Here is a 288,358-nt window from a genome sequence, read left to right as displayed (position 1 = left end):
ATGCCATCCACCTCCCCCGGCAGCTGCAGCTAGCGCTGCTGCGCCACCCGAGCAGACGGGGCCATCTACCTCCGGGCAGGTGCCCCCAAAGGCCTCGTCCAACGTGCCGAGGCCTTCACGCCAAACAAAGCGCTCGGAAGAGCGCGTGTTCAGAGCCTCGCAAGAGACGATGGACACAACCACCAGCAAGACGGCGCCACCAGCGCCTAAGGAGCGGCGAGGCGCTCTCGACCGCTCCAAAAGAGACAAAACTCCCGTCACGGCGCATGAAAAAGGCCCGTGAGCTAACCTCAGTCTCTTAAACACACAGCACCCAACACATATAGCATATAGGATACACAAATACTACAATGGAATGTGAGAGGACTTCTCCACAACCTCGACGTCATTAAAGAAATAATACACAAACACAATCCGAAGCTGCTGTGTGTTCAAGAGACACATCTCAAACCTACCTATACAAATTTTCTTAGAAACTACACCATCTCCCGCAAAGACCGTGAGGAGGCTAATGCCTCCGGCGGTGTAGCAATAATAGCCGACCAGGCGGTAGCTTGCCGACCCGTCGCCCTTAACACGCCCCTTGAGGCAGTGTCAGTCCAGGCTATTTCTTTTAATAAAATAGTAACTGTGTGTTCCATATATATACCGCCGAACCAGCGTCTCGAAAAAACACCTTTTATAAGCTCATTGGCCAGCTCCCCGAGCCCTATATACTCGTGGGAGATTTTAACGCTCATAACACAATGTGGGGAGACTCGCGATGCGGCGCGAGAGGAGGACTCATTGAAAATTTCCTTTTAACCTCCGGTGCGTGCCTCTTTAACAAGAAAGAACCAACGTATTATAATACACATCATAACTCGTACTCATCAATAGACCTGGCGATCGGCTCCGCTTCCATCTTTCCTGATTTAGAATGGTATGTAATTAAAAACCCATTCGGAAGTGATCATTTCCCAGTAACGCTGAACTTCGTAAACAAACATGACTTGCTTCCACACTTCCCTCGCTGGAAATTTGCCTCAGCTGACTGGGAATGTTTTAGGGAATCCACCTACATATCACGGGATTTTATAGATAATTTTACTATAGATCATGCTGTTTCATACTTCACCGCTTTTATCATTGACGCCGCTGAAAAGTCCATTCCTCAAACAAGAGGTACTTCATCCAAAAGACGGGTCCCCTGGTGGAATGACGATTGTAGAGAGGCGCGCAAGAGACAAAATAAAGCTTGGAGCAAACTACGCGAAAGTCCTACAGCAGAAAATCTAATAGAATTTAAACAGGTTAAATCGCAGGGCAGAAGGGCAAAGAGGGCAAGCTGGCAGAGGTTTCTACCTGGTATAAACTCGTATACTCAAGCATCAAAAGTATGGGATGGGCTGAGAAGGCTTAAGGGGCAAGAAATTCATCCGTTGCCCCTAGTAAACAGTGAAGCAAACCGCTTGTAAGACCAAGCAGACGCCCTTGGCGAACACTTCCAGCACGTTTCCAGTTCTAACCATTACTCCAAGGCATTTCTAAAACACAAACAAGTAGCAGAACACAAGGCTATCGACCGCAAATGCAGACAGAACGAACCCTTCAGCGCGTCTTTTAGCATTGCCGAGTTGGGAGCCTCCCTGACTGCATGTCAGAGCTCCGCACCTGGACCGGACAGGATCATGTACGACATGATTAAACACCTCCCCAGTGATACTCAAATAACTCTGCTAGCACTTTTTAACGCAATATGGGCTGCGGGATACCTCCCCACCGCATGGAAAGAAGCACTGGTCGTTCCGATTCTTAAACAGGGCAAAGACCCCACATTAGTAACAAGTTACCGCCCTCACAATTTGTATATGCAAACTCTTTGAAAAAATGATAAACCGTCGACTTTTACGATTCCTTGAATTAAATAAACTTCTTGATCCGCATCAGTGTGGTTTTAGAGTAGGACGATCTACAACCGACCATCTAGTGCGCATGGAAGCAAACATTCGCGACGCCTTCGTGCATAAACAGTCCTTCTTATCCGTGTTTCTCGACATGGAAAAGGCGTACGATACAACTTGGCGCTATGGCATCCTGCGTGACCTATCGACGCTGGGGATCCGCGGCACTATGTTAAACATTATAGAAAGCTACCTGCAAAACCGCACATTCCGAGTTAAAATAGGTAATGCACTGTTCTGTGTATTCATACAGGAAACTGGGGTGCCCCAAGGAGGCGTACTGAGCTGCACGCTCTTTGTAGTTAAAATGAACACGCTTCGTAAAACATTACCCCCATCTATTTTTTATTCCGTCTACGTAGACGACATACAAGTAGGTTTCAAATCCTGCAACCTAACAGTCTGTGAGAGGCAGGTACAACAATGCTTAAACAAAGTGTCCAAGTGGGCAGACGAAAACGGGTTCAAAGTGAACCCCAACAAAAGTTCTTGCGTTCTTTTCACCAGGAAAAAAGGGCTTGCTGCAGATCCCACTGTTGAAATATATGGGCAACGAATACCCGTAAACAAGGAACACAAATTCCTAGGTGTCATACTTGACTCCAGGCTTACATTTATCCCACACATAAAATATATTAAAGCAAAATGTCTTAAAACAATGAATTTACTTAAAATCCTATCCCACACAACTGGGGTAGCGACAGAAAGTGTTTATTAAATCTTTATAGGAGCCTAGTTCGATCACGACTGGACTATGGTGCCGTGGTTTATCACTCCGCCGCACCGAGCGCGCTAAAGATGTTAGACCCCGTTCATCATCTGGGTATCCGCGTCGCCACTGGCGCATTAGAACAACCCCCGTCGAAAGTCTATATGCAGAGTCAGACGAGTGGTCACTACATTTTCAGAGAACATACATCAGCTTCACCTACTTTCTTAAAGTGCGCTCTAACAAGGTACATCCGTGTTTCACGACAGTAAACGACTTAACGTGCGAAACACTTTTCCGTAACAGACCCTCCATGAGACTCCATTTGTCGCTGCGTGTAAGAGAACTTAGTGAAGAAATGGATGTGCCAATACTCGAAAATCGCCTAATGGCTCCTGCTAATCTATTACCGCCCTGGGAGTGGCAGGTAATAGAATGTGACACATCCTTTGTAGAGGTCTCGAAGCACGCTCCTGAGCTTGAAATTGCTATGCATTTCCGAGAACTTCAATCCAAGTACTCGTGCTACGAATTTTACATAGACGCGTCCAAATCCCATGCTGGCGTATCCTACGCTGCTGTTGGTCCCTCTCTTTCTGAATCTGACGTGTTGAACCCTATAACAAGTATCTTCACTGCAGAAGTCTACGCAGTACTGTGTGCAGTAAAACATATAAAGAAACTGAAACTTGAAAAAGCCATCATATTCACAGATTCGTTAAGCCTTGTAAAAGCACTCATTTCTTTAGAAAAGCATACAAATCCTGTCTTCAATGAACTCTACACACACTTATGTAACATCTACTCATCACACAGACATGTAGTAATATGCTGGGTTCCTGGCCATAGAGGAATCCAGGGAAATGTGCTTGCTGACGAGATGGCCAAATCAATGGCATCGCAGGGTACTCGTTCTGCGGCAGTCCCTGCCACAGACATGAGGCCTTTCCTCAGAAACAAACCGCGAAGCCACTGGCAACGCTTGTGGGACGCAGAAACGAGTAATAAGCTTCACGTAATTAAGCCTAAGTTAGGTTTCTGGCACCCAACAACGGAAACACGAAGAACAGACGTCCTGTTCACTAGACTAAGAATAGGACACACGTTCGGCACTCATAACTTTCTCCTCACTGGTAACGAGCATCCAGCCTTGCGGCGACAGGCTTTCTGTCCTCCACGTCTTCCTGGAGTGCCGGGAAGCCGAAAGAGACAGGCGGAAACATTTTCCTTTTGCATACAGCCATCACGTCCCTCTGCATCCGGCCATGTTTCTTGGTGTAGAACCGCTTTTTAAGACCAAAGAAGTCCTCACTTACTTGAAAGATGTTGTGCTACAGGTGACAAGCCCAATTATTCCGTAGTGCATCCTCTTTCCAGAGGATACATCTACGATAGTGTTCTTTGTATAGCACATGCCTCTAGGTCCTTGGCTTTCAAGGGCACTGGTGAGGCAGAAGTGCTCCAGACATTTTAGCATCTCACGTATTTTATATATTGCATCATTCATTCTTTCTCGATGCCTTCTAATGTCCATAGTACACGTCAATGGTCATTCCCATAATTTTATTACTCCTACATTTTATCGAATTTGGATCATCTCTTTTAGGCCCCTTTACAGCCACGGCACATTAACATCACCGAACCAATGTGTCCACTGTGGACTCATTAACATTAGCACGGCGCTCTTTGGCCACACCTGGCCCTTGCGCCATTAAACACCAAAACATCATCATCATCTTATCCGTTAACGTTACACCTATCATTCTTCTTTCCATAGCTCGTTGCGTCGTCCTCAATTTGAGTAGAACTCTTTTCGTAAGCCTCCAGGTTTCTGCCCCGTAGGTGAGTACTGGTAAGACACAGCTATTATATACTTTTCTCTTGAGGGATAATGGTAACCTGCTGTTCATGATCTGAGAATGCCTACCAAACGCACCCCAGCCCATTGTTATCCTCCTGATTATTTCCGTCACAAGATTCGGATCCGCCGTCACTACCTGCCCTAAGTAGATGTGTTCCCTTACCACTTCCAGTGCCTCGGTACCTATTGTAAATTGCTGTTCTCTTCCGAGACTGATAAACATTACTTTAGTTTTCTGCAGAATAATTTTTAGACCCACTCTTCTGCTTTGCCTCTCCAGGTCAGTGAGCATGCATTGCAATTGGTCCCCTGAGTTACTAAGCAAGGCAATATCATCAGCGAATCGCAAGTTACTAAGGTATTCTCCATTAACTCTTATCCCCAATTCTTCCCAATCCAGGTCTCTGAATACCTCCTGTAAACACGCTGTGAATGGCATAGAGTGAAAGCATCAAGCAACATGGTGTCAGCCTGTCTTGACATAAAACAAAGTTCCGGTTCATTCAGGGAATTTTGCAGAGGTGCTCCGGGAAAACCTGGAAAACTCAGGGAATTTGGAAATGTCAAATTGGTAGACGTCCTGTTACTTCTTCCGGCGTTACCTGTGGGATTTCGAATTCCTCTAGACTATTCTCTCTTCCATTATCGTCATGGGTGCCACTGGTACTGTATAAATCTCTATAGAACTCCTCAGCCACTTGAACTATCTTATCTATATCAGTAATGGTATTACCGGCTTTGTCTCTTAACGCGTAAATCTGATTCTTGCCAATTCCTAGTTTCTTCTTCACTGTTTTTAGGCTTCCTGCGTTCCTGAGAGCATGTTCAATTCTATCCGTATTATACTTCCTTATGTCAGCTGTCTTACGCTTGTTGATTAACTTCGAAAGTTCTGCGAGTTCTATTCTAGCTGTAGGGTTAGAGGCTTTCATACATTGGCGTTTCTTGATCAGATCTTTCGTCACCTGCGATAGTTTGCTGGTATCCTGCCTAACGGAGTTACCACCGACTTCCATTGCACACTCCTTAATGATGCCCTCAAGATTGTCGTTCATTGCTTCAACACTAAGGTCCTCTTCCTGAGTTAAAGCCGAATACCTGTTCTGTAGCTTGATCTGGAATTCCTCTATTTTCCCTCTTACCGCTAACTCATTAATCGGCTTCTTATGTACCAGTTTCTTTCGTTCCCTCCTCAGGTTCTCCTCCGTTCTTACCGCCACACAACTTTTTCCTAAGAACGTCACACGTATCGTTCGCCGTGAGAGTGAAGCGGCGAGTCCGGCCCCTCTTCATCCACGACCTCCTTACGGTACCTTTGACCTAACGACCCCTACTATTCACGTTATTCAAGCAGTTCTGCCGCAACACATTTCAAACCTTGGCATCCCTACCGCCTGTTCTGTCTCCCGACTTGATTCGGCACCCATTCCCATGTCCTCAACCTGTAATGACCAGTATTTCGCTCTCAGACCACGCAATCCTGCTGAATGACGAACCCTAGACTACAAAACGATCTGCTTCCGCTGCCACTGCGTTGGTTATGTTTTCCGCCACTGCCGCACCACCTGGGTGCCGCCATACTAGAGCTCATTTCCTGCTCCTCGCCCATACGCCGACGCTCGCCGTTATTCACCTCGCCGTCTGTGCCCTACTTATGTGCCCCTGAAAGCCGCTCCTCCGTGCGATCGCCGTCGCCTCAACGCCGTCGCTTCCAGTCACACCAACCTCGCCGCTTTTCTTCGCCAAACTGACGGACGGAAAAGTAGGCCATGCAACTCTTGGAGGTAGTGCTGCATCACGTTCGTCCTGTCCAAATCCTCCGTTGACGCTCCTCTCCAACACGAACCTAATTGAAGTAGACGTAGACGGTGCTCCGTTGACGGCATTAATTGATACTGGAGCCCAAGTGTCCGTAATGAGCGCTGACCTATGTCGTCGCCAGGAGCGCAGACAGGGGGGGGGAGGCGTATGGGACTTCAGACGCCCCCCTCCCCCAGACATTTTTTCGTGCTGTCATGTGCAGCCGACCAAAACAACCCCCGGAGCCGGATACCATGCTGGATTTTGTCTAGAATGCCCCTTTAAATGCTAGAAAAGATATTTGAGAGCGAACATTGCGAAATCGGGCTGGATTTCGCGGCAACGCCCATGCGCCGGGAGTCACTCGTAAAGCAAGGAGCTCCATCCAAGCACAGTTTCAAAGGCGTTTTGATGGCGAGCGGGCTCATCGCGCCATCTCAAGGAGGTTGCAGAATCTACGGAGCGCTTGGATTTCAATTCTGAAACTTTATTGGTATAAAGTTCTCATAAACTTTTAATACGAAAGGTGCGCTGACGTTTCCAATGTCGTGCTTTAGATTTTCAATTCCGGAACTTTGCAAGTTTAATGGTGTCATAACCATTTGACGCCAAATGTGCACTGATTTTCTAAATAAATCGTACATCGGACCATACAAAGAAACAAGCCAAATCGACACACTATCAGACAAGTTGACGAAGCACGCGGCGAGGACCGATGAGCCGAAGCGTTGTGCTGGTTCATTTGTGCCGTCATGTCACAGAAAAAAATATCAACATTCTTTTTCACCTGCGCCAAATCATTCATGTCGAGACACTAAATCCAGCATAGGTAACTACGTTCTTATTTACTTTTATACTTTGACTTTTATACGCGACGACACATGGAGCCTATTCAATTTTTTTGTTCTCCCTACCAAGTTGAAAATAGGCCGAAAATAATAATGCTGCAGGAAACTCTAGTGGAGGAGATCGGGCTGTCCGGCTTAAACTCGGTCTGCAAAGGCAAAGAACCGGGCAGAGGAATTGCCACCCTAAATGACAAGAAAATTCCCTACATAGAGCAGGATCTAAAATTAGGGGCGAGTAAAATTGAATACGTATTGATAGAAATGGTCCCCCGCAGGGGCGTCTGTGTCAGCAGTCGTTTGGTGTGTTGCGACACCACGTACCCGAGCACACGAGGGCTAGACCCTCCCGCGTGTAGCCGTGCGCGGCTTAGCCGTGTCTGGGGAAAAGGGGATCCTGGAGGTTGAGCCGATGCTGGGTGTTTGGACCTTTAAGGCCCCCGGCGGAGGCAACACACCTCTTCGGCCTGGGCTTCACATAGGCGGCACCTCCAGGCTGACCCATCTGGAGGAAATCGGCAGTCACTTTTTCCTGTCCATCCCTTCGATCTTCGTCTTTCTCTCCCACTTTCAATCTTTCCTGTCTTCTCTTCGCTTCTTCTTACTTCCATACTTCCAGGTGGCGAGGGTTAACCTGGTGTAGTTATCCAACCTTGGGTATCGTATATTAGGTTATAGTTACTATGTACAGCTAGCGTCTTCGTTGCTTTTGGGCTTCAAAGCGTCCCCTTGTTGGGCTCGGCGGTGGGCGGCTGGCGTAGCTACCAAAGTTATATTTATTTTGATGGCGTTTTCATCATTCCCCCGACTCCCTGATCACCCTCTTTTCAAGAGAGGGAGCACCGATGACTCCTTAAAACTTTTCAGCCAGACCAAAGATATTTACCCAAAGTACCATGTCTTAAGTTGTGGAAACCCTGATAAACAGCAAGAACTATATCGCCATTTGTTGTCGCAAAGTCTCTTACTGAGAAACTAAGTCCCGGCTACAAGGTCACGAAAATGGCCAGCGGTGATCTGTTGCTCAAAGTTAGTGACAAGAAACAGTACGAGAATCTATCTGGACTTGTTGAAATTAATAGTACCCCTGTTTCGATAAATCCGCATCGTTCTTTGAACAGTACACGCGGAGTCGTATCTGAACAAGATTTCCTCGATTTGAGTGAAACCGAGCTGCTTGAAGGCTGGAAGAAACAGCATGTGACAAATGTCCAAAGAATAAAGATCAGGCGGGATGACAGAGATCCCCACTAAACACCTAATTTTGACATTCTGCACAAGCACTTTACCAGAATGCATTCAAACAGGCTATATGAAAATCAAACTAAGACCCTACATTCCGAACGCGCTCCGCTGTTTTAAGTGCCAGCGATTTGGTCACGGCCCTAAGAGCTGCCAGGGCCATACCACATGTGCAAAGTGCGCTTCAAACGAACACCCTGCCGATAATTGTACTAAGCCACTCCGCTGCGCAAACTGCGAGAGTGACCACCCTGCCTACTCTCGGTCATGCCCTTCTTGGAAGAAGGAAAAGGAAATCATCACATTAAAGATCAAGGAGAACATTTCTTTTCAAGAAGCGCGAAATCGTATTTCTTTCTTCCATACCGCAGGGTATATGGGTGCGGCGCGTAGGGGGGCGGCACCGCAGCAGACTGGGTCATCAGCCCGGCCCACAAAGAGTGTGGCTACGGCAGTGCCCTCAGCCCCCCAGGCGACAGTCGCGAGCGCTGCTGCGCCGTCTCTAAAGGAGGGCCCATCGATCTCTGGGTTGGTGGCCTCCAAGGCTCTGCTTTTTGAGGCTAGGCCTACCCTGAAAACACCCCGCTCTGGTGAGCGGAAGACCAGCGGCTCCCAGGAGTCGATGGACACAACCACAAACCAGGCAGCGCATACAGCGCCTCGGGAGCGGCGCACATCTGGTGACCGCTCCAAGACAAAATCCGGATCATGGGGCCTGAAAGGCTTCATAAGCCAACTGACAGACAGCACACATAAGCCAACTCCTATTGACAGACAGCACACAAACACAAACAATATGGATACACAAATATTACACTGGAACGTGAGAGGCTTGATTCACAACCTCGATGATATCAAAGAAATCCTACACAAATACAATCCAAAGGTGCTGTTTGTTCAGGAGACACATCTTAAATCTACGCAAACAAACTTTCTCAGGCAATACGCTATTTTCCGAAAACACCGAAATGATGCTGTTGCATCGTTCGGTGGGGTGGCAATAACAGACGACAGAGGCGTTGCTTGTCGGCAACTGCAACTCCAAACGCCTCTTGAGGCAGTTGCTATCGATGCAGTTCTATGCAATAACCTAGTTACCATCACGTCTGTATACATCCCCCCAAGTTAGCAACTCTAGCACAACATTTCAAAGCTTTATTGATGAGCTCCACCACCCTTACATAGTCGTCGGTGATCTAAACGCGCATAACACACTGTGGGGCGACTCTCGCTGTGATGCGAGAGGACGGCTTATAGAAAACATCCTATTTACTTCAAGTTCCTCCTTGCTTAACAAGAAAAAGCCAACATTTTACAGCTCTACACAGAAAACATTTTCTTCGATAGACTTAAGCATAGTGTCTAGAACAATTGTGCCATATCTGGAGTGGGATGTCATTAATAACCCCTATGGCAGTGATCACTTCCACATCGTTCTAAACTCTGGTGCGGACCTAGGAAGCGACCATCATATACTACTCATAATGGTGGAAACGACGGGGGTGGAGGTAAAGTATTTCACTTACATAGACTGGGATCACTTTAGAAAAAATGAGAACAGAGCAGACACGAATACAAAGAGGCACATCAGACTACAAGAGTGGGTGGCTCAGCTTAGGGATGACTTGAATGCAGCAACTAAGGCTATAGAGACAGAGGAAGAGGTCGAACAAATTGAGAGTAGATTGGCGCATTTGATCGAAGCCAAGCAATCGATTTTACAAAGATGGAAATCACAACGCTTAAACAGAAGACTTAGGAAACGAATTGCTCAGCTCAATAAGAATATAGAGGAACACGCACGATATTTGCAGAAACAAACATGGGATGAGGTGTGTAAATGTGTAGATGGAAGGATAAAACATGGAGGCAATTGGAATCTGCTCAGGTATCTGCTCAACGAAAAAGGCACTAAATCGAGTAGACGTAGGGCAGTGAGGAAACTGGTACACCAGGAAAGTCGGACTGCAAGCGCAGAGAGCATAACGGAGCGATTGGCAACTAAATACTTGCCTCTAAGGAAAGAGGATCAGGATGTAAGTTATCCGGGTTACTTAGGGGTAGAATGCAAATATATGGATCAGGAATTCACCGAAAGTGAGGTACGCACGGCACTGTATGATCTGAATAGTAGGTCAGCAGCTGGCCCGGATGGCATCTCTAACAGATTGCTTAAGAATTAGGACGACGAATCAATACCTGACCACATACATTAATGAGCTATGGAAAGATGGCGTACACCCAGAAGAATGGAGGACGGCCAGTACTATCTTAATACCAAAGCCGGGCAAACAACTGAACCTGGATTATCTCAGGCCAATTTCGTTAACATCCTGTCTAGGGAAGACAATGGAGCATGTCATATTGAACAGGTTAACGAAGCATGTGAAGGACAATGACATTCTACCGTATATCTGATTGGTTTCAGATCAGGCTTCCCCGCAGGGGCGTCTGCGTCAGCAAGGCTTTGATGTGTTGCGACACCACGTACCCGAGCACATGAGGGTTGGACCCTCCCGCGTGTAGCCGTGCGCGGCTTGGCCGTGTCCGGGGAAAAGGGGATCCTGCGAGTTGAGACGATGCCGGGTGTTCGGACCGTTAAGGCCCCCCGGCGGAGGCAACACGCCTCTTCGGCCTCTGCTTCACGTTGAGGGCACCTCCAGGCTGACCCACCTGGGGGAAATCGGTAGTCGCCTTTTCCTGGCCCCTCTTCAATCTTTTTATTTGCTGTCTTCTTTCTTTTACTGTCCTATCATCTCTTCTCTTCCGTCACTTTTTAATTTCCTAGGGCGGCTAGGGTTAACCTTGTGTATGTGCCCTCCCTTGGGTATAATATATTAGGTTATAGTGGCAATGTACGGTTGGCGCCTGCGGCCTTACGCGTTAAGTCCTGTAGCGTCCCCATGTTGGGCTCCGTGGTGGGTGGCCGCCATTGCTGCCGAAGACGAACTAACATCCTATGGGAACACCCGCATTTCCCCGCCTACTTAATCGATCGTCACCCTCAGAAGAGGGGACGCACCGATGAACTAAGTACATGTTTGACCCACACAAAATAGACCTACCCGAAATACCATGTTGTACATAGTGAGAACGCTGCAAAACAGGCCAGACTCATTTCACCATTCATAGTTTCAAAAACTTTGACCGAAGCCTTAGGGTCAGGTTATAAAGTGACGAAAATGGCAAGCGGAGACCTTCTTCTTGAGATCCCTCCGAAAAATTAGTACGAGAGGCTAGGCAGTCTGGTGACATTTGGTAACATACCAGTTTCTGTTACATCACACCGATCAATGAATAGCTCGCGCGGAGTCGTGTCAGAGGCAGACCTTCAGGATTTGACAGAAGCTGAACTCCTACAAGGGTGGAAAGAACAAATTAAGACCGATGTAAAGCGTATTATCCTTAGACGGGACAACAAAGAAATTCCGACCAAGCACCTCGTCTTAACATTTGCATCTAGCGTTCTGCCGGAAACCATTGAAACGGGATACATTAGGCTAACTGTCCGACCATATATTCCAAGCCATAGACGTTGTTTTTAATGCCAAACGTTCGGCCATGGCTCGCAGAGCTGCCGTGGTCAAATAACTTGTGCAAAGTGTGGAGTGCTGGGCCACCCTTCCGACAACTGCAGTGGCACACCTCACTGTGTGAACTGCAGTGGTGACCATCCAGCTTACTCACGCTCGTGTCCGAGCTGGAAGAAAGAACAAGAAATAATCACCCTCAAAGTCAATGAAAACATGTCGTTTAAGGAAGCCCGTAAGAGGTGTTCACCGTTCCACAGCATACCTTACGCTGATGCGGCGCGTCGGGGGGCAGCGTCGCAGAGGCCGTTGCGAGGTGCCCAGCCAGCGTACAGCGAGCACGTAACTTTGGCTCCTGCCCCCAGGGTGGAAGTAGTCAAGCCTACTCCATCCAGCTAAATTCCACAGGGAGCCGCATCGACCTCCGGGCTGGTGGGCGCAGGGGTCTTGCCTTCCGAGGTGAGACTCTCTCGAAAAACTTCTCGCTCGCAGATCGCCAGGGGGCGCCGAGAAGTGCGGACGCGCAAACATCGGCTCCCGTTTCCTCAAATGTTTTCGGTGGTACAGTCCGCGAAAACGCTTGAACATTGTGCATCATTCGACGCAATTTGTTGCGGGGATCAAGCCGATACCGGATTTATATCGATAGGTGCTTTTCTCGAACTTTTAAACGACCTTGAACTTTTCGCGACGCCGGGCGGTTCTAACCCTAACGGGTTAACGCTGGTGAGGAGTACGGGCTAGGCCTTGGCCTAACTCCGGCTGGTGGGGCATCATGCCCGAAGTCGAGGGTAGAAATCACCCCCGAAGAAGCAAGGTGCCCCGGCTGGACCACGGCAACGGGCAAAACTAAGAAGGCAAGGCAAGAAACTTCCAAGTCGACGCCGAGCCCGGTAAAGCAGGGAGGCGGCAGGGGCGGCCGCCGCACGGCAGCCCCGCGTAACGCGCTGATGAAGCTGGCCGCAACCTCAAGGCTCCCGTGACTGCCACGGGACCATATTCGAATCATCGTTAGGAAAAGGGGTGGCCTGGACGTGAAAAAGATCAGCACTATTAGGGTGGCACAAGCGCTGGCTATGGCGGCGGCGCTTTCACCCGACGAGGTTGGCGAAGACATCGTTTGCCCAAATAATGTGCAAAACATCTAGGTCGTCTCAACACCAGAAGAAAGGAACGCGCGTGCTTACGCGATGGTTCAACAGATCCACCTGCGCGAAGGGGTCTTTGAAGTGGCCGCGTACATGGCCGCCTCGGACAATACATGCAAGGGTGTTGTGAGGGGAGTCCACATCGAGTTCAACGACGCTCAGCTCCGCGCAATGATCGTACACCAGCGGAACCCCACCGCGTTGAAGGTGCGTCGCATCAAGACCACCACCACGGTTATCGTCCTATTCGACGGCCTGATGGTGCCGAACTTTGTCATGTGTGGAGCGGGCATGCTGCCCTGCTCTCTATACAGAAGGCAAGTTGATGTGTGCTACGGTTGTGGGGAACTGGGCCACAGGGCCGATATATGTCCGACCCCGAGTGTGAAGAAGTGCAGGGGATGCGGAGCCGCGTCCCCCACTGAAGGCCACCAGTGTGAGGAGAAATGCGGCATATGCGGAGGCCCTCACCCAACGGCTGATCGTAAGTGCGAGCAACGCTTCCAAACGCCGTATGTCATCAGGCAGACGCCGAAGGCGCCGGCGGAAGAAAACTGGCGACGCCAAGAAGGGCGCCAACGCGGCACGTGAGGTGAGCCAGGCACTGACGTCAGCGATACGGAAGAGGAGTTCGAGGGGGCGTTCCCGCTCGCGCAGTCTTTCCCTCTCTAGAACGCGCTCCCGCTCACGTGGGCGCTCCGTGCAACGAGGGCGCTCTCAATCTAGGGGCCGCTCCAAGTCCAAGGTGCGCATCGCAGGAGGTCCCACCTGGGCCGACAAAGTGAAACAGACGAAGCAGACGGGCCGGACGCAACACGCCGCCGCACAGGAGAGCGAGCGGGTGCACGATCTCACGATCGCGCAGTTGATGAGCGAAAACGCCAGTCTCAAGGAGGAAATTCAGAGAATGAAGGCCGACTTTGAGTCCTTCCGAAACGCCAGCGCCGTCCAAGCGGCCGCGGCAAGACAAACGTCTACGGAAGAAGGGACTACAGAAAGGGCGGTCAAGCGCAGAGCCACCTCCTCCCAGGGTACGGTTGAGGATGTGAGCACGGCGGAGGCTGCCATGCAGAGGTCCTTGGACCGCATGCAAAAATCCTTTGCCGAGCTGGTACAGAGTAACCAGACCCTTCTACTCAGAGTGCAACTGCTTGAGAACGAGCTTGCCAAGCGATGTGACCTACACTACGTCGAAGCCGCCAGGCCGGAGGCGGTGTCCAGTGAAATGCTACAGGACAGTCAGCAGTCGTGGGCTGACGAGCAAGATGGCACCCCAGCCCACCTCCGGTCCAACATGCCCAACCATGGCCAGACCGGATAGTAAGCTCATCGTGTGGCAGTGGAACTGCGCCAGCTTCCGGAGGCGCAGGCCTCAACTGGTGCAGTTCATCAAGGCCCGGGAGCCGCAAGAGAGGCCCCACGCCATTTTGCTACAGGAAACAGGAATGGAAACTATTTCCCTCCAGGGATACCGAGCTGTCCCCTCGTTAGCGGAGAACGGGCTCGGCATCGCTATACTTATTGCAAGGAAGTGCGCCTTCCAGGAGCACGATCTCCGTCTTGGCAACACCAAACTTGAAGCGTTGCTCGTCGAGATCATACCCAACAGTTGGCTGAATAACAGCGTCTACGTTATCAATGTGTACTGCTCTCCTAGGGACAACCGGCAGACCTTCTACAGCCTAACAACCAAGGCATCGTCCAAGGCAAGGGAGACGCCGCTTGTTATGGCTGCAGATTTCAACGCGCCGCACGAAGCCTGGGGCAATGTGAGAAGCATTCCGAAAGGCTGCAGACTCCTGCAGGCAGCGACTGACAGCTCCCTGGAACTGATGACCGACCCCCATTACCCCACGCGCATGAGAAACTCGGTCTCGAGAGACACCACCCCAGACCTGGCCTTCGTCAAGAACGCGCCGGGAGCGGAGTGGCACAACTTACAAGAGAACCTGGGCAGTGACCACTACATCGTGGAAATCTCCCTACCGGTCAGCGCGGCCCCGCAGAGGGCTTTCGAAATAGTCGACTGGGACGCCTTCCGAAAGAGAAGGAAGGACGACCACGAAAAATACGAGTCGTTTGCGGACCTCGTTGCGCAGCTCAAGAAGGACGTAGCTGCGGTCACCAGGACCGTTGAAACGGACCTCAAGGTCGACCGCATGGACGCTCGATTGGCGCACCTGCTCGAAGCCAAGAATTCCCTCACGGCCAGATGGAAGACGCAGAAGCTGAATCGCAACCTTCGGAGGAGGATCGCGGCCCTCAACCGCGATATCGAATCGCACTGCAAAGAGCTCGGCCAGCAGCAATGGAACGAAGTTTGCGCGTCGGTCGACGGCGAGATGCGTGCGGGAGGCAAGTGGAACCTCCTCAAGCAGTTATTGGACGACACGCAGTCCAAGAGAAACCACACTCTGGCCATCGATACGCTGGTCCACAAACTGAATAGCGAAGGCGCATCTAAGACCGAAGTGATGGACGAAATCGCACGTCGCTACCTCCCCATCGGGCAGTCCGGACCAGAACATTACCCGGCCTATGGCGGCAAGGTGGACGAGGAGCTCGACTCCCCCTTCTCCGTCTCGGAGGTCAGAGCGGCCCTTCAGGCCTCAACGGAAGATCGGCGCCCGGGCCGGATGGAATCTCGAACAGACTCCTTCGAAATCTGGACGACGGCTCGATCGAACTGCTCACTAAAGAAATCAACGATGTCTGGGAGGCCGGCATCGTACCGGATGCCTGGAAGGAAGCCACGGTAATCCTAATTCCGAAGCCGGGCAAGACACCAGCCATAGACAGGTCTGCGACCCCTTTCGCTCACGTCTTGCGTGGGCAAGGTGGCGGAGCATGTCATCCACAACAGAATATCGAGACACGTCGAGCAACGACACCTCCTCCCGCCGAATATGGTCGGCTTCAGACCCTCGCTGTCCACTCAAGAGGTCATGCTGCTGATCAAGAGGCAGATAGTCGACGTCGTCACGAGAGACGTCCGAAGCATCTTGGCGCTGGACATCGCCAAGGCCTTCGACACGGTCAAACACAAGCACCTCCTCGACTCTGTGACGAGACTGAACCTTGGCGAACGCTTTCACGCGTACGTGAGCTCTTTCCTAAGAGATCGCAAGGTCACGATCAATTTGGGCCAGATCAAGTCGGACGGATACGCGCTGGGAGCCTGCGGCACGCCGCAGGGTGCGGTGTTATCTCCACTGCTCTTCAACATCGCCATGAGAGACCTATCAGTCCGACTCGACCGAATCGGGGTCGCCAATCTCAATCACGCTCTCTACGCGGACGACATCACCGTCTGGTGCGGCGGTGGGTCGGACGCAGCGGTGGAGCAGGCCCTGCAAGAGGCCTTGCACGTCACGGAAGAATTACTCGAGGGCACGGGACTGGTCCTCTCGCCGACCAAGTCGGAACTCTTGCTGTATCGGCCCGACAGAAAAGGCCGTAAGTTCGACACGACGCTGGACTAAGTACCGATCGAACTCAAAACGAAGACGGGTCAGCGCATCCAGAGGGTGTATTCTCTCAAGGTGCTGGGACTGGTCCTCAATGCAAAGGGCAGCAACGCGCAAACGATCGCGCGCCTGAGCGCGAAGACGGAGAACATGCTCAGACTCGTTTCGCGAGTGACGAGCAGGAAGGGGGGCATCAGCGAAGCCAACCTCATAAGGATCTACCACGCCTTCCTCATGAGCCATATCAACTACGTGGCTTCTACGCTAAGCTGGTGGCGACCGGAGGAGAACAAGATCGACGCACTCATGAGGAAGAGCATTAAACGAGTCCTCGGCATTCCCGTGACGACCAGCACGGAGAAGTTGATGCAACTCGGGGTCCACAACACTCTGAGCGAAGTGGTGGAAGCACAGAAAACGGCACAGATCGTTCGCCTCTCTACCACCAAGGCCGGCCGTCGAATACTCGAGATGGCGGGTCTGGCAGCCATGGCCAAGGAGAGAGAGAAGGAGATTCTTGAATATGGGAAGGAAAGGTTGGGGTAAAGTGCAGCGCAGTAACTGTCTCTCAGCAGAGGACACCTCAACCGCGCTGCACAGGGGGTAGGGAATGAAAGTAAAGGGAGAGAAAGAGCACCAGAAACAGCAGCACGCCGCGGAAATGTGATGGAGCTAAAGGCGGTCGGCGAGGCCGACAGCCTCGGCGAATGTCAGGAGCGCACGTAGAAGTGTCCTGTGGCGTGAAGGGCAGCCCTAGGGGTGCAGGAGTTCAGTTACGGTGTCGCACGGCAGGCCGTGCCCACGGTAAACACGGGCAAGGGACGCGCGCGCGAGCGAAAAGTTGGGGCACTCACATAGCAGGTGCTCGAGTGTCTCGATCGCGCCGCAGTCGCGGCAAAGGGGAGAGGGGGCTCCACGCAGTCGATGCCGCCGCTCGGCGGGCCACACAGAACCGGTGCGAAGGGCGAGGAGGAAGGCGCGCTCGCGCCTAGTGAATCCGGTCTGCGGGAGATGACGCGGTGGGCGCCCCTGCGCAACTCGGTCGTCGGGATGGCGGAGCGCGAGCTCCCGTCTGAAGTGGAGTAGCGCTGTATCCAGCGAGCTCACCCGGTCTGTCAGCGCGGTCGACGAGTCGTGTGCGCGCCTGGCCAGCTGGTCCGCCGTCTCGTTGCCCGCAACTCCGACGTGCGAGGGGATCCATTGCAGGCGTAGGTTGCATCGCCCCTTCAGTGCGTGCAGACGGACGGCAAGGCGCTGTGCAAGGGGCGGCGCGCGCTCGTCGAGTAGCAGCTGCTGCAGCGCGGACCTCGAGTCGCAGAGAATCGCCGCGCTGGTGATGTGCGGCGACTCCTCGAGGATGTCCGCAGCGAGGTGAAGTCCAGCTAGCTCCGCCGTGGTAGAGGAAGCCCGGTAGTAGAGCCGGCACTGCTTCGTGATGCCAAGTTCGGGAGCAACACAGGCGGCAGCCGCCGAGCCGTCGCTGAGGACGGAGCCATCGGCATACAAGTGCGTCCTTCCTCCAAGGTCGTCCTCGATCCTGGCAGCAGCCTCCTGCTGTACAGCGCAGAGAGGCGTGCGATGTTTGGAGCGGACACCCGGGAGGTCGAGACACACGTGAAGTGGCGTGCGCTGGTGTGGCGGTGGCCAGGTCGGCGGTACGGGCGGAGGGTCGACCACCAGGCTGTCGTACAGTTCGCACACTGTTCCCACTCGTGACTGGGGCAGGCAACGGATGAGGGACAGGATGGGTCCTGCGTCCGGGGCACAGGAGAGGCGCTCGAGGTGACCGAGGGCACGCAGGTCAGCCGTCAAAGAGACGGGCCACGCGCCAGTTTCCGCGAGCGTCTCCGCAACCCGCGATGAGCGAGGGCGGCCGTGGCACATGCGAAGCACTCGGCGGTGGTCGCTGTCGATGAGCTGCCACAGCCGGGCACTGACACGACACAGTGGTAGCGCGTACAACACTTTCGGCAGTGCCACCGCAGAGTAGAGCGCCGCCGCGAACGAGGCAGGGCAGCCGTCGCCACGGGCGAGAAGGCAGCGCACCGCACTCTCCACTCGGCGCATCTCAGCGCGCAGCCGGCGCACAGCAGCGAACCATGTGAGGCGGTTGTCTATCGTGAGCATGGCCGAGGAGTCGTGCGCAATCCCGCTCTGCGAGGGTGAAAGGGACGCCTTCCGAGTCTCCCCCTTCCCGAGGAACGTTCATCCACAATACAACGAGGCCCGGCGCGCAGCCAGAGCCCGAGCACTCATCAAGACTGCCCTGCAGAACCCAGAGCTCGCGTCCTTTGTCGACGCGGCGCGGTATCCCGGATCAAACTCCTACGTGGCCACGGTGGTTGACCCCCAGGGCAAGATCCTGAATGCGGCGTCTATCCAACGCTAGACGGCGTCCGTCGCAGAGCAAGTCGCAGTGGCGCTGGCTCTGTGCGAACCCGGGCGCACGCATATCTTCACGGACTCCAGGTTGGCGGCGATGGCCTTTCTCGTCGGCTCTGTCTCGGCCGAGCCTGCGGCAGTGCTGAGTGCCCGCAAGACAGGCACGGCCCGTCACGTCATCACTTGGTTCCCGGCTCACATGGGCCCGAACGTCTTCCCCGGCGCCATCAACCCGAATGAGCTGGCCCACGACCAGGCGCGAGGTCTCATCAACCGCGCCGGTCCGAGGGGCCCGGCTTCGCAGGGGATCGACCGAACCACGGACCCGCTGCTAACTTTCCACGAGATAACTGCTCACTACCAGCTAGGACGCAGGCAGTTTCCGGCTCCTCGCCCGAAGCTAGGCAGACCCCAGGCCTCGGTGCTGAGAATGCTGCAGACGGGCTCCTTTCCGTCTCGCTCAAGGCTGAGCCACTACACTCCGGGTGTGGATCCCCGCTGCCCAGACTGCGGCAAGGAACGATCCACTTTGAACCACATGCTGTGTGGCAATGTTCTGTGTTGCGCCACTCGCCTTTTAACAGGCAAGAAGATTGGGATGAAGCCGTCAAGAGCGACAACCTTCAAGTCCAACTTCGGGCTGTCCAAAGGGCCTGCGCCAGGGCTGAAGATCACGGTCTTCCGCCGCCGGCGCGGGTGCGGCCCGCGACTACGACAACGTAGTCCCTTAGGACCAATTAAAGTTTCCTGTCTGTCTGTCTCGCTCGCAAGCGCGCGTGTCCGGCGCCTCACAAGAGGCAATGGACCATTTCGGAAAGTTGCGCGCTCCCTACGCGACCGCCGCAAAGCACGCTGGGAATTGTGAGCGATCTTGGCGGGCAGGATCCGGCGCAGGGGCGGTGTGACATGGACGTCGCGCAACAGCAGGTAAAAAAACTTTTTTTTGAGTGCTAGTAATACTTTTGTTGCATGTTTGCGCCGCGCAAGTGATCTTTACATTGCCGTACAACTTTCTTGTGGTTATGCAGCCGACGCTACGAGCGCGAAGCGAGTATTTTCGCACGTGAAGTGCGCACATGTGCCAGTGTCTCGCGCTCGGAGCTTGCGTTGCATAGCAACACCTTTGTCAGCGTTTTATAGCTATGCTACTGAAGGCACGAGCGCGATCCTACGGCTGGCAGGCGTGTTTTGCTGGTGAGCACGCGCTAACAGTGCATTTATTTACTAGTCGCTCGTCGCAAACCTTCGAAGTTTGTGCGGCTGTTCCGGCGGCAGGCGTAGTACGTAGCGTACAGTACATTCGTGTTTGTTGCAACAGTGCGACACCCTCTTGTGAGAATGTATGCGCTGTATTTCAGCAAAATACCTCGTTATCGAGCACTGCCCATTCAGTCTTTTGGTTACAGCGTGCTATTTAATCTACGGACAAGTCTGAAACAAGTATATCGTCGAAAGGAACGGACAGCGCATACGTTCAATAATGTACATCTCGCAAGAAATAAGTAGCTGAGTTGGCGCTTAGCTTGTGCCAGCGCATTTTCTTGCCTATAGTGTTGTTTGAATAGCACGCAGCAAGTACGAAGCAGAACCAACAAGCTCTTGTATTAGCACTGTTACATTCTGTGTATATATCTGAGCATAGCATTGCGGGACAGATAGCAGTTGCTGTTTGTTTGACAGCTCGTACTATCTCGGTCGCGGTGTACATTACTTACTACCGTGGAGTGCAGATAGACGCACCCAAAATATGAACGTGCCTCGGTGGCTACAAGTAACGCGAATGCGCTCTAAAAAAATACTGCGGCGGATGTTTTGGCTAACCTGAAAAGTATTGAACGCGCCAGTACCTTGTACTAGGGCGGTCTCAGAATTTTAAGTTAGCTAGTGGCTTTAGAGCCCGTTCTTGTGCAACATTCTCCACGACCGCGCGTAGTGAACGAAACGGGTTCAGCGTTGCTTTTCAAGCATGCTTGCCACAAGTGACCAAGACACAATGAATGAATACTCTTTTATTTTAAGATCGCATTGATGATCCCATGATCAGCTGTGTATGCTTCCATGCTCTGTTTATATGTGGAGTGCCGAAGAAAACATTTTGACGCTTGTTTATACCCATGTTGCAGGTACCACTACGAGCCATTCAAAATGCACTTCCTCTTCAAGCAAGGTTACCGAAAGGACCATGGACAAAGCAGTTAAAAGGCGTGCCGGATGGTTTCTCAGAGCAAGAAATTTTGGCACATCAGAATGCGCATGGTGCTCAGAAGCATACTGTAAGCGGATACAGGATGTTTAAAGCAGATAAGGTTCACAATGTTCTTATTTGCAAGGCTGACAGTTCCACTTTTCTTAAAGCAACCGTGGAGGCATCGTTCTCTTTGGCAAAATTATATAATACTGGTGTTGTGCTCTCGTCAAATGGAACTGTGGTTGAAGGAACCTGCAACTGCCGGGCTGGAGCTGCAGGTGTTTGTAAACATGTAGTTGCCTTACTATGGTTTGACTAGACCTGAAGCGCTCTGGGGCAGCCTACGTGCGAGACACACAGTCGTGTACAGACAAACCCAGAGCATGGGGTACTGGGGCTAAAAAGGCCAACGTGCACTCACGCGAGTTCCCACAACTACGTTTTGTGAAACATATGCCAATAAAAGCTGGCAGGCATCTGACTCAAGAAACCACAGTTTCTCTGACAGTGACAGAAGACCATATTAAGAGAATTTATCAGACACAAAAATATTCCAAACGCCATGCTATGCAAGACGCTGGAGGACAACCACTTTCTGCCCGTACCAGTGAAAAGAGCACTTCACGAGGATGCTCTTAGCCAGATGCCAATCAGGTTACCGGTGCAAGCCCTGTGGGTTGAGCATGTGCCAGCTGGGTATAAGTTCGGCTCCTGTGAGCTTACTTTAGAAGACTCATGGCCCCTTGAGCAAGCAACTAGGATGCAGAGCGGCTCTACAACATGGAGCTTCGAGAGATCCAAGCGCCTGACTGCTTCACACTTCGGAGATGTGGTGTCACGGAAGAAGCCAGCTGACGAGAAGTTTTTCAAGAGGCTGTTTGGGTCTAGCCAGATGCAGACCAAATACATGGCTGATGGTTTAAGGAATGAAGCTGCAGCCGTGCAGCGTTACATAGAGAAGAGAGAGATCCCAGTTAGGATTTACTGTTGTGGGTTGTGCGTCAACCCTGGTGTCCCTGTTCTTGGTGCAACGCCAGACCGTGTTGTAGAGGAGGGAGGAGATTTTGGTCTCCTTGAAGTTAAGACCCTCTCAGCTGCCAAGGAACGGGGTGATGAATTAGAAAATGCTGTGAATACGGCATCCTACCTGAAGAATGGAGTTCTTAAACCGACCCACAAGTACTTTTACCAGGTCCAGGGGCAAATGGCTTTGACTGGACTCTCCTGGTGTGACTTTGTGGTTGATAATGGCATAAACTGCACTCTTCAAAGGATCACTTTTGACAGTTCGCTTTGGATTTCCCAAATGCTGCCACGGCTTCTGGAATGTTTCAAGAACTACCAAGAGCACTGTGCTTGTGTGTGAATTTCAACGACTTATTTAAGTCACATTGGTCTGCAGGACAAAGATGCTCGGACTCATAACATGTTTTGGCATGTGTTCATACTTGCATATATTTGGTTTTTAAATATCTTGTATTGCATTAGTCTCCATGAAGAAATGAAGAAAGTGTTTTTCTGTGTAACATCGTTATGGCCACGCGTATGTGTTGCCACCACCTATTTAAATGTGTGTGCAACTAATCGGTGTGTAAAAAGTAAATGTCAAGCACCACACGTCTTGCTGCCTTGTCATTGAACACATACATAATGCACTCTTAGACCCAGGAATCTGGGCAGCTACATGCTTCAACATTTTCTATACTTGATGATGATAGTGACTTCGCATTGGTCTCTGTAAGGAAACCGCATTGAAAGTTGCAAGCAAAATCTTTGCGAAGTGACACCTCCTCTACAGCAGCGCAGAGTGCTACTAACACTTCCTTACGTACTTAGAATACAGTCCTCACCAAAACACATATGCTTCAACATTGTCACACAGTGCAACTCGCGCTTACACTATACAAACAAACCAAACATGATTAAGCGCTTGTCCTACGATATGAGGAATGTATTCGGGATTATAACATTCCTCGCGAAGTCCTTCAGGTTGCCAGAATGCCGCAGCGTTTGGCCCCGTGGCACGATTTTTAACCGTTATGTGACTGGACATTGACACATTTAAAGAAGAAAGACACCCCACACGAACACATTATACAAGAACTCCGCGCTTTTCAGGAGAAATACCAAAATCACATGGAATTTTACACCGATGGCTCAAAAACAAAAAAAAAATTACGTGGGTGTGGGGGCCGTAACGCAACATCGGGAAATAAGTATTCGATTACCACAACATGCCTCTGTCTACACAGCCGAAGTATACGCAATATTGACACGTGTAGTTATCTTTATCGGGCGACTACGTTTCGCCGCGTAACAAGTGTTATCGCACAGCGCGGGACGCGCCTACATGTATCGGAAGTTTCTGGAATGTTATCGATGCTTTTATTCGCTGTCTGTTGTTGTCGAACCTTGTGTAATCTGATTGCATGTATGCGTGACGCGAATGGTGTAGAACTTTGTGGAAGGCGTGTGGGTCCCAGTGATTACTCTAAAACATTCGACGACTGATCTATAAAAGCCGATGGGCTTGACCCGCTGATCAGATTTTCGACGATCACCGACCGTGTTCGCCACTATCGTTGTGATATAAGTGTAGCCTGTTTTTGTGAGCACAGCTTCGCCAATAAAAGTTAGTTTTGTCTTTCACACTATTGCCACTGTGTTCTTCAAACGCCACCACCACGTGACATCAGGTGGAGGTGCTTTTCGTTCATGTACCGGACGCCCCCGACAAGCCGTGATCCAAGCACGGACCGCAAAGAGAACAGCAACGTAGTCCCGGACCATCGAGCAAGCCGCGGTCTTCAACAGCTGCCCCCAGAGCACGGACTTCTACTGAGAAGACCAAGAAGATTGTGGCCAAGGCAACCCCAATGGCAGCCCCAGCGTCCCCCATCGTGTTGCAGCAGCCCAGGGAGCCTCCGACATTCCGCGGTTCAACATTCGAGGAGCCGGAAACCTGGCTGGAGACGTATGACAGGATCGCTGCATTTAACAGCTGGAACAGCGACAACAAACTGCGACATGCCTATTTCGCATTGTAGGACGCCGCCAGGACGTGGTTTGAGAATCGAGAAGCCACCTTGACGACGTAGGACCTGTTCCGAAGCCGCTTACTGCAAACGTTTACAAGCGTCGTGCGAAAAGAGCGAGCCCAAGCTCTACTGGAGACCAGAGCGCAGCGGCCGAATGAGACGATCGCGAGCTTCACTGAGGAAATGAGCCGTTTGTTCCGCCACGCCGACCCGGAAACGTCCAAGCAGAAGAAAGTCCGCCTACTAATGCGTGGTGTAAAGGAGGAACTTTTCGCCGGAAGGGTAAGACGCCCACCGAAGACCGTCGACGAGTTCCTTCGTGAGGCGACGTGCATCGAGAAGACACTGGAATTGCGGAACCGGCACTTCGACCGCTGCACCAAGCCAACAAGCTACGCCGGAGTTCAATCAATGGCCACCGACGACCTGCGCGAGACCATCAGTGCAGTCGTACGAGAGGAGCTTCAAAGAATCTTCCCTTCATCGCAACCTCAAGTGGCCTCAATCGCCGAAATTGTCAAAGAAGAAGTCCAGCGATCGCTCGGAGTTCCCGAGGTGCAACCACAATCATCGCAGCCCCAGCCAGAAGCCATGACCTACGGCGCCGTCGCCCGCCGTCAAGGTCCCCCTCCACGACCGGGCCAGGGCCTTGTAACGCCGCGATTCCGTCGACCACCGCCGCCGCCGCCAGCACGCCCACCCGTCACCCAGCGCAGCTACCTGAGGAAGACAGAAGTTTGGCGCGCTCCTGACCACCGCCCGCTCTGCTACTACTGGGGCGAAGCCGGCCATGTGTACCGCGCCCTCGGAAAGGTGAACGCCCTCGTAACATCGCCGACTACCTCGCCGCTACTCAGTGGAGCCCTCAACGGCCGTCCCGGTCGCCGTCACCAGGCCTCTACTTGCCGACGCAACGCCGTCCATACACTGGCCCAGCACGGGGCCGCTCTGCGAGACCATATCCGGAAAACTAAAAGCAGCTACCGATGGAGGTGCGGTTGCTGTTCATCGAACTAACGAAGATCCTCCGCCGCCGACGAATACGCCGAAAATCCTGTCTAGACGACATGTTAACGACCCGCCGCCGTCCCGAAGAAGTCAGTAAGCCAAGACTACACCGACGAAAGACGACCTGACGACGCCACATATCAGCCACAGGCCAACAAGACGCAGCCGTGATCCAACGCCAAGACTTAACTGTAACGCAAGAAAAAGAACCACTGACCTCGACGAGCTTCTCGACGGCGACGCAGTCACCGCCTTAGTAGACACCGGAGCCGATTACTACGTCATGAGTGGACCCATAGCCGCCCAGTTGAAGAAAGTTAAGACCGCCTGAGAAGGCCCTCCAATTATGACTGCTGGAGGACACCTCATCACGCCGACTGGAATCTGCACGGCAAGAATTACCATTCATGACCGGACTTACCGTGCCACTTTCGTTATCCCCCAACAGTGTTCACGAGATGCCATTCTCGGTATGGACTTCCTGAACCAACACGGCGCAATCATCGACCTGAAATCGAAGTCAATTACGCTGTCGGAAGATAAAGCGATACCGCCGGAGAGCCCTAGTAGTCACCACGCCTTGAATGTGCTCGAAGATCAAGTGAGCATCCCGCCTCGCTCCAGCATTGTTATTTCTGTCGGCACCGAAACGCCCGCTGACGTAGAAGGCGTTATCGAAGGGGACCAACGTCTACTACTCGACCGCTAAATTTGCGTCGCAAGAGGCATTGCTCGAATGCACGAAGGAAACACTAAAGTGTTGCTGACAAACTTCAGCCAGCAGTTCAAGCACATCAACAAGGGCACGACAATCGCATACATCGAGGAAATTCTGGAAACCAGCAGTGCGTTTGTCCACTCCGATTATGTCGCATCTGCCTCGACGCCCGTAGTTCCTGAGCCAGACTTCGACAAAAATCCAAGTCTCCCCACGATTAAGCAACAACAGCTCAGAAGTCTACTTTGACAATACAAAATGTGCTTTTCGACGTCATCAAGGATTCGACAAACACCAGTCGCAAAGCATCGCATAATAACCGAAGAGTGTGCTCGATCACTCCGCCAGAGCCCTTACCGAGTTTCTACGCGAGAACGTGAAGCTATAGGGCACCAAGTCGACGAAATGCTGCGCGACGACATCATCCAGCCGTCGAAAAGCCCGTGGGCATCTCCTGTAGTCCTGGTGAAGAAAAAGGACGGAACGTTACGTTTCTGCGTCGATTATCCTCGTCTGAACAAGATCACGAAGAAAGACGTATACCCTCTCCCACGGATAGACGACGCATTGGATCGGCTCTACAACACTAAATACTTCTCGTCGATGGACCTCAAGTCTGGCTATTGGCAAATAGAAGTCGATGAAAGAGATCGCGAAAAGACCGCCTTCATCACCCCAGACGGCCTCTACGAGTTCAAGGTTATGCCATTTGGACTGCGCTCGGCGCCTGCAACGTTCCAGCGCGTGATGGACACGGTTTTAGCAGGATTGAAGTGGCAGACATGTCTTGTTTACTTGGATGACGTCGTTGTCTTCGCCGGAAACTTCGACGATCACCTTAGGCGGCTTGCAATAGCACTAGAGGCCATCAGGTTATCAGGGCTCACTCTGAAGCCGGAAAAGTGCCCCTTCGCTTACGGCGAGCTTCTGTTTCTAGCCCACATCATCAACAAATCTGGAGTCTTCCCAGACCCGCAGAAGACAGCTGCCATCGCGAAGTTCCCGCAGCCCATCGACAAGAAGGCAGTGCGTAGATTTCTTGGCATGTGTGCCTACTACAGGCGCTTTGTCAAGGACTTTTCACGCATCGCGGAGCCGCTAACGCATCTAACCAAATGTGATGTCGAGTTCAAGTGAGAAACGCCGCAGGCCGATGCATTTCAAGAACTCAAACGTCGCATGCAGTCGCCGCCGCTACTTGCACACTTCGACGAGAACGCCGATACCGAAATCCACACTGACGCCAGTAGTCTAGGCCTCGGTGCCGTCCTAGTCCAGAGGAAAGACGTACTTGAACGGGTGATATACTGTCAAAACCGGAAGGCAATTATTCTACGACTGAAAAGGAATGCCTCATCATCATTTGGGCTACAGCAAAATTCCGCCCTTACCTATATGGGAGGTCATTCAAAGTTGTCAGCGACCATCACGCGCTGTGTTGGCTAGCTAACTTAAAGGACCCTTCAGGACCGCTGGCACGGTGGAGCCTCAAACTACAAGAATACGACATCACTGTAGCCTACAAGTTCGGACGAAAACACTCTGAAGCCGACTGCCTATCATGCACCCCCATCGATCCCCCGCCGCAAGACGACGAGGACGACGACGCCTTCCTTGGAATAATAAGCGTGTAAGACTTCACTAAACAGCAACGAGCAGACCCGGAGCTAAAAGGCCTCGTCAAGTATTTGGAAGGGAACAATGACGTTGTCCCTAGGCCATTTAAGCGCGGGTGGTCTTCATTCACGCTACAAAACAACCTGCTCGTGAAGAAGAACTTCTCACCAGTCCGCGCCGACTACTTTCTTGATGTACCGTCAGCGCTGCGTTCAGAAGTTCTGCACGCCCTACACGACGATCCAACCGCTGGCGACGATCCAGCCGAAGTGGCGAAATTTTTCGTCGAGAACATCCTTCTGCGACATGGTGCTCCAGAAGTCCTCATCACCGACAGAGGAACGGCTTTTACAGCAGAGTTCACCCAAGACATTCTACAGTACAGCTAGATAAGCCACAGGAGGACATAGAAAGTTTATAAAAAGTTTATAGAACGTTTATATGTAGAATCAAATGAATGGTCACTTCATCTGCAGAGAACATACATTAGCCAAACATATTTTCTGAAAGTCCACTCTAATCCTCAACATCCGTGTTTTAATACCGTTAACGATATGACATATGCTACACTCTTTCGTAATCGTCCCCCCGTAAGACAACCTTTCTCGCTGCGTGTGAGGGAGCTTAGCACTGAAATGGATGTCCCAATCCTCAAACATTGCCTAATGCCTTCAGCTAAGCTGCTACCTCCTAGCGAGTGGCAGTTAATACAATGCGATTTAACTTGCATGCAGGTTACACAGCACGCTCCAGAGATTGAAATCCAAATGCATTTCCGGTAACGAATACTCCTGCACGGAGTTCTACACAGACGCATCGAAGTCGCACGACGGGGTGTCCTATGCAGCCGTCGGTCCATCCTTCTCGGAATCCGATGTACTGCATCCGGAAACTAGTATCTTTACCGCTGAGGCCTACGCACTATTGTCGGTTGTAAAGCATGTAAAGAAATCAAAACTACAGAAATCAGTTATATATACGGACTCCCTTAGTGTTGCGAAGGCCTTGATGTCATCCTGTAACCACTAAAATCCGGTAATTAATGAACTCTACTCCGTCCTGTGCAAACCATATATATCTAACCAACATGTCATTATATTGTCACGCGGTGGTGACAATATAATCCAGACCACGTTTTCGACGCCTAACAAATGTTATCGCACAGCGCGGGACGCCTCTGCGTGTACCCGAAGTTTCCGGAAAGTTATCGATGCTTCTATCCGCTGTCTGTTGTCGCCGAACCTTGCGTTACCTGATTTCATCGCGTGACTCGAATGTTGTAGAACTTTGTGGAAGGCATGCGGGTCCCAACGATTAGTCTGGAACATTCGATGACTGCTCTATAAAAGCCGACGCACTTGACCCGCTGATCAGATTTTCGACGATCGCCGACCGTGTTCGCCGCTATCGTTGTGCTATAAGTGTAGCCTGTTTTTGTGGGCACAGGTTCGCCCAATAAAAGTTAGTTTTGTCTTTCACAGTATTTGCTACTGTGTTCTTCAACGTCACCAACACGTGACATCTGGTGGAGGTGCTTTTCCTTCATGTACCGGACGCCCCCGACAAGCCGTGATCCAAGCCCGGACCGCAAAGAGAACAGCAACGTAGTCCCGGAGCATCGAGCAAGCCGCCGTCTTCAACAGCTGCCCCCGGAGCACGGACTTCTACCTGAGAAGACCAAGAAGATTGTGGACAAGGCAACCCCAATGGCAGCCCCAGCGTCCCCCATCGTGCTGCAGCAGCCCAGGGAACCTCCGACGTTCCGCGGATCAACATTCGAGAACCCCGAAACCTGGCTCGAGGCGTATGAGAGGGTCGCTACGTTTAACAGTTGGGACAGCGACGACAAGCTGCGGCATGTCTATTTCGCACTGGAAGACGCCGCCAGGACCTGGTTCGAGAACCGATAAGCCACCTTAACGACGTAGGACCTGTTCCGAAGCGGCTTCTTGCAAACGTTTACAAGCGTCGTGCGAAAAGAGCGAGCCCAAGCGCTACTAGAAACCAGAGTGCAGCTGCCAAACGAGACGATCGCGATCTTCGCGGAGGAGATGGCCCGTCTTTTTCGGCACGCCGACCCGGAAATGTCAGAGGAGAAAAAAGTCCGCTTCCTGATGCGGGGCGTCAAGCAAGAACTTTTCGCAGGACTTATTCGCAACCCGCCGAAGACCGTAGCTGAGTTTTCTGCAGAGGCATCGACGATCGAGAAAACTCTGGAGATGCGCACCCGGCAATATAACCGCCAGGGGCTCACGCCGCAGTACGCCATCCGAGGACTGGATTCCGGCGACCTTCAGGAGACCATCAGGGCCATTCTGCGCGAACAACTGCGCAAGGTCCTGCCTTCGTCGCAGCCCCAAGTGGTTTCGATCGCCGACTTCGTGAAAGAAGAGGTGCGCCGATCGTTTGGAGTTCCCGAGCTGCAACCACAACTACCGCAGCCCCAGCCAGAAGCGATGACATACGCCGCCGTCGCACGCCGTCAAGATCTGCGACTCGCCAGGGCCCTGCAACTCAATTCCGTCGTCCGCCGCCGCCGCCGCCGCCAGCACGCCCACCCGTCGCCCAGCGCACCTATGCGAGGAAGACGGACATTTGGCGAGCCCCCGACCACCGCCCGCTCTGCTATCACTGCGGAGAAGCCGGCCATGTGTATCGCCGATGCCCATACCGGGAGATGGGACTGCGAGGTTTCGCCGTCAACGCTCCGCGCCCGCAGCAAGGTGAACGCCCTCGCGATATCGCCGACTACCTCACCGCTACTCAATGGAGATCTCCACGACCGTCGCGTTCGCCATCACCAGGCCGCTACCACTCGCCGCAGCGCCGACCATACACTGGCCCAGCCCGGGGCCGGTCAGCGAGCCCATATCCGGAAAACTAAAAGCAGCAATCGATGGAGGTGCGGTTGCTGTTCGTCGAACTAACGAAGATCCTCCGCCGCTGACGAAGACGACAAAGAAACCATCTCGACGACCTAATGACGACACGCCTCCGTCCCGACGAAGTCGGGAAGCCAAGACTACACCGACGAAAGACGGCTTGACGACGAGACGTTCCAGCTTCAGTTCAGCACGACGCAGCCGTGATCCGACGCCAAGACCCAACTGCAACGCCAGACAAAGAACCACCGACCTCGACGCACTTCTCGACGGCCACGCAGTCACTGCCTTAGTCTACACAGGGGTCGATTACTCCGTAATGAGTGGACACATCGCCGCCCAGTTGAGGAAGGTTAAGACTGCATGGGAGGGGCCCCCAAATTCGGACCGCTGGAGGACACCTCATTACGCCGACTGGAATCTGCACGGCAAGAATAACCGTTCATGACCGGACTTACCCTGTCACCTTCGTTATCCTCCAACAGTGTTCACGAGACGTCATTCTCGGCATGGACTTCCTGAACCATCACGGCGCAATCATAGACCTGAAGTCAAAATCGATAACGCTGTCGGAAGATCACGCGATACCGCCGGAGAGCTTTCGCATTCACCACGCCTTGAGTGTTCTCAAAGATCAAGTGAGCATCCCGCCTCGCTCGAGCATTGTTATTTCGGCCGGCACCGAAACACCCGCTGACGTAGAAGGCGTCATCGAAGGCGACCAAGGTTTACTGCTAGACCTTGAAATTTGCGTCGCAAGAGGGATCGCTCGACTGCATGGAGGGAAAACTGAAGTGTTGCGGACAAACTTCAGCCAAGAGTTCAAGCACATCAACAAGGGCACAACGATCGCGTACGTCGAGGAAATTCTGGAAACCAGTAATGCGTTTGTCCTCTCGGATTCCGCCGCCTCTACCCGGACGACGATGATTCCCGAACCAGACTACGACACTAATCCAAGTCTCCCCGTGATTAAGCAACAGCAGCTCAGAAGTCTGCTCCGACGATACAAAGGCTGCTTTTTGAAGTCATCGAGGATTCGACAAACACCTGTCGCCAAGCATCGCATAATCACCGAGGAATGCGCTCGACCACTCCTCCAGAGCTCTTACCGAATTTCGCTGCGAGAACGTGCGGCTATAAGAGAAGAAGTCGACGAAATGTTCCGCAACGACATCATCCAGCCGTCGAAAAGCCCGTGAGCATCCCCTGTTGTCCTGGTAAAAAAAAAGGACGGAACCCTACGTTTCTGCGTCGATTATCGTCGTCTGAACAAGGTCACGAAGAAGGACGTATGCCCCCTTCTACGAATAGACGACCAATTGGATCGGCTGGGCAACGCTAAATACTTCTCGTCGATGGACCTCAAGTCTGGCTATTGGCAAATAGAAGTCGACTACAGAGATCGCGAAAAGACGGCCTTCATCACCCCAGACGGCCTCTACGAGTTCAAGGTTATGCCATTCGGACTGTGCTCGGCGCCTGCAACGTTCCAGCGCGTTATGGACACGGTGTTAGCAGGATTGAAGTGGCAGACCTGTCTCGTTTATTTGTATGACGTCGTCGTCTTCGCTGAAAATTTCGACGATCACCTCAGGCGGCTTGTGACAGTACTAGAGGCCATCAAGTCGTCAGGGCTTACTCTGAAGCCGGAAAAATGCCGCTTCGCTTACGATGAGCTTCTGTTCCTAGACAGCTCGCCCGCCTGCGGATCAAGAACCAGCAGAGGACCGACAGCCGACACTACAACCTCCGACGACGCTTCGTCGAGTACCAGCCCGGCGACCGTGTTTGGGTGTGGACCCCGATACGCCGACGAGGACTCAGTGAAAAACTACTCCGACGATATTTCCGACCCTACAAGGTCATCCGACGTATTGGCGCACTGGACTATGAGGTCGTGCCAGACGGCATTTCGCATTCACAGCGACGCCGCGCACGATCTGAAGTGGTCCACTTGGTGCGTCTTAAACCCTTTTATGGACGCTGACGAACTTCCTTATTTTGTTGTTTTCTTTGCTAGGAGTGCTTTTCTTTTATTACTTTCGTTTGTTTGCAGCATCGGGTCGATGCTTTTTAAGAGGGGGGTATTGACACGTGTACTTATATTTAACGGGCGACCAGGTTATCGCCGCCTAACAGATGTTATCACACAGCGCGGGACGCGTCTGCATGTACGCGAAGTTTCTGGAAAGTTATCGATGCTTCTATCCGCTTTCTGTTGTCGCCGAACCTTGTGTTATCTGATTTCATCGCGTGACTCGAATGTTGTAGAACTTTTTGGAAGGCATGCGGGTCCCAACGATTAGTCTGGAACATTCGATGACTGCTCTATAAAAGCCGACGCACTTGACCCGCTGATCAGATTTTCGACGATCACCGACCGTGTTCGCCGCTATCGTTGTGCTATAAGTGTAGCCTGTTTTTGTGGGCACAGGTGCGCCCAATAAAAGTTAGTTTTGTCTTTCACAGTATTTGCTACTGTGTTCTTCAACGTCACCACCATGTGACAATATGCTGGGTGCCTGGACATAGGGGCATCGAAGGTAACGTTCTAGCGGACTAGACGGCCACATCAATTTCATTGCATGCAGTTAATCCTACTGCTTCGGTCCCTGTCACAGACCTGAAGCGTTTTTTAAGAAGGAAGCTACGAAACCACTGGCAACGCATGTGGGACGAAGAAATAAATAACAAACTGCACGTGATAAAGCAACAGTTAGGTTCTTGGACCTCCGCAACAAAATCACGGCGAACAGATGTTCTATTCTGTCGTCTCAGTATAGGACACACATTAGGCACGCATAACTTTTTACTCACTGAAAATGATCCTCCAACCTGCGATAGATGCGGGGAGAGGCTGGCCGTCCTCCACGTCCTACTGGAGTGTCAGGGCAGCCGAATCTGAGAGAAGGAAACGTTTTCCCCTAGCATACCGGCAACACATCCCCCTTCATCCTGTAATGTTACTTGGCCCAGAACCGCTCTTTGACACTAACGCAGTCCTAGGTTTTCAGAAAGATGCTGTGTTGCACGTTATTAGCCCCACACGTTCGTAGCGTCTCCTCTCTTCAGAGGATGCCGCTGTGATAGCTCTCTCGTATATCACATGCCTCCAGGCCCTTGTGTTTCAAGGGCTCTAAGGAGGCAGTAGTGCTCTAGCATAACTTATAATCTGATATATTCTACATATCGTATCATTCTTTTTAAATGCATCTCAATATTCATAGTACAAGTCATACGTCATCGCCATTATTTTGTTATAGAGACCTTACGGACTTTAGAACGACTATTTTTAAGGCCACTTTACAGCCACGTCACATCAACTTCATAGAAATCGTAATTACACTGCAAACTCATTACCACAGACATGGCGACTTTTCTTCATACTTGGTCCTTGCGCCATTAAACATTAAACATTCATTCATTCAGATCAGGCTTGTCCACAAAAGATGCCATGTTGTTAACCAAATATCAACTGCTATTAGCTATCCTAAAAAACGCTCGAGCTGTCTTGGTGTTGGATGTCAAAAAAGCTTTTGACAGAATTAAGCATAGAGCACTATTTGAAGTGATTTCCGAACTGGGATTGGGCAGAAAACACTATGAGGTGGTCAAAACATTTCTTAGCAATCGTTCATCTCAGCTTAGATTCGGGGATATTAAATCAAAGAAGATGGATCTCGGTGACAGAGGGACGCCACAAGCGTCGGTCTTGTCATCTATGCTTTTCTACCTGGCTACGTCAAAAGTGGCAAAGGGATTAAAAGGGATAGAAGGCATTCACTTTACCATTTATGCAGACGATGTGACTATATGGACCGCTGAAGGAAGCATATTTAGCGCCAGCAAACAAGGACGGAAGGGAGACAACACAATGCGCTAACTTCAACAACTTGATTTTCAGGAAATACACCTATATAACCCATGCACAGTGGCGCCACCTTATCCGGATTGCTACAGCCGATCAAGCCTCCTTGCCGACCTTTTCAGCAGATCGGGATGAACTTGTTGGGACCGTTTCCGACGTCAACGTCCGGAAATAAGTGGATCATCGTGGCGACGGAGTACCTCACCCGCTTCGCTGAAACTAAAACTTTGCCGAAAGGCAGCGCAGCCGAAGTGGCAAAATTTTTCGTCGAGAACATTCTGCTGCGACATGGTGCCCCAGAAGTCCTCATCACCGACAGAGAAACAACGTTTACAGCTGTGCTCACCCAAGCCATTCTGCAGTATAGCCATACAAGCCAAAGGAGGACAACTGCTTACCACCCGCAGACGAGTGGTCTCACGGAGTGCCTGAACAAGACCCTCGCCGACATGCTAGCAATGTACGTCGACATCGAGCACAAGACGTGGGACGCGGTCCTGCCGTACGTAACCTTTGCTTACAACACGGCGGTGCAAGAAACAACACAGATCACGCCGTTCAAGTTGGTTTACGGCAGGAACCCGACGACGACGCTCGACGCCATGCTGCCACACGTCACTGACGAGGAGAATCTTGACGTCGCTAGCTATATCCAGCGCGCCGAAGAAGCCCGACAGCTCGCCCGCCTACGCAGCAAGAACCAGCAGCGTATCGACAGCCTACACTACAACCTCCGACGACGCTTCGTCGAGTACCAGCCCGGCGACCGTGTTTTGCTATGGACCCCGATACGCCAACGAGGACTCAGTGAGAAACTACTGCGACGCTATTTCGGACCCTACAAGGTCATCCGACGTATTGGCGCACTGGACTATGAGGTCGTGCCAGACGGCATTTCGCATTCACAGCGGCGCCGTCAACGACATGAAGTTGTCCACGTGGTGCGTCTTAAACCCTTTTACGGACGATGACGAACTTCCTTATTTTGTTGTTTTTCTTTGCCACGGGTTCTCTTCTTTATTACTTTCGTTTGTATGCAGCATGGCGTCGATGCTATTTAAGAGGGGGATATTGACACGTGTACTTATCTTTACCGGTGACCACGTTTCGCCGCCTAACAAATGTTATCGCACAGCCCGGGACGTGCCTACATGTATCTGAAGTTTCTGGAACGTTATTGATGCTTCTATCCACTGTCTGTTGTCGCCGAACCTTGTGTTATCTGATTTCATCGCGTGACGCGAATTGTGTAGAACTTTGTGGAAGGCACGCTTTCCCAACGATTAGTCTGGAACATTCGACGACTGTTGTATAAAAGCCGACGTGCTTGACCCGCGGATCAGATTTTCGACGATCGCCGACTGTGTTCGCCGCTCTCGCTGTGCTTTAAGTGTAATCTGTTTTGTGGGCACAGGTTCGCCCAATAAAAGCTAGTTTTGCCTTTCACAGTATTGCTACTGTGTTCTTCGACGTCACGACCACATGACAATATTGCGCTGCCATTGTTGAAATACGTCCTCTTCTTTCGGCACACCAAACAACGGCAACTTCTGCTTGCACGATTCGTACCCGCTTTTGCAGCCGTGTAAAAAGCAATTCACCTTGTCGTCGAAAAAAAACGAAAATTTGCACGAAAAAAACGCATAAAGCCTGCACCACGCATGCAGTCGATGATACAAGCATGAATTAAGGGAAAATCAGATATCCACCCCTTCGTAGCAATTGCTACAAAGGAAACCAACCGGGTTCCTCGAAGGAAAAGCCTCATAGTTGAAGAAACATTCGTCCTGGTCCGGGACAGCCGCTCTACCATCTGAGCTAACCAGGCGGCTGGCAGATGGCAGGGCGAAGTCGAATTTGTCGACAACACGAAGCAAAGGCAAGTGTTTGACCTTGCGGGTTTCCGCAGGACTACTACATGATACAAGCATGCGTTTCATGCGGCGACCTGACGTTTAAGCAGGCGAGCACGCCGCCTAGCGGAATCATCGCCAAGCGGCTTCAGCGATTCCCATACGCGCCGCTTGAGGGTAATCACTCTTGAAGTATTCTAGGCATTGTAGTGGTGATAACTGAACTCTGAGCACGTAGGAAAAAGTGGGTAACGCTCTGCGCTGCTGTAAGGGACGTTCATTACACTAAACGTATAAACTTTCAATATGTGATGTTCTGTAGGCACCACTTGCCAGTCGCAGTCAAAGGTTATGTACTGGATCATGTCGTCGAATGTAAGACTGTCTGGCCTAGCCATAAAGCACGCAGCCGTAGTATAGAATCCTGCGCACAAGAGGCCAGTAGATACGTAAAAGACACGTTCAGTCGGAGCCCCAGTGCTTGTCAGATAAAGCTTTGAGGATATTCAACGCTTTAATTGCTTTAGTCTTTAGTGTTTTTATGTGAGCTAGAAAGTTTAGTTTGGTGTCTAATTTTTATACGTTTTTAGAAGTGTCTTGTTTTACCGGCAGTGTGGCGTCATTCAACTTTAGGACAGGATCGCTGTGTAGCCCTCGTTTCGGACAGAACAAAGCCGTAACTGTTTTCTGTGCGGAGAAACGGCAACAATTTTCGTTAGACAATCGAAGAAGTTCATTTGTTGTGATCTGAAGCTGCCTTTCACAGATTGACAAATTTGAGGAGCGGCAAATCACTTGGAGATCGTCTACGTATGCAGAGTGCATAAGAGACGGCGGTATAATCTTATTGAGTTCATTTTTACTGTGAACAGTGTCTTGCTCGCATTAGCCGATATAACGGCCAAGTGCTCTCGTCTCCGTGCGTCATCTAAGCACAGGGTTCCGACAACCTTCAAGAGTCCATAAGGGCCATTGTGTGCGAAGAACTGCACAAGATCTTGCCTTCATCGCGACCCCAAGTGGCCCATGGAGGAAGGAAACTGAAGAGAGGCCCTACCTCCTCCGCGCGCCAGGAGAAAAGTGTGGAGGAAATGACGTAGTAGGTTCTCCTTTGTTTTGCTGTTTTTTTTTATTTCTTTGCTGTAGTGGCCCCGCCTTTCGGGCCACAATGGCGGTTTTGTTATTTTTCTGTGCGCTCACACGTGTTGCTCCGTAGGTTTCGTACCGTGGCAAAGGAGCCGTGCGGGCAGGTTTGCGTTGGTCTCCGTGTTTTGTTGCGCTGCGTTAGCTGGACTGTGCTCTCCCGGATTTTGCTGTGCCCAGGTGGGACACGAGGAACTAAAATGAACGCGCATGCAACGCTGTACGCAATGTACCGCGCCACGGCAATGGCAACGGACGAAGGAATATCCGGGGGAAATTTTGCTCTCTTTGGCGGAATCATGCTAACGTGCTAACGATTGTTTAGTATTGCTGCGGAGCGCGCGGGTCCGAGCAGCACGGTTGCGCGCAGCGCGGCGTGGTTTCACGAGAGATATAAACAAGAGAGGAGAGCTGGCCCGATAGGCGGAGCAACGCCTTGAGCAACGCCAACTTCCGGCTTCACTTTCGCTTCACAAAGAGTGACGTCAGGGCCTCTCCTGAGTTTCCTTCCTCCCTGGTAGCCTCGGTCACTGACATAGACAAGAACGGCACCGCGAGCGGCGCTGCTGCGCCGGCGTTGAAAGCGCCGCGTGCGGGGCAAAATTCAACTGGCGGGTGGTACGCCTCTCCCATCTCTCGTTCGCGCCGCCTTGATTGCATCTTGCACTGCGCGTGTTTGGGCACGTTTCGTACCGCGCGCGGTGTGTGCCTACGTGCGTGTGCACGGACGTTTTATTCGAAGGACGATGTACAGTCTGTTTCACACTTAGGGGAAAACTCGGAGCGCATTGCATCGCGATACGGCGAGCGCTCGAGTCAGGCGGCGGCAGCAGTTCGCGCAGGCGCAGGTGCTCGAGGGGCGAGGTCTTGAACGGCGTCGTCTGCTACGGTGTCGCGCGCTGGTCGCATTACTTGTCGGGAAGCGTCCTACTGTCAGTTGCAGTACGCTGATCTCATTGTTACTGCGTAAAATGAGCCGGTATTCTTTACTAAGCGTTGTGCGACGCCCACTGATACACCTCGAAGGTAAGTTCATGGCTGAAAGGTGCTGGGCAGTCATAGACGACGTACTGATTCCAAACATTATTGACCGCCCGTTCCTGGAAGGCGACTATATATTCTAACACGATAGGCCGCCGATCCACACTGCTCGTGTTGTGCAAGAACTGCTGGAAGAGCGCGCCGTAACTCTCTTGGAGTGGCCGCCTCAATCCCCGGGCGCCACCATCATTTAAGATGTATGGGGCTCGTTGAAAGTATCGCTGGCGCACCATCCTCCTCGCCCGATGAAACGGTCTATATTTGTTCACTGTGTGTACTACCGTCGCCCGAGGATAGGCTTCGATCCACCATCGTCAGCGACTGAGACGTGTTGCGAATGAACACATTCCTGATCAAGTCACTCTACACTTCACTGCCTTCCAGGATGAGCGCTGTCATCGCTGCCGCTGGGGACATGACGAGATACTGACTGAAGTTCGGAGCGTGATGTGTCCGATTCCCTGCCGGCGGGCAGGGTCTGTCTGGTGTAGTGATTGATTGTCTAGATAAATCACTTCCAGCTCGTTGTCTTAACCTAAAACATTCCTTTAATCGCATTTGTTTGTTTCATCGTGTTCATCCTCCATAGTTATCATCGTTGAGTGCTTTGTTTTCCTTTCGAGTCAAAGACTGAGCACGTTGCGCGCACATCTTGGTGCGTCTTGTCGCTGCTTATTACGGTAGTACACACAGTGAACAAATATAGACCGTTTCATCGGGCGAGGAGGATAGTGCGCGCGGAGAGCCTTTCCTCCTCTCTGGCTTGGGCGATCCGGCGCGGCGCTGCTTGAAAGTATTGCTGTCGCGTGCTGCGGAACGTTTTCGAGGTGTTTTAGATGGTACTTTGTGAAATTTTACGCCATGTCCTTTCATATAAGGTCATCACGGAAGCCTTTCGGTGGATCGGTAACTACAGTAGGCGGAAATATCTCTTGGGGGCGCAAAAATGTGACACGCTTTATCAGCCGCGGTGTACGCGGCTGATAAATTATCAATTACATTATCACATTATCGCACATTATCAATCGCGGTGTGTGTATGTGTTGTGAACTATTTTGCTCATATCGGCTTTAATTCAACAAAGAAAACCGGTGTCTCTGTATTAGCAGCATGAAATGGTACATTTGCTCACTATCTGATCGCTTGACGTAGGGAGTAAAACATAAAGCATAAGAGCGCATGCTCGTGCACGGCCAATCTAGCTAGGCAACCACGAAACATCTAAGCGGCAGGCGCTATCAAATATTTGTGATGCACCGGCATCGTTCTCGCGCATTTCAAGTCTAGCAGGCTTCAAACTACCATATGTCTACGCTAGCCTTCCTGCATGAGGTCGATGGCGCTGCTCAACACAGCGATCACTGCAGGTTGGTAAACCAGCACAATACATATGTAAGCTGTGCGCGTCGGCATTGCCGTTTTGGCCTGCATATAGCCATAATATATTAGAGGGATCGCATAAAAAGAATGCGATGCCAACTTTTGAGGACAAAATTTCCATTATACGTGTGATTGCGTCGTAGAGAACGGAACGAACACAACCGAAAAAAAAAATTCGGTTGTCATCCACTGGGGGGATGTAGTGGGGCGCCGACTAGTGCGGACAAGCAAACATCGGCTCCCGATATCATCAATGATTTCACTAGGTTATTCACCCCAAATCGAAGTGAATTGCACACCAACGAAAGCATTAAGTTATACGGATTCCGTGGATACCGGATTTATTTCGGTGGGTGGACCCTTTCCTAACATCTTCTGCGTTCGAATTTTCAACCTCAGCGTGCAAAGGCAGGTAGGCCTAGGGCGACCACCGCAAGTCACTCACTACCGCCATGGAAATCGTCACCGGTGAGACGATATCGCCGGAAGACGCGAATCACCCGGGCTGGATCGCGGCATATAACCGCAAACCACGCAAGGGCAAGGCCAGTCAACCCCAAGGAGCAAGTTCGTCATGTACACGTAGCAGACAAAGGGACGGCGATCGCACCGCCGGACCGAACAGCGCATACCAGCGCCTCGTCGCTACCTCGAGACTCTCTCAGCTACCGAGGGACACGTTCCGTATCATCGTGAGACCCCGAGACGGTCTCAACGTGGCCAAATCCACACCAGTGCAGGTTGAGCAAGCCCTGGCAATGGCGGCAGCCCTGGCTCCTCAAGACCTCACGGAAGACTCCATTTGCCCCAACATAACTCAGAATATCTTCATCATCTGCACCCCCAGCGAACGTAACGCAAGAGCATACGCCACGGTGCAACAGATTCGCATGAAAGACACCACGTATCGGGTCGCGGTATACCCGGCCCCACCCGATAATACCTGCGAAGGCGTAGTCCGAGGCATTGACCTCGAGCTCAACGACTCCCAACTCCGAGAACTGATCGTCACGAAACGCAACCCCAACGCCTTGGAGGTGAAGAGAATCAAAAACACCACAGCCGTGACAATCCTTTTCCAAGGAATGCAAGTACCAAGTTACATCTACTGCGGAGCAAGCATTGTCCGATGCACGCTCTTTCGCAGGCACACGGAAATTTGCTACAACTGTGGCAACATCGGTCACCGCGCGGATGTCTGTCCTAACCCCAGCACCACGTGGTGCCGGAAGTGTGGCCTCAAAGCACCACCAGATGATCACCAGTGTACTGCTCACTGCACCCTGTGCGGCGGACCACACCCTACCGCCGACAAGGACTGCAAACGCAAGTTTCAAGTCCCCTACATCGTGCGACAGAGACGCCGCCGCAGACGAAACCAGCGCGGCCGCAACCGCTCCCAAGGACCGAGCGGCGCCAGTCACCGCGATTCGAGCGCCACCTCGGGAATTTCCGTAGCGACCACAAGGAGTCGCTCAGTCACGCCGACAAGGGGAGAAGCCAGGACCTTGACAGGCACATTGAGACTGGGCTGAGTAAGCTTAGAGAGGCCTCCGGGAGGGTGCATGTGACCATATGCACTATCCCAGAGGTCCAGGGCCAGGCTTACCAGGTAGAAAGGAGGGTGGTTGAGGCCAATCGGGTCATTAGGAGTCTGAGCGGACGACTCGGGTACAGCGTGATGGAGGTCAACAGGGACGTGTACGGAACCGGCTTCCGACCTTTTGTGCAGGATGGTATTCACTACAGTGGTGCCACTGGCAAAAGGATAGGGGGCAGGATGGGTCGCCCGGCAACAGCTTTTTTAGGGGGACCCAGAGCCCTGAAAGAAGCAGTGTAGGCGTGGACGATTCGAGGCAGGAACCACAAACACGCGAACATCGGTACTGTAGGAGAGGTGACAGGAATAAGCGCAAGAGCCAAATTAAGTCAGACATAGGGTTCATTAACATGCAAGGTGGCAGAAATAGGCTAAAATGGGAGGAAATCGAAGAACAACTAAGGCAGGAGAACTTAATGGTTTATGGGTTTGTAGAGACACATCTTAGGGACATGGAACAACTGCCCTGTAACCCTGATTATGCATGGGAATACTGCAACAGAGTGCAGGGTAGCAGAAAGGGTGGGGGAATTGGAGCATTCATTCATAAAAATACAAATTGGCAAAGGGTCAAACAGGAATGCAAGGAGCATTTATGGCTAGAAGGAAAAGTAGCAGGGGCGAAAGCACTTCTGGGCTTTGTATACCTTTGGACAGGATCAAATGCTAAAGAGGAAAACACAACAATGTTGGTCTGTATAGCAGCGGACATCAATGAGCTAGGAAAAGGATGTAAAGTAATTGTATTAGGAGACATGAATGCGCATGTTGAAGATATGGATGGGTACACAGACTCCACAGGTAACATGCTGCTGGATATGTGTGAGAGGCTTAACTTAGTTGTCTGTAACTCTACTGAAAAGTGTGACGGGATCATAACATGGGAGGTAGGGGGTCTACACTCGACAATAGATTATGCGTTGATGTCACATAGGATGTACGATAGATTAGGAGCCATGATTATAGATGAACAGGGCTCCAGAAGTCTAGGTAGCCACCACAAACGTATCAAGTTGAGTTTTAAGAGGGAAACTAAAGCACGAACGACGCACGAGGAAACGCCAGATGTGATTTTTTACTCAGAAGACGAAGTGGAAATAGCGGCCAAACAAATTGAAGAGGAAATATCAGAGAGTACTGAAACTGATTGGACTTACCCAAAGTTAATGAGACTATTTGAGCGTGAGCTAGGTAAGGCGCGAGTCAGGAAAACAAGGCAAGGGATACGAAAACTCAAGAGCTGGTGGGATGAAGAGGTTAAGAAGGCCATAAAGAAACGTCAGGAAGCCTCCAGGGAACACAGGTATTCTAAAAGTAAGGTAGAACCTGAAGCAGAAGTAGAGAGGAAATGGGTAAACTACATAAAATGCAAAAGGGAAGCATCTTATTTGATCAACGAGAAAATCAAGACAAAAGGGTCCCAATGGCTGTCAAAAATAAGCAATAAAAAAGATAAACAGGCAGCTAGAAAATTCTGGCAACATCTGAACTCCTTGGGTAATAGGACAAGCCTAGAGCAGAGGTATATAGTAACAGCTCAAGGTACTCGGTTAGAAGGAGAGGCGGCAATGGAGCATATAGGAACCATGATGAGGGAAAAATTTACAAAACAGACAAATGGTACATGCAGTACGTCGGAGAGGGATAGCCCGGTCAACCCACTGCTTTCGCTTGGACAAAAAGAGTGGGAAAGGGCGGAGAAGAGGGTACCAAGTAGCACATCGGCAGGCCCCGATGGTATTCCAATTATGTTGATAAAGAAATTGGGCCCGAAATCTAAGAAAGCATTGAGGGAGGTGGTGAGCAAAATGCTAGTGGATGGTAAAGTACCTGACGAATGGAGGCTAAGTAGGATGAGAATGATATATAAGGGAAAGGGGGAGAAAGCTGACATAAATAACTACCGGCCTATAATAGTGACGTCAGTGGTTTACAGGGTGGTTATGCAGATTATAAAGGACAGACTGCAGGCATGGGTAGAGAACCAGGGGGTACTTGGAGAGATACAAAATGGGTTCCGCAAGCATAGGAGGCTAGAAGACAATCTGTTCTCGCTAACACAGTGCATTGAAATAGCTGAAAAGGAACACAGACCCCTATGGCTGGCTTTTTTGGACATCAAGGGAGCCTATGGCAGTGTACTTCAAGAGGGCTTGTGGGGCATTCTGGAAATTTTAGGAGTGCAAGATGGAGTAACCAATTTCTTAAAAGATATCTATAAAGGTAACCGGGTGATTATACAATGGGAAAAGCAGGTTTCGGAGCCTGTGATGATTCGGCGGGGGCTTAGGCAGGGGTGCCCATTGTCACCTCTGATGTTTATGCTGTACCTACAAGGTCTAGAGGCCAAAATACAGCAAAGCGGACTCGGCTTCAACCTATCATTTCTCAAGCAAGGAAAATTGATTGAACAGTCATTACCAGGACTGATGTACGCGGATGATATTGTATTAATGGCTGACAATGCAGAAGATCTGCAGGAATTAATGGACATATGTGGTACAGAAGGAGACAGGTTAGGCTTGAAGTTTAGCAAAGAAAAATCAGCAGTCATGATTTTTAATGATAACAGTTGCGGCGAGCATAAGATACAGGAGGCCACGCTGGAGATAGTCGATAAATACAAGTACCTTGGGGTGTGGATAAATAATGGCATTGAGTATCTGACAGAGTACGAAAAATATCTAACGGCTAAAGGTAACAGAAGTGCAGCGATTATGAAGAGTAGGGCACTGTGCAACTACAATAGGTACGAGGTAGTACGAGGGATATGGAAGGGGGTAATGGTACCAGGCCTGACTTTTGCCAATGCTGTTCTATGTATTAGAACAGAGACCCGGCAACAGTTGGAAATTAGGCAACGTGGTGTGGGTAGGCTCGCTCTGGGAGCACATGGCAAGACACCAAATCTTGGAGTGCAGGGGGATCTGGGATGGTCTTCTTTCGAGGGAAGAGAGGCTAGTAGCAAGATAGCATTTGAGGAGCGATTGAGAAAAATGGGGGAAATTCGGTGGGCTAGGAAGGTTTTCAGTTACTTATACACGAGGAATGTTGACACGAGGTGGAGGAAGCGAACTAGAAAATTGACAAGCAAATACTTGGGCAGTAGCGGGGGAACAAGTAAGGAGTCATCTGTCAAGAAAAAGGTTAAGGAGGCAGAGAGGGGTATGTGGAGTACAGAGATGCAAACCAAATCGGCATTGGAGACATACAGGACGTTTAAGCAAGAAATAGCCAAAGAAAATATTTACGATAACTCTAAGGGAAGCTCATTGTTGTTCGAAGCCAGGACAGGTCTACTGAGGACTAAAACGTACCGAGCCAGATACCAGGAGATAGATTTGGTGTGCGAGGCGTGTAGAGAGGAGGAGGAAACGGCGGAACACCTGATACTTGCTTGCAAACAACTTCACCCTGCAGTTGAATCTAACGGGGAACTATTCAAAGCCTTGGGTTTTAAAGACAGTGAAAGTGGAATAGACTTTGAACAGGTAGAAATAACTAAACGGAGGCTATCTGATTGGTGGACAATATCAACGCAAAAGTAAAGGAGTAAATACATAGGTATGCACGCATATAGAACCATTAAAGGCTAGGTGGCGCGCGCCGCCGCCGCCCGATTCAAAGGGTTGAGCCACAATCATCCATCCATCCATCCAACCCGCGCGCCGCAGCGCCCTCCGCAGCAGCCGCTCCCGCTCCAGGGGATGACGCAACAGCCGCTCCCGCTCCAGGGGGCGCCCTACAACCGGCCACACCGAACTGACTTGGGCCGACCGAGTGCGATGGAAACACCACCAGCAGCAGCAACAGGACGCCTCATCTACAAAACAGGTAACGCGGTCTTCACTGCCCGAGCATGAGAGCGAGATAGTCACAGCCCTACGACAGGACCTCACGGGTCTCCGAGCCACCATACAAGTGCTTACAGCGCAGCTTTATGACGCGAAACAGGAGATTCAAAACCTTAAAGCTCCCAAACAAGCACCACCCCAAGAGACAAATGTAAAAGCAAGCACAGCGAAACGCAAACCCCCTCCGCTCCCAGAGACGGAAGAAGAGTATAATGCACCGCAAGACACCCTAGACGAAATTCTGCGCCTCACGCGAGAGAACCTACAAAGTATTCATACCCTAGCGAATCGTGTAGAAGTTCTCGAAAACAAAGTCACCATAAAAATTAAAAACAAAGCTGGTCAGCCACAACATATGGACACGACTACGCACCCTTCGGCGCCAATAGATTCCTCCCAAAACCATCATGGCTAACACGTCACGAGATACTTAGAAATTTGGCAGTGGAATTGCGCTAGCTACGCGAAACGCAAATCCTCGCTGCAACAGTACCTCAAAATTCAGCCCAAAAGGCCGCACGTAATACTATTACAGGAAACCCTATGCGAAACGCTTACGCTCTCAAGGTACTGCACCGTCTCAAAAAGGGGAGGGGACGCCAGGAGAGGCATCGCCACGCTCGTTAGTAGAAAATTCGCGCACATCGTTCACGACGTCCTACCGAAAAACAGTCGCATCGAGGCGATCCTAATCGAGCTCGTACCTAACCGACTCTTAAAACAAAGTGTTTTTGTATTAGGTGTCTACAGTGCCCCCGCGCACTACAACCAATCCTTCCACGCGATGCTTACTAAAGCCACGTCATTGGCACGAAACTCACCGTTCATTATCGCAGGTGGCTTCAACGCCCCCCACCCGTCGTGGGGTTACCCCACAATCAAGCCAAACGGCAACAACCTCTCGCGCGCAATAGACGACCTGTCCCTCAGCCTGGTGACAGACCACAGGTTCCCCACCAGATTGGGTACGTAGACGCAGCGCGATACTACGCCGAACCTCACGTTACTCCGAAATGTTGCAAACTACACATGGACGAACACGCAAGAGAACCTGGGCAGCGATCACTTCGTCATACGCACAGAAATACCAAACACGACGGCCCCACCCCGATCTTTCACCTTCACAGACTGGGATACCTTCCGTAAGTTACGGAAGGAAGATACGAATACGTATGACTCCTTCGCGGAACTCCTCTCTGCGATAAAGGGCGACGTAATTAGAGCCATGAAAACCATACAAACGGAACTGGAAGTCCCAAGGGTTGACCCTCACCTCGCACACTTACTCGAGGCCAAGGCTTCGATACTTGCCCGATGGAGGAAGCAACGTCTCAACAGACGCCTGCGCAAACGCATCGCGATCCTCAACCGAGACATAGACCAATACTGTACGGAGCTCACAAGACTCCAATGGCATGAACTGTGTTCGGCAGTCGACGGCCGCATGCGGACAGGAGGTAAGTGGAACCTCCTGAAACGCGTGTTAGACGACAGCCAAACGAAGGATAATCAAAGCCACGCGCTAGACCGACTTCTACACTTACATAAAGAGAAAGGGGAACGGAAGAGTCCTTTCTGGAAGAAATTTCCAAACGGTACCTTCCGCTAGGCGACGCTCACCCCAGCGATTACCCAATCATAAAGTGCGAAACCACTCCCGAACTAGACGCTGCCTTCACGGAAGCAGAAGTCCGAGAGGCGCTACACAACCTAGACAGCAGGACGGCTTCAGGACCCGACGGGGTAACCAACCGACTGTTGCGTAGCTTAGACGACCAAGCCATTACATTACTCACGAAAGACATCAACCACGTATGGGAAACAGGAGAGGTGCCAACGCAATGGCGCACTGCCACGGTGGTCCTCATCCCAAAACCCGGCAAACCACTTAACCTCGACAATTTACGTCCCATCTCTCTTACTTCATGCGTGGGTAAAGTAGCCGAGCACGTAATTCAAAACCGAGTGTCACGCTACATTGAGGAACACGAACTCCTCCCACACACCATGGTAGGGTTTCGACCCCACCTATCCACCCAAGACGTCATGTTACTCCTAAAGAGACAGATCTTCGACGTTAAAACAAAAGACGTTCGAGGCATCCTCGCCCTCGATCTCACGAAAGCATTCAATACCGTCTCGCACCGCTTCGTACTGGAGTCTGTTGCAGGGCTCGGCCTCGGCCAGAGATTTCAGGAGTACGTACGCTCATTCCTAAAAGACAGAGAAGCCCGACTGCGAGTCTCGCAACTTAAGTCGGACCCCTACATGCTGGGCTCCGTCGGAACACCACAACGCTCAGTCATCTCTCCATTACTATTTAATATAGTGATGAAGGGACTCGCAGACAAACTACGAAACATCCCAAACGTAAACTGCGCTCTATACGCAGATGACATTACCATCTGGAGCCCGGGAGGCTCCCTGGGAGACATGGAGCAGGCATTACAGTCTGCCCTAGATGCCACGGAAGAGTACCTATTAAACACAGGAATGAAACTATCCTCAAAGAAATCGGAATTATTACTATTTCGCAAGTCTTGCCAAGGAGTCCGCTACCTAACACCTCTAGACGAACTTCCGATCGCACTACACACTAGAGACGGACAACAGATTCCGCGAGTCAACCACATACGCATTCTTGGGCTCCTAATCGAAGCCACCGGATGCCACGGACAGACGATCAAAAACTTAACCGCCAAAACCGAAAACATGACCAGACTCATCCACAGAGTCTCGGGGCGCAGGAAGGGTCTCTGCGAAGATAACCTTCTGCGCGTATACCACGCGTTCCTTATGAGTCACATTAATTACGTCGCCTCTGCCCACAACTGGACGAAAATAGAAAAGACGAAGCTAAACACACTCATGCGCAAGAGCATCGAACAGGTCTTGGGCATTCCACAAAGAGTAAGTACAGCAAAGGTTGACCAGCTAGGCATGCACAACGACATCGACGAAGTGATCGAGGCTCAGACTATGGCGCAAATAGTCCGCCTATCCACGTCCAAAGCCGGTAGGCTAATCCTAAATGAAGCCAATGTCTCCCCTTCTCCCTATCTCGAGCACGCGGTTACCCTACCGAGCGAAATTAGAGACAAATACAAAGTCTCACCGTTTCCCAGAAACGTCCACCCACAACACAACGTGGGTAGGCGCCGGGCCCGCGCCCGCGCGATTCTCGACCGCATCGACGCAGATCGTGAAGCCACCGCATTTGTGGACGCGGCCCAGTACGGCAGCACATCCTCTTTCGCAATAGCAGTCGTGGACGGCAACGGAACGCTACGATCATCCGCATCGGTTAAAACGAGCAGCAGCGCTCAAGCAGAACAAATAGCCGTAGCCATCGCCATGGCAGACCCCACATTTACTTACGTCTTCACGGACTCGTGTGCCGCGATTCGGGCCTACGAATGCGGCAACGTATCTAAAGAAGCAGCGCGTATACTACTAGCGAGCTCAAAAGAGGGCAAACGATGCCTCTCCTGGTTCCCCGCTCACATGGGGAAAGACATTCACCCGCAAAAAGCTAACCTCAATGAAACGGCCCACGACCGTGCGCGAGAACTTGCCCGCCGCGACGGTCCCACGGCCTCTGAGGGGCTGGACATTCAGTTTAATGACCCGCTGCTCACTTACCAAGAAATCACTTCCCACTATCGGAAACGCAGAACCAAATTCCCGCTCCCACACGCCAAACTCGAACGCGCGCAGGCGGCCGCGTTTCGAATGCTACAAACGGACTCGTATCCACTACAACTCAGAGATCCCGGCAAATTGCCCAGACTGCCCAGAACTTTATTGCTCACTCTCGCACATGCTATGGCAATGTACCGCGTTACCAAAGGGCCCTCTCTCCAGTGAGGCCGAATGGGAAAAAGCCCTCAAAAGCCCGGATCTCAAATACCAACTCAAGGCCGTCCAGAGGGCCCAAGAACTGGCGGAGCGTCACCACGTTCCCGTCCCGACTTGGGCGTCGCCTATGGTTTCGGCCGGAGGAGTTCCGCGCCTGGGATCTTCAACGGCTTGAAACTCCTCAGGACTTCAATAAAGTTCTTGACTGACTGACTTGTCATCCACTTTCTCGAAGGGGCAAGATAAAACGGGCTAACGCCGCAGTAGGAACTCGCATAGTCATGCCGCACAACGTTTATAAATATGTAACCGCTGATGCCGTATGCCGGGACCATGCGGTATATAGAACAAAGATATATGTAATCCAGCACCTACCACTGCTTAGGACGCTCGCGCAGTTCTTAAACACTCCCTTTGCTGGACACGCTTAATTCAGACTGTAAGGTATGCTGCTATTACTTGCCGAAACTATTTTATTCAGGGGCGGAAACCTCATCCATCGAACCAAGTAGTCCTGCAATGTAACCTACAGCGAACAGTTTGAACGCTTGTCAAAAGTATGACAGCACAACTCCTATCTTAGCAGAACGGTACCCACGCTGTTACGATCGTCGCGTATGTTTCATGACTCCTAAACCGCAGCTTAGGAATAGAGGATAATACTGCAATAAGGTCACATTAGTGATTTGAACATTCAGAAATACACAATTGATCTCCGAGGCTGATTGTAGGCTCAAATATGCGCGCGCACGTCGCGCTGCGTGTTCCGTCCACCTCAACGCCAGCAGAAATTCCGGCCATGACGCCTTAAACCACTTCAGCACGTCTCACAGAACCGTTTACCACGTATAAAACGCGCGTCATTCTAAACAGACCGCACGACCGCGAAAACAAACGCCAGAACCTACCGCCGAGCGTATACCTGCCATGCAAAAAACCGCTTTCACCCAAGCCAGTATGGCGCTGCTCATAGGCGGCGCCACTGCGTTCACAATATGGCGGCGCCTACGAAAAAACGGTCTATACGTGCACGCGCTCGGTACCACGGCCTTTCGAAAGAACAAACGAAGCATGCTGTCAAAAGAAGTTTGTGGAACTCCAATATCGCCAATGAAGGCTCAGAGTTTGGCGTCGCACAACGTTTAGTAAAGAATATCAGCTAAGTTCCCGCAGTAACGATGAAATCGGTGCACTGCCCCTGACAGCAGCACGCTTCCCGACAATGCGGCCAGCGCGCGCCGCCGTAGCAGACGACACAGATCATGACTCCGCTCCTCGAGCGTCTGCACCTGCTCGAGCTGCTGCCGCCGCACGACTCCATTCCTTGCCGCATCGTGATGCAATAAGTTAGGGGAAAACTCTGAAGTGTGAAACAGACTGTACACGCTTCTATTTGCCTTTAAGGAGATCGGTACGCTTGACGATAATTTTTATAGCGGCAATACGGCGAAAGGGCAGCGTCTGCTTAGCCATGTAAGTGACGCTGAGCAGGTAATTGGAAACGACATCGTATGTGCCGCCGGAAAAATCGTCGGCACGTACGATGCGTGTTAGCTAAAGTCATTTTTGCAGTTTCTCACAATATGTTTCCTACAAATCTGTGTTGCCTCTGATGCCGACAACGGACTTCCATCGACACTGTGCGGAAATAAACAAAATATCTCGCTTCATAGCACAAGTACGACATGCGCACACAACTTTAACTAGTACGTCCCCTGGAATATAGAATGGAGGCAGCAATGTAAATAGCTTGGCCATTTTTTAGCAGTGCTCAAGAGACGGAAGTTGAAAGTATTAGTAATCATTTCTGCTCCAGCAATGCTGGCGCGACCAAGACACGGGCATGTATCCTCCAGTAACTCGATCAATCGGTGCAGTGGGGATTTAGGAATGAACTCCGGTCATGTTCAAGGCATCGTGCACATATTCAATTTCTCGGCACGCCTGAACTTCGGCCACTGCTAGCGCATACAACAGAAGTGGTTTCCATTCTTGGGCAGCGCGCACACAAACGAAACACAAGAAGACAGGACAAGCGCTGGTCAAACAACTCAAAATGTTTATATGAATAAAAGGATTATATACCGAGTAATTATTAAATCCATGTGGGTTACATATAAAAACCGCCATACACTCAGGAGTGATCAATGAACGACCTCGCTTCGTTTGCCAGTTGTTTACTTCGTTCGGCGCACCGCAGTATTCCATGTCTATCGTCTACTTTTTTCATACCATTTTCTTGTGAATCGGCATAATTTTAGTGGTGGCATCAACCCTTTCGTGTTTACATTGCTCTCGTGACAGTTACCAACACTAATAATTTCCGGTCACCCGAAGAGGAGCCGTCGCAAACAATAGACGTTTCGCGCACAGCGCGAACTGAACGCGGGCGCGATCGTGAAGGGAAGCGGCGGCGGAAACGTACACCCGTTGGAGGTGAAATCGTTCCGCCACGGGAGAAACGAGCGCTGGCGTTTAGGATGAAACTTGGCGTGCGGACGTCTATGCCCAAAGATGAACTAAATCGATCACTTGGCGTTCCTCAGGCGCAGCCCCAATCGCAGCAACCCCAGCCAGAAGCGATGACTTATGCCGCTGTCGCCCGCCTTCCTGTCCACCTCTGCGCCAGAGCCAGGGCCCCGCAGCGCCGCAATTACGTCGTCAACCGCCGCCGCTGCCAGCACAGCTTTCCAAGGAAGAGCGACATTTGGCGCGCCCATGACCATCGTCCGCTGTGTCATCACTGCGGAGAAGCGAGCCACATCTGCCGCCAGTGCCCATACCGCGAAATGCGACTACGAGATTTCGCCGTCAACGCGCTGCGCGCCCGCAGCAAGGTGAACGCCCTCGTGATATTGCCGACTACGTCGCCGCCATTCAGTGGAGCCCTCGACGACCGGCCCTTTCGCCATCACCAAGCAGCTACCTGCCGCCACAGCGCCTACCATACACTGGCCAAGCCCGGGGCCGGTCCGTCAGCCTATATCCGGGAACTAAAAGCAGGAACCGATGGAGGTGCGGTTGCTGTTCGTCGAACTGGCGAAGACCCTCCGCCGACGACGAAGAAGCCGAAGACTCTCTCGCCGACATAACAACGACATGCCGATATTCCCACGAAGCCTGCAAGCAAAGAATGCACCGACCAAAGACCTGACGACGCGAAGTAACAGCCGCACGTCAACACGATCCAGCCGTGATCTGACGCTAAGACCTAACTGCAACGCAAAACAAGGAACCACCGACCTCAACGTGCTTCTCAACGGCTACGCAGTAGCCGATAGTGGACACAGGAGCTGACTATTTCGTGATGAGTGGACCCATCGCTGCGCAGTGTAAGAAAGTTGAGAATGCATGGGAAGGCCCTCAAACCAGGATAGCTGGAGGACACCTAATAATGCCAACTGGAATCTGCACGGCAAGAATTACCGTTCATGACCGGATCTACCCTGCCGCCCTCGTTATCCTATTCTTCCAGATCCCAGATATTATTGCGACGCCACCACCGCAGCCATTTCTGTCACTCCGGAAAATATTATAAGTACATGGTGTTACTTCACTGTCATAAATAACTGGATGTCGCCACGTTTCCGTCACTACTACAACGTGAGGGTGATGTGCTAAGACAATGCTGTCTAAGTCAGTTAATTTGTTCGCTATAGTTCGGGCATTGATATTGATGCACCGGAACGTCTTTTATGGCAATCACTTATTCATTGTGTTCGTTTTGGACTGCAGCTTTCCTGAACGATTCATAAAAATGCTGTCCCATTGAAACATGTCATCATCTATCTTAATCTTATCGTATACAAGTTTCAATTTCCTGCCGTCTTTTCTGTACTCAGCTGCACTCCCCCAGAGGTCTATTCTAATTGTCCTCGTAGCAGCGGAAAAATCGGCAGAGATTTCCCCTCCCTTAAATTTGCGAAAACATTAAGTATATTCACTTTTTCGCAGTGATTGAACAGTTTAAGAATTATTGGCCGAGATTTGTTTGCGTCTATGGATTATAGCCTATGGATTTTTTCTATCGAGGAGACATGTACGCCCAACTTGTCCTGAAATAAGTTCACCACTGTCTCAGAAAGTGATGCCGAAGTTTCATACACCTTTTCGCTAGTACCAAGTAAGATAAGATAATTGTGGCGGCTTCTATCCTCAAGGTAGACCAGTTTTCTTTGAAGACTTTGGACAGCGCTTTCCAAGCCGACAATCTTAGAGCCTAGTTTTTTTTACAATAGACATAGATTCTTCTTCTTTAACTTAACTTCTATTGCACCCAACCGTTTTTGCATGGTTTTCTATAGGAGTAGCTGGCGAAGCTCCTCCTCAGTAGTACTGGGCCCATGGTTACACTCGACGTCCCCGCAGAGCATGATAAGAGGAACAAAAACGTTCCGTAAATGCGAAAATAATGCACACACACTGTGAGGGCACACCAGCTGGACAACACAACGATCACTCGTTCGAATAGAACCATATTTGTTACTAACCTGCGCAAAAGGCAGGAATGGATTCATCATGATGTTGGACTGCCAGCCGGTGTGCCCACTGAAGGAATCCCAGACCGGGCTCTTCCTTGTGTAGGGTGAAGATGACGACGTAGAAGGGGGAAGGGGGCGGTGTCCAGCTGCTGGTGTCGACTTGATGCGGCAGTTCTTGTGCGCAGACTCCGAGTGGGCCGAGCCAATTCGACACACCACTTCATTCGTTGCACTGGCCGTCTCTGTCATTCCAAGTAGGAATGTCTATGTAAAAAATTGGAGGACGCTTAAGCTTCGCCTTCAAGAGTGGAATGCGATAGCCCCTTGCGATACGACGACCGCACTGCTATTTCCTGCAGCCCACTCATCCATCGTAAAGCAAGCTCTATCGGCACTGCTCGACTTCTGCGATGCGACGCACTTGAGAGCGCGGCTCTGAGCCCCGCACTCGGTTCTTTTTTGCCCTTGCCACCTGCTTTATGTCTTTCTCTCCTTCAGCTTTTTCTCCACATACCCCTTTCCCCGTGCAGTGCTTTTGAGGTGTCCTCCTGTGAAAGACAGTTACGGCGCTGCACTTATCTCTTCCGTCTCCCTTCAAAAATCACTTCACAGACAGCGTTACCGCAAGGGTATTGGGGCATCCTCGCACCGGTCCCCGCACGGCCCCAATGCGCTCAAGCGAGAAGAAGGGGAGAAGCGGGCGAGTGGCGCGCCACCTGTCGGGGCAGCGCCGTACAGTGCGAGGAGGGGGTCTTCTGTGTTTGCCGCAAGATGGCTCTGCGTGTGCGCCAAGCGCAGAAGAAATGTAGCGGAAACGTACATCGCTACTCGTTTATCCTGTCGCGTTAAAAGCAGGAATGGGTTCATCGTGATGTTGGACTGCCAGCCGGTGTGCCCACTGAAGGAGTCCCAGACCGGGCTGCGCCTTGTGTAGGGTGAAGACGACGACGTCGAAGGGGGTGCTGTCCAGCTGTTGGTGTCGACTTGATGCGGCAGTTCTTGTGCGCAGACTCCGTTCGACTGAGCCGGGCCAACTCGACACACTGCTTCATTCATTGCACTGGCCGTCTCTGTCGTTCCAAGTAGCAATATCTGCGTAACAAGCAGGAATGGGTTCATCGTGATGTTGTTGGACTGCCAGCCGGTGTGCCCACTGAAGGAATCCCAGACCGGGCTGTTCCTTATGTAGGGTGAAGACGACGACGTAGAAGGGGGCGGTGTCCAGCTGTTGGTGTCGACTTGATGCGGCAATTCTTGTGCGCAGACTCCGAGTGAGCCGAGCCAACTCGACACACTGCTTCATTCGTTGCACTGGCCTTTCTTCTACATCTGCAGTTATTCTTTCTTGCTTATTTTCTTTTGTATTCCCGAGCATTGTATTGCGACCGCGGCGGTAGCAGAGCCGTCAATTGCTTACAAGTGCGAAATGTTCAAACCATGTCTGACTGATCGAAGAAGGCACCACTGTACGTTAAATGAGGCATACAATTCCCGAGCGTTTAGGCCCGCAGCGTTCCCAAAAAAGCTACGGGGTCAGTTACCCCTCCCCTCCATTTCCTCCTTCTCATGAGCTCTAGTATAAACACTGTCCAAAGCTTTAGAAAGGCTGGATACATCATCGGGAGCTGTCAAGGTCGCCTGCTTTGCGCGAGGCTCAGACTGGTATTGATACGGCGGCACGACTCACCATTCTGAATAGCTACTCGGGAGCGGTAGTTTTCGGACGCCAAGGGACAAGCAGATGCGACGAGCGGATATCGGGGCCTCTCGGTAAGCACCGAAAACTTTTCCGTTTTTTTTTATTTTTACGCACAAGTGTTAAGTGCTGTTCAAATACAGCGAAAATATATCTTCTACTTAGGCGCGTTCAAGACCGCGTGCATGCGTGAGATTCGGGAAACAAGAAGTTAGTACCACGGAGAAGCGACACTCTATTGTGAAACACGAAATCTTTACGAAAGGGGCTTTGCAAATACACTACCGACATAACTTTCACATGCTTTGTAGTGGCAACACTAGAAAATATAGCGCAAATTCCGAACATCTGCACCAGCCGCGATTCCAGAAGCTGACGCTGAGCGCGAGTAGCGAGACAATTTTGTTGGGCTGACAAGGCGACTTCGTGGCAGCCGAATTTCGAATATTGCATGTGTGGTGAGGGTAGCTATATAAGCTTGTTGATAGGTCATCGTGTAGATCATTGTAGCGCCGGCAGAACTAAAGGGCCATAGAAGGCAGATGAGACAACACACTGCTCTGAACCAGCTGCGAACAGCTATTTACGTGCGCCGTGTCTCATCGCACTGAACTTCAGAAACCGCCGTTGCGCACTCCAAAACAAATATTAACTTCAAAACGTTGTTAAATTATAAAACACGCATATTATTTGCTCCTAATAAGGAAAAGTCAAGAATAGTTTAATGTAAACATTTTTTTTCATTACAGTAAAGAAATTATGGAGCGTGTGCCACGAAACCTGGCAGTGAGCAACCCTGGGCGCCGCACCAGTCAAATTCTTGAATCGCAATCATGCGAAATGGGCCCTCTAAAAGTCGCATTGCGATGCGTGCGACTGCACCGATTTTCGTCATTCCAGTCGCAGCATGTGAAACAGCCTACAGGCGCCTAACCACAAAGGCGCCAAACCGAACCAACTGACTCTGCTGACTCCACCGGGCAACCGGGTCCGCCGCTCCGCTTCCCATTGCTTCCCGCCGGAAAGATGTGAAAAGGCGAAAGATTGGAAGGGAAGCTTGGGAGAGAAAACTTAAAGGCAGAGCGAGGGCGAGCGTAAGCAACGCCCCCTCACAAGGCTTTCGGTCCGTCATAGTTCAAGGCGCCGATATGTCACCTGGACCGTCGGGCATGGGGGAAAGTAGAAAATTCCAATCTTATCCCCATTCCCTTCTGGCCGTGGCGGCAGCGGCGCCGTTAGCCATATATGGTCACGGCCGCACGCGTCTCGTCGCCCCGGTTTAGCAATGACGGGTGCAGCAGGTTCACTCTCGCTTTTTCGAATTTTATACTTTTCGGATAAATCAGCGAAACGGCCGATGTGCTCGAAGAATGCGCGTCTTTTGTGTCTGTAGAGGTGCCCGTACTTACATTTTCTGCGAGGGATTGGCTTACGACAAGCATCTGAAACGAGGAAGCGCCAAGTCCTATCGTTGCAGAACGTCTGCGCGTCGAAGCAAATGATACGTGTTGGTGTTGCATTTCAGAGAATTTCCTGTGCTGCTGCGAACATCTTTGCATTTACTGTGCAGTGTGAGGTTGTTTGTACAGGTGTCTTGTACGGCATGCGTGCGTACAAATGAGTGTACGTATATGTATGTGCAGTTGCAGGGGACTCGTGGTTTTCTATGGTTTCTCTTTTTTTCCTGTCGTCGCGAAATGATGAACTAGATGCAAAGCGTGTTCACATCTATAATAGAATACCGAGCAGTTGATTGGGATTTGATGTTTTGTTAGGCCAAAACTCGCTTATTCGTGGCCTCAGGATGTCAGCTTTTGTGTTTTGACAGCTTTGCCTCTGTAAAGGAAGTGACGAAATCAAACATGCATTTTGTTAGTGCGACTTACGCTCAGCTTGCGTTCCTTCGTCTTATGATAAACTGATCTGTCGAGCGTGCGTAACGTCTATTTGTTCTGATGAATGTGACTTGCACCGCAGTTTGTTTCTTTATGAACAGTGCAATTGAATGAAATCTGACAAATACCTGCCTTACTTTTTATATATGGCGCAAATATATTGCCAATTTTCACATGCGAGGTTGTAACGCCTTTAAACTGTCGGAGAATCAAGTTTAATTACAACCTGGCTCCTAATCGCGCGCCTCAGATAATTTAGTTTCTGCTAGCCAGTCGTGTTGCATAATTAATAGTTTAACTACTTTCTCCAAAGTAAAAAAAAAATTCTACCTGCATGTGTGCTGGCAATTTCATTTAACATGTTATTTTATGCGCTTCTTATGCCGATTTTCATTGGCTGATCTATGTAGTCTCGCGGTCGGTCGTGCTGTTGCCCTGTTGCTTCAGTGAACCGTATTCTGTTCCTTGTGCAAGTGTATTGAAAATGCTTTTTTGGCAGTTAGAGTGCATGTAATGTGCTGCGTTTGTAAAGTATTTGGGCAGGTCCTTTCTGAATTTATTGAATATTTTACTCTCCATTTTTTGCGCGATCGGTTGTAGTTTTTGATGTCATGAGCAAACACTACTGCCGTGCTCCACACCACACAAAGGTGACTTTTTTTAAAGCGGAAGCAGGCTTATTTCTACGTTCGTATGTATTTTTGTGTTCGCGAATAAATACACCGTGTTCAATGTCCCAGGAGTAGCACCGCATTTACTTAAATGCTTTTTCTACGTAAATCAACAAATAGTTATTGTACTTTGTGAATTGTTTGGTGCCATGCAGAGCGATTATACTGCGCGTTCGGACGATCGACTTTTCGGATCCACTCCGACTGCCCTCCGTATTGGCTGTTGCCACTGAGAAAGCGATACGCAAAGGCAAAGCCCGCATATTGTCGCGAAAAAAAGTGTGCATATCTCGCCACTGTGAGTTGACGCCGCGCTCGTACAGTCGCCACTTTGGGCGACAGTAAAAAAATGCTGCGATGTATATCCGGCTCCGTGTGTAGTCTTGCGCTTCGTGCAGCAAGAGCTGTAGTTCCAACAAATGGTGGTATAGCATCGATATAGAATTATTTCACATTATGAAAAAAACTCGGTGTCCTTCCACTCTGTAAAAAAGGATGACCAGCGAGGCTGTGTGTGTGGGCCCCGTAATGGCGAGCTGCACCTCCGCCGCAGGTCAGCCCGGCATTGCACTATCTCCGGGATCGGCCTACGTATAGGGAGCTTTTTGCTTACCACGCCAACGACACGAGCATTTCCTTGGACGGTAGACGTATACAGCTTCGCTGTAAAAGTACAACAAAAAAAACCAGCCACTTATACGTATCTTTCTTTAAAAATCATTAAAACAATGCGATAGCTATGCGTCGAACAGCGCATCATTCGCACCCGTGTGTGTGTTTCACCTGCATTTATGAACGTCTTTGTACTTATTCTGAACCAAATTGCGTATTTACGCAAGTTTTGACAGATATTGGCCTATGCACGCACACGTTGTCAATAATGTTTAACGCTATCAATTTTATGCTCTGCTCTATCCATGCTTTTTTTCCGTGACGTACGTGTAGACGCTATGACAGGGTATCAAGAAGTGCACGTATTTATACTAGGTATAGTCATTTCGGGATATGTAACAGCCTTGTAAGCCGAGAAAAGCACCGAAACGTCTCTCTATGACACAAAAATAGATTAGCACAGACATCTATACGTTTACGCAAAACGTTCCCAGGCAGTATTCTGGTAAAGATATGATGATTCTGGTAAAGGTAAAGAAAGATGTAAGCAGAAGACATCTTAACAAGACGTCTTCCAGCCGTCTTTTCTGAAACACCTTCCAGACGTGCGCAAAAAGACGTCTTGTAGCCGTCCTAAATAATTGTACACGTTTTAGTTCATTTTGGCTGGTCCAAGACGCCTTCAAAACATCTTGTGTTCAGTGGGATTAGGACTTTTACATGTGGTCAAAAGTGGCCGAATAACGTTTACATCGATGGATCAGTCACACCTACCCGCCGTGGTTGCTCAGTGGCTATGGTGTTGGGCTGCTGAGCACGAGGTCGCGGGATCGAATCCCGGCCACGGCGGCCGCATTTCGATGGGGGCGAAATGCGAAAACACCCGTGTGCTTAGATTTAGGTGCACGTTAAAGAACCCCAGGTGGTCAAAATTTCCGGAGTCCTCCACTACGGCGTGCCTCATAATCAGAAAGTGGTTTTGGCACGTAAAACCCCAAATATTATTATTATTATCAGTCACACCTGCAATTAGCCTTCTGCGATGCATTGTGGCACCATCGTGCGGTGGCCACAAGAAACAATTTGACAGGCGCCGCTGCCCCATGCAAGACTAGCGACCAAACAAAGCAGCGTGTAAGAGAACACCGAAACAACGTGTACGCGCCGTCATATTTTGTCATGGTCAGCTAGCGATCGAGCCCGCGGGTACTTTGTACTCGAAGGTTTCTTCAGCTTGACAAACGGCTGGGAGAGCTTCGGCAACGCTTTACAAGCTCATACTTTGCCTGAAACCGTTGCACTTGTGGTGTAAAGTGAATAAGTAATAAAACAGTATGAGTATGTACAACAACGCATGACTCGAATAGGGTATGAAGTGTAGTTCTTAGGGCGAATATCACGTTTCAACACTGCATGTCTTGCTTTATGGTGTGCCATGTGCAAGGCGTGCATACATACACAGGCAGTGGGAAGGCCAACAGAATACCAAGTTGCATACGTTATTTACCCACATAAAGTGTGTGTATATCTACAAAAATGCTAAATATGGTCAGAATGACCGAAATCGGTGATACCCCCTGTTTGTGGGGTGCCTGTCTTCCTCTTAAAGCGTCACACGGTACGAACATAGCGGCCGACTGCGTCCTTTTTCTGAAGTGGTGCGTGTACACAAGCATCGTCGGTATTGCCACATAGTAGTGACGTTGAAGAACACAGTAGCTATACTGTGAATGACGAAACTAACTTTTATTGGCCGAACCTGTGCCCACAAAAACAGGCTACACTTGAAGCACAACGATACCGGCGAACAGAGTCGGCGATCGCCGAAAATCTGATCTGCCCGTCAAGCGCGTCGGCTTTTATACGCGAGCCATCGAACGTTCGACAGTAATCGCTAGTGCCCGCGTGCCTTCCAGAAACTTCTACACCGTTCGCGTCGCACGCGCATGCAATCAGATTACACAAGGTTTAGCGACGACCGACAGCTGATAGAACGATCGATAACATTCGAGAAACTTCCGATACATGAGGGCGCGTCCCGCGCTGAGCGATAACATTTGTTTGACGGTAAAAAGCGGTCAATCGAAAAAGATAAACACGTACACGGTCGTCCACTTCCAATTTGAACACGGCTCCGGGCGGCCGGCGAGGGATGGATGGATGGATGGATGATTGTGGCTCAACCCTTTGAATCGGGCGGCGGCGGCGCGCGCCACCTAGCCTTTAATGGTTCTATATGCATGCATACCTATGTATTTACTCCTTTACTTTTGCGTTGATATTGTCCACCAATCAGATAGCCTCCGTTTAGTTATTTCTACCTGTTCAAAGTCTATTCTACTTTCACTGTCTTTAAAAGCCAAGGCTTTGAATAGTTGCCCGTTAGATTCAACTGCAGGGTGAAGTTGTTTACAAGCAAGTATCAGGTGTTTCGCCGTTTCCTCCTCCTCTCTACACGCCTCGCACACCAAATCTATCTTTTGGTATCTGGCTCCGTACGTTTTAGTCCTCAGTACACCTGTCCTGGCTTCGAACAACAATGAGCTTCCCTTAGAGTTATCGTAAATATTTTCTTTGGCTATTTCTTGCTTAAACATCCTGTATGTCTCCAATGCCGATTTGGTTTGCATCTCTGTACTCCACATACCCCTCTCTGCCTCCTTAACCTTTTTCTTGACAGATGATTCCTTACTTGTTCCCCCGCTACTGCCCAAGTATTTGCTTGTCAATTTTCTAGTTCGCTTCCTCCACCTCGTGTCAACATTCCTCGTGTATAAGTAACTGAAAACCTTCCTAGCCCACCGAATTTCCCCCATTTTTCTCAATCGCTCCTCAAATGCTATCTTGCTACTAGCCTCTCTGCCCTCGAAAGAAGACCATCCCAGATCCCCCTGCACTCCAAGATTTGGTGTCTTGCCATGTGCTCCCAGAGCGAGCCTACCCACACCACGTTGCTTAATTTCCAACTGTTGCCGGGTCTCTGTTCTAATACATAGAACTGCATTGGCAAAAGTCAGGCCTGGTACCATTACCCCCTTCCATATCCCTCGTACTACCTCGTACCTATTGTAGTTGCACAGTGCCCTACTCTTCATAATCGCTGCACTTCTGTTACCTTTAGTCGTTAGATATTTTTCGTACTCTGTCAGATACTCAATGCCATTATTTATCCACACCCCAAGGTACTTGTATTTATCGACTATCTCCAGCGTGGCCTCCTGTATCTTATGCTCGCCGCAACTGTTATCATTAAAAATCATGACTGCTGATTTTTCTTTGCTAAACTTCAAGCCTAACCTGTCTCCTTCTGTACCACATATGTCCATTATTCCTGCAGATCTTCTGCATTGTCAGCCATTAATACAATATCATCCGCGTACATCAGTCCTGGTAATGACTGTTCAATCAATTTTCCTTGCTTGAGAAATGATAGGTTGAAGCCGATTCCGCTTTGCTGTATTTTGGCCTCTAGACCTTGTAGGTACAGCATAAACATCAGAGGTGACAATGGGCACCCCTGCCTAAGCCCCCGCCGAATCATCACAGGCTCCGAAACCTGCTTTTCCCATTGTATAATCACCCGGTTACCTTTATAGATATCTTTTAAGAAATTGGTTACTCCATCTTGCACTCTTAAAGTTTCCAGAATGCCCCACAAGCCCTCTTGAAGTACACTGTCATAGGCTCCCTTGAAGTCCAAAAAAGCCAGCCATAGGGGTCTGTGTTCCTTTTCAGCTATTTCAATGCACTGTGTTAGCGAGAACAGATTGTCTTCTAGCCTCCTATGCTTGCGGAACCCATTTTGTATCTCTCCAAGTACCCCCTGGTTCTCTACCCATGCCTGCAGTCTGTCCTTTATAATCTGCATAACCACCCTGTAAACCACTGACGTCACTATTATAGGCCGGTAGTTATTTATGTCAGCTTTCTCCCCCTTTCCCTTATATATCATTCTCATCCTACTTAGCCTCCATTCGTCAGGTACTTTACCATCCACTAGCATTTTGCTCACCACCTCCCTCAATGCTTTCTTAGATTTCGGGCCCAATTTCTTTATCAACATAATTGGAATACCATCGGGGCCTGCCGATGTGCTACTTGGTACCCTCTTCTCCGCCCTTTCCCACTCTTTTTGTCCAAGCGAAAGCAGTGGGTTGACCGGGCTATCCCTCTCCGACGTACTGCATGTACCATTTGTCTGTTTTGTAAATTTTTCCCTCATCATGGTTCCTATATGCTCCATTGCCGCCTCTCCTTCTAACCGAGTACCTTGAGCTGTTACTATATACCTCTGCTCTAGGCTTGTCCTATTACCCAAGGAGTTCAGATGTTGCCAGAATTTTCTAGCTGCCTGTTTATCTTTTTTATTGCTTATTTTTGACAGCCATTGGGACCCTTTTGTCTTGATTTTCTCGTTGATCAAATAAGATGCTTCCCTTTTGCATTTTATGTAGTTTACCCATTTCCTCTCTACTTCTGCTTCAGGTTCTACCTTACTTTTAGAATACCTGTGTTCCCTGGAGGCTTCCTGACGTTTCTTTATGGCCTTCTTAACCTCTTCATCCCACCAGCTCTTGAGTTTTCGTATCCCTTGCCTTGTTTTCCTGACTCGCGCCTTACCTAGCTCACGCTCAAATAGTCTCATTAACTTTGGGTAAGTCCAATCAGTTTCAGTACTCTCTGATATTTCCTCTTCAATTTGTTTGGCCGCTATTTCCACTTCGTCTTCTGAGTAAAAAATCACATCTGGCGTTTCCTCGTGCGTCGTTCGTGCTTTAGTTTCCCTCTTAAAACTCAACTTGATACGTTTGTGGTGGCTACCTAGACTTCTGGAGCCCTGTTCATCTATAATCATGGCTCCTAATCTATCGTACATCCTATGTGACATCAACGCATAATCTATTGTCGAGTGTAGACCCCCTACCTCCCATGTTATGATCCCGTCACACTTTTCAGTAGAGTTACAGACAACTAAGTTAAGCCTCTCACACATATCCAGCAGCATGTTACCTGTGGAGTCTGTGTACCCATCCATATCTTCAACATGCGCATTCATGTCTCCTAATACAATTACTTTACATCCTTTTCCTAGCTCATTGATGTCCGCTGCTATACAGTCCAACATTGTTGTGTTTTCCTCTTTAGCATTTGATCCTGTCCAAAGGTATACAAAGCCCAGAAGTGCTTTCGCCCCTGCTACTTTTCCTTCTAGCCATAAATGCTCCTTGCATTCCTGTTTGACCCTTTGCCAATTTGTATTTTTATGAATGAATGCTCCAATTCCCCCACCCTTTCTGCTACCCTGCACTCTGTTGCAGTATTCCCATGCATAATCAGGGTTACAGGGCAGTTGTTCCATGTCCCTAAGATGTGTCTCTACAAACCCATAAACCATTAAGTTCTCCTGCCTTAGTTGTTCTTCGATTTCCTCCCATTTTAGCCTATTTCTGCCACCTTGCATGTTAATGAACCCTATGTCTGACTTAATTTGGCTCTTGCGCTTATTCCTGTCACCTCTCCTACAGTACCGATGTTCGCGTGTTTGTGGTTCCTGCCTCGAATCGTCCACGCCTACACTGCTTCTTTCAGGGCTCTGGGTCCCCCTAAAAAAGCTGTTGCCGGGCGACCCATCCTGCCCCCTATCCTTTTGCCAGTGGCACCACTGTAGTGAATACCATCCTGCACAAAAGGTCGGAAGCCGGTTCCGTACACGTCCCTGTTGACCTCCATCACGCTGTACCCGAGTCGTCCGCTCAGACTCCTAATGACCCGATTGGCCTCAACCACCCTCATTTCTACCTGGTAAGCATGGCCCTGGACCTCTGGGATAGTGCATATGGTCACATGCACCCTCCCGGAGGCCTCTCTAAGCTTACTCAGCCCAGTCTCAATGTGCCTCTCAAGGTCCTGGCTTCTCCCCTTAAGCACGTCATTGAGCCCAGAATGCATAATGACCAAGCTGTCGCTCTCCGTGCTGACCCCAATTACTTCCCGCGCCTTGGTCATTGCTTCCGCCATACCAGGCTTGCCCGCTTGCACATCCACCTGTACTCGCCCGTCCGCCTTCACTCTCGCCATCACGCCCTGTTCGGCCCTCCCCACATTGGAGTCCCCTATCACCAGGACCCTTCTATGTGCAAACCGTTCGACTGCAGCATGTGCCTGCTGCCCCTCCCTTTGCGCCCGCTGGCGCCCCTGTGGCTGCAGCGTCGCCTCACTCGGGGCGCGTTGTGCAGCTTCACTATAACTACGCCGTTTCACCGGCGGCGAGCTGACGACGGCTTGCTTTGGCTCCCTGCCTCCCACTTCGCCTGTAGGGTCTACCCTACTTTCCGAGTTTTTGCCAACACTTTGTTGTCCTGACCTGACCTTCTCCGCTGCCCGCGTCTCCAGCGCGTCGAGCCGCCTTTCCAGTTCGGCGCTCCTTTCTTTTTCTGCCTCAAGCTTCGCCACGGTCCTTACTAACTGCGCGGCCTGGGCCGCCTCCACCTTGACAAAATTGTCAACTTTCGCCTGCAGTGCTACCCGCTTCTCCTGTTCCTCCCTCAGTTCTGCCTTAAGTTCGTCGAACTTAGCCGCCCAATTCCCTTCCAGTTTTTGGACGGCTTCCCTGACGCCCTCGCACGACCCGCACGTGAAGCTAGACCCCTCCGCGTCTGCTAAATTCTGGAACTTAGTTTCGTCGAGGAAGCACCATCGCAGGCACTCGTCGCACTGCACTTGCTCCCCCCCCCCCCCCGCGGCCTTCGCGTTCTTCGATTTCATCGCTAGGCCTACGTCCCGAGGCCCAACGAGGAACTTCGCCAAATCACTCAAGCAAAGCCGACCTCGACCGCTATCCCAAACTAAAATAAAGAATTGTCACTCCCTACCCCACGCAAGAATCTGAGGAGCTAGCTGAAATAATTAACGAAGCCTATCAATAGGTCCCTCCTACCAACTAGGCCTAACGGGGGAGCCGCCAGACCTAGACAAAGCCGGTGCGTTTGCTACTCTTACCAAGAATTCAAAATTTGCGCCCCTACTCCATGCAACATAAAATACTTCAAAACACTAGCTAATAAAGATAAAAAGGTACTTAGCTACGAACGAAGTCGCTGAAGCCTCGACCACAGGAGCGTCCGTACCGCCGTCCGAAACGGTTTTGGTTATAACGGGCGGCGTAGTGTTCCTGTATATGCTCCCGCAGGGAGCAGAGTTGCGCATAGGTCTGGTTTATGATCAAGCTCTGCAGTGAAGCCACTCCTAGCGCGCGCAGGAGGCAAATGCCGCGCGGTGTTCCATTTGCTTTTTTGTCTGCTGGTCGCGAGCTACATGCGGCAACTGTACGCAAGCGCTGAGCAAGGTGACACTTTTTAATGCAGGCAAAGCTCGAACGATTGGCGTAGACGGAGAGGCGCCAACCCCCCGAAATTTTTAGTTTGTGTGTACATATATACGCGCACATATACAAAAACACGCACGAATGTACATATAAACAATAGGACCCCCCTCGATCCCTCGTAATAAAATCCTGACTACGCCCGTGGCTCAAACAGCTGAAAAGTTCGCGTGCAAACGTACATTACCTTGCAACAAAAAGCGGTGCAATGTTTTTCGGCGCGTCTATGAAGTTTTCTCGCGGAGGCGGAACACAAGAAAAGTTTTAAAAGGTGTTTTAAGAAAACTTCACAGACGTGTGGTAGACAATTATGTGAGCGCATTTTGGCTGCCGAAACGAGACGAATAATCAATGCCGCCAACAGAACTATCGTGCCTCCAATTATGTCAGTGACCATTGACCGTCATTAATCACTAAACGTCGTTCACAGCAGCTGCACGTTTTCTATATATGCGGTGCAGGCACGTAAACTTAAACACATTTCAAATGTTCACATGCGCACATCTTATGCAAAGCTTATTTTTACGATTCATACCGCAAACTTAACAGCTGCTTCGTAGTAGCAAATCTTCAAGTGGAAAAACATTAAAGAGGCACGAGCTTCTGGATCAAATTTATTTCGTACAAGGGAATGTATGAGCAGTGGCTGGTGGTAGCAGGGGATGAGTGCTGGTTCTTGGAGCCTTGGGGGGAAGAATTCAAAGCCACTGGAAAGGCAACAAGTTATGAAGATTAACAGCAGGTTATTTTTATTGGACTAATCACATAAGATGACAAACTGGCAAAGTAATTATTCACGCATTGCAAACTGTAATATGACAGCACACTGTTCTTTATCTCTTCATACTACTCAGGTTAATTTACTATAACACAGCGCTTATTAAACGTACAAAAATAATTTCACATTCCTGATGTCGACTAAGGCTCATCGAACAAGCAACATATTGCGGGCAGTAAATGCTGAAGCTATCGCAGCTGTCTCATAAGCAGGAGCGCATGCTGTCTTCGCTTACTACAAAACAATGAACACCAGCACATCAATCGACTTTACATGAAAAATCAGAACGCCGACATAAAAATGTTAAAAAAGACGGTGCAGAGGAAAGCCACGGTGCACCGGGCAAAGTGTACCTGCTAGCATTTACTCTGTTCTGAACACACTTTTCTAGAGCCGCATAGTCAGAACAATCGTACAAGCAACAAAGCGAATTGAGAGTTGGTAAGTTAACATTCTTGGCGTATATGTGCAGCGCGACACAGACGTGTCCTTTCTTTGAACCGCGTCTGTGTTGCGCTGCACATATATACACCCAAAATTGCACAAGTGAACACCCTCTCATGCCAGGCGCACGCATTTCAGCGTGTACAGGAGTGTTATACTCGAGATACATACATACATACATTTGCGTCTTCGTCGAGATTATTCGTATGAGCCAGTAATGACAAAAACAGAGAGGTAAACTGCATATGGCAATACATACCTGTCACAAAGTGCAGCCCTAATCCAGGCTTTACGGTGCGGTCGATCGCGTTTTACCGTCGGAAATCGTAAAATCCGCATTGTCCTGCTGGGACGGTCACGGGTGGTGCAATTGTAAACGTGACACGACGTTCGCATCGCGCCAAATTTCGATGGCAATAATGTTCGAAAGGCCTTCCATGCGCGCGGCAGCGAGAATGGTAAGGCTAACAAGTGAGTGAAAGAACTTTATTGGAGTTCCAGCGAGGACGCGAAGTCGTCGCCCACCCAGCTAGTTCCACGTCGCGACTGGCAGGTCTAGCCAACCGTCCCGGTCACGGGCACGCCGGACAGCCAGGATTTGCTTTTCTAGAGCGGGGCTACGCAAACGTGAATCCCCCTCCTTGCTGAACTTGGGGTACTCGGCCCGCACCTCCGCAGCATGTGTGCTAGAGTGGAGGTCTGCCCGCTGGACGGGCAGGCGTCGTCGCGATATACGTCGGGATAAACCGTGCAGAGCGGCAAGACACGGATATGTGCCGGTCTGTAAGAGTCTAAAGGCGGAACCGCATGGCGCGATTGACGCGCGGATGGTGGGACGCGCGCGTCATTTTGACGCGTGCCCAGCATGAACCGTCACGAAATCGCGCCGCCGCGTGCTGCTGCTCGGAGTAGAAAAAATCGCGTCGCGCGGCGCGTCCACCAATCAGAGTTCAAGCAAGTCACGTGGCATTTAGTCACGTGGCATTTTGGTTCTTTCTTTGCCACCAGATGGCCCTGCTCTCTGCGCATCTCGACGGAACCTCCTTGGCGGAATTTATTTTTTTAACGCGATAGCGTTAAGGAGCTCGTGTCGCAGAAAAGCCGGTGTCGGGTGTCGGCGTCCGCGGCGTTGGCCGTGAGCGATAAATCATGGCAGGCACTTCATAAATAAAAAGCAACTTCCAAGATGGGCTGGGTGGGAATCGAACCAGGGTCTCCGGAGTGTGAGACGGAGACTCTACCACTCAGCCACGAGTTCTATGCTTGAAATCGGTACAAACGCGCTTTTAGTGAACGCGGTGTTGCCTTAAAAACGTGCCGTAGAATGTTATACTGCGGTGTATATCGGTAATTATGAGCACGTAACTTACACAAGTCGCATTTACACGAATAGCGAAGTACGTTTCCGCTACATTTCTTCTGCGCTTACCGCACACGCAGAGCCATCTTGCGGCAAACACAGAAGACCCCTCCTCTCAATGTACGGCGCTGCCCCGACAGGTGGCGCGCCATGCGCGCATTGGGGCTGTGCTGTGCGCTGACCGGTGCCAGGCGCGTTGCGGCCCCGACTCCCTCTCCCCTGGCGACGCTTCGCCGTGCTCCCACGCGGGTTGCAGAATCAAGCGCCGTTCCTTTCTTTAGATTACTATCTGTCTATCTCTCTGCCCGTGCCGATCACGACGTTTGGCTGGCGTAGATCGTTTCCCCCTCCGAGACACCGAGTTGTTTGGTTCGTTCCGTTTGCTCAGGCGCACGTTTCGTTGCTGCGCAGAACGCTGTGTTGCTCGACGCTCTCCGTGTGATAGGTGGGCGCAAAGTCCGATGCGGGGCGCCTCGTAAGTGATCCCTGCGCCGTAGCGCTTTGTCTTACACCCCTTGGCGGGTCGATGGGAACGCTGTCGCGTTCCACTCTTGAAGGCGAAGCTTAAGCGTCCTCCAATTTTTTTTCTCTCGGCAGAACTGGCGCGCGCGTCAAGGAAAACGTGTGCTACCGTGATTTCTTTTGCGCATCGTGTTGGTTCGCGCATCGTGTTCACCTAACATGAACAAAGCAACCTTCAACGAGGCCCTAATAACTAATGTGGAGAAGCGTCGCGTCTCATCGCTAATACTGGCAAGACAATTGGCTAATAATATTGCCAGTGTATGGTGCTCGCTCTCTTCTCAACCAGGCAGGCCGCACCCACATGCACCTCCTGACCCGCATTTTTTCTTGCTTCAGTATCAGCATCCTCCTTAATAGTAGCAATCGCCTCTTCTGCTCGGTAGTAAGCAGCCGACCCTCCTTTTCATATGTGAAGTTGTAAACAAGCAGCGGCTTCTCAGCATGCGGAAGGTACATAGTCGCAGTTTCGCACACGATATTGCTGCTTGAAATTAAGCTTGATAAATACACTTCGGAAAGAAATGTCACTGTCTAATTACACTCAGATTATTTTTATTGTAGTGTTCTGTAAGTTTAAGGGCATATTATATATGCGGTAACAGAGACAATACATGTCGTTGAGAGTTATGTTGTCGGGCAACCCGGAAAACGCGGCGCGATAGCGCCGCTCCTTTTTTCGTACGGGTGCTCGCGCGTCGGCGGCAACGCGGTCGTTTGCCGCCCGTCGCGTTTTTCGCTCGCGAAAAACGCGCCATGCGGTTCCAGCTTAAGAGAAACGGCTGGCGCCCTATTCCACTGACAAGTGCAGCGCCTGCCACGGCCGTACTCCACTCACTCGGAGGAGAAAGTCGAGTCCGGCCGTGCACCTGCCAAACTGCTTCGGTCCTCAGCCGCTAGGGCACTGCGTATGCGCAGTTCGGCGTCGCGAAAAGCGGATTTCAGCTGCCGCTGTGGTGATACCAACAAGATCCGTCAAAATACAGCTAAAAACGCCACATCACCAACGTTCATCAACGACAGCTGCTGAACTGGTGGCCCGCCCTGCGTGCGGCTATTTCATTAAGGAGGAACCACCCCATGCATGGTCAATCTTCTGTGATTCCAAGGCAGCCCTAGAGAGGGTACTCTCAGCACTGCGCCATGAATCGCATGAGCAGCTCGTCGTAGAGATAAGAGAAGTCCACCATCGCATAGTTGACGATATATCAGTGATTGCCTAGTCACTGTGGCACACATGGCAATGATCGAGCAGACGCAGCTGCCCCATCTGCCCATGACGGCGTCAACTGCGTTGCGATTCGTCTTTCCAGAGCCGACGCAGCGAAAAGACTTTCTGCACTTGCGCGCGACCTGATATTAACTCACTGGAATTCATGCGAGTTCACAAGTGCACGCCTTCATACCCTGCACCCTAATTTACACCTCCGTATTCCGCCCGACCTTCCACGACGTAACTGCACCCTCCCAGTCCGTCTATGGTTTGGAGTTGCATTTTCAAATGCATACTCCTTTCTTATCGGAATGGCCAACAGCCCACTTTGTGACTTCTGCGGGTGTAATGAAACAATCGCGCACCTTCTTTGTAAGTGCCCTCGTTTCGACACGCAAAGCGCAGTCCTCTCAGCCACCTGGACAAACTGGACAAGCGCCCAGTGGGCGTCTTGCGCAGGATTTTCAGGTATAGTAGCGGCGCCTGGTTACGGCGAGCGAAACGTTATTTGGGTAGTACCGGCTTGGATAGTGTTGAGCCCTGGCTGTGGCGAAGCACGTTTATAGCCCGAGTTTTCCGTCAATTCGCGCTTTTTCTGCGCTGTTGTGTGCGAAAAAGCTCGTCACTTCTCACAGACCACGGCGACCACGCTGCGAGCTCGCCGCAGCCAAGAAAACGGACTCTCTGTGAGACGTAATGCTGGGAGCAGAAGGAATCGGCGACGCCGTTACGGAGAGACCTAGCTCAGCCTCGAAAAACGTCACCGTCATTAGCTCAGCCTCGAAAAAGCGTCACCGTCATTACACTTCTGCGTCGTGGGCTGCCATGAACAAGAAGGCCTGAATCCCAACATCACATTCTACCGTTTTCCTTCAAGGCCTCGCGAAGCGGAGCGTCGGGCACGCTGGATAGCTGCAGTTCGTCGCGCTGGGCAAGCGAAACTTCGCGCCATGCTGACTGCTTCACCTGTCTTGAAGCTTGCTTGATTATCTGCGTCCTAAAATTCGGTCTTTTGCACCTACAGTCCCGACGGCAGACCGACATAGCAGCAGGTATGGCTCGTGATTCACGATTCGAGACCCGGCCACAGAGACAATTAACAATTCGACCGGTGCGAAGTGGTGAAGCGGCTGCAGGTGTGTGCAAATGAGCACAAATGGTCGGGCTGATTCGGTGACAGTTCACTACCCCACTACGAGCAGCACAGGTTAGAGAGCTAAATGAGCTCATCCTTCACCTCAATCCAGCATGTTGAGGCAGCGCAGCAAGGTAGTATTGATTGCAGCACATTAATGTTCGAGCGCTATCATTAAAAGCTACATCAAGTGAGCAGCGCTCGAGCTCGTGCTGCAGCGCGATTCGCACGTACGTTACTGCGAGCTCATATGCATTGCATCAGTTATTTATCAGTTGCTAAAGAGACAGACGGCCGCTAGTACAGTGCAGGCGTAACTACTTGTCTAGCGGCATGCAGTCAACAAAAGGCTGTTTCACATGCTGCGACTGCAACGACGAAAATCGGTGCTGTCGCACGCGTCGCAATGCGATTTTTAGAGGGCTTATTTCACATGATTGCGATTTCAACAATGCGACTGGTGCGACGCCCAGGGTTGCTTACTGCCAGGTTTCGTGGCACACGCTGCATAATTATTTTAGTGTAGTGAATAAAACGTTTACGCTATAATACTATTGACTTATCTTGATTATAAGCAAATAATATGTACGTTTACTAATTTAAAAACGTTAGTTAAGATTTGTCTTGGAGTGCGCGACGGCGGTTTCTGTAGTTCAGTGCGACATCGCTCACGTAAACAGCTGTTCGCAGGTGGTTCAGCGGTTCTTTATTCTATGGTTCAGCGCTGTGTGTTGTCTCATCTACCTTCTATAACCGTTTCGTTTTGCGTGCGCTACAACAATCTACAAGATGACCTATCGACAAGTTCATATAGCTGCCCTCACCGCATATGTAGTACTCGGAATTCGGCTGCCACGAAGTCGTCGTGTCAGCCCAACAAGATCCTCGCGCTACCCGTGCTCGGCGTCAGCTTCTGGAGAAATGATGCGTGTATATTGCCCGTCATTGCGCATATGTGGTGCCTGCTCCTAGCCATATTCTTACGCCAAACGCAACAAGAAGCACCAACCCGAGAGTCCGCGTGTGCCCCTGGACGAAGCCTCAAATGATCTGTGTGATTACGACGTAGAATGAAAATTCTGTTGTGAAATTCAACCTTAGCGCTAGCCTGGTTCGTCCATCGCCGTGCTTGCGCTGCGAATAGATATATGGGAGCCCTCTCTAAATATTTCTAAAGGCGCAAAAGCCGACGCATCAAATGTTTCGAGCAGTTACCGTCACTTTTGTAGAAACCTGTACGTTGTAACGTAGCATTCTAAAAGACACGCTTCTCGTCCACTTTGTTGTGCTGTGTCTCGCGCTAGCAGTATACTCGGAACTTCGAACGAGAAGACCATATTAATACGCGCTATTCATAATCCAGGATCGCAGGCCCACGGCAGGCGCACTTTCCGTAGAATTTTTCAGCTTTGTGCTCAGCCTCTCACGCCGCTCACAGTTAGCCTGTTTTGTGGAAATAAATATTGTTATAAATTATTAATTTTATTAAACATTATAGTTTCTTCACTGTAATTTATAGCAGTCATCCAGATTTCTTAAGCTAGTCATGCATTTAACCTGTATTAGATCAACATTGTTACATGCTTATGGGAGTCATTTGAAACTAGATTGCTCAGCCAGAGAAAGTACAAATGCAAGCCTCAATGTTTATTCCAATTTGGTATTCCTAAACGGATTATATTGGCAGAATTTTATGCCTGCTTGCATTTCCTGCAATTCAATGTTCAGAGCTGGAAAAATTTATTCCTTTTCTTGCTGTGGAAAGGCTGCTTCAATGTCGATAGCAAACTATAATTATTCATTTCGAAAGTGTTAAGCAATAACTATATGTCTAAGCTTATCAATGCGTTTTCGTTCCGCGAACACAATTAAGTTTTCTCTCTCCCTCTCATTGACAGCCATGGAATGAAACCGTTCACTTTCATAAGTATCAGGATACAAACATTCTGGAGTTTGTCCTGAGCATTTGTCTGCATACTATAGTGTGCATGTTTGTATCAAGTTCTGGTGTTACAATCGCAGTGATCTACGCATAATGTTATATTGCAACAAACAAATTTATTTAGCTTTGTTTTCAAATCTACAATGTGGCCATGCAGTAACGACTACATTAATAAGCAAAAACGGAACTGCAGATTCAGTGTACGTGTTGGAATCTATGCAAAGTGAAGTTTTTGTCAAGAGGTCAATTAAATGCTGTTAAACTAACTGCAACATATACAATTTGTCTTATTTTCAACAATCCAACATCTCATCTTTTGCAAGGTTTGCTTATGCACCGCATAGGTCACAACCTTAATGTCATGTAATCTTTATGCATTACACTGTTCACTAGCCATACTGAAATGCAAACGGCAGTTAATGTAGATGCACCCTGCGAGACATCAACGCAGTGACGTTTGTTGAGCAAGGAATGGTGCGAGGTGTATACAGATGAATGAATGACGTGCTTATGTACTTATTTATTTATATACCTCGCAGGCTGCAAGGTTGAAGTATTATGCAAGGGGGAATAAAAAAAGTTGTTACAAAAGGAAGAAGGGCACAACATTAAGAAAAAAACCAGCAAGAAAAGCAATACCAATACATTGCACCAACTAGCCCAATGTGTTTTACTGGCACAACATTATACAATACTTAACAAACAATAACAGAAAAAGTTACTGCCCATGCACCCTGTACAGACGGTAAACCAGCGAAGCTGAAATGTGCAGCACCGGTGTTTATCAGTGGGTTAATTCCATTGGTTTATTCAAGTCTTTCTATATTAGTCGTTATGTCTGTGTTTTTTAATGAGGTTATGCACATGTTTGGCTTGGGTTTATCACATTGTTTACTTGGAATGCCACGCATTGCACTTTGCAAGATCACCATCATGGAAAGTGCAATGAGTGGTTCATTGTGTTAATCCAGCGAGTCCATTAAAGTCTTTCTCAATTATGTTACGCACTTGTGTTTTGTAATGCGTTAATCATAATGTTTATGACTCAGTTATGCACTGTAGTTACGAAGTGGCACACTGGGGCTGCACATTTCATTTAATTAAATACAGGGACACATTTTGAACCTATTGGGAAGTCGGAAAGAGACTGCTGCACGCACGCTCTGCTGCTAGAGAGAAACGACGTCACTATCGGTCTAGCCAATGGCCCACCACACCTTTGCTGTGAGATAATAATGACATCATGATCTTGTCTTAACCCCATCCCCCTCTGTGTCCCTTCCCTGCAATAATACGCAAATAAATGTATGTTTGAAATGCATAAGCATTTCTATGTCTACCCAACAAGAAATGTCTCCGTCCATCATGCAAGACGAATGCAATGGCTCACACCCCCTTAAACAATGGCTCATACCCCTACACTAGGGTTTTTGGGATCGGACCATGAGTGTTTCGCCTAGGCATATACAGCTTCACTGTAAAAAGAACGAACACCTTTCTGCTAGAGACCAAGACAATCATGAGGTGTATTAACAAATGAAAGTTTATTGAACATGCTGGTCGACAAGCAATAAATCGAATTTACACAAAAAGCAGAAGCAAGATCTGATGCGTGTCCATACAGACCCCAACAGGAAACGCATCCATCTCTGAAAGTGTAACAGCGGCCATGCTGACACAAGATTCTCCCAGTGTATTTGCATCTACAGCATCCATACTTTCTCTAGGCAGCCGATCTCCACAGAATGCTAGCTTCTTCCTCTACAATGCACTCTCCACATCTGAGCGTGCATTGTAGAGGAAGAAGCTAGCATTCTGTGCAGATCGGCTGCCTAGAGAAATTACGGAAGCTGTAGATCTAAAAATGCTGGGTTAATCTTGTCAGCACGGCCTCCATTAGAAATGGATGCATTTCTTGTCAGGAAACCCACATGAATTTTCGCTTCTCTTTGTTGTGTATGTTCAGTCTATTGCTTGTCAGCAAGCATTTACTCGGTGTGTACATTAACCTTTTGGTTAGATCATCTCGGTTTTCTTGTTTGTCCTATGTGTTCTCTGGTGCCATTTGCAGCCAAGCTATTCGTTTTTATTTTTTTTTAGACTGCGACAAGTCACTTTAGTGGCCCTCATGATACCTTATAAAATCTTTTATTTGGCCAATGTAGCAAGAATGTACATTGTGAAGCAGTAAGAACAGGGTACGCTAACTTCTAATTAAAAGGTTTATTGTGAAAATGCAGTGATCTATAAAGGTTACCACAAAGTAGTACAGCAATACAACCTGATAAAGACTAGTGCTTGATGAAACCAAACATAAAAGCAGGAAAGGGAGAAAAGACATATATATATGTACAAGTCCAGGAAATAAAAACATTGCGATCACCAAGTGTGCATGTGGCTACCTTCCAGGAAACTCATTTTTTTCCCAATGGCATGGAACTGGAAGAATGTGCTTGTGTAACCAAGCTGTCAGTCTGTCTACTGGAATAACAACAGTGTTTCTTGAAAGGTGCTGGCATGCAGGATTGGCAATTGTAATGATTTTTTCCTACACTTGGAATTTTTCTGTATTTTCTGTCTGTAGCATATTTATTTATGTTTGGCTGCATCAAGTACCAATTTTTATCTAGCCTTCAAAGATGTATTTCTTTTTCTGGAGAAAACTCGGGGAAGGCAGGAGATGGAAATTCAAGACGATGAGCAACATGAGAACAAGGTGAAAGTAGGAGCCAACGTTTCCACGCGTGGACCTTGAAGACAAGTCCACTTGTCGAAACGTTGGCTCCTGCTTTCACCTTGTTCTCGTTTTGCTCATCGTCCTTTTTTTTTCTGGTAACCTATATAACTCGCCACATTTGTACAAATGAACCTGAGTTGAAAGTTAGTCCTCATCCATATCTAGTGTCATCCTGTTGATACTGCTTCATGCTATGCACTCTTGCAACACATGTGTGTGTGTGTGTGTGTGTGTGTGTGTGTGTGTGTGTGTGTGTGTGTGTGTGTGTGTGTGTGTGTGTGTGTGTGTGTGTGTGTGTGTGTGTGTGTGTGTGTGTGTGTGTGTGTGTGTGTGTGCGTGCGTGTGTGCACACGCGTGGATTTGGATGTGAGATCGGGCCCTTGGGCAGAGGTATCATTCTTCTCCTGTGCAGCCTTATGAATTCATTAACTATAGTGCAACAGAAATGCGATGGACAGAAACGAAGTGAACACACAGAGTGCTTCGTTCTTGTCTGTTGTCTATCTGTTGCACTTTAGTTAATAGTAAATACACACAAACTCATCTAGTTTTCAGTTATTATGTCAGGCTTATAATAAGCCCGCTTGTGTCCTGGAATATCTGCATGGCTATGTATCCTGTAATTTAATTTCTGGCCATGTGCTTGCAAGTCGCGTGTCAATCTCCTGATTTTCCTGACAATCTTGTGTGATGTGCGGGCCCAGACAGTTTCTGGTGAATCCATGCAGGGTGTTGTGCAGGGTGTAATCTGCACTACAAGTGCTGCTTTGATTGCTTTCGGTTCAGCTTTTCTAGGTGTAGGATGACCTGGAATGGTACTCACTTATATGGGGTTTAGTTTTATGTAGTGTCATACTACTGTTACACTGCTATTGCCAGATCAGTGTACTATATGTGCCTTATGTTTGCTTGCATCTTCATGATTAGCAACCTCCTCTGTGTGTTTGGCAGTTGCATATAGTCTCCTGGCCTAATTGTTTGCCCCCGTATTCCACGGTATGGGCCTGTTGTGTTTCAAGTTCAGGTACTCCCGAGGTTGTGTTTCTGAAGGGAGGGGTAGTCGTCTTTGCATCTCATATGCTAGCTGGCATAGTATCTTGGGACGAGGTTCTGAGCTCTTTAGACAAAGAATTTGTGCTGCAGGCTGCAACTCTACTCTGTCTAGGTGCTTGTTCGTTAGCTCTTTCTCATAGAGGTCTTCAAGCATGGTACAGTTGGAAAGACCTGTTATTACTAGCCGATGCCTGTATTCGATGAGTTTTCTTTTTTTTTGTGCTGCTGGTAATTCATACCGTACCATACCTTGGACACAAGCACAGCATCTGCGATTTTCTATAGCATCCACTCGTCCACCCCCATTATTTCGAGATTATTCTTTTCACCAGGTGTGGAAGTTGTGTCCAGGCATTGCATAATTGTTTCACCCACGTGCTGGCTCTGCTGTCATGGGCTTGCACTAGCTGAGGATTTGTGGATGTTGACTTGAGGGCATATTTGCCCAGCTATGTGGATCACAATGTGCAATCTGGGGTAGTTCTTGATTCTGGTCTTTCTTTTTTTTCCGACGTCGATATGAGCTGACTTATCAGAAAGCGAGAGGCCAGACTGGCCAAGAAAGTCTGCAGTGTTGTCGAGGGCTTGTTGCATCATTCTTGATTTCTGTATAAGATAGCTTTCCCATAGACTGTAATACACCATAGGCTGTAGTGTTTCTTGTAGTACGCCCGTGTTGTTGGTGTGTGTGGGCCAAATGTACCTCCAACTCTCACCTGGAATTTTCTGTCTTTCAGAAAGTTACTGTTAAAGTGCTCTACCAGAAATGTTTTTGCTCATCGTTCCTCTTATTAGAGCAGCATGAGGTACTGCTGTTAAAAGCCTCTTCACTCTCTTCATTCTTTCATAAGCGGTATTACACAATGTCCTGCAATAAAGTTTCTGCTGCTTATGGCCCACTCATATCTGCCAGAAGGGACAACTTTTGAAAAAAGTTTTCTTTGTGCTATGTGTGCGACGTATATGTAGTATGAGCATTCATGCCTTGACATTATACATCTGTAGAACCAGCTTCCTGACAGAGTACTTGCTATACCTGATCATGCTTATTTGTGCAGTGCTGTTGAACAATGCATATTGATGCAATGAATACTTACACACTCGAATTATCACGAAAGATGGTTGTTTTACAATTCTGCCCTTTGCTTTCTATTGGTGTTAGATTTTGCATAAGCATGCCCCCCCTATGCAATAGTATTTTGAAGTGTAAGGATTCAATAAAAGGTGATGAACTAAATCTAAGTGCAAGAGCTTTTTTTCTCACCTATGACTCCCATCGAAATGCGACTTCCATGGCTGGCAAATCGATCCCTCGCCTTGTGTTAGCAGCAGAATGCTATAGCCACAGTGGGGCAGGTGAACAAATTGAAGAACAATATTTCTGTCTATAATATTTTGTCTTCCCTGTATGTAAGTAAAGTTTGGAATAAGTTTGTCATTGCAAGAAAGCCCAGTTTGTGGTCTTTTATTAAATAAACCAAATATTGTGTATAGTTGAAATGCAGAAATTTGTTCTAAAATCCTCAGGTGATATATGTTCTTGCAAGTAGCATGGTATTTCATTACTTATAAAGATAGTAATCGCAGTGGATATCGTTATATGGGTTTACACACTAACAAATATGATCACAAACTTATTAGAAACCTACTAGAAACATGTAAGGCATGAATGTTTCTGCACACTTGATCAGCTGTGAACGTGCAAGAACTGCTTGTACTGGCTGACTTCACTGCACAGTTTTGATTTACTTTTCTTCAGCGTGTCGTTTTATACTGTTTTATCCTCACAAGAACAGACCGTTTGCCTGCTTTTCGCATTGTGTCACGAGTTCTACATAATTGTGCAGGAGGGTACGTTGTCACTGTGCCACTATAGCAAGTAATTTAGTTAATCTACTAGCTGTACAGTTAATTACCTTGCAGAGCAAGTGTTCATACAGATGCAGTAAGGATACAAAGTCCGCAACATAGTCAATGTTTATTGGTTTCTGTGCAAGAAAAAAAAAATCTCCAGAGAAGAGGTGCAACTTAACGTGCAATATTTTATTCAAGCCACGGATTTAATGCTATCGTAGCAAATTCATTACGATAGCCTACACTTTTGCTCTATGAAAGTTCATAAGAGGCAAGATAAGCTTTCAAGATGCATCGGGAAATTCGTGCTTGAAAACCGACAAGAAAATGCAACTGAACGGTACCGCGTTCAGCGCAACATTGAAACTTCGGGTACTTTGCTGTCTTGTCATTTGCCCTTGCCGAGGTTAAAATAATTCAAGCTGCTCCGTAAGCGCGATTTTTGCATGCTACTCAACAAAAGAAAATTGTAACGACCTCGTCGTCTGCTGGGGATCGAACACCTCCTAGCACTGACAACTCGCAAAGGCGTACGAAGCAAACGTGAAAATGCGCTTCATTTGCTGTGTAGCGTGTCAACAAACGCATAGCAATCGGAGAATGCAATCTGCGGTACAAGTTTTTATTCTCCCTTCGCGTACGTACCGAATTCTACGATCCACGTCTCCGCGCATTGCACTTGTCGTGCGAGACGCCATTTTCCAAAACAAACCCGCGAAATAGCTCCGTTGACAGCTCTCCGCGCAATTTCGACGGAAAATCGCAGCGATCGGTGCGACGGTGCAACCAACCGGTTGGTCGCAGCCGAAAATCGGGGGGTCGGCACTGCGACTGCGATTTTCATCGCAAACGACGGAAATCGCACTTCCGGTGCGACGAAAATCGCATCATGTGAAACAGGCTAAAGATTGCAAGAGGCCCGCCGTTTCGCGGTATGTCGAAAGACCGCTGCCGTCGTGGCGCGTACCGTCGTGCGCTCGAGTATTTCCGTACACATGATGTCTGCTTATCGCTGCTGCGAATTCATTTATAGCAATCCTTTCCTCGCGTTTGTGTGCCTGAATCTCTCAGCGTGCAAACCTTACCTGAAGTTCAACTTCGTACGCGACTCGCTTCACTTGCGATTGACACCGCGCTCGCCGCTTATTTCTTGAACGGCGTACATGTATTCGGCGTTGCATAATTTATTGCCTTTACGCAGCGTGCCACCCCTGCAAAAATCTTAGGCGCCCGATATTCGCTGCAAGCCGTGGTACAACACAACCGAAAGTGGCACGTCCATATTGTAAACGTGCTTTCCGAAGCAGACGACTGAGCGTGGTACTACTTAGTTTAGGACAGAGGGCGCTTTTTAGCCCCATTTTCGCAGCGCCCCCTGGGAAATGCAAGAGCCCCATGACAGAAAACAACGTCCTTGGAAACTAGCCTAGCGAACTAGCGAACATCAGCGCGATCCGCTATGAAAACGCTACTGCAGTACTTAAAAGACGCTGTACTTTCTGGCAAATTGTGACTCTACACTGTGACGTAGGATTGTCCGGTGACACTGCATAACACTAGGAACGCCTTTGCAGGCTGCGTGACAGTGGCCATAGAAACAGTTCGTGTGTATCGTGTGTATGCGTACGTGTTTTTTTTTTCATTTTCTTCACTTTTATTCCTTTTCTCTCCGCAGTCATCACCATCATCAGTAGCCTATCTTATGTCACGTCTCGACCACGTCCCGATGCGGCCGGCGTTAGTGGCGTGCCGGACAGCAGCAGCAGTGGGAAAGTGGAAGGAAGAGGCAAAGAAAGCTTCGCTTTCAAAACGCCTGCGGCCGTATTACTTGCTTAAGTGATATAATTATTGGTTAACCTACTTTGAGTTTGAATCATAAGCATGCTTGTTTTGTTGTGACAAACACTTCGCAACTCGCGGTGGTTGTTTAGCGGCTATGGTGTTGGGCTGCTAAGTACGACGTCGCGGAATCAAATCTCGGCCGCATTTCGAGTATGAAGAGATTCTAAAACACCCGTGTAGTTAGATTTAAATGCGCGTTATAGAACCCAGGTGGTCCAATTATTTCGGATTCCACCAGTACGGCGTGCCCAAATCAGATCGTGGTTCAGGCACATTTTAAACACTTTGCTGGCGATGTCCGTGCTTTTTACTTCTTTGACACAACATTCATGGTTATAGTCGTAAAGTTGGCGTCGTTTCTCTAGCGTCGGTGTCCGAAAACGGCCATCGATGTTTTTCGATTGCCTGAAAACCACAATTTAGAACGACCGACATGTTTCAAAGTTGCGCCGGAAAACCATGCCTGCGTAGAAGTGGCCGCCTCGGTGTTTCGCGGAACTGACACGATGGCGCTGACGGCTGAGCCGATCGCTGCGCCACCTGACCATTGAAGGTAGCCTATATTGGGGGCGAGCTCCACCACTGGAAAAGCTGGCGCCACCATCGGCGTGACGTGGCATAAGGGATCACATGGACACAGCGGCCGCGTCGGCAGCGCCGAACTAGCTGCTGCTTATGATGATATGTGGTGTTTAACGGCGCAAAAGGGCCAAGTATGGCCAAAGAGCGCCATGCCAAATGGTATTTTTAAAATGTATTGTGAATGGCGGGGACAGTGAATTCATCATGGCAGATGTGACATGGCTATAAAAGGGCCTAAAAGCTGCCGCTGTAAATAGCGTAAAATATATATGTACTAAAATGATGACACTGATTAGTTAAGGACATGGGCGATGGCAATTGGGTTTTGTTAAAACATATGCAACAAAATAGAACAGTGACACTAGAGCTTCAAGCGAGCCCTTGAATAGAAGGGCTGTTAGTCGTGTGCTGAAAATTATCTGTCCAAATGATTTTCAGAGTACCTGTGCAGCTAAAACTTCCAAGACTAATTTCAGGTTAAAAAGTGGTTCTTCGCTAAGAAAAAATGCAGGGTGACGAAGTATATTTTCACGATATGCAGAAGGAAATTACCTTATCCTCTCTGTTTCGGTTGCAGGGCACTGAATAAGAACATGGAAAACTGTCAGACTATTTCCGCACTTACTACAAGTCAGAGGATCACCCCCAGTCGATAGGTAAGAGTGAGTACCGTATGTCCTATTCTTAATCGGCAAAGTGTTTCCTTGTACCGTGCTGTTTTCTCACTTATCCAGTTCCCTAGTTTTGATGATGATGATATGTGGTGCTTAATGGCGCAAGGGCCAAGTATGACCAAAGAGCGCCATGCCAAAAGGTAATTTTAACAATGTATTGTGAATGCAGTGGACAGTGGATTCATCATGGTAAATGTGACATGGCTGTAAAAAGGCCTAAAAGCTGTCGCTGTAAATGGCGTAAAATAAATACGTACTAAAATGATGACACTGTTTAGGGCATGGACAATGGCAATTGGGTTTCGTTAAAAGACATGATGGAACAAGACAACACATAACAGTGATAGCAGAACCTCAAGAGAGCCGTTTTATTAGAAGGGCTGTTAGTCGTGTGCTGAAAATTACCATTCCAAATGATTTTGAGAGTATCTGTTTCCAATGAAAACTGTAAGACTAATTTGATGTTAAAAAGTGGTTCATCACTAAGAAAAAATACAGGGTGAAGAGGTGTATTTTCACGATATGCAGAAGGAAAATACTTTTCCCTCTCTGTTTCCATTGCAGGGCACTGAATAAGAACGTGGAGTAATGCCAGACTATTGCCGCACTTACCACAAGTCGGGGGATCGCCTCCAGTCAAGAGATAAGAGTGAGTACCGTACGTGTGGCCTATCCTTAATCGGCAAAGAATTACTTCCTTGTAACGTGCTGTTTTCCCACTTATTCAGTTCCCCAGTTTTGGTTTTATTATGTGAAGCTTATTCATTCTTTGTGTATCCCACTTGCCTTGCCAATGGTTCCTTAATTTACGGCCTAGAAAAGGCTTTAGGTCTGTGGTAGGGATGGGAATATTTATATCTCTGTCGCTAAAAGTTACTGATGTAGCGCTTTCGTCAGCTGCTTCGTTCCCTTTTATACCTTTGTGACCGGGTACCCAGCATATGACAATCACTTGATTGCACATATATAGGGCGCACAATAAGTTATGCAGCTCATTCAAAACGGAATTCTTATGTTTTTATAAACTAATCGGTGCTCTCACGACACTTAATGAGTCTGTGAAGAGAACAGCTTTAGCGACGTTTGTGAGCCTGATGTGTTTAATAGCCGAGAGTACAGCGTATGCTTCCGCTGTAAAGATGCTTGTGTATGGGTTTAATGTCCCAGATATTGAAAATGATGGTCCAACAGCTACGTAAGCAACACCATCAGCAGACTTCGAAGCATCCGTGTAAAATTCAGCACAGGAATACTTCTCTTTTAGTTCAAGAAAATGTGATTGTATGTGAGCCTCAGGCGCTCGTTTCGATATTTCTAAGAAAGATATGTCACACTGGATAGTTTCCCACTCCCAAGGCGGTGGGAACCGAGTAGGAGCCATTGGGATATCTTCTAGAAAATGGACGCCTGTTTCTTCTGACAGTGCTTCCACTCGGAGGGACAGAGGAGGCCTGATGGCTGGGCGGTTACGAAATAGCCTGGCAGTGGACAAGTCGCTTATTGCAACATGACATGGATGCTGAATATCTGATTTAACTTTCAAGGCGTAAGAGAAAGATAAATATGCTTTGTAGATGAAGAGACCATTCGTTGGATTCAACGTACAGGCTCTCTACAGGACTAGTCCTGAAGGCACCTGTAGCAAGACGGATACCCAAGTGGTGAATCGAATCTAACATCTTCAAGGCACTAGGCGTAGCAGAGCTATACACTATATCACCATAGTCAAGGCGTGACCTTATCAGACTTTTATACAGGCTCAAAAGGCATCTTCTGTCACTTCCCCAGGATGTACGGGACAAGAGCTTCAGAAGATTCATTGTATTTATGCACTTCGCCTTCAGATATTTCAAGTGCGGAATAAATGTTAATTTAGTGTCTAACATGAGGCCCAAAATTTATGTTCATAGCTTACTGGGAGCTGTTGTCTATTAATATAAATAGCGGGTTCAGGCAATATACCCCTCTTGTTCGAGAAGAGAACACACGTGCCTTTTTGCGGGTTTAATTTAAACCCCTTCTGGTCAGCCCACATTGACAATTTGTTTAGCCCAAGCTGTACATGTCGCTCACAGATAGAAATACTGCATGATTTAAAACATATTTGTACTTCATCCACATACACAGAATAAAACATTGTATGATAGTATAAAGCGAGTTCATTTTTACAACGAATAGAGTGCAACTAAGTACACCACCTTGTGGTGCAACCGTTTCCTGTTTAAATAGGCGAGATAGCACATTACTAACTCTGACACGGAACGTGCGGTTAGAGAGATAACTTTGGATCACATGCAGCAAATTGCCTCGGACTCCCATTTCAGCCAGGTCAACGAGAATTCAGAAACGTCACGTGGCGTCACAAGCCTTCTCCATGTCAATAAGTACTGACAAAAAGAACTGCTTATGCACAAAAGCGTCGCGAATATTCGTCTCGATGCGGACAAGGTGATCAGTTGTGGATCTCCCTTCCCTGAAACCACACTGAAGGGGATCTAATAGTTTGTTACTTTCAAGAAAATGAAGGAGACGCCGGTTAACCATTTTTTCAAATAGTTTACATAGGCAACTTGTCAACGCTATAGGCCTTTAACTGTTGACTGAAGTTGGGTCCTTGCCGTCTTTTAGTATTGGAATAATTATTGCTTCCTTCCAGGCGGATGGAATGTAGCAGGCAGAGAACACAGAGTTGAAGAGTGACAGTAGTGTTTTGTGGGTTTCAGGGTGTAGGTGTTTCATCATTATATACAATATTCTGTCACTTCCTGGAGCGGATTTGTTACAGCCATTGAGCGCAGCCTGAAATTTTCCCATGTTAGCTGGACGGTTGTAAGGTTGATTACCATATCCTTCCGACCCAGAGGCAGTCGCTCCGCTTGTTGCCGGTATCTCAGAAATGTATCCGAGTAGTGGGATGAACTAGAAATCTTTTCAAAATGTACCCCTAAGAATCAGCTTGGTCAACAAGCGTGTCACCTTTTGTATTTACCAATGGTGGAGGATGAGTTTCACGGCCTTTCATTTTGTTTACCCTGTTCCAGGCTTTTCTTTCGTCTGTATATGAATTAATACTAGAGATGTATTTTTGCCAGGTTTTCCTTTTCTCACGGCGGCCCATTCTTCTACCTTCCGACTTTATTTTCTTGAAGCTGATGAAGTTCTCAGTAGTTGGACAGTCGCGAAGGCGACTCCAAGCCTTACTTTGATTTTTGCAAGCTTCCTTACACCGCTCATTCCACCAAGCAATACGTCGTTTAGAGGGTGATCCATTCGTTTGAGGGATACATATTGATGCAGCATCAGTTATAAATGCCGCCAAATATGATACTCTATCATCGATTGAGAGAGCACAGATGTCATCCCAGGTCAAATGTGTCAGCTCTGTGTATCATTTCTAGTCAGCACAGTCGACCTTCCTACGTGGCAGATGTGGGGAACACTTATCGCCTTTTGTTCATTTTAAGAGAATTGGGAAATGGTCACTCCCATATGGATTTTTGATCACGTCCCACTCCAGGTATGGAACTAGTATACTTGATGTTATACTTAAGACAATGGATGAGAACGTTTTGTTCGCCACGCTGTAGAATGTGGGTTCTTTCTTGTTTAGTAAGCATGCATTGGAGGATAAAAGAAACTTTTCTAATAAGCGCCCTCTCGTATCACAACGAGGATCTCCCCAGAGGGTGTTATGTGCGTTTCAATCACCTACTACAATGTAAGGTTCGGGGAGTTCTGCGATAAAGTTCTGGAATTCTGTTGTGGAAAGTTGATGGCATGGATGGATGTACAGAGAGCTAACTGTTACTAACTTATTAAATAGCACGGCTCTGATTGCCACTGCCTCAAGGGGTGTTTGCAGATGTAAATGTTGGCAGGCGATACCTTTATCAACTATAATAGCAACACCGTCTGACTAGGCGAGAGCGTCACTGCGATCTTTGCGGTAGATGGCATATAGTTTGAGAAAGTTAGTATGTGAAGGATTGAGGTGTGTCTCTTGCACACACAGCACCCTTGGATTAAACTTGCGAAGGAGTTCCTTAATATCATCAAGATGGTGTATTAAACCTCTCACATTCCAATGCATTATCTGTGTGTCCATATTGAAAGTGTTTTATGGTGTGTCTCAAGAGATTAATTAGGTTGACTCAAGAGACCTTTGAAGGCCCCTTGATGCGGGGTATTTCCTTTTTGTTGGCGCGCTCCAGGGAGCAACGCCGTTCCTTTGTCGGCTGAGACGCCGGAGAATATTTGTTACATCCATCGCCTCTTCAGAGGCTCTGGATGACGCCCACTCAGCGGGCACTCTCGGGAGTTTTTCGGGCCTGTCTGCACGAGCAGTGGCCCTGGGACCGGCAGGCTCGGAGGTCTGCTGGCCCTTCGTGGTAGGGGGCGGAAGAGCAGTGGCTGCTCCCGCCAGGAGGGCAGATGGCGTAACCGCCGTCACATCACTGTAGGACGGATTCGATTGGTGGTGGAAAGAAAAACGCTTGCGCGCTTCTAGAAAAATGTTTAGTTTGACCTTCAGTTCGATTATTTCTTTTTGTTTCTTCCATGACGGGCATGATCGCGAATAGGCGGGGTGGTCTCCATCACAGTTAGTGGAGTGGGTTGCGGAAGAACAGTTATCTGATGTGTGGTCTTTAGATGAACATTTTGCACAAGTAGCACGCCCTCGGCAGCGCTGAGATCCATGCCCAAAACGCTGACACTTGAAGCATCGGCGCGGATTGGGGATGTATCGTCGTACGCGAAGTTTCCAATATCCGGCCTCTATCAAATCAGGCAGTTCACTTGTTCCGAACGTTATTCTTACATGCTTTGTTGGGATTTCTTTGTCATCGCGTCTTAACTTAATTCGTTGCACCTTTACAACGTTTTGGTCTTGCCATCCATCCAACAGCTCGCTTTCACTGAGTTCAAGGAGGTCGTCATCAGAAGTGACACCACGCACAGTGTTCATTGACCGGTGGGGGCCTACAGAGACAGGAATGTCACCAAACGCAACAAGTTTAGTCAGTTTGCTGTATTGAAGCTTCCCCGCAGGGGCGTCTGCGTCAGCAGGCGTTTGGTGTGTTGCGGCACCACGGACCCGAGCACACGAGGGTCGGACCCTCCCGCATGTAGCCGTGCTCGGCTTAGCCGTGTCTTGGGAAAAGTGGATCCTGGGGGTTGCGCCGACGCTGGGTGTTTGGACCTTTAAAGCCCCCCGGCGGAGGCAACACACCTCTTCGGCCTCGGCTTCACATAGACGGCACCCTCGGGCTGACCTACCCGAGGAAAATCGGTAGTCGCCTCTTCCTGTCTCTCCCTCCTCGAATCTTCGTCTTTATCTTTCACTTTTTGACCTTTCCTGTCTCCTTCTCTCTTCTTTTTACTTCCTTTCCCCTGGCGGGAAGGGTTAACCCTGTGTGGCTATCCAACCATGGGTACACCATATTCGGTTATAGTGACGGCGTACGACTGGCGTCGTGCAGACTTGCATGCAAGCTCTGCCGCGTCCCCTCGTTGGGCTCCGTGGTGGGCGGTCGGCGCTATTGCCGAATTTTTATATATTTTCATGGAAACTTCTTTCCCCAAACTTCCTGATCGCCCTCAGAAACGAGGGCGCACCGAAGATGTACTTTAGTTTTTCGGACACCAAATCCAGAATTTTCCCCGGTTCCATGTTATTCACTCTGAAAAGCCAAACAAAGCAGTGCGAAACATGTCACCATTCCTTGTGTCAAAGTCACTGACTGATATTTTTGGTCCAGGTTACAAGGTGTCCAGGATGGCAAGCGGTGACCTACTCTTAGAGCTCGGCGATTTGAAACAATATGAAAAACTACCGAAACTAGTGTCACTTGGGGAGACCCACATAACAGTAACCCCGCACCGTACAATGAACACCACCCGCGGTGTTGTGTCGGATGATGATTTGCTTGAACTGACTGAAGCGGAACTCCTGGAGGGCTTCAGCGAACAAAATGTGATCAACGTCAGAAGAATTAAGATGAGGCGGGATGGTAAAGAGATTCAGACGAAACACTTAATAATTACTTTTGGATCAAGTATTTTGCCCGAGTCAATCGAGACCGGGTACATCAAGCTCCGTGTTAGGCCGTACGTGCCAAATCCACTCCGATATTTCAAATGCCAGCGCTTCGGTCACAGCTCGCAGAGCTGCCGAGGCCGCCAAACATGTGCGAAGTGCAGTGCCCACGAACACACATCTGAAGCTTGTGAGAATGCTCTCCACTGTCTAAACTGTGATGGGGAGCACGCCGCGTACTCGCGGTCGTGCCCATCCTGGAAAAAAGAATAGGAAATAGTAACAGTTAAAGTAAAGGAAAATATGTTTCGAGGAGGCACGCAGGCGGGTATCGTACCTTCCCAAGAAAACCTTTGCCGATGTAGCGCATCAGGGGGCGGCGTCACAACGGCCTCCGGCGGCTGTCCGACCCACAAGTAGTGAGTCGGCAGCTACGCCATCTGCCCCCGCGGCGGTTGCAGCTAGCGCCGCTCCGCCAACCCAGGAGACGGGGACATCGACCCCGAAGGTGGCCGCAGCCGAGGCTGCCCCAGCATCCCAGGTCCCTTCCAGCGCTGGCAACGGCCAGCGCAGCCAGATTCCTCAGGGAACCCCATCGACCTCCGGGCTGATGGGCGCAGGAGTCCTGCCTTCCGGGGCAGGACTCTCTCGGAAAACCTCGCGCTCGCAAGAGCGCTTGTCCGGCGTCTCACAGGAGGCAATGGACACTACACCTGTCCTCAAGGCGCACCAAACGCCTAAGGAGCGCCGAGAGTCGCTCGAACGCTTCAGAACGGGCAAAACCCCTATTACAGGGCCTCGAAAGGGCTCTGTAATCTAAGACATCCCTTCCGTTTTCGTAAACACAGCGCCAATTTACTTTAAATATGGATACACAAATCATTCAATGGAATGTCAGATAACTTCTTAGGAATCTTGATGATGCGCAAGAACTCATCCATTAACACAATCCAAAAGTGCTGTGTTTACAGGAAACACACGTAAAATCAAAATACACAAACTTTTTCCGACAGTATGTTACTTTTCGCAAAGATCGCGATGAAGCTCTCGCATCATCGGGCGGTGTCGCAATTGTAATTCAAAAAAGCATAGCCTGTCAACGTTTACAGCGACGAACGGCCCTAGAGGCAGTGGGGGTTCGAGTTATTCTGCTAAAAAAACTTATCACTATTTGCTCACTCTATATACCCCCACATTATAAACTAAGCAAACATGAATTTCAGTCCTTTATAGATGAATTGCCAGAACCCTATGTTGTTCTTGGCGATTTCAATGCACATAACTACCTGTGGGGCGACTCTCGTATAGATGCGCGAGGACGTATTGTCGAACAGTTCCTTTTTCCTTCTGGTGCGTGTCTGTTGAATAAGAAGGAACACACATATTACTCCCTTGCAAACAGAACCTATTCTTCCATAGATCTTAGCATAGTTTCCCGTCTGTACTGCCTGAACTTGAATGCGAAGTTACCGACAACCCTTACGGCAGTGACCACTTTCCTATACTGCTAAGATCACCTAAATAAAACGAATATCCACCACACGCTCCTAGGTGGAAGATTGAGACAGCTGATTGGGAGAAATTTCGATCTCTTACTAGTATCTCATGGGCTGACCTGTCTTCGTTAGGAATTGATGCTTCAGTCGAGTTCTTTGCAGCATTCATAATAGATGTCGCATCTAAATGCATATCAGAAGTACATGGCTTGGCGTGCGAACGACGTGTCCCGTGGTGGAACGACGATTGTAGGAAAACAGAACAGGGCGTAGGGGTTGCTACGCGCTTCTCCCACTGCGGAGAATCGTAGCAACTTTAAAAAAGTAAAATCCCAAGGCAGGCGAACCCACCGATAGGCCAGACGAGAAAGTTGGCAGAAGTTTCTATCGCGTATCAACTCGTTTACTGATGAGGCCAAAGCCTGGAACAGGGTCAATAGGATAAGAGGGCGACAAGCATATTCACTTCCTTTGATAAACACACAAGGTGAAACAGTGAAAGATCAGGCAGACTCACTTGGGGAACACTTTGAGAGCGTGTCGAGTTCAAATCATTATTCGCAATCCTTTTTGAAATACAAACAAATAGAAGAATGTAAGCCAATAATACGAAAATCCAGACAGAATGAACCGTTTAACCGCCCCTTTAGTATTGCAGAGTTGAGAGCTGCCTTGAGCACATGCAAGAGCTCTGCACCGGGATCTGACAGAATCATGTATGAAATGCTGAAAAACTTACACAATGACACGCAAGCTACACTACTTACACTTTTCAACACTATCTGGGACGCAGGGTACCTTCTGACCGCATGCAAAGAAGCCATTGTGGTCCCTGTTTTAAAACAAGGCAAAGATCCTTCCTCAGTGGCAAGCTGCCGCCCGGTAGCCCTCACAAGTTGCACGTGTGAGGTATTTGAAAAACCAATAAATCGGCGACTCATCCATTTCCTTGAACAGAACAAAATGCTTGATCCTTATCAGTGTGGTTTCCGAGAAGGGCGCTCCACAACCGACCATCTTGTACGTATTGAAGGAAATATCCGGGACGCCTTTATACATAAACAGTTCTTCTTATCGATATTTCTAGATATGGAAAAGGCGTATGACACAACGTGGCGATACGGGATCTTGCGAGACTTATCGGAAATGGGCATTCATGGTAATGTGCTAAACGTAATAAAAAGCTACTTGTCCAATCGCCCCTTCCGGGTAAAAGTTGGGAATGTGCTGTCACGTCCTTTTACACAAGAAACTGGTGTACCCCAGGGTGGCGTGCTCAGCTGCACACTCTTCATCGTGAAGATGAACACGCTTCGCGCTTCATTACCATCGGCAATCTTTTATTCTGTCTACGTGGGCGACATACAAATGGCTTTCAAATCCTGTAACCTCGCAGTGTGCGAGAGACAGGTACAGCATGGCCTGAACAAAGTCTCAATGTGGGCAGACAAGAATGGATTTAAGATCAGTCCTAACAAAAGCTCTTGTGTTCTTTTTACAAGAAAGAGAGGCCTGGTTCCGGATCCTTCCTTAGAACTGTGTGGACAACGAATACCTGTGAACAAAGAGCACACATTTCTAGGTGTTATACTCGACAATAGACTCACTTTCGTCCCACACATTAAACATATCAAAGAAAAGTGTCTGAAAACAATGAACCTAATGAAACTTCTATCCCAGACTACGTGGGGTAGTGACAGGAAGTGCCTAATGAATCTTTATAAGAGCCTCATCCGGTCGCGATTAGATTATGGTGCCGTAGCATATAACTCTGCCGCCCCGAGCGCGCTAAAGATGCTAGACCCTGTTCACCATCAAGGTATCCGTTTAGCCACGGGCGCTTTCAGAACAAGACCGATTGAAAGCTTATATGCCGAATCGAATGAATGGTCTCTCCACCTAAAGAGATCATACATCAGCTTTATATATTTCCTTAAAGTACACTCTAATCCTGAACATCCATGTTTTGATACCGTTACCGACATGACGTGCGCTACACTTTTCAGCAATCGTCCCTTAAGACAGCCTTTCTCGCTGCGTGTGAAGGAGCTTAGCGATGAAATGCATGTCCCATTCCTCGAGCATCGCTTAATGCACCTAACCAAGCTCTTACCTCCTTGGGAGTGGCAGGTGATACAATGTGACATATCCTTTATAAAAGTTACAAAGCACGCTCCTGAGGCCGAAATCAGAATGCATTTCCTAGAACATCAGTACAAGCACTTCTGCGCAGAGTTCTACACAGACGCTTCGAAGTCAAACGCCGGGGTATCCTATGCAGTCGTCGGCCCATCCTTCTCGGAATCCGATGTACTGCATCCGGAAACAAGTATCTTTACGGCCGAGGCCTACGCATTACTCTCTGCTGTGAAGCATATAAGAAGATCAAAACTTCCAAAAGCAGCGATCTATACAGACTCTCTAAGCGTCGTGAAGGCCTTAATGTCACTCTACAAACATAAAAATCCCGTATTCAATGAACTGTACTCTATATTGTGTAAAGCGTACTCATCTAACCAGAATATCATAATATGCTGGGTCCCTGGCCATAGAGGAATCGAAGGTAACGTTCTCGCGGACGAGATGGCCACGTCAATCACATCGCAAGCTGTTAACCCTAGCGCTGATGTGCCTGTCACAGATCTGAGGCTTTTATTACGAAATAAACTGCGAAATCACTGGCAGTGCACGTGGGACCCGCAAACAAATAACAAACTGCATGTTATAAAGCCCCAGTTAGGTTTTTGGCCCTCCCCAACAAGATGTCAGCGAACAGATGTCCTATTCTGTCGCCTCAGAATAGGACACACATTTGGCACCCATAATTATCTGCTTACTGGAAGTGAACCTCCAGCCTGTGGTAGATGCGGGGAGAGGCTGACTGTGCTCCACGTCCTTCTGGAGTGTCGGGAAGCAGAATCTGAAAGAATGAGACATTTTTCCTCAGCATACAGGCATCACATTCCTCTTCATCCTGTAATGTTCCTCAGTCCAGAACCGTTTCTTAATACAGACACAGTCCTAGGTTTCCTAAGAGATGTGGTCTTACATGTTATTAGTCCGATGCATTCGTAGCGCTTCCTCTCTTTAGAGGATGCCGCTGGGATAGTTGCACTTTATAGCACATGCCTCCAAGCCCTTGTGTTTCAAGGGTTCTAAGGAGGCAGCAGTGCTCTAGCATACTTTATGACCTGATATATTTTTACACATCGTATTATTTTTCTTAAATGCATCTTGTACATAGCACACGTCATACGTCATCGCCATAATCTGATTATACAAATTTTACGCACTTTAGCGCGACTATTTTTAAGGCCCCTTTACAGCCACGTCACACCAAGTTCATAGAACTCATAATTACACAGCGAACTCATCACCAAGGACATGGCGCTCTTTGGCCATACCTGGCCCTTGCGCCATTAAACATCAATCATCAATCAATGTATTGAAGCTTGTCACGCACTTCCAGAAGAAGGTCACCGCTTCCCATCTTAGTTACTTTGTAACCAGAGCCGATTGCTTCTGTCAGACATTTTGCGACCACAAACGGGGATATTGTACGGACTGTCTTGGTTTCGTGTTGGCTATGTATTACGTCGTATTTCGCAAATATTCCTTTTGGTTTCATCAGAAAGTTGGAGGTTTCATCGGTGCGCCCCCTCTTCAAGGAGCGATCAGGGAGTGTTGGGTAATTTGAAGCCATATATAGGATTACTGTATTCGGCAGGAATGCCCGCCGCCCACCTCAGAGCCCAACCTGGGGACGTCACAGGATTAGAAAAATTCTATTCTGCGTACGCCAGCGGTACGTTCCCACTATAACCTATTATATATATATATATATATATATATATATATATATATATATATATATATATATATATATATATATATATATATATATATGCCCAAGACTGGATATATTACACAAGGTTAACCCTTGGCGCCAGGAAATAGGAAGTTAAAAGAAATGAACAGAAGACAGGAAAGATGGAAAAGTGAGAGATAAAGACGAAGGTTTGAGAAGAGAGAGACAGGAAGAGGCGACTACCGATTTCCCCCGGGTGGGTCAGTCCGGGGGTGCCGTCTATGTGAAGCAGAGGCCGAAGAGGTGTGTTGCCTCCGCCGGGGGGTCTTAAAGGTCCAAACACCCAGCATCGGCTCAACCCCCAGGATCCCCTTTTCCCCAGACACAGCTAAGCCGCGCACGGCTACACGGGGGAGGGTCCGACTCTCGTGTGCTCAGGTCCGTGGTGTCGCAACACACCAAACGCCTGCTGACGCAGATGCCCCTGCGGGGAGTTCCCTGGTTTTGGTTTTGCCCAATGTGTAGCTTAATGTTCCTATATCCCACTCTCCTTGCCAATGACTCCTCCGTTTACGATGTAGAAAAGACTTTACTTCTGTGGCAGGGATGGGGACATTACCACCTCTGTCGCTAAAACTCATTGACGTAGCATTTTCGTCAGCAGCTACGTTGCCTTTATACCTTTATGGCCAGGCACCCAGCATATGACAATCGCTTGGTTGCACATATCTGCGGAGCACAATAAGTTATACAACTAATTCAAAACGGAATTCTTATGTTTTCGTAAAGTAATTAGTGTTCTCACGACACTCAATGAGTCTCTGAAGAGAACAGCCTTAGCGACATTTGTGAGCCTTATGTGTTTAATAGCCGAGAGTATAACGCATGCTTCCGCTGTAAAGATACTTGTGTGTGGGTTTAGTGCCCCGGATGTTGAAAATGAGGGTCCAAAAGCTGTGTAAGCAACACCACTAGGATATTCATAATTATTGTTTAGCGCAAAACAAAGCAAATATGGATTCGCACCAACTAGCTCACCAACGCATTGTGCTGAACCACCAGGAGGCTTCGAAGGTACTGTAAAATTCAGCACAGGAATACTTCTTTTTAAGTTCAAGAAAATGTGATTGTATGTGAGCCACAGGTGCTCGTTTCGATATTTCTAAGAAAGAGATGTCACATTGGATAGTTTGCCCTTCCAAAGGTGGTGAAAGCCGAGCAGGAGCCATTAGGACATTCCCTAAAAGAGGGACGCCTGTTTCTTCTGACAGTGCTTCCGATCGGAGGGACAGAGGAGGCCTGGTGGCTGGGCGGTTACGGAATAGCCTGGCAGTGGACAACTCGCGAATTGTAAAATGACATGGATGCTGAATATCTTATTTAACTTTCAGGGCGTAAGAGAAAGTTAAATATGTTCTTTGTAGATGTAGAGATCATTCGTTGGATTCAACGCACAGGCTGTAGGACTAGTCTTAAAACCACCTGTAGCAAGACAGTGGTGAATCGAATATAATCTTCAAGGCACTAGGCGTAGCAGAACTATACATTATAGCACCGTAGTCAAGGCATGACCTTATCAGGCTTTTATACAAGCTCAAAAGACACCTTCTGTCACTTCCTGAGGATGTACGGGACAAAAGATTCATAAGATTCATTGTCTTCGTGCACTTCGCCTTCAAATATTTCAAGTGGGGGATAAATATTAACGTAGAGTCTAAAATGAGGCCCAAAAATTTATGTTCATGCCTCACAGGGAGCTGTTGTCGATTAAGGTAAATAGCGGGATCAAGTAACATAGCACTCTTGTTTGAGAAGAGAACACGCATACTTTTTTGCGGGTTTAATTTAAACCCATTCTCGCCAGCCCACTTTGGCAATTTGTTTATCCCAAGCTGTACATGTCGCTAACAGATAGAAATACTGCATGATTTAAAACATATTTGTACTTCATCCACATACACAGAATAAAACATTGTATGATAGTATAAAGCGAGTTCATTTTTACAACGAATAGAGTGCAACTAAGTACACCACCTTGTGGTGCAACCGTTTCCTGTTTAAATAGGCGAGATAGCACATTACTAACTCTGACACGGAACGTGCGGTTAGAGAGATAACTTTGGATCACATGCAGCAAATTGCCTCGGACTCCCATTTCAGCCAGGTCAACGAGAATTCAGAAACGTCACGTGGCGTCACAAGCCTTCTCCATGTCAATAAATACTGACAAAAAGAACTGCTTATGCACAAAAGCATAGCGAATATTCGTCTCGACGCGGACGGGTGATCAGTTGTGGATCTCCCTTCCCTGAAACCACACTGAAGGGGATCTAATAGTTTGTTACTTTCAAGAAAATGAAGGAGACGCCGGTTAACCATTTTCTCAAACAGTTTACATAGGCAACTTGTCAAGTTGGGTCCTTGTCCCTTGTCCTTTTAGTATTGGAATGATTATGGCTTCCTTCCAGGCAAATGGAATGCAGCCGGCAGAGAACGCAGAGTTGAAAAGTCATAGTAGTGTTTTGTAGGTTTCAAGGTGTAGGTGTTTGATCGTTTAATACAATATTCTGTCACTTCCTGTAGCGGACTTGTTACAGCCATTTAGTGCAACCTGAAATTTCCCCATGTTAACTGGACGGTTGTAAGGTTGATTACTATATCCTTTCCGACCCAGAGGCAGTCGCTCCGCAATGGTGGAGGATGAGTTTCACGGCCTTTCATTTTGTTTACCCTGTTCCAGGCTTTTCTTTCGTCTGTATATGAATTAATACTAGAGATGTATTTTTGCCAGGTTTTCCTTTTCTCACGGCGGCCCATTCTTCTACCTTCCGACTTTATTTTCTTGAAGCTGATGAAGTTCTCAGTAGTTGGACAGTCGCGAAGGCGACTTTAAGCCTTATTTTGATTTTTGCGGGCTTCCTTACACTGCTCATTCCACCAAGGAATACGTCGTTTAGAGGGCGATCCATTCGTTTCAGGGATATATATTGATGCAGCATCAGTTATAAATGCCTTCAAATAGGACACTGCATCATCGATTGAGAAAGTACAGATGTCATCCCAGGTCAAATGTGTCAGCTCTCTGTATCGTTTCCAGTCAGCACAATCGACCTTCCAATGGGGCAGATGTGGAGAACACTTATCGCCTTTTGTTAATTTTAAGACAATTGGGAATGATTACTCCCATATGGATTTTCGATCACGTTCCACTCCAGGTACGACACGAGTGTACTTGATGTTACACTTAATTCTGTAGATGAGAACGTTTTGTTTGCCACGCCGTAGAATGTGGGTTCTTTCTTGTTTAGTAAGTATGCACTTGTGGATAAACCCCGCAGGGACATCTGCTTCAGCAGGCGTTTGGTGTGTTGCGACACCACGTACCCGAGCACACGAGGGTTGGACCCTCCCGCGTGTAGCCGCGCGCGGCTTAGCCGTGTCTGGGGAAAGGGGGATGCTGGAGGTTGAACCGATGCTAGGTGTTTGGACCTTTAAATCCCCCCGGCGGAGGCAATACACGTCTTCGGCCTCGGCTTCACATAGACGGCACCTCCAGACTGACCCACCTGGGGGAAATCGGCAGTCGCCTTTTCCTGTCTTTCTTCGCACACCTTCGTCTTTCCCTCTCACTTTTAGTCTTTCCTGTCTTCTTTTTTCTTCAGATAACTTCCAAGATTCCTGGCTGCGAGGGTTAACCTGGTGTGCTTTTGCCCACCTTGGTTATAACATATGTGGTTATAGCGACGACGTACAGTTGGCATGGTAGGGCTTGTTTCACCACATACCCTGCCTTGTTCTCTTGTTGGGCTCGGTGGTGGGTGACTGGCATCGTCGCTGAATACTGAACATATTTCATGGGAACTTCCAACCCTTTCTCAACCGATCGTCCCTCTAAGTGGGGGCGCACCGATGCTACATTTCAGTTTTTTCTAAAAGGCACTCAGACTTTCTCGAAATTTCACGTTGTCCACAGTGATAAACCTGACAAGAAAGCAAGAACGATTTCACCATTTGTCGTGGCGAAGTATCTCACTGAGACCATTGGAGGCGGCTGTAAAATCACCAAGCTGGGCAGTGGGGACCTATTACTCGAATTGGAAGACAAAGCACAATATGACAAGCTAACGAACCTTGTACAACTTGGAGACATCCCTGTCAGTGTAACAGCACACCGAACCATGAATACGGCCAAAGGCGTAATCTCTGGCATTGACTTGATGGACTTGACCGAAGAAGAACTCCTGGAAGGATGAAAACGTAATGAGTGTACAAAAAATAAAGATCAGACGTGACAACAAGGAACTGCCAACTAAACACCTGATAGTTACCTTTGGCTCTAGCACGTTACCAAAGACATTCGAAACTGCATATACCAAAATCAAAGTACGACCGTACATCCCAAACCCGCGACGTTGTTTTAAATGTCAGAGGTTTGGTCACGCTTCCCAGAGCTGCCGAGGGCGGCTAACGTGCGAAATGTGGCATCAATGATCACTCTACAGATGACTGTAAGGCTGAGCCGCATTGTAGCAATTGTAATGGTGGCCAGCCTGCATATTCTCGATCATGCGCCGTCTGGAAGAAAGAAAAATAAATAATTGCAATAAAGGTAAAGGAAAACATAACTTTCAGAGAAGCAAGGCAACGCATCTCACCAACATTTCCACAGACCGCATCTTTCGCCGAAGTGGTACGTCGGGGGGCAGTACCACAACGGCACTTGGCGGACGCCACCGCCACGCATAGCGAGCGTGCGGTGTAAGATTTGGAGTCGGGCTTGTAGGACGATCGGAGGAACTTGGGGTGACAGGACTAGGTGAGCAGGATTTATTTACAGTAATTACATTTTAAACATGGGTTACATTTACACAGTCTAGCTTGACTCCCAAATGGAGCCCGCAAGACGAAGCATACAGCAAACGAGTGAGCACACAGCTCACGAGTACATTGACGAGCACAGAGCACGACGACGAGCACACTCTAGCAGCCGACAACAGCCGCTTATAAAGACTTCACTTCATGTTCCCTAGATCCCCTAGGTGAGGCAAAACGTTCGACGGCATCGTAAACAAGCCGCCTCTCTGCGGGACGGTTTACACATTCACGTACGCACTTTCACTGCCCCCCCCCCTCCGAGGGCAGATGACCTTCGCAGCACTCGGAGCTGACCTTCGCAACACGGCCATCGTGGTGTCCATTGTCTTGCGTCGCCGTAGCCAGGTGGTCACGCCCGACCCCAGCCGGCGCCTCTAAATTCCAGAGCGGACCTCGCACAGTGGCCTCCGCCACTGCCCATTGTCTGGCGTCTTCAAAGGCCCGTGAAAAGGTACCGCAGGGCATCTCCGAACGAGGCGCCCGGTGGATTGACGCCGCCGTAGTCCGCAGTTCTCTGAAGTAAGTGTATGGTTAGTTAGCGCTGTCCTCGCTGGTTCCTACGAAACGAATCACCGCAGCAATTGTGGCAGGCTTCCATGGCTCTCTTCGGGGAAGCTCGCAACGCTCGCAGCTGCAGCTGGCTGAAAAAATGTTGCCACCTCGGCAGGCCATTCCTAACAGCGGCAACGCCACCCGCCCCCATTGTGGGAGCAGCGAAGGCTGCCCTACCTCTCCCGAATCTGACCACAGCGGAGGCCTCTGCTAGTGCTGGCACCAGTCAGCACAGCTCAGAGGTCAACACAAGCCCATCAACCACCAGCACGGTGGGCTACAAGGCCTTGTCTTCCGAGACAAGGCCTCCACGGAAAACACACCACTTGCAAGAGCGCGTGTCCAGTGCCTCGCAAGACGCCATGGACACAACACCCAGTCAGAAGGCGCAGTTGACGCCTAAGGAGCGGCGCTATTTTTTCGACCGCTCCATGAAAGACAAAATTCCAATTACAGGACCCCAAAAGGGCACTGTAAGCTAAACGAAGTTCATTCTCTTTGACACATAGCACAACATCTATTTTAATATGGATACACTGATTATTCAATGGAATATCAGAGGCCTGCTTTGCAACCTCGATGATGTCCAAGAAATCCTTAATGAACTAACTCCAGAAGTGCTGTGTGCTCAAGAGACCCATTTGAAATCTAAACATAAACACTTCCTTCGTCACTATGTTATTTTTCGGAAGGATCGCGATGATGCCCTCGCATCATCAGGCGGCGTAGCCATCATAGCTGTCTATAGCCTGTCAACACGTACAGCTACAAACACCTCTTGAGGCAGTGGCCATTCGAGCTGTACTTTTAAATAAACTGATAATTCCATCTGCTTCCTATATATACCGCCGCATTTTCAGCTTCACAAACAAGAATTCCAAACATTAATAGATCAGTTACCTGGACCATATCTTGTGCTTGGAGATTTAAATGCGCACAGCAACCTATGGGGCGACTCGCGCTGCGACGCCAGAGGTCGCTTGATTGAACAGTTCCTTTTTTCTTCAGGTGCATCTCTTTTTAATGGGAAGGAGCCCACGTATTATAACATGGGAAACAAAACATACTCCTCAATAGATCTTAGCATTGCATCTCCTACTCTTTTACCTTACTTTAAACGGAAAGTTATTAAATACCCTTACGAGAGTGACGATATCCCTGTAGTTCTAAGTACACGAATGTCTAATGAATGCCTTCCACAATTACCTCGCTGGAGAACAGACTCAGCTGACTGGGAAAAGTTCAAAAATCCTGCTTCTTTAATCTGGGACGACATGTGCGCTTTTAGCATAGACGCCGCGGTTAAATATTTTACGGTTTTTCTCCTTGACACTTCCTCCAAATGTATCCCTGTAACAAGTGAATTGTCCACAAAACGCCGTCTTCCGTGGTGGAACGATGAGCGTCGAATAGCGCGTAAGAAGCAGAACAAGGCATAGGGTTTACTTCGGGATTCAACGAGGGCAGAAAATCTAGTCAATTACAAACAGGTCAAATCCAAGGGTCGGAGAACGCGGCGACACGCTAGAAGAGAGAGTTGGAGAAAGTATATATCGGGCATTAACTCTTACACTGATGAAACAAAGGTATGGAATAGAGTGAAGAGTATAAACGGTCGACAGCTTTGCTCGCTGCCTTTGGTGAATACTCAAGGCGACAGCATGGAAGATCAGGCGAACTTTCTATGCGCACATTTCGAACAGATATCCAGCTCGTCGCACTACCCTGAAACATTCCAAAGGTACAAAAGGCAAATAGAAAGACAACCATTAGAACGGAAAAGCACAAAATGCGAGGCATACAATAGACCTTTTTGCATGGCGGAGCTTCAGGCAGCACTAAATAGCTGCAACATTTCTGCCCCAGGTTCTGACCGCATCCTATATGAAATGCTAAAACACCTGCAGTCTGAATCACAAAAAACCCTTCTTTGTCTCTACAATTCTATATGGCCTTCCATCCAAATTCCTTCTGCTTGGAAAGAGGCCATCGTTATTCCCATTTTGAAACAGGGTAGGGACCCTTCTTTGGCAAATAGTTATAGGCCTATAGCATTGACGAGCTGCTTATGCAAAGTTCTTGAGAAGATGTTAAACAGCCGGCTGGTCCACTATCTATAAATAAACAAGAAATTAGACCCATATCAATGTGGTTTCAGAGAAAGCAGATCGACGACAGATGAGCTTGTGCGCATAAAAATGTACATCAGGGATGCCTTTGTCCACAAACAGATTGTGTTATCAGTGTTTCTTGACATGGAGAAGGCGTATGATACTATGTGGCGCTTCCGGATCCTTCGGGATCTTTGTGCAATGGGTATTCGCGGCAATATGCTGAGAATAATTGAAAGTTATCTCTCTGACAGGACATTTCGTGTTAGAGTTGGCAACGTGCAGTCTCGACCATTCATACAGGAGACAGGTGTATCGCAGGGTGGAGTACTGAGTTGTACGTTATTTATTGTAAAAATGATCTCCCTCTACATCGTATTACCTCACACACTCTTCTACTCCGTCTATGTGGACGATGTACAGATAGGGTTCAGGTCATGCAATCTTAGCATTTGCGAGAGGCAGCTACAGCTTGGCTTGAATAGATTCTCAAGGTGGGCGGACGAGAATGGTTTAAGTTATAAACCCCCCCCCAAAAAAGCACATGTGTCCTATTTTCAAACAAGAGAGGTGTACTACCACAACTAGATATTAACCTTAATGGAGAAAGACTAACCCACGAAACACAAAACCTCTTAAAAACTTCGTGAAACGGCTACAAATGGCTACAAACGTCTTGGTCTATGACAAGACTGAAAATAGAATTTTTTTCTAAACATAACCTCAGCACTTGGAATATGCTAGTATAAATTCTACCTGCGGCGAAACCCAGTACTGGTGTCACTAGAGTCTATTTTCTTAAACACATTCAGAAGGTCTAACTCAAGAACTTGTTTAGATCTTTTTGTCTAAGAGTGCATAAAATGCCAAACGACGTGTTAAAGTGCGGTTACCGTTGGCCGTCCGCGTTAGCGAATAAAAGACTCCACAGACAAATCGAACTCGTTGAAAGCAACATAATAAGTTGGCTTTAATGTTAAATAATTTCGCACCACAACTTCCAACAATCAAGGGCGCGTTATTGTTTTCCATACGGGGCACGCACACGACGCCTGTGTTCTATGCTCGCGCGGCGAGTACTGACAGCAGTAGGAGCGAAACGCCGGTGTTGCAGTGACCATAGCGGTGTCACAGCCACTGTGCTGCAATCACTTCGGCGGCAGTCAAGGACGCAAGCTCCAAATTTGTCCGACATCTCATTCCGTGCTGGAAACACTGGGAGGCAGGAAGTTTGAAAAAACGGCCACTGCATGCCGCCCGCAATCTCTCGGTCGTGGGTTCGTTATCCAGTTGTGCGTCATTCTAAGCCGTTCTGTACATTTATACTGGATATTAACTGGAGTGATTTAGCTCTGCTGATGCTGTTCGCCGTGTGTTTTGCATCAGTGCTTCGTGACATCGGTTGTATTGCGCGTTTTCGCCTACGGCTTACTACCACAATGGCGGGATCTGCGTTCGCCGCCATCGTTGTTCTCGGTGCGTCTCTGTACATCGCACGTTCGGATAACACTTTTTCCGGTAAGTGAAATACATTGCACTTCGTTTTTAGTCAACAATGTGAATATTTTTTAGGTGTTACCCGTGACAATTCTTGATGGATGGGCTCTTCTACCCTGCAGGTTTTCGTCATTACTTTTATACGAGGGTTCTGCTTGTGTTCAGCAGTTCAGCACTACCGCGCTCCACGACTTCCGCAGCACCAGTCAGAACGTTTCCCTGCTTGTTAGTCTTAGTGGTTAACGTAACACGAATCAACCGAAGGGAATGCATTCGAAGACGACGCGCTGGCTGTAATCCTGAACCAGACAGAACTCGTCCTATTTTGTGTCCTTTTGTTCATGCATGGATTACAGCGTTGCGTGCGCGCGCGTCAGTGACGATGCAGCTTGTAGCGTTCTCACTTTATAGCAAAACAAAAATATAACTGCAATGTTTACTTTATCTATACAATTCAAAATGCAACCGTCTGCTGATGTACAAACGTCACTTGTATTTCGTTGTAAATAAGCAGCAAAACTTTTAGCCTAGTAGGTGCTTCATCTGGGAGTGTTATGACAACTGCTTAGCATTTATAAATGAATGACTGGCTGGGTCACCTCATTTGTAATTGCAAATCTGTCTTTCAACTGGCTTGATGCTCTCTTATTTTGTTCCTTTCACTCTACAGACGGCTGGACATCCTTCTTGTACCTTGGCGCTAGCTGGATGACGGGACCTCATTATGATCAGTGTAAGCCAATGTACTGTACCCTCTCTGGTCCTCCCAGTCCTTTTTATATGGGTTAAGGCCAGGGAGCGCTTCGTGGTAAAATAGTCGGTGTCACTTAAACGGGCATTTTTTGCACTGGTCCATTATAAGCTGCCACTATTATAACCAATTTCTCAGTGCCAGTGTACATACACAGTTCTACTAATAATTAGTTCCCTAAGCCTTACAAAATTTACTTGTAGGTAGTCACTGCTAATTAAGAACACACAAATTAACTCTGTTGTGTCATATGAGTATTCCATACACGAGTAAAAATTTGCTACAACAGTGTGCATTACACCTTTGTTCCCTATGTACAATTGTATTCAAGCCAGTATGGGCAGTTCTGTATTCTAAATGTTTTCTGTATGATATAGTTTTACGGGAATTTACTGTACAGCATCAGCAAGCCGTCTAATTTAAGATTTATGTGTCCTGTAAAAGGTATGCTTTGCTGCTACAATTGATGTGCCTGTAGAACAGCCATGATCCTGAGGGTTCCAGCAGTTTAAAGAGGTGCTTTTAAAATTTTGTTATAACTATAATTTTACCTGTGCTGTCTTTTGTCACCTATTTTAATACTATCATTGGAGGTGTTATCAGAATTTAGCAATTTATTTGCCCTGGCCCATTAGCCTGACACATTTGAATTTTCACTAGGTGGGCAATTATTCAGGATGGACCATTACTTGAATACACCTTTTTGTGTACGGTGGCTTCTCAATTGCGGGTCAACGTAGATGCTCAGAATTACCTGAAGCTATAGATGCACTGATGAATTTGCTACCTATACGACTCACTTTGCACTTTCTGGTGGTGGTGGTGGTGGTGGTGGTGGTGATGTTGAAGCAGGCGGGGTTAGCCTGGCATACATAGCCGGCAATTGTTCCGCCTGATCCTCCTTCAAGTTGAGATCAGGGATGTGTCACCAGGTGTCGATGAGACCCGTGTCTCGCAGGAAGGCTATCAGCAGGCGTTGCGCTCTCTTCCTGAATGCCGCGGGCCCTCCGGGGAAAACAACGTCTTCAAAGGTCCTGTGCATGAGACCGCTTTTTTGCAGGTTGTCGACCAACGCTTTTCTTTCTGTGTCAAACTGTGGGCATAGCCAAATGAAATGTTCGATGTCACCAATGTCACCACAGAAAACACAGAGTGGGGAAGCGCGAAGCCCAGTCTTGAATAACCAAGCTGGGGTGTATGCGGAGTCGGTCCTGATGCGGTATAAAAGCGTCGCTTGTTCGCGTGTAAATCCATGAGTCACACAGGATTCGTGTGGATTCTTGTGCATCTGTCTAAAGTGAAGGCGGATTGCATCCTTAGGGTTTTGAAAAGCTTTTGGAGCTTTCACTTTGGGGACACATGTCAGCGCTAGGCGTGCAAGGGCGTCAGCTTCCTCGTTTCCATCAATTCCTACGTGTGATGGAATCCACTGAAACCTTATGTTAAATCCTTTGCTCTTGAGGTCGTCAATCAGTGCCAGAGACTGCCTTGTAAATTTCTCTAGAGGTAGGCCCCGATGTAAACTTTGTAATGCTGACTTGGAATCCGTCAGCACCACGACATCTCGTGCAGAAAAGGCACGTAGTTTCCGCAAAGCCGCGGTGATTGCGGCGCTTTCTACTGTTGTAGAGGAAACTACGCGATCCAGTCGGCCAGACCATGACACATCAAGGGATGGTATGCGGAATGCCGCTGCACAGCTATCTGTTTGTGCACACACCGAACCGTCTGTGTACACTTGTAGATGGCTTGGAAACAAAGTGCTCAAGTGGTCCAACACAATAAACTTGGCTTCGGCAGTTGAAATGGTGCGTTTCGTCGGAAGGTGGGGTACATTGAGGCTGCAGGTAACGGCCGGAAAAGACCATGGCGGGCCAAGGCGACTTCGTTTAGGCCATTCCAATCCTAAAAATCGGAAGGTGTTCAGCGCCGCATGGAAATGTGAGCGAGTTCTTGATCTTAGCCGCCGGAGAAGCGCCGTGCCTGCGCGTGACTCGCCCAGCCTTAATAGCTGCGTCAGCAAGGCCTGAGATGCCAAGAGGCGGAGTGGAAGAGACTCTGCCTCATTAGTGACTTTCTTGTTTGAAGCCGCCGTTGGAACTCCCATCGCCAAGCGAAGTCCCTTTCTGTGCACTGCCTCCAAGCGCTCGAATTGACTCGATGACGGTGATATCAGAGGGAGCTGATAGAGAATGCGGCTTGTTATCAGTGCAGCGTTCAGTTTAAGCATGGATATAGGATTGTTTCCCCAACGTACACCTGCCAATCGACGAAGTGCGTTGATTCTTTGCACCGATGCAGCCACAACACTTTCGACCGCACCACGCCATAGTAGCTTGTTGTCGATGGTGACGCCCAGGAATCGAACATGAGGTGCACGAAGAATTGAATGCCCTCTGATATTCAGCGTCAGACGTGTTGACTTGCGTCTCACTCCCGGGAAAAGCATGAAGGCTGATTTTTCTGCTGATAAGGATAGGCCAAGCGTCGATAAGTGGCGATCGATAGTGGAGATTGCTGCCTGGGCTATCCGGGCCAAACGTTTGTGTGGGTACCCCGAGATCGAAATGCAGATGTCATCTGCGTAGATGGACATTTTAACTGCCGTCCGACCTACTTTCAGGGCGTCTGGAAGGCTGGCCATGGCAACGTTAAAAAGCAAGGGGGATAGGACACTTCCTTGTGGGACGCCGAAGGAAATGCGTCGCTTGACACTCATTATACTTCCCAGCTTAACTTGTACACATCGATCACTGAGAAATTCATGGACGAATCGAAGAGCATTTCCCGAGACGCCCATGGCTCGGAGTCCGTTGATGATGCCTGTATGAAGCACACAGTCGTATGCCTTGGCAACGTCCATAAAGATGGCGAGTGTGGAAAGGCCGTCTACGCGATGGTGCTCGATATGGCTCAGTAGATCCAAGACACTGTCCTGGGCACTCAACCGTGGACGAAATCCGGTCATACATGATGGCAGTCTATTTCCTTGCTCAAGATACCATGTTAACCTCATACATATTAGTTTTTCCATCAACTTTGATACGCATGATGTTAGTGACACTGGCCGATATGAGGTGAGGTTTGCAGGATCCTTTCCGGACTTGAGCACTGGCACCACCCATGCTGTCTTCCACGCTTCTGGGATCTCTCCTGTGCTCCAGACGTGATTAAATATGTCCAGAAGTGCTCGTTTTCGTTCATATGGCAGATTTGTCAGCATCTGATTGCTGATCGAATCGGCACCCACAGCACAGCGTCTTCTTAATTTGCTAAGCGCCAAATCCAACTCACGAAAGGTGAACGGCGTATCCATGGTATGGAATGCTTCAGACAACAGAGGGTTCGATACTCCTGCTGATCTGCCAGATGTGTATACGTCTGCAAAATCTTCTGCAAGGGGTTGCAAATCTTTTCCTTGCTTTAAAGCAAGTGCTTCGAATGGCCTGTGTAGGCGAATCTTTCCGGATAGGCTTTTCATTACTCCCCATATCCTTGTCATGGGAGTAAACGCCGATAAACTCTCACAGAAAGCAGCCCATTGAACTCGTCTTAATCTTTTTGTGTGACGACGGATGACAGCGTTTATTCTGTTGTATTCAGTTCTCGCAGATGGATTTCCCGTTTTTCTCATTAGTTTTCGCTCCGCTCTCCTACGCGCTGCGCAAAGGTTCTTAAGTTTCAAATCAGGAGGAGGGAAATGATCTGGCAGTTTCAACATTGAGGTAGCCACTCTTTTGCTCCGCAGCATATCTGCGAACAGCTCACCAGGGGATTCGTCCAACGCTTCTCTGTATGTGTCCCAGCGGGTCACAGCACAGAATTGTCGCCCAGCAGTGTGAAATCCGGTGATGTTGGTGAAGATGGGAAAGTGGTCACTGCCCATCCTGTCTGGGGCCGTTGTTGACGATACGACAAGGTCTATAGAATGGATCACGAGGTCTATGGCACTCCATGAATCTGGTGGTCTGAAGAAAGTCGGTTTGCCATCGTTCGCGATACACAAGTCAGCAGCTTCCGCGGCTGTGACTAGTTCCTTGCCTCGGGAATCTGCAGTCTTATCTCCCCAAAGCGAATGATGTGCGTTAAAGTCCCCACAGATTATTATAGGAGAGGGGCAACGAATGCAAAGGTCCTTGATGAACGCCTCCATGGAGACCTTCCTGCGCGGACTTATATACACCGACACCACACTGAGTTTTCGTTTTCCTAGGCACACTTGCACAGCGGCGACTTCCAAGAAGGTAGAACAAAGGTCTTGCACTGGTAAGGTGACGTGAGGTATTTCTCGCCTGATGTATATCATCGCACTTCCATTTGCAAATGATGGTATACTCGGATTTCCATGTCTGATGTACCCTGGGATCGTCCTTCCATTTGGGAGACCGGCCTCCGAGAGGGCTAGAATTGGTATAGGTATGTCTCGAAGGAAAAGGCTGAGTTCAGAAAGACGCTGTAGAATACCGGCGCAGTTCCATTGCATTATTAAGGGCACTTTTGGACGACGGAATGGACCAAGTGGGCGAGACATTGCCATTATGCTACTGAGTGTATGTGGAAGTAGAGCAGAGTATTACTGACTCAAGAGCCAGCACTGCTTCCAGCATATCCTTCGTTGAACTAGCAGGCATCTTCGCGACGTGGGAACGTAGTGCCGTGAACAAAGCGCGTATCACATGCTGGCAGTTTTCCTGCTGACAGTTGCCAAGTGGTACTTGAGGTCGGTTTACTGCGGCCGCATAGGTGCGCTTTTCGGACTCTTTTCGAACAGGTTTCTCAGCCGCTGTGACCGTTTGCGTTGGCTCAATAACTTCGTTTATCGGTGTGAAACGCGGGAAATGAGATGCGTACTCTGTTTCCAAACCAGTTAGTTGTGGCGCTCTGGACGTCTTCTTCGTGTTCGATGGTGCGCTTGCACTCGTTGGACCCAGAACAAACATCTTATTTCTTCGCTGAGCAGCTGTCCGCGCCGGGCATCGACCGTAGCTAACAGGATGGTCACCGCCGCAATTTGCACACACAAAGTTGTCTTTACTTGCACACGACTTAAAGTCATGAGGTCCCCCACAGCGCTTGCACCTCTGTTCCCCACGACAGTACTTAGCGATATGTCCGAAGCGCTGACACTTAAAACAGCGTGGTGGTGACTCCACGTAGTCGACAAGCTCATGTCTGGTGAAACCAAGGTTGATCTTCTCCGGGCGTTCAGAATTTGGAGCAAATGTGAGAACCACCGAGTTAGTGCGCCTTGACTCCCATTCAGATGATGAAGTTTGGACCCGACGGATGATTCTTCTTGCATGGAATACTCCCTGAGGTCTCAGGTAGGTGAGCAGCTCCTCATCCGAGTACCATTTAGGGACTCCTCTAACAATGCACGTGTTTTTCATATAACTGTGTGGGACACGGGCAGATATGACTATGCCACCGATATTCTTGGTCTCTAGAAGGACGTTGGCTTGTCCTTCTGTCTCTACATTTAAGAGCAGTGCTCCGTGTGCTGTGAAGTGGCTCTTCACTGGTGCTCCACCGAGAATCGTTTCAAGCTGAGAATACAGGACAATAGGGTTTACTTGCCTTAAATCATCTCTTTCGGATGTTGCAGTGATTAACACTGGAATGCCTTCCGCCCTGTCTTTACGATGGCGCACAATTCGGAAACCACCCTCGTCCATGTCTAGGTCTGAAGCGTTCGCCACGTTCTCGTCATCGATGATAGCTGACTCGTCTTCAGATTCACCAGTGTCTTGTCGCTTGCAGTCAGGCTGGCTTGTACAAACCAGCTGCCGTTTCTGACCCGGTGTCAGCCCTTGGGAGGTCATGGCGGGGTGCTCGTCGGTGCCAGCCTGGTTACTTCTAGCACCTTGTGAGGCGGTGGGTGGCGCAGCACCCGTCGCTCTCCGATACGGAAGGTACCTTTTCGAGTCGACAGACGTCTTGAACCGTTCTGACCGGTAATATTACCAGAAAATAACGAAAATAACGATAAATGTAGGCAGAGCTACTCAGACAGGCTAGCAGCAGGCACTTTCTCGCGCAAACAGCATGCTAACACTTCCAACACAGTGGGCAATGTTATCGTTTGATCACATCATGAGATACTTTCAATGTTGTATGACACATCATCCAAGGTTTTCCATCATTTGTGTGAGGTATTGCCCTAAGCAAATTACGGTCACATGAAAATATATCAACAAAAGTAATTGATCCAGCTAGGAGTGTTGCTTTGGAACACTACTTTGTCACCAGTCCTCCTTTGCATGCTACCTGCTTACTCTGTACTGTGTCATGTTTAAGTTTGAAAAAAGCGCAACAGCAAGGCAGTGCAAAATGTCACACTTGCTTTTAGTTTAACAATATAAAACGCTATTTAACTTTTTAATTAAGTTCGTACATTATTTACCCGCGGAGTGTATTACTGTTTTAAACTAATCATATTTTGCAGAAAGCTTCTCACAGTTGTTTGACAAGTTGATAAGTAGCTTTTTAGCCACAAAACATGTTAATTATTATTATATTATAATATTATATTATATTACTTAATTATATTGTATATTATTATTATTATTATTATTATTATTATTATTATTATTATTATTATTATTATTATTATTATTATTTTAATTTAGCCACAAAGCATATTAATTTCAAGGCTGTCCTTGACACTGCCCTGCAATTTAATAACTATATTCCATTAAATATACTAGTCATGTTAAACGTCACATACATACATACCTTAAGATACCCGTAATTTAAGAGAAAGGAGTGCTTAAATTTATTTTTAATGTGAGCCAAACTTCTTACTTAGCACATATTGCTAATTGAAGTTCCAATTTCAACATTCCCATATCCTCCCTCGCCTTTTTTCCCTCTTCTGTGCAGGTATTGCTTGCCTGTGTCTACAAGAACCTTCACGCGTGGCTTGTGAAAGCAAGCTTTTGTGGCCAGCAAGTACTCTCCTACGAAAGCTTGCCTGCTCTGGCAGCGGCGGCAATCATCTTCAAGATTTATCCATGCTCACCTCTGCTGCTATTTGTAACTTTTGCTAATTACACTTTCTGCATCTTTTCTCATTTATTAGGTAATAAAGTATGACTATGTGACATGGTGTGAAGTAGATTTCTTGCTACATTTTCGCTTGCGCTCATCTTTTATGAATGAAAAAACTCATCGTATAGTATATGGAAAAATAACAGCATATTATGATTTATCTTTCAGTTCCGGTAACATGCAACGTGCAAAGAATTCGCTAATGGATGGTGTATCGAAGAACTGGCCATTATTTCTGCGTGATGCTGTACAAACCTGTGGCGTTACCTTACAAGGGGCACCCGCAAAGTAAGTTACAATTTACTTTTAAATGAAGCATGGACATCAGAAAAAAATATATTTATATTGCCAGTTAAAGTCGTTCGCAGAATGTTTTTCCAGATGTGTACAATCCTTTATTTCTTAACAATTCATTGCAGCACAGCGTTCTGTTTCGTATACTGATGTCAAGCTGTTGTGCCCCCTGTAGCTGAAACCATGTAATATTTACCTGAACTGCAGCATCACTGACAAAATGTTTCCCTGCTAGAAACTATTTCAATTTGTTGGAGATCCAGCAGGGCAAAGTTTTGTTACTGATGACGTGTCTTATGCAGATATGTTCTTGTTTAGGTCAATGGGCATGCTATCAATGGGCAGAACATTGACATGATATCAGCATATAATAGAGATCTTGTTTTATCTGCAAAATAATTCTGACAGGTGGCATTCAATTGATTGGTCTAAGTAAAAAGTACTAATTGACCAATGAGGCTGTGCTACACTATTCCCATGGTTCACATCTGGAAAAACTACCTGTGTGGAAAAACTACTCTATCCGACAATATAAAAATTTTTTTTTTGATGTCCTTGCCTCATTTAAAATAAATTGTAACTGTGGGCAAACCTCGTGTAACTGTAACAGCTGCCGCAAAAATTTGAGAGTATGTCTAAACGAAGCCTTCAGTTGTTCTTGTCAAGCTGTCCATTAGCCAACATTTAGCGTAACGTTAGCAGGGCTTACTGAAGTACTTCTAGACGTCCATGGCTTCAAGACAGCTAATAGACTTTCCGTTCAAGATAGCCGTTCAAGACATCTTTTAGAGATCAAATAGCTGCTTGCGTGTTTCGCGGGAACTGTCAGCCCTGAACACAAATTCTTAGGTGTTATCCTGGACACAAAACTTAACTTCATCCCCCACTTAAAATATCTTAAAGAAAAGTGCCTGCAGACCATGAACCTCCTCAAGCTGCTCTCTCGAACAACCTGAGGCAGTGATAGGAAGTGTCTGCTTTGCCTGTATAAGAGTCTCGTACAATCACGCCTCGACTACGGAGCCGTGGTGTACCACTCCGCAAAACAGAATGCGGTAAAGATTCTAGACCTAGTCCACATCCTCGGCATAGGACTGGCAACAGGCGCCTTTAGAGCGAGCCTTATTGAAAGTATGTGCGTTGAGTCCAACGAATGGTCCTTACATCTACGAAAAACATTCTTAAGTTTATCATACTACACTAAGGTAAAATCAGACACCGAACATCCATGCCATTCCAATGTTAGCGACCTGTCCGCTGCCAGACTTTACCGTAACCGCCCACTTATTAGAACTCCTTTGAGCCTGCGCTTGGAAGCAATGACAGAAGAAACAGATATCAGTCTCCCAGAAAACATTCTAATGCCTCCCACTCGCCTTCCACCGCCTTGGGAATGGCAGACCATGGAGTGCGCTCTCTCTTTTGTCGCAATAACGAAACATGCACCTGAGGCACACATACGATCACACTTCCTCGAACTCCAAGGGAAGTACTGCTGTGCCGAGTTTTACACAGATGCTTCCAAATCATCTGCTGGTGTCGCGTATGCAGCTCTTGGGCCATTTTTTTTCCACCTCCGCTACTCTAAATCCCAATACAAGTATTTTCACGGCTGAAGCGTACGCGATACTCTCAGCTGTAAAACACATCAGACAAAGAAATCTCAATAAGGCCATCATCTGCACAGATTCGTTAAGCGTAATAAAGGCCCTAATGAGTTTTCGGAAACATACGAACCCTGTTTTTAATTAACTATACACACAACCATGCTTAGCCTTAATGTACAACCAAAATATCGTCCTATGTTGGGTACCTGGCCATAGGGGCATAAAAGGTAATGTAGCTGCTGACGAAACTGCAACGTCAGTCACCTTTAATGAAACGGATGTGAATAAACCCGTAGCAGCAACAGAACTTAAGCCATTCTTACGCCATAAACTGAGGAAGTACTGGCAGGATCAATGGGATAATGCAGTAGGGAATAAGCTACACGTTATCAAACCCAAATTAGGGAACTGGATATCTGAAAGAACAGCAAGGTATAAGGAAGTGCTTCTTTGTAGATTAAGAATAGGACATACTTACGGCACTCACTCCTACCTTTTGACGGGAAGCTAACCTCCGACATGTACCAAATGTGGCAACAGGCTTACAGTTATTCATGTCCTTATTCAATGCACTGAAATAGAGGCAGAAAGAAAAAAGTACTTTCCCTCCGCTTATCTCCAACACATACCGTTACATCCAGCATTCTTTCTGAGCAATGAACCCCTTTTTACTTTTCAATCAGTATTAAAATTTTTATTTCAAACTGACACCCTGAATGTGATTTGGCCAGGCTACTTGTAGCACGGCCTCCACCTGGAGGTCGTAGCTGCAGTGAAATATATTCTAGAGCACCTGCCTCCCAGCCCTTGCTTTCAAGGCCTTGCTGAGGCACTAGTGCTACAGATACTACATATTTTACTGATCATCCCTATCTCGCGAAACATCTATTGTCATCGGAGAAACGATCAGTCACTGTCATTCTTAATATGTAGATACTTGCATTTTACGCACTTCAGAGCGAATAAATTTTAGGTGCTTTTACAGGCACATTGCACCACATGCATATTTTGCACTTTTTAGTGAATATTTTAGGCCACTATACAGCCGTGTTTCATTACTCCCTGCAATTAACACCCATATATCATTGAGAAGCACGGATCATCGACTTGGCGCTCTTTGGCCACATCTGGCCCTTGCGCCAATAAACTCTACTAATCAATTAATCAATCACTTGTGAATAAAAGGAAATTTTCTAATAAGCGCCCTAACACCCCAGACACAGCGCACATAACACCCCAGAGGGTGTTATGTGCATTTAAATCGCCTACTACAGTGTAAGGTTCGGAGAGTTGTGCGATAAAGCTCTGGAATTCTGTTCTGGAAAGTTGATGGCTGGGAGGGATATGCAGAGAACTGTGACTAGCTTATTAAACAGCACGGCTCTGATAGCCACTGACTCAAGGGGAGTTTGCAGATGTAAATGCTCGCAGGCCATACCCTTATCAACGATCATAGCAACACCGCCTGACAAGGCGAAAGCGTCACTGCGATATTTGCGGTAAATGGCATATTGTCTGATAAAGTTCGTGTGTGAAGGATTGAGGTGTGTCTCTTGCACACACAGCACTCCTGGATTGAACTTGTGAAGGAGTTCCTTAATGTCATCAAGATTGTGTATTAGACCCCTCGCATTCCAATGCACTATCTTTGTGACCATATTGCAAGTGTTTTGTGGTGCGTGTCAAAAGAAATCAATTACGTTAGCTCACAAGATCTTTCCAGGTACCGGGATACGGCATCTTTCTTTTTTGTTGGCGCGCTCCACGGAGCTACGTCGTTCCTTCGGCGTCCGAGACGCCGGAGTAGTGCTTGTTAGATCCATCGCCTCTTCAGAGGCGCTGGGTGACGCCCGCTCAGCGGACACGCTCGGGGGTTCTTCGGGCCTGTCTGCACAAGCAGTGGCTGCTCCTGCCGCGCGAGTCGCACGGCTGTGACTCGCGCCAGAGGATGGGGCATGGCCCCCCGGTGCGTCACATCACTGTAGGACGAATTTCATTGATTGTGAACAGAAAAACGTTTGCCACTTCGGGGAAAGAAATGTTTAATTTGACCTTCAGTTCAATTTTTTCTTCCATGACGGGCACGATCGCGAATAGGCGGGTTGGTCTCCGTAACAGTTAGCGCAGTGGGTTGCGGAAGAACAGTCGTCTGAGGTGTGGTCTTTTTAAATGCACATTTTGCAAACTAGCACGCCCTCGGCAGCTCTGAGACCCATGCCCAAAACGCTGGCACTTGAAGCATCGGCGCGGATTGGGAATGTACGGTCGTACGCGAAGTTTACAATATACGGTCTCTATTGAATCAGGCAGTTCACTTGTTCCAAACATTATTATTACATGCTTTGTTGGAATTTCCTTGTCATCGCGCCTTAACTTAATTCGTTGCACATTTACCACGTTTGGTCTTGCCATCGATCCAACAGCTCGCTTTCAATGAGTTCAAGGAGGATGTCATCAGAAATGACATCACGCACAGTGTTCATTGATTGGTAAGGGCCTACAGAGACATGAATATGTCACTTTCAAACGCAACAAGTTTTGTGAGTTTTCTCTATTGATGCTTGTCACGCACTTCCAAAAGGTCGCCGCTTCCCATCTTAGTTACTTTCTAACCAGAGCCGATTGCTTCTCTTAGACATTTTGCAACAAATGGGGATATTGTACGGAGCTGTCTTGGTTTCATGTTGACTTGGTTACATGCCACTTCGGAAATATTTTTTTTGGTTTCATCAGAAAGTTGGAACGTTTCATCGGTGCGCCCCCTCTTCAGGGAGCGATCAGGGAGTGGGGGAAAACTAGCAGCCATATGTTGCATTACTGTATACAGCAGAAATTCCCGCCGCCCACTTCGGAGCCTACCCTGCCCACGAAACACGGAAGCAGCTATTTGATGTCGAAAAGATGTCTTTAACGGCTAATTCAAAAGTCTAGTAGCTGTCTTGATCAAGACATTTAGTAGCCACGGACGTCTAGAAGTACTTCAGTAAGCCCTGCTAACGCTACGCTAAAAGTTGGCTAATGGACAGCTTGACAAGAACAACTCAAGATTTCTATTAGACATTCCCTCAAATTCTTGCGGCAGCTGTTACAGTAACACGAGGTTTGCCCACAGTTACAATTTATTTTAAACGAGGCACGGACATCAGAAAAATATGTTTATATTGTCAAATAGAGGGATGCACAGGTAGTTTTTCCAGATGTGAACCATGGGAATAGCGCACTACAGCCTCATTGGTCAATTAGTGCTTTTTACTTAGATCAATCGATTGAATGCCGCCTGTCAGAATTATTTTGTAAATAAAACAAGATCTGTATTGTATGCTGATATCATGCCAATGTTCGTCCATGGACTTAAACAAGAACACCTCTGCATGAAACACGTCGTTATTGACAAAACTTCGCCCTGCTAGGTCTCCACCGAATTGAAATAGATTCTAGCAGGGAAACATTTTGTCAGTGATGCTGCAGTTCGGGCAAAAATTACATACTGGTGTCAGCTGCAGGAGGCAAGATAGCCTGAATTGCTTCGTTAAGAAATAAAGGATAGTTCACATCTGGAAAAACACTCCGCAGACCACTATAACTGGAAATATAAATATATTTTTTTCTTATGTCCATGCCTCATTAAAAGTAAATTGTAACTTACTTTGTGGGTGTCCCTTGTAAGGTAACGCCACTGCTTGCACAGCATCACGCAGAATGGCCAGTTCTTCGGCATACCACCCATTGGTAAACTCCTTGCACGTTGCATGTTACCGGAACTGAAAGATAAATCATAATATGTTGTTGTTTTCTAATACACTGTACGATGAGTTTTTCATCCATAAAACACGATTGCAAGCGAAAATGCACCAAGACATCTACTTCACACCATGTCATATAGTCATACTTTATTACCTAATAAATTAGATATATGCAGAAAGTGTAATTCACAAGAGTGACAAATAGTAGCAAAGGTGATGCATAAACCTTAATGATGATTGCCGCCGCTACTACAGCAGGCCAGCCTTCGTAGCACAGCACTGGCTGCCCACAAAAGCTTGATGTCACAGGCCACACGCGAAGGTTCTTATAGACATAGGCAAGCAATACCTGCACAGAATAGGAGAAAAAGGCGAGAGAAGAAATAGGAATGTTCAGATTGTAACTTCAATTAGAAATATGTGCTAAGAAGTTTGGCCCACATTAAAAATAAATTTAAGCACTCCTTTCTCTTAAATTACGGGTATCTTAAGGTATGTGTGTGATGTTTAAAATTACTAGTATGTTTCCTGGCATATAGTTATGCAATTGCAGAGCAGATTCAGACAAAGTCAACCTTCAAATTATTATATGGTGTGTTGTGGCTAAAAGGGCAATTATCAACTTGTCAAACAAGTCTGAGAAGCTTCCTGCAATATATAATCAGTTCAGAACAGTAATCCACTCTGCAGGTAAATGATGTGCTAACCTAACTAAACGGTTAAATAGCGTTTTATATTGTTAAACCAAAAGTAAGTTTGGCATTTACACTGTCTAGCTGTTGCCTTTTTTTCAAACTTAAACATGACACAGTACAGGGTAAGCAGGTAGCATGTAAAGGAGGACTGGTGATAAAGTAGTGTCCTAAAGCAACACTTCTAGGCTGGATCAATCATTTTTGTTGATATATTTTCATGTGACCCTAATTGGCAATACCTCACATCAACGACGCATCACCTTGGATGATACGTCCTAAAAATTTGAAGTATCTCAAGATGTGATCAAACGATAACATTGCCCACTGTCTTGGAAGTGTTAACATGCTTGTTGCGCTAGAAAGTGCAAAGTGGTTTGTATATGTAGCAAATTAATAAGTGCATATATAGCCTCAGAAAATTCTGAGCATTTACAATGACTCGCAATTGAGAAGCCACTGCACACAAAAAGATGAATTTAAGTAATGGTCCATGTTCAATAATTGTCCACCTAGTGAAAAGTCAAATCTGGCAGCCTAATGTGCCAAGGCAAATGAATTGCTAAATTCTGATAGCACCTCCAATTATATTATTGAAATAGATTACAGTAAATTCCTGTAAAGGAACTAAATCACACAGAAAACATTTAGAATCCATAACTAAACACATACTGGCTTGAATACATTTGTGCATTAAAAAATCAAGGTGTAATGTACACTGCTGTAGTAATCTTTTACTCATGCATGGAATACTGGTAAATGACGACACAACAGATTTAATTTTTGAGCTCTTACATAGCACTGACTACCTACAGTTAACTTCTATAAGGCTTAAAGAAACTAATAGTAGAACTGTGTATGTACACTGGCACTGAGAAATTGGTTATAATACTGGCAGCTTATAAGGGACCAGCGCAAAAAATGCGCGTTTGTGAGACACCAACTAGCTATTTTACCACGAAGCGCTCTCTGGCCTTAACCCATACACAAAGCACTGGGAGGACAAGAGAGGGTACAGTACATTGGTTTACACTGATCATGATGAGGTCCCGTCATTCAGCTAGCGCCAAGGTACAAGAAGTATGCCCAGCCGTCTAAAGAGTGAAAAGAACAAAATAAGAGAGCATCAAGTCAGTTGAAAGACAGATTTGCTATTACAAATGAGGTCGCGCGCAGTCATTCATTAATAAATGCCAAGCACTCGTGATCGCGATCCCAGATGAAGCACCTACTAGGCTAAAAATTTTGCTGCTTATTTAGAACAATACACCAGCGAAATTTTCACATCAGCAGCCGATTGCATTTGGAATTGTATTGGAAGTGGGAACGCTACAAGCTGCATAGTCACTGACACGCGCGCGCGCACGCAACGCTGTAACCCATGCAAGAACAAAAGGACACAAAATATGGCGAGTTCAATCTGGTTCAGGATTACAGCCAGCGCGTCCTCATCGAATGCACTCCCTTCGGTTGATTCGTGCTACGTTAACCACAAAGACTAACACGCTGAACCCTCGTATAAAAGCAAAGATGATGAAAACCCACAGGGCATCATCCAACCCATCCATCAAGAATTGTCGTGGGTAACACCTAAAATATTCACTTTGTTGACGAAAAACGAAGTGCGAAGTATTTCACTTACCGGAAAAAGTGTTATCCGAACGTGCGATGTACAAAGACGCACCGAGAACAACGAAGGCGGCGTACGCGGATCCCGCCATTGTGGCGGGATCTGCGTTGCGAAAACACGCAATACAGCCGATGTCACGAAGCAACAATGCAAAACACACGGCAAACAGCATCAGTACAGCTAATGACTCCAGTTAATTATCAGTATAAATGTACAGAACGGCTTAGAATGACGCACAACTGGCATAACGAACCCACGACCGAGACATGGTGCGCCGCAAGGGCCGCTTTTTCGAACTGCCTGCCTCCCAGTGTTTCCAGCACGGATAAGATGCCTGACAAATGTGGAGCGTGTCCACTTGACTGCCGCCAAAGTGATCGCAGCGCGGTGGCTCTGTGACACAGCTGTGGTCACTTGCACACCGGCGTTTTGCTCCTGCTGCTGTCAGTACCTGCTGGGCGAGCACAGAAGAATGGTTTCGAGACGTCGTGTGCGCGGCCCGATGGAAAACAATAACACGCCCTAGGTTGTCGAAGTTCTGGTGTGAAATTATTGAACATTAAAGCCAACTTATTAGAACGACAGAAAGCTGAGCTAGTTGGTAAGGATTTATTATGCAAAAAAGAACTGAGGCGTGCAGACAGGACACAAGAGTATAGAAGTGGACAACACGAACGCCGTGTCAACTGAAGGGAGCACTGAGGCGAAAAAAGAAAGAAGACACAAAACTCATCTGCGCATGCTCAAGAATGGTAACAAGAATGGTCAGTCGGGTACACGTGCCGGTCTACGTGAGAGATAACTGTTAAGGCACTTAATCTCTTCCTTATGTAAGGTAATCGAAGGCTGACTCACGCACGCACTTCCACCATTATAGATATACCATGCCTCTACCATAAGACGCGTATCTTCATTCTTATGCCTGTACAATATCGCGCATTCATCTAACTCTGGCGTGCAGTTACAATCTCGGCAATGTAGCGAAAGATTAGAAGGCGATCCACCGGTTAACTACCTTTTATGTTCCATTAGCCTCTGATTGATACAGCGTCCCGTTTGCCCTACGTAGAACGGGCCACAGCTAAGGGGAATTTTATAAACCACACCCATACGACAGTCAGTAAAACTGTTGTTCTTATTGTGCTTCACTGGACAAATATCTGTTCGTTTTTTGCCTTTTACCCGCTCCTTGTTATTCTGTACGGCAGCGCATATCTTACCTAGCTTATTGGGAGCAGTGAAAGCAACATCAACATCATATTGACACGTGTACTTATATTTAACAGGCGACCACGTTTCGCCGCCTAACAAATGTTATCGCACAGCGCGGGACGCGTCTGCATGTATCCGAAGTTTCTGGAAAGTTATCGATGCTTCTATCCGCTGTGTTGTCGCCGAACCTTGTGTTATCTGATTTCATCGCGTGACTCGAATGTTGTAGAACTTTGTGGAAGGCATGCGGGTCCGAACGATTAGTCTGGAACATTCGATGACTGCTGTATAAAAGCCGACGCACTTGACCCGCTGATCAGATTTCCGACGATCGCCGACCGTGTTCGCCGCTATCGTTGTGCTATAAGTGTAGCCTGTTTTTGTGGGCACAGGTTCGCCCAATAAAAGCTAGTTTTCTATTCCACCGTATTCTTGCTTTCTTCACCGTCACTACCCCGTGACATCTGGTGGAGGTGCTTTTCGTTCATGTACCGGACGCCCCCGACAAGCCGCGATCCAAGCCCGGAGCACAAAGAGAACACCAACGTAGTCCCGGAGCATCGAGCAAGCCACCGTCTTCAACAGCTGCCCCCGGAGCACGGACTTCTACCTGAGAAGACCAAGAAGATTGTGGACAAGGCAACCCCAATGGCAGCCCCAGCGTCCCCCATCGTGCTGCAGCAGCCCAGGGAACCTCCGACGTTCCGCGGATCAACATTCGAGGACCCGGAAACCTGGCTCGAAACGTATGAGAGGGTAGCTAAGTTTAACAGTTGGGACAGCGACGACAAGCTGCGGCATGTCTATTTCGCATTGGAAGACGCCGTCAGGACGTGGTTCGAGAATCGGGAAGCCACCTTAACGACGTGGGACCTTTTCCGAAGCGGCTTCTTGCACACGTTTACAAGCGTCGTGCGAAAAGAGCGAGCCCAAGCTCTACTAGAAACCAGAGTGCAGCTGCCAAACGAGACGATCGCAATCTTCACGGAGGAGATGGCCCGTCTTTTCCGGCACGCCGACCCGGAAATGTCGGAGGAGAAAAAAGTTCGCTTCCTGATGCGCGGCGTCAAGCAAGACCTTTTCGCCGGACTTATTCGTAACCCACCGAAGACTGTGGCTGAGTTTTCTGCAGAGGCATCGACGATCGAGAAAACTCTGGAGATGCGCACCCGGCAATATAACCGCCAGGGGCACACGCCGCAGTATGCCATCCAAGGACTAGGTTCGGACGACCTTCAAGAGACCATCAGGGCCATTGTGCGCGAAGAACTGCGCAAAGTCCTGCCTTCGTCGCAGCCTCAAGTAGCTTCGATCGCTGACATCGTGAAAGATGAGGTTCAGCGATCGCTTGGGGTTCCTGAGGTGCAACCTCAATTACTGCAGCCCCAGCCAGAAGCGATGACCTACGCTGCCGTCGCACGCCGTCTAGTTCCCCCTCCGCGACCACGCCAGGGCCCTGCAACGACGCAATTCCGTCGTCCGCCGCCGCCGCCGCCAGCACGCCCACCCGTCGCCCAGCGCACCTACGCGAGGAAGACGGACATTTGGCGAGCCCCCGACCACCGTCCGCTCTGCTATCACTGCGGAGAAGCCGGCCATGTGTATCGCCGATGCCCATACCGGGAGATGGGACTGCGAGGTTTCGCCGTCAATGCTCCGCGCCCACAGCGAGGTGAACGCCCTTGCGATATCGCCGACTACCTCGCCGCTACTCAGTGGAGCTCTCGACGACCGTCGCGTTCGCCATCACCAGGACGCTACCTGTCGCCGCAGCGCCGACCATACACTGGCCCAGCCCGGGGCCGGTCAGCGAGCCCGTATCCGGAAAACTAAAAGCAGCAACCGATGGAGGTGCGGTTGCTGTTCGTCGAACTGACGAAGATCCTCCGCCGCCGACGAAGACGACGAAGAAACCATCTCGACGACCTAATGATGACACGCCGCCGTCCCGACGAAGTCAGGAAGCCAAGACTACGCCGACGAAAGACGACTTTACGACGCGACGTTCCAGCTTCAGTTCAACACGACGCAGCCGTGATCCGACGCCAAGACCTAACTGTAACGCAAGACGAAGAACCACCGACCTCGACGTGCTTCTCGACGGCCACGCAGTCACCGCCTTAGTAGACACAGGAGCCGATTACTCCGTCATGAGTGGATCCATCGCCGCCCAGTTGAGGAAAGTTAAGACTGCATGGGAAGGCCCTCAAATACGCACCGCTGGAGGACACCTGATTACGCCGACTGGGATCTGCACGGCAAGAATTACCGTTCATGACCGGACTTACCCTGCCACCTTCGTTGTCCTCCAACAGTGTTCACGAGACGTCATTCTCGGCATGGACTTCCTGAATCAACATGACGCAGTCATCGACCTGAAGTCGAAGTCGATAACGCTGTCACAAGATCAAGCGATACCGCCGGAGAGCTGTCGTAGTCACCACGCCTTGAATGTGCTCGAAGATCAAGTGAGCATCCCGCCGCGCGCCAGCATTATTATTTCCGTCGGCACTGAAACACCCGCTGACATAGAAGGCGTCATCGAGGGCGACCAATATCTACTGCTCTACCGTGAAATTTGCGTCGCAAGAGGGATCGCTCGACTCCACGGAGGGCAGACGGAAGTTATGCTCACCAACTTCAGCCAAGAGTTCAAGCACATTAACAAGGGCACGACAATCGCATACATCGAGGAAATTGTGGAAACCAGCAATGCCTTTGTCCTCTCGGATTCAGCCGCATCTACCCCGATGAGCATTGTCCCCGAACCAGACTTCGACGTGAATCCGAGTCTTCCTATGAGTAAGCAGCAACAGATCAGAAGTCTTCTCCGACGATACAAAGACTGCTTTTCGACGTCATCGAGGATTCGACAAACACCAGTTGCAAAGCATCGCATAATAACGGAAGAGAGCGCTCGACCACTCCGCCAGAGCCCTTACCGAGTTTCGACGCGAGAACGTGAAGCTATTAGGCAACAAGTCGACGAAATGCTGCGCGACGACATCATCCAGCCGTCGAAAAGCCCGTGGGCCTCTCCTGTAGTCCTGGTAAAGAAAAAGGACGGAACCCTACGCTTCTGCGTCGACTATCGTCGACTGAACAAGATCACGAAGAAGGATGTGTACCCCCTTCCACGGATAGACGACGCATTGGATCGGCTCTGCAACGCTAAATACTTCTCATCGATGGACCTCAAGTGTGGCTACTGGCAAATAGAAGTCGACGAGAGAGATCGCGAAAAGACTGCCTTCATCACGCCAGACGGCCTCTACGAGTTCAAGGTCATGCCATTCGGACTGTGCTCGGCGCCTGCAACCTTTCAGCGCGTCATGGACACGGTGTTAGCCGGACTGAAGTGGCAGACGTGCCTTGTTTACCTGGATGACGTCGTTGTCTTCGCCAGAAATTTCGACGATCACCTTAGGCGGCTTGCGACAGTGTTAGAAGCCATCAAGTCATCAGGGCTCACTCTGAAGCCGGAAAAGTGCCGCTTCGCTTACGATGAGCTTTTGTTCCTAGGCCACGTGATCAGCAAATCAGGAGTACGCCCCGACCCACAGAAGACAGCTGCCATCGCAAAGTTCCCGCAGCCAACCGACAAGAAGGCAGTGCGCAGATTCCTTGGCATGTGTGCCTACTATAGGCGCTTTGTCAAGGACTTCTCACGCATCGCGGAGCCGCTAACACATCTAACCAAATGTGATGTCGCGTTCAAGTGGGAAACGCCGCAGGCCAAGGCATTTCAAGAACTCAAACGACGCATGCAGTCGCCGCCGGTACTTGCACACTTCGACGAGGACGCCGATACCGAAATCCACACTGACGCCAGTAGCCTAGGCCTCGGTGCCGTCCTAGTCCAGAGGAAAGAAGGACTTGAAAGGGTGATATCGTATGCTAGCCGGTCGCTGTCAAAAGCGGAAAGCAACTATTCTACGACTGAAAAGGAATGCCTCGCCATCATTTGGGCTATAGCTAAATTCCGCCCTTACCTCTATGGCAGGCCATTCAAAGTCGTCAGTGACCATCATGCATTGTGTTGGCTAGCTAACTTAAAGGACCCTTCAGGACGGCTAGCGCGGTGGAGCCTCAGACTACAAGAATATGACGTCACGGTAATATACAAGTCCGGAAGAAAACACTCCGACGCCGACTGTTTATCGCGCGCCCCCATCGATCCCCCGCCGCAAGACGACGAGGACGACGACGCCTTCCTTGGGATAATAAGCGCGGAAGACTTCACTAAACAGCAACGAGCAGACCCGGAGCTAAAAGGTCTCGTCGAGTATTTGGAAGGGAACACCGACGTTGTCCCTAGGGCATTTAAGCGCGGGTTGTCGTCATTCACGCTACAAAACAACCTGCTCGTGAAGAAGAACTTCTCACCAGTCCGCGCCAGCTACCTTCTTGTTGTACCGTCAGCGCTGCGTCCAGAAATACTGCACGCCCTACACGACGATCCAACCGCTGGGCACCTCGGATTCTCCCGGACGCTGTCGAGAATACAGGAAAGGTATTACTGGCCGCGTCTGACCGCCGACGTCGCCCGTTACGTCAAGACATGCCGAGACTGTCAACGACGCAAGACACCACCGACAAGGCCAGCAGGATTACTACAGCCGATCGAACCTCCTCGCCGACCATTCCAGCAGATTGGGATGGATTTGTTGGGGCCGTTTCCGATATCAACATCCGGGAATAAGTGGATCGTCGTGGCGACGGACTATCTCACCCGCTTTGCTGAAACTAAAGCTCTACCAAAAGGCAGCGCAGCCGAAGTGGCGAAATTTTTCGTCGAGAACATCCTGCTGCGACATGGTGCCCCAGAAGTCCTCATCACCGACAGAGGAACGGCTTTTACAGCAGAGCTCACCCAAGCCATTCTGCAGTACAGCCAGACAAGCCACAGGAGGACAACTGCCTACCATCCGCAGACGAATGGTCTCACGGAGCGCCTGAACAAGACCCTCGCCGACATGCTAGCAATGTACGTCGACGTCGAACACAAGACGTGGGACGCGGTCCTGCCGTACGTAACCTTTGCGTACAACACGGCGGTGCAAGAAACAACACAGATCACGCCGTTCAAGCTGGTCTACGGCAGGAACCCGACGACGACACTGGAATAGCCACTACTCTTTTTTTGCTATTACTACTTTCTGCAATCACGTCCGTACGTACGGCGTTCGTGTTGTCCACTTCTATACTCTTGTGTCCTGTCTGCACCATAGAGTTTCTCACTATTACCTAGAGGGAAATCTGGCGCTGCTGCGCTGTGGTATGCATGGGAATGCCGGTATATTGTGACTTCGGCTTGACATCGTTCTCGGAGAGACAGGACACCTTGAAGACGCGCCTGGCAAGTACCGTTCAGTCTGTCCCAATGATTCATTTCCTACTAAAACAGCGCGTAAAAAGCTGTTTTAGCTTTATTATTACGCGAAAACATGTTTTGTTTAACTATGAAAACTTGTTATTGCGTGTACGACTATACGTTACGTAAAAAATATCAGCGGGCCGCTAAAGTTGGAGGACAGACGACAAGGTTCGCGCTCGCTCTGAAACAGTTGGTCGTCTGTTCTTGCTTTTCTTCGCTTGGTGATGCAGTGCGGGTGAGTAAAGATGTAATATGCGTGAATGGAAACATTTCATTAAGATTTTACTTTGAGAACGCGTTATTTATGTAGCCATATCCACGTTTTAGACGAAGCCTCTTACAACACCAGCCAACACGAGCCTCGCAGACACATATACCGTCATTCCCATGACGGCACGGTGCCCCCTTAAGAAACTCCCATAGACGGTGGCGCCAGATTTCCCTCTAGGTATTATAGTGAGAAACTCTATGGTCTGCACGCCTCACTTCTTTTTTTCATAACCAACTTATTATGTTGCTTCCTATGAGTTCGATTTGTCTCTGGCGTCTTTTATTCGTTAACGCCGACGGTAACCGCACTTTTAAGACGCGGTTTCGAATTTTTTTTCGCACTTTTTGACAAAAAGATCTAAAAAAGTTCTTGAGTTAGACGTTCTCAATGTGTTTACCAAATAGACTCTGGTGACACCAGTAGTGGGTTTTACCGCAGATAGAATAAATAATCGCATATTCGAGCTCCTGAAGTTATGTTTTGAAGAAATTCTATTTTCAGTCTTATAGCTCAAGACGTCTATAGCTGTTTGTAGCCGTTTCAAGAGGTTTTTTAAGAGGTTCTGTGTTTTGTGGGTGGGGAGCCCAACATGGGAAGCTAGCTGAAAACGAGAGCTTAAAGTCCCAGTTGCGCTGCGGTTCTGTTGCTCTCCCGCCTTGGGTATCTGCTTGACAACGTTTGAAACCGCTACAATAGGTACTGGCTGCCTTTGGAGGCGTGCAGCACGGTAGGCTACTGCTCGGTGCCGCAGTGCCGGATCTACGCAACGGAGCCCAGTGTTAGCCTTATTCACACGTAGCCGCAGGACAAGAAGCTGCGTCAAGCTTGGCTCTCGAAACTTAGAACCGGCAAACAACCATCGACTACAACTCGGGTGTGCAGCAAGCACAGCCGCGAAGAATATTTCTGCTATGGCGTCGGGACTGCGATGTTTGGCCAGTAGCAGAAAATGCGCACTGAGACGCTCGCCCACGCCCGCTGCCCGGCTAATGTCATGACACTTTGTTCTATGAATTTCTTGATGCTAGATACTGGCAAATTCACCGGAATGGAAAGGGAACGGTAAGAAGCACATTAAAGAAAGGCATGGCATACGGTCATATTTGCATGTGTTATGCACTACATTACGAAAAAGAATCAGCGGAAATTCGCACGCTGGAAAGACCGATTGACATACAGTGCGACGCAACATAAGAAATAATATTGAAACGCGTAAGAATTTAGAAGAAAAAGAAAGATTCAATCGTGCGACGGCACATCACAGTCGCCCTAGGCGTCGAAGTCTCTATAACGAAATTTCTTTTGAAGTTCCGATAGCGTCCACGCAACAATGGTTGCTTGTGTACTGTCAAATGCTCATATTCTGTTGCCTAAAGCTCACGACACGGTGCGGAAACGCACACGCAGCGAAAGCGAAACATTGTGCGCGAACATGCATGCAGACGCGCACTCGGTCACTGCGAACCCATGTGATCACTGCATTGAGGCTTCATTCTGTTATGCTCCATTCCGTTATACAGAAAGCCCATTGCACGAACATATTTCACACAGTTTGCTCTCAGCGTTTGCCTACCTTTAACGCAAGATGCCGGTGCGGGAGACTCCATTGCGGCGACTACTCGCAGTGGCGTTCGCTGTACGTATTCAGAAGAGATAGCGGCTGTAAACGATTCTGTGCTTTCAGTTTGCCCAATTATTTTGACAGTAAAGAACTTCCATCGTTATGAAAGTACTTACAGAAATGTCCAGGAGGGCTGCCGCGTGGTGTTTTTATTGAGCGCCGTAAGCCAAACCTATGAGAAGCGCGCCGCGTGATCCCACATACTACGCAAGGACGGCGCTTCCGACAGATGGCGACTCCGTAAGTCCTCGCCCACGTGCGCACGATGCAAGTGCGCTGCGGTCGTGGCGACCTGCGTGGGATAATTCGAAGAAGGGCGATCGAATTCCGCCCCCCTGGCGTAAGGTTATTGCGACGCTGATTTTCAGGCTAAATAACGTGAGACTCCGTTTGCATATGTGCGATGCATATTTCGCGTTTGTCATGAAAAATCATGGATTTGTCAGTACCTGTTCTTAAGTACGATGATTCAGAGTGATCGAGAGGCCATAAAGCGTCTGGTCCAGTATTCAGCACCCAAACATTAGTTATACATGTGCTATTTCTGAAACTTGCATAGTACGTCTGTACACCCGCCGTGGTTGCTCAGTGGCTATGGTGTTGGGCTGCTGAGCACGAGGTCGCGGGATCGAATCCCGGCCACGGCGGCCGCATTTCGATGGGGGTGAAATGCGAAAACACCCGTGTACTTAGATTTTGGTGCACGTTAAGGAACCCCAGGTGGTCGAAATTTCTGGAGTTCTCCACTACGGCGTGCCTCATAATCAGAAAGTGGCTTTGGCACGTAAAACCCCATATTAAAAAAGTACGTCTGTACCTCAGATACCATGCAGAGCGGGACCATAGCAGAATCAGTGAATGGTGACCTGGCAGCACAGTTCTCTGGTGAATGGACTTATGCAATTCAAGGAAGGACATTCAAGTGTCCATACAAGACTGTCATTGATGAATTCATATTTTATGTTTGGCACAACCACTAATCTACTATTACGGCATTTCACAACAAAGTATTCCACTTTATGTTGTGTTTATATTTAAATAGTTCAATAAAATTCGACAAAAAATGAACTGTATTGATAACTAATGGAAGCCGCACGTGGCTTCCATCAGTCCGGCAGCAGTGCATCTTGAGCACACAACGAAAATCTATCTGCTTTGCAGCTGATCGCTTTCGTCGCTGGATTTGCCGCACGTGGAACAGTGGTGTGACGCCTGCAAGATTGCGGAGCTCCATCGCCCTGGCCTTGTATCGCTTATCGGACACCTACATGGTTCCCTGGGCGCCCTCCCTACCACAAGAGGGCAGCAGGACAGCACGGCTGGTTTAAAACGCGACGGGTCGACGACCAGGCTTGCAGTTCGGCAGCAGTGCATCTTGGGGACACAAGTAAAATCTATCTGCTTTGCAGGTGAGCGCTATATATTTTAGATTTCCTCTCGCTCAAATTTATGCACTGCTGCCGAACTGCATCTTAAACATTCTAGACTTTACAAGCGTGAAATAGTATCATAGTCCAGCAGCCTCATGTCAAAAAAAGCTGTGGACGAATTGCGCGCTGAGATAATTGATGAACTCAGAGAGAAAAAAAAAAGATGTCTAGAGAATCTAAAAGAACTGAGACAGGAAATTAAGGGCTTAGGAGCATTGAAAGAAGTAATCGATACCATTGTAACAGAAAACAAGGTACTTAAAGTGCAAAATGCTAAGCTGACGCGAAAACTAGAGGAGCACGACACGTATCAACGTTCCAACAACTTGGAAATCAAAGGTGTTCCTGTTGATGCAGAGCCAATAGCTATTATGAAGAAGATTGGCGAACTTGTTACAGAGGAAGTGCAGGATACCGATATTGATGCATGCCATAAAGTACCGATAGTGAAACACAATGAACAAACTATAATTGTTCGATTTGTGCGCCGTATCAAAAGGAATTAACAGTTTTCTTGCTAAATCACGAAAGGAAAAATTAATACCAGAATGCTTGGCTTCGATGAAAATCGTCCTATATTCATTAATGAGCATTTGACAAGACAAGGTAAGCAGTTACTAAGTGCTGGGAAACAAAGGAAGAATGAGGTTGGTTGGAAATATGTCTGGACCACTGGAGGGAAAGTAATGGCAAGGCGCAATGAAACATCTCCTATTCTGCATATTTTCAACACTGAAGATATCAGCAAGATGATAACCTAATATTTAGCTTTATTTCGTCAGAATAATTCTTATTGGTTTTAAGTCCAGTTATGGCTTTAGTCGATAAATCTTTCTATCATGATTACATTTCATTTGCAAATATATCTGCGGGTTTGCAAAAACATATTTCAATCTTTCATTTAAACGTCCAAAGCATAAAAAATAAGCAAAATTGAAGAATTGTTCCAACATACTAACACTAATCACGATGTTCTTCATTTTACTGAAACGTAGTTATCTGATAAGTACTACTCCATACGGCTCGAAAACTACAGGCATTACGTACTAAACCGTACCTACGCACAAGGTGGTGGTCTAGCAGCATATGTACGAAATGATCTAAACTCGGAGAAAATTGCAGATTTCTCCCTGATGAATCACAACGTTGAATGCCTCACTATTCGTCTACAAGCAGGAACATTTTCAGTAGTCTACAGACCACCCTGTGGGAACAAAAAAGAATTCTTTTTCTTTGTGGATAAGCTGCTAGCTTATCTCAGCGGCACCGGCAAAATGTTTGCCATTCGAACATAGATATGATGGCTGAAAATACAATAACACGAGAATATAATCAGCTGCTTTACCCTTACGCATGCTCGAATATTATAACCTTGCCAACACGAGTTACAGCACACAGCCAAACCTTATTACATGTCTGTATCACTAATGTACATGATTCCACTGCGATTGCTGGTGTCGTGTCCTCTGATATAAGCGATCATCTTCCAATTTTTTGTTTTCTGCCTTGTTCGCAGAAATACAAGCATAATGCGCCTGTATATTCCTACCGTCTCATAGATACAACGACGCTAGCCTATTTTCGCTCTCTTATTCGGGAAAAAAACTGGGAATCTGAACTAACTGAAAGTGACCCAAATAAGGCATACAATTCATTTTCGATAATCTAATCACTTGCTACGACATAGCCTTCCCACAACATAGTGCTACAAAACGACCCAAAAAAATTAGAAAGCCATGTAGTGCTTTTTACAAAAATCAAAAATAAAAATAAAATGTACCATACATTCCTTAGAACAAGAGACATGAATGAATTAGCCAAATTTAAGGAGTACCGTAACCAAGTAAATTCAGAATTTAAAAAGGCAAAAGAAAAATATTACGAGAAGGTGTTCTCGCGCATATATACGAATCCAAGAAAAGTTTGGCTGGAAATTAAGAAAATATCTGGAGGAAAGGCTAGCCCTCAAGACCTACAGATAGCTTGGGTTAACGGCACTATCCAGTCTCTATCCTAAACACTCACTTTGTTCAATGCTGCAGCAACATTTCTGCAGCAGATCCAGAAGATATAGGGCATACTGTTGTGAAACCGTCTCTGCAAAATTATTTAATGTTATTTCTCGTGACACCAAGCGAAGTAGAAAGCGTGATCAAAAACTTTAAGTCAAACAGTGCTGCAGGATTCGACGGTATCATGACATCTCCTATAAAATATGTGTCTGACATCATCTCTAATGTGTTAGCTCATATTATTAATAAAATGTTTGAGTCCGGAATTTTTCCGAGCAAACTTAAGATAGCCAGAATCTGCCCGGTTATAAAGGTGGTGCTGACCATAGTGTAAACAACTTCCGGCCTATATCAATACTACCTCTTTTTTCAAAACTTTTTGAAACTGTTCTAAACACTCGACTAGAGGGTTTCTTAAGGAAATATGCTATTATTAGTACGGCGCAGTATGGATTCCAAAAAAGTAAATCATGTGAGGATGCGCTCCTAAATATAAAACATCAAATACTGCAAAATATGGAAAACCGTTTATACATGGTAGGCTTATTTCTGGACCTGCGTAAGGCTTTTGACAGTGTAAATCATGTTATACTTCTGTGCAAACTTTATGACTACGGTACACGCGGTACAGCATTAGATTTAATGAGAAGTTACTTAACGGAACGTTACCAGTTTGTTTCATATAATCAGGCCACTTCCTCACTTCTCAACATACAGACTGGCGTGCCACAGGGGTCCATACTTGGTCCTATATTATTTAATCTTTATATCAATGACCTTCCTAACATTTCTTCCTCACCTAATATCATCATGTACGCAGACAATACTAAACTTTTCTTTGCAAATTCTTCCTTGCAATGCTTACAAAAAGAAATAAATGATTATTTAAATTTATTATCTGAATGGCTGTACATCAACAAACTACAATTGAATGCCAACAAAACCAAATATATAATATTTAAACCGATAAACAAGTCATTGCCTGTTAATATAACCGTTCTATTTTGTGGGGATGCGCGACTCTCACGCGTACCCTGATATCTTGTTTTCCCGCATAGCTCCCATTTGCAGTGCGGCTTCGCCGCGTGGCCTGGCGCCCGCGGCGGTCGGAGTGGTACAAGCGCAGTGCGAGAGATGGCGCGAATGTTGCGCTACTGCGGGATTACTTGGGTGCGGGTAAGACAAGGCGCTCCCTCTTTGGCGGCGGGACGGCAAGCAGCTCGGACGTGCCGCGCGTGCGCCGATCCAAGCTTCTGCGAGACTGTCTCGCGTGGCCGCCTTCGAATGCGCCTCCGTTCGCGTGACCTTACACGCGAACGACCAGGCGTTGGGATCCAGCATGGGGCGAACATATTCGCTCGCTATCCGGTCGCGGTGAGTCGGACTTCTAGATCTATCGCGTGCCCATCGGCATGTTTTGCGGATAGCAGCTCGGCTAGCAGGCATTGATCTATGAAAGGTGCAATAAATGCCCTTGTGATTGTTTGCACTACTGTGTTGTCGTTCCTTTGTCCCAAGAGCACGGAGAAGAACCCCACAATTTCAAGCAAGGAGGCTAGAACAAGTAACAACGCAAAAGTTTTGGGGGATGGTTCCAAGAGAACCTCTCCTGGGACAATCATGTCAATAAGCTTAGCTATGACCTTAGCAAAGTAGTAGGCTGTATGTATAAAATAGGCGATCTAATACCTTTATGGCTAAAGAAAGCAATATACTACGCCCTTTTTTACTAGAAGCTAACTTATTGTGCCTTGATTTGGGGAACAACTACAGCAAAAAACTATGATAAGTTATGAAGCTTGCAAAAACGAGTTGTCCGAATTTTTGAAAACTACCATGCTAGGCCGCGTGACTTGCCTACACACAATCTCTTCGGCAAACATTTACTGATCCGAACAAATCAGGTATTTTATTATAGATTGCTCTTACATAAAAAAACACAGGCTCCATGTTGTCGGCATAGCCAATTCTCCTCGATACCCATTACGTTATTAAATCAAGAAAATACCATTCACGCGTACTAACTACGGACGTCAGGATATAAACTATCAAATACCAAGGCTACTAAACATCGTTGAGCAAAAAAGTGATTTCTGTGCGCCTAATTTTAAGTAATGTATAAAAAACTGCTTATACCACAATCAAATTATTTATACATAAAATGCTATCGCACTGAAATTTTTTACGCACTATATATGTATTTCTTAATCTGCGCTGTAATGTGAATGCACAAACAAAAATTGAAGCGTACATCTCTTTTGTCAAGTGAGGCGAGTCTAGCACTGCTATTGGAGGAATTAGAGGGCAGTAAATGGTATATAATAGGGCTCAGTGAAGTTAGGAGGCCGAAAGAAGCATATACAGTGCTAAAAAGCGGGCGCGTCCTGTGCTACCGGGGCTTAGCGGAGAGACGAGAGCTATATGAGTCGGATTCCTGATTAATAAGAATATAGCTGGTAACATACAGGAATTCTATAGCATTAACGAGAGGGTGGCAGGTCTTGTTGTGAAACTTAATAAGAGGTACAAAATAAAGGTTGTACAGGTCTACGCCCCTACATCCAGTCATGATGACCAGGAAGTCGAAAACTTCTATGAAGACGTGGAATCGGCGATGGTTAAAGTCAAAACAAAATACACTATACTGATGGGCGACTTCAATGCAAAGGTAGGCAAGAAGCAGGCTGGAGACAAGGCAGTGGGGGAATACGGCATAGGCACAAGGAATAGCAGGGGAGAGTTATTAGTAGAGTTTGCGGAACAGAATAATATGCGGATAATGAATACGTTCTTCCGCAAGCGAGATAGACGAAAGTAGACGTGGAGGAGCCCGAACTGCGAGACTAGATATGAAATGGCCTTCATACTCTGCGCTAACCCTGGCATCATACAAGATGTGGACGTGCGCAGCAAGGTGCGCTGCAGTGACCATAGGATGGTAAGAACTCGAATTAGCCTAGACCTGAGGCGGGAACGGAAGAAACTGGTGCATAAGAAGCCGATTAATGAGTTAGCGGTAAGAGGGAAAATAGAGGAATTCCAGATCAAGCTGCAGAACAAGTATTCGGCTTTAACTCAGGAAGAGGACCTTAGTGTTGAAGCAATGAACGACAATCTTGTGGGCATCATTAAGGAGTGTGCAATAGAAGTCGGTGGTAACTCCGTCAGACAGGATACCAGTAAGCTATCGCAGGAGACGAAAGATCTTATCAAGAAACGGCAATGTATGAAAGCCTCTAACCCTACAGCTAGAATAGAACTGGCAGAACTTTCTAAGTTATTCAACAAGCGTAAGACAGCTGACATAAGGAACTATAATATGGATAGAATTGAACATGCTCTCAGGAACGGAGGAAGCCTAAAAACAATGAAGAAGAAACTAGGAATTGGCAAGAATCAGATGTGTGCGTTAAGAGACAAAGCCGGCAATATCATTACTAATATGGACGAGATAGTTCAAGTTGCTGAGGAGTTCTATAGAGATTTATACAGTACCAGTGGCACCCACGACGATAATGGAAGAGAGAATAGTCTTGAGGAATTCGAAATCCCACAGGTAACGCCGGAAGAAGTAAAGAAAGCCTTGGGAGATATGCAAAGGGGGAAGGCAGCTGGGGAGGATCAGGTAAAAGCAGATTTGTTGAAGGATGGTGGGCAGATTGTTCTAGAGAAACTGGCCACCCTGTATACGCAATGCCTCATGACTTCGAGCGTACCGGAATCTTGGAAAAACGCTAACATAATCCTAATCGAATAAGAAAGGGGACGCCGAAGACTTGAAAAATTATAGACCGATCAGCTTACTGTCCGTTGCCTACAAAGTCTTTACTAAGGTAATTGCAAATAGAATCAAGAACACCTTAGAGTTTCGTCAACCAAAGGATTAGGCCGGATTCCGAAAAGGCTACTCAACAATAGACCATATTCACACTATCAATCAGGTGATAGAAAAATGTGCGGAATATAAACAACCTTTATATATAGCTTTCATTAATTACGAGAAAGCGTTTGATTCAGTCAAAACCTCAGCAGTCATGGAGGCATTGCGGAATCAGGGTGTAGACGAGCCGTATGTAAAAATACTGAAAGATATCTATAGCGGCTCCACAGCCACCGTAGTCCTCCATAAAGAAAGCAACAAAATCCCAATAAAGAAAGGTGTCAGGCAGGGAGATACGATCTCTCCAATGCTATTCACAGCGTGTTTACAGGAGGTATTCAGAGACCTGGATTGGGAAGAATTGGGGATAAGAGTTAATGGAGAATACCTTAGTAACTTGCGATTCGCTGATGATATTGCCTTGCTGAGTAACTCAGGGGACCAACTGCAATGCATGCTCACTGACCTGGAGAGGCAAAGCCGAAGGGTGGGTCTAAAAATTAATCTGCAAAAAACTAAAGTTATGTTTAACAGTCTCGGAAGAGAACAGCAGTTTACGATAGTTAGTGAGGCACTGGAAGTGGTAAGGGAATACATCTACTTAGGACAGGTAGTGACTGCGGATCCGGATTATGAGACTGAAACAATCAGAAGAATAAGAATGGGCTGGGGTGCGTTTGGCAGGCATTCTCAGATCATGAACAGCAGGTTGCCATTATCCCTCAAGAGAAAAGTTTATAACAGCTGTGTCTTACCAGTACTCACGTACGGGGCAGAAACCTGGAGGCTTACGAAAAGGGTTCTACTTAAATTGAGGACGACGCAACGAGCTATGGAAAGAAGAATGGTAGGTGTAACGTTAAGGGATAAGAAAAGAGCAGATTGGGTGAGGAAGAACCTGCTGCTAGCCTGTCTGAGTAGCTCTGCCTACATTTATCGTTATTTTCGTTATTTTCTGGTAATATTACTGGTCAGAACGGTTCAAGACGTCTGTCGACTCGAAAAGGTACCTTCCGTATCGGAGACCGACGGGTGCTGCGCCACCCGCCGCCTCACAAGGTGCTAGAAGGAACCAGGCTGGCACCGACGAGCACCCCGCCATGACCTCCCAAGGGCTGACACCGGGTCAGAAACGCCAGCTGGTTTGTACAAGCCAGCCTGACTGCAAGCGACAAGAGACTGGTGAATCTGAAGACGAGTCAACTATCATCGATGACGAGAACGTGGCGAACGCTTCAGACCTAGACATGGACGAGGGTGGTTTCCGAATTGTGCGCCATCGTAAAGACAGGGCGGAAGGCATTCCAGTGTTAATCACTGCAACATCCGAAAGAGATGATTTAAGGCAAGTAAACCCTATTGTCCTGTATTCTCAGCTTGAAACGATTCTCGGTGGAGCACCAGTGAAGAGCCACTTCACAGCACAGGGAGCACTGCTCTTAAATGTAGAGACAGAAGGACAAGCCAACGTCCTTCTAGAGACCAAGAATATCGGTGGCATAGTCATATCTGCCCGTGTCCCACACAGTTATATGAAAAACACGTGCATTGTTAGAGGAGTCCCTAAATGGTACTCGGATGAGGAGCTGCTCACCTACCTGAGACCTCAGGGAGTATTCCATGCAAGAAGAATCATCCGTCGGGTCCAAACTTCATCATCTGAATGGGAGTCAAGGCGCACTAACTCGGTGGTTCTCACATTTGCTCCAAATTCTGAACGCCCGGAGAAGATCAACCTTGGTTTCACCAGACATGAGCTTGTCGACTACGTGGAGACACCACCACGCTGTTTTAAGTGTCAGCGCTTCGGACATATCGCTAAGTACTGTCGTGGGGAACAGAGGTGCAAGCGCCGTGGGGGACCTCATGACTTTAAGACGTGTGCAAGTAAAGACAACTTTGTGTGTGCAAATTGCGGCGGTGACCATCCTGCTAGCTACGGTCGATGCCCGGCGCGGACAGCTGCTCAGCGAAGAAATAAGATGTTTGTTCTGGGTCCAAAGAGTGCAAGCGCACCATCGAACACGAAGAAGACGTCCAGAGCGCCACAACTAACTGGTTTGGAAACAGAGTACGCATCTCATTTCCCGCGTTTCCCACCGATAAACGAAGTTATTGAGCCAACGCAAACGGTCACAGCGGCTGAGAAACCTGTTCGAAAAGAGTCCGAAAAGCGCACCTATGCGGCCGCAGTAAACCGACCTCAAGTACCACTTGGCAACAGTCAGCAGGAAAACTGCCAGCATGTGATACGCGCTTTGTTCACGGCACTGCGTTCCCACGTCGCGAAGATGCCTGCTAGTTCAACGAAGGATATGCTGGAAGCAGTGCTGGCTCTTGAGTCAGTAATACTCTGCTCTACTTCCACATACACTCAGTAGCATAATGGCAATGTCTCGCCCACTTGGTCCATTCCGTCGTCCAAAAGTGCCCTTAATAATGCAATGGAACTGCGCCGGTATTCTACAGCGTCTTTCTGAACTCAGCCTTTTCCTTCGAGACATACCTATACCAATTCTAGCCCTCTCGGAGGCCGGTCTCCCAAATGGAAGGACGATCCCAGGGTACATCAGACATGGAAATCCGAGTATACCATCATTTGCAAATGGAAGTGCGATGATATACATCAGGCGAGAAATACCTCACGTCACCTTACCAGTGCAAGACCTTTGTTCTACCTTCTTGGAAGTCGCCGCTGTGCAAGTGTGCCTAGGAAAACGAAAACTCAGTGTGGTGTCGGTGTATATAAGTCCGCGCAGGAAGGTCTCCATGGAGGCGTTCATCAAGGACCTTTGCATTCGTTGCCCCTCTCCTATAATAATCTGTGGGGACTTTAACGCACATCATTCGCTTTGGGGAGATAAGACTGCAGATTCCCGAGGCAAGGAACTAGTCACAGCCGCGGAAGCTGCTGACTTGTGTATCGCGAACGATGGCAAACCGACTTTCTTCAGACCACCAGATTCATGGAGTGCCATAGACCTCGTGATCCATTCTATAGACCTTGTCGTATCGTCAACAACGGCCCCAGACAGGATGGGCAGTGACCACTTTCCCATCTTCACCAACATCACCGGATTTCACACTGCTGGGCGACAATTCTGTGCTGTGACCCGCTGGGACACATACAGAGAAGCGTTGGACGAATCCCCTGGTGAGCTGTTCGCAGATATGCTGCGGAGCAAAAGAGTGGCTACCTCAATGTTGAAACTGCCAGATCATTTCCCTACTCCTGATTTGAAACTTAAGAACCTTTGCGCAGCGCGTAGGAGAGCGGAGCGAAAACTAATGAGAAAAACGGGAAATCCATCTGCGAGAACTGAATACAACAGGATAGACGCTGTCATCCGTCGTCACACAAAAAGATTAAGACGAGTTCAATGGGCTGCTTTCTGTGAGAGTTTATCGGCGTTTACTCCCATGACAAGAATATGGGGAGTAATGAATAGCCTATCCGGAAAGATTCGCCTACACAGGCCATTCGAAGCACTTGCTTTAAAGCAAGGAAAAGATTTGCAAACCCTTGCAGAAGATTTTGCAGACGTATACACATCTGGCAGATCAGCAGGAGTATCGAACGCTCTGTTGTCTGAAGCATTCCATACCATGGATACGCCGCTCACCTTTCGTGAGTTGGATTTGGCGCTTAGCAAATTAAGAAGACGCTGTGCTGTGGGTCCCGATTCGATCAGCAATCAGATGCTGACAAATCTGCCATATGAACGAAAACGAGCACTTCTGGACATATTTAATCACGTCTGGAGCACAGGAGAGATCCCAGAAGCGTGGAAGACAGCATGGGTGGTGCCAGTGCTCAAGTCCGGAAAGGATCCTGCAAACCTCACCTCATATCGGCCAGTATCGCTAACATCATGCGTCTCAAAGTTGATGGAAAGACTAATATGCACGAGGTTAACATGGTATCTTGAGCAAGGAAATAGACTGCCATCATGTATGACCGGATTTCGTCCACGGTTGAGTGCCCAGGACAGTGTCTTGGATCTACTGAGCCATATCGAGCACCATCGCGTAGACGGCCTTTCCACACTCGCCATCTTTATGGACGTTGCCAAGGCATACGACTGTGTGCTTCATACAGGCATCATCACCGGACTCCGAGCCATGGGCGTCTCGGGAAATGCTCGTCGATTCGTCCATGACTTTCTCAGTGATCGATGTGTACAAGTTAAGCTGGGAAGTATAATGAGTGTCAAGCGACGCATTTCCCTCGGCGTCCCACAAGGAAGTGTCCTATCCCCCTTGCTTTTTAACGTTGCCATGGCCAGCCTTCCAGATGCCCTGAAAGTAGGTCGGACGGCAGTTAAAATGTCCATCTACGCAGATGACATCTGCATTTGGATCTCGGGGTACCAACACAAACGTTTGGCCCGGATAGCCCAGGCCGCAATCTCCACTATCGATCGCCACTTATCGACGCTTGGCCTATCCTTATCAGCAGAAAAATCAGCCTTCATGCTTTTCCCGGGAGTGAGACGCAAGTCAACACGTCTGACGCTGAATATCAGAGGGCATTCAATTCTTCGTGCAACTCATGTTCGATTCCTGGGCGTCACCATCGACAACAAGCTGCTATGGCGTGGTGCGGTCGAAAGTGTTGTGGCTGCATCGGTGCAAAGAATCAACGCACTTCGTCGATTGGCAGGTGTACGTTGGGGAAACAATCCTATATCCATGCTTAAACTGAACGCTGCACTGATAACAAGCCGCATTCTCTATCAGCTCCCTCTGATATCACCGTCATCGAGTCAATTCGAGCGCTTGGAGGCAGTGCACAGAAAGGGACTTCGCTTGGCGATGGGAGTTCCAACGGCGGCTTCAAACAAGAAAGTCACTAATGAGGCAGAGTCTCTTCCACTCCGCCTCTTGGCATCTCAGGCCTTGCTGACGCAGCTATTAAGGCTGGGCGAGTCACGCGCAGGCACGGCGCTTCTCCGGCGGCTAAGATCAAGAACTCGCTCACATTTCCATGCGGCGCTGAACACCTTCCGATATTTAGGATTGGAATGGCCTAAACGATGTGGCCTTGGCCCGCCATGGTCTTTTCCGGCCGTTACCTGCAGCCTCAATGTACCCCACCTTCCGACGAAACGCACCATTTCAACTGCCGAAGCCAAGTTTATTGTGTTGGACCACTTGAGCACTTTGTTTCCAAGCCATCTACAAGTCTACACAGACGGTTCGGTGTGTGCACAAACAGATAGCTGTGCAGCGGCATTCCGCATACCATCCCTTGATGTGTCATGGTCTGGCCGACTGGATCGCGTAGTTTCCTCTACAACAGTAGAAAGCGCCGCAATCACCGCGGCTTTGCGGAAACTACGTGCCTTTTCTGCACGAGATGTCGTGGTGCTGACGGATTCCAAGTCAGCATTACAAAGTTTACATCGGGGCCTACCTCTAGAGAAATTTACAAGGCAGTCTCTGGCACTGATTGACGACCTCAAGAGCAAAGGATTTAACATAAGGTTTCAGTGGATTCCATCACACGTAGGAATTGATGGAAACGAGGAAGCTGACGCCCTTGCACGCCTAGCGCTGACATGTGTCCCCAAAGTGAAAGCTCCAAAAGCTTTTCAAAACCCTAAGGATGCAATCCGCCTTCACTTTAGACAGATGCACAAGAATCCACACGAATCCTGTGTGACTCATGGATTTACACGCGAACAAGCGACGCTTTTATACCGCATCAGGACCGACTCCGCATACACCCCAGCTTGGTTATTCAAGACTGGGCTTCGCGCTTCCCCACTCTGTGTTTTCTGTGGTGACATTGGTGACATCGAACATTTCATTTGGCTATGCCCACAGTTTGACACAGAAAGAAAAGCGTTGGTCGACAACCTGCAAAAAAGCGGTCTCACGCACAGGACCTTTGAAGACGTTGTTTTCCCCGGAGGGCCCGCGGCATTCAGGAAGAGAGCGCAACGCCTGCTGATAGCCTTCCTGCGAGACACGGGGCTCATCGACACCTGGTGACACATCCCTGATCTCATCTTGAAGGAGGATCAGGCGGATCAATTGCCGGCTATGTATGCCAGGCTAACCCCGCCTGCTTCAACATCACCCCCACCACCACCACCACCACGACCAGATTGGGTGAGGGAACAAACGCGAGTTAATGATATCTTAGTTAAAATCAAGAAATGGAAATGGGCATGGGCAGGACACGTAATGAGGAGGGAAGATAACCGATGGTAATTAAGAGTTACGGAATGGATTCCAAGGGAAGGGAAGCGCAGCAGAGGGTGGCAGAGAGTTAGATGGGCGGATGAGATTAAGAAGTTTGCAGGGACAACATGGCCACAATCAGTACATGACCGGGGTAGTTGGAGAAGTATGGGAGAGGCCTTTGCCCTGCAGTGGGCGTAACCAGGCTGATGATGATGTCTTTTTCACACAGTCATTGTATAATGTACACATTATCTTGTTTATTTGAATTTTTTACATCGTACTTGCTTGTTATACTTGCTTACTTGTTATACTTGCTATATTTGCTTTTTTTCGTACATTGGACCATCATGTAAGCCGAACGCGCTTAGAATCAAGAGCCCCTGTCAGGCCAAATGGCCTTTAGCTCTTGTTTCCTGTTTCTGTAATGAAGAAAGAAAATAAACTTCAAACCAAGAAACGGACTCGTGAATGCGAAAAACCGGCTTTACAGCAAGCATTAATATTCCGGCGTGGTGTGCAAGGTAACCGTGTTCAGTGCCTTGTATTGATTCCCTGACGTTTCCTGCCATCTCCTCGAGAAAAAATCATTCTTTTCTAACTCTCAATTCGGATATCGGGCTCATCTGTCTGCCAAAGATGTGCTTTTACAATTGCGGGAGGAGGTCATAGGACCTCCGTCGTCCGCCCAAACGAGAGCACTCACCGCCTTAGACCTAAAAGGGACATTCGATAATGTTGAACATGACCTCATCCTTCGCAATGTTGCACATTCACACTGTGGAACTCGCATGTACAACTATATCCGCGCATTTCTTCGAGATCGCACAGCCACCGTAGGTATGGGACCGCATCGATCCGGTACGATTCGCCTTGTAGGACGTGGGACACCCAGGGCTCAGTTCTTTCCCCTACTCTATTCAATATCGCGCTCGCAGGGCTCCCCGGCTACTCGACCAGATCCCTGATGTCGCCCACGCTATTTATGCGGACGACATTACTATCTGGTCGACACGGGGTTCCGACGGAGCCATCCAGGACCGACTGCAGCAAACAGTCGATACAGTTTCCGAGTACGCGAGAAAACGCGGCTTAAGATGTGCTCCGGAAAAGTCGGAGCTCATAATAATTCGCCCCTTAAGCCGTTCCTCTAGACCTCAGACTCTGCCCAGGCGGCGCTGCGGAAAAACCCGTCCCCAGCGCCCCCATCGCAGCCTTGGCGCTAACTGAGTAGTGCAAGGAGAGCTGTCCGCAAGCGAAGGTGCATAGGCCACAATGGACCCTTCTTTTTCGTTTGTGTTGAGGCACGGACCTAAAGATCAAGGACCTGGAAAGCGTCTTCCGCCCATCCACGCTTCGGAAAGGAAGCTCAGCGGGGCGAAGTACGTGTACAAATAAAGTCTCAGGTGTTATTTCGGCGTGCTGCAACTCGCAAGTACAGAGAGCATCAGGTTTGTCTATAGGCATATCAGCATAAAAATCTAAGCATTTCAAATTGGTTCATATTGAATATGTCTTGAACACAAGATTTAATGGCGTTTTTCACTGGTCGATTCGGAGCAGTATTTCTTGCTCCGCGGCAACGAATCCGAATTTCACTGGTCGATCTGGAGCGGGTTCGCGCATTCCACTGGTCGTTTCGGATCAACTCGCTCCGCGCCGGATCGCTCTCACTTGCTCCGCCGCCGAGGCGCGGATTCGGGCGGAAATAGCTCGCGTCACTTCCGTCTTCAAGCGAAATCGGTACCCGCTTGGTACGCACAACATTGTGTTGCTTCGCAAAATGGCTGCGTTCGGTGCTGCTGTAGCGCTCGCGAGCGATGAGAGCCCGGACGACAGCGATTACGAAGTGACGCAGGTGCTGTACGAAGACTTCTGTGCACGTTGTCCATGCACAATCCTTGCGGGCGCGACATGGAAATGACGGACTATGCGACTGCCACGGTCAAATTACACACGGGGAACGGCGAGTTTGGTTGCCGTGGAAACGTACAGAACGGAAGTAGGGCATGGTTTTCGGAACCGGTTCGTGCGACGTGTACGCAGACTTCCTGTGTGATCCGCCGCGGAGCGTTCTTGCGCTCCACTGGCCGATTCGGATTTGTGAAACCCGAGCGCTCGCTCGAGGATTTCGGCGGCCGCTCCAGATCGACCAGTGAAAAACGCCATAAGTATCTCCTATATCTTTATGTATTTTATCGTAATGTTTTGTCTAGCAATTATTTACAGAGAGTAAATCCTTTCATGGCCTTTTCCAGGCCGGGCAGCAAACAGAAAACGTTTTCCAACGCAGCAAACCAACGTTTTTAGATCTCTTTCAGTTTGCAAGCTCCCAACGAGCCGCGCACGAGAAAGCAGCCCCCTTCCGTTTCCACTCACCATGCGGCGCTGCGGTCACTGTCGGCCCGGAGAGCTCGCGCTCGGCAGCGGCTGCGGCAGCTATCTCTGTGGCGCCGGATGCGCAGAATTCAAATTTGTTGGCTATATTTTTAGTTGTCGCGTAGAAACTGAATTCAGTCTCATGGTTAAATAACTGTTTGGACTGAGCAGTAAGGGTGAGATAAAGAGCAGGCTGAAGCAAGATCGCGAAAAACTGCGATCGTTTACTTGCTTCGCGCTTTATCTATCGCATCGTATTTGCGATGTTTATCCTGGATAGTTTAGTGCCTGTTGGCGTAACGCTATCAGTAGTTCTTGTGAATAGTTCACGAACCATAAAATACGATTTAAAATAGTCATGTTCCGTTCTGTTTCTAGAACAGTCACGAAATTCCGCGCTCTGTTACCGACGTACGGAGCACAGCACAGAGAGCAGGGTTTTTCACATTCAGTTTGAGCATTTAAGTGCACACAAACAAACACTGAATGCAGACACACCTGGTGCGAAACACGGAAGGAATGCCTACAGAAGACGAGCTTTTTTATTTGCAATGGTGACTTTTTCTCTGCTTTCGAGCCGGCGATTCACATCTCTCGTGTAGAAGTGCTTGCGTGTAGCTATGACAAAATTCAACACCTGGCATGTAAAAGAGGCCATATGCTCTGCACATCCAAGCCACGCAAGGTTTTTCAATTCCAACTCGTCCAACACCTCCCAAAACATATCCGCGGAAAGTGGACATTCTTTCAATGAAATTAAAACTGCTCTGTTTACAATATTTGTAAACTCTAACATCTTTTTGGTAAGGTGCTTTAGGCAGCCTTGCTTGAAGCTCCTGTACACCGTGAGGTGTGAGTGACTGCCAACAACTGGCACTGGAGAGCTGATATCCTCTATGCAGGAAGGGCATGTACTCTTGCTGAGTTTATGCACCACATAGCCCGAAAAGTAGTAGGAGGTGCTTTCATCTACTTCTCCCTTGGAGTAAATGTGGTCACTGCTACTGTGCTGGGGCAAGTCATTAGGTTCAGAGGTTAACTCAAGAATTCTGGATTCAATCAGGTCATGCAGGTGTGCTTGCTTACAGCGGTGTACTTCTCTCGATTTCTTCAGTGTGTCTTGAACACCTACAAGCACAGCACTCGGTGCGCCCTCCACACTTCCACGAAGACCGGTCTTTATAGGTGTGTACAGACTAAGCAGTCGGAATATTTGTGTGAAATTCACGACTGTACCACACAGCGTAAACACGCACACATGAAAAAAACCACTGCTTGCTACTTTGACAAGGCGGCTGCAGCGGCGGCGACGATAGGGATGGACCGGGCTGGTCGGGCAAACATAGAGTTACTGTATATGCTACCACAGGTAGCTACCTGTGGTAGCATATACAGTAACTCTAGGCAAACACTGTGGCGAGCGCCACCGCGCGGCAGGAAAGAGAAAGGCGACACTCCGCGCGCAGGAGCTTTCAAACTGAAAGAGATCTAAAAACGCTGCAGCAAACAGCGTGCGGTCATAACGAAAGTAGGCTTCCTACAGTGCCGACGCGCTGCATCTTTCTTTCTCGCAGGAGCTACAGCATCCCTCAGTACCTTAATTTGAACTTTTCGCAGACGCTTCGAGCAACAAGCGCGCACAAATATATGTAAATAAACGCGACATTTTTTTTTTTTCTCTACACACGTGCGTTACTTCGCAATCACTCATCCAGCGCTCCTACAGCAACTTTATTGCTCACATTTGAAAAACGCAGTCGAGCAGGCTCAGCACATCGCGAAGCGTGCTTGTTGTATCGGCGCAGGAGATACAAAATACCGAAAGTAGAAATGAGCTCGCGATACAACGATGCTCTAGAACAGGATTTTGAATTCATAAACGAACCAAAATGTTTGGTTAAGCTGACCTGCTAAATCTCTCCATTCCACTTGTTGAGTCAAGCGGAAGCGGACGTCTGTTAAAAGGTGGAGATATCGATGGCACATAAGCAGGGTGGTTAGCAACGTTGTTTTTTCTGTTACCAAGTGGCGGCTGCAGATTCTTGAGTTTTCGCTTGGTTACCACGGTCCTCCGTCAGGGCTACGCAACACAATTGCAGAAAAACAAAATTGTCGCACTTTCTCTAGTGATCGCTGTGTTGTGGGGAATGCAAGTAATCGATTACCCAACAGGTTGAACGGCCCGTATCCAGCGCTCTCGCCTTTCCCCTTCATACGATCGCGGTGGAAATCGGTAAAAGTGAACGCTGTTATTCAGTCCTTCACGTTCATGGCAATTTACAACACACCAGTAGCGTCGATTGCGGCGTTTCTTCGTCTCATTCAAAACCACCACACCTCACTTCGACAACCTCGAAACCTATCGGCTAATTTTCCATATTGCCTCATTAGCAGCCACTACGGCTCTTTGTACGCGACTGTCATGTACAAGTACCTCCGGTACCGTGCACACCACGACCTGCACCCGAGGGGACAACTCGCGCAAGTCGTCTACCCCTTCACCAAACGCTGGGCTAGTCCTGTCCCTTTCCAGTTCGGGACGTCATTTAGCCCACCCGCTTCTACGACGTGGACATTTCCACTAGCTTTGCTTTTACTCGTTCCACGACAGAATCCAGTATCCGCCCTGGAAATGTCCCTACCGCCACCCTTATCACCTTTCACCCTCTCCAGAATTGCTTGAGCACCTAGCCAGGTTTCAGACGCCAACGATAATCACCATTTCACTCTCCTTCCTCAGCCCTTTGTCCTTTTCCGCACGATTTAGATTTGACAAGCAGCAATGACTGCGTGGCGGCCTCAAGGTAGATGCCGCTCTTTCCAGCTACCCACTCACCACATTGCACACATACCGCAGGCTCTGCTGTCACTCCCTCTCCTGTCACGTCGGGGGACTGCATTCCATTGTCACGACCATTCCCCGTTCACAATGACAGCCTTGTTCACCTTTTCCTCAGCTGCTTAAAGTCGTTTTTCCAGTACCTTTCGTGGATCAGGCTCCATATTTGGCTCATTTTTGAGCTCTTCGACTAGTTTGACAAGCTCATCCTGGAAAGCCTCCATTCAGCATAGCATCGACATCAGTGTGTGCAAATCGACTCAATTCCCTCTTCATTCTCATCCGTCCCGTCTGCCCTTGAGGGACCCCCCGCACGCTGCACGCTTTCCCGGCTTTCTTGCCATTGCACGGCTTTTTCTAACGCAAGTACTATAATGCAGAGCACGTGCCTTCTAGCAAAAACCGATGTGCACAGAATCTAAATTCTTAAAATGCCGCAAAGTAATTCTGACCAATGTTTTAAAAGCACTCAATGTCGCAGACTTAAGGTATGACGTTTTCGCGCGTGTTCAACCATGCGGCCATGCTCTCTTTCCTACGAAAGCAATATTCCCGATACCAAACCACACACAGTAAAACCACTAATAGCAATTAGTCTTACCACTTCCAAGCTACTATTTAAAGGTTAGACTTCAAAGTCCCGCCCGGTTGGAGCAAGTGGCACAAAAGGACGCTCCGACTCTCCTGCAAAACCAAACGTACACAAAACACATCTGCGCAAAGGAGAAATGGAGAAAGAAAAGGAAAATACCCAATTATTTAAACGCTAGAAAAATCAGCAAATCAGAAACAGAAGCAAGTTCGAAGCATGCACAAAAAAACTTGCGACTTCGTTGGTGCCACGGAGCCCTGGCAAAGCACGTCCATCCGCCACAAGATCTAGCACTGCAACATGAGCAAGTGTGGTCGACGCGCGCCTACCCTCGGTGGGCACCGAGGCACCTCGCTTTTCCAAAATGGCTGCCCCCAGGGACATGTTCTCGACCACACCGTGCACTTCAAGCACGCCTGTGTTTGTCTGAGCAGCGCAAGCCACAAAAGGGATTTGGCATAGACCAAGATTTACGTTTGCTAAATGAAGTTGCAAGTGTTGGCCTATTTGTAAACCCCTCTGTGTGGGAGGATGTGGTGCGCACTGTGCAACGCGTTGGAGTACGGAATGAAAGCTCACTGGCTACCATGTAGCGTTACTCAAGACGGCGCTTAATTTTTCACGGGATAAAATGGATCGGTAATACATTACAAGCACACGTCTAGATACTTCATGTTCGTTTTGCTTTATAAAATTGACCAATGGATACTTTTGTTTAATTACCCTGAATTTGGCCAGAGGGCGCTGCAACAACAAAAGGTCTGCTCCGCTATGATAAACACATAACTAAAACATGAGAATCACCCGCTGCTCCACTGGCTTTAGCAGGGCAACTTGAAGCGGGGCGGACTGCAAAGACAACTAAAACACTCCAATGAGAGTTTCCCTTAACTTGAGTTGTATTAGTGTTCTTGTATATCTGATTAATGGCAGTGTTTCAGAAAATGCGCTATAAGGTTACCTCTTACCTTTCATGGCAAACTCACGTCAATTACATAACAATGTCAATCGCACACTTGGCTATCTACAAAATCTTTTCAAGGTGGCTTCCCCTCTAAAACTTTGGTAGGACATTTTCGCTGGCTGGTTGGTTCATACCTGGAGAAAGATTAAACTGCGCGGAAAAAAAAAAGAAAAGAGGACAAGCGGAAGGAACACATACCACAAGCACGGGTAGTTCCTTCTGCTTGTCCTTGTTTTTTCCACCAGCTTTAATGTTCCTCTAAAGCTACCTAATGAAAGGGTTGAATGTTGGGCTACTTGGTATTTTGACATGACAACTATCTTGAAATAGTGTGCAACGGGATGGCACAACAGACAAATCCCTCCCGTACAAATTGACTCCCTCCAAGATAATTAAGAGAGGCATTGCAACACTCCGGAAGTCTCGTATACACAATGTGGAGGCTAGTTTTGATCAGTTGGGAAGGATTTTTTCAGTTGGTTTCCTTGGTTCTGTCGTGCCAGCAGCGGAAATGCTCAAGAAAATGAAGCGTGCTTGCAAGGATGCAGCGGAGACCCTGGTGGGCACTCAGAGGCTGGAAGCGTTTCTGTACATGCACAAGGTGACACATTGCGTGAAAAAAAGTGGCTATTTGGTTTAACGTTCCAGTGGTTTCTTCAGCCTCCAGGAAGCTTGCCCAGCTGAGCAGTCGCATCACTTATGCAGACAAAAAAGTGGGCTGTAAATAAAACCATGAAAAGCATCCTGTCGAGTGCAGCAACGTTGTGTCGTCCCTAGCCTGCGGAAAAGTCTACATCGGCCAGACAGGGCGATGCCTCACATGAGCGACTCTGAGAGCATGCAAGAAATCTAGCTTAACGAGAATGCACATATTGCTGAACATTGCAGTAGCTGCCCCACTTGTGAACCACACTTCCGTAGCATGAAAACCCCAGGCAAAAGCCAGCAATACACTGCTCCAGAAACACTGACGCACTTGCAGGTCAGGAATGTGCAAGCGAAACTTCGATTGCACTGTACAATGCAGAAATAAAACTCGTTTTTTGCCTGGTTTAATCACTTCCTTTTTGACAAATTGAGTTTTTCCTTGTAACGGAGAGTCCGAGTCTGGCTTAAGTAAAATCAGTTGTTAGTTTGCGCCTGTGTTGGTCTTCAGTCCTGTTGCACACTATTTCAAGATGGTTCTCGTACTTTATGATGTTCGTTCAAACCTCAAGTATGCTAGTTCTGTGTGGGATCTCAGCATTGACACTCTTATACCTTGGAATCTGTCGAAAATCGCAGCACGTTTCATTCGAGACTATGCATGCAAATCTAGTGCATCTATCATCTATAAAAACAGCTTTAGGTCTGCCACCTCTTTATTCACGCAGGAAGCCTTCTCATTTCATAAAATTTATCACAATCTGTATGTTTGAAAGGTCACGTTTTAATTGCAAAGTTATTTTGATTCCTTTATTCCAAGTACCTCAAATGACGAACCACCTGCCCACTTCTATGGCCCAACTGCCTGAAGCAATTGCATTTAAAGCTGCAGTTGAATATTGTTTATACTCTTGGGAGCTGCATTATTCTGTTCACTGTGTATATTCTTCCCCCCTCCCTTCTGTTCTGTAATGCCTTCAGCCTTGAAGGTATTGAAATAAACTGAATTAACCAAAATTTGCTACATAGCCTTGTGAGGGGTGCTCTTCGTCATTACGCAACTTGCTGTACTTGTGTTCCATGGGAATGGCCCAGACAACAGGCTTTTGTTGCTCCCACACAGTTTGAGGGGATTTGAATGGCAGGGGCTCCTTCCCAAGAACCCCTAAAGAAAGCAGAGTGACAGGCTGGGATTGCCTGTGACTACTTAAAGGGACACTAAAGCGAAACAAATCAGTTTAGACTAATGGAGCATTGTTTGAGAACCCTGCAGGCAGTCACTTAAACAAAATAGTTTATTAGATGAGAAAATGAAGGTCCAAGTATCAGTATTGAATTTCGCGCCGAAACCCCAGTGCCGGTACGTCAGCGTGACGTCGGGGATACCAAAGTACGTTTTCGCATTTCGGCTGCGTTGGCTGAATAAAGGTTCCCGAAACTTGACATGTTTAATATTTGGTTCCTTTAGAACACAATGGGATCGATCTGTACCGCTATATATGTTTAGCAGGCCCTAGAAGATGAGATCAAAATCCAAGACGTCACAGCCCACAGTTGCCACCCGTATTTCGTTCTCGCACTTTTTCTGGCTTACCAAAGGCCTTATCGTTGTAAGAGTGGTGTTTTTGGTGTTGTAGAACAGTAATTTACTGATGCAGAAATCATTTTTCACTTTAGTGTCCCTTTAAGCAACCAGTTGCAGCATGTTCTTGAAGTCCCATCTTCCTGCAGTCAAGGTGGTACTATCCAGTCTTATTGCATCTTGCATAGCCCATGTGTAGACATATTGCATTTCAGCATGATGGTAAAACATGTAATGATTGAGGCGGCAGGACCTCTTCGATTATCTGTCCCGACAGTGTCCCAAGGTGGTGCTTTCAGCCAGTGAGCGTTGTATATGCAGCATCTCGGGCAGTCCGGGACTACAGATCGAAAACGCTTAGTGAAAGAGCAAAAAAAGAAAAAGAAAAAGAAAAAAAAAAAGAAAAGAAAGAAAGGAAAGGTGCTGGCAGACTACCAAAATGCAGCACTTGATGGGTTCCCTCTACAAGCGCACAATTAAACTGCATTTTATTTTGTAGTGCCATCTTCACTTTTTGAGCATGGTGCAAAAAGCTGCTCAGTCGCCAGTCCTTGAGCCAACAAAGATTCGCTTCTCCATCTAATTATTACAATGATCAAAGAAATATAATGGCCTGTTGGCTGGTTTTCTTTTGACTTCGCAACACAGCATTGCCTCTGGCATCCTCAGCAATGCTCAGCTGTACACTGAAACTACATTATAGATAGCAAAACTTCAGTGTTGCATTCCTAGCCACAAGTTAGGCCACCTCCTCTGGATCAATCTGCATGCTTAGCATTGTGGAACAGCCCACAAACTGAACTGGCCACCATGTTTAGTGGCAGGGTTCAAAAGCACTTCACACAAGTTGCAGCAAGGCCTGGTCAGCAAATATAAACGGCAGCAACAGGCAGCAACAGGCCAAACTCGTGGGGTGAATTTTAAGCTGTATTTCACAAACCTTCAAAACATTTTGCAGGGCCCCTCAAGTTTCGTCCGGAAGCCCATGAATATTTCTACATGCACATCCAAACAGCCAATTCAACCATTCAAAGAAGGTATTTAATTAGTGGTCTTTAAGTTGCACATGCTCGCAAGCATGACATCGGTATGTGAAGCACACACAGAGTTGAAAGCATTCATATGCCGCTTTAACCAGACCCAAACGGTACTATGTGTGACAGATGTCTGAGCGCCTGATCAAGCTGGGTGCATTCAATAAGCAGCATTAGCACTGAAATGAGCTAAGAGCACAAACTGCATACCACCAGACGTTCTTCATGCACCACATACTTATACGTGAAAAGTAATCGCGCACACCGCTGCATACAAGAAAATCTTGCAGCAGGGCTGCAGCTTCTGCCGTGAACAAGACAAATTTATTAAGTGCTCCTTGCATTTGGGAAATGCCAATATGTGCAACTCCTCCTCAGTGCTCTAAGCCAGCTAGCGCAACACACCAGCCTCCACCATTTCTCAACCAAGCCAGACCCGAGTCCAAGGAATGTTTTTTTTTAATCCTTCACTTCATGTTTGTTCCGCTGTCTGCAAAAAAAAATGGTTTCTCCACAGGCCCATGCCAAGCCATCCAACATAGGAACTACAATCACAAGACACGAGATAATGAAAAGGGGGTGGGGGGAGCAGCAGAGATGGAAGAATACAGAAACTTAATTTACGGCACAAAAATAAACATGCTTGCCAGTGGGGGCAGACCCTGAAAAGACCCCGGCAAAGAGTGGCCAGCAGTGAGCAACAGGGACAGGATAACATTGTCAGACCACTGTGCCACTGACCCAAACCCTCACTTCCAGACCAGCCCAGACGCAGAGCACAGAAGAAAAGGGAAGGAAGGTCGGCAGTGCGGTGAACGCTCTTCACTTTGCTTACAACAATGGTTGCTGGTGATGCAACTGAACCGAGAATCACAGGTCATGCTGAGCGAGCACAATGCCACATTCCCTTCTGAACAAAACAGCGCCCCCTAACATTTTCGCTGAGAAACAGTGGTTCAGTTTTGTCAAGGAGCAGTGCCGGCAAAAACAGCAGCAGCTGCGCAAGGGGGGCATGCGCACTGCTCGCCACCGCACACGCCCAGCAAGCTACACATGCACACACTCGGGAAGCCAGTGAGTCGACGTTGGGGCAAGGGCTGGAGGCAAAACTAAGAGATGGGTCCAAGCGGTGCCTGCAGTGGTGGCGACGGCCATCTTCAGTCCTGCACACTGGTGTCTCTACTCCTGCTCATCTCCAAGGTCGTGCTTCACCTTGGAAAAGTCAAAGTCCTCGCCGGTGCCACGGCGGAAGATGTCCAGGACGTCGAGGCAGGTTGTCTCAAAGTGGGTCGTGGCATCGTACGACTGCGAGATGAAGATCTGAAACAAAAATGGCCACACACTATGTCAGCCCAGCAAGCATTGTTTCACTCCCCCTCACTTGTGGCAAGCCATCAAAATCAAATGCCTAGTGCTCCTGTATGCATCCTGGCTAGTAAATCTTAAGGGTCCAGTAATGATCGTGCCACAGGTTCACTCTCGGAAACCTTGTTATCACTTTTACTTTCTTTAGACGATCAAGTATTTAGATGGGGAATGTACTGGTGCAGCTCAAGTTATTTTTCTTCTTTAGTGTTCATTTAAGGAAGGACAGCTTCATAGGTTTGATATTCTGCACGTCTAATTTTGTTTTTGAACCATAATCAGTGATGCGAACTCGTAATCTTTGTTCTGCCACTGATATGAGCTTGCAGGTAAAGGTGTATGGTGCTAGGCCACTTGTTCGTTTCCATTCAGCTGTCTTACCAAGAGCTTTACCAAAGACATACTATCAAAAACATAGTTGACAAAGTGCATGAACTGTGGTCTAGTACCCAATCGCCACGCATCCAATGCTAAATTCAATGACCTCAAATTCTCCAGAAGAAAAAAAATGTGATACGGTGAAATTAATGAAGTTGCAAACAAGCAAGAGGAATAAGTATTTAAGAGCTGAAATTTGGGCAGGTTTGTGAGACTGTATACTTGACGACGTGCAAAAAAACACGAGGACAGAGGAAAGGAACACCAGACAGGATGAGCACTCATCCTGTCTGGTGTTCTTATCCTCTGTCCTCATGTTACTTTGCACTTTAAGTCATGTATGGAATAAGTATGGTCACATTACTTTTGAAGTGTAAGCATTCTTTGGCAAGCTCCCCAGCCATGCCACACAAAAAGTGTAATGCCTTGTATATGCACAAAAATGTGAAATTAGCAAAGTTAAGACATTTAATCATTACGATAGTGTAAATGTAGATGACTGGCAGCTTTTAAGCAATAAGAAACAATTGAAAGAAAAAATAATATAGACAGAGAATACCCATAGATACATAGGGCTCCAATGTAATTAGAACACGCATGGGGACGCTTATAGTAGGGGTGAGCCAACTGAAATTTGGAGTTCGGTCAATCTAAAATTTGGATGTGGGTCAACCTGAAATTTGAGGGTGGACCAACTTGCGATTTCTGGGTGGGACAACATAAAATTTGGACGTAGGCCAACTTAAATTTGGGGGTGGGCCAAGTTGAAATCTGGGTGTGGGCCAAGTTGAGATTTTGAGGTTGCCCAATTGAATACTGCCGAGTGTCCTAAGTTACGACCACCTCACGGGCAAGTGAGCGTGTTTTCATTGGGCCTTACCCAGGTGCAATCAGAATGCAAGGTGACAGCTTGCGTAGACAAGGGACGCGTGTATTTGTGACGGCGAGGGTGGCATGGCATGGCGCAACTTACACGGCAGCCTCATGCGCTACTGTGGCAGCTGGTGCTCCCTTTTGAACGCTCTGCTACGTCGAGGTGCACTCCTGCCCAGCATTCTGGCTCAACTGGTACGACTGCGGCGAGAAAATCTGACAATTGCCTACTTAATATAAGCTTTCTTTGCCACCAGAAAGGCCATGGGCAGACGTGTAAGTGAGCAAAACCAAGCAAAAACCAAGTCACAGCCGAGTCAAACAATGCTTACGTAGGTAGACAATTCTCAAAATTTCTGTAGCTTTTTCACCTATAGAACGGCATCAGTGCTCGATGCCTAGAACTACTGCGTTGATTACGCAGTCGCAAAGCCACCAGGACCGCTTTACTCATCGTAGTCTCATGGATGACACCTAAAAATAGAAATTCATTCGGTTCTGTCGGCTTTCACAACGGTTCTCTCACTGGCTGAAACTCCACGAACGAATGCGGCCAAAGAAAGCAACGGCGCCATACTTTGTACTCAGTGGCACCACTGACAAACTTAAATATGGATGGAGCAGCAAAATGTTAATTCCGTCCGAACATTGGCAGTAAAGAAATCCTGCCTCAAAAAGAAGACCCAATGCGTGCTGTAGTTGTTTGACAAAGGCAAGCGACCCTCAGCTAGCCAAGCCATTGGCTAGACTGGCGTCATCTGCATCACTCCACGGCCGCTCCGCACACGTTGAGCGTGCCAACGAGGTTTCCCGCACTGACAGCGATGCCGACCTCGACTCTGATGTTTGCTACGAAGTTAACATTTCGAAAGGGGGGGGGGGGGGGAGAGGAAGTTTGTGTACGATGTCGAGAAACGACACTTCGCCACACCACTCCCCAATGACATCAATAAGGCACAATTGTAGTCCGACATCGGCGCACAGGCGAGCGTCGCTCGACGCGCATAGGAGTCCATTGGCCACGTCCGGTTGCGCTGGCTGCACCAGTGTCGAAACACTGGTCTAACGGTAGACGTTACTCTAATGGTAGACTGTTGTTCTCGTCAACTTGACGCAAGTGCGCATGCTCACGCTACGTTGGACTATATTTAGGCCGTGCGCTCCCGCAGTCGAGCGACGCCGGAGATCCTGATGGCGTGTTAGGCTTAGTCCCCCAAAGCGTTCCTGACAACGGCTGTGTTTCAATTATGTTTCAGCACGACGCTACTATTCTGTAGACGGAAATTTTTCGGCGTATTGGCAGTGAAGCCCAAGGAAAACTTTCCGCATTAGCGCCAACTCCTGCTACTGACCGGAAATCGGAACTACAGTCAAACCCGACTATATCGAACTCTTTTACATCAAATTACCCATATATCTAACAATTTCTGAACACCATAATGTTACAATGAGAATATACAGCAAAAAGTATGGTTAAATCGAACAAAAGTAGCAGCCGCACTTGTAATATCGAACTTCAAGCACTGCAAAATTGTCCCAGAAGTTGGCTTTCCCGCGCGACGGCAGGGCCAGCCGCGGGCACCCGCGTCCCAGACAAAGTGGTTTAGCCCAACTGCACATGTGCGGTGCTGCTCTCGCTCCCGTTCAGACAGCCGCCCCCTAGAAGAAGTGATTCGACCCATCTCGCTTTCTCACAGCCATGTGCGCCTGCGTGCGTCCTTTCGTCCACCCAGACCACCAAGAAGATCGGTTCAGTTCGTTCAGTTATGAGAATGTGTAGTCTCGTTCCGGAACGCAGTGCTCGTCCGTTCCGTAAAGAGATGTGAAACGGCAGAATTTGACAATATCCGCAAAGATAGAGATAATCAGAAGAGTCGAACGCGGAGAAAAGAAGTCTGATCTCGCTGCAGCGTACAACATCCCAAGAAGCACGTTGAGTACGCTATTAAAAAATAAGGCTGACATTAGGGCTAAGGTGGACAAGAGGCCTGGTGCTACCGACGCCCGACGAGTACAGACTGCTGCATATGAAGACATGGAGGCAGCAGTGTACAAGTGGTTCCTTGACGTTAGGTCGCGAAACATCCCTGTTTCTGGCACCATAATTGAGCAGAAAGCAAAGGATCTTGCTTCCATTCTGAACAGACCTGACTTCAAAGGCGGTTCAGGTTGGCTGCAGCGTTTTGAGGAGCGCCACAGCATTGTCGGCCGGGCTGTCACCAGTGAAAGGTGTGCGGTGGACATCACGAGCGTTAACAAATGGATCGAAGAAAATTGGAGTGACATCACAAGATACCATCCCCGTGATATATTTAACGCCGATGAGACGGCTTTGTTTTGGCAAATGCTGCCAAACAAAATGCTGGCGTGTCGTGATGAGAAGTCCCATGGCGGGAAAATTAACAAGGCCCGAATATTGGTGTTGCTCGCCACCAACGTCGATGGATTGACCAAGCTTCAACCACTTGTGATCGGAAAAAGCAAATTGTCGCGGTGCTTAAAGAATGCACCCTCTGTTCCGGTGACCTACAGGTCCAACAGAAAAGCTTGGATGACAAGCGAACTTTTTGGAAAATGGCTGAAGTCCTGGGACGACGACCTGGTAAGCAAAGACAGAAAGGTCTGCTTACTACAGTCGACTCCCGATAATTCGAAGCCGCTTAATTGGAATTTTTGGTTAATTAGAAGTGAAGTGCTGGTCCCGTCAGTTTTGCATGTAGTCCTATAGAAGAAAACGCTCGATAATTCGAAGTCCTCATCCAGTAATATTGTTTAATTGGAAGTTAATTTTCAGCCAGGATCCTCGAGGTGACCGTCATTCTTTGGTAGAATGTGCAATTTTTCAAGTGTTGCAACAGTTCCGTGCTCCGCGTTGGTGTCATCGCCACCGCAGCCGCCCGCAACGCCATCCTTCTTGGAGCGGCGCGATTATTCATTGCTACGGCTGCCGTGGCCTCCGCGATCAACTCCGGCGGGAGGCGAAGCGGCTCCTGCCGGAGGCCACGCGCGGCTGCCGCGCGTGGCCGGAGCTGATCGCGGAGGCCATGCGGGTGCCATAGGTGCACGCAGCGCTGCATACTGGCAGTGGCGATATTGTGCGAGATTAGCCTTGCAGCGTGCACAGCGTATGTCGAGACGTGTGTTGGTCGAGCGCCTTTGTGCGGGAAGCTCGTAGGCTAGGTTGTTCCACGAGTGATTCGGAATTGACTGTACCTAGTCGCGCAGTTTATAGCCATGGCAAACCGTGGCTCTTTTCGCACGCTCGACCTGGCAACGAAAGTCGAGGTTTTGAAGGAAGTTGAGAAGGGAGGTGCCGCCAAACAAGACATAGCGCGGAAGTACGGGATCAAGCCGAACACGCTCTCTAACTACATCAAGGACAAGCGCACAATAATGGATGCATTTGAGAACGACAAGTTCAAGACTTCTCGGAAGTGAATGCGCACCGGCGCTTACCCAGAGTTGGAGAAGGCTCTGCTGGTTTGGATTAGGGAGGCCAGGAGCAACAAACTTCCTCTCAGCGGAGACATCGTTGCGATGAAAGCCCGAACGCTTGCAGCAATGTTGGGGATCGACGACTTCGTTTCGTCAGATGGATGGCTGACGCGCTTTAAAGATCGCCATGACCTGGTTTTCAAGGGCGTGTGTGGTGAAAAGGCATCCGTTAACCAGGAAACATGCGCCACGTGGAAGGACGGAAAGCTGCGTGAATATCTCGCCGAATACAGGCCGGAAGACATCTTCAATGCAGATGAGACTGCACTCTTCTATCGGCTTCTACCAGAGAAGACCCTGACATTCAAGGACGACGACTGTGCTGGGGGCAAACGCAGCAAGGAGAGAGTGTCGGTGCTGATCGCGGCAAACATGACTGGCACGGAACGATGTCGGTTACTTGTGATCGGGAAAGCCGCGAAGCCGAGATGTTTTAAAGGCGTGAAGACGCTGCCTGTGGACTATGAGGCGAACAAAAAAGCATGGATGATGGCTGAAATCTTCAAGAGCTGGATAAGCAAATTGGACCGCAAGTTTGCTGCTTCGAACCGCAAGGTGTTGTTCCTTGTCGATCACTGCAGTGCTCACGTGAATGTGCCAGCCTTGAGTGCAATAAGCCTCGCATTTTTGCCTGCAAACACAACGGCTGTTTTGCAGCCAATGGACCAAGGCATCATCAAGAATGTTAAAGTCCTGTACAGGCGGCACCTCCTCGAGCGCATGATTTTGTGTATGGATAGCTCCACAAAGTACGAGGTGAGCCTGCTTAGTGCCATCCACATGTTGGCGCGAGCATGGGATTATGTGAAGCAAAAAACAATCGCAAACTGCTTCAGGGCTTGCGGCTTTGTGGCAGCTTCTTCGGAGGACGCCTCTGAAATTTCGGCGGAGGAAGCGTCAACAAGCGAGCTTGACGGCACTGATTTTGGTGATGCTCTAGGGGACGTCAATTTTGAAGATTACGTCGCCGTGGACAAGGCGGTTGAAACGTGTGGTGCGCTGACGGATAGCGAAATTGTAGAGATTATTTGGCCCCATGAAGCGACCCAGGAAAGCGACGAAGACGTTGAAGGCAAGCCGCAACCTAAGGCTGCCGATGTAGCTGCGGGCCTTGCTCTTGCGGAGCGCTTCTTTACCACTGAAGGTAACGCGGAAGAAGCGTTCCGCCACATCTACAGCCTGCAGAACTTGCTTTCAGCAGCGCGATTCAGCAAGAAGAAGCAAAGCAAGATGACCGACTATTTTTCTTAGAGAAAATACTCGATTTCGCCACAAATAAAGTGCTGTCTTTTGTGTTTTGTGCTTGATTGGAAGTTCGTTTAATTCGAAGTTTTTTGCGGTCCCCGTGAACTTCGTATTAACGGGAGTCGACTGTACTTGATAATTGTTCCGCACACCATTGTAATGTCAGCGTCAGCTACATCGAGCTTCGCTTCCTACCACCGAACACAACGTCGGTGCTGCAGCCTTTAGATCAAGGTGTCATTCGTGCGCTGAAGGCAGGCTATAGAAAGCACCTTGTGCAACGGCTTTTGCTTAATCTTCGCACTGGCCAGAAGTTGAAAATTGACCTCCTGGGCGCAATAACAATGTTGAATGTGTCATGGAACGACATCAAGAAAGAAACGATTCAAAATAGCACTTTTATATGGTCAAATATTTTGTGGTGTCCCGTTATGAAATAAGCTCATTTTGTTTCTTCAAGTTTTCTCAGAATCTCATTTTAGGCGTTTTTTAAACTTGCCGAAGCGCTATCTCTGTCTTCAGGGCACATTGAACCATAATTTTAACAGCGGCATGTAGCTACCTTTGTGTACTAAGCAATGCTAGGAGCAGACTTTTAAATTTCACTTTTGTAAAATTTTAAAACCTGGCTAGTAATTGGGTCACACGATTGCCAGGTCTGGAGATCGAACTTCAAATTGCTGTAAAATTGGTAATTGCTGCTATTTTTAAAAAGTAATCCTACAGTTGTGTTGCTTACACTTTCTAGTATCCAGCCACATATATGTCTTTATAAACATTCTGGCTGATACTCTTTACAGTTGTTCAGATAAACAGGTGATTAATTTTAATTGTATATGGAACCCCTCCGTCAATTTAAGAAGTAATTATATTATTGAAATCAGCATGAAAAACTGTCTGGGTGACACTTTTTATTAAATTTAGTAAAAAAAATACCGTCTAAACCCCTCTTGCTCCCTTAAGGAAGGGGTCCGACTAGTTTCAGGTGAGAAAAGAAAAAGCAGTCCACAGCGCCACTTCGCCACAGGATATCGGGCTGGTCAGGCAGGCCGTCGACGACCGGCATGACACCGTTTTGGATTTTATATGTGCAGAGTGTAAATCTAAATGCCAAGTTAATAGACCTAGCTTTTTCGAATGGTACTTCTCATCGTCTTCGTACCTGCGGATCATCACTAGCCCCTGCCGGAGCTCATGCCCTTTCATTGTCGTCTCCCTGGTGAGCCGATGCTTCAGAACACACACACACACGAACAGCTGCTACAATACGTGCAAAATTTAACCATGCTACAAAGCTAGCATCAGCAGTTACAATTTGGCAGCACTTTGGTCCGAAAACCAGATTTTCAGAGTCATATTTATTCCTGGTGCGTTCCTGCACTCAGCAGCAAACTTGCGTTAGAAACGCCCATTTAAAAAACAAAATGGGGCGTCCTGTAGCTCTTTCAAAACAGCGTTTGATTCTGATTACTTGTCATTTCAAAACTGCAAGTGCAGTCGTCATTTTTTATTCAAGAGCTTGATATATTTTACTACCAGTGGGACTAGACTGTATTCTGCACACAAGAGTGAAGCATTCTGGTTGGCCGGAAGCGGAAACTTCGCAAATGACAGTGGCACACTGCCATTCTGCGAAGCTTATCAGCATAGTGAGTGCACGACAGCCACAAAGAGCCATGAAATTGCGTTCGCTTTGGGTACAAAAAAAAAAAGAAGCGATGTTCGAAAGGTAAAATGTCACTGCCAACAGTTATCAGTGATCGGCAATGCATAAATGGAGCACCGCTAAACTGTCTCCCGACAACAGCCTAGTAACTGCCGATCCTTTGCAACCTTGGGTATCGGCAGCGTTCTCGGCAACAGGAACGCTTGAGCGGCCGTTCCCCTGGTCATAGGCGCTTGTTCCACATCAGCGAAACAGGTGTAATGCACACGGTGCCGCATGGACAATTGTGGAAAAACGAGAGTGACGCTGTCGTGGCATCCGGTATTGCACCGCCCCACACCATGCTGTTTATCCTGTGTGCGTCACACCTCCGTGCTTTGAAAACGTGTGACCACGTGTGACATTCTTCACAGCTTCCAAAATCCACACGAGACAGTTGCTCGCTCATCTTGCAGGCCGTATCATTGTCGCTGTTGGACTGGAGCAAGTCACGCACTGCCGCACACTACTACGTGCCCAATTTGGTTGCACTTCCATGCTTCGGCACTTTGCGTGTGCCTTTCTACTGTGACCGGGTTTGAAGCATTCATTATAGCACTATGGCAATTTAGAAGACATGTTTGGAACCAGCTTCCATAGGGAGGGTGGGAAAAATCGTAAATGCACTGAAATGTGGTCGTTACAACCGATAGATCGTTATATTCGAGACCACCATGCATGCCTTGTAATGGACCTTCGGCTCAGTCAGTGTTCGGCGCTAACATATACCGGAAATAAAAGAAACAGCGAGAGCTTTCTGCTCTCGTTGCTCATCTTTTATTTCCAGATATGTTAGCGCTAAAATATTGGGTCATTAAGAAAGCATGAACTCGCCCAAGAAAAAGTTACCAAGTGCAGCCAATGGCTTCCACCAGCACTCTTGCACTATATATAGCAATAAAATGCATGTATGTATCACCATTTCAACAAACACACCCCTTCAAAAGAAAAGGAAAGATTACTAGTGGTGCTAGTTAGACTACTTTGCATTTTTTCATGGTTCAGCCAGTTCCAGTTTAAAGAATCAGCTGCATGTGCTTTGCTGTGTCGCTTACTGAAAACAATCGTGCTATGCTGTTTCTTTCTGTTCTCCCTTTCTTTTTTTCTTATTTATATATTTATTCTATTTTTTCCCCCCATGAGCACCATTTCCTGCAGCTTCTTTTACTCTCTCTTGCAGAGAGACAATAATTTACGGACCTCCAGCGGAGCAGATAATCCCCCCGTCGCCGTCCAGGCCCCTTCTACAAAAATCTACAGCGACACGTCAACTGGCTGACACACGGGGATTCTTCACATTCCTCCACCGACGTTCGTTGAATAGCACACATTTCTTTTCAATTCTACACCCTCACCACTAACACACCCTAGGTCTCACACCCACGTTACCCCTTCTCCCCTTTATAAGAACCCTGTGCCGAGGAAAGCATCTAGAAAAAGACAAGTTCACCAGGCAAAACGTTGGCTTTTACGTTGTTCTCGGTTTGCTCATTGTTTTGACTTCCCACTTTGTTTTTCCTGGATTAATGAAAACAATCCAGACTCTGGTGTCAGCGGCAAAACTCCTTTTGGCTAGGGTCCTTTAACGTAAAAGGGTTTAAATCAATGGACTTAAGTTCACCCGTGTAAAGGGTATAAATGGATGTCTTCCAAAAGGAATATACAGCCAATGGCAGCTCAGATGAAGTGATTAATTCCAGGAGCAACAAAAAATTGCTGGCAAGCAAAACCAGATGCCCTTCTCACCTGACTGTCAGAGCCCAGGTCAATGGGCCGGTACACATCACTGACGCTGACAAACTTCTGCGCAATGGGTCCCAAGAGGTCAAGGCCTGGCTTGATCTCAGCTTCCGGATTGTCCGTTTCCACAGTGCTGCTCACCATGGCAATGAACCAGCCCTTGGCTGCCACCTGGTGGGTGTGCGACACCAGGGACACATAGATGTCTGCAAGATGTCAAAGATGTTTGTGCTCAGCAATTTTTCAGACCATCATCTGAACTTTCCTGTAGTGGAACTTGTCAAACAGTGAAAACAAAGAAATGCACTCATAATGTGTCATAACACTGCACTTGGACAATTCGTCAGCTGTTTGGATGTTGAGCCTATTAAAGGCCAACCGCAATGAAGTTTCACTTGGTCTAAATTGGGTATACAGTGAAATCTCTATATAACGAACTTGAGGGGAATTCTGTGGCAGAGTGTTTGTTATTCTGAAAGGTCCAAAATTGATCATTTCAGCCATCAACCCACCAGTTTAATAGTGGTCACTGTTATGCGCTACCCATGAAAAAATCTCTGCTGGCTCTCAGCCTGCACTGCTGCAATTTTCCATAGATTCCACTGCCACACACTAAACTGTATATAGAGTGGTGCAGGCAAGAGACACACTGACGCTGAGAAAAACACCGACAAAGAAGAAGCTCCATGTCACCTATTAAGTGTAACATTTTCCTTTAATTAAGGGAAATGAGACATTAACCCAAACGCAGCTAATTGCTACAAAGGAAACCGATACGGCTTCCTCGAAAGAAAAGCCTCGCAGTTGAAGAAAAATTTGTCCGGGACTTGAACCCGGGACCACTGCCTTTCCGGGCAGCCGCTCTACGAACGCTTTTGCTTGTTTTTCACATTTCTTGCCTTGGACACCATAACTGTCTCACTCCAAGCAGACATCTGAAGTAGTGCAAGTGCGTGCAAACGATGCCATCTGGAATGTGCAACCATGTGGCATCCTGCAAGCACATGCGTAGCTGGTACTGTTGAAACAGCAGAATGGTGACTGCTTCGAACAAGAAAGGGTTATTGAAGAAATAAGATGTTAGTCTTCAACGCCTTGATGATGATATCTTACAGGCTCTCACCAGCCCAACTTGCACTGAGATAGGCTCTGGCGGGCTATTTGAAGCACCCTTCAAGAATGTTAGATGTTCGCAGATCTTCTGAGAAATTCTTTGTTGCCTGTCTGAAGTAGACAAGCTCTTGTTATTCCGTCACGTCCAGGGTAACCTTTTTCAATTTCGCACATTTTTCAAAATGATCCCGAGCCCCGGTCTTCAATTTACACCACATCACCTTTGGACAACGGTATCACTTGTTGCGTCTTTGCTTCACAGTAGCTCCTATTTCCTTGAGATATTCGCAATGTGAGTCTTCCCGAGTCTGCGTCTACTTTGCCACGCTTCAATGTCTCTGTTGTATGGCCTCATCAGTCTTGAAGCTGTTGCCATCAACCTATGATGTCTGCAGGCGTCAGTGGTATGGGCTCATCAGGTTCGCCATACACCAAAGTTAACAGTGGACTGTTAAGTGCTCCTTTCACTGCGGCTATGATTGTGCATAGCTTCTCAATTGAAGTTGCTTTTCTTCAGATGATTTTTTGCAACAATGTCTTCTGGCTTCATATGAGGCACTTGTAAAATCTTCCCCACCACAGGGCACACTCGGCTATTGTTTTCCATTGCATTTGGTGTATCCTGCACTAACCATTACTTCACCCGTTCAGGCCCAACAGCTTCAAGCATTCCGTTGATTTCCTTTTCAGTCTTCGTAGAGGCCCTGGCATTGTCAGAGTGTATTATGGCAGCTATACCCCATCGTGTGATGAATCGCTGGAAAGCTTGTAAAAAAATTGGATGTTGACATGTCAAATATCTCCAAGTGTACTCCTCTTGTTACCAATATTACTACGTATTGTTTTACAATCTAAAGTTTGTTTTTCATATAAAATGTTCCAATCAAGTAAAATCCTGTGACTTGAAATGGCCCCGATTCGTTGACTGTCTGCCGGGAGAAAAGGCATAATTTGAGTGGCCCGTCTTCTGTTGTGCCTCTTGCAGACTATGCATTTGTTTAAAACTCTTTAGCAGCTTGGTGACCTTACAACATCCAGAACTTAGGCAGCACTTGCACTAGCGTTGCTTGAACCTCAGCGTGCAATATTGTTTGATGAACGTGATGTATCAGTAGTTTCGCGAAAGAACCGTCCCTTGAAAGTACAATGACATGCCGGCTTGATTCTTGGCTGTAGTGCAAGCGTCCTTTCTGTCTTACGAGTCCTTTGTCGTTACAGTAGGCTTCTTGTCTATTTTAAAGAAGAATTTAGTGCTTAAATTAGCATCACCACTTGTTTGCCTGAACAGTACTTGTGTTTATCGTGTCCAATACATCTATGCACTTAGTATATCTTTTCCTGTTCATGGCCCCTTGTGATGTTCTTGCGTTTTCTATGAATCTGAATACCTAAGCTATTACTCTTAGAAGCCACCCATACAATGAGTAATTTTCTATTTCCTAGATTGGTTTATTCTCTTGTTGCTGTTCAGGTGTGACATTGCACTTTGTGTTGATTGTTTATCTGTACATTCATGTGAAACATGCTTGCTCTTTCCAGCTCCAGAGAGGTAATCCATTTGGGTCCATGCCACCATGTTTTCCAGTTCGTCCTTGCGCTTATACCACATGCGAGTAGTCGGCTGGTTTGTCTTCTTATATGAATCCGGTGCCGAGAGCCAAAGTGATCATATGTCGTATACCCAAAGGAAGTCCATCGAGATTACGGCCCCTTAGTGCAAATCTACGTCTGGTGCCAAATCCACATGAGATGCCTGTCAGGTGGCACAAAAGCCAGCATTCTCGAAGCAAGGAATGTATTCCAGGATGATTACTCAATCACGGCCCGATCCGTGGCACTCCATGCTGCGACTGCCATCTCAACCACCATATGCAATTCCAAGCCGGTCGGATGCGGATTTTCTTGTTTTTGCTGCATTCTTCTCGCTACGCACTGCAGTGAGTGTGCAAAAATCGCCATCGCCATCACACGTTGGTAGCAACATGTGTGCCACTTCAAACGGGCAATCAAGGAACAAGATGGCAGCGAAGACGCGTTTCCAGTGCGATTGCTATTGGCAGTTGGTTGTTCTTGTAAAAAAAAAAATGGTGGCACCCATGCAACTGTAATGTGGTGGTATTTTACGCAATTTTAGTGCAAAGGACTAGCATTTGAGCATATTTTGGAGCCTACTAGCCTTGCACGAGTAGGTAATACAGGGAAAGCTCGTTAATTCGAACTTCAATAATTCGAAATTATGGATAATTCGAGCTGTACGATTTGGTCCGGCCAAGCTCCACAGACGCCTATGTATCAAAAAGCCCGTTAATTCGAATGCGAAAAGGTTTCGCCACGGATAATTCGAACTACGCACCACCATGCCAGCGGCTTGGCGCCTGGCACACGGCCAGAGAAACGTGCCTACTGCCTACACACAAGGTTGCGTCGCCTCCGGAACGGAGAGAATGGCAAGAGAAGGCAAAATCGGGAAAAGTCTAACCGGTGCGGGTCAGCCAGAAGGCAGCGGTGGCTGCCTCCTCTCTGTTCTATGTGACCTCTGAGACTTCTTGCTCATCGCGAATCTACCGTAAGAACCGGAATATAGGTCAAACTTTCTTTCAAAAAGCCATTGCGAAAAGTCGACCCTCGTCTTATATACTGGACATTGGTGGAAAAACTACGAAAGTCTTGCAACAACGGGCAGATGACAGCCGCGATCGCCAATAGCAGCAGCGCGGCGTGGCGACATTGTGGCACCGCCAATTTGCGTTTCCATTGTCACAAAGTTCTATTGCTTAAAAGCTGCTTTTTCACATTTTGTTTCAAAATGAGCGGAAGCCGACAGCCATTCACCATTGCCTTCAAGAAAAAGGCGATTGAGTACGCGGAAGCCCACGGCAACCTGGCGGCACAGCGCGAATTTGGAGTATCCGAAAAGAGCATTCGGTACTGGCGGAGGCAGAAGCAGCGTATCGCAACTTGCAGCAACCAAAATGACCGCAGCGTATCCAGAACTGGAAGAGAAGGTTGCGGAGTTCGTCCGGGAGCTGCGTGTAAGATAAGCTGCGTGCCTGTGACTGCCAAATGCATCCGTTTGCAAGCGGTAGAGATCGCATGCGCCTCTGGACTGACGAGGGCGCAATTCAAGGACTCGCCATCCTGGGTGCGACGATTCATGAAGAGGAAGGGCTTTGCGCTGGACGGCACAGAGGACGACGCTCTATGGGACGTGGGCAGCGAGAAGCACTCATCACCCAACTCTAGTTCAGACAACTCTGATTCGGAGTAGCACTTGCGCACTTCGTGCCCTTCTGTGTACACCCGGCCAATTTTTAACAGTATCGCGCGATCATCAACCCGCGTGTTTGTCAGCACCTTATCATAACAGCATGGAGCGGCGAAATAGCGAAAGTAAGCGCATGTGTACACATGTGCGTATCTCGTTTGTTTCGCCGCTCAGCGCTGTTAATAAGGTGCTGACAAGCACGCGGGTCAATGGTCGTGCGATACTGTTAAAAACTTGGCCAGGTGCATATGCGAGCAGCATTTAAATAAATACTGTCAGCACTGTGCAACCAGCCGAGTCACATTTGTTTCAAGGTAAGGGTGTCTTTCGGTACTTTTGCCATTGAAAAAGATTTTTTCCATTTTTAGAATTGGTTAGTTGGGGGATCGACCTATATTCCGGTCCGACCTATAGTCCGGTTTTTATGGTAGGAGGCTTTGCAAATCTTGTGTAGTAGCTGCTAATGTTGTGTGGCAGATGGCGCTGCAAGCACCAAAACACAGCAAATCAAGTGCGTTGCAGCTGTGCTTGCAATCAAGAACTGACGAATCGGGGCCTTCGCCACCTTCATATGTTCAGCGTCTTTTGTCTCGGCAGTCTTCATCGGTTGTGCACGTCTGTTTTCAGCTTAGGAGGTACCGGCCGTCGTGATTCATTGTGAGGGTGTTAAGCTTCGGCAAACGTTCATTTTGGTGGACATCGGTCGTGTGGCACAGTCGGACCCAGAGCTGCGACTTCCAAGGTGGCGTGTGCGTGCGGCAAATACTATCGCGCCAAAACACTGCAAAAGAAGAGTGATATCCTGTGGGAAGTGGACGCCGGACTCTTGTCTAAGCAAGAAATTGCGAAGAAGCATGCAATACCAAAATGCATGCTATCTAGTTACATAAAGAATAAGAAGGCTATTGAAGATGCCTTGGTGGCAGAAATTGCCAGCGAAAGGAAGTGGTTGCGACCCGCAAAGTATCCAGACCTCGAGAAAGCGCTACTGCTTTGGATAAAGGACATGCAAGCTCAGGATATTCCACTGAGCGGCCCTGTGATACTGGCGAAGGCAGCGGACTTCACCACGCAGCTGGGTTACAACGACTTTGCTGCTTCAGGTGAGCGGCTGCACCGTTTCCCCAAGCGTTATGACCTTGTTTACCGTGCTGTGTCGGGAGAAGCAAAGGCCGTAACTGTTGAAACGTGTGAAGCTCGGTGCTCCAAGGTGTTGCAAGGCCACATGGAGAAGTATTTTCTGCAGGAGATGAAACTGCTTTATTTTTCAAATTGCTGCCTCCCAATACAATCACATATAAAGGCGACAAGTGCACTGGAGGGAAAAGAAGCAAGGAGAGAATAACTGTATTGGTTGCAGCGAACATGGCAGGAACTGAAAAGCTGCCGCTTTTAGTGATCGGCAAATCGAAAAGTCCGCATTGCTTCAAGAACATCTGGTCCTTCCCAGTGGACTATGCGGCCAAGAGAAAGGCATGGATTACGGGGCAACTGTTCGGACAGTGGCTAGCGAAGATGGACAAAAAGTTTCTAGCGTTGTGGATGGAAAGTCCTCCTGCTCGTTGACAACTGTTCGGCTCATAAGGTCGACATTGAGAAGAAGGCCATTGAGATAGCCTTCCTTCCACCTAACACTACAGCAGCGCAGCAGCCCATGGACCAAGGTATCATTAAATATTTAAAATCCTTTTACCGGGGCCATCTGTTGGAGCTAATTATTTTGTGTAATAATTATCAGGTGATGCTCCTAAGTGCGCCACACATGCTTGTACGTACTTGGGAGCAAGTAACTGCGGTTACGATAGAAAATTGCTATCGCCACTGCAGCTTCGGCGCGCAAGCTCTACAAGGAGGAAACCAGCCACCTGCGCTCGAAGATGGCGTCACCACTTCCATGGCGGACGTTTTGGACGACATCTCCTATGCTGACTATGTCGACGTGGACGAGAGTGCAGTGGTGTGTGGTGCGCTGACAGATGAGGACATCATTTCTCACGTCAGAAGCACTGAACCTGTCGCTGCCAGTGACGAGGAGGAGGAGGAACACCAAGTGCCAGTGCGGCCCTCTGCTGCGGAGGTCATGATTGGATTAATGCTGCCCGTCTCTTCTTCAGTTTTGAAGAAGAGAGGAGGAGGCCTTCTGCCAAATTCGCTCATAGAGCAAAAAGTGCTAGCTGTCGCCTTCAAGGAAAAAAACGATAACGGACTTTTTCAAGCATTAAATTTCTGACATGCCCTACTGCTTCCAAATCGCAGTGTACTGTTGTTTTTTCGTTAGTTCGAACTGAAATGGCTTCCCCTTGCGGTTCGAATTGTCAAATCGAATGAAATCTTTATTTCCACCATGCACTTTACAGATGGAGGACAACGGAAAGAAAGCTGCCAGTAGGCGGCTTGACGAGTCCGCAGCCCCATGGAATTAACAAGCTTTTACAGTATGAGGGGTTACATTCCGGTGAATTTCGTTGATGTGAGATTGTAGTACAGCGACATTTCGTTGCCGAGAGGTTGCAATCCATTGAATCCTATGGCCATTCGCCGGAGACACGAAAATATTTCATTGTCAGCAGGATTTCGTCATCGCAGGTTTTTACTGTTATGTTATTCACCGCATATCAAATATAACGATCAAAATTCTGCCTTTTGGGCAATGTTTTCCATGTAAAATAATCGTGAAATTGATGTTGCCAAGCTCCTATTAATTGAGAAGGGGCAAAAAGCTTGCCTACGCAAGTTCGCATCTGCTGCCATTACCGCGCAGCACGTCTCCCCAGTGCGCCGATTGCGAAAGCCATGGAGAGCACCGCAAGTTGGTGCAGCGTCCCACAAGGTGGCACCGGCTGCTTCACATCTGCATCGCTGGTGAGCATCCAGAGAAAAAAAAGAAAAGAAAAAGTACAAACTGCACCTGCGCTCCCTTTCTGCAATCTCTCTCAGTGAGTGCGGAAATGCACCGCAGAAGCAGCGGGTGGTGCGCCAACAAAGCACAAAGCTGTGTCGCTTGGGGCGAAGCCGCAAATTTCGTAAGACTACATTCGCAGCGAGTACAAGTTCGCGCAGACAACGATTCTAAAAATTGCGAGTGCTGCCACAATCATGAAGGCTAGAAGCAGTGATCCTGCCGATAAACGGAAACGGCGGACTTTGTGCATCAGCGCGAAACCCCCACATGTGCGATACCAACACGGTGGCAGCAGCTGACATTAGCGAACTCTGAGAGCACGTCGCTACTGGCGATAAAAAAGGTGGTGCTTCAATGGAGGAGTTTCTGAGTGCACATAGCGCTGTCTCGTTCTGTAAAGAATCTCCGACGGGGCGATCGCTGTCGTGACACAGACGGCTGCGTGGTGCAACGGAGGCAACGACAGCAGCAGCAGTGACGACAAGATCGACAGTGACCTGCCTTTGACACCACCCCAACATTCACGCAAAGTGCACTGTCGTCGACAGAGTCACTCACCGATTTCATGGACGTTAAACTATAGCCGCCAGTGTGCGTGCAGCCGCTGGATGTGATGCACACTGTGATTGTGAGCCTGAAACTTCCACAGAAGCAAGCGCAGATTTCTATTTCAGCAAGCCTAATGCTTTACATGCTGCTTAGAGGTATAAATTAATGTTACATTTTTCAGTCTTTCGAATTTTTTATTGTAAACGGCAAATTTGGTGTCGGAGCTATGAAGGTATGTTTGGCAGCTTCTTTTTTTTCTTTTTTTATGGCAGTCCAGATATATCGATGATCGGTTATAACAATTGAATTTTGTTCTCGATATGATAAGTGGACTGCACTGTACGGTTAGCATAAGCCTGTATATTTTAATTTCAATGTTTTCAGCGTTTCTACAATTGCTGTAAGGTTATACAGCGGTATATGCAAAATCTTGCCATTTCACAACATAGTGCAGCCCTAATTTTGGATAGAACAGACTTCAGGTATAACGGACCTTTTTCACTGGATCATTATCGTCTGTTTAACAAGCGTCAACTGAATCTGCATGCTGTGTGCACTCCATTGTTAATCTCAATGATGTTAGCCAACAATGTGTTTGCTCCATGACGACTGTTGTGGATCTACTTACTTTCCAAGCCCTTAACCACCGTGTGTCACTATCTATGCTGCAATTCATTTTAAAATTGGAGGCGGCTGTAGTGTCTCACCAGAGTTTCGGTTGACCTGCTTTTGGGGGATGATGATCTGGCAGGAGAGCGAGTCCTTGGTGTTGGGAATTGCATGGTTCAGCAGGCAGATGCACCTCACCACCTGGCCCACCTGCACGTGTCATACAGTGTCAATCGCTGGAATGTAGCTCCCTTACCTGTGCAGCGACTTCTACTGGCGTGGCAGTTGCGTCCCTCCGAAGGAAGCATCTTCCCAATGCACAATTTAATAGGGACAACGGGGCAATGGGACATAGTACAACAGGATAGAGACACACACACGCACACACAAAAGGAGGGATGCAAATGCCGCTTCAGTACTCCAATGAAGAAGACAACGCGAGTAGCCATTGAGCACTGTTGTCAAGGCGCAGTGAAGATGAAAAAGTTGCAGTTGCACTTGGTATTAAAAAGGCGACCCACTGCTGTCCCTCCTGAATAGTGCTCTACGACCTCTATTTCTTATGTTGCGACAATATCGTACACGATTCTATTGGGGCCTGGTGCAGAGCTCCGACATGCTGATAAGGAAGCTTTAAGTACGGCAATGGTAAAAGGACGGTTATAAGGATCACTTAGGGATACATTTCCGATTCCGTGGTTTAAGTTCTTTTATTGTGTTATGTTTCAGAAAGTTCTCCGAACCATGAGTGGAGCTAGACATGCACTCGAAGTGTTCACCGAGAGCGTTGGCCTGGTCTTCCAACTTGTTTCCTTCTTTATCAACCAGGGGCAATGGATGGATTTGTTGTCCCCTCAGTCTCCTTAGCCTGTCCCATACTTCTGCCTACTGTGTGTATGAGCTGAATACCCTACGACAAATGAGGCAAGAACTTAACTGTCTTGTTTGGGATTCGAGGCATAAGTTCTATAACATAACACTTAAAAAGTTTCCACAGACGCAGAGGCAACCGTCAGGTAGACCTATGCTCCTGTCATACAGGCACCCGCGAGCTCTGTTGAGCATGAAACTCCCTTATGGAGATTTACGGCAACGGAGTTGTGGCCGTGCTGCACAGCACAGTACGAGCTATTGAGAGGCACCGCACAGGGAACGGTGCTGCTGCTGCACTTACGTATGTTCATCCAAGTCATCATTCAAGTAATCTCTAGGTAGTTTATTTGTTTAATGCAGTATGGTAATCTAATAAATTCACAGCAAGAAAGTTATGTTAGCACAAGGCTTGTTTCTCAAGCATAGTAAAGCTCAAAGTGATGCTGACCACACTTGCTTTCATGCGTGCTTCGAGCAGTGCGCTTCGAGTTGCAATTCTGCGCTGCCTATGCGAGTGCCTGTGTTTGCGATGAACTCAGCTGCTTCCAGATGAGTGACAAGCAGATAAACAAAATGGCCAAACAACATTTCCCAATACAGCATGGCAACCCAAGGCAAAAAATAAGTGAGACAGTTATTAATGGGGTTTTCTTCACAGCTGTGAGTTGCCACATCTGGCAATGAGAGTACTCCATCCAGCTGTAATGGTCATTGCCGCATTTAACTTCCTTCACGCAAGAGACCATGTGACACGAAGCACAACACCTTTGATGTCAAGACAAAAGAGTTAAATGGAATTCACGGATGTCAGTGTGACAGGGGTATTAGTGCACTTTGTTTAATATTCCGTTTTGCAACTGAACATTTCACTGTTTAATGAGAGGTGGAGGGACAGGAGATTGCTTCACAGTTTCTCGCACAATTTTTTCAAAGCCTAATACCTTGCAATACTGAAATCAGCGGGGAACGCAAAAAAATTTGCTTTTGAGAGAATTTCGTTGTGAAGTGAGACAGCACAAAGAGGTAATGCGTTGCAGAATGAAACTTTACTGCCAGAATTCAGTTAGCCTACTTTAGAGAAAAGACAGGGAATGCGGGAGATGGAAATTCAAGACGATGAGCAAAACGTGAACAAGGTGAATGCAGGAGCCAACGTTTTGACAAGTGGACTTGTCTTCTTCAAGGCGACGTAGGCTTTCCTCGCCGCAGTATATGTAGGTGGGGTTCTTCTAAAGGGGAGAGGGTGTGAACGAGAAAGAAAATACAGAGAAAGAACGAGACCTTATCTATAAATTCAAGACATTGCAACCAATAGGCATAAACGTTTCAAAGGGAGCTTTAGAATCTATTCGCTACGCTAAACTTCAAGCTATAGGCAACATCACTTAGTTTGATTTCTTGGAGTCTCCCCCACCCCCCTTTTTTTTCCTTTCCTCTCCTTTCCTTTTCTGTTTTGTCAGCCGGCATGTCAGACACCCTTGACAAGCCAGCTAACGCACGTGCGTCGACAGACCGGGAAGGGGAGGGGTTGCCCTGGCTTTGACCTTATACACAGCGTTCCTTTACTCTCAATTTGACACGTTAACACATTTTCCCTCGTTTCCGCATCCGCCCGCCTCCATACTCGCTCCCCTTTAGAATAACCCCACCTATATATACTGTGGCGAGGAAAGCATACGTCGCCTTGAAGAAGACAAGTCCACTTGTCGAAACATTGGCTCCTGCATTCACCTCGTTCACATTTTGCTCATCGTTAGCCTACTTTGGAAGTTTTGCTCCAGGATAAAGAACCACAATGCCGACAGCACAAAATACGCCGCATGCGTTGATCAGCAGTGGCAGCACTGCCATGGAGCTGTATTCTCGGTCAATTGCTTTTGGAGATACGACCACTTGATAAATTTTGTGTAACTCGGCACCGGACACAGAGGAACAGCGCTCCGCAGAGGCAGCTGCATTTCTTCAGTGCACGCTGTCGCCCACAGGCATAGATATTGTGGGAATCTCCTCCTGTACTCTTGGGACAAAGGAACGACAACACAGTAGTGCAAACAATCACAAGGGCATTTATTGCACCTTTCATAGATCAATGCCTGCTAGCCGAGTTGCTATCCACAAAACATGCCGATGGGTGCGCAACAAATCGCGGAAGTCCGACTCACCGCGACCAGATAGCGAGCGAATATGTTCGCCCCTTTCTGGATCCCAATGCCTGGTCGTTCGCGCGTTCGGTCACGAGAACGGTGGCTCTTTCGCACGAGGCCTCACGAGACTGTCTCGCAGAAGCATGGATCGGCGCACGAGCAGCACGTCCACGCTGCTTGCCGTCCCGCACCAAAAGAGGAAGAGCCTTTCTTTCCCACGCCTAAGTAACCCCGCCGGAGGCGGCGTTAGCAGCGCAACACTCGCACCATCTCTCGTACTGCACCTCAACCAGACCGACTGCCGCAGGCATCACACAGGCAACACGGCGAAGCCGGATTGCAAGAAAAGGGAGCTATGCGGGAAAAACATATCAGGGGACGCGTGAGAGTCGTGCATCCCCACAAAATGTCTGGTGTCGAGAGCGAAAGTGATCATACTTCGTACGCCCAAAGGCAATCAATCAAGACTACAGCCCCTTCATGCAAATTTACATCCAGCACCAAATCCACACGCAATGCCTATGTGGTGGCACCAAAACCAGCGTTCTTGAAGCCAGGGATGTGTATACCCCCACAATCGCTCAATCGTGGCCCGATGCGTGGCACTCCATTCTGCGACCACCATCTCAAGAGCCATAAACAATTCCACATTGGTAGGACGAGGATTTCCTTGGTTTTGTAGCATTTTTCTCACCGAGGCACACATTAGGCACTGCGCTAGGCATGCAATGAGAGTACCACTTCAGGTGGGCGATCAACAAACGAGATGGCGGCCATAACATGTTTCCAGCGCACGTGATCACTGCCGGCGCTTGGTTGTTTTTGTAAACAAAAATAGCGGCACCCACGCAAGTGTAATGCAGTGCTATTTTATGCAATTTTAGTACAAAGCAATCACATTTGAGCACACTTTGGAGCCTGCTAACCTTGCGCAAATAGGTAATATTGCCACATCCTATATGGTCGCCGTGGGTATGTGCCAGGCGATGAGAACGACGCTGAAGTAGCGCGCGAGTAGAAAAACAGACGACAACGACGTCGCGTTGACTGCTCTCATAAAGTGCTTTTTCACGTCCTTGACACCGGCTTTCCCGTCTCCTACTAGGCTGCGACACGGGTGCAGGTGCGGGGTAGGATTGCCTCATGATCGGCACCCCTTCGCCGAGCCATGCATCGAACGTGGAATCACCTGCGTTCGTCGAAACTCCTGTTCACCGATACAGTCGCCGCCTGCTAGGCCTGACGCCAGAGTTCAACCCTTTGCAGGACCCTGCAAGAACACGTCTACCGATTTCCGCCATGGCCATTGCAACTCCATCGCAGGTGATGCTGCAGAATCCCAAAATCCCAGAAAGTTTCCATGGTGAAATTTTTGAAGATGTCCAAGATTGGCTCGACCAATTTGAGCGTGACGCCAGTTATAATGACTGGGGCTCCCAGCAAAAGTTGTCTAATGTCTATTTTGCGCTTCAAGACAGTGCGCGTACGTGGTTTGTGAACCGGGAGAGAAATTTGACCACGTGGGATGCCTTCCGCACCCAGCTGCTAGACACATTCACTAGTAGCAACAGAAGAGACAATGCGCAGCGCCTTCTCGAATCCCATATTCAAAACCCAAACGAGGGCGTTGCCATGTTTGCAGAAGATATGGCCCGCCTTTCCCGCAGAGCAGACCCTGAAACGGCCGAAGAAAAGTTACGCCACCTCTTGCGCGGAGAGACTGAGGAACTGATTGCCGGACTCGTGAGGAACCCACCAACAACAGTGGCCGAATTCACCAAAGAGGCTGCCGCTATAGAATGAGCACTACAGCGACGGTACCGCCAGTATGATCACAAGAACTCACCGGTGAATGCTCCAATTCTACCTGAGAGCTCCGGCACATCTCGGCGTGAAGTCATCCGAGAGATTTTGCGAGAAGAGATCCGGCAGCTCGGGATCTCTCGAATGGCACCAGCGGCGGCTTCTGTTGCCGATATCGTTCGGGAGGAAGTACAAGAGGCCTTTTCGTCGCCCGACAGGCAGGCAGTGTCACGACAATTAACCTACGCGGAAGCTGTCTGTCGTCCACCTCCCGCCACTTCTATGCTGCTGACACCATCGACCACTACGACGCAGCCATCACCACCAACCCCGACGCCCTATTTTCAACAGTCACAGCCGCCGCCAACTATGCCATATCGCCGCCAGTCGATTGCTGCGCCTCGTTTCTACGGTGAATCCCCTGCCGGCTACCCGCTTCGAAAGACCGATTTGTGGCGCATCGCTGACCGCCGGCCACTTTGCTTTCATTGAGGCGAAGCAGGACATGTTTACCGCACGTGCCACTACCGCGTGGCTGGGTATCCAAGATTTCCCAACTGCAATTACCCTGTGTCTGATGCTGCACATAGCTGCGACGGAAATTCTACAAACTTTTGGCCAGAAGGCTCAACGACGCTTCGATCGCGTTCCCCTTTTCTGGCTCGTTACACACCACCGACCCAGTGCGATTTTTCTGACACTTTTAGGGGCAGGTCCCCTAGCCCGCACCGGGGAAACTAGACGCAGCAACCTCCGGGGGTGAGGTTGCAAAGCGGCTAGATATCCAAGAGCCCCCATCTCTGACGATCGACTCTACAACTCCGACGACTCCAACCACACCCCCTGTAACCGACGCCGTCAGCGCCGATCTTGTTTGCATTGACGGCCACCAAGTGGCCGCTCTCGTCGATACTGGTTTGCATTTTTCGATAATAAGTAAAAAGCTGGCCGATGGGCTGAGAAAAGTGAAGACGCCGTGGACCGAGCCCAACATTAGAACTGCCGGCAGCCAGTTGATTACGCCGACTGGAAAATGCACAGCCAGGATAGTAAACGCCGGTGCAACTTTAGTCGCCACCCTCGTCATTCTCTTTGAGTGTTGTAAGGAACTTATATTGAGAATGGATTTCTTGAGAGAGTACGGTGCAGTGATTAATGTCCGTGACCTCGTCGTCACATTTTCTACGAGCTCAGACAACGTTGACCCCGCGGAACACAAGCGACCCCGCTTACGTATCGCCGCCGCCGACGTCACGCTCCCACCGTGAAACTGTTCCCTCGTACCTGTAATCTGCGAAAACTTGAACACTGCAACTGGCGTCGCTGAACACATCGACGCACTGGTACTGAGTCAAGGGGTTTCCATCGCCAGGGCCATAATTAACGTACACGACGGACATGCTGAACTCCTGCTGACGAATTTTACCAGGAACAACGACACACTGTTAAACGTACGGCTGTTGCTTACTTCGACGAATTTACTTCAATACAGGACTGCCTCTCAGTGGAGCACGCGACGTCCACCGTGGTTATGCCTGCGCCTGTGGTTGACATCAGTCCCACCTTATCGCACGTGGAACGCAACAGACTTCTTGAGCTCATCGATGAGTTTAAGAGCTGCTTCTCATCCACGTCAAGAGTTAGCCAGACACCGCTCACTAAGCACCGTATTGTCACCGAAGCCGACGCCAGACCTATTCGGCAGAATCCTTAACATGTAGTACTGAAAGAGTGCGAGGCAACACAAACACAAGTGATGACGATGCTTGAGGACGGGGTTATTCGGCCCCCTGAGAGTCCTTGGCCATCGCCTGTCGCATTGGTGAAAAAGAAGGACGGTAGCCTGCGTTTCTGCGTCGACTATCGAAAACTCAACCAGATCACAAAGAAAGACGTTTATCCACTACCGCGTATCTACGATTCACTAAACAGGCTACGAAACGCACGTTAGTTTTCGTCGATGGACTTGAAAAGCGGCTACTGGCAAATAGAAGTTCATGAGAGAGACCATGAGAAAATCGCTTTTGTGACGCCCGATGGACTTTATGAATTTCAGGCGCTCCCCTTCGGTTTGTGTTCTGCGCCGGCAACGTTTCAACGACTAATGGACACGGTACTTTCAGGCTTCAAATGGCAAACCTGTCTGGTGTACCTCGACGACATGATTGTTTTCTCCGTCACGTAGACTAAAGACGGTCTTTGAAGCAATACGCTCAGCCGGTCTAACTTTGAAACCTGAAAAGTGCCATTTTGGTATTGAAGAACTTCAATTTCTCGGTCACGTTAGCTGTGAAGGTGTCCGACCAGACCCTGATAAAATCTCTGCCATCACTAATTTCCCAACGCCATCAGATAAAAAGGCAGTGCAACGTTTTCTGGGCCTTTGCGTCTACTACCGACGGTTTATCGCGGAATTTTCGCATATCGCATGGCCATTAACACATTTTACTAGAGAAGATGTCCCCTTTGTGTGGGGTGAATACCAGCAACGGGGTTTTGATGACCTACGGCAACGGCTGCAGACGCCTCCCGTGCACGCACACTTTGATGAAGACGCCCCTACGATTCTTCATACCGACGCTAGTAATGTCGGCCTTGGCGCAGTGCTTGTACAGCAGCAGGACGGCATCGAAAGTGATTTCTTACGCCAGCAGGACCCTATCAAGAACGGAGGCTAACTACTCTACTACAGAAAAAAGAATGTCTCGCACTGGTGTGGGCTGTCCTGAAATTTCGGCCATATTTGTATGGTCGGTGTTTGACCGTTGTCAGTGATCATCATGCACTTTGCTGGCTGACTAATTTAAATGATCCAGCTGGTCGGCTTGCGCGGTGGAGTCTTCGGCTCCAAGAGTTCGATTTCACTGTTGTATACGAATCGGGGAAACGACACACCAATGCCGACTGTCTTTCTCGGTCTCCTGTTGAGACTGCAGTGCACGACGATAACGCAGCTTTTCTAGGCATGCTAGATACCGTGGCTGTTTCACGCCAGCAACGCGAGGACGCAGAACTTGTTCCTCTTTTCGATTACTTAAAGGGAAGAACAAGCAGCGTGCCAAGGTTATTTGCCGGAGGGCTGCCTTCATTCTGCTTATGCCACGACGTTCTCTATAAAAGAACTTTTCACCCAGTGGCAGCAGCTACCTACTTGTCATTCCCGCATCTCTTCGCGACAAAGTCCTACATGCCTGTAACAACGAGCCGACCGCTGGTCACTTAGGCTACACTCGGACATTGGCAAGAATTAGGCTAAAGTACTATTGGCCGAGACTTGCGTCGATCGTGAAACGTTACATACAGACATGCCTGGACTGCCAGCGCCTCAAAGGCCTACCCGGCAAGCCAGCTGGACTGCTTGCTGCATCCTGTCCAGATGGACCTTTTAGGTCCGTTTCCACTGTCTACTGCCAGAAATAGATGGATAATTGTCGTCACAGATTACCTTACTCGATACGCCGAAAGAGGTGCTATCCAACGTGGAACAGCAGCTGAAGCAGCGCGATTTTTCATCGAAGTCGTCGTCCTAAGACATGGCGCTCCGGCAGCGGTCATAACAGACAGAGGAGCTGCGTTCACAGCTGCGCTTCTGGATACCGTTTTGCGACTAAGTGGTACCACTCACCAAAAGACCACGGCTTATCCCCAAACCAATGGGCTGACCGAACGTTTCAATAAAACTCTGGCAGACATGATGAGTATGTACATCGACGTCGACACCAAGAGACACCACGCGTGGCACCTTTCAACCTCGTTTACGGCCGGGAAGTGACAAGAATGTTGGACGCAATGCTGCCACACGAGTGCGGTGACGACGAGACTGGTGCTGAGGAGTTTACTCAACGCGCAGAGGAAGCCAGGCAGCTTGCACGTTTCCGAATCCAAGAACAACAGGAATACGATGCCCGACACTACAATCTTCGACACAGACCCGTCACATACAATGTCGGTGACCAGGTGTGGGTCTGGACTCCTATTCGTCGGCAGGGGCTGTCTGAGAAGCTCCTGCGAAGATACTTTGGCCCGTACACAGTTCTGCGCCGCATCAGCGATGTGAATTATGTTGTCCCTGACAGTCATAACTGCTCCAGATGCCGGCGGCATCTGCCCGAGGTTGTGCACGTGCCTCGTATGAAGCCATACTTTACTTCATGACCTCAACTTTGCACTGTATGGGCACAGCCTTCGGAGATTGGTGCATCGGGACGATGCCTTTTTTTCCAAAGGAGGGGCAAATGCCACATCCTATATGGTCGCCGCAGGTATGTGCCAGGCGATGAGAATGACGCTGAAGTAGCGTGCGAGTAGAAAAACAGAGACAACAACGACGTCGCGTTAACTGCTCTCATAAAGTGCTTTACGTCCTCACATCCTCGACACCAGCTTTCCCGTCTCCTACTAGGCTGTGACAATATCTGGGGTTACGTTCCGGCAAATTTCATTCATGCGGGATTGTTGTACTGCGATATTTCAGGGAAACCGAATTCGGGAGATTTTTTCCACAAAGACAACTTGACTAGGATGTTATTTCCACATTTGCAAATGACCACAATCACATGAACATCAAGGACTCACCTTTGCAAGCATTTTGTTGCAGCTGATTTCGCCTTCTTCAAATGTTCACTATATGTTTGATTGTAACAAGATATATTTCTCTGAGATTTTGCAAGAAAAGTTTCCCAGCGTCTTATCACACATGGAGGAGCATAACTGTTCTGTCTTTTTTTTTTTTTTTCACACTACTAAACTGCTGCTGATATTCTGCACTGCTGTGTGGTATTGACAAAATACCGAGCATCACTTGTGCAATACAGCTGAACTTTAGCATCCCATCTGGACCTCTCAGCTACGAGACAGGTATCCACTGAATGTCTGCTCTGATTGTTCAGTACATCTGCAGAAATGGTGCAAGCCTGCAGCTCTAAAACTCCATTCCTAAAGAATCAAGAGCTTTGAAGTCCCTCACATCTGGTGCGGCAACATGGCTGGAAACTGCTCCACAAAAAACTTCTGAGAGACATGCTCTCTATATGGCCTTCAGATGAGCAACCTCTGTATGTAGCAGAGTAGCATCTTCCAATGGAAACTTGCGGCTGATGTAGTCGCATGCTGTTGTGAAGTAATTTCGTACAGCACTGTATAACTCCTGCTGCTCCTGCAGCTTGAGCTTTGGAATTAAACAACTAGTTTCTAGGCCAATGACTAAATCTTCATCCTTCTGAGCTTCCCTACTCTGGTACCCGGTGCTGGGCAAGTTACCCTGCTGCTTCAAAACACTACGGTTCACAAATCTTGACAGGACGTCTTCAAGCAGACCAAGCAGCTGAGATCGCTACACAGGAATCTGAGGTGCCCATGCCTGCAAACACTGGTTCACCTTTTGAAAAACACTGGCAGTGTTTTGCAGGAACAGACAGTATGCTTTATTAAGTTCCGAGCTCAAGAAAACAAGTTATTTCCTCACGAGTCATGCAGTGCCCATCAGAGCTCTCCTTTTCCGGGTTTCTTTGCTGGCGGCGGCTGGACCTGGCCAGAAGAGTGCTTTCTCTTGGACTTGCAGCCACAATTTTTCCGGTTGTAAATCGTACTTGAGTGCAGTCTGCCGTTAGGATGCTATAGCATGCAAGAAAGCCGAGTCTCTTGGTGTCCTTCTTCGCCTCACTTAGAATTCAAAAGGAGTGCCGAATGGTCAAGCAGCCTGGTCAAACATTTCACAAGAGAGCCACCTGGTCGGGACGTGCTTCAACACTTTTCTGCACTCTTTGTTATGCATGGTGTGAAATTCTCGAAGATATTCACAAGAATTTCGTAGACCTTTGAAGGCAGGCACAATGCTGCCTTTTCAGCTGTAAGGTTTATAAGGTGGCACAGACATCCAATTTTAATTAGATTCCCTTGAACTTGGGTCAGCACTGCAGCAATGCCGTTCCTTCTGCCCAACTTAATACTGGCCATTGTTCGAACAGAATGCAACACAGTTCGCAATTGGGATATCGAAAGACACCACTGCATCCGCAATAAATTTTCCAATGTTGCACCCAGTTGCTTGTGCTTGTAGGGTACTTTATCAAAGCAGCTTGCTTTGAACAGGCCTGTATTTTGCACACAATATGTCACAATAGGATACAGTTGGGCCACGCTATCATTGCTGCTATCTTTTGCGACAGCGAAAACTAAGTGCAATCACAACGCATCCTGGGAATGGTAAACCATTTCGCCAACAATTGCAGCTGTCTCTGTTCAGGCACCTTTTTGCAATGTCCAAGTGGCAAAGTGGGAAACATATTGCAGTGCGGGGGACCCACATGGTCGGTGGCAGCCAGCAGAAGGTAGTGCTCCAGCAAAAATCCGGTGAACAAGCACTCTGCGCGGACATTATCGCTGTCTTTTTTACGGAAGAATTATGCAAGCTGCTGCTTCTCTTGGCTGTGAAGGTAGACGACATGCTTCTGCGATCAGACATGGGCGACAATGTCCATCTTGCCTCCTTGTGAAATGCCGAAACCACAACTACAAACGATGAAGCCTGCGGTAGTTTTAATTGAACTGTCACACCAAGTGAGTGCCAATGCTGTATTTTTGGGGTTTAAGAGACGAATATAGCTTGTTATATCCACTGGCACAACAATATTACTTTATTAAAATGAGTTTTTAAATGTCAGTGGCAATGAAATACAATTCTAAACCACGTAAAAAGCCCTATTTCAGATAATTTAGACTTGCAAGTAGCCTCTGTGGAAAACTGTATGCCTGAAATGCGAGTGAATGCTCCACAACATGCTCACAAAATCTATGTTCTTCATGTCAAAACTGGAAAAAGAAAATGCCACCATTACCACTCACCAGAAGTGACGTACAATCTAGACTCCTGAGAACCAGTGCCCAGGGCGTCTGCTTCCCTTGCTTGTACAGCAATGACCACTGTAGCGTATTTAGTGACTGGGCTCAGCAATATCTGTGCTATAAGAGACACCTTACGATATCAAAAACATTTCTCGAAGACTACGTGTGCAAAACATGTAGACCAGGCAGCCACGCATATCCGAGAATCAAAGCATGTGACCAGGATGTCTGCATCAGTTTAAATTGACAAATGCTGAAAGGAATGCCTGTCCGAGGGCCCATGGTCTACGCAAAATAAAATGCAAGGTAAAAAAAATCTCTACATAAAAAAATCTGCTGATCATTCACAATTTCTCGCGCCACCGACTACCCCACAGAACTAATGTAGAATGGAGACCGAAATTTCAGATGCCATGCAGTGTCTAGCTTGATTTCTTGGACTGATTGCGTGTGCACGACATCGAAAATGCAGCAAACGCAGACCAACTTCAAATGTTGCCTGGGCCACCTGTGCCCTCACATTAGTTATTAGTCGTAACAGTGGTTCCTCCACTTTTCCAAGTGCCACTGTAATGGCTTTCATTGACCAAACTGCAACTTTGGTCACCAACTCCCAACTAGGCAAGCTTGTTTAACAAGTGGCACAAAACAAGGTGCACTACACCGCTGCAACCATACGCTGCTCACAACTGCTCTTGTTCCAGGCCACACTGTCATGGGGTTCCTGGCTTTTTCCTTACACATTTAGATGGTCCACTGCTGCTTATGCCGGTCCTGCTGTCATCCCTGCCGTGTTTGGACGCAACTGCTCCCTACGTCTGGCAACGCAAACTGGGAACGAATACCAGCGACGCAAGCACATCAAAGCATACATTTGAGCCAGCCACCGGCATTGTCGAGCACGACACCACTGCAACCATCGACACCACTCACAACTGCTCTTGTTCCAGGTAAGTTACTTCAAGAGTGCCGAATGTGCCAAAACTAGCAATTGCCGTCTCATTACAGTGTCGTGCCCATTGGAGCTGTGTAGCATTAAAAAGCTGATATTCTCGTGTTTGCTGTGTGTGTCTTCTTCCCTCGATAACTTGCTTCTCATGTTATCGGGAGATGTTGAGCCGAACCCTCACTCAATGAGCAAGACAGTCCACTGCTTTCGAATCCACCCTGGAGGCAATTGAAAAACTGGAATCTGGGCTGAGTCAGCTTTGCTTGAATTTAAGGGTATCAAGGACGAACAAGCCATTACTAACAATGAAATAAAAAAACTTAGCAAGAGTCACTGCACTTGAAGCTAGTGCAACCGTAACTGCTCCCACTGAAGCGGTTAACCCTCAGAATACCCTGCAATATGCTTCAAGCCAGCTACAGCTAATAACATACAGATGTGATGATGCAGAAAACAGATTAAGACAACCAAACTTATTTTTCGGTTTAGAGGATGACAAAAAAGAAGATTGGCCGTGTCTGAGGAAAAGATTATCAAGTTTTGCGAAGAAAAACTAACATCCCATAACCAGTATGCAGCACGAATGGGTTCATCGCCTGGGAAAGTATTTTACTGAAAGAAAACAAGACCATAAATGCAAAATTGTCTTCATTCAAGGACAAGCAAAGTATCCTGTCTTCAGCACGTAAACTTAAAGAGACCACATTTTCAATTGGTGAAGACTTCGTGCCATCACCACATGTGGCATCAACACGTGTGGCTGGTAGCTTTTGCCAGGCCACTTGACAAGCCTTTTAAATTGGTGCTCGACAAGTTCTACATAGACAAACAAGTATGTCTATGACACTGCTAGCGACTCCGTAATACAATCTACCAGAAAGCTAGATACAAGCACAAGTTCGAAAAATAATCAGCTGCATTTTTTGCTGCAAGCCACTCTCTCGCTCTTCGTGGCCTAGACTAACATTTGAAGTTTGCTACCTAAACACGATAGACTGTGCTTTTCTAGATGACAGTGACTCAGACATAACAGTACTGACGGAGTTGGTTGAATCAAGGAATCGACAACAAGGAGATCGTGCCAGGAAATAATCTTTACATAATTTATAGAAACGACCGCATCGATAAGTGCCGTGGGGGTGTAGTTATCGCTATTAAAAAAACCCTTCATTCATATTTTGTCGATTCCGGGGGCTGCTTTTTATGTGTTCTCCAGCGCTGTACTCATTGGGGCCTGTTACCGGGCACCAGATTTTAACCATTCCTTTTTGAATGACTTGCGGGACAGTGTTACTAAAGCGTTCAGCTGTGTAAATCCAATGTAAATCCAACCATATTTATCTTCTTCACGATTTTAATTTTCTGCTTATTGACTGGGAACATATGTCATGCGTCTCTGGAACTAATCAATCTAACATTAGATTTTAACCTCTTCCAAATAGTGAAAGCGCCTACACGCGCTTCCAATACTTTGGACTTGGGTTTTCACAAACACTCGTGACAATAATTTCCATTTCAAATATGAGCGGCTTTAGTGATCATAACCTCATTCAAGTAGCTGTTAGCATCCCGAAGCCAATGTCTGCCACAACAACAACAAAAAAAAAAAAAAAAAATTCTTGTCTATAACAGCGTAAATTACGATGAGATTAATACCCCTGTCAAGCGGGCAAGTTAACCCTTTGAGGGTCGAATTATTTTGAAAGAAACTTTCTCAGGTCGTCAAATTACTTTATTGCGGATCTTAAATGTACAAAATGGATAAAGTCAGGAATAAATACTAAAAAATAATTAGGAACAGTATTTTGATGTCGGCATCACTCAGAACTGCAAAATGGTAAATAGTACTTCCGAGCGTGGTACTCCTTGAAACACGGGTCTATGCACAGCGCCTTATCGCAGTCTGCACGCCTAAAATGCGTGCCTGTTCTCTTGGAGCGAGGAGTTGTGTTGGCGCACACATGACATCTCTGCGTGCAGCTGCCTTGGGCAGAGGTCTGATGCACCCTCTCACGTAAGCACGTTGCCGCGGAGAGCGAGAATACCTCGTGAGCGGTGGTGATAAACAAGCTAAGAGCAGTGCCAATCAAGATAGAAATCAACTTCCGCGGCCCCTGCGAGAGCGTGCCGACAAAGGGAAAGACCACGTTTCGCGCGCCTCCGTTGCGATCACGCGACGGAACCGAAACCGCGAAAGCGCATTGACACTGAGAGAGAGAATACCTCGCAATCGCGAACATCGCTGATAAACAAGCTAAGAGCAGCTCCAATCAAGATAGAAATCAACTTCCACCGCCCTGCAAGAGAGTGCCGACAAAGAAAATGACGTTTCGCACGCCTCCGTTGTGATCACGCGGCGAAACCGAAACCGCCAAAGGGACGTTGCCGCAGTCTAAGCGACACGCTGAAGCTAGCAATCAGTTCTGTTCATCTCCCCAAGAAGGTAGCGCAAATTTCAAACGCTTCTTGTAAGTGCTAAGAGGTGGCAGCACCTCTCAGTGAGCCCGCATCGTCATTATGGCGCGAAATTTCACACGGAGGGTCGGAACCGTACCCGTACGGCAAAGACCTTGCAGGACAGAAAACCGCCGCCGTACATGTATGGCGAAAACCTTCAAAGGGTTAAGTGCACTTACGGGGAGTGCACTTCGGGACCTTGAGTCACACTTTAGGCAACGCGCTTCTTAACGGGAAAACAGAGTGCACTCGCAGTAAAAAAAAAATGGCGACAGACTTAGAGCGCGTTTTTAAAGATGTAAATTAACAAGAGAAAGCTGCTAAAAAGCGATTGTTTTAAGTAGCATTATATATAAAAACAAACTTCATCTATTTGTCTCAACAAAAAGCGAAGATGTTTTTATTATAAGCGTGTTGCAAGTCAATGCTGGCCAAGACGAATGCCTAGCGAATTCAAAACAACATGGCGACGTGCGGCGAGGCGGCAGTTGATCCTGCTCATGATCCTGCTAGAACAGAATATGAGCGAGTATATATGTAATATAAGCGAGTATATATGAGCAAAGACGGCGAGTTCGATATTTAGCTACACTGCAAAATGCCACGCACACGGCTCAAAGCACGACCGGCGTGGTCAGCACGCTTTCACACCAAAATAAACAAGAACTGAAGGAACATGGCGGCGCCGCAGTGCCGCATCATTCTGGCGCCGTTAGTTGCGTACATGATAAATTCGTTTCTTTATTGTGCTGTTTCGCTTCTCGCTAAACACAAATTATATTGTTAAAAGCTGCTCAATAACTGAAATGAACTTTTGTGTCCTTTTTCTATGCATTGCGTTTTGCGTCGTTGAAAGCGTTGGTGGCGAGGCTAGGCCCTCCTTCAAACCGTTGGCGGTGAGGCTACGCACTCGGCCAGCAAAGTGCGTTCCGTGAACGTACTCCGACTTGAGTGCGCTCATCTGAGATTACACTCCACTGCGACGTGAAGATTTGGGAAAGTGCACTTAAAAACCGAGTGCACTAGCCGTAAGTGCACTTAACTTGCCCGCTTGACAGGGGTATAACTCCCAACTAGAATTTTTTTGCCAAGTGCTACCTTCATTTAAGTGTCGATCCGTAAATGACAACTGGGTACTCTACAGGGACAAATTAACTGCATTAGTAGACCGGTACGTCCAGATAGTCTACATAACTAATGACAAATCCAGCCCTTGGTTTAAGAAGTCTCTTCGTAAACTAAGGAATAGAAAGAAGCGTTTGTACAACAGGGCTAAACGCATGCGCACTGCTGAGGCTTGGCAGGTATACAAAGACTAAAGAATTGCTGCTCAGCGAGATCTTCCACAGAAGAAACATACCACTCGCAAAACCTACCATTGCTACTAACTTCCAATCCCAAAAAATTTTGGATATCTCTGAGAAGAGATACTAACACCATAACTTTACCCGGAACAGAAAACACACCTATTTCTAGTGCCGATTGCCCCGTCGTATCCAACACGTCTTTTTCATCTGTTTTCACTTGGGAGGACTTTTCCAAGGTTGCAACTTTTCTCGAACTTGACGCCGCATACATGGAACCAATTGTTATCACTGTTGAAGGCGTTAAACTACTTATTAGTAACCTCAACATATTTATTTCAGCCGGTATTGACAACATTAATTACAAGATATTAAAGAACACCATCGCTGCCTCAAGCAAGATCTTATACCATATTTTTGAACAATCCCTAGCATCTGGAAAGTTACCCACCGATTGGTTAATGGGAAAAATAATACCAATTCACCAAGATCAAGATGTTCACTCTCCTGACAACTATCGGCCCATATCTTTGACCTGCATATGTTGCAAAATGCGTGAGCACATAATCGCTTTACACGTGTACAACCACCTAGAAGCTCACAATTTTTTTCTAATCAGCGTGGTTGTAGGAAGAGATTTTTCTGTGACCCACAATTATTTGAACTAACGACTGACTTGCACTTTAACATGGACTGCAACCTTCAAACTAACTATCTTTCTCGACTTTTCTAAAGCTTTTGACCGCCTGCCCTACTGCGGCCTAATTTATTATCTGCTCTACGACTTGACTAACATTATCCTGGATTTGTAATTTCCTTTCTTTTTGAGAACAGTTTACTGTTAGCAATTTTTCTTCCCCACCTTATTTTGTTAGTTCTGGTGTGCTGCAAGGCAGCATTCTCAGACCCTTACTCTTCTTAATCTACATTAACGACTTACCCACCCAGTTTACTTCCTGCATGCGCCTTTTTGCCGATGACTGCATAATCTTCCGTCCTATTCACCCGACTAACGACCACTTGCCACTTCAAGCATATCTTTGCCTTATCGCTAACTGGTGTAACAAATGGCTCATGACATTGAACTTTACAAAGTGCAAGGTAATGCGCGTCAGCCGAAAATGTGTAAATTCGAAATTTTCCTATCACCTTAACGCTATGCTTTCCCACACTTCATCATACAAGTACCTCGGTTTTGTTAAAGAGAATCTTTCACAGGTCCCACACATCACTTCTACATGCGCCAAAGCACCACATTCTCTTGGCTATCTACGAAGCAACTTGCGAAATGCCCTGACAAACAATCAAAAACTCGCTTCCCAAAGATTCATTCTGCTACAGTAGGAATTCGCCTCCTCAATTTGGTCCCCTATTCAAAATTACCTAAACAATATGACAGAAAGGATACAAAATAAAGCAGCGCTGTTCATATCCCGAAACTACAGTATAAACTCGAGCATTACACAAATTAAACTAGACCTTCACTGCCGCCATCAGATAGCTGCCGCAACATCACTCTGTGCTTATTCCACAAGTACATTTACACTAATAACCGAATCCGGTTACAAGTACAAATACCCCACCCTTTTTCATGCAGATTACATAATCAGTTCAGTTTTATGCACATATGTGGTCAAACAAATGCATTTAATTCATCTGCACTACCTCATGCCATTCGTCTCTGGAATGGCCTCCCTGATAACATAGCTTCCATATCTAACCCTGGCACATTCTGCTGTCCATTACTCAAGCTTTACCCATTTAATACTGTTCATGAATGCCCAGTCTAATGTATATTATCGAGCTTTGTTGCAATGTTGTACAGTCGAACCCGACTATATCGAACCCATTTACATAGAATTATTCTATATATCGAACAATTTCTGGACACAATATAGTTACAATGAGTATATATCGCAAAAATTACGCTTACATCGAACAAAAATAGCAGCGACACCCGATATATTGAACGTCAAGCGGCGGAAAGTGCCCCCTGAAGTTGGCTTTCCCTCACAGTGGCAGAGAAAACCCGGCTAAGCGGCTCCATCCAACCGCTCTCCCTACTGTGACCGCGCCTGACCGCGCTGCCTCGGACGAGCAGTCGGCACCCCCCCTGCAAAAAATGATCCTGGCCTGCCCACAGCGCTTGCTCAGACAGCCAATCAGATGCTCTTGTGCCCTCGTCATGCAAGATGGCGAAAGTGTGACTTGTCCCGCTGTTTTTGTGTGCGCCTTGTAGGCTTTCTCCCGCAGTGTTGCCGTGATGAAGCGGCAGAATTTGCCTTTCGTCGTGAACCTCACATTCATAAATCGTGTCGAACGTGGTGAGAAGTCGGATGTCCCCGCAGAGCACAAGATTCCGAGGAGCACTCTCGGCACGATCTTGAAGAATAAGAGGGAGATTAGGGCTAAAGCGTCCAAACTCGCGACCCGGTGCCCGTGGCGCCCGACCCGTACGCACGGCCGCGTACGAGTGGTTAATCTGAAATTGCTTCAGCCGTGCCGACTTCCGCGTGCTCGGTGATGACCGTAAATTCTGATGAATGCGACGAAGCCGTTGCCAGTGTTGCCGAAGTTTGGAGCGAGCTGTCAAAATTTCCGGGACATTCGAATCAACGGCGGACGAGTTTGTCAGTGCAGATGATGGTGTCGCGACCACGGGAGAGCCTGGAAACGAAGACTACATCGCCGACATCGTACCGAGCACAAATGAAAGTAGGCACAATGAGGAAAGCAACGACTGTCCTTGGCCCACATCCTCCGAAGTGATTGGTGCGCTCGCACTAGTCCGGTGCTTCTGCGCGAATGCGGAAAGTTGCGGCCTCAGCTGCTCCGACTCCTTAATGTGGAAAAGTGCATGCGTCGCAGGCAGCGAAATTGCCAAAGCAGAAGAAAATGCAGGACTATTTCTTGCGGAACTAAGCTAGTTTAATCAATAAAGTGATTTTATAAATGGTATGTGCTTTTATGATACCCAATTATTTAGCAGGCTTATATCGAATTATGCTCTATATCGAACTGATAGGCGTTTTTTTGAGAGTTCGATATAGCCGGGTTCGACTGTATATTATTTTCATAAGCAGTATTTCTTTTGCTCTGTTAATGGTAACAAGTGTTTATGTGCCTTCAGATATTGCTTTGTATTCCCAGTGCCTTGAATACTGTAAGTCAATGACTGAATTTTCGGTCATGCCTGATATTTCGGACGTCTTCGCGGCACCGCCAGGAGCCCCATAGAATCAATGTATAAGGACATCTGAAGTTTTGGACGCTCGAACCCCCTGCCGTCCAATTTTCCGGATTTTTTGATGCGACGGAAGGTCCTTTGGCTCCTCGCGCAGCGCCCTTGCGAAGGAAATCGACTTGCAGCCGAAGCACATCACCGCTTTGAGCCACAACTAGCCGAACCTAGCCGTCACACACCGATTTGGTCTGGCCACGCTGGCCACGTTCATCGCCGCACTTCCGCCTCCGGTGGAGTTTCCGGAGCGGTGCTATTTTGTTTGTTTACGCAGGCCACGTTTTGGCTAGCGTGGTGTGTGGTTGTGCTGTTATGTCAAGTGTGCTCTGCGACGCTAGGCCTAAATGCTTCGACGCTCGTCAGCGAACTCCACTGTTCGCAACTTGGGGATTTCGCTTGCCTTTGATGGCCCCCACTCAGTCTTCGTTGTCCTCGCCGATGGCATCGAAGCGCGGAAAGCAGTACCGTACCCATGGAAATAACTTTTGAACAGTTTGTTGATGCTGACAACGAGCTCAACTTCTGCGCAGAACTGACTGATGAGGAAATAATCAGTCAGGTTGTGGGGAATTCAGAAGACTCTGATGTTGACAATGAGGAGCCAATGCCTGCGCCGCCTACAAGTGCCGAGTTGACACGAGCACTGTTGACTCATCAGTGTACAGCGCTGACATGATCCTTGCTCAGATTGAGGCGAATATGATCGCATGCAACCGGAATGCCGTCCAAACAACAATCAACAAGTTCTTCAAGCCACTGCAGCAATAACACCGGCTGCCCGACGATGCACATGTACATAATAAACCGGCAGTCGGCTGCATACAGAGTTTCTGAACGCCTCTTTTTATAGCACCTTCACTGATGCTTTGGCAGGGTTTCGGAAGCCTGGTACTTCGCCCTTTACCTCTAAATCCGAGAAAAAAAGGAAGAAGGTGCGTTTTTTTGAGTGCATTCATTTTTTCGGACTGCCTGAATTTTCTGACGTTTTTACGTTCCCTAGAGGGTCCGAAAAATCGGTTGTCAACTGTAATGCGGCAATCTCTTTATAGCACTGTTCCTGTTGGAAATTTGTACTTTTTATGCCCTTAACCATTTGAAATACCCTCCTTGCTTTATGCCCTTGCCATAGGGCCTGTAAGGTTCTTTTGAATGGCTAAATAAATAAATAATAATGTTAGGCCCAGCTGGTAGGAGTGTTGGCAGCATGCCGTCGGGAGATGCTTGCCTTTGGTACATTTGTATTCATGGGCGATAACAGAGATAGGGCATGCGCTCACCACCCACGCTGAACTGACAGCAGCATGTGAAGTGGAGTTTGGTTGCTTGGGTGATCAACCACAGCAATTACTGTGAACGCCTACCAAGATTCTATGTGGCGTACTGGTAAAAACAGCAGAAGCGCATATGTGGACATAAAGGCGTAAGTCGACCCCCCCATATCGCGCGACAGGAAAAAAAAAAAGAAGAGCATACCCGAGGACACACTCGAAAACGAAAATTTATTAGTAGCTGGCATGGTCACTGGACTACTCGTACTCACTAGTGCTGCCATCGTCATCGTTGCTACGGTCCCACAGCGCGTCGTCGTCCAGCGAAATTCCCCATTTGGTGAACGACCGCACTACGACATCTTGTGAAACAGCAGCCCATGCCTTTTCGCATTCTTACAACAGCTATACGTGCGCAAGAAGAAAGCACGCCAAAAGAAAAGACCATCAACTCGCAAACGCGCAATTGAGACATCGGCAGTCGTATAAAGTTCAGAAACGTTTGCCATTTCGGCATCGCTACTGCTCACTGCCAGGTGCCCTACGTCGTTTACTTAGGCACTATCTAAAGGCTGCTAAAGAAAGATGGCAAATTCCAGTCCGAGGTTTTGCCACGATTACACTGATAAGCATATACAGGCCATTTAGCCTGAGTGAAATTTCGTCACAGTTGGCCTTTAAGGGGAGATGCGGGTCTTGAAACAGCAAAAAAATAGAAAAGCCGATTTTCGGAAAATTGTATTTTCCCTACGTTTATACATTCAAGAATCCCTCCATGAAATCTAGAAGGTAAACTTAATTGTAAAATAATAAAAATTATCCAATAATAAAAGAAACAGCCAGGAAGCAGCAACTTTCTCTACCACGAGTAAGTTTGTGTTCTCTTATGTCCTGAAACACAAATTTCAATGAGCACATGTATAAATGACCAATGCGTAATGAAGCCCTCAATCAAATTTGATTGTCAAGCCACTAGAAGTACAACTGTCTATGTAGTAAACAAAATGCGTTATGCAAGCAGTCAGCCGTCTTTCTATTGAACTCAGCGTCACTCGTAGAAAACAGTTACTCATAAGTTATTAAAAATCCAAGACATTGTGTGCAGCTAAACTTTACGGCTTTAAGGCTCACATGGCAAATATGAGCATGTACAAGAAGCCAAACAGCTGTAGCAAAGCAGGAAGTTGCATCTGCATACTGACCACACAAACAGTGAATGAACGTAGGATGTTAGGCCTGCAATGGCAAGAGACAGGAAGAGAGACGGGAAGAAAGCACAGTGTGGATCAGAGAGCAAACGGGAAAAGCCAATATTGTATTTGACATTAAGACAAAATAATCGAGCTGGGCAGGCCATGTAATGCGTAGGGCACCATAACCGGTGGACCGGTAAACGCCAAGCTATCAGTCATCCCAGAAGAAAGCATCAGTAGATGCACCATTGCGACACATTTTAATGAAAGCCAGACTAATTAAGCTTATTAGTAGGCATGCTACATTTTCTACGTGCTTTAAAGGTTTAAGCATTGAACATGTACATAGTATCATGCTTGTATCAGTAGCACCTCTTGCTTTTCTAAAATTTCATAAAGCACCTAATGCTACGGCGCCAATGTAGCACTCAAGTGGGGATGCAAGTCTCGAGACCAAAAAAAATCGCGAAAAAAAAAGGGGTTTCTTCAAAGTGGTATTTTCATAACATACAAACACTACCGCATGTTCTGACCAAGTTTCCTGCGTCATGGGTCAATATTTTAGCCGCAATATCAATTTATGTAACCGCTGCGAGCTATATTTTGACAGAAAGAAGCATAAAAAGGGGGCTTTTTTTCATGCCACGGCGCTGCTGAACGACGTATGCTGTCACGGCAATCTTGGTCACGTTGGAAAGAACTACTCTTCTTTTTTCCTGCCACATTTTAATTTATCCCCCTATTCGCTATTTAGAAATGCCGCACCTAAAAAAATTCTCAGCATGCGACCCCATTTGCCCATTCAGTGCACGTGACTAATTAAAGTCCTGCGATTGGCTTACGCTGCTGGCGTCTGCTACGGAGCGTGGACGCGCTTGAGAAGCGAACCACGACGCCATTTTGAAAGCCGCTAGCGTAGGGTGTAGTCAAGTCGGACGTTTGCCACTCGAAACAAGTTTGGCAAGAAAAGAAAGTGAGCGCGCTACAACTTCAAAAAATGTTACGACCCTGCCGAAAAAACACAGCGACGACCACCAGCTGGCGGTTTCGAGCGATGGCTGCAACGGACGTAGCAAGTGCGAGCTAGGCCTAACGGCGTCGCCGGCCGATAGTGATTGCAGGAGCAGCATTTAGCACGACACAAAGATGGTGCAGCCAGCGGAATTGCTCCAACGGCAGAAGCAAGCAGGGGAAAACCTCTAACAACTGGCGGGCTTCGGAAACGAAGCGGAAATTGGACATGTGTATGAGCGTCAACGACGGTGCGGACTGGCCGGCGGAGATGGAGTCGCGCTTTGACGTTATCAGTGCAGACGCGATAAGCACTTTGGTCTCGCATTTAAAGTTCAGTCTCAGTGGCGGCTCCGTGACTTTTGACTCAGAGGAGCGAGAATACAGCCGTGCCGTCAAGCTTCTCTCCTATTTGTCAACCCATTTGTAGTAAACATCCTTGCCGCTCTTGCGATGATTAGCACTGGAAATCGACAAACAGTGATGAACGACGTTTTTGCTGCAATAAATATCTCGCACCGTGGCCTTCATAACAAAACGTGGCAAGGCTATCTCAAGCAGAAGCTGGCGCCGGCATCGGCGTCTGCTGCCCAGAAGCTGATGGGCTTGTGTGCGCTATCAGTGAAGTCATTGTATAACGACTTGAAACTTGCGAACTCCAGGAATATAGCAGTATCTTATGATGGCTCGTGGATGACACGCAGCCATTCGTCGCACATCGGAGTCGGCACAGTCATCGAACTGTTCTCCGGACTTGTGCTCGACTGCGTTGTCCTGAGAAACTTCTGTGCTGGGTATGTGCGCGGCCCGAAACTTGGTGACCCGGACTACGAACATTAGAAGGCAAGCCATATGTGCCAAAGTAATAGCGGAAAAAAAAAAAAAAAGAAGCAGGGGGGATGGAAGTTGAAGCGGCACTTATACTGTTCCAGAGGTCAGTTCAACTGCACGAACTGCGGTACACCACAGAACTCACAGGTGGTGATAGTCGCGCATTTCTTATTCTCAGACAAGCCAAAGTGTACAGCTTTGTGCCAGTCGAGAAGGAAGATTGCATGAATCCCGTCCAAAAAAAGGGATGGGGACTGCTTTATGCACTCTCGTTGCCAACCACAAGTGCTCTGCTTCTGAAACACTTGGTGGCAAGGGAAATTTGACGGGTGACCTGATTACCAAACTCAGTGCCTACTATGGATGGGTATTAAAATCCAATAAAGGGGATGTGTAGGCTATGATGGCAACATACCACCACATCATGTTAAACGACAACGTTTCAAACCAGTCTGCCCATCTGGTCCAGTCTCTTGGTGCCATCAGAAAGCTGGGCAAGGAAAAAATGAGCCCATTTCAAAGCATCAATATAATTTGCCTGTCCATGTTTGTAAAGTTCTTCTACCAGTGTATGAGCGCCTCTCGGAAGAAAAATTGCTTCAAAGGTGCCAGTGTAGCGTGACGCAAAACAATAATGAATGCTTGCATTTCATGATTAGGGCATTGGCACAAAGAACAGCATGCATCGCTTTTTGCTGTTGAAGCTACTGTGGCTGAGGCAGTAATGAAATTTCATTCAGGGAACGAGAGCATCTGCCATACTCCAGGAGTTTCATTTGAACCAGGGGCTACCGAGCAGCGTGAGAGTGGCCGAGAAAGATAACCAGTGAGCAGAAGCACCAGCCCGCAAGCTTGCATCTGCAGAAAATTTGCGACAAGCCTTCAAAAAACGCCATTCGGGTAGCTGTAGGCACACAGATTACATCCCTGGTGGCTACTAAACATTTAGATATGGGATATCTTTTTTGTTATATTTGAATTTTTAAAAGTGAGCTAGTCTGTTCTAATTTTTTTTTTTGTTTCCTCAAAACGAATTTTTGAATATCTGCATCCTTCCGGGAGCGATTTTGCAGTAATCGGGGCACCTAGAATTGTAATTTTTGTTGAAGTACTGAGCTACATGAATAATGCACACACTGGTAGCAGATTTTTTGGATCTCAGTTTTAATATCTTTTTTTATTGTCCACACATAAACAACCACTTTGAACCCATTTTGAACAGAAATTTTTGATGTGTTGTATAATTGTTAATAATTGTTATACCAAAAAAACTATTCCTACTATTGTGAAGCTTCTGGTTCCCAGCATCGAGCTATGTGTCTAAAGCAAGACTGATGAGTAGTTCTTGTTCCATTGTTCCCAGATACAATGCTAATTAATTTTAGTTATCTTTAGAAGTAACTGGCATATTTTAAAAACACCTACACATTTGTAATCAGCATCAAAAAACTGAACAAACAAGGCTGTGCAGTTTTATTAAGTTTGGTAAAGGGGGTCTTAAAGTCAGAATACCCACTTCCCCCCTTAACAAACACAAAGTTAAAACAGTCGAAAGACGTTCTTTCAATGTTTACAATACTGTCACTTTCTTGTAGGGCTTCATCACCACACCGTGACACAAACATCGGCCCAGCACGCTATCACCAACTTCGAGCAACAGAATAAAGGCAGAGAGCTTTGCGTCGCACTGCCCCACTGTGGGATATATATATATATAGCAATTGCACTTGGAACAAACCCAAAACAGCAGAAAAAAATACCTGTAGACTAGTTCACCAATCGACAGAATACCAATCCATAGCCTGTACTTCCCCTCATTCCCATGACAGCTGAACAATTGCAGCGCCAGATTTCACTCTAGTTATGGTGGTGTGAAACTATGGCTCAAACCCACTCAGCTTGTAACCACATCCATTTAGCCAGAACAAATGCCTACCTTTTCCACCCTGTCTGGCACGTAGGAGGGGTCACAGTAGACCTGCTTGCAGCGTGCCGTCTCGCTGCCCGACCGCACGCCTATCACTCGACCACCGTCCAGCACAATCTCGTCTATGGGCTTGTCCAGCATGTATGTGCCCCCATAGATGGCACTCAGCCTGCACACAAGGCAAGTTCGTCACTCGCTAACTAATCCCTCATGTCGATCATCTCTTGCTCTGACACACATGCATGCTGCTTTAGAGATCTCACCACCATAGGCTTAACAGAGGCGGCATAATGCACTTTCTTGCACACTGATTTTCCTACCCAGCTGATGCCAGAATTTGCACCCGATCAACTGCTGCTAAGCAGGAATGGCCACTGGGGAGCAAAATGTGTGCAATACGACTCAGAAAGTCATGTGTGAATGCTTTTATACCATTTATTTAAAGTTGGAGGCCAGGCAAGTGCAAGTTTGACAGTCGATGTGCTTGTACTCCTGTATTTCTGCATCAAGATGATGCTCTCTGTATTCTGACACAAGATAGTGCTCTTTATTGTGTGCAGCTTGGCATGGTACTTGAGCATTCCCATACAGCAGCCAGTAATGAATTCCAGGAACTTGCAATCAGCAGCACAAATACACCACACATCATATACCAGTATCATTCACAGAACAAGTGCGCACCACTTTGCATACATAAAATGAGGCACTGATACACAGCTAAGCTTCCAGGCTATGTTGTCACTGTCTTCAATGTCAAGAATATCAACTTGTGCACATACGAATACTTACCTTTGAATATCAAGTAATTAAATACATTGAACCCTCAGACATTGACAAACAAGGCTTGTTATGAAAACTTAATCCACACTTCCCTTAATTTAAAACAAAGGAGCATTAACTGGAAGTAAGTGTTTTTGGTGAGTGCACTGCCCCTACAATAAATTTTGCACAGAAGTCCCTGACCAATTCCTCACAGCTGCTTGCACTTACCCACAACATCCACAAAACCTGGCTGTTATATGATAAAAGCGACCTATAAAACTTCTGTTCATCATCATCATCATCAGCCTGGTTATGCCCACTGCAGGGCAAAGGCCTCCCCCATACTTCTCCAACAACCCCGGTCATGTACTAATTGTGGCCATGCCATGCCTGCAAACTTCTTAATCTCATCCGCCCATCTAACTCTCTGCCGCCCTCTGCTGCGCTTCCCTTCCCTTGGAATCCATTCCGTAACTCTTAATGACCATCGGTTATCTTCCCTCCTCATTACATGTCCTGCCCATGCCCATTTCTTTTTCTTGATTTCAACTAAGATATCATTAACTCACGTTTGTTCCCTCACCCAATCTGCTCTTTTCTTATCCCTTAACGTTACACCTATCATTCTCCTTTCCATAGCTTGTTGCGTCGTCCTCAATTTAAGTAGAACCCTTTTCGTTAGCGTCCAGGTTTCTGCCCCGTACCTGAGTACCGGTAACACACAGCTGTTATAAACTTTTCTCTTGAGGGATAACGGCAACCTGCTGTTCATGATCTGAAAATGCCTGCCAAACGCACCCCAGCCCATTCTTATTCTTCTGATTATTTCAGTCTCATGATCTGGATCCGCAGTCACTACCTGTCCTAAGTAGATGTATTCCCTTACCACTTCCAGTGCCTCACTACCTATCGTAAACTGCTGTTCTCTTCAGAGACTGTTAAACATTACTTTAGTTTTCTGCAGATTAATTTTTAGACCCACTCTTCTGCTTTACCTCTCCAGGTCAGTGAGCATGCATTGCAATTGGTCCCCTGAGTTACTAAGGAAGGCAATATCATCAGCGAATCGCAAGTTACTAAGGTATTCTCCATTAACTCTTATCCCCAATTCTTCCCAATCCAGGTCTCTGAATACCTCCTGTAAACACGCTGTGAATAGCATTGGAGAGATCGTATCTCCCTGCCTGACACCTTTCTTTATTGGGATTTTGTTGCTTTCTTTATGGAGGACTACGGTGGCTGTGGAGCCGCTATAGATATCTTTCAGTATTTTTACATACGGCTCGTCTACACCCTGATTCCGCAATGCCTCCATGACTGCTGAGGTTTTGACTGAATCAAACGCTTTCTCGTAATTAATGAAAGCTATATATAAAGGTTGTTTATATTCCGCACATTTTTCTATCACCTGATTGATAGTGTGAATATGGTCTATTGTTGAGTAGCCTTTTCGGAATCCGGCCTAATCCTTTGGTTGACGGAACTCTAAGGTGTTCTTGATTCTATTTGCAATTACCTTAGTAAAGACTGTAGGCAACGGACAGTAAGCTGATCGGTCTATAATTTTTCAAGTCTTCGGCGTCCCCTTTCTTATTCGATTAGGATTATGTTAGCGTTTTTCCAAGATTCCAGTACGCTCGAAGTCATGAGGCATTGCGTATACAGGGTGGCCAGTTTCTCTAGAACAATCTGCCCACCATCCTTCAACAAATCTGCTGTTACCTGATCCTCCCCAGCTGCCTTCCCCCTTTGCATAGCTCCCAAGGCTTTCTTTACTTCTTCCGGCGTTACCTGTGGGATTTCAAATTCCCCTAGACTATTCTCTCTTCCATTATCGTCGTGGGTGCCACTGGTACTGTATAAATCTCTATACAACGCATAATGGCAACCAAAATTTCCAAAACTGCACAGCAGCCGTAACTAAGTTGCCACAATTCAGGTTGTCGCTTTCCTTCCACGAGATATTAGGTTGTATATTTGTTGATTACATGCTGCCAATCCCAATGGCAACTACTGCAGGAAGGGCAAAGCACAATGAAAAGAAAAAAATTATACATAATTACAGATAAGGTCCTAACCTCTTAAGAGCATTGGTTCTTGCTAGTTTCTTGAAGGGACGCTACAGGCAAATAGTCAAGCTTAAGTGTTAGATTAATGCTCAAGAATGTCTAAGGCATCAATATTATCGTGAACAGAGCTTCAGTAGGAGACATATTCAGGTGAATGTAGAATTCCATTTATGACACTACCGAAACATTCTTCTAGTATTTGTCTGATGAAGACACCGTAACATCTTATAATGGTGCCACTAGTACTAAACCACTGATAATAAAAGGATCATTGCGCTGTAATTTAAGATGGAAAAAATGCCACTTGACCACTTTGACTCATAGAAAAAGCTCAATCGATGTTACTCGTGATTGGGAGTGGTCAGAAGATTGTGTTTCTACTTGATGCTTTGCCATTTGCAATCACGTAGCGCTACACTGGTTTTCCTGACTCGCAGAGCTCAAACTGCAAGCAGCAGAAAATGCAGAAACAGTGGCTCACTCACTGCAGGCAATTTGAAATGCACCAGAGGAACATGGCCCCTTCAGTTGCGATTTTCTCTGCAATGATATTCTAACAATCCACACTGACGTAGTATTTGCCCTTAGGTGTCGATTTAACAGGTCTGCTTGCTTTATTAAGTACGGTGCAGCTGCCTGCAATAGTGCCGTAGCACAGTCGCTCCATCAAAATGCACCCAGTGTGGCTTGTTTCACCAGCGCACACATGCGAGGGCGAGTGCTGTACCACATGGTGATCAGTTCAAACTACGCTTCCGTCCTCGCACAACATTTGATGGAGCGGCCGTCATACGCGGCAAGCTTGTAGAGTGTAGCTGCTCCACCACATTATCAGAACATTTATTGCCTGCTTATGAAGTGCATACACACGGCTGAACCAGTGGCGACATCCCCGGCAAAAGATAAAGCAAAAGGAAGAGCACACAACACTACCGCGCAGTCCACTTATAACAATGCATAGCTTGTAACGTGTCGACAGTCAATTTATGCACTGGGGCTAGGAGAAAAACAATGTTATGACCGCATGTCGGATATAATTATAAAAATGTTACCTTCCACATAGCATTTTTCATGCATATTGAGCTTGACATTTGCATTGCTAAGTTCCCCTCAAACGAAAAATGCTGAGACGGGGTGGAGAGTTTGCGAATGCGAACTCGTATTTGCCACCATTAGCACGCTGCATGTCCCACCCATGTACACATTGTTAAAGCCATGGAGAGCATCGAGAGTTGGCACAGCTGGCCACAGGATGGTGCCAGCAGCCTCGCGTCCATCTGCGCCACGTAAGACTGTGCTCCATACTTGTCCAAGTAAGAGAAGAAAAATTGAAACGTGAAAAGTGAAGCGCCATGGTGGCGACCACCCTTTCTACAACCTGTCTCAGCGAACATGGAAATGCGCTGAGGAAGCAGCTCCGAAGCAATCAGACAGCCCAATACTACAGTTGACGACCAATAATTTGGACTCGATGGGGAATATAAACCAGGCCAAACTTTTGGATAAGTGAAAAGAAATGTATCCAAAAAGATTGCTTTATTTATGTTATAAGGCACCCTGTGCAAGGACCACGAGGTCGAAGCATTCCTGCACATACTTCCACTTACGTGCAACCATGTGGGCCTGCATTTCTGCCAGTTTTGAGTTGCGCTGTACACTGATGCAAGGACTGCAAAGGCTTCATTCAGATTTGTATTTGAAGGCTTCAGAGTGTAGACGGCACATCATCAAAGTCGGAGTCGCTATTTGACGGTGGGAGAACTTGCTCAATTATTTCGTTATCATTTAGTTCGACACACAACGAAACCATGCTGTCGACGTCTGCAATATCTTCAAATGTAACAGCGGCAGGAATCGGAACACCACAGCCCAGAAGGTCATCAATAATGACCACATTAGAGCTTGTTGCGGTAGGCAGCAGCTCAGCCTCTTCAGCTGTGGAGTCAGGCTCATTCGGACTGCGAGGGCACTGTTGGTACCATTGACACAGCGTTTCTATAACTTCACGAGAAAAACTTCTTGTAGCTAGTAGGGCACTATCTTGAATGCAAAACAAATAAGCACAGCACGGCAGAATACTGTCCGGAAGGCAAACTCAACAAACAATCGCAAGAACGGGCCATGCCTGGGGATGTCAGAATGAGATGTGACGATTGCGATGCTGATCCATTCTTACAATTCAGGCAAAGCCTCCAAGATCAGTATAAGCATTTTAATCTCTGAGGTGAAGAGCAGCGACCAAGGCTAGGCCTCAAAGACTACGACTGAGCGTGCAATCTCTGAGGCCATACTCGATGTCTCGTTAATGTTGCCAGACGAGAAAATGGCGGCAGAGTCAGCGTGTGCTACAGCCCAAGACAGTCTGGACAATGGTATGAAGGGCTAGCAGCTGTCCAAAATATCGGTCGTCTTTACACATTAAGTCTATGGGACCATTGGTGGTGCCATGAAGCTGTCCAAATTACTCAGTACATCCGGATTATTGGTGCCCGATTTATTGGTCGGCAACTGTAGCAGATGGTGCAAACGAAGCACAAAACTGTCACTTTAGATTAAGCCGCAAATTTTGCAAGAATCGAGGAAGTATGAGCTCACACAGTCAACGATTCTGAACCAGGAGCGCCGCGATCATGAAGGCTGAAATCAGTGGCCATGCTTATCAACAGAAAGGGCTGCGGACCCTTTCCACCATAAACAACAGTTTCGGACTGGCTATTTGCACCAGTACAAAATCCCTCATGATATTGACCCGCGGACTTGTTTATCTTTTTCAGGATGAGCACTTTTCACTGTCTAACAAATATTGCTCAGAGCAGGACGTGCCTGCATGTATCAGAAGTTTCTGGAACATTATCGATAGTTCTATGTCCGCTGTCGTCACCGAACCTTGTGTAATCTTATTGCATGTATGCGCGACGCGAATGGGGTACAACTTTCTGGAAGACACGTGGGCACCAGCGATTACTCTGGAATGTTCGATGGCTCGTGTATAAAAGCCGACGCACTTGACCGGCAGATCAGATTTTCGATGATCGCTGACTGTGCTTGCCGCTGTCGCCGTTCTGTAATTGTAACCTCTTTTTGAGGGCACAAGTTCGCCCAATAAAACATTAGTTTCATCATTTCCAGTTTTGCCTTCTTTACCGTCACTGCTACGTGACAATATTGAAACCAGTACAGTGCAAGCCACTGGCATTACGTAGCGCTGCGAGCACATCTGTACTGACAATGCAACAGGTGGCATTTCGATGGAGAAGTTTCTGAGTGCAGACTGCCGCCTCATTCTGCGAAGGTATCTCTGACAAAGCAATTGTTGTTGCAACAGGTGGTGGCAGCGATGCCAGTAGCAAGGCCTACTATATAAGGAAATAAGGCTCGCATTGTATAAGCATGCCATTGTAGTGAATTAGAATTTTTAAGCCGCTTCATAGTGTAGCGTTAGATTGAAGGATTTTGCGTTTTTGCCTGCGCACTGATAATGACGCCATCGATGGGAGATCACGTGGCTATGGGTTGTGTACATAGGTTTGTGTATGCCTTCGAATAAAGTTAGTTGTGAGTTCAGCGCTGTCCTGTTTGTTCCTGCCTTCTGTCTTATTGTCATATTGCGCTGCCCGTTCAAGGTGTTCAACCAGTACCAGCTCGTCCAAATGTCCATCCTTCGACAGTAGCGGTAGTGACTAAGATTGAAAATGGCCCATCTGACCCCACATCCAATTTCCATGTAAAGTGTGTTGTCGTTGGTGGACTTGCTCATTCATTGCATGCACGCCAAAAAATTGCCAACAGCACTCACGCAGCAGCTAGACACTATGCACACTGCACTTGTAAACGTGAAACTGCCGTGAAAGAAAGTGCAGATTTCAGTGCCACTAAAGCTTGACACAAAGCTTTAAAGGTATAACTAGACATTTAATTATTCCGATAGCAATTGTATGGACACTCCAGGCATATTCTTGCCATCCCCGTGATGTTCCATATAAAGTCCAAGAGAAATAACATTGTTGTCACACATCGCATACTTTATGTGCAATAAAAGCGTGCAGGGGTGAGTCAACAATGGCAGCTCAATCTCGCACGCACAAGGGAAAAAAGCAAGGAGGTGGCACGCAGTCTTCCAATGCGTGGAAGGCACTGGGGGAGGGGGGTTTTGCTCCAGCGATAGCTGCACATGGCACTGCTGAGCACAGGCGCATGGGCCCTACCTTGAAAGCGATCTGCGATAGGGACTGAGTGCACCGAGTGCTTATAGCTCTGTGTGCACTGTGTTCTTGCTGCTTAGTTCCCATTGAAGCCAGAGGCGGCAGCACGAAGGTCAATTTACTTGCTGCTGCCACCTCACTTCCTCACTCCAGCCTTTAGACAGTGAATGTGTGCAGTCATCAAGCGAGATGTGTTCATGTTTGCTTGTGTGCACATAACATGCTTGTTAATTTGGCAAGCATGTTTTGCCAATTTGCAACTGCAATGGATGCTTCACCATTCGGGCAAATCTGAGACTTCCTTTTTTACAGCCTACTTTCTACATCTTACTATAGCACAAGTGGAAAATATGGGTTCGGAACTACAAAGCTATGTTTAACAGCTTTTTTTTCTTAACTGTAGTCCAGGTACAGCAATAACCATTTTTTTCTTTTCAATATCATTATAAGTGCACTGCACATTTACAATCGTATTTACACGATTGTAAGTCGACCCCCTCATATCGTGTGTGAGAAAAAAAGAGAGAGCATACCCGAGGGCGCATTCGATAAAGAAAATTTATTAGTAGCTGACATGGTCACTGGACTACTCATCTTCACTAGTGCTGCCATCGTCATCGTTGCTACGGTCCCACAGTGCGTCATCGTCCAGTGAAATTTTACATTTGGCAAACGACCGCACCACGATATCTTGTGGAACAGCAGCCCACGCCGATTGCACCCAACCACATGCAGCCATCAGGGAGGCTCTTTTGACAGGTGCGATTGGCGTAATTTTGCGGTTTTCTGCTGCCAGCCACTCATACTCACGGCAGAGCAGGTCCTTAAACAGGGTGTCTACCAAGTTGACATTTCCAAATTCACCAAGTTTTCCAGGTTTTCCGTGAGTGCCTCTGCAAATTTCCCTGAGCGATGCAGAACTATGTTTTATGTCAAGACGGGCTGAAACCATATCGCCTGATGCTGTCAGTCTAGTAAGCACATGAAAAAAATAAAAAAAGACAATCCAATTTGAATACAAAGGAGTAGTGTTTATGTTATTCAAAAAGAGAATAGAAGGCAGGGGTTAGTAAATTTTACAGCAAATAAAGTGTCTTAAAACAAACTGCAAATGGAATCGGACATTCTCAAATACGAATAAAAATGAGATGCATACAGAAGCAAATATTTTCGAATATGAGTTTTTCTATCAACTGATAGCAAGCTCAGTGGTATGAGGCCCGAACTCTGTCACAACTGAGATTCTCCCTCAACTGCTCGTAAGTCAATCTCAACTGTCCTGACATACTCTCAGCCCACGCACGACGCCTGAGTGTTGTGTTTCATTGCTTTAAAGAGTTTATTTTGGTTTGGATGAGGGACACCTGCATCTCTGCATCACCCAAACCTTTGTTTTTTGAGCTCAAGCTCCTTCAAAACGGCGGCAGCAAGCTTCCTTTCCCGTTTATTCCTCGATGCGTAGGTCATTTCTGTTCTTGTCCTCCTTCCACCACTCATTCGCCCCCAGGACCATTTGAAGCATCTTGGTCAGTTGCACAGTCCACGACCGATTTTTTGAACTCGCTAGGGGCTGCAAAAACGTCCAAAAAATCGGCCAGTTGGAAAAAAATAAATACGTGTCATTTACTGCCCTTAGGGGCTCAAACTGGCACAGGCACGTTCAAAAACACCCTGAAGGCCTGTCGGCGTACGTATTAGGCATATCGGTGCTCGTACTGTGACAAGAAATACTGGGTGCACGCATGTATAATTAAGGAATACATACTGTGTTCCCTGGCAATAGCCCCGTCCCACGCTTGTTATGCTTCGCTGCAATACTTTTGCGTATGCTTCGCTAAGTAACATTTCTGTACAGAGGCGAAGCTGACTTTCGGGAACCGGCATTATGCAACGCACCATGTTTTCCAAGTTTCTAAGCCAATTGCGAGGACCACAAAGGCGGAGTCCGTGCCATTGCTGACAGCAGCTAATTCTTTCAATAAAAAACTCGGCACCCAATGGCAAGAAGTTTCATAGCAGCTAGGCCTAGCGTTGCCGCAGTGGTGGCAACGGCTGCCAATGGATCTGCATGAGAGAGTGCCGGTTCGAGGTGGTGAAGTAAGCAAAACGGCAGCGGTGGTGCCTTTGATTATTGCCATTTCGAACCTGCGGTCACAGCAAAACGTGCAGAAAATCGGATGGCGAAGAGTTCTTGTGTGCGAAATTTAACACGTCCTGATACATTGACTCTATGGGGTAGGTGGTGATGCCACGAAGCCATCCAATTTATCGGGAATCTGGAAAGTCGGTCATTGACTGTACACTGGCAACTCCTCCAGCCGACGACAGCATCAAAGACTATTCATTACAATTCCTGTCTGTTACTTGAGCCAGCATTACCGCGACTTTCGACCCTTTCAATAAAATTGCCGCTAATTTTCCCTGATACAGGCCCAAATTACCTGTGTTTTCCCTGACTTTTCCCAGACTACTCAAAATCCGAGAATTCCCGGTTTTCCCGGTTGGTAGACACCCTGTTAAAAGGCGAAGATCCAAGCTTGTTTCATCAACATGTCGCACTTCATTGGCAGGGACTGATCACGCATTTCAACGACGTACGCCGCAAGCTTAGCCTACAGCTCCAGAAGGCGTCTAGACTTCGGGACGTGGGAAATTCCTCACTTGCATCACTGTGGAAAATTTTGCTTCACTGCAGTCGCCACTCTCGCACCACCTGCTCAGAAACATCGAACTTGTGGCCCGCTGAGCAGCAATTTGTTTCTTCTGCGTAAAAGATGGCAGCCCTCTTGAACACTGCTGCGAACGAGTGCTGAATGATTAGTGGGCCTGGAGCACTCGTGACGACTGAGGAAGCATAGCAGTAGCACGTAGCCGGCAGGTTAAGTGGAGTGCATCCAACCAATGCCTTTCGTCAAACTATAGAGAAAGCTAAGCGCAACAGGGAAAGAGAAACCCACAAGCGGTGTCTACTCTTCCATGAACTACCGATACTCTCCGCAAGCGCCGCCGTTCTGAGGGTGCCACCGCAAATGGAACAGCGGTGCTTCCAGGAACTATCGCCACCCCCCCCCCCCCGTGGGTGTTGCATGCACTGTAGAACTCTCAAAAACGTTGAAAAACCCTTCTGAAAAGCGAACGAACACGCGGGATAGCGAAAAGCTACGAGTAGGACCATAGAGCAAACAAAATTGTAACTACGTTGTAGCTCCTGTTGGTCTCGCTTTTATGGCGGTGCCATGTTTTGGTTTCGATTGTAAGTAGACCCCCCACTTCAGATTTTGAAATTTAAAAAAAGTGGTCGACGTACAATCGTGTAAATACGGTAATTAGAGAATCCTGAATACTGAAATTTGAACCAAAGCTAACAGTGAATAGCATAACATTCTACCAAATATTCAAAAATATTGAATGTTCACCAAACTCTAGTGCTGAGGCGTGAAATGGCATTTGAGAGGAAACATGTTGTGCATAATTTTGAGCGTTCCAGAAGATCGTTGATTTGGGAAAGAAAAACCAGAAAGATTAGATTTCAGCTACAACTAAAATCACTTTTTTATAATTTTGTGCATGTTTATATCACACGAATGAGATTTTACTCTAGATCTTTCATAAGTGACCCACTATTTTTTTCACCAGATATGTGAGCACTTGCCTGCGATGTATGAAATGGACGAGGGTGTCATTAGTGACTCGGTACTCAAAATACAGCTGACTTCCATTAGTTCAACTGCAGTTAATTTGATTCCAACCGAAGGTCCCAACTGGTGCCCCTACATTTCTATGGGTCCAAACTTGGGCTATTTCAATCTCAAAATTAGCCTACACCAAGTTATTCGAACTTATCTGGTCATCTTCACCGCAATACAGATAGATGTGTTATGTGGTGATGCATGCAAAAAAATGAAAATGGCCCACTGTTACATTGACATTGTACGCATTTCTTAATTATACAGACATGCACGTGCCATCTCAGCCCACACTACGAGCACCTACCGTGCATAATGGCAGCCATTCAGAGTGGTTTCTGGCATTGTTGTGGAGATCTCAGTCCTTATTTCGCCTGCCACAAGTGTCTCGTATATGAGACTTAATGGGGTCTAGTATGTATTCCTTAATTATATGTGCGCACATGCAACGTGTACTGAGAGGCAGAAAAAAACCTGCGTTTTGGGAAAGCTAGTGAAAAGGAAGGCGGTAAGATGAAAAACTCAACAAAGCTGAGGAGGCATTCGTTTAAAGCCAACAAAAGAGTGGAGACCTACTTAAACTATCAGGCATCTCGGTGCTCGCAGTGTGGTCAGAAACAGCACGTGTAAGTGTGCAAATTAAAGGAACACATACTATGGCTAGTAAAGGCGCACGCACACTACCAGAAAAACGCACACGGCGTGCCACTGGCGGCAAAACACAGCTGCAGCAGAGTGGCCACACCAAGTGGCAGCGAGCCGCTGTAGCAGTCACGTGACAGTATGAAAATCTTGCCTCCTCTCTTACTCTGTGTGATGGTGCGAGAGGTCCCGTGTTTTCCTTCATCTGCTGACAGATCTGCACAGTGTTTATGTTCTTTGTCCTTCGTTCTTAATGCAAGCTATCTTCTTAACATTATGTTCTTCATTCTTAACGTAAGACAAGGAGAATGAGGTAGGGTGTCGCATCTGTGCCTCTGTATTCAGGATCCGTCTTGTCATACAGAATCGGATATGGTGCACTGTCTCCCAAAAAGACCAAACCAAACAAACCATAACAGGCAGACGATAGAACGAAACAAACGCTCCGGCTAACACTACATGTGAGTACGAATTGAGCGATCGGGTGGTTCTGCATGAAACCAGTTTCCCCTGCGCACGTCACTGAAGGGGACACTCAATAGTCTCCAACGTTCGCAGCTGGCTGCCGCAAACGTATGCTGTCGGTTCGTCAACACCACTCAAGCACGAAATTCTAAAGCGTTCACTGCATTGTTCCCTTGGTAATGCCACTGAAGGACGCACATCTCTGGAACTTACTGTGCAGCAACCGTACCCACTGTCTGTCATATCACTTCCCAAAGATTCAGGCACCTCCTGTGGCACAGATGACATGGATGTCGAGGAGTGGATTTAATGGTATGAGCATGTCAGCAAACAGAACAGGTGGGACGATACACTTATGCTGGCAAATGTGGCATTTTATCTTAAAGGAACCGCACGTGTCTGGACGCATAAGCACAATCTCAACAGCCAGAACCTATGCAAAGAAAAAACTGAGCAACTTGTTTGGCAAGCCCTTGGGTCGTCAGCTAGCTGCTAAAAATGAACTTTGCTTTCACACGCAGTCAACTATTGAATCATGCACTTTATAAATTCAGGATATTCTAGCGCTCTGCCATAAAGTTTACGGCAACATGTTCGAAGCAGACAAGAATCGGGCACATAACTCAAAGGTATCACCAATGAAACATTTAACCTCTTAGTATTCAGAAACTGTGCTACCGTGGATGCCATTGTGAAAGTGTCAGAGTTTCGCACAAGCAAACTCCTACTGCATCGCATAGAAATTCACCAGTCTCCGTAATACTGCCACATCATTATCATATGAAGAACCGCCACCGACTTTACAATCACCTGCTTCAGACACTTAGACATGTATTGATCGTTGTGAAATAGAACTGATTTTACCAGTCCCTCTCGTGCCCAATGTCTCGACTGTCAACCAGCCTATGGTTTCCTTGATTCAAGCAGTGTTTCCATGGGAGGTCGCTAATTTGAAATTTTCCGATGTCTGCACCATGCACGTTCCACCAGTCACATTGAGGAAGCAGCCCTTTTACTCATACCACAATCCCCCTGGGTGAAGGACGCCGGATGATCGCCCAATATGTTTCACGTGCTCTCGAGTTGGGCATATTGCATGGCACTGCTGGAGCCATCAGATCCCCAGCCATATCACCAGCTGGTAAGTCAGACGCTGTTCTTTACCTGGCGTATTATTCTCTTCGAGAGAACCCTCAGTGATGTCAATTATATAGCTAGTTGGCATGCTTGATGTGTTAGCTGCAGTCATAATAAACGCTTTTTGAGTGTAAATGTGATTGTAATCTACTGTTTCCTTGAACGAGACCGCGGTTGATGGGCAAGTGTGTGCCAACTGCGAGGATTGGTGTGCCGAGGCATAGCTGGCATCTCCCCCTTATCGCGACAACTCCAAGCTGCCATGCACCCAATGGCCTCCACAAGTCCTTTACCAGCACCATGGATGGCGCAGCGGTGTTTCCTGCATCCCACGCTCCAGCAGCCACACTTCCAACTGTTTTTGCCGATCAAACTTCTCATACTGAAGGATGAGAGCAAGTAACTTCGTCCTCTCCCGAATAGTTTTTTCTGCATTTACCAACCATAACAGGCTCAAAGTACATGCTTGAAATGGCCAAAAACATGTTAAGTCGAAACTATGTCACGAAATTACTTTATCAAATCTCTAGATTGATAAATGAAAAACTTGTTACAGTCACCGACAGATTTTCCGGACTCCAAAAATTCGGACATGCCCGATTATTCGGTCAGCTTCGCGGCACCGCCATTCCCCCCATAGACCATAATGTATAAAAACTGCCTAAAGTTCGGACACGTTGCAACCTCTCGTCTGGTTTTTCGGACACTCCTTGAGCCAACTCGATCGAGAGCATCATGCACCGACTATGACCGGCGCACAGTTCGACTTGCTGAACGCCATTTGTGTTTTGAACGGAGCCTCCTTGCTGCCCCACGAAGTGGCGCTACTGGAAATCCCCGCTCATCATCATCGTTTCTGCCTGGTTCGATAGAGTGGCTCTACAGCAGTTCCAGTTTCAGCTTAGTAAGCCATGTCAAGACAATCCAGCAGCCGATTTGTTTCTTCGCGCAAGACACTGCGAGCAGGCTACGTTTTTCGTTTGTGCGACTGGTGTCGGCACGGTGGTGTTTGCTTTGTGTGCTGTGTCGAGGTTTCGGTGATCCAACGCGGCGTACGGAAACATCGCGTCAAGTGTCTAATGGCGCCAACAGTGCCCGTGCGTACTTTCATGTGCTCCCTACTGACGCGGAAAATGTTCTGCCGAGACCTGCGCAGTGGTTGCATTGAGATTCCGGACACCGTCTCATTTGAAAGTTTCACAGGTGCTGATACTGCTGTACTGACATGCGCAGAACTCGACGACGGCGAGATCATTCGTCAGGTTTCTGCTGCACCGCCGGACGACGACTCCGAGTCGGAAGATGACGCACAATGTGCTACGCTGCCGTCGCAAGCGGAGCGTGTACAAGCAATGACTGTGCTTTCAGCCCCCTATAGTGACCGTACGACCCTCTCCGAGATTCAGGCTTATCTGACTGCGCGTAAACGGAACAGCGTGCAACGGCGCATTCACGATTTCTTACTAGCCTACTGCCGAGCCCGAATAAGCGCGTGGAAATAAAGGATTTCATTTTTTTTTTCTTAATCTGCTTTTTCGGACACCTGTTTATTCGGACATTTCCGCAGTCCCCGTGAGGTCCGAATAAACGGTCGGCGACTGTACATCGTGGATTTCGTTAAATTGAGGTTCCTTATCCCAATGTTTGACTGTGTGCTTGTAACAAATATGACATGTAACTATTTTTGTATCTGATCTGACTTGGTTATAACTTTCTAGTCTACGACAAAATGGTATACAGAACATACCTGGCGAAGCCCTGTGGCAGCTCCCCAAGGCCGTAGAGCGGGTAGAGGTAAGGAGACTTGCCATACCGGGCAAGCGAGTCACTGTACAGCTTGATCCTCCGGATCAACTCCCCACATGGCCTCTGCAGGTACCTGCACACACACAACATCTTGGCGTTCGAAAAGATATCTCAGGGCCAGTGACAGATAACCAGTGGCGACATCTCTAGCGAAAGACAAGGCAAAATGAGGAGCATGCAATACTACAGTACAGTCCACTTATAACAATACATTGCTTATAACGAGTCGACAAAGTCAATTTATGCATTGATGCTATGAGAAAAAAATGTTACGTTATGACTGCATGTTGGATACAACGATAAAAACTTCACGACTTCTGGATGGCTTATTTCATGCAGACTGAGCTTGACATTTGCATTGCTAACTTCCCCACAAGCGAACAATGCCAAGAGGGAGTGGAAAGTTTGCCTATGTGAATTCGTATTTGCTGCTATTACCACGCTGCGAATCCTGCCTGTGTGCCGATTGTGAAAGCCACAGAGCATTGCGAGTTGGCACAGCTGGCCACAACATGGCACCAGATGCTTTGCGTCTATCTGCGTCATGTATGATTCTGCTCCATACGAGACCAGGGAAGAGAAAGAATTTGAAAATTGAAAAGTGAGGTGCCACAGTGGCGACCGCCCTTTCAACAATATCTCTCAGCGAGCATGGAAGTGCATTGCAGAAGCACCTCCGAAGCAAGCAGACAGCCTAGTATACTAGTAGAAGATGGTGACGACAAAGTGCAAAGCAGTGTCACTTTAGGTTAAGCCGCAAATTTTGCAAGAATCAAGGAAGTATGAGCTCACGCAGTCAACGATTTCGACTATTCTGAACCAGGAGTGCCACGATCAAGACTGGAACCAGTGGCTATGCAGGTCAATGTAAACGGTTGGAGACCCTTTTCCACTATTATTAACCATTATGGGAAATTTGCTTTCTCTGCCAGGACAAAATCCCCATGATAGTGAAACCAACACGGTGTATGCCGCTGACATTACCGAGCTCTCTGAGCTTGTCGCTACTGACAATGCAAAAGTGGCATTTCAATGTAGGGGTTTCTGAGTGCATACAATGCTGCCTCGTTTTGTAAAGGTATCTCCAAAAGGCAATTATCGTCGCGACAGAAGGCACGACGACAGCAGCGGCAGTGATGAAGATATTTACAATGGACCGTCTGACCCCAACCTTTATGTTCATGGAAAGTGCACTGCCATTGATCGACTGGCTCATTCATTTTGAACATGCTAAAGAATTGCCGCCAGCATTTGCGCAGCAGCTGGATGCAGTGCACACCGCAGTTGGGAATCAAACTGCCATGAAAGCAAGTACAGAAGTGTGACTATTTCAGCGCAGCTAAAGCTTAGAGATACTGAATAAAGCTTTTGCCACCGACATATTTAGCATAAATGAAACCTTGGGTGCTGAAATTTGTTAACAAAACCTTGTTTTCAGGCACAAACTAGCAGACAACAATGCATTTAAGGCATTCTCTCCAAAATACTACGTCTAGTGGCCGCGCCGTGAACTAGAACAAGTGACGTTTCTGTGACGTTTGTGCCGGGTACCAGCATGCCAGCCATTGCCCACATCTCTCCACCCGCATGGACACCAGACAGCGTCTCAACTGCGCAGTTGCTTGTGGCTGTATACTTGATTTCATAAGCGGAGGTTGTGCCGAAGTCTTGAAAATCATGTTTTGTGTTGTGTACTGCTTTGCAATGTGATCAGCACAGCACCTGGCACAATGCAGGAGAATGCCTCTACGCTGCTGCGCGCAAAGGTGTGAGAAAAGTATTGTCGGGCAAGACAAGCTCTACCTTTCCGGCAGAGCCGAAGTTTTGAAGGATATGGATTCGCATTGTGCGCCCATCACAGCCATCCTGGGTACCGTCAAAGTATGGCTTTCTGTGCTCCGAACACTTCGAGGACAGTGACTTATTGGACGAGCCCTGCTCTGCTGCAGAGCTGCGGCGTGTCATTGAAAGGGCACTGTGGCATTATAGCAGCAGGGTCCTTGAATACTTTCCATCTGGTAATGAAAGTTCTGGGCCAAGGCTTTGGGGGAGCTTCATATAGCGCCCGCAGTGGACGCACCACAGCACTGGTTTAAGGGGGACGTGGCTTTGAAAATCAACTTCCTTATTTCTTCATGAATTTTTATGAAAATTGGCATAACTGTTTAGAATGTCTCCAAGATGCTTCCATAAAAGTTTCAGAGTGATATCTTGAGAACATTTTATTCAATTTTATTGAGCAGAATTTTTCTTTCTCTTACTTTCTGGAGAGCCTGGGGAACTTAAAAAATGTGATGGAAGGCTTGTTAAGTATTGACTGTATAGCTAAATGCGTGCTGCAGGTCGTGACATTCTTGCGTTCTTTTTTTTAACAACACAAATTTTTTGGAGTGCCATATTTTACGTTACCTTCACATCAAGCACACTTTCAGGGTAGACGAATAGCCGTATCGTAAAATTACAAAGGGTCAAGATAAAGCGAGAATGTAACGACCTGCACTGCAGCCCAAGGAACGCGACAAAAAAAAACGGAGTAAAAATATGTTAAACGGTAAAAGAAATCAGTTCCAGAAGCTGAACAGAAAGGCACAAAAACAGTTCTGACCAAATGGCTCTCAAAGTTTCACCTTCTCTTCAGTTCTCTAAAAGGCACCAAATTTGTAGTCTTTGGGGTGTTTTGTGATGTGGGGCTTCTTGTACATGTGGCCTCTAGTCTGGGGTGCTTCCCCCCGACCTTTTGTCTTTTTATAGGGCATTCTTTGCTGCTGCTGCTCTACAAGAGCATGGTGCCTAGGTTTCAAACCAAGTGATGTGCAGAACTCTGTGTGGGCATGAATATAGTTCCAGTGTACTTTCAGGCAGCCTGCACCCGCAGGCTGCCCGATTGATAGCAATCTCCAGTACAATCAGTGAAGCTTTTTTCTTTTTGTAGAATTGACCATGTTACTGAATGAAGGCTCTGAGTGTCAGCAGCCTCCCAACAGGGGCGTAGCCAGGGGGGGGGGGGGGCTTATAGGGCTTTAGCCCCTCTCCCCCCCCCCCCGAAATTTTTTCGTGCTGTCCATGCACCGCCGACCAAATCAACCCCCGGCGCCGGAAATCATTCTGGGTTTTGTCTAGAATGACTTTTTAATGCTCGAAAAGCCATTTCACTGCAAAAATTTCGAACTCCGGCTGGATTTCGCGGCAACGCCCATGCACCGGGAGTCACATAAGCGCAAAGTTTCAAGGACGTTTTGATGGCGAACGGGCGCGCTGCAGCATCTCGCGGAGGCCGCAGAATCTACACTCTATCATGGAATCTACAGAGCACATGTATGTCAATTCCGAAACATTATGGGTATAAAGTTCTCATAAACTTTTGATGTGAAAGATGCACTGACATTTCTAAACATGTGTTTTAGATTTTCAATTGCAGAACTTTGTAAGTTTAATGTTCCCATAAATATTTGACGCCAAAGGTTAATTAACTTTTCCAAAGTCTTACATCGGGCCATACAATGAGACAAGCCAAATCAACCACTATAAGACAAGTTTACAAAGCCCGCAGCGAGGCACGATGAGACGCAGCGTTGTGGTGGTTCATTCGTGCCATCATGTCACATAAAAAAATTAAACTTTTTTCACCTGCGCCAAAGCATCCAGTGAACACACTAAGGCGAGCCAAGGTAACTACGTTCTTATTTATTTTTTCTACTTTGACTTAATCGCAAGGACACATTGAGCCTCTTCAATTTTTTTGTTCTCTCTCCCCTACCCGTGGGCTGCCAGAGCCAGCGGGTAGGGGATGCGCATGCGTTTTTCTCGTGTTGGCCCGACCACCGCGCGCCGCGCGGCGCACTTCGGTGCACGTTCAGTTTTCTCTGGCCGAGTGCATTTTCGCCTGGCAGAGTTTTGGACGCTTTCTAGCTAGCAGACGAGAAAAAGAAATAATGGTCGCTCGCCGCCATCACTGTGGGGACTCGACGGATTGCACTGCGTTTGCTTGAACGCAACCTCTCTAGAAAGTCTTGTCTCACCGGTGTAGAATATTGAGCAGTATGCCCATGGTTCTTGGCGGACCAAGCGTCTCGCGTTCTCTTCAATATTCCTTTGATAGCCACATTAGTTGCCGAAAGTAGGCATTCGATTGTGACCAACATACTTTCATTCCAGCTTTTTTTTTTTCTTACGGTGCCCCCACCCCACAAAAAAAAATGTTTCGGCGCAGCGAATTGTCGCATGTTGAAAGTTCTATTTTGTTACTTCTTTTGCGGAAAGTAAGGAGCCATGGGACGCTTCAGCTGCCGGATACTCTTATATTATTGCGATAGCAATTATATGGACACGCCCGGCGCATTCCTGCCGTCGTCGCCCTCATGTTTCATATAAAGTCCAAGGGCGATACCATTGTGACCGAGCGCCGCATGCTGTATGTGCGAGTGAAAGCGTGGTAGTGGGGGGGGGTGGGGTTGAATGGGTGATGGGTGAGCTGACGATGGCGACTCAGTCTTGTGTGCGCAAAGGAGAAAAGCGGGGAGCAAGCGCATCGCGCGCGATACATAGAGGGGGAGTGGATGGAATGGGGGCGAGATCTAGGATTCTGTGAACCTGTGATTTCGTAACATGTTTATTTGCCCTGTTTGACGCATTATATACAGTAACCTTTGTTTTAGATATGTAGATTTAGTAGAGACTTACACGTATATTTAAATGTCTTGTTGAGAGGTTTTGTGCATACGTGCAGTGAACTTTGTTTGTGCTGACACTTTTTTACCCTTTATCAAGCTGTATCTTCGCATTTGTTTATCTCATTGTATCTTCGAATTTCTGATGTATGAGGGCGTCTAATGAAAGTGAGCCTACCCACCCCGCGCAATAATGGTCTGGTTCATTATCTGCGAGACATGCGTGTAGCAGAGAAGCATCTTCATTTACAAAAGTGACACGCAGGTGTGAGGATAAAGGTTCTTTAATGCACTCATACACTGGGTTGAGCGTGGTTCCGTGACACAAATGACACTCCAAAAGTTTAACAGCATGTTGCTGTGAAGTTTTTGACAGCTGACGGTATTTCCTAAAAAGAAATTAGTCGCCGTATGGCTGCCGTGTAAGTTGAACATTGCATTTCCTTGGCCACTGTGAAGTGTTGGAGCAAACGGTTCAAAGGATGTGAAAGTTGCAAAGACGATCCAAGACCGGTACAAAGCCATCGTGCAATCGCCCCCAACAAAATTGCAAACGATGAGCTGATCAGACAAGAATGGATGACAAGCATCAATGAACTTGCAGAGCGTGTGAACATCAATCACGGTTCAGTTCACGCCATAATTCATGAACACCTCGGTTATCGGCTGTTGCGTGCGCAATGAATGTCCAAGGTTTTGAACCACCGCTGAAAGACAGAAGTTCAGCGCTGCCTTGACTCATCTGATTCGGTATCACAATGAGGGTGAAGACTTCTTGTCTGCAATTGTGATCGGGAACGAACCATGGTGTCACTACTACGAGCCTGACACATGACTGCAAAGCTTACAGTGGAAACATTCGAATTCACCACGCCCAAAGAAAGCAAAGGCTGTCATTTCCGCCGGAAAGGCGTTGTTGACTTTTCTTTTTCTATCGTCAGGGGCCATTACTGATGGAATTTGCTAAATCTTGAGAGACCATCAATTGTTTCCGATACGGTGAAACGCCGGAAGGGCGGCGTGTCACAATCAGGAACAAATGACGGGGAAAATTGAGTAATAGAGTCATCTTGCTCCACGACAATGCCCATCCCGACCTCGCTGATGTGGTTAATACAAAACTGGTAAAGTTCAAGTGGGAAACGCTGCGACATCCACCATGCAGCTCAGGCCTGTCTCCTTGCGACTTCCACATTTTGGGGCAACCGAAAAAACAGCACAAGGGAACCAGATTCGTGTAGGACGCTGACATGAAGGAGTCAGCTACAGACTTCTTGAAGCAGCAACCCAAGGAGTTTTATGAGACTAGAATCACGCAACTCGTTAGTCAATGGGACAAATGTCTACATGCTCATGGAGGCTACTTTTAAATAAGGTACCCTGTTTGTCATATATTCGCATTGGCTCACGTTCATTTGACTCGCCCTCGTACATTTTGCAGAACTCCTGCTTTCTATACGTGCTCTCTGTTGCAACCATAATTTCGGTGCAATTACTTCCGATACACGACCGGTGACGGCTGCTCCTGCGTAATACATGGGAACAAATGGCAGCGTCATTGAGATTTTTCACTGGCCGTTGCATATGTACAAGAATATAAATGCGGTTCTTGAATGACAAAGATAGATCAAAAACAACAATATTTATATATTTCTCCACAACTTGTTCATTTCATGGCCTTTACATTTTTCATATCAACGGCATGCACTGCTTTGCTAGTCTTGAACTGATTTAGTTTTAAGTTCATGTGATGTATTCTTTACTTATTAAATAGACAAAAACCTGGAAGCATTGATATCAGTTATTTTGGGAACAATTTTTGGCACATACAAGTATACTATTTTATGAAAAAATACATATTTTATTTGTATTGACAGTGCATAGCGTTCAAGAATTCGTTTACAGCATCTTTGGCAATGGCAATGCAGTTATTATTCATGTATTTGATCCCTAGGCAAATTGTTCAGGAGGAAGCTTTAGCTCGGGCCCAACTCCGACGCGGCCTATTCAGATACATGTAAAATGCAGAAACGCTTTTCTGAGATAACTCCCGAATCGCTTCCAATGAAATTTGTTGCATTTGGAGAGTAAGAAATTCTAGTGTCTGCTGGAAGCGGAATTTCCATTGAGGGCCCGAACTTTGTTTAAAATATATTGAAGAATTGGAAACTTCGAAAAAAATAGAAGCACGAAGTTTACAAATTAATAGCTCTGCATCAAGAACAGATATCCCAGTTCTGTAAATGGCATCCATTACACAATTTAAAGCGGACAAATTCTATATGTCTATTTGTATCTTATGTGAATTGGTTATGTTATGTACAAAGGTTCTGCATAAGCCGCATTTCCATAATACTTAATTTCTTGAGATACATGTGTAACATCAATTTTGTCCGCAGTAGATGTACTATTATGTGCAATTCACAGAATTAGGATATCAATTTTCATTGCTGATTTACAGAGTTGTAAACTTCATTGTTTCATTTTCTGAAAATTTTTGATTTTTGCCACTTTTCAATAAAATATTGATGACTTAAATTGAAAATTCGAAACAAACAATCACTAAAATTTAAGTTTTTCTTTTAAATGCAACAAACCTCATCAAATTTGATGAAGTGGTTGCCGAGGAAAACGAATTCTCCTACATGTATTTAGATAGGAGCGTCAGACCTAATGTTTCGTTTCCTCTTAGGAGGCCGAGCTGCATTGTGACCCCCCCCCATGAACGAAATTTCTGGCTACGCCACTGCCTCCCAAGTCCATCTTTACTTGACAATGGCTGTAGAACTTAGGATCAGAGAGCCAGTGATAGATATGCAGCTGCTAGGTGCTTTACAGAATTTTACTTCTGTATGATGCCTCAATCACTTCTGCAGCCAGGTGTCTGTGCCAGCCCAAGGGGCCTAGTGAACAGAGCTCATGATGTTCTCTTTATGAACGGGTGGTATGATAGATATTGTTATGAGCTATCTTGACAATATGATAATAGAGTGAATGCGCAATATGCTTGGTTGCGGGTCCAAGGTGCCGATGTGCGAAATTCCTAGCCGCAGATACAAGGAGCCGACGTGAGATGTGCTTAGTCGCGCAGTTCGAGGGGCCGACGCGCCATGTGCTTAGCCGCGCAGTCTGAGGTGCCGACGTGCGAAATGCCTATAGTCGCGGGCTCAAGGAGTCGATCCTCGATGCGCTTATTCGCGCAGTCCGACGTGTCGACGCGCGAAATTCCTAGCTGTGGGCTTGAGGAGTCAACACGCGATGCACTTATTCACGCAGCCAGAGGCGCCGATGCATGAAACGCTTAGGTGAGGGTCCGAAAAGTCCGCGCGCGATGTGCATGATCGCCGAGTTGGAGACTCCCTATGCGCGAAATGTTTAGCCGGGTCCCCGAGGATTGCGTGCGTGATGTCCTTCGTCATGAATTCCGAAACACCGAGTGCTGAAAGATTTAGCCGTGTGTCCGAGGATTCCACGCGTGAATCTTGGTCATGAAGTCCGCATTGCCGATGCTGCGAATGCTTAGCCACAAGTCAAACGTCCACAAGCATGGGGATCGGCCATGCTACTGCGATGTCCGCGTAGCGCCCGTTTGGACACGTAGAGATTACGGCGAGTGGAGATGTTCATACTCGCGAGGTGCAAAGAGCCGAGCAGACGACGCTCGGCTCTTTTATTTATTAAGCACAAGTAATTTCCCTTATGTTGTCCTTGGTGTCAGTGTTTGTTGGCTTCTTATGATATGACTAATAAAAATCGGGCCCCTCGGTTAACCCCCTTTCTTCTCCTTTATTACATAATGAGGGTCTCGAATCCGGCAACATTGATTCATTCAGGTAGCATGTGTGGGTTTTTTGACCAGCTGCCTTCACCGAAAAAGATCACATTCTCATGACACCTGCGGCAGAAAGGATGTTCCAGATCCAACGCCAAGGTCTGTGACTGGTGACGCCAACACTCGCAGGGTTCTACTAGGAAACAATTACCCAAGGAAGTGGGTAGAGAAGCGGCACCGCGGTAGCTCAATTGAAAGAGCATCGCACGTGAAATGTGAACATTGTGGGATCGTTCACCACCTGCGGCAAGTTGCTTTTTAATCCACTTTCATTTCCATTAATTTATCGTTTCTTTATTTCATTTATTAAGCATAAGTAATTTCCCCTATGTTGTCCTTGGAGTTAGTGTTTGTTGGCTTCTTATGATATGACTAATAAAAATCAGGCCCCTCGGTTAACCCCCTTTCTTCTCCCTTCTCCAAAGGTATCTATACTTGCGGACTTTTCGCTATGAAACGAAGGCTACGGAAACTAAGTGCGCCTCTTTTACTGCTGCTGGAAGTAGTCCCGTAGTTTTGGTCTCGTTTTCTTACGTGGGAAATAGAAAACAATGTTCTTTGTTTTTTACAGCACCTAATTTGACATGATACGCAACACTCACCAGTCAGCTAGCATTATTTTACTGTAGTTTTAGTTTGCTCTTTCAAGTTTTTGCACACCTGAAACCGTCGCACGTTTTGCACATTTATCAAACGTAATATGACGCCCCTGTCTTCTGGCAAGTGTTTGTCGCTTTCTGTTCCCTCTGAGATGCTGCTGGCCAACTTTAGCAACAAAGAACTGTTGAAACGCACAAGAAAGTTCTTGCAGCGTCTGTGCAGAAACGAAGCAAACCCATCTGGAAATCACAAACTTCAGCATGTACAAACGAGTGAGCGAGCTAACTGCTACACGCCAGCTCTACAGACACCAGTGCCTGTTGCGTGTCCAAGTCTTAACCGACACCATACGGCTGCTTCGGAGCTCCAATGCAGGCTGTGATGCTCGCTGTTCAGAACTTCGCACATATCGGATGTGAGTAAATATTCATGCCGAGTTGATTGTATCTGCCTTCAGTGAAGTAAAGAGGTTGTGCGAGGTTGGCGAAACCTAAACCGGTGCCGAGCACCCAGACTACATTATGTACAAATACAGTCATGTGCTGAAGCTCTGCCCCCATAGCAGCTTGCACTTCATAGCCAAGAGCTAAGAGTCTGCGGGTATAACAGATGTAGATGATTGTTTCTGCATAATTCACAAGGATGCTCTCTCCTTGCACTGCTCATCTTAACACATGGAAAAGGCAATTCAGCTCACCGTCGAGCAAGACTGTTTCTGCCGTTTCTTGATGTTCTTGCTTAGCATGGTAATAAGGGGCTGTCATCCAACATCTACAGAAAGACTACACACACAGGTCGATACCTGCATTCCAACTCGGCACATCCGCCTTCACACAAAAGGTCTGCTAATGCTATGCTATTCCAGAAAGCAAAAATTGTTTTCACAAGACAGGAAGACTACACATGTGATACTGTGAGTGTTTGTGAATATTTAAATACCTGTGTCCTCAGTGAAGAAGAAACTGTCCCACCCTGCAAAACAGCATTGTACACTGTGTCCAAGGAAGCATGTTCCTATTCCGTATGTCTCAGGCATAAGTGAGACTATCACTCCTATCATGCGCAGGTGCGATGTCAAAATTGTGCACATGCCGACAGGCAAACTAAGGAATTTTTTAAAAGTCAATGTAAAAGATAAGCTGCCAGGTGAAAATCTCCCCAGTGTAGTGTATGTTATAGCTTGCGGTGACTGACTACAAGTACATCGGTGAAACAGGTGATTTCAAGAAACGAATGAAATAGCATGAATATGATGTCCTAAAACGACACAGGGCCTCGAGTGCCTTTGCAGAATATGTGGAGTCAAGAGGCCACAATATTGACTGGGCAAGTGCAGGTGTCTTAACATGGTCAAGATAATGTCACGCTTGCGTCCGGAATCCCTGCACATTTAGACCACCATATGGCGCACATACTGAATAGAAATGACTAACCACTTCTGATGTGTACTCACTACTTGAGTACCCGCCGTGGTTGCTCAGTGGCTATGGTGTTGGGCTGCTGAGCACGAGGTCGCAGGATCGAATCCCGGCCACGGCGGCCGCATTTCGATGGGGGCGAAATGCGAAAACACCCGTGTACTTAGATTTAGGTGCACGTTAAAGAACCCCAGGTGGTCAAAATTTCCGGAGTCCTCCACTACGGCATGCCTCATAATCAGAAAGTGGTTTTGGCACGTAAAACCCCAAATATTATTATTATTATCACTACTTGCGTTATGTACTGAAGCATACTTAAAGGGACACTAAAGGCAAATGCTAACTTCACGCAGTCTGTTTGAATACCATTCCAGAAACCTTGCAACACTTGTTTCTTGCCAAGAAAATACTTAGTCTATGAGAAAATTAGATCTTCAGGGTCCAAATACCTCTATCGCAATTCAAATCTCCCACCACTCAACCAAGAAGTGGTGACATTGCATACACGATCACCACACTTTTGAGGCCATTGGTGAATAAAACAGCACCCGACAGACAGAGGTATGGTGTTTAACACAAAATGCAAACGCCCGGCCAATGAGAAACTGAGCCATGACAGAGCGGTGGATTTGCTGCTGCAGGTCAGGTGGCTTGGACCGTTTAAGCATACCGCAACATCACACAGAAGTACAACTCTCTGCTACTTGCAATTGGTGCAAGTTTCGCACAACAGCAAAACCAGTGCAGCACTATGCGATAACGAAACTACTGAAACGCGAAAGCGCGGGCAGCACAGATTCAAGCAAGAACAAACCCTTTTGACTGTTCGTGTCGTTGTCAAGGGTTATGTCAGCGGGTTCTTTTTTCTTGAAATAAGATAGAACTAGACACACAGCGTTTTCTTTCGTCATAAAAAAAAATTAAATTATGGGATTTTACGTGCCAAAACTACGTGCCAAAGCCGTAGTGGAGGACTCCGGAAATTTTGACCACTTGGGGTTCTTTAACGTGCACCTAAATCTAAGTACACAGGTGTTTTCGCATTTCGCCCCCATCGAAATGCGGCCGCCGTGGCCGGGATCCCGCGACCTCGTGCTCAGCAGCCTAACACCATAGTCACTGAGCAACCACGGCGGTTTTCTTTCGTCCTATAATGCAATACAATGATGATGTTTTTATAACGAGTGGTTGAGTACTTGTGATAAAAGTTAAATGAGCAATGCCTTCGTCATCGGGCAAGTACTTGAATGTCCCAAGGGAGTCTCTAAGGAATTTCTTTACAGTAATAATGATGCCTTAGTGATTCTCAAGCACTAAGCTATCACTTTAGCTTGACTTGAAGTCCCTTTATTGTCCCTTTAAATAAGTTTTATTGTTAACAAAGCTCCAGTAGGGGAAGTTCAAATGTCATGAAATTTCAGTTCTTTTGATACACAAGTGTCAAATGGCCCATTTAGCAAAAAAGCCAGTGCCCGTCATCTGTAGAAACAAAGCGGCACCTAATTTACCATTGGCTGCAACACCACACCAGGAGCACACCTCGATGGATGCACCTGCTGCGACGTTAGGGCACCAAATGCCGAGTGAGAGCAATGCAGTGACCCCACGTCACCCTCGCTCTCAGAAGCCTGTGCTATCAGTACGTTCCTTGTCCGCACAAGCTCTCGTGCCTTCCAACTTCGCCTCGATAAGGCCAAATCAAGATGTGCCAAGTGTCTCAACGCAGTCGCTTGACTGCAAAGAGTTGTAATTCGAAGGACCACTCAGCAGCGTTCAATTGAACATGAATACTTTTGCATTCAGAACTCATAAGAAGTGTCTCATAGAACTCATAGGTGTCCTCAGATTTTTTTTTTTTTTTTGTCAGTGATGAATGCATTTTTCTTTTAAGATATGTCTGGCAGCTTTTTTTTTTTTTTTTTTTTTTTACAGCTGTCCAGATAGAGCAATGTTCAGTTATAATGACCAGACTCTTCCTTTTGATATTACTACAAGTGGACTGCACTCAAACCGAAATTCAATACAGCCGCCTACCCACAATTCAGGTGCCTATACGTCCTTAACTATCCAGACAGCTCCGTGGCTGTGGCTCCCTAGTGCTGGTGAACTCTAAAAACATGGACAGATGAAGGGCACAACACAAGCGCTGGGTGTTGTACCAGGGTCCTTCAATACTTTCTGGTCATGAAACTTGCCGAAAGTATCATAAAGGGACAGAAGGTGGCACCAGAGGTGCTGGCGTAAGTAGAAGGTGAACAATCTGCCGCACCAGATGGCCGAGCTATGTGATCATGCAAATCTTTAACGAGGAAAGGCCTCTCCCACACTTATTTCAGGATGTTTGTAGAATGATTATGCAATGGGAACTTTGGCAAAATACCTTCATGTGCAATGCATTTGTGTTTAAACATGCCACTGTTTTATTATTGACATCACTTCCCTCCCCCTAGTAGCCTTTCTTGCACAAACTGTTACATTCGGTTCTCTATTTGTATTTAGTCTAGTTAGTTGAATAAGTCAGTACCCGCCGTGGTTGCTCAGTGGCTATGGTGTTGGGCTGCTGAGCACGAGGTCGCGGGATCGAATCCCGGCCACGGCGGCCGCATTTCGATGGGGGCGAAATGCGAAAACACCCGTGTACTTAGATTTAGGTGCACGTTAAAGAACCCCAGGTGGTCAAAATTTCCGGAGTCCTCCACTACGGCGTGCCTCATAATCAGAAAGTGGTTTTGGCACGTAAAACCCCAAATATTATTATTATTGAATAAGTCAGTTATATATGGTTAGCTAGTTCCGTGTGTTAGTTATAAGTTGATTAGTTAGCAAATTAATATTTGCTTAGTTATTAGCAAATAATTGTTATTTCAGTTAGATAACTTAGTTCTAGTTGCTTAGCTTTGTTAGTTATTTGGTAAGTTTAGTTGGTGTGCTATTATTAAGTCGAGGTTTTGACGGGAGCCCGTCTAGTCTGGAGGCATCATGGTAAGAGGTAAAAAGAAGGACACCGACCACTAAAAGACAACGAAAAAAGACGTTTCGGCTCCCCTGACAGGACCCTTGTTGACAATGTAATCAAGGACGTGCGATTCAATGTTTTAAAGGCTTTTAAATATGGGTGAGTGTGCTATTTGTCATTTGGCTGTGAAGAGATTCCAAGTGATGTCCTGAAGTTAAATTTCTTTCCTTTTCTAACATTTTGGTGTTATCCCAATCTATCTTGCGACTCAAGTCAGCTCTGCCAAAGGCGTTTGACGCAATTTTTTCTTGTTTACATGGTTGATATGCTGCTTCAACCACAATTCAAAATTGCCTGTCTCACCAATGTAGTCGCAGACTTCACACGGAATATGGTAGGTGATGCCAAGAAACCCTTTTTTTTTGTTTAGCTTTAATTCACTATTTGTTTCATTTGCACAAAAAGATAGGCATGCAACATCCGAGCCGGTAAAAAACAGGCTAGTATCGTCGGCGTATAATATATACTAGGCAATATGATCAATGTTAACAATACTGTTAATGTAAAGAACAAAGAAAAGGACCCAAAATGCTTCCCTGTGGAACACCTTAATTAACTGGTTTGACTAAAGAAGAGTGACCATTAATCGGGACAAACTGACCTATTCTGTAGGTACGATGAAATGAGTGACAGAGCTTTCCCTTGAATGCCATAGTGCTCCAATTTTTTTCACAAGTATGTTGTGATTAATATGATCGAATACTTTTGTGAAATCCAGAAAGATACCAAGGACCAAGCTCTGATTTTCAAACATTTCAAGTATTATTCCTTTTTGCATGAGCAATGCCAGCTCTGTAGATTTACCTTCCCTGAAGCCGTACTGCGAGTCAGCATGTTGTAGCGATCAGTAAATGAAATTAAGCATGTTAAAATAATTTTTAAAGACCTTTTGAAAAGACTGGTAGAATAGAGATTGGACGGTAGTTTGCGAGATCATTCCTATCACCTTTTTTGTAGATTGTTGTAATTTTTGCGCATTGCATTTTACGAGGAAATACCGCATGTGAGAGAAAATTGTTAATTATATGCGTTAATCAATGTGCGATCAGGTCAATAACGAATTTTACCGGTTCTATCTGCAGGTCCATCATATCTGTGGCTGTGCTGTTTTTTAAACTCGTGTATATTGTAATAACTTCAGAGTCAGATACTGGCCGCAGAAACATTGTATGCTCGCAGCGCGACTGCATGTAAGACTTGTCACCTCCAGATGATGATGGGCGATTAGAAAGGAATCATTAAATGCGCTTGCTAGTTCTGCTCCAGAAATTTCAATATTTGTGCTTCAGTATCTTTGTATTAGGTTCAGTACTTTTGCCAAGTATTGTGTTCAGCTTGCGCCACGTCTCCAGAGCATTGGCTCGATATGAAGCGGTTACAATGGTACCTGTTTTTAGCAGCATGAAGTTCTTTAGCGACATGATTTCTATTTTTTCTTAAGGAACCAAGAGTATGAGGACATACAGTTTGAATGAATGTTTTGTATAGCTGCTCTCGTTTTCTTATTAGATGCAAAATGTCAGTAGTTATCCATGACTTATGAGCTTTCTTTGGTGGGGTTAATGTTCTTTGTGGAAAGCATGAATTGCAGATGTAAACTTTTCAAAGAACCTGTCGGCGATTTCCGGATTGCATTCACACAAAACATCTTCCCATCTTACCTGTGTGATAGATTCACGAAAAGTGGTTAATGTGAGAGAGTTAATCGATCTGTAAGAAATGTGTGCCACTGGCGTAGAGAGTGGTCAACAATTTTAAAAGATTCATTCACAGAAATAAATATTGGAAGATGGTTGCTGAGGCAGTAGTTTATAATACCAGAGTCAACATTTGTAATGAAGAGATCAAGAGTTTCTGTTGTCAGCCTCATTGGTGAAGTTATTACATTTTGGCAATTGTGTATATCTAAGATAGACTCAAAGGCAGCTTTATTATGGTTATCTGCAAGTAAATTAATATTGAAATCGCTGCATAAAATTATCTGATATTTATAATAGCTAAATTCCAGGAGAGAATCTAAAAAGCTAAAAAGGGAGGAAACGTCACCGCGAGATGGGCAATAGCAGACAGAATAAAAATTTCCATAATTCGAGAACAAGTGTTTTGAAAACAACACTTCTAGTCTAGATTTGCCAATGAAGACACATTGACCAGAATGTCCTGGCCACTATTATTATGCATGAGCGACCACGCCATGTCTGCACATTCATGAAAAAAGGTCATCAGCATTCTTGTCACCAAAACGATAAAGAACATCCAATATCTGACTTCACAGTGTACTGACCCTCTCATTTCATTGATTATACCTGGTATAAGCAACATTACAGCTTGTGAAACTGTCCTCATGTTTGAGCGCATCCACGATAACAGTCGTTGCCAAGTGCCGATCTCATATCCATTAGAGAATGTTTCAACAAAAGTAAATGTAAAAATATTGTGAGGTTTACGTCTCTGTCTGCGCCTTCATGTTTGATTTAGTACTGCCTGACTGGTTTCAGCAGTTTGTTATAACTTTGCTTTTGTTAATAATGTGGTGCCGTAATCCGTTGTCTTCGCATTGCTCCATTTTGAAGTGTACTCGATAAGCATGCAGAACTGTTCATTAGATCTTTTCCAGATCGTACTCCTGCCTTATGGCAAGTGTCTCCGATCCATCCGACTTTTTCGCAAAGATCTTCCCATTATGGCACCATACGTATTTCCACCCATTTTCGAGCTTTTCAGATGAAGCCATCTCGAGGAGACCTTTTAGTGTTGGACATAAGTGTTCATTCACGTAGACAGGCGACACTGATTCACTGTCAAAGTCGCTGTTCTTAAGACGCAGTTTTCTTGCCTTCTCAAGTAAGGCATCCCACTTCTGTCATCACGTGAACTGCACAATAATGCAGCCTGGCTTATTTCTAGCATGGACACAGTGACAAGCCTCAATGTCATCTGGCCCAACGCTCACTCCTAAAAGCTGTCCAAGTTTGCAAACAACAGCCGTTACGTCCTCGTTGGGGCTTTCGCGATACCTATAATTTAAATATTATTGTTCGTTCGCTGAATATTGTTCAGAATGTTGTAAACGAGACTCCGCATAGTTTACTATTTTCATCCTTCAGCTCGGCATTTCCCACCTTGATGGTGTCGTAATTCTGTTGAATGTCTTCAAAGATGCCATTCATGTGATCCATACTGCAAACATCATTACGAAGTTCTGTTCGCAGTGCTTTCATCTGCGCGCAACTCCTTCTACAGCCTCACGGACTGTCTTTAGTTCCTGCCGTAGTTCATGCCTTAAATCATTGACTTCTGCATGACTCAAGACAGTATCACACCACACAAAAACACACTAAAAAAAATAAGGTACAAATTTTTAGTTCTCACTTTGGTATGACTCGTCCTTGTTCTGTAATTCTTTAAATTCTGTAGTTGTTATATTGAAACCCTTAATGGCTGTAACCTGCAATGCTGTTAGAGGTTTGGTACCACTACTGCTTGCTCGTGTTTGTACTGCAGCCTCTACGTCTGTCTTCCCTATCTTCTTTCAACTTGGGTCTAGGTCATCTGCCCTCCTCACCCCAGGTACATTTTCCACCATCAAAACATAAAGGGCGTCCTCCACACATCTAGCTGTGGCCAGCCCAGTAAAAAAGGGTGTCAATATTTGAATCCGTGCCTCTGGCAGATATTTAACGGACTTGTCTACCAAGATTACTGGTTTAAAGTACCTGGTCATGCTTTCTGGTGGCACTAGACTCCTTACTAAAATGGTATTGGCTGCCGTGTCTCTAAAGACCACAGCTTTGAGTCCTTGCAACTCACCTTCCACTACAGTCATGTCCTGCTCTCTCTGTCCATCCTCTCTTGACCTCATGATACATGCCGTCTTACGCCTGGATCTAGTCCTGCATTCGTCTGCCTTGTGACCTTTCTTTTGGCAAAACTGGCAAACCACCAGTGTTTCGTGACGATTACCTCTCGCTATATGACCTAACCAGTTACATAAAAAAAACTCTCTGGGGTCCACTTTGTCTACCGATTTGCCCCTGGTTCTTCATCTCTCCTACTGCTGTCATGTGCGCATCTTTGTCACCCTTTCCCAAATTTCTCAATCCTTGTACCTCTACGAACTGGTCTGTTTTACCATCTGCTCCACAGCTTTCTTTCTTTAAGGAATATTGCCAAACTGCTCCTACACCTGGCAAGAAATTGTTCACCCACGACTTTGTTAGACGACATGCGAACTGCTTGCCTGTTTCTGAATCTTCAGGCTTACATGACCTAAACTTCTCCCAGAACCCTTCTGCGGTCAACCTGAATCTTTGCAATAAAGTTTTCTTCATCTTGCCATAGTCTAATGACTCCTCTGCTGGCATACGCCCAACGACACTCAGACTCTCGCCCACTAAACACAGGCTTAAAGCGTAAGCCCACTCGCTCCTCTTCCAGCCTTGCCTGACTGCTATCCTTTCAAATTGATGCAAATACGCATCCAGGTCATCCCTCTGCTCATCCAAATGTGCCATCGATTTCCTAGGGCAAATCTGTCTTGGCTTGGAAGAAGGTGAGTCGGATGACGCTGATCCGGGTGTACTCGTGCCATCATGAGAGCCCGCACCCATCTGCTAGCTTTATCTTCCGCTCCAAAAGTTTCTTTTTCTCTTTTCTGCTCTTTCCACATCCAATGGTGCTGCCTTTCTTCTTGTCTAGCACACTCAAAGAACTTCATCTCGTCCTTTGGCAGATTTAAATCTTTAGCTATCACCGCCAAACGTTCCCACTCCATCTCTAAGCCACCAAGATCAGTGACAGGGCCGGAATAGGATCCTGGAACGTATCCTGGAATGGATCCTGGAAGAGATCCTGGCAGGCCTGCCAATTTTGTGTCACCAATCTCGGGGGTGTGCGGATGCCATGAGAGATAGGGTTAGGAGACACAGGGCAGCACAGCAAACAGATTTTAATTACACTCAAAATAAAACTCATGTAAACTAAAACACCACGAAGAGTTGCGAGCACCTATGCCACCTACTAAACAGTGACTAAACATGTCCTTATTGCCGGCCACGTCAGACCTTAGCGCTTTCTACACAAAAGTCCGGCAACCCTAGCCTATGGCTGCGCATTAACAGAAAGAAGCGTTCTGCAGCCTTTTGTCTTTGCATGCCTTTTAGTGCCCTGAAGAGCTCCAATGGCCACAGCCATGTCCGAAATAGCTCTGAAGACCTGCCAGCACACTTAAGTGTCTCAGTGTTAGTACTGAACAGAATACGGCAAGTGCATGCACGTATAAGGAACACACACTATGTTCCATGACAGTAGCCCTTTTCCCTTCTTGGCATGATTCACCGCAATATATAGCTGATATAGCTGCTGTCAATTCTGGCGTCCCACAGGGCCCCCTTTTTTGTTATATATAAATGATATTGTCACTAACCTCTGTTAAAATTGGGCTTTACGCTGACGACTGCGTTCTGTAGGATGAAATAACAGAAGACCAACTCAGGTTAAACAGGGACTTTAATAAGGTAGTTGAGTGGTGTAAACAATAGCAAATGTGCATTAATTTCAAAAAGACAGTATATATGCAGATAACTTTAAAAAAGAAGCCACTGCTATATCGCTATAGCACAGAAAACACTTTTTTGTCAGAGGTAATGCAATATAAGTACTTTGACTTGTACATAAAGGATCTTTCCTGGTCAAAACACCTCGACACAGTAATAGCATCATACCTTGCTGGTGAAGCAGCGCACTGACAGACACAGAGAAGACACACAAGAAAAGACGACGCTCGCTGCACTCGCAACTATTTTATTTCAGAACACATACCTCATATTTATATACCTGCACACCCTCAGGCGTCAAAGAACATCAAGGCGAGATTAAAGACTTAAAAATAATTTGCCTGCGCATACTCGGGCATCCAAGATATGGCATCTATCTATCATGGTGCGCAATCCTATCGTATTTGTTGCTACCCTAACAACCATTTTTATTACACAATTATTTTTTTCTTTTAGTGTACTTCCAAAAAGGCAACCTCACCATGGCTTAGATGCACAGATGGCTGACTGATACAAACCTCTCTCCTCTTGTCAATATGAAAGCCTTCGATTATTTCCCTGGTTAGCTGATCCTTATGGTACGATAAAACTGTGGTATCATTGTAAAGCGGCCAGCACCGATGTTGTGAGCAGTGCCCCTTAATGTGGGAATGAAAGTTTCCCCCCAGTGACCTTTTGTGCTCCAAAAGTCTTGTGTTTACACACCGACCCGTTTAGCCGATGTATACTTTTTCACACGATATGGGCAAACAGTAGACTACGGATGACCTGCACTCGACAAGTTTTTCTTTATGCTTGACCGTGCACTTACGACAAATTACTTTTTTTTGTTGAAACTCTACGATCCAGTCCAGCACATATTTTTCCGAGTTTGTTCGGCGCTAAAAAAACTACTCGTAGACCATATCTTCCACCTATGTTTTCTAAGTTATGCGCAATTTTGTGTGCATATGGTATTGACACAATTTTTTTGCTGTCAATCTCTTTTCTGTTGCGCTCTTTTTGATAGTCATTGCGCACATAACGAATCAACTTATAGGCTGATGTACACAGTACATGTTTTTTATATCCGGCATTCTTTAGTCTGATAACTTGTTGGCTGAAAGTCTTATTTTTTCCGGGCAAGACTTAGTGAAGGCTGCTCTCAGGCACGAGAAAGCTATGCCACTTTTTACGATTTTTGAGTGTCCTGAGTTATAGCTAAGCAAGGGTTTTTCTGATCGTGGATTGTATGACCAGCAAACGTGGTCCGCTGTGGTCGTTAATGCCAAATCTAAAACTTGTAGCTTGCCATTCTTCGGCAACTCAACAGTGAAAGCCAGTCCTTGGCTGTTGTCCTTGAACGTTTTTAAGACTTCATTCACTCTTATGTCCAAAACACAATGTTCGACTAGGACCGAAAAATCCTTTTTACTGCAAGGCCTTCAAGGTTTGCATTAATCGCTTTGTCTATGCTACCTAAAAAAATTGTGCTAAGTACCGGCGCTACTTTTGAGCCTATACATACACCGGACTTTTGTCTGCACATAACATTATTCCACAGTATAAAGGTGGGCTCAAGGTAAAAGGTTAATAGTTCAATAAATGTATTAACTGATACGCCACATTTGCAGACAAATTCCTTCTCGTCGTTGTCTTCCGTTATACAATGCCTAACACTTCATAATAAGGGACCATGCAGAATATTGTAATACAGATCCTGTACATCTATGCTAAAGAATTCACATCTTCCAGGGTTAGATGTGCTTAAGTACGTTAGTAACGTTTCAGAGTTTGGTAAAACGAACGGATCGGTAACTATCAAGCCATCAAGCGCAATGGCTATCAAAAAGAGCGCAACAGAAAAGAGATTGACAGCGAAAAAATTGTGTCGATACCATATGCACAAAAAATTGCACATAACTTAAAAACGCAGGTGGAAGATATGGTCTAAAAGTAGTTTTTTCAGCGCCGAACAAACTTGGAAAAATATGAGCCGGACTGGATCGTAGTTTCAACAAAAATAAAAGTAAATGGTCGTAAGTACACGGTCAAGCATAAAGAAAAACTTGTCAAGTGCAGGTCATCCATAGTCTACTGTTTGCCCATATCGCGTGGAAAATTACACATCGGCCAGACGGGTTGGTGTGTAAACACAAGACTTTTGGAGCATAAAAGGTCACTGGGGGAAACTTTCATTCCCACATTAAGGGGCACTGCTTACAAAATGGGTGCTGGCCGCTTTACAATGATACCACAGTTTTATCGCACCATAAGGATCAACTAACCAGGGAAATAATCGAAGCCTTTCATATTGACAAGAGGGAGAGGGTTGTATCAGTCAGCCATCTGTACATCTAAGCCATGGTGAGGTTGCCTTTTTGGAAGTACACTAAAAGAAAAAAAAAAAAGAAAATAATTGTGTAATAAAAATGGTTGTTAGGGTTACAACAAATACGATAGGATTGCGCACCATGATAGATAGATGCCATATCTTTGACGCCCGAGTATGCGCGGGCAAATGATTTTTTAAAAAATGCCTTTAATCTTGCCTTGATGTTCTTTGACGCCTGAGGGTGCGCAGGTATATAAATATGAAGTATGTGTTCTGAAATAAAATAGTTGCGAGTGCAGCGAGTGTCGTCTTTTCTTGTGTGTCTTCTCTGTGTCCGTGTCAGTGCGCTGCTTTACCAGCAAGGTATAATGATTACAGTGGAACCCCGTTCATACTTTTTCACCGGACCGAGGAAAAAAAAAACGTAACAGCCGGGAAAATGCAATAGTGAGGAAAGCTCCGAAAATGAATGAAAAAAGTGCAGCTTCAACTATAGACAATTTATTTCCACAGAGTGCGCTTAGAACTTAAAAAAGTCTAGAATGGTGGCTTGCCGTTTCTTTCGCCCGCTAGAAACCACCACACGTTTCTGAATAGCCTGGAAGGCCGCACTGCTGTCAGCGTCGCTGTGAGGTGCGACGTACCTGCAGGAGGAGGTCCAGAGCCGTGACGGCTTCTCCAAACCTAGGATTTGGCAACGCCCTGGCATCATGCGGCTCGTGCTCCTCGTCGTCACCGCACCAGGCAATGGCAACGGACGAATGAATATCCGCGGGAAATTTTGACCTCTTTGGCGTAATCATGCTAATGCGCTAACGATTGTTTAGTATTGCTGCGGAGAGCGCGCGTCCGGGCAGCCTGGTTGCGCGCAGTGCGGCGTGGTTTCGTGAGAAATTTAAACAAGAGAGGAGAGCTGGACCGATAGACAGAGCAACGCCAACTTCCGGCTTCCCTTTAGCTATAGCTTCCCGAAGAGTGACGCCAGGGCCTCTCCTGAGTTTCCTTCCTCCGTGAGTTGACCCGTCCAACAAACCATGCAGTGACCGCAATCACAGTGATGATAGTGAGCATTTTTCACGAATGGCCACCTAGTGGCGGCCTCTCAAACTGGCGTGCGGCTTCTTGCAGCCAGTTCCATAGCCAAGCTCGTAAGAAGCCAAAATGGCGGTTGGAGTGCGTTGCCTACTTTAGCCCAGGCGGGTTCGGGTTGCGACGCATCATGCAGGAACGTTTTCACAGCTACTACGTAACAGCGGGGTTCCTTATACATTGGATCCTACGAAAGCTATGCCGGGACCGGATGAAAGCGACGTAGCAGCCGGTAAACGCAGCAGTGAGGAACGTAACAGCGGGGTTCTACTGTACTTACCAACTAGCCCAACTTTCCACTTTCCACTTTACTGAACAGTAATAGCAAACTGTCGCCGCAAGTTGTTTTTTCTAAGATGCGTATTAAGATCCTCCACACTAACAGTACATCTAGTGGCATACAAACCACTCGTCCACCCCGTTTTACAATATGCCGTAGTTATATGGGACCCGTTCACTAAAGGTGATATTGGAAAGCTAGAAAGCTTACAGAAAAAAAAAAAAAAGATACATCTACAGTACATATGGGCATAGTTCTATTACTAACCTTTTATGTCGGAGTGGCTTGCCTTCTATAAGTGATAGAAATCATGTATGTCGTTCAAAACCTTTTTCCAACTAATAAATGGTCACAACAACATCGACACGTATCACATTATCATTATCACCCATACAACAGGTTGCGCTACCAGACAGCGACACTCACTAGCTGTAACTCCATTTACAGCATGTGTGAACTAATTAAGGTATTCCTCTTTTCCTAGAACTGTAGTAGATTGGAAAAAGCTGGCCTAAAGAATTGTAACACAGGACTCATTATCACTTTTCGAGACGCATCTTTAATAAAAATCCTTTTTGCACTTGCTGACATTGTTAGTGATAGCACTGTTTGACTGTATGATTAGAAAAATCACTGAAGTAACGTTGAAGCACTTGTTCTTGCGCCTGTTTTTTGCACCTGTGTGGAGCGCTTGTGTGAAGAATTTTTTTAGTGCAGTTCCCCATTTTCCTATTTATTTTGTTTTGTAAACTTCTGTACCATGCTGCTAAGATCTTGTTTAAGTTTGCAGTATTTATAAATAAATAAAATATACATTGCATATTGCCACATCCTATATGGTCGCCGCGGGTATGTGCCAGGAGATGAAAACGACGCTGAAGTAGCGCACGAATAGAAAAACGCGTTGACTGCTCCGATAAAGTGCTTTCATACATACTCTACGCCGGCTTTCCCGTCTCCTACCAGGCTGTAACACCAGTGGAGGTGCTGGGTAGGATTGCCTCATGCTCGGCACCCCTTCGCGGAGCCATACGTCGAATGTGGGATCACCTTCGTTCATCGAAACTCCTGTACACCGGTACATTCGCCGCCCGCTAGGCCCGACGCCCGAGTTCAACCCTTTGCAGGACCCTGCAGGAATGCATCTACCTACTTCTGCCATGGCTACTGCAACTCCATCGCAGGTGACTCTGCAGAATCTTAAGATCCCAGAAAGTTTCCATGGTGACGCTTTTGAAGACATTCAAGATTGGCTGGACCAGTTTGAGCGTATCACCAGTTATAATGACTGGGGCTCCCAGCAAAAGCTGGCTGTTTATTTTGTGCTTCAAGACAGTGCGTGGAAGTGGTTTGTGAATCGGGAGAGAAGTTTGACCACATGGGATGCCTTCCACACCCAGCTGCTAGACACATTCACTAGTAGCGACAGAAGAGACAACGCACAGCGCCTGCTCAAATCCTGCATTCAAAAACCAAATGAGAGCGTTGCCATGTTTGAAGAAGATCTGGCCCGCCTTTTCCGCAGAGCAGACCCTGAAACGGCCAAAGAAAAGTTACGCTACCTTTTGCGTGGAGAGAAGGAGGAACTGATTGCCGGACTCGTGAGGAACCCACCAACAACAGTGGCCGAATTCACCAAAGAGGCTGCCGCTATAGAATAAGCACTACAGCGACGGTACCGCCAGTATGATCACAAGAACTCACCGGTGAATGCTTCAATCCTACCCAAGAGCTCCGGCACATCTCTGCGTGAAGTCATTTGAGAGACTGTGCGAGAGGAGATACGGCAGATACCATGGGATTTCTCCCATGGCACCAGCGGTGGCTTCTGTCGCTGATATCATTCGGGAGGAAGTTCGACAGGCCTTTCCGTCACCCAACTGGCAGGCGGTGTCACGACGATTAACCTACGCGGAAGCTGTCTGTCGTCCACCTCCCGCCACTTCGATGCTGCTGACACCATCGACCACTACGACGCAGCCATCACCATTAACCCCGACGCCTTATTTTCGACAGTCACAGCCGCCGCCAACTATGCCATATCGCTGCCAGTCGATTGCTGCACCTCGTTTCTACGGTGAATCCCCTGCCGGCTACCCGCTTCGAAAGACCGATTTGTGGCGCATCGCTGACCGCCGGCCACTTTGCTTTCATTGAGGCGAAGCAGGACATGTTTACCGCGCGTCCCACTACCGTGCGGCTGAGTATCCAAGATTTCCCAACTGCAATTACCCTGTGTCTGATGTTGCACATAGCTGCGACGGAAATTCTACGAACTTTTGGCCAGAAGCCTCAACGACGCTTCGATCGCGTTCCCCTTTTCCAGCTCGTTACACCCCACCAACGTATTGCGATTTTTCTGACGCCTTTAGGGGCAGGTCCCCTAGCCCGCACCGGGGAAACTAGACGCAGCAACCTCCGGGGGGTGAGGTTGCAAAGCGGCTAGACATCTAAGAGCCCCCATCTCTGACGATCGACTCTACAACTCCGACGACTCCAACCACACCCCCTGTAACCGACGCCGTCAGCGCCGATCTTGTTTGCATTGACGGCCACCAAGTGGCCGTTCTCGTCGATACTGGTTCGCATTTTTCGATAATAAGTAAAAAGCTGGCCGATGGGCTGAGAAAAGTGAAGACGCCGTGGACCGGGCCCAACATTAGAACTGCCGGCAGCCAGTTGACGCCGACTGGAAAATGCACAGCCAGGATAGTAAACGCCGGTGCAACTTTAGTCGCCACCCTCGTCATTCTGTTTGAGTGTTGTAAGGAACTTATATTGAGAATGGATTTCTTGAGAGAGTACGGTGCAGTGATTAATGTCCGTGACCTCGTCGTCACATTTTCTACGAGCTCAGACGACGACGTCCCTGCGGAATACCAGCGACCCCGCTTACGTATCGCTGACGACAACTTCCCACTTCCGCCGCGAAGCTGTTCCCTCGTACCTGTTATCTGCGACAACTTGAACACCGGGACTGGTGTCACTGAACACATTGACTCACTGGTACTGAGTCAAGGTGTTTCCATCGCCAGGGCCGTACTTGACGTACACGACGGACGTGCTGAACTCTTGCTGATGAATTTTACCAGGGAACGTCAACATTGTTAAAGGCATGGCTGTTGCTTACTTCGACGAATTTACCTCAATACAGGCCCACCTCTCAGTCGAGCACGCGACGTCCAGCGTGGCTATGCCTGCCCCTGTGGTTGATATCAGTTCCACCTTATCGCCCATCAAACGCAACAGCCTCCTTGAGCTCATCGATGAGTTTAAGAGCTGCTTCTCATCCCCGTCAAGAGTTAGCCAGATGCCGCTCATTAAGCACCATATTGTCACCGAAGCCGACGCCAGACCAATTCGGCAGAAACCTTATCGTGTAGCACCAAAAGAGCGCGAGGTAATCCAAACACAAGTGAAGACGATGCTTGAGGACAGGATATTTGGCCATCTAAGGCTCCTTGGGCATCGCCTGTCGAAATGGTAGAAAGGACAGTAGCCTGCGCTTCTGCATCGACTATGGAAAACGATGCCAGATCACAAAGAAAGACGTTTATCCACTACCGCGTATCTACGATTCACTAAACAGGCTACGAAACGCACGTTAGTTTTCGTCGATGGACTTGAAAAGCGGCTACTGGCAAATAGAAGTTCATGAGAGAGACCATGAGAAAATCGCTTTTGTGACGCCCGATGGACTTTATGAATTTCTGGTGCTCCCCTTCGGTTTATGTTCTGCGCCAGCAATGTTTCAATGACTAATGAACACGGTACTCTCAGGCCACAAATGGCAAACATGTCTGGTGTACCTCGACAATGTGATCGTTTTCTCCATTATGCTCGAGAAACACTTACGGAGGCTTAAGACGGTCTTTGAAGCAATACGCCCAGCTGGTCTAACTTTAAAACCTGAAAAGTGCTATTTTGGCTTTGAAGAACTTCAATTTCCCGGTCACATTAGTCATGAAAGTGTCGGACCCGACCCTGATAAAATCTCTGCTGTTGCGCCTACTACAGACAGTTTATTGCGTAATTTTCGCGCGTCACATGGCCATTCACACATCTCACCAGAGAAGATGTCCCCTTCGTGTGGGCTGAAGACCAGCAACGGGCATTTCACGACCTACGGCAACGGCTGCAGATGTCTCCCGTGCTCACACACTTTGATGAAGACGCTCCTACGATTCTTTATACCGACGCTAGTAATGTCAGCCTTGGTGCAGTGCTTGTACAGTGGCAGGACGGCACCGAAAGAGTGATTGCTTACACCAGCAGGACGCTATCAAGGACGGAGGCTAACTACTCCACTACAGAAAAAGAATGCCTCGCACTAGTGTGGGCCGTCCTGAAAGTTCAGCCATATTTGTATGGTCAGTGTTTCACCGTTGTCAGGGATCATCATGCACTTTGCTGGCTGACTAATTTAACCAGCAGCTTGCACGCTGGGGTCTTCGGCTCCAAGAGTGACTTCACGCTTGTATACAAATCTGGGAAACGACACTGACTGCCTCTCTCTCTCCTTTTGAGACTGCAGTCCACGACAATGATGACGTGGGCTTTCTAGGCGTGCTAGATAATGTTGCCGTTTCATGCCACCAACGTGAGGATGCAGAACTGGTTCCTCTTTTCGTTTGCTTAGAGGGAAAAACAAGCAGCGTGCCGAGGTTATTCGCGAGAGGGCTGCTTTCGTTTTGCTTGTGCCATGACTATAGGCTAGGCAACCTAAAGTTTGCCCGCGCGGCACCAGTGCCGAATGCTCCCCTAGCGGACCGATCGAAGTTTTGATGGTCGTCGCTGCGCGAGCGGCGCCCGTGTTCTGTTCGGCGGGAGCGCTCGTGCTGGCTCAGACATGTTTTTACGATAGCGAGTGCGACCTCATCAGCCAGGAAAGGTGGCACGCAATACTGCTGTGTTGTTGATTGCCACAACAGCCTCAAAAACATGAAAGGTTGAACACCGCACGTGAAATTCTACCCATTTCTGGGGAAGTGGTACGAGAAGGACAGACGAAAAGCATGGATAACTGCAGTGCGCCGAGTGAAGTACCATATTTTCCTATCGCATGCAATATCGCGGCCGCTCGGTGAAAACGGAATAATGATATGCCTGTTTTTGGCGCGCAACCGTTTGTTTAGTCGTGCCGCGTTGTTGAATTGTGTTGACATCCGCCGCTTGTTAGGGATAAGTGCATGCGTGTTGCGCCGCTGAGCTCGATGACGCGAGCTCGATTCCCGGCCACGGCGGCCGCATTTCGATAGGGGTGAAGTGCAAGAACACCCTTGTTACCATGTGCTTTGATATTTGTGCACGTTAAAGAACCCCCGGAGGCAATAAGTATTCCCGAGACATGTGAATCCTGAAAACACTCTTTACTGCACTATTTTCTCTCGTGACCAAGCAGAGCTGATTAACCTGTGCAATCAAGGTAGAATCACAAGATATGCGCCGTTGCCCGTAAGTACACAATTTTCTATTTGTTATACGTAGAGCAGACAAGCATAGGCGTAGACATGAGGGGATTTAATCCCCCTCTCTAAATAGGTTATGTATAAAGACACTCTCGCAAATATTGGGGTGCCGGAACACCTCCTCTCGCTCGTCCTAAATGAGCTGTGCCCCAGCAGATAAGTGTAAAAGGTATAGCTGATGCAACACAGCTGCAAAGAAAATATTTTTGTAATTATTTATTGGGCAAGTGAGTAGGCGATGATCTTTTAATCAGAGAGCAGCGTCTGAAGATGCAGGCAACGGATCGCATTTTAAGCATTGAACTCTCTCAACACGTGATATGTCAAATGAAACCTCGCAGTGACACTGGTTCAATGCAAAAACAAGCAGGCTTTGCGAAGCGAAGACATTGATCACGCTTGCCGTTGTTCGCCGACAGCTCCGTGCAAACCAGAACGAACACAAACATGTAATTTACTAATGCTCCAGCCAAGAAATTTTGCAGCAAATGGTGGAAGCACAAAATGAGAGCAGCCGTGTGCGCGCTCAGCTACCGAGGAAACTAACGGCAATCGTCAGCGTCCCTGCACATGTCTGCAAGTATGCATGACCGCTTTGTGCCTGCACCATATAGAAATAGAAGTGGCTAAACTTCTGAACTTGGTGCATACCTCTAACTTGACGTCAACTTGGTGCATACCTCTAACTCGACGTCGTATACGATCTTGTCGGACACCTGTGACACGCACTTGGCTTTCACTGTCACATCACCATCCACGATTTGTTCAACGCCGTACACGTGCGGAAGCAGACGCTCCCCTTTTGTGAGGTTGCCGCCACGAAAAAAATCTGTCGGCGTCGGCAACCGTCTTGAAACCGCATTGCAACCTTTGCATCGCTGTTGCGCAAGCAGGCGATCTGCCGCCGTCGAAAACGGAGCGCCGTGAGAACGAGCAGCTAAGCTGGCACGACCGCGCTGCATCACGTTTCCACATTGGGGACGCTGTCAGGAGGCGCAGTAGCGCCGCCTGGCCATGGTTTTCTCGTCTATAGAAACTTTTCACCTAGTGCAGCAGCTACCTACTTGTCATTCCCGCATCTCTTTGCGACGAAGTCCTACATGCCTGTGTAGCAAGTATGTGACGCCCCCTCGGGCATAATCTTGGTTCGCCTGCCAAGCTCGGTGGCCTGCTAAAGCTCGGCAGGCAACATTGGTCACCGCATCACAATAAACACCGACGAGCACAGCTGCTCGCCGGTCAGTCATCGTTCAGCACCACCATGCTGCGGAGCGTCCGTCTAACGGAGGGTGCCACAAGCCCTCCCTTGTTCACAACTCTGGGTAGATCGTGACAGCCTGTCACAACGAGCCGACCGCTCGTCACTTGAGCTACACCTGCACATTGGCAAGAATTAGGCTAAAGTACTACTGGCCAAGACTTGCGTCAATTGTGAAACGTTACAGACATGCCTGCATTGCCAGCACCGTAAAGCCCTACCCAGCAAGCCAGCTGGACTGCTGCATCCTGTTCAGAACCGCAAGCACCGTTTGAATAAATTGGCATGGACCTTTTAGGTCAGTTTCAACTGTCTACTGCCGGAAATAGATGGATAATTGTCATCACAGATTACCTTACTCGATATGCCGAAACAGGTGCTATCCAACGTGTAACAGCGGCCGAAGTAGAGCGATTTTTCATAGAATCCGTCGTCCTAAGGCATGGCGCTCCCGCAGTGGTTACGACAGAGGATCTGCGTTCACGGCTGCGCTTCTGGATGCCATTCTGCGACTAAGTGGTACCACTCACCGAAAGACCACGGCTTATCATCCCCAAACCAATGGGCTGACCGAACGTTTCAATAAGACTCCGGCAGACAAGATGAGTATGTACATTGACGTCGACCACAAAAAATGAGACGAGATTTTACTATATGTTACATTTGTGTATAACACGTCTCGCCAAGAGACAATACGCATGACGCCTTTCAACCTCGTTTACGGCTGGGTAGTGACAACAATGTTGGACGCAATGCTGCCACACGAGTGCAGTGACGACGAGACTGGTGCCGAAGAGTTTACGCAATGCACAGACGAAGCCAGGCAGCTTGCGTGTTTGCGAATCCAAGAACAAGAATACCATGCCCGACACTACAATCTTCGGCACAGACCCGTCACATACAACGTCGATGACCAGGTGTGAGTCTGGACCCCGATTCGTCGGTGGGGCTGTCTGAGAAGCTCCTGCGAAGATACTTCAGCCCATACACAGTTCTTGGCCGAATCAGCTATGTGAATTATTAAGTTGTCCCCGACAGCCATAACTGTTCCAAACGCCGGCGGCATCTGCCCGAGGTTGTGCACGTGCTTCGTATGAAGCCATACTTTTCTTCATGACCTCAACTTTCCACCGTCTGCGCACACGCTTCGGAGGTTGGTGCATCGGGACGATGCCATTTTTTCCAAAGGAGGGGCAAATGCCACATCCTATATGGTCGCTGCGGGTATGTACCAGGCGATGCAAACGACGCTGAAGTAGCGCGCGAGTAGAAAAACAGACAACAACGACGCAGCGTTGGCTGCTCTGATAAAGTGCTTTCATACGCCCTCTACACTGGCTTTACCATCTCCTACTAGGCTGTGACAATATGTTTAAAAGCATAAGAGCACAATATTGAGGCAAAGCTGACTTGGGAACTGGCATTATGCAATGCTGAAGACCTTTGCTGCGCTTTCTGCACATTAAAGCTGTTGGTGAGGATGATGAAGCCAGAACCAACGCTGACAGTTGCGAATCCTGTCAGTGAAAAATATGGCGCCGAACTCTGGAACAGCTAGGCCTAGCGTTGCAAAGCAAATGAAAGCACTAGTCTACACAACCAAGCACCATGTGGCAAAATGCAGATGGCTATCGTGGCCACAGTGGCTACGGCTGCCAACAGATTGGCATGCCAGAGCCCTGGTTCGAAGCTACAAGAAAATCTAAATGGTGGCAATAGTGGCTTCGATTAATGCCATTTTGGACGTGTGGTTGTGGCAAGTACAAAAAATGGGACAGCAAAGCATCTCAGTGTCCCAAATTTCAGGCGTCCTTATGCATTAGCTTTACAGAGTACATGGCAGAGCTGCAAAAGCATGCGAAATATCAGGCATGTGCAAAAATCAGTTGTTGACCGAGTGAACAATCTTTTCTTGAAATAAACAAGAGTTGCAAGTCAGCGCTTGTTAACTTTCTGTCTCCTTTGTGTGCACTGCAGGTTTACTATGAATTACCAGCTCCCCATCTTTCAGTTCCTTTGCAGTCCTAAGCATGGGCTATGTGACATCTCCAGCGCATAACAGAAATCACATGGGCATGCAGTTCTTGCCAAGCATGCCAACATAGGTACAGGAATTTCAACTAGGTGTATAACATAGTCCACTGTCAGCTTGCACATGAATTTGCACCATGCAAGTTCATACCGTAGAGCACAACTCACATTGTCTGCAACATAGACTCTTGCTTATGGTTGTGGCAGCTCAAATGATGCGTCCCCAATCCAGCCAAGTGAAAGCAAATGTCGCTACAGTGGAGAAGCAGGCGGCTTAGCACTACAGTCAAACCCGGCTATATCGAACTCGCAAAAAAACGCCCATCAGTTCGATATAGAGCATAATTCGATATAAGCCTGCTAAATAATTGGATGTCATAAAAGCACATACCATTTATAGAATCACTTTATTGAAGAAACTAGTTTAGTTTCGCATAAATTAGTCCTGCATTTTCTTCTGCTCGGGCAATTTCGCTGCCTGCAACGCACGCACTTCCCCACGTTGTCTAAGGAGTCGGAGCAGCTGAAGCCGCAAACTTCCGCATTCGCGCAGAAGCACCGGACTAATGCGAGTGCACCAATCACTTCGGAGGATGTGGGCAAAGGACCGTAGTTGCTTTCCTCAACGTGCCTACTTTCATTTGTGCTCGGTACGATGTCGGCGATGTAGTCTTCGTTTCCAGGCTCTCCCGTGGTCGCGACACCATCATCTGCACTGACAAACTCGTCCGCCGTTGATTCGAATGTCCCGGAAATTTTTATAGCTCGCTCCAAACTTTGGCAACACCGGCGACGGCTTTGTCGCATTCATCAGAATTTAGTCATCACCGAGTACGCGGATACCGGCACGTATGAAGAACCCCTCGTACACGGCCGTGCGTACGCGTCGGGCGCCACAGGCACCGGGTTGCGAGTCGGGTCACTTTAGCCCTAACCGTGCCGAGAGTGCTCCTCGGAATCTTGCACGCTGCGGGGCCATCCAACTTCTCATCGCGTTCAACGCGGTTTATGATTTCGAGCTTCACGACGAAAGGCGAATTCTGCTGCTTCATCACGGCAACACTGCGGGAAAAGTCCCACAAGGCGCAAACAAGATAAACCAGAAAACCAGCCTGACAACTCGCACTTTCGCCATCTTGCACGAAGAGAGCACAAGAGCCTCTGATTGGCTGTCTGAGCAAGCGCTGTAGGCGGGCCAGGATCATTTTTTTGCTGGGGAGTGTCGATAGATAGTGATCTAAAGAAAGGAAGGACGCTTGATTCTGCAACCCGTGAGGGAACATGGCGAAGCGTGGTCAGGGGAGAGAGAGTGGGAAGCGAAAGATGAGAGAGAGAAAGAGGGAGGATGTGGCCTAATAGACTCCACCAACGCCTCCTATAACTATATTATAGGAGGCGTTGACTCCACTATGCGCGATAGGGGGAGTGTCGACGGCTCGCCCGAACAGCCCGAGGCAGCGCGGTCACGGTAGGGAGTGCGGTTGGATGGAGCCGCGCCACCGGGTTTCCCCGCTACCGCGAGGGAAAGCCAACTTCTGGGGGCACTTTTCCGCCGCTTGACGGTTCGATATATCGGGAGTCACTGCAATATTTGTTCGATGTAAGCGTAATTTTTGCTATATATACTCATTGTAACTATACCGTGACCAGAAATTGTTCGATATACAGAATAATTCGATGTAAACGGGTTCGATATAGTCGGGTTCGACTGTATACATTACTTGGGACATTTAGAAAAACACACAGCCTTCATAGCAGTCACAATGGCCCTTATACACTGGAAGGCATTGCAGATCGCATGCTAGTAAATGCCCGTTCTATACGTGTAAGCATGCTTTACTCTGTTTCTAATGATCATGCCAAATCACCCATTATACGAGCACCACCTGGCCACTACCAGTACACAGAAGTACATTGGAATAGCAGACATGCATGGCACTAAGAAAACAGATGTAGCTGACTGAAATCCTAGGAAAACGCTCACTCGTCATCCCGGTACAGGGCCAGGGCATGTCCCGTGAAGTCAGCAGTGTCCTTGTCGAGGCCAAACTTTTCGTACAGCTGGCAGGCCGAGGTGGTCTGGTGGTCAACGTCTTTCCACGTCTTGGGGTCATCAAAGGCATAGTCTTGCACAGCCACCAGGAAGTTGCGGAAGCGGCGCTTCTCAAACATGCCCATGAGACTGGATGCCAGGGCCTCCTTCTCGTCAGCTGGCACCTTGTGGATCTTGCCCGCCTTGTAGACATAGCTGCCCTCGACCGACTTGAACTCAAGGTAGCGTGTGACGCCCGTGTGGATGAGCAGCTTGACCAGCTGGCCATTGGCCATGAGAAACTTGGGCACCAGGTCCACATTCCAGTCACGTGAGCGGCCGTACTCATCCAGCTGACTCGCTGGCAGGCTGAACTTGGTGAACAGCTCCTCCAACGGTGTGATGGAGGCCGACTCACCCCCATAGTACTTGTTGCGGTCCATGTGCAGAACCTTCTTGCCGCTCACTGACAGCATGCCGCTCAGGATGCACTCCTGCACAGAAACAAACACAAGACTAAGGCTCATTGTGACAACTGGACAGCCACTACGGAGACTCAAAGTGCCTTAGCCAAACAAAAGCTTCGCAAGCAAGTTGGCTCGAGGGACTGTGGAAAATGAATTACTGGGAAGGCATTTTCCAGTGGGCTGCATGAAGAGAACGGTCTAGGCAGCTGTACAGACTACGACTGCTAACCACCAAGTGATTAATCCGTATGGTTATCCCAATAAATTGGCAACAATCAATGTGTGCAAATGGACTGCCGGACTGCACCGAGGTCATCATGGTTTCATCTCGGGTATTGCGTCTGCGTGGGGAATGAGCGACAACACCCCACTCCCTTTATGACAGCGCACTTCATCCATTGGCGCATCAGAGCAGTCCAGGCAGCTGTACAGACTACAACTGCTAACTGCCGCGGGCTTTTTGTACATTAAATGAATTTATTCGTATTTCCTGTGGCTCCGGGACTGCTCTGAAGCGTATTGTGTTTCTGCTTTAAGTACCTTATATTCCTTTTTGTTGCTTTTTATCTGCGTTTATTCAATATGGAAGGTGAAAAGATTGAAGCACTGTCAATACTATAGAGCAATGAATGAAAAGGCTCCAATAGCACTAAAGGGACACTCAAATGATTTTGTGCCAACATACTGAGTTGTTAGAGTAAGTCTATGTGATCATTAAGTGACACTTAAGAACTCCGCATAAAGCATGTAATTTATTATAGGGTGTTAAACAGTCCCAGTTTCACCTAAAAGGCAAAGCGTCAATTGCAATAGCAAATTAGTAGACAGCTATGCACAGTAAGGACAGTAGTTTTATCAGCCATAAAAATTTCTGAACATTCACTTATTAGCTAAATTAACAAGCATGGTGTCACGCAGGCACAACCTAACATGACCACATCTCACTCAATGACAGCGGGGATTCGCTGTCAAAACACTGGAGTAAGGAAGCGAGGCAGCAGCAAGCAAATTAACCTTTGTGCTACCTCTTGCTTCCATGCGACCTTCGCAGCGAGAACACAGTGCCCATGAAGCTATCAGCATTCATCGCACCCAGACTGTCTCCATCACAGGTTGCTTTCAGATAGGCTCCTCACTGCCTTGGGTGCTACGGAACACAGCGCACTTTCTCCCTGCCTTCCTCCAGTGCACGAGCGAGATTAAGCCGCCATCGTCGGCTCACCCTCACATACAGCATACGGTGCACAGCAATGGCGACGCCAACAGCAGAGATGCACCTGGTGTGTCCATATTGTTACATGAGCAGACGCAGATGAGAAGCCATATACAAGTATACTTACAAAGCCAGTATGCTGCACTTCACCAAAAGGCAATAGCCCGTGCTAACCTCCAATCATCATCGTCTTCACAGCCACTGGCCTGTACCATTACCCCAGCAGCAAAAGCGCCGTCCTGGAGCAACTAAAGGCCAGGCTTGGAAGCAGTGTAGTTGGCCTTGAGCCTATCGAAGTGCATGACATCACTGGATGCCAGAGTAGTGTGTGAGGTCGAACTGACAGGAGCAATTTTGTAGGTCACCTGGCATAGCACATGGCAAGACCCCTTGTACCAGGAAAGGACCTTCCCTTGAAGTCCAATATAACAAGAGTGACCACAGAAGCACGAGCTCACCAGGGAAAAACTGCGTCACGGTGGTGCACATTGTACAGACGCTGCTGGGCATTTGCAAGGCTGTCAGTCGAGTACGGGTAAGCTGGTATGCACATGCTTGTTGGAGTCGCAGAAGGGGGAAGCGTAGTATAAAGGGCAAGGTCGGTTCGCAACTGTACAGTACATATAATGGAGGAAACGCGGCTGTGTCATGCAGAGAAGAATTATACTGTCACGAAGATAAGATGGGCTCACCGAAACAGAACAGCCTTCTTTTAATGATGGCCAACACTCAAAAAACCCCGCGCCCACAACTGCGCCCTTCATCGTCTTCTCTATGGCGCTTGTAGTAGGCAGCCGACTTCTGGCAATCGGGACTCATGGTGGGCAGCTTACTTCGCATCATTACTCCCCACGTGAAAAAGCGACCATCCTGGTCGTTGATCGAAGGGAGTAAAGGGCAACAGAGGGCACAGGATAAAGTTTATCAGAGGGACACGTCGCAGGCTTAATACGGTTTGACCCATACTGCATGTACAATCTCGGCTCGTGGCAGTCGTCAGCTCAAGCTCATAGCAGTACTCCGAGGAATGACCTCGTAGTTCACGTCGCTGAGTCACCTGACAATCGTGTACAGGCTAAAGTATCTACGCAGTAATTTTTCCGACAGCCCCTGATGATGGATGGGTGTCCACACCCAAACGTAGTTGCCAGGTTCATACTGGATGTTCCGTTGGCCACTGTTATAATAGCGGGCGCCAGTACTCTGCTAGAGGCGGATGCGGTTGTGAGCAAGCTGTCGAGCTTTGTCGGCCTTCTGGATGATGTCAGCATTGTTGCTTGTTTCGTTGTCGACCAGGAGCATGGCATCTAAAGGTGATATGCAGCGCCCATAAACCAGTTCAAATAGTATGAATCGAGTGGTTTCCTGAACCGCCACATTGTAAGCGAATGTCACGTATGGTAGAATTTTGTCCCATAACTTGTACTCTACGTCAACGTACACTGAGACCATAACGGCGATATTTCTATTGAGGTGCTCCGCAAGTCCATTAGTTTGTCGGTGATAGGCCGTAGTTTTCCTATGATTGGTGTGGGTCAGTGTGACGATCTCCTGTATTAAGTCAGCAGTAAATGCAGTCCCTTGATCGGTTATTAAGACGGAAGGGGCCCCGTGACGTGATATGATGTCATGGACGAAGAACACGGCGACTTCTGTGGAGGTTCCGTGGGGGTACCAGCTTTTGTTTCTGCGTACCGTGTCAGGTAGTCCGTTGCGGCTACTATGCATTTGTTGCCTGCGGACGATGTAGGGAATCGACCGAGAAGATCCATTCCAACCTGTTGAAACGGTGCTGGAGGAGGGTCCAGGGGCTGCAGAAGACCAGCAGGTTTCAAAGGTGGAACCTTGCACCGCTGACAATTACGACAGCTTCTCACGTAGCTGAACGCACGAGTACACCCGTGGCCAGTAATACTTACGGCGTATGCGCGCTAACGTCCTGGCAAAGCCTAAGTGTGCGGAACACAAGCTGTCATGACACGCAACACTTCTTCGCGCAGTATAACTGGGACGACGTGAAGGAACGTTTCTTGGCTGTTCTCGAAGTTCTTTTTGCAGAGAATGTTGCAGAGGCAGTATGAAGACAGTCCTCGTGACATCGGTCGTGAAACAATGTTGGCTCCCTGGAGGTATAGGATAAAAAAAAAAGCAATACTGTCTGTCCGTTGTAGGTCAGCCATGTCTACAGTGTCTACTACACCAAGAAACGGGAAGTCTTGCTCTATATCATTTGGCTTCAAAGGTATAGGTGCACGTGAGAGGCAGTCGGCGCCACAGTGCTTTTGCCCTAATCAATAAACCACTGTGGCGTACTCCTGAAGGCGGAGGCTCCAACGAGCAAGGCGGCCTGAAGGGTCTCTAAGACACGCAAGCCAGCACAGCGAGTGGTGGTCACTTACTACTCAAAAAGGTCAGCCGTACAGGCAGGGTCGGAACTTTCTGATGGCCCAAACAACAGCGAGACACTCTTTTTCAGCCGTGGAATAGTTGGCCTCCGCCTTTGTCAAACTGCAGCTCACGTAAGCTACTACTCGTTTGCCGCCATCTTGCCACTGGAAGACTATGGCACCGAGCCCCACATTGCTGGCATCTGTGTGGATTTCTGTGTCAGTCTCGTCGTAGCAATGCGAGAGTACAGGGGCTGCTTGCAGTCGCTTCCACAATTCTGTAAAGGCTGCTTGTTGCTCGTCCATCCACTCGAAGTTTACATCTTGGCGTGTTATTCTCGTTAATGATTCAGCAATCCTTGAAAATCCTTCGACAAAACTACGATAGTAAGCGCAGAGAACTAAGAAGTGTTGTACGGCCTTCTTGTCGGACGCGGGAGCTCTGCGACAGCAGCTAGCTTCTTGGAATCTGGCCAAACAAGCAGGCGTCAACTACATGTCCAAGAAACTTGAGCTCCTGAAAGCCACAATGCCGTTTCTCAGGCTTGATAGATTGGCTTTGCTGATTGCAATGAGTACATGCTCGAGTTATTCTAGATGTTCATCATACGTCCTCGAAAACACCACAACGTCGTCTAAGTAGACTAAGCACATCTGCCATTGCAGGGAGAACAGTGTCCCTCATCCGCTGAAATGTGGCAGGTGTGGAACACAGGCTGAATGGGAGGACTTTAAATTCATATGATCCACCAGGCATCACAAATGCAGTTTTTTCCGCGGTCGTGCTCGTCTACTTCGATCTGCCAGTACCCTAACTTAAGATCCAAAAAGGTTAATAATTGTGTGTGGCGTAGACAGTCCAGAGCCTCATCAATCCATGGCAGTGGATAAAAGCCGCGTTTGGAGACACTGTTAAGCCATCGATAGTCTACACAGAAGCATAGTGTATTGTCCTTGTTAACTAACATAACTGGGGACGCTCATGGACTTATGGACTGCTGAATCACGCCATCATTGATCACGTTCTCGTGATGCCTGCAGCAAAAATAATGTTTCACGTCCGGCACCAAGGTCTGTCAGTGGTGACGCTGGCTAACACCCCTAGGGTTTTACTAGGGAACATAAATACCCAAGAAAGTGGATGGGGAAACGGCACCGCGGTAGCTCAATTGGTAGAGCACCGCATGCGAAATGCGAAAGTTGTGGGATCGTTCCCGACCTGTGGCAAGTTGTTTTTTCATACACTTTCATTTCCATTAATTTATAGTTTCTTTATTTCATTTATTTAGCACAAGTAATTTCCCCTATGTTGTCCTTGGTGTCAATGTTTGTTGCCTTCTGATCATATGACTAATAAAAATCAGGCCCCTAGGTTAACTCCCTTTCTTCTCTTTTATTACACAATGAGAGTCTCAAATCCGGTAACACTGATGCCTTCAGGTAGTATGTGTGGGTTTATTGACCGATTGCCTTCACCCAAAAAGATCCCATTCTCGTGATGCCTGCGGCAAAAAGATGTTCCACGTCCGCTGCCAAGGTCTGCGAGTGGCGACGCTGGCCGACACTCCCAGAATTCTAGGGAACATAAATACCCAAGAAAGTGGATGGGGAAACGGCACCGCGGTAGCTCAATTAGTAGAGCATCGCACACGAAATTCAAAGCTTGTGGGATCGTTCCCCACCTGGGGCAAGTTGTTTTTTCATCCAATTTCACTTCCACTAATTTATCGTTTATTTCATTTATTAAGCCCAAGTAATTTCCCCTATGTTGTCCTTGGTGTCAGTGTTTGTTTGCTTCTTATGCCATCAGTATAGTGTATTTTGTTTTGACTTTACCCATCGCCAATTACACATCTTCATAGAAGCTTTCGACTTGCTTGTCCTGACTGGATGTAGGCGCATAGACCTGTACGACCTTGAATTTGTACCTCTTATTAAGTTTCACAACAAGACCTGCCACCCTCTCGTTAATGCTATAGAATTCCTGTATGTTACCAGCTATATCCTTATTAATCTGGAATCCGACTCCTAGTTCTCGACTCTCCACTAAGCCCCGGTAGCACAGGACGTGCCCGCTTTTTAGCACTGTATATGCTTCTTTTGGCCTCCTAACTTCACTGAGCCCTATTATATCCCATTTACTGCCCTCTAATTCCTCCAATAGCACTGCTAGACTCACCTCACTAGATAACGTTCTAGCGTTAAACGTTGCCAGGTTCATATTCCAATGGCGGCCTGTCCGGATCCAGAGATTCTTAGCACACTCTGCTGCATCACAGGTCTGACCGCCGCCGTGGTGAGTTGCTTCGCAGCTGCTGAGGACTGAGGGCCGGGGTTTGATTGTTGTATTCATATAGGAGGTTGTGGCCAAGTACTGCACCAGGGTGGCCAATCCTGCTCTGGTGAGGGAGTGCGTTACCGGTTCAGGTCACCGGGAACACCGGTCAACAGGTACAAAGGAGAAAAGCCACCAGCGTTGTGGCGGGAGGAGTTGCGCCCGAATGTCCCTAAAGGCAAAGGGTTGTCCCAATCACAACGATCTGTGGAAACGTACATAGAGAGCATCGTGGTCAGCATGCAATTAAGACGTTTGGTAAGCCCATTTGTTTGTGGATGGTAGGCTGTGGTTAGCTTGTGACGTGTGGAACACGAACAAAGGATGTCAACAACTTTAGAAAGAAATGAACGACCGCAATCCATCAGCAGCTGTTTTGGCACGCCATGATGGAGAGTGACATCGTGAAGCAGAGAATCCACGACGTCCCTGGCACAGTTTGTCAGCAGCACCCGGGTGATGGCATACCGTGTGGTGTAGCCAGTGGCCACAGCAATCCACTTATTCCCGGTAAAACAAGTCGGGAATGGTCTAACCAGAACTAGGCCCTCGTGGTAGAGCGGGACCAGTTAGGATCTCGATAGGCGCTTAAGTGGGCAGGCAGGCAACACGGATGGGCGCTTGCGGTGCTGGGACGACTCGCAAGCAGCAACATGCCGATGTACACAACGGTGAAGGCCTGGCCAGGAAAACAGACTCCGCAATCGTATGTACAGGACACTCAGAGATGTCCAGCCGTTGGAGAGCAGTGCAACATGGAGACGTAGGAATTACAAGCAGAAAGTCTCCGCCATCAGAGTCAGTGCGTCGGAAGAGAATACCATCACGGAGCACAAACAGGTGGAGAGATGGGTCAGATTGGCGAGACTGTAGCTGGTGGATTATGGAGCGCAAGTCTGGATCGTTCAGCTGTACCTTCTGGATATCGCTAAAGTCAGAGATGTGGCACATACGTCTACAATATAAACAGATGGGTCTATCATCATGTGTACGCCATTCGGCCGAGTTGCGATAGCTCAGGTGGTGACCATACTGGCTCTAGTGAACAGGGGCAGAGCCAGCAGATGAAGCAAAGTCAAGATGGTTGGCGGAGCAGATGGACAGCAGACACAAAGTGGCAAGTTCTTGGAGAATGAACGATTGAATGAAAGACACGAGCAGCCGGGAATAGTCAAAGCACTGCATCACTGGCATGGCAAGAGAAACTGCTTCAATTTCTCGCTGGACAATACATCGGACGTTCTCAAAGAAGGTGGGCTCAAGTGGTAGACAAATGTCTGCCCGTCTATGAAGCTGCAGCGTTGGGTAGACGCCCGAACTGCAGAACTATGCGGCAGTCTTCAAGTCATCAAGGCGCTGACATTTGTTCTTGATCTCATTGACCGTTGTTTAAACAAGAAGGTTAAACACGTTGTCTGCGATCCCTTTTAAAATGTGCCTGACCTTGTCTGCCTCTGCCATATTAACCACCTTGTGGCAAAGGGCTACGATGTCCTGTACATACGCCACGCAAGATTCAGTTGACGTCCGCACAGGTCCCAAGGTCCTTAGCAGCATATTGGTGGCCGATGGGCTTGCCGAACAAATCTCAAAGCTTTTGTATGCACTGGTTCCAACTTGTAATCGCTTCTTCATGCGTCTTGAACCAGACCCGAGCTGCTTTCTTTACAAAGAATATTATATTAGCCAGCATAAGCATGTTACCCCACCTGTTTAGTGCGCTGACCTGTTCCTTCCCAATTCTGCAGCCAGTCATCAACATCAATGTTGTCAATCCCAGAAAACATGCCAGGATCGCAAAGCTGAGACACGATGACCGTCGGTGGTGTGGATGGGGCAGCAGTTGAAGACTGTCCTTCGGATGATATGGTGGCTAGGTTAAGTCTGCTACGGAGGTCCAACTCATGCAAGTGACTGTGCCGCACGTCCACAAATTATGGTACAGGAATGAAGAAGTGTGCGTCTATTCACAGATGGCTTTTAATGGCAGAGCCAATATGCAAAGCGATAGCCCGAAATCTCCCATGGTCTCTAAGGCTGCCGTCTATGTCCTCTTCCAACATTATAGACTATGTACACACACACACACACACACACACACACACACACACACACACACACACACACACACACATGGAGGTTGTACACCACACAAAGAAACTCCTAGCACTCCCCGGACAAGAATGATTGAACGAGGATGCACATTGTTGCGTTGCCAAAACAACACTTTGCTAAAAAAATTATGGGGTTTTATGTGCCAAAACGACGATCTGATTACGAGGCACGCCGTAGTGGGGGACTCCGGAAATTTGGACCACCTAGGGTTCTTTAACGTGCACCTAAATCTAGGTACATGGGTGCTTACAGATTTTGCACCCATCGAAATGCGGCCGCCACGGCTGCTATGAAATCCGGCGACCTTGTGCTTAGCAGCCTAACACCATAGCCACTAAGCAACCACGGCGGGTAACACTTTGGTTAACTTCAGACAACAGTTTTTCATTGCTAAGGCGTGCAGCCCTTTGCATCAAATTATGCCATCATCCTTATGCTATTTTTAAAAATGACATTAAAAAGGAACAAGAATTTCATTTGCGAATTCATGAAACAGGGTATCCTAACATCATGCACCAAGATTTAAAAATATGGAAATATTATTTAGCTGGCCTGAACCAAGGTAACATTCTTTGCCGTCACTTGGAGATACCCACATGACTTCTTGCATTATGCATAATTACATAATTAGTCTCAATTATTTAATCAACTTATAATAATATTCTAAGTATATGAAAAGTGTCAATGAGGGAACTGCAGAGCAACATGAAAAACTCCCAATACCGCTTTCTGTTGCATAATACATGCTACATAAAACTTTTTCCGAGCGTGGAAGAAGCCAGTGAATACACATAAAGTGCCTCGAGCGGCCAGTCGCACAACAATTTTGCGTGTATTTGCGGGCTTCTTTCATGTGTGGAAGAACACTTTTGGAACTGAGTGTATACACGGGTGTGGGGATCAAGGTGCCTTCCCGCGCCTCATCCCCCAGCTCGCTCATAGTGCTTAGCTCGATTTCCGGGAACCGCCACCATAATGGCCACATGACAGACACAGCTAGCGTGCCAAAGCTAAATTCCCGCACAAACCGTGCTTCTCCCTCTTGGGGTCAAATCACCACCCGAGCAGGTGTGACTGGGATGCGCCCTGATTGGCCTCCAGAGTGGCGGTGCCTGAGCATCCTCTCCACCCAAGTCTCTTCCGCTGAGCACTTGATCGCAGCAGCAGATACTCGCAAGCTCGCAACGTGTTCGTTATAGGGGACCTTTGCTCCTGCGGCTTCTCGTTCTCGCGCTTGGTGGACCGCTTCCCAGTTAGCCCTAGTGCAGTGGGTGCACGTACTCAATCGGTCTTGTGGCGAGCCTTTCTCCGAATGCGCCGTGACTGTAGCACTGTGCTTATCTTGGGTGAATAAGCCCATGCTTGTTGACGATCTGACTCTGGAGCCTTCTCTGCGCTGTGTCAGAGTCGACACACCTTGGCGTAGTGCCTTTGTATGTTGCAGTCTCCACTCCTCGTGCCCTTTCCTGACCGTTGCTCGTAGGGCGAGCCTTGTGCAAACCAATTTCCACACGAGCTTCTTTCAGGCTTGAAAAATCTTATGTGGCACATATTCAGCTACAAAAAGCTTTATCAGGAAATATTCATGTTGCTATGCAATTTTCTCACTGACACTTCTCATCTAATAATATTTGAGAAGTTTATTAATTAAAACAAATTATGTAATTATGCAATATGCAAAAAATCTGGGCATCTCCAAGTGACAGCAAACACCATTATCTTGGTTCTGGCTAGCTATGCGACGTTTGCATATTTTTAAATCTTGGTGCATGATAGTTGGGACACCCTGTATAACGTATGTTGATGACCTAGCTGGTATATGACTTGGAAAAATGAACAGTGCTAAAAGCGGGGCCAGGCAAAATCAAGACTGCACTACCAATGTGTCTTGTTCGCAGGCCGGACTTGTTCAGGGTGTCTACCAAGTTGACTTATCCAAATTCCCAGAGCCTTCCAGGTTTTCCCTGAGTGCCTTTGCAAAACTCCCCGAGTGACCCAGGAATTTGTTTTATGTAAAAAATGGGCCAACACCAGGTCGCCCAATGTTGTCCCTCTCTAGCAAGCATGTTAAAAAAAAAGAAACTTAATCCAGTTTGAATAGTAGGGAGCAGCGTTTATTTTGCTCCAAATGAAAACATAAGACAGGTGTTAGTAAAATGCACAGCGAAAAAAATATCTTCGAAAAAGATGGTAAAACCTATTGCAAATTGAGTCTAGCATTCTCAAATAGGAATAAAAAGGAGATATACATACAAAAGCAAATATTTTCAAATACAAGCTATTTCTATCAACTTATACCATGATCATTGGTATGAGGTGCGAACTTCGTAACAAGCGAGATTCTCTCCCGGCAGCTGGAAAGTCAACTTCAACTGTCCCGAGATACGCTCAGCCCGCGCACAAGGCCTGTGTTGTGTTTCACTGCTTTAAAGAGTTTATTTTGGTTTGGATGAGAGACACCTGCATCTCGGCATCAGCCAACACTGGTTTTTTGAGCTCAAGCTCCTTGAAAAAAAGCGATGGCACGCTTCCTTTCTCGTTCATTCCTCAATGCGTCGGTCCTTTCTGGTCTCGTCCACCTTCTGCCGCACGTTCGCCCCACCAACCATTTGAAGCATCCTCTTGGTCAGTTGTACAGTCAACATCCGATTTTTCGAACTCCCTAGCAGCCCCTAAAACGTCTGGAAAATCGGTCAGTTTGAAGAAAAGAATGCACGTCTTATTTTCCTTATGGGTTTAAATGCCACAGGCACATCCGAAAAAACTCTGAATGCCTGCCAGTACACTTATTAGGCCTATCGGTGTTCCTACTGTAACAGATGACGGGTGCATGCGTGTATAATGAATACATAATGTGTTCAAGAGAGCAGACTGGTGGGCTAGCTGCTACAACATAACTAGCGCTGTGTCTTCATTTCCTTCTCTTGTTCTCGTGGTTTTTTTTTTTTTGTGCTTTGTTTCAACATAATGTGTCCCATAAGAATCGCCCCTTCCCACACTTCACCGCAATACATATGCGCATGATTCAATGGATGGCACATTTGTACTAAGGCAAAACTAACTTTTGGACACTCGCTTTATGCAATGCATTGTGCTTTCTGAGCATCGAAGCCACGGAATTGCTATGACCACAAAGGCAGAGTCGGTGCCATTGCTTACAGCGGCAATTCTTTCAATGAAAAACACGGCACCGAACGGCAAGAAGCTTAACAGCAAAGTCAAAGCAGTTAGGCCTAGCATTGTGGCAGTGGTGGCTACGGCTGCCATCGGATCTGCGTACGAGAGCGACGGCTCGAGGCGGCTAGGCAATTAAAACGGCAGCGATGGTGGCTTTGATTAATGCCGTTTCGGACCTTCAGTCACAGCAAAAAGTCTGGAAAATCTGACAGCAAAGGGTTCTTGCGTCGAAATTTTTAGGTACATTTTCAGAGACGTTCTATGGGGTACATGGTGGGGCCACAAAGCTGTCCTAATTATCGGGCATCCGGAAAGTCGGCCTCTGACTGTACACTGGCAACTCCTCCAGCCGATGACACGGCGTCAAAGAATTTTTTGCGATTCCTCTCTTACTTGAGCCAGCATTACAGCTACTTTCGCTCCCTTTCAATAAAATTACAGGTGATTTTCCTTGATAGAAGCACAAATTCCAGATGGGTTTTTCCAGACTACTCAAAATCCCTGAGAATGCCCGGTTTTCCCAGTTGGTAGACACCCTGCTTGTTGCAGCCCAGGGGCCCTATAACGAAACTATTCCAATCTGTTTTTATTCCAAATCTGCCATTATCCCTCTGCGATAGGTTAAATGGGTCGGGCTCTGCCCGTATGGGCTGGACCCGAACCATTCCTACCTATCAGGGAGGGCTGGCTTGTGGCCAATTTGGAATAATAACAGATGTGAAGTTTTACGTCACACCGGCCCAGGTAACAGTGGAGATAACAGTTTTCCAGCCAAATCTTCTAGTGAGTGGTACGGCTGCGGCTACGTACGGAAGAGGGTGGGCACTGTTTTGCAGGTCACCTACCACTCAATCGCACTTTTAGCATTGTGGGCTTGCTATACTATTTTAGATTTAAAAATACAGGAACCAGAGCTTTGCACCAGAACTTTCATAGTATCTTATCATGCAAGTCTCACACAATTTCGGTGACCTGCTGTCTGCCTTGTTTGAAGATATGTTTAGAAGCAACTTGCAATCATGGTATTGCAGTCATCATACGATGCATATTGTTATTTGATTGCACTCGGGAACTGATCAGGCAGACAGTACGAAGCAGGGCTGCTTCATGTTAGGAAGCCTTTGTAAAAATTACAGCATCCGTAGTTTGCCATGAAATGAGGTACAGTAGCTCCGAGAGATTTGACGGTGTCATGTCTCCCGACACCCGCCTGTTCTGAAAATTGCAGACACATTTAGTTAGGATGGGCCCTTGGCAGCAAGCAGCACGTGTTACGCAGGGTAGGCGAGCCTCAGTTAAGCGACTAGCCTTGGCTGTCTGGTGTTGAGAGATTGGGCATTGACGAGACACCGTCCCTATGTCCATGATTATCCATATTCCGCCAACTTCCTTCTCAACACCTTTTATGTGTGTACCCCTCTACTCATATCCATCATACCACTCCCATTCTTAAAATTATTTTCCGTTAGTCACCGCCGCACTCAACATTCACCGGGTTGTTGAACGGTGTGGCAACCCCTAACATTCCTATATTCCCACCCGTTTATTGTGGCTGTTTCTTAGCTTCCCTGGCCTAGCACCTGTCCTTGAAGCATTTTGCCATGTGCAAATAAGCATTCTGTAGGCCTTTCGTTCTTGTTCCATTTTATGCAGTTTTCGTTCCTAACAGCATGTAAAAACAAACCTAATAGCGAGCTCTTTTCAAGTTTATTGACATAATGAAAGTCAGAGACAAGGGAAAGAAAAATAATTTTAAAAGAAAAAGAGGGGATGCTTATTATGCATTTCATAGACAAGGAAGTCTCAATACTTTCGAAATGCTTTGCTTCCGTATGGTTAACGATTGGGTCAAGTACCAAGAATGAGAGGCTCTTCGACAACATGAGAGCCTAGTTGGGAGCAAGAATGTGTGCATGCGCTCGTCGCATTTTAATCTGTGTGTGGAATTTTTCGCATTGACCCCACTCGGCAGTTATGGTTGACACGATGTGGAATGAATGAGAGGCGCACCATGAGTGGGGCCGCAATGTTCTGTGCATGGGAGAGGCGATCGCCTCCATGACAACCCTCCCTTTCAAACGCTAGTCCTCACCTTGCTTTGACATTCAAGCTTTCCCTTTCATCCAAGTCGCTTTTTCGAAATCCACCTCAAACTTTCTCTTCTGTGGGAAAGGGGGAGGGGTTCATCAGAAAATTTCAGGCGGGGGGTTTGACCTCCCAACTAGGGGGGGGGGAGGAGTCCCTGGCTATGCCTATGGTGGGAACACTATTTTTTACGCCGGTACATTATTGGCTATGTAACTGCTAGCAAATCTGCCCAGGTACTTCCCAGCTTTGGATACTGCAAGGTATTGCACTGACACACACCGCAATAACACCAAAAATTCAAAAATGCAGCCCTTTACTGTACAGAGAGCCCCGTCAGCTCAATTTTATGCATTATCAAGGATTAAATGAATATGCTTTTACTGTAATGGCTTATTAGTATTGCCAACGTAACCGTAATGTTATATCATGTTAGAAAACCCTAATAAATGCCTCTACAAATTATTTCACTTCATAAGTTAGTATTCATATTCAATGTTTACTAGGAAAGTTCATAGACAGTTACCTCAAACCAATTATGGTAAATTCACAACTACCTTTGCTGTCACTTCCTTCTGGAACCAACTGCTATCAACTATTCTACAATTCATTTCTTTCCATACTTTCATCAGATGACTCCTGGCACAGAGTCTGTTGCTCACAGGCGCAAAGTTCATTTCTGACACTCGCTGCTCTTGAGGAAGGCTCAACATGAGTGGACACAATGACGATACTGGTCAGACTACTTTTGCAATATCTTACAATGACGCCTTAGATGGAACCAACCATGAACTTTTGCAAACACCATGCCCAATCGGCAAGACAATATCTTGTTTTAACAAGGCTATGTGGGGCAATGTCCTTGGTCCAATGTGTTCATTTGGGTTCATGATTGTTGAGTTGCTGGCGCCATAGCATCTGGCATTATGGTCTGCAACGTCAGTGGTAACAGCCCTTTCACTCAAACAGTTTAAACAGGGTGTCTACCAAGTTGACATTTGCAAATTCCCCAAGTTTTCCAGGTTTTCCCTGAGTGCCTTTGCAATATTCCCCGAGTGCACAGAACTTTGTTTTATGTCAAGACAGGCTCCCTACACCATGTCACCCAATGGTGTCACTCCAGTAAGCATGTTAAAAAATAACTTAATTCTGTTTGAATAGCTAGGGGAAGCGTTTATTTTATTCAAAAATAAAACACAAGGGAGGGGTTATGTAAAATGCACAGTGAATAAGATATCTTTGAAAGAAATAGTAAAACCTACTGCTAATCGAGTCTTTCTCAAATACGAATAAGAAAGAGATGCATACAGAATATTTTTGAATATGAGCTATTTCTATCAATTGATAGCAAGCTAATTGGTTTGAGGCCCAAACTTTATCACAAGCAAGATTCTCTCACAACAGCTGGTAAGTCAACCTCTATTGTCGTGACATACTCTCAGCCCGCGCACAATGCCTCAGTGTTGCGTTTCACTGCTTTAGAGTTCTTTTTTTTTGCTTGGATGACGGACACCTGCATCTCGGCATCAGCCAAGACTGCTTTTAGAGTGCAAGCTCCTTCAAAAAAGCGGCGCCATGCTTTCTTTCCAATTCATTTCTCAATGTGTACGTCCTTTGTCTTCTTCACCTTCGGCTGCGCATTCGCCGCACGGACCATTTGAAGCATCCTCTTGGGAAAGTTGTACAGTCAGCGTTCGATTTTTTGGACTCCCTGGGGGCTGTGAAAGCGTCTAAAAAAATTAATGCATGTCTTTTACAGCCCTTGAGGGCTCAAATTGCCACAGGCACGTCTGAAAAACCTCTGAAGGCCTGCCAGTACACTTATTAGGCATATCGGTACTCATACTGTGACGAGAAATGGCGGGTGCATGTGTGCATAATTAAGGGATACATACTGTGTCCCGTGACAGTTGCCCCTTCCCACACTTGTTATGTTTCACAGCGTAACACTGCTGCAATGAGGCAAAGCTAACTTTCTGGAACCAGCATTATGCAACACGCAGTGCTTTCTAAACTTCGAAGTCAACTGCAATGACCACAAAGGCGGTGTCGGTGCCATTGCTGACAGCAGAGAAATCTTTCAATTAAAAACATGGCACAGAACAGCAGGAAGCTTAATACCGAACCTCGAAGCAGCTAGGCCTAGCTTTAACAGGGCAGACACCTTGTTAAAGCCAGAATGAAAAAGCTACTGTCTGCAGACCCTAGGTCCTTTCAACTTACTTCACCTCCAAGCTTTCCATATTACTGCTTCGTCTGTATGTTTCTCTCCATAAAGTGATTCTTGCAAACAGTCATGAGATGTGAGCTCCCAATCTTTCCTCGGAATGATCCGAGCCGATGCTTTTCAATAGCAACTTGCAGGATGTGCAACCACTGTTACAGTTCTGAAACACGCATTTACACCCATCCTCGAATTGTATTAACACAAGGCACTCAATTTTGCTGTCACGGAGATGCTGATCTATTGGTCACAACAGTGCAGGAAGCCTGCTGAAAGCAGCACTAATACATGAGCAACTGCAAAAGGCTGAAAGCTACGAAGAAAAACGCCAGCCAGCGCGAGCTATGAAAAGACTGCACAGCTCATCATGCACTACCCAGGTCAAACCGATCACAGCATCGCTTTCCAAGGACATCTGCCCACGCAACCAAAAAAACATTTATTCACGTTAACCCTAAAGGCCCTCATGAGGAGGGAATTACATGCAGGGAGGACAATACAATCATTAATAACGCTGTACATATTAGAAAGAGCAACAATAAAAAACAGCAATGAAAACAATGCATAATATGAAAGGAAAAGATGAACAAAATAACAATCAACAAAATATTACATATTACCATCACAGCGAAGTAAATCTTGGAATCTTTTGGTGTCAGTTTCTGTGGCGATGTGCGATGGCAAATTGTTCCACTGAATGATTGTGTGAGGAATGGCATGAGAGGATGAATGGCACTTTACGCGTTTAACTTTGAAAGAATGATCGAGTCGTGGAAAGACGACACGAGGTGACAAAAATTCTGAAGGGATGGATGTTGATAAAGCTTATGGGAAAGTACTAAACGAGCAAGTTTACGGTGATACGATATGTATTCCAGTTCGGCACATTTCTTTAGTTCCGAGACGCTTGTATAGGATGAGTAGTCTGAAAAAAATAAAACTAACAGCACTGCTTCGCAAGGATTTTATGTTAGTGATAACATAGGCCTGATCAGGGCCCTAAATTGACGCAGCATATTCAATTTTATGGCATATTAGAGTAGCATAAGCAAGCTTTTTTACATGAATAGGGCATGTTTGAGGTTATGTTCAAGACCAAGTGAGCAGTTAGCAGATGCAAGGGCGAGGTCTATATGGTGATGCCATGTCACACTGAAGGTGCCCCCCCAGGTACTTAGAAGTTGTTAGTTCTACAGTATAGCTATTAAGGATATAAGTGGTTGGAATACGAGACGTATGACGAGTGAAACATATGTTTTGTTTTAGAAGTGTTAAGGGTCATTAACCAGGATGAGCCCCATGTGCTTACTGCATTGAGGTCACTTTTTAGGGATTTGCAGTCAGTGTCATCGGTAATGTTACGGTGACTTACGCAATCAGTGAAGCCAAACTCTGGACCCTGCACAGGCAGGCAAATCATTAATATAGATAAGAAAAAGTGGGGGGCTGAGCACGCTTCCTCCGAGTGCTCCAGATGCCATGAGCAGAAAATGAGAATTTTCAACAGAGGCATCAGCAGTCGTCTGCTCACGAGTTGTGGCTAGCAGTTAATTTACGAGGCTTTGCGGCCTGTAATTGCAGCAGTATCTAGATATAACTGCCCTTAAGTGATCCATCACACATGCTTCTTCCCATATATGTACATTTTGCAAAATTTGCTAAATATGAAGCCCTAGCACAGTTTTCTTGTGCCACTTCCATTGAAGAGCACACAAGCATTGGGAACACGCCTGTCATGGTGTGCCAGAAATCTTGCCCAAGGGAGCGTGTTGGTGCAGGTATCCTGAATAATTTTTGCTCCAGAAGCACAAATGTCCGAGAAGCCAATCGTGCTTTGCTCCTAGTTTACAGCGATAGCTGTTATGGACCTCTGGACATCTGCTGGTGGTGTTACTGGAATCCAAAAATTCACCGAGAGAAAATTACAAAGAATAAAAAACTCCTATTGTGCTACGAGGATTCCAACACATGACAGGTAGTCCAAGATTGTAGCTCTCAGCCACTCTGCTGATGCTCAAGCAGTTGAGATCTTGGACAGCACAACTGCATCTGCAGCTATTGGCCAACGCCAGTTCATCTTTGTAATTAACAGAGCAGGTGCCCGTTTCCTTTTCTGGCACATCACTTTCCCTGTTGTGGAGGCAGTGGTAAAGTAACTTTTCTCCTTCGACATGTATTAGATTATTCATCTTAAGAGGAAACATTATTTCAGGCCCGGCACCCAGGCTGCCTACTCAAATGCATATAAATCTCAGAAATGCTTTCATGAGATAACCCCTGGGCCAACTTTAATGAAATTTGTTCCATTTTAGAGAAAAAGCTCAATTCTAGTGACTGTTGGAAGTGAAATTTTGATTTAGGGCCTAAATTTCTTTACGAAGATTTTCAAACATTGCAAGTTTAATATAAACAGAAGCTTGTAGTCTACAAATTTGTCCCTATGCATCAATAACATATCACCATTCTGTAAACTGCCTCCAATGGAGCATCTAAGTGGGCAAATTTGATGTATAAACTTACAGCTCATGTGAATTTGTTACAATGTTTACAAGGGTTTAGCGAAAGTCTTACTCACATAAGAATGGTATATTGCAGATTGGCAAGTAATACATTAATTTTGTCCACTTTAGATGTAATATTAGATGCAGTTTGCAGAATTGTTCTTTTTTTTATTACCAAGTTTAGAGTTGTGAACTTTACTTTCATTCTCTGAAAATGTGCTAAATGAAAGTCCACTTCCATCAGTCACTATCACTAGATTTCAACATTTTCTTTTATATACAATAAACCTCACCAAATTTGGTCCACTGGTTGCCGAGATAAATGATTTCTTTCCGATGTATAGCACTTTGCTTATGATGGCCCTGACCCGTTTTCTTCAAGGATTGCAAAAGGCCTACTAGTGCGAAAATATAGGTTGGAGAATGAATCCAGCAGTACAAGGGCAAACAAAAGCAGAGCTCCCACAAACACACGTGATTAACTTTTTTTGCTTCTCCAAAGGCAACTAAATTGCTCGCTTACACCTGCATAAGTTCCCTCGAACAAACACTGCACGAGATAGTAAGGCTTACTGCACATATTCTGCAAGCTATCACATCACTGGTTCATGCTATGAGCAAATCTTATTTCTTTTTAACTTAATGTGCACTCAAATGCTGGTTATGCATTTGCATTCATGCTTTACACTGTAGACACATGCTCTTGTTAGCATAATTTCTACAGCATGACCACTTTGGAGCTGAGGGTTTTTTGCTTATGGCTTGCAGAAAATAGCAGCTGTCATTACTGAGGCACAGTCTGCTGTAAGAAATGCAAGTGAGCCCAAAGGTCTTCGTGGCACAATGGCATGAAAAAAAAAGTCCCCTGATCACGCAAAAAATATGAAAATCAAACCAAAATGCTACTCAAGCATATAAATGGTAACGAAAAGTAGACACCAACCACAGAATTAAAACATTAATGAGAACAAATGAGACAGTTCGACCAAAACTTCTCATTTGCTTTCATTTTAATGTTTAATTACGCAGTCAGTGCCTGCTGTTCTTTACTATGATCATCCCCAACAAGACGAGTTTTCCACAAACCCTCCATTTCAAGAGTAGCAATAGTTACAAACACAAGATACTCAGATGCTGGCAATACCACAATCCTTTCAAAACTAAAAATTCTATAACACTATACTTTCTGGCCTATAGCCCTCTTGTGGTGCATAGTCTGCAGGGGCCAGTTGGCATCTAAAATAAGTATTTTTAGATAGTCCGCAGAGACGAAGTACACTGTAGAGAAGCAGAGATTTTATTGTTGATTTGAAAAGTCGGGGAAGCGGTCTATCAGTATAGTATTAGTCAAAGTAATCCTGAAAAACCATCAATATTGCTCTGGTGCTGGCAGAACAAAAACAAGTCAAGCATGTCGAATTCAATGAATGCCTCGTCAATGTCTTCATTGTTTTCAGAATGATACCTGTTAGGGCATTTCTTCGGCCAGGATGTTGTGAAACCATTGACAATAACTTGAGATAGGATGGCATGCCACGAATCAGCAGTGCAATTGTACACTTTGCACAATATGCCCTATGCATTCATCCAACGATTTTTTGTGCATGCGTTTCCTAGTTGAAGTACTCAAACATGTATGACATATAGCCTGTAACAAAAATGCATGGATATATCAAAACAACCTTCAATTATTGATGTAATGGAGTTGCAAGGCTCTTAGAAGGGCACAAACTAACCTACGTAAAAAGACGAAGTGTTGACAGGTGTGTGAAACATACCTACCAATATCCCTGTGACACTGGGAGTTTTAATGTCATTAGAATCGAATGGCATTTGGTGCAACGAATGTCATTCGCCTGCGGAGGTGCTACACTCGAAAAATTAGTCATTCGGTGGCGATATCAATGGCGATGATTAAAAAAAACGTGGCAACTAAAGTAGAACAAGGTAGGTAAAGTGCGTGCATAAGCAATAAATATATTTAAATATATTTTTGCGATGTCACTTCACTGAAAAAAAATATATTTTAGTAGTGCGTATAAAAAAAGTTGTTCTATTTCAGGCTATTTGGCCACTATAAGCCAAAACAAGGCTTGGCCACCTGAGTAGCCGATAAATTGAAAACAAACAAAATGGTTGACATGGTGACGCTGGACGACGACGCTACGTTGCAGGAGGTGAAGCGATTAGTTGCTGCGTATTTTGCGACATTTTGCGACAGCCTGCCGCACAGATTTTGTCTCTTTAAAGTAACAAGTCCATTAAAATACGCAAATGTTATTTCTATACGAGTACGGTTTTCAATTTGCAAATGCTGTGTCCTGTTTTGCTTTGTTTCTGGGGTTGAGAGTATACGTTCACTCCGAGTGCGAAGCCGAATGAGTTTCTCGAACTCATTCAATTGCCAAAAGTCATTCGGTGCTAATGGCATTAAATATCTGTGTAGCAACCGAACAATGTCATTCGATGCTAATGCCATTCGGTTCGAATGACATTAAAATGCCCAGTGTGACAGGGGTACAAGAGATATGTTTCACCAACAAGAAGCTTCGAATACAGCCCACAAGTGCTGGCAATCAAAATACTGTTGAACAAGCAAAGCCATGCCAGCCTGGTTTAGAAAGAGTGCACACTGCTGGGCCACAAAGCAACTGAATGCCATGCCGGCATCACTGCAAAGCTTTGTTGAAACTGACGCACAATCATCCACCCAATTTCATTGTGCAATAGTGCCTCATACGCCATAAATCAGCACATGCCAGTACTGGAGCTCACTTTGGTTGACAGAAGAATCATGCTCAAAATTCCTGGCAAAATATTCTTTGTGAAGTGGATTTTCAGTAAAGCCGACAACTGAAGCAGCATATATAAAGAAACTTACCAAAGTATAGCCAGACAAGTTTGAAGTAGCAGCACGCCAAGAAAACCACCTAGAATCCCCACCAAGTGCTGACGGCCATGCGAGAGCCACAACATTCCAGGCATTGTGCCCTCCGAGTCTATACTGAGGCCAGTATGTGCAATGACCATTGAAAAGCAGAGAACCTTGCAAGTCAAAGCTCGTAGACATCCCAGACAGCAAGCATGGGAACTGTACCCCACACCAGGAAACGGGGTTAGCATGCAATGCCGTTTGAAAGGCGGTGCAATTTCCCGCCAAGCGTCACGTACCAGCACTGCGGCCACTGGCTAACTAAACAGCCAGATCTTCTGCAAGCGCGTGACGTCACAACACTCGACGCAGCGGCAAATGCTCGGCCGAGGTGGCTTCGCATTGTTCGACAACCGTGGAGAGAGGAGGGGCCAAAACGACCCGTTTCGCGTTGCTCATTTTCGAAGGCAGGCCAAACGCGTGGCTGAGTTGGCCACTTTGTAGAAACCACCAATAATGGCTGCTCTGGTAGATTTTGTCGGAGCAGCTGTCATACACTGTAAAAAATTTCCGTAATTTTACGGGGGATTTCTGTCACTATACGGAGAACTGCAGATAAAAATACGGAAAGTATGTCATATTTCAAAAATACGGCAAAATCTGCCGTTAATATACGGAAAGTGCTCTCCGTATTCAGCTTTACGGACATTTTCACTGTAATCATATAACGGCTATACACTGTTTTGGACGAAACAGAGAGAATTCCGTATTTTTGTTATCTGAACATCCGTATATTGTGAGAAAATTTAAGCTGTCTGAATGAGCGCTCGTACTCATAAAGTTTCAGCTAACAATACTTTATTGAACACGCAAACTGTACGCATTATGAAGTTGCGTACAAAATGTGAGAGCTAGCCTTCTACCAAAAGCTGCAATAACAGATCGTATAAATATATATACGCATCTTCTATTCCGGTCGCAGTTTGCCGCGCATATTGGCTTTGTAACGCTGATCATATGCGCAAATATATGCGTGTTCTCGCAATGTTCTCAAATTAAGCGCTTTTATAGTTAATAACACAGCATATATGTTTAAGTGAATGAAGAGCCGGGGACATACGTGCATACGTAAACAAGCTTGCGGCACTCAGGTGCTGGTGCATTTACGCCAGCATTTACGCCATATACGCCAAAAATTGTGCGCACTCTAAATCAGTACCGAAACGCAGGGAGTGGTATAATGACCGTAACTGCGTTTACATTTGGCAATAAATGGTCTCGAAGGGGACTGGCGACCTATAGATCCAAGTACAACGGTCGGAGGAAATTTTCGAATGCGGCAAGCAATTAAACCAAATGTCAAAGGGCACTGCTGAACTGCAATGTAGTTGGTTGAACTCATTCCCATGATATTTACCAAATATCTCGTCTCTGACAATAACTGCCCATTCATTGAGACAAATCGATTACGCATAATCTTCACTGTTCATGTGTTAATTCTTGCGATAAGATGTAATCGCAAACATTTGGCGCTTCATCTTGAAACAAGACCGGTAAGCGCGCTCGTTCTTGTACGGTAGAATAAAGAACGCGAACATGCACCGACATGTGTGAACTACTGGAAGGTGACTGAAGATGAAGGACCTATTACCGTGCTAGTACTGTGTATACTGTCAAAAAGAAGAAAAAAATAATACGGAAAGACAGAATGCCCAGTGTCGAGATGTAACGATTCAAGCTTTATTTCTTTTTGACCTAGAATGCAACACCATTAGTTCCATGTGCTTTATGCATGGGTAATGTTATGACACAACTCATTATTTACCCGTTCATTACATGCACCAACCAGCCCAAATTATCACTGTACTAGAGCTTATGGACGCATCGCAGTGCACTGCTTTGCACTTTATTGTAGCACAGGGGTTTGCTATCGCCAGTAGCGAATGCTTTGGTTGACCTCCCTGCCTTTCAGCTTTTTGAATTCTCTCTCCCTTTGTATAAAACGCACTAACTTGTGGGAGAGAAAGCGTTCTCCTCTTTTGGAATTCAATTAATTGTCAAGCAATTATATTGCAGTTCGAGTAACTAGAGCACAAATGCGAAAACGAAACCGATTCTGTTCGGTTCTCCGCGCTCAGAGTGCGGCACCAGGGGGCAGCACGCGCTGCGCGTCCGTTGGAGTGGCGGACGGAGCTGCACATGTGTAGTCAGCCGGCATTTTTCGAGTCGTGTTGTAAGTGTTGTTAATTCGCCGTAAATATCTCTTGATTTGTACTCAAGAGTGGAGCAAGACCCCAAGGAAGAGAGATTGACACATCGGGAGCGAAGAACAGAAACGATGGATGGTTACGCTGCTTGGGTCTCGGCACGTTCGAATTGGCAAAGTTCCGAATTTGTCGCTGTGTCGTGTACGCTTGTGCGCTCGTCATTTGCCGTCATCGCGCGGAGATATTTGCGCTGGATGTCTTTCACTTCGTGCACGCTGCGGCATCGAAGAAGTTGTCCTGTGTTTGGGTGCACGTATGCGCTTGGACACGGATAGCCTGCTTGCTCTCAACGGGTGTTCAACAGTCTACGCGCACTCGTAACTTGCTCATGAGGTAAGCCCATTTTAATCTTATTTGGTTTGCATAACGTAGGTGTTAAAATGATGTGTGGTAAGCCGGTGTCGCGAACAGAAATATTGTTTCAAAAGACCACTATGCAACGTCTTAGGGCAAAAATGACGCATGAATGGGGAAAGGGATCACCCTATCTTTTCAGATCGATTCCAGTCGTAGCGCGACTGGCTCGATCGCAATTTCCGTGAGGTACTTCTAACCTTTTGTTCACTCGCGTTAAAAGCGTAGAATAAAACTGCGTTCAGTTGAGCTCTTGTATTGACGCTTGTATTGGCTTGAGAGCATACTGTATCCGATACAAGAACTTCTGTTAAAATACGGAAATAAATGTTCGAGGCAATAGCAGTCGCTCACTACCTGTGATCGTTACTTTCTTGCTTGGGTGCACGTTTTAATTGTGACCAGAAAAAAAGTTCTTTGCTCTGCTGTGTTTCCTTGGTGCAACTTTTTGCGGTGCAGCAAGACGTGTTCCTTCGAATGATGTCTGTGCAGTCAAGGCATTCGTGTCAGTAAGCAAGCAGTAAACGGGGTATCGGTGCGAAAAAATTTGGACCTACAAGAGAAGCGAATGGTATCATCATAGACTCTTTTATTTGACGAATAATTCAGTTGTGTTACTAAAGCGGAGAGTGGATATGCATGAAAGTCAGATTGTATTGATACTCAGCAAAAACAAGGTAACTTATCATTACTAATCAATCCTTTTCTTTTACTGAAAGGCAAGTTGCTGTTGTGCTGGAGCTGAGAAGAGGTCTGCTGCCTGCAATGGGTCCATCTCTCTCAAGTTATTGCAGTATTGTAGCTCTCAAGGTGAGTGGATTTTTTTTCTCTTAGCTATTTGCCACCTGAATCATGACCGTTTACTTAGCTGTGTAGGTGATCACTGTTAGTGACATTGGAGTGCTGGTGGACCAGCACTCCTTTATGATTGCAACGCATATGACAGAGTGCAGCTGTGGCAGTATGCAAAGGTGTTAATCTATAAGCCAAATTAGGTTCTTTGAGGTAATATGTTAATATATTGATGACATTGGATTGTGGTCTAGCAGGCAAAAATGCTAAACAAGAAGAAATTTTAATTTGCACTTGGTAAGATGTGCAAGCAATTCAGGCTGTTATACATGAAATGGGACATTTGTAGATGTCTTCTACAGTGCTGCAGTCCTGAATTGCTTCAGAGTTGAGTGATACCACTATAATTTCTCTGTAGAGCATGCAGCACAGTTTAGCATTGGGGGAGGCTGGCATCAACAGGCGTCTACTTACTGTGAAGTTCAAATGAGGTGTTACTGTTAGGGTGAATATATATAATTTATGGTTTAGTTCTAATCTTGTGTCAGGCAGACATAGTTTACCCACTTGGTTAAACAATAGAGATGTAATATCTATGTATACAAGTATTACCCATTCATTTATGCCATTTAGACAATGGCATAAATGCGTGGGTAATACTTGTGTACATAGACAATACATCACTATTGTTTAACCAAGCGGTGCCCCTGCATGCTAAATTTTACAGGGCTATTATTAAGTAATGTCAGCTTTTGTTGTAACATTAAGGCACCTTTTATATTATTACAGATTACCACCATTGTGCACCATCATAGTGTGATATTTACACTAAATGTATTTGACTTTGCTATAAAACCCTGCACAGCAGTGCATCATGAAATTTTTTTTTTATAGTTTCTGGCCTCAGAATGCACTTCACGTTATATTCTTGTTTGCAACAAGACTATAATGCAGGTTTCTCTCCTTATGTTTTGTGGCACTTCAAACTGCGGCGAGCTAAACCACTGGGCAGCAATACTGGATACGCTACTGCGTGTGGAGCTGTCTTCAAACACACACAAGGAATACATCATTGCTTTTTTAGCTCAAAACAACGGACACAAGAAAGACGACAGAACAAGGTGCTACTCTCAACTGACATCACTTTATTGCGTCCCTCCTTTGTAGACAGCAGAATCTAGAAGAACATGCGTTGTGAACACCCATGTGCAGCAACCACCAACATCTGATCAAAAAAGCACACTCATGCGACAGAATCCAAAAAAAAAACATTGAGCACTGTACGAGGTTAAAGAAAGCACACTAATGCACTGTGACCCCAATGACTGTATGAAGAAAACTTCCGATAACTCTCTGGCGGAGGTATCACGGCTCTTTTTCAAAATCATAGCATCACGAAACATTGCGAACCTAAGCGATCCATACCAACAGGCACAGGTTCCCATTTGGCTCAACATTGTAAAATATGGAAGTGCAAAGCCATGTTTCGTGATACTTCGATTTTGAAAAAGTGCTGTGATACCACCGCCCGAGAGTTATCGGAAGCTTTCTTCATACAGTCATTGGGGTCACAGTGCATTAGTGTGCCTTCTTTAACCTTGTGCAGTGCTCAATATGGTTTTGTGGATCCCGTCGCATGAGTACACTCTTGTGATTGGTTGTTGGTGGTCTCTGCACATGGTGCTCACTGCGCATGTTCTTCTAGATTCTACTATTTATAAAGGAGCGACGCAATAAAGTGATGTCAGTTGAGTGTACCGCCTTGTGCTGGTCGTCTTTCTTGTGTCCATTGTTTTGCGCTTAACAAAGTATTTATGGATTCACACCAACTAGCCCGCCAACACATTGTGTTGCGGGCACTTCTGAAGTACTGTCTGTCCAATAACCTTGGTGGCATGGAAGCGCCGTCCACTTCTATGCGTTGCTTTCTGTTTCATTGTGGCATCACATCACATTATAATCATAATGTGTATGTACTTTTTCCAAGAGACCCATATTCCTATCCTTGTGTTATATTTGCTGTCGCATTATTTATGTGCAAATGACTGACCAGTGCTCCAAGCTCCATTTTATCGCAAAGTAAACTACTGGTACCTAAACAGTTCTGTATATCAGAAAACCAAAGCTGAACTGCCGAACAGTACCAAGCGGCAGCCTTAGTGCAGTGTCAAGTAGTCAGATTTTATTGGTCATGCAGAGGTGCACAGGATAGCTCTTTATTACTTGCTGAATAATTAAGCTGTGTGAAAACGGAGTATTTACGTAGCTTCAACCACATGCTATTGGCCATTGCTCCTGCCCTCATCAAATGTGGAAGATTATCAAGGCATTTCCTATTCTCTTTTTCCTTATTACAGTGGGATTACTGCATGCGTAAGTAGGAAACGGATCACATAGGCAATCAAAAGCCAACAATGTGTAAACATGGAACATTGATTGTACAGTTTGATGACCCAGAATAAGTAGAAATACACCATAAATGATTGACAATTACCTTTTACTTGACACAGGGCTAGAGCATACAGTAAGCATACTGTATGCTCATACGGTGTCACATCAATTTAAATTTTAGTGTAGCTTTACAGTGTACGCTTCTATTGTTGCATTCTGTCAGAGGAATGGTAATGTTTCGCGTGTATAGCAACTAGACTGTCTATATACAGTAGTAAAAATGTGTGAACTGTATTTTTTAATGATTTGATAGAATGTGTAGCACAATAAAGCCAGACAATCAACGCACAGTGATGTGACTTTCTCTGCACATGTTGCAGGTTCAAAAAAAGTATGGTGGAAGCTGTTGCCAAGGTTCCGACCAGAAAAGACAGCCAGTATAAAAGGGTACACGCCACTGATCTCTACTACAGGGGATGAACAGCACATCGAGCGCCCTCGACTGAAGCTGGCCTTGTCCCGGAAGTTGGTGCTTCACAACTTTGCGGCAGCACTTTGTTGCACGGGTGTGTGGCATTTCTTCCCCTAACATGCCTGCCTGATGTGCCATAACCTACCCAAGCAGTGTTTCGAGGTGTCCAGAATTTTTCCATTGTAGTGTCTACAGTGTCGCTAACATAAGTGGCTTGCAATGGAAACACTGGTAAATCAGAAAAAACTTGATGTAAGAGAACACTATCGTATACGGGTTCAGATTGTCATAAAAGTGCTTACCAGACATGTAGAGACCTCCTAAAATGTGAAAAACCACAAAGAAAAGTTTTTCGGCAGCAATATTATCTGATCGCACGCACTAGTTAGTCCACCATATGCCCTGCTTCCAGGACAAGCGACTGCATGACATCGCATTTCCACTGGCTTCACCTGCATCCGGTGCGGTGTGCTGCATCCAGCGAAACATGTTAGAAATCAGTGGTGCACAGTGTTTTCTGTCCCCTTTCTCGACGCCTACTGAACACATGTTAAACTGTTTCCAAAGCAGACAAACAGAGGGAAAGGGCTCTGAACACATTGCATTTTAAAGTGGCTGGTACTGGGTAACGCAAGTACTGTGGCATAGTAGATTTGCACCAGGCAACCTGGGCGCCCAAAAAGGCTGCTGTTTACTTGCAAATGGCCAACATATTGTGAGCATGTTGAAGTACTTTTTTTATTCTCATCGCTTATTTAGCTAATGGAGACAGCTTTCACAACTGAAGAAGCCTTGGAAGCATGAAACACTTCACAAAACCAGCTTCAATATATCGTGTCTGCATCACAATTTCATGGCTGCATGAGTGAACCCTCTGGTTAACATGTAAGAGAGTTCGTGATGTTTGCCATGCATTATCCACTTTATTTAGAGGTCAACCCTATCTTGAGATTTAAGCTGATGTTGCGTTTAGAGAAATTATGGCCGAGAGCCAGCTTTTGAGAATAAAGATTGAGCTTGACAGATTAAATTCCAGAACAAGTCGTTGAGGATTTCAGATCAAGAATCTTCAAAGGCCAGTTCATTTAGTGGTGTTAATATTCTGCTCGAAGTTGTTGATTGTTACGTTCATATGGTGCCCAAGCATTGCGGTAACAACTTCACTTGGAGTACATAGCAAGGGTGTATTCGATGTAAGCTTCTGGCTTTTTTTCTGTGTTTTCAAAAACTGGTTTCTTGTTCAGTTTAAATTTTCAAATTTTGCATTGTTGATTAGGTATTGTGTCCTGTTTCCTTTTCCTGCAGCTTCTTAGTTAAACATCTGAATAGTGAACACAACTTGACCTTTTGCTTGATTGTCTAGATTACATGCCCTCGATGCAAAACAATTTCACTTCAAAACTGCTTGTACCATACTGAAAGAATAACTTTGAAGCAGCCATAGCCACCAATAACACGCAAGAGATGATTATGAAAATTTTAATATTGTTTTTGAGGGTGTCTTAACTATCATGCACCAAGATTTAGAAATATGTAAATGCGATGTAACTAGACAAAATGAAGGTGATGTTTGCCATCGCTTGGAGATACTCTGATTATATTGTGCATTCTGCCTAATTACATAATTCTTAATTAGTTATTAAATATCTCAAATAATTAAATGAAATGTGTCAACGAAAAGTTGTAGAGCAATATGAAAGCCTCCTGATACACTTTTTTGTTACTCTTACTCATTGTGTGCTACATAAAAGTGTTTTTCCAAGGAATAAGCCTGCGAATACACATAAAGTGTCTTGAGTGGCCAGTCATGTGTCAGTTTTGTGGTGCAAAGCCACGAATACAACTTAAATGGGTTCTTTTAAGAAATAGACTTAGCTCAGCAAATTATCTTTCTATGTGCAGCCTGTGGAGACAAGGTTTCTTAGACATGGCCATGGCCCTCAAGGAAGATGCCGAGGCCACAGGCAGTTCCTCCAGTGACCGTGAAAAGGTCCCCTGGGGCACAAGTCTGGTTTGGCACCCCTACCTTTCTCCTGCAGCTTTTCTGTCTACTTAGCTAACCAGGTGGGTCAATGATGGCAAAGGGAAAAAAGAATCAACAGCATCAAACGCAGAACTTGCTCAAGCTCAATGCATTTTTGGTGTGAAGTGTTTCCCTTATCATTTATCAAAAAACGGGTAATAAGTATATGATATGGTCTTCACGCGGACACCTCTTTCCCACAGAGAATTAGCTGTAAAAAAAAGCAGCTTATGAAGGCTTGAATATTAGCGAAGATGATGTGGCATAGATAAGATAATGATTATGAATGTTTCTAATGAAGGTAGTGGTAGTAGAGTGAATAATCAGAATTTATATATAGATTGAAAGACATTTCATTCCAATGCCAGAATTTTAAATCATCCCAAATAATTCTTGCATTTTATAGTCTTCATTTTATAGTTCTTGATGCTTGCTTCTTGCTGACATCATTCTTATGCTGCATAATTCACCTGTTATAAATTCCCTATTTCTCCCGTTCAAGCAACTTTACATTCATCATAAGAAACCTCGTAGATGAGTTCCAGAAACTTGCTGATGAGATTAGGGGGCGGCGTGTACCCCAGGCTTAGATATGCATTCAAGAGCCTCATATCTTGCAAATGTTAGAAATACTCCTGCTAAGCAAGTTCTTGGTGTCATACAAGGTTATTTGCGAATACGAATTTGCCTAAATTTAGGAAACAGTCAATATAAAACATGTCAAGCGATATCGCTGACGATACACACACATTCCAACTGAACTAAATACAAATAAATATAGCACCAAATGCAGAATCATTGGCATGATGCCATTCTTTCAGTGGAATAAAATCTGTCCTGCATTGTAAATCTGGAATCCTTTATAATCCAGACTACTAAATACTTATGAGGGTTGTGACGTAAAATATGCATGTATTTATTCCTCGTTTTTTTACTTTAGGACCCGATAATGCTTAAACAGCAGTGAAAGAACTGGGATCACAGTACCTAATACATTATATTGCTCCAGAAATCCGTTTCTCTGCCGATCGCAGCATTCGACACTAACAAGAAGGCACATGACACTTAGGGTGGTGCTATTCACTTTGATTGTTTGGGAACGAAACCCATAATGTACATGTTATGGCCCTGCGTGTCATTACGTTTGAACAGCAAAAAGGTAGGGGGTTTGCGTTTTGCAAAACTGCATGGAGGTTTTCACTGTGTGCAATTAAAATTAGGAACCTTCCCAGCTCATACTAAATGCATTCTCCAAAGCTTTAGGTTATACAGGTGCACTACTTTACACAGAACACACTCTTTTCCCTCGTCACGGCTCACACTCTTAGGCAGAGTTACACCCTTTGAAGTGCCCCTTCTTCCACACAACGATAATTGTCATCTGCCTTTATGCATTTCCTTTCTTTAACGCTGCGAGCCCTGTGCTTTCCAGTAACGAACGGCATGCGCGTTATCAGCATGATAGCATTCCCGACAGCAAAGTAGCGGGCGTGGCGTTTTCAAGAAAGGAAACGCATCAAGGCAGATAACGATTATTGTTGTGTGGCAGAAGGGGCACTCCAAAGGGTGTAACTTTGCCTAAGAGTGCAGGTGGTGATTCAGATTCTTGAAAGGTGTTTCATTGTATGGGATGGCACACCGCGCTTCACCTATTTGCAGAATATTGCATTCCAATTGTGTCATATGAGATAAATCCATTAGAGAGCTTTAGCTTGCCCTAAATTTATTACAGCTGTGTACTGGTAAACTGGCCGCAGCTTGCAGTGCTTGTGGAAAAACAATTGTAACTGCCATATTATATGTAACTGTTAGTGCACAGGCATCGGCAGCAGCAATGGTTAGGGTACACTTGTTTCTTCTATTCTGCGGTATGCATCCTCCACCAGAAAGTAGTTTTTTTCGTCTTCCTCTTCTACCATATTGGAATGTGAAATGGGGTGTAATTTGTAGGATATGCTCTTGCATAAACTTCATGAGCATTTATTCTTGTCTGTGCCACAGATCATTGTTGCTACCACTGTAAAAGCAGAGTGCCTGTTTACAGCACCCGTAGGGAACAATCTGTGAATCTTTAACGAACAGTAAGGATAATGAATAATCGAATAATTTTTAGTAATTTTCAACAAATTTAGCACTCTTTGCTTTCCACTATGGTGTTTTTAAAACTCTAATCTTGGCACAAGGTTTGAGTGCAGGATGTCATTTTGTGTGAAAGAGTACACTTGTGCGCATAACACCTCATCGTCAACATTCTGCTGCACAGAATGTCATTAGCTTTCGTATGCATTGGTCACTATCTCACAAACCGGTTGCTCCTTTGTTAGTTGGAATGTAGCATTTATGTAAAGCACATTTGATGTTCTAACAAAAAGCATTGTGCCCTCTTATCCCCTAATTCTCCTCATTTGATGCCTAGTGTTGTAATAGCATGGTTGACACCATAAGAGTCAGTGTGGTGAATAATTGTGTCTGGTGGAGTAGGGGGTGTACGTTAACTTAAGCAACTTTTCCAGATGACTTGAATCAGTATTGTGGAATGCTGTTTTTTTTGTTCAATCACTGTTACCAAGTCTCACTTTGGTTGTGGCAACAAGTATAATGTAGTTCGCTAGCACTCCTGTCAACACATATAATGTGCAGGCATCTGTGTTGAAAAAAAGACCAGCTAATGGTTTGCCAGGAGCTAAGCTCCATTTAGACCATTAAATTTTGAACTTACACTGGTGGAAATAACTGGTGAATGAAAGCACACCCAGGAGAGCTGACCATAATATTTTCTTTCATTATAACACTGCTGAAGCTTTGAACCGCATTTGAACTGGCTTGTTTAAAAAATGACCCATTTCCTTGTTCAAGTAAGACAAAGGTTCCACAGGAAGACAGAAACTTGAAGCCGTTAACAGCAGCATGAATATAAACAGCGTTCGACGTTTTGCAATCTTGCACCTGGTTATATTATCCATCCCATTTTTTTCCACAGGCTGTTCTTTACTGTTTTATGGTCATACCCAGTTTAATTTTAATGTCCCTATTTTTTAATATTTGGTTAATATATCTTTTCTTCATTGGCTTTCAACAAAATATATATTCATAATGTGCCTTCATTTACCATTTGCAGTGATCTTAACCAGATGCATCTTGATACAAAATTTATTTTCCTTAATTCTTCGTTTTCCTTTTCCAAAAGTGCAAACTGTTTATCTTGATACCTATTTTGTCTTCTGGGAAGATTGGGTCTACTGGATTAATGACTGCTTACATGTGTACATCGTTTTCTGTTTTGGTCACCCCTACTCTTGGCAAGTACTGACAGCATTGCTCATACCCGCTCCATCACAATCACCACTGCTAATCACAATCACCACTGCTTCCTTCCTTTATTTTAACACTTTGGCTTCTCTTGACCTATTATATGCACCAGTTACTTCTCCCCCAATGAGGCTAGGGGCCAGTGAGATATGCACAATCCAAAACAACACAGCCAAGGAAAACATTTGCTACCCTAATGACAAGCACCTATGTCGAAATGTTGGCTACAGCAACATCCCTTGTTCCAACAGTGTTGATCTACTTACATGTTTTTCTAACACAGAAGTTACTGCTTTGTCGTGTTCTGTGATTATACTTTTTTGCCGCTTTCTTTAGGATGGATATTCACGAATACTATTTGTTTCTCCTAACAGCAGCAAGTTTATCCTTGCAAGCGTTTGGAGTCAAGAACAACTTTCACCAGGAAGAAGTGCAAGACGAGTGATTGAAGAAAATAAAGTTGCTTCTGTGATCTAAGAACTTGAGGACTGAAATGTTGCACCTTTTTGTATATATGCTATGCAGTGCATTCATATCACAAAGTGCAAAGTGTTTTATCTCTGCAGCCATGTCAGTGTGTTGGCAAGACAATTTTCTCAATGGTGACCTGCTGCTTTGACTATGAGCTGCCTTCATGACATTTGCATTAAAGGAGATGTACTATCGTGGACAAAAGTACCCTGGAAGTGCGAGCGTTGACCAAATTGCATTTCTGCTCAAGACTGCTGAAAACAGTGGGTCACGTATGCACATTCCGAACGCAGATGGTGGCACGGCTGATCCCAGCAAATAGCACACCAATAAAATTCGGTCAACTCTCGCACGTCCTGGGCAATTTTGTCCCCGATGGCACATTCTTCGAATAATGGATATGCTCTGCGAGATGAAATACGGGAAGCACCTGTACTTTAACGGATATAGTACAGATTTAGCATACGGAGTCTTTCGTTTTCTGAATACGGCAAGCACCTGTTTTTTAACGGTTAGAGTACAGATTCAGCTTACAGTGTGTTCCGTTTTCTGAATACGAGAAGCACCGTACTTTAACGGTTATAGTACAGATTCAGAATACAGAGTCTTCCGTTTTCTAGATACAGAAGCACTCGTATCTTGTATTACGGTCTCTTTTTTACAGTTGTCCGTTCTACGGAAATGACCGTTCTTAATTTACGGAAGAGTGTTCGGTCACAAATTACCAGCAAATTTTCTGTAAAGTAAGGAAAATTTTTTTTACAGTGTAGGGCCCGTCGGTGATCACGCTAGGCCTACGCGCTCGCAGCTGCCACTCCGCAGACGGGCTTTAAGTCGGTGGACCGGCACATTTCAGAATCTCGGTCAAGCTACGTGGAGCCGATGAACTTACCAAAAAAATAAAAAACGAAATTGGTCCGCAGTAGTTTAGGTCGGGCCTGTCAAACATGCGGCTTGGCCGCGTAAGACAACATCGATGCGAATTTCAGGGCAGACATCTGCATATAGGCAGCATTTCGATCTATTCTCACAGTCCCTGTAGCGAGTGGCTAGGTTTGCCAAGCGGTGTAGTAGGCAGCCTAAGCCTAACGAGGGGAGCCGGCAACGACAGGAAAACACCCCACCCACTGATTCAACATCAAACGGCGCTCACCTTAAGCCCGGTGCCTAGCACGATAGCGTCGTACTCTTCATCCATGGCTACCACAAGGGCCGGCGGCACGCGCTGCACGAGCAATTAAATAAAATTGGTCACACGCTAAACGTCGAACCCGACTGTGTAGCAGCTCCTCGGACACGACGAGGGAGGCGGCAGACGCTCGTAGGCCAACAGCTGCAAAGAGATTCATCCGCGCGCGTCAGGAAAGTAGTCCGCAGTTTCACTTTTACTCGGCCCAGCATCAAGAAAGAGCGCTTATAAAGAAAAAAAACCAATGTGGTTGCACAATATTTTTCTTACTCATGCACAAAGAAAAAAATTGCAGCCAAAACAGCTTTTTATTATTAAAAATATTACATTATTACCAGCTGGCTGTGAACAGCGGTCTTGTAGCACTGCGCTGAAACAGCATCACGACGTCACTAACGTCGCGTCATGAGTTTTTATTACTTATTGGACTACAAAACACGTTCTCATAAAATCATCACGAAAGCATTACGGTATCAAATTAACTTGTATCCTGAATGCAGCTCAGGGGCACGTCACAGAGAAAGAAATATAACGAGAGGCATCATGACAAGAAGGGACACTCGGGCGAAAAGTGGCAACAGGAAATACGTCACGCTATAGCATTAACGCCGACCGTTTGCTGCCACGAGCATCGAAAAAAGAAAGAATGTGAAATGAGATTAACAGAAATTGCTTTATCTTTTTATTTTTTCACGGCAAAAGCAAGAATATCTACGTATAAATTAAATTCAACTTTGCGGCTTACTTCCGTCGCCTAGCGACAGGCGAATCGGCAAATGACGAGCGCCATAGAGATTATGCACCCAACGACAAGCGTTAACAGCGACTGCTGTGGCTTCACAAATTCTAATAGTGCACCTCTTGCTCACTCACATGCGGCACGACAGTATACATTGGTATTCTGCATTCATAACCCCTTGCAAGATAGCGTTTCATGCAGAACAGGAATTCAAAACATACGGGCGTGGTTCTACAATGGCCCTCAAGAACAGCATCAGGTCGAAATATTTCCATTTCGAAACGGGTTCTCCAGCTCCGCTTTTCTTTGCCAACTCTTTATCTTTTTGGCAAATATGTCGCGCAGATTCCGCCAGCGGCGCACGATCAGGTCAATGTTCTCTGAAAAAGTTCACAACCGCATATGATTTGAGTGCTGCAGCTATCGATACATTTCGCATTAATTGTGCACACGGAATAGATCAAGTTCAAAGATTTTGAGTACAAAATTTGGTGAAATTTAAAGAACAATGTGGAAAGTGCAGCCACTTGAAGCATGCTCTTTTGTCAGGTGTACACGTAGCTAACTCTATCGCGTACTAGCGCACCCACGAATGAGCGCGACCTTAGATTCCGAAAACTTCGCGAACGAAGCATTCTGAAAGACTGTGCCCGGCTGCACACATGCATGTCATTCACGCTAAGAAGAATTCCAGATATTGTTTATCCTGTTTCCTTCCGTTTTTCACAATCGCGTCGTATGCAGCTGGCTTGTCAAAAACATTACGCGCGCGCAGCATTCAGCCGTCCCCAAGCAAAGGAGGCCGATAAATACGTTCATCTCCAAACAAGCAGCCCGGACGCATGCAACCGTAACATCTTGCATGCTCACTGATCGAAATGTACATCTTTTTTCTCGCTCTTTCGTATGCCGCGTACCGTGTTTTCTTTTTTTCGAGTTGGTGCGAGCTACCAGGAATGAGGACCAAGGACTGGTGTTGAAGTCGCGGGACCTTCGTTGCTGGGTGCTTTTCTCTTCGCGACGATGTATTGAATTTTTTACAAGTACTGCTCTACGAGGGCACATGTAACCGGCAAACGGAGGCCTCAGGAAAACACCTGAGATTGTAATGACGCCGTGTCTAAGGCACGTCGCACGTAGCTGCTGTGCTTCCGTTTCGCCAACTCCGCAGCTCACAACTACCCACTTTGCACACGTTTTTGGAGAAGGACGTTTATTTAACTCAAAGCGGATCATTAAAAATGATTTCGAGAGGTCACGCAGATCAGCATATGAAAAGCCTGGCATGATCGACGATACCTCTCCAGGAGAGCAGGCCTCTCTACTACGGCCTCTACTGCTTCCCCGGGGAAATCAGTGATGTTGTATTGAAGGCACAGCGCCGTAACGCGCGAGAAAGATATAATCTGGCATGATTCACTCAACACGAGCGCCGCAGGCGCGAGAAATTTTGTTCGACGTACACCACGCAATGAAAAAAACCGCACCGCGACTTCAAAAACACCAGTCGGAACCGTGCCGCATGAGGAAGCTAACGATTTGAATTAAACAAATCGCGTTGTTTGCTTGCACTAGACAACATGGTACACTTATACAGTGACAACAAACAAATGCGCCATGTAACGCCGTGCGCGAGGACACTGCGCTCAAAAATCACTCGGCTATACACCTTGCGACACGATGAGGCCCAGCGCTATCCTTTTCCAGGCGTTGAGCCCGGCGCCGGCCGTTCCTTCTTCGGATCTCTGGTCCCACACAGCTGGTTCACATTGAACCAGCGATATGAGGAGCTCATTCGATATTATTGGGTTCATCTCAGCCGGGTGCGCGCTGGACACAAAGTTCACTCACTCGTTGTATGAGTGGTTTTAGAAGAGATAAGTACAGCGCCGTTGCTGCCTCTCGTGCGAGGGCACCTCCACACCGCTGTACGGGCGAGGGGAAAGGGGTAAAAAGAGTAGCGCAGAAAATAGAGTATAGAAGGGAGAGATATCCCAGCGGTAAGGCACGTCAGGAAGGCGCGGCGGCTACAGCCGCTCGCGCAGTTCGGCACCGTCCAAGTAGCATAGGTGTTTTGTGCTATTGCCGTCTTCCCAATCCCAGGTGGCTACGTCACGCCATCCGCGCTGTCATTGGCTGTCGCCTTCCGACGTTCCGGCCGTCAGCCTAACATCAGCAACTTCGCAACACAGTACCGAAAGCGATTTTGTTAACTCATCCCTAACCTATGGATTAACGCAACTTGTGACTGAACCTACACGTCAAAGTTGTAATTCTTCTAACATACTCGACCACATTTTTGCTTTTGATCCTGACAAAGTTTATGCAATGACGCATCTGCCTGGTCTTAGTGATCATTCTATAATCCATGCATCGTACTCCTGTCAGCTTACACAACCTACACAGATAACCAAAGTGATCAAACTGTATGACAAAGGGAATTACTCGGTAATTAACTCGGAACTCGCACATTTTGCTGCTTCATTCCACACCAGTTTTTTGATGCGTTCTGTCGAAACTAACTGGCTGCTTTTTAAAAACAAAATGCTCGATGTGGTTCGCAAGATACGTACTCGTTATCACCCTAACCGAAAAACAGTCATCCCCATGGTTTAATATCACACTAAAGCGTCTTAACAATAAAAATAAAAAGGCTTTTTCGCTCGGCTAATCGATTTAACAACGCAGGGGCATGGAATAAGTATTACCTTGCAGAAAAAGAATTCGAAGCTCTAGCAAATAAAGAAAAACGCACTTCTTTTTCGCGAACGCTGCCGTCTATGTTAAGAAATAACCCCCCAAAATTCTGGAAGGTTATTAACCCTATTAACTCCCAGCCATTAGCTCTGTTTGATCAACAGATCCATCCTATTCCCGATTGTGAAATTGCTGAACCACTTAACCGTACTTTTTCTTCCGTCTTCACAAATGAACCTGATAACATATTACCTCGCTTCCCTCTTTCGGATCATGCAGTCACGCCTGATATTACCTTTTGTCCTTACGGCATTGAGAAACTAATTGATTCATTCAAACTCACATCATCGTCTGGTGTCGATGAAATAAATGTTAAAATGCTGAAAAACACCAAAACAAATGTGAGCGCGATGTTATGTGCTATTTTTCAGCAATCATTGTCATCAGGAGTGGCGCCGGAAGACTGGAGAGTAGGCAAGATTGTTCCAGTCCCCAAAAAAGGTCCTCCATCGTTGTGCTCTAGTTATCGCCCCATTTCACTCACCAGTGTTTGTTGCAAACTAATGGAGCATGTTATTTACTCTCAGATTGTAAAGTTTTTTTAGTAATAACCTCTTTCACACAGCTCAACATGGCTTCCGTAAAGGTCTTTCAGTGACACGCAACTAGCTTTATTTTTTCATGATCTAAGCTCTAACCTCGACTTGAACGTACCTGTAGATGCGATTTTCTTAGACTTTGAAAAGGCATTGGACAAAGTTCCACACCAACGGCTACTCCTAAAACTTTCCCGCCTCAAGATTAATCCATTTGTACTAGACTGGATACGTAGCTTCCTCACTAACCGACAGCAGTTTGTATTTGCTAACACACAGTCATCTAAAAGGTATTCTGTCCTTTCGGGCGTACCACAAGGCACAGTTCTCGTACAACTACTCCTTCTAATTTACATTAATTATCTTCCTACTGAGATCTCTTTTAACATTCGATTGTTCGCAGACGATTGTGTAGTTTATCGACGCATAACTAACACTTCAGACATGCATTTGCTTCAAAATGACCTAAAACGCATTGAATTATGGTGTAACGAATGGTTGATGTCTTTAAATACTAAAAAAATCTCGCTAGTTTCTTTCCATTGCAGACAGCATCACCAATCAGGGAAATACACCATATACGGCGCCGAAATCTCATCCGTAGACTCATATAAATACCTCGACATAACCTTTTCAACTACCCTAAATTGGTCACATCATGTCATTAACTTAGCCAATGCCGCGAATCGAACCCTCGGTTTTCTCCGCCGGAATCTAATGGCGTTTTTCACTGGTCGATTCGGAGCAGGATTTCTTGCTCCGCGGCAACGAATCCGCATTTCACTGGTCGATCTGGAGCGGGTTCGCGCGTTCCACTGGTCGTTTCGGATCAACTCGCTCCGCGCCGGATCGCTCTCACTTGCTCCGCCGCCGAGACGCGGATTCGGGCGGAAATAGAACGCGTCACATGGCGTCACTTCCGTCTTCAATCGAAATCGGTACACGCTCCATGCCCGGTCGGTACGCACAACATTGTGTTGGGCATAGTTTGCGGAACCGGTTTGTGTCACCTGCACGCAGACTTCCTGTGTGATCTCCCGCGGAGCGTTCGTGCGCTCCACTGGCAGACTCGGATTGGTGAAAGCCGAGCGCTCGCTCGAGGATTCAGGCGGCTGCTCCAGATCGACCAGTGAAAAACGCCATAAGACTTGCTCCCCCATCAGTAAAACTGTCAGCTTATGTTAAATATGTCTGCCCTAAGTTAGAATATGCATGCTCTGTCTGGGATCCTCATCAACATAGCCTATCTAATACACTGGAATCAATTCAAAACCGTGCAGCCCGGTTTATCTACTCTGAATATTCTTATCATGCAAGCGTGTCTGAACTAAAAACCCGTGCCGGTCTTACTAATGTAGAATCGCGACGTCTTATTTCTAGACTGTGTCTTTTTCACAAATTCTATCATTCATCACTCCACATTTCAGCTATATTACCAGCTCATCGTCAGTCCAGCCGCATTAACCACAGCAAAGCCGTGTATCCTCCCCCGGCGCAGACTACCTCTCATCTACGATCATTTTTTGTGAAAACCGCCAGGGACTCGAACGGTCTGTCTGCCGACACACGCACCCACGACCTACACGCACCACTACGACGCTCATCACTTCAAGGCTGCTCATCCCTCATGTAATACCCCATCTCTGGGGCCTTTGAGGTATAATAAATAAATAAATAAATAAATAAATAAATAAATAAAAAACTGGCCAGGCAGTCGCATGCCCGACGTAGGATAGAGCTTTCCGATGCGGCGAAAACAGCCGGATATGACGTCGTTCCGGCGTGCCGCATGTCGGATCGGACGCCAAATCGAACCGTGCGTCTCCTGTGCCGTCATGGGAATGACGGTATGGGTATAGAGGCTAGAAGGTTATAACCTTCTAGCCTCTATAGTATGGGTATGGTGACTAGAAGGGGAGGTGGGAGCATCGCCCGCCGCGGACTGTAGCAAGCATTGAGCTCCACTGTAATTCCTATAGGCGGCGTGCACGCCGATGGCCACGCCACTGGTGGCGGCCTTGCGCGGAACGCACGGGAGAGGAGCGAGCCGCGCGCCGTAGCACGCCGTAGTTTGTTGCGTCGCTGATAGTGCTTCTCCGTCTTGTTTGTGTTTTGAGAGCAAAATAGGCAACACCCTTCGCATGTGTGGGATGGCCAAAGCTTCCGAAGAATGTCGAAGAAGAATTGTTGCAGGTTGGGGGGCTCAAATACCGGCGAAAACGTGCCGGCGATAGGGTTCTAATTATTCCCCGCAAAGCCTCATCAGCAGGAGCAACGGTGGCAATGGATCGTCGCTTCGGCGCGAAATTTCTTGTTCTCATCCTTTCCTTCGTCGCTTCGTTTTTTTTCTTTTTTTTAATTATTTTTTTACTCGATTGTAGTTAGACGCGTAAGCGACGAAGTCCTTCTGCAGTGCAGCATGTGGTTTAAAGGCATTTCGCTAAAGTTCGGAATGCCGTTTGCCGCTTATATTGTTTTCCGCTTCTTTACCGCGTTGGGATAGCTAGGCAGCACGACTGCATGAGCGCATTGTGTTGTATGTTAAAGCTACAGAAGTTTGCAAGAACTGAAATTGTTAGTTTTATGTGGCCCGGTAAATCCTCGCACCAGCTGCCGCGCGCTTCATGTTTTAGAGCGCAGCTCTTTGGCGTCCGTTCCTGGGTTTCGCGTCGTCGTCGGCGTTGTCGTCGGCCTCGTAACCAGCTCCGCCCCCCTTTCATCCCCCCAGCGCTAGCAGCGACCGACTGATACCGCTGGATGCCGCTGACGCCGCTAGAGAGTCAAGATAACGTGACTGCATAGAACACCGTCGCCGCCATGCAGAAAGAGGAGGAAAGGGTCCCCCCCCCCTGTTCTTGTGTGGCGGATAGGGTGCTCTTCAGTTGCCGACGCGCCGGTTATTTCACGTAGGCCCCGGCATGTCGACGAATACGTGACCACCTTCCCACGGTTAGACCTGGTTCTTAGCGCTGCGGTAGCGAGGGTATCATATTGTTTGTGTCGGCATCGGCGGCGTTGTCCCTGAAACCAACTCCGCAGCTGGGGTTGACTCACTATCGGCGTCAGCGGCATCAGTCAGTCGCTGCTATCTCTTCCCTCCTCCCTTTATCGTGTTGTCCGCTTGCTGCGCGCGCTTCTGCCCCCATCGTTTGCCGCTGGGTGTACACGCCGCCCCCCTCTTCCTGCGAGTCTCCGGTTGTCAAAGCGCCGGCTCGAACTTAATTCCTTTCTTCGCTAACCCCTGTGCGGTGGCAATCAGAGAGCCAGATCGGTGGCGGCGGATCTGTATATGTGCACCGCCCGAGCCGAAATTGCTGCTGCTGTTCGCCACTGCGAAATTATCTGCCAGTTCTTTCTGAGCCATGAGCGAGACGACCGATGGAAGTCCTCCGTCTGCTGCTGCTGCTGCTGGTGCTAAACGAGCTGCCAGAGCAGAGGCCCAGCGCCGTCGCCGTCAGAATCCAGAGGTGCGTGCCGCCGAAGCAGAAGCTTACCTAGTGGAGTCTTTCTTAAGGCCAGAATACATGGAGCGAACTTCCACGACGAAGTTCGGGCGGCAGAAAATCTGCCACGGCGCGACGCCGTATGTTCGTCGGGCTGCGCTACATGGAGCGAAGACAGGCCGGCCGCCGCCGGCTAGTCGCTGCGTTGTTATCAGTGTGGCTAGACGAGGCAAATGCGCTGTCGTGAAACACACGACACAAAAAAAAAACTTTAACGACAATTATTATCGCTTTTGAATTACGAAACACTCTAAAAACGCGTAAAATTTTGCTTAGAAATGATTTCTTGTCTTTTTTATTTGTTTGAGACATTCATGTGCCGATGTAGTTTAAAGAAAGCGGCGATGCTATGCGTTGTGGCAACACTGGGCGGGTAAACAACTTTCGGCTCCTCCGTCTCCGCGGCTCTGTTCTGTGGCTCAACGCGCGCGCGGCCGAAGCAAGCAGACCCGAAAGTAGCGCACGTGAGCTTGTCTAACCGTGGCTGTGATTAACTTGTTAAATTCCAGCCGCGCCGCTTTGGATGCCATGAATACGAAAAGCAGGAGACCGGCGTGAACGATAGAGCGGGATCGGGATACACGGACAAGCGGGGAAGCCTAGCCGGAAGTCGGGGCGGATAGTGAGACCTGATTGGCTCGCTTTGGGGCGCCGCTCGTTTGCCGCTTCCGGTATCGTCGCCGCCCGACGAACTTTTCTGCGCCAGCTGGATCGGCGGCGGACGACGTTTTCTCCGCCGCCGCGCGTCGCGCGTACGCCGCCGGGCGTCGAACGCCGACTATTCGTCGCATATTCGCTCCATGTATTCTGGCCTTGGAATACGTGTGAAAAATAAAAAAAAAATTCTGTGATAGCGCATACATGTGTTGCTCGATTTCTTTGCCTCAATCTATCGAAAAGGTGAAACAGCTTATTTGCTGCGCTCAAATTTCGCATTAGGAAGTAACGTAATCGTCGGTAATTTTTTTACATCTATTTTATGCGTGGCTTCGCACATGTTTAACTGTTGCTAGTTGCTTCATGCATAACTCTTGATTATTTTGAGCTGCGAGGTTTTCACCCTGCCTCGTTTGTAAATGGTATAAATCACGCTGTGTCTTATCGGAATGATACCAAGCAAGTGCTTCTTTAACAGCTTTATTCATTTCGCCCGAGGGCATCTTAGATATCGTGGTTTTTTGGGAAATGTGTTTAGAAAATAGGTAGCTCAGGGCGAGAATTGCTAATAGTTGCTGCATATGGTATTTTGTTCCATTTTTCGCTGATCCATTTTTCGCTGAATAGTTCGCGTCACGTTTGGTAAGTCATCACACCTTGATGCTGTCTGAGCAGACTTAACACGCCGAGTGATTTGTTTGTTTCACAACGTAGTCGCTTCTTGCAAGTGAATTTCTTACTCAACTAAATTATTTCTTCTTATGCTTACGCCGCATAGGACTAAACCCGGCCTTGCCGCCAGCGCTGGATCTAATTTGACTGGCGCTGCTCTGCCTTTAAATATATCATGTGGCACATCTCTCTAGTAACATTTAAAAAGAGTACTGCAACGTTAGACTATAACTTTGTACGTTTCCAAGCAGCTCGCTTAGGGAATTTAAGATTGCAAAAACTGCAGCGCGAACGGCAGTTCATAGGCGGTACAGCGCTAACACGCGCTTTTATTAACCCGTTCGTTTGGTGGCTTCGTTGACTATAATGTACGCGTTTCTATCAATAAATTCGCAATTATTCTTCTTCAGGCGACTTTCACTACACTTATTCGGCGGCGTCAAATGTATTCATCGGCAGAAAAATCACAACGGCATATGCAGACATCGCACCGTGCGGATTTGTTATCTAAGCCTGCACTAACGACGGGTGCTTATTATTGAGGTACAGAAGCAGCATTACGGCAAGGGTAGAATTAAAAAAAATACGGTCGAGACATCGCATTAGTCAACAAAATTTGTCGGCTAGTTTACATGAGCTCCACCTCATGTAAATGGTCTTCATGGCGTTTGTCTGCGGGACGCACCTGGCGCGTGTGTGGACCATGTTGCCCCAAACACCGGTAACATCTTGTTCATACCCGCTCCCACAGAGGTCTGCGTCTTCCCTACAGCTGTCACCGCAGAAGAAGCAGTCTGGCGCCCGAACAAAGGACAAATCGCAGCCGCGAACTTCAGTCACCCTTGCTGCAAAGCGTTGTCGTCTGCTACTGCTCCCGCGCGTATTGTTGGAAGCGCCCGCTAGGTGGCTATCAGTGGCGGTGCACGATAGTGTTCCTATATATGCTCTCGCAGGGAGCAGAGTTGCGCATAGGTCCGCCGTCACGATCCAGCTCTGCAGCGAAGCCACTCCTCGTGCGCGCAGGAGCCAAATGCCGCGCGGTGTTCCGCCTTTTTCTCTAGTGGTCGCGAGCTACAAGCGCCAATTGTTCGTAGGCGCTTAGCAAAGGGCACTTCTTAATACAGGCTACGCTCGAACGAGTCATTCGTGCAGTCGTAGGGGGTGGGCTTCCAACCAACCGAAACTTTGTATGTACCTATGTAAACACGCATATACAAACACACACATGAGCGTACAAATAGGGGGTAGGACCGCCTTCCATTCCCCAAAATAAAATACTCCCGTGGCTCGAACAGCTCCAAAGTTCGCTCGCAAACGCGCAGTACGTTGCCACAAAACGCGGTGCAATGATTTTCAGCATGCATATGAAGTTGTCTTATCACTGTCAGAAAGCAAGAAATGTTTTAAAGAGTGGTTAA

General features: G+C 47.1%; 3 protein-coding genes and 1 long non-coding RNA gene across 4 annotated transcripts; 3 read left to right on the top strand and 1 right to left on the bottom strand.

The window, feature by feature from the left end:
- Positions 1-15,984: 15,984 nt before the first annotated feature.
- On the top strand, positions 15,985-16,912 carry LOC142558275 (protein YkfC-like). Its single transcript, XM_075670429.1, has 2 exons — positions 15,985-16,468; positions 16,899-16,912. The coding sequence occupies exons 1-2, from the start codon at positions 15,985-15,987 to the stop codon at positions 16,910-16,912; spliced, it is 498 nt and encodes a 165-aa protein (XP_075526544.1).
- A 226-nt stretch (positions 16,913-17,138) lies between these two features.
- On the top strand, positions 17,139-17,908 carry LOC142557948 (uncharacterized). The gene is made up of 2 exons (XR_012822903.1): positions 17,139-17,586; positions 17,632-17,908. It is a non-coding gene; the product is annotated as an uncharacterized LOC142557948 (long non-coding RNA).
- A 132,553-nt stretch (positions 17,909-150,461) lies between these two features.
- On the bottom strand, positions 150,462-278,220 carry Gdi (GDP dissociation inhibitor). The gene is made up of 7 exons (XM_075704052.1): positions 278,041-278,220; positions 243,385-243,926; positions 209,814-209,945; positions 195,113-195,272; positions 169,358-169,469; positions 160,828-161,027; positions 150,462-151,340 (listed from the first exon to the last, which is right to left on the bottom strand). Exons 1-7 carry the CDS (start codon positions 278,083-278,085, stop codon positions 151,200-151,202), a joined length of 1,332 nt encoding a protein of 443 aa, XP_075560167.1. The 5' UTR covers positions 278,086-278,220; the 3' UTR covers positions 150,462-151,199.
- LOC142592545 (uncharacterized) lies at positions 267,982-276,896 on the top strand. The gene is made up of 4 exons (XM_075704053.1): positions 267,982-268,000; positions 268,149-268,239; positions 270,993-271,178; positions 276,791-276,896. The coding sequence occupies exons 1-4, from the start codon at positions 267,998-268,000 to the stop codon at positions 276,859-276,861; spliced, it is 351 nt and encodes a 116-aa protein (XP_075560168.1). The 5' UTR covers positions 267,982-267,997; the 3' UTR covers positions 276,862-276,896.
- Positions 278,221-288,358: the final 10,138 nt, after the last annotated feature.

The sequence above is a fragment of the Dermacentor variabilis genome, chromosome 9 (genome assembly GCF_050947875.1).
Source record: "Dermacentor variabilis isolate Ectoservices chromosome 9, ASM5094787v1, whole genome shotgun sequence".
NCBI lineage: Eukaryota > Metazoa > Arthropoda > Arachnida > Ixodida > Ixodidae > Dermacentor > Dermacentor variabilis.
Note: the sequence above shows the minus strand (reverse complement) of the source record. Positions and strands in the feature narration are given on the sequence as shown.

Excerpts from the sequence above, each read along its gene's own strand:
- LOC142558275 (XM_075670429.1), top strand. The coding sequence starts at position 15,985 with ATGGTCGGCTTCAGACCCTCGCTGTCCACTCAAGAGGTCATGCTGCTG.
- LOC142592545 (XM_075704053.1), top strand. Across the intron at positions 268,240-270,992 it reads GCAGTATTGTAGCTCTCAAG|GTTCAAAAAAAGTATGGTGG; the intron begins GTGAGTGGATTT and ends CACATGTTGCAG. Across the intron at positions 271,179-276,790 it reads GGCAGCACTTTGTTGCACGG|CAGCAAGTTTATCCTTGCAA; the intron begins GTGTGTGGCATT and ends TTCTCCTAACAG.
- Gdi (XM_075704052.1), bottom strand. The coding sequence starts at position 278,085 with ATGGATGAAGAGTACGACGCTATCGTGCTAGGCACCGGGCTTAAG. Across the intron at positions 209,946-243,384 it reads GCCCTGTACCGGGATGACGA|GTACCTGCAGAGGCCATGTG; the intron begins GTGAGCGTTTTC and ends GTGTGTGTGCAG. Across the intron at positions 161,028-169,357 it reads GCAGGTCAACCGAAACTCTG|ACATCTATGTGTCCCTGGTG; the intron begins GTGAGACACTAC and ends GACATCTTGCAG.